The sequence below is a fragment of the Molothrus aeneus genome, chromosome 1, assembly GCF_037042795.1.
Source record: "Molothrus aeneus isolate 106 chromosome 1, BPBGC_Maene_1.0, whole genome shotgun sequence".
In the NCBI taxonomy this organism is placed as follows: Eukaryota; Metazoa; Chordata; class Aves; order Passeriformes; family Icteridae; genus Molothrus; species Molothrus aeneus.
The window spans coordinates 53313852-53602209 of NC_089646.1; the positions used below are offsets into that span (position 1 = coordinate 53313852).

Consider the following 288358-nt stretch of genomic DNA (forward strand, 5'->3'; position numbering starts at 1 on the left):
GCTAACCATGAAAACTGGTAGATGCTTCAAACAGTGCATGGGCCAAGACAAAATAGCATATTTCCATTTTGTAGTTGCTGCAAGCTGTAGCGTAATCTACAGGAAAAGAGGAAGTGCCCGCCTGTTGTAAGTGATGCAGATTCTACAGAGGCCTTGGTGAAATTCCATTACACCTATAATGATACCTGAATAGCATAGTCGTAGCTATGTGTTCCATTAGATATGCACATATTTTGCTTTACGGAAAAGCTTCCATAATGTCAACAGCATCAAGCTGCCTCCTGAAGGAATCAAATGTGAACTATTTAGTATGGGCAATTCTACCACTAAGGAAAGATATGTTGGTAAGAAAAGCTATGTCTTTCACAGACCTAGAGATTCCTTTGGGACAAAAATAAACCCAGAATTAAAATCTCTTTTAACATCAGTATAACCATCTTGTCTGTTTGTTAATCTTCACCTTTTACTATGGACTGTGGCAAATTGTTCTCTCTTCAACAGGAATGTCATTGTTTTACTATAACTTTTTATAGTTATATAACTATAACTTTAACTATAAAACTTTCAGTACTTTCTAAGATGAAGCTAGCTGAAGTCATCAGTAGCCAGTGCAGGACCTTATTTAATATTTCTCTTAATGAATGACACAATTAGATTTATATTAACAAAGTTTCCTAGACCTTGCAAATTGGAAGACATTGACGATATTTTGTATAGCATTGTAGAGAATTGTTGCATAAAAATTGTTGCATAAATGATTCTGAGAAGTGAGGTAACAGTAATGCCATGATAGTTAACAGCAAGAAATGCTCATTTAGTGTCGGGTTCGGCTGTCTGTCTCTGCCCCGACACGGGTAGGGTGGTTCTTGGGTGGCACGCGTTTTAAAGGACGAGTCTGGACCCTTCAGCTTTTCGATCTTCGGGTTGTTTATTATTTCTTATCTACAAAATTTTCTGTCTGCCCAACAGAGGTCTGATCTGCAAGCAGTCACAGGCACTCTCACCACCCACGGGGCGGTCATGTCTTTTTATACTAATATCTACGTACATAATATTTACCTTTATTTCCCAATGCTTTTCACCCATGTTAGCAAGTGCACCTTCACCATAAACCAATCCCCAAATGCCAACATCACCACAGGAGATGGAGGACAAGAAGAAGGAAGAAGAAGGACAAGACACGCCCTGATCCCTCCATCTTGTCTCCATAACCCCCCTGTACCCAAAACCTTAAAGTCTATATTTCACTTTCTAAATGTGTCCCTTTTACACCTTTTACTCTAAAGTGATTCTCTTGTCCTCAAACTCTTGTTATTTCTGTGGATGGATCAAAATCAAGCCACCAGACACTTCTGACAACATTCCAGGATTTTCGAGACCCCCAAGGGTTCTCCTGGCATCTCTGGACATCAGGAATGATGTGCTGAGATCCCACAATTTAGGACCATTTATCCTGCATTTCTGCCATGGGCCAGGAGTTTTTGTTTTGCCAACACCTGTGGACTGATGGATACACAACCACAAGCAGTATCACGCCATCCCAATTGCACTGGTGAGGTATTTCCAGCAGAAACAGGGAAGTTAGAATAGTGTTGTGTTAGGTATGAGAAAGAGCCAGCTAGAGTGACTGTGTGTGTAGTTGCATCCTTCCATAGTAAGTGACTGGATATAAAGCAGATACAAGAAAGAACTGGTAGGATGATCCAGGAGCTGCAACTTTGATGGATCAGATGAAAGTAGGAAGTCTTGGCAAAGCAGAGTCTGGGAGAAGAATATAATTCTAGAGTGGTAAGAAGGATAAAGAGTGGGTAGGAAAAGCAGTGCTTCAGCATTATTCAGGTCAATGTTGATACAAACACAAAAGAAAATCACTGGTCACAAATACATCTATATCTAAAACAAGAAGCTTTTGAACCATCAGGGTGGTGAATATCTAGAAAGGCTCTCCTGCAAGAGATCCTAGAGAGCAACTTAGCTAGTTTTATAGTAAGTCCAGGGAGTTCTCAAAGTTCTGAGAATTTTGGAAATAGGGCCTAGGGAAATATTCCATTGGTTTTGTTTTGGCAGTAATTAAAGTGTTCTTAATGTATTGCTGATTTGTTGAGATAATCAATTCTTGGACTTGAGATTTCTGACACACTAAATTTCTATATAAAGTGATGTATGTTTTTCATTCGTGTAATTTGTTGACACAACAGGGAGGAATTCACTCCTCATTCTAAAATATGTGGTCCTGTAAACCTTGTCAGAATAATGAAGAACTGAAGGAAAACACACACCTCACAACTCCAACATTGTGAGGAGTCACTTTTATGTTGGTTTTAAGAATTAGCTTACTGTTTCAGACAATTTGGTTGGGTCAAATTTGGCCCTCCAAGCACACATATATAAATGGGCACTTAATTTTTTTCCTTCTTTATGTTCTTATCCAGAAGACATCCTGAGTATGTCTCACGGATTGCAACAACAGAAAACTAAACTCTAAATTTAGGTGGTGACATTTTGATCACTCTCTTTTCTACAGTATTGCAGGCAGGCCAGGTCATTAGGTTTTCCTAAAGGTCACAAGACATCTTTTTCAGGGTGCTTCCCCACACTGTTCCCTGGTGCATCCATTTTGGAGAGCCACAGCCCTCTTCCACTGGTACAATGTGCAATGAAAGCTAATATAGCCCTGTTGTAAAGGATAGTCTCTGGTGTGGGAATTGTAACAATGTGACAGAAGTTGTTCATTCTCTCTTTTTCTTCCCCCACAAAGTGGTCACTGAAATGTGCTTAAAATTTTTAAAGCTGTTGCTATTATGATAGTGTTTTATGAAACCTTTTTCCTTTTTCTTTTCTCTAAACCTAAATTTTGGGCCTATTCTAAGTGAACAGTGTCCCTTTGACATTCATGGGATTTATGGGTATGCATGGAGGGAAAATATATCCCTTTGCTGGATTTGAGTCAGGAGGATCCCAGAGGCATATACTGTACTTCTGAATTTCCTTCTGCTTTTCATGACTGTAATTCTTGTGTCCTCTTTTGCATACATAATTGATTAATCTGTATTTTTAAAGGTTTAATAAGTTTCCTCTTTTTAATCTGGAGACACATGATTTCATTTTCATTATACTCCCAAGGTCTCTGACTTCTGTTTTCTATTTCCCTACCCTGCCATCTGTGGGAACAAATTAGAGAGAAAATAACACTTTTGGATTATTGGGATAAGGAGAGAATAATACAAGCAGCAAAGGAAAAAAGAGAATTAACTGTAAATTCAAAGATTTCCTGAAACATGAGCAGGGAAATTAAAATTACACTTTGTTGTGCCAGTGTCTCTCTTGAACTGTGACGGAAGAGAGCACATATTATTGTTGGCGCCCTATTGCCACACTTCCCAGACTTCAGTGTCCAGGATCCCCCAAAATTCCTACTGGTTGAAGTCACTTGATTGATTAATTCCTCAGATTCCCTGGTCCTCTCTACCTTTTTAAGTCTTAAGAGAAGATCTATTAAGAGACTTAAGACTTTTCAGATGCCTAAATGTTGCTGGGCCTGTGCTAATCTGCATAGATGTTGTGGTGTCCTAAGCATCCTCCACTTTCACCCCTAGGATATGTTTTGCAGGGAATCACGACAATTGGATCATGACCCATGAAGCCCCTCTCTGCAGGCTGCCTGATCTGTGTACTGCATGGCTAGGCACCAAAACCCAAATCTCTTTATGGAATATGCCCCTGGCCACTCCTGGTGCTCTTGGTATGGAGAAAAGCCCATTTTTGTACCTTGAGATGGGAGCACATTTTTCTGGTGAATTCTCAGCCCATGGACTTCTACTTTTGCAAATGATGAAGGAACCAGAGTGAGTCTGGCCCATTCAACAACTCTGAGTTTGTAGTCTTTCAGGTTTCAGCCCCTACTATTCAAATGAAAATAAATGGAATGAAGTGTGAGGGAGCAGAGATTGGGGAGTTTTTAATTTCTCACTGTGTATATCATGAGTTAAATTGCTAGGAATCAACTTTATCCCTAGCCAAGAAGCATTTTCACTTGTAACTCAAATAAGAATTAAAAACATAGATTTACAGTAATGTAAAATGAAAAAAAAAATTAAAAGAATAAAACTGCATTTAGCAAGAGCCTTAACAAGCATCTAACAACCACAATGTTTCAACTGACTTGTGTGGCTGGCTGTATGGACTCCACAACCCCTTCAAGGTATGGCCTTTCTCAGACAGTCCTTCAGCCTACATCTTTTTTCACCTCTTAAAGATAAGTGCAGCAGCTGCTTCAGACAACTACCCCAAGAAACTTCTCTAGCCAAAGGTGTAATGACCTCCTCTTTCCTCTCTTTTCCTGTTTACCTGCCCTTGGTCTCCATGACTGGGCACTGAGCATTTGGAAATTAGCTCATTTCCTTCCCCCACTGCTTAAGCTTGCTTGATTATTATTTCTATTGTGTTTGCACCTATTTTCTACCTTCTGAAAACATGCTGGTACAGCTTTACATGGAACATCATGAGAGATATTGAAAATACAATCTTCTTGCCAGAACTGTAGCTATCCTCCCTCCATGAATGCCACAAAAAAGCTGTAAGTGATACAAGAACGTTGATGGTGGAACCAGGAGCCTTGGGCATCTGTTCCCAGTGGGAATTTAGGACAGGGGCTGGGGTGGGAAGGAGGGTGACTGTGTACTTGCCTGATTTGGTAATGTGCTGATGAAGTAGTTTTTTTTTACAACAACAAGTTGTAAGCTACTCTTGTGGTTGATATCCTTGAGTCTGATCAGGAGTTTTCAGGGCTGAGAGAGCAAAGGGGTTTGTTGGAGTGGGGTTCCCTTAACACAGGAGGAGTGAATCCTGCTTCCTGCTCCAAGTATGAATTAAATGCTTTCCATTTGGATCATGATAATGTGTCTAGACAGGGATTGGAGCAGGAAAAGTTCCCATTTTCCTGACTCCTGAGTCAGGCAAAAGTCTTTTGTTTCACTTTGTTCCTCTCCCCATCCAACTCATATTCCTCCACTGCCATGGCCCAGTCTCACCAGGAGAAAATAGTAAACCACCTTCCACTGTTCATACTCTGAGCAGTATTACTGTGTGTGAAGAATGGTCATGGTGCTGTCCTGTCCCCCAGTGACTTCTCTTTGGCAGATGAATAGAGAGTAGGACATGGTATACCAGAGATACCAAAGTGTCACACCAGTGTAAACACCCCGACTGTGTCTGGGCTTATCTTATCTCCTTAGCAAGGTGTGTAAAAGGAATTTGTCAGTAATTTGTATTGTCAACAATGCTGTTTGGCCTGTTAGCCAAAGTGCTGAGCCTGAGAGGAGAGATGGGCTTTGTGCTAACCATCAAGCACAAGTAGTAAAGAAATTGTTTTCCTAAAGTGGATTTATTTAAACGGTTCAGCTGCAAGTACACATGGAGGCTCCAACGCAGATCAAAATAGTTCTAGAAACTTCTTCATCACATTTCTCAAGCAGATTATCAAGTTACAGATATTGCATCATCAACACAAAGTCCCTTTGGCTGACCACCCTGCAGAACTCAGTGCTTTAGGTTTCGCTATGTAGGCATTTCTGAGTGTCCTGCACACACTCCTAGCTCATGTTTTCAGAGACTTTGTAATTCTCCATTGCACAACTTGGGGAAGGGAGAAGTGTGTGAATTCTGTTGTTTTCCTGTCTACCTAAGCGAGCCTCCTTCAGTGCTGGCATCTCTCTGACTTCTGTGGTCTGCTGGAGGACAGTTAGCATTTTTTGCTGGCTGGGTTCCATTTCCCTTATCTAAATTTAAAAGGAATATGATTCCTGTTTTATAAGAGACAAATGATTACCTAGTAACTTCAGGGGTGAAAGCAGGAGGCTGTTTCCCCATGATCTTTTAACTGACTTGAGCTGTTCTCACCAAAAGCAGATGTCATTCCTGATGGTTAAGAAAATGGTTTTTTGAAGGAAGTGCCATAACCTCCATTCATGAGATAAGGCAATATACCCTGCATTTCCTACATGCCCCTCCTTAGTAGCACCAGTGGGCAATCTGGGCACAAATAATGAGAGGCAATACCTGCATTTTAACCGATTTACAGCTTGAGGCTGTAAGAGATCCACTGGAGAAATGCAGCACTAAAGGGGCTCCACTTTGGTTTTCTTCTGTGTGTCAGTCCCACAAGCCACTATCAGTAGGGTGCCATGCACACAGATGAATGGCATATAACCCAAAGTCTTAATGAAGAACACATTTTCCTGGGTTTTGGGGCTTCAGTAGGAACTGCACAAACCTGTACTTAAAAACTCTCTGGTTTTGAACATGGCAAGTAGAATTACTGTTTCTTGTTGGTTTCAAGGTTACATTATCTCACTCCAAGTGGTAAAGGGAGGAGGATGAGTTTTGGGTCTCATAAAACAGTGTTGCTGCTCTTGTCAACTATTACAGTGGGCAGGGCTTTAGTGGCATTAGTCATGGACTTTTTCAGACCTCAGAGTCTTCAGACTGCAGTGTTTGAGCTGGCTGATTCTCCTTATGCTTGTCCTTTTGTGAAGTCCATCCTCACACACACTGAAAAAGAGTAGTCCCTTTCCTGGTGCAGCGGCAGAGCAAGGATGTGAAGAGGATGTGAAAGGAGTGTTGGCTTTGCTGCCCTGTTGCTGGCCCAAGTAGGTCACCTTCCATGGATGCTACCTGTCTCTAATGGTTTCTGGCACATCACCAGCGTGTAATCATCCACCTACCACAAAGGAGGTGCTGAGGAACAAAACTTCCTAGGAGGAGGGTGTAACATTATTTTCTGTTCAAGATGTAATGCAACCCTAAACATTTTAATAATTTCAATTAATTTTATAATTTTATAATCCCCTCACATCCATTATCTATTGCAAGATTTTATCGCAACTCTAAATAGTTAATCAGATTTTTTTTTTGCAAAAATGTTTTGTTTGCTGTTTTTGGCTCAATGAGGCTGGCTATTGGTGGGGGGCTGGTGGCAGGGGGGAGAAAAGCATGCTTATAATAAGTTCCCTGGTTTTTTAACATTAGTGTGGGAAATAAAATGGGGGTTTTTGCAAGCAGCTGAGCTCCAGAGTGATTCCACTAGGCTCCATTCTCCTTTTATTGATGAAACTCGGTTGATTTCAAGCTGGCTGTTTTCCTCTCATGGGGAAATCAAACAAGATCCGTCAACTAACTTAGAAAATGCTTTATTCTGCATCTCACTATTTCCATTGAAAAGTTATCCTAATTGAATCAGTTTACCTTTTGAAAAAATAATTAAATAAAAAAAGATTTGGTATTGCCAACAAAACAGAATAAAACTTGTTAAACATACAGCGGAAACCAATTATCCTGTATCAGTGGATGTAACTGAAAGAATATTATTGTAGTTTCATTTTGTTTTCTTGGGGGGAAGAAAGTCTAATTGTTTTTTAAATGAAATGTTAAGTAGCATAGTTTACCAAGAAGTGTAACCACAGTCTGGTTTGATGTGTGTTGCACAGCTGGAATTAGAAACACACACAAAAAGAAAGAAGAAAAATAGAAACCACAGAGCTATTAAGCTGAGACAGTAAAGAAGAAACAAAATTGGCCTGGCTTTTATTTTTCCACTTAAAGATACTATTCTCTTGGACAAACAGTATAGTCTTTGCAAATAAATAAACTTAAAAATTTTTTAACTACAACAAAACAAAACAAAGAAAAAAAGAAACAGAAGAAGGAAATAGGAAAAACCCAAACCAAACAAAACAGTGAGAACATAGAGATCATTAAGTATGTGATTTCAAACAAAAATGTTGTTAATTAAGGCCAACGCCCAGCAGAAGGAATCTGGGAAAGAGGTTGAAACAAGAAATAAATATCATGTCCTTCAAGTTTAATTAATTTCTTTGGATAATCTCCAAACATGCAAGGAGGGGGTGGGGGGGGGGGGGGGGGGAGAATGACAAAAGGAACACTAAGCAGCCAAAGGAAGAAAAATATGAGAAACGAGAGTTACTGAAATTTGAAATAGTAACATTTGTAGAAATTTAGAAGTCAGTATGTTTTCCTCTCAAAAAGCTGTAACCAGAACCTGTGAGGTTGGGACAATGAAGTTTCATGTGTCTAAAAAATGGGGTCTTTTGAAGTGCTTGTAGCAGCTGGATGCCATGGCAGCCTCTTCATGATGTACAAAGTTGTTTTGTGGTAGAATGCTCAGAAAATTGGTTCCTGCTTGCAGAAAATGCATGCTGCTTCCATGCATTCTAATTGCCTGGGTCATCGCTGTCTGCAGTCCTGACCATATCCCCAGCAAAGCTCTTCCCATTGGTTGAGCAGCACCCTCAAGTCTGTTTCTAGCTGGAAATGGGACCAGTGCAGCCACAGAGGAATAGCACACTGATGTGCCCCTGGTAGAGCAAATACCTACTGAAGAAAGCCCAAAGCCAAAAGAAATGAGTCAAAGCAAAAGAATATGTATTCCTTTTCCACTTCATTTGCTTGCCTTTTTTACTTCTTCTTCTTTTTTTTTTTAATATGTTAAAAATCATCCTTTTCTTCCCCAGTATTAACCAGCTTCTTCATCTTGAATTCAGCTCCCACTGCTGTAATGAACTTAAGAAAGCGCCAGTTGTGGGCTGATGTATTTCTAACCTCTCTCTTTTTTTTTTCTTTAATATTTCCTGAGTTTTTCAGTCAGATATCTGACTCTCTTCCACTCTTATGTCTTCTCTCTTCCTCACACCCCTAACACTTTCCATCATTGTGTAATGAAACCCTTTCTTTTCCAGTCACTTCCCTAACTCTGCACTTGGAGCTGAATTTCCTTGTCTGGCCCCAACAGCCCTGTTATTTCCCCCAAGGTTTTAAGAGCTTTTCCCAATGTAAGTGATGGGGCAAAGCCTGCCAGGGCAGTAAGTATCCAGAGGGTGGAAAATGAATGGATTAGAAGCTCCAGTTATGCTGCAGATTGCAGGAGGAAGGAAAGAGACAGGCACTGTGGACATATACAGTGAACTTGTTTATGGTCAGGACTGACAAAGATCAGTTAATGGAAGTGGGTTCCCTGTAAACACTGAATAAATTTCTACTCAGTTTCCTGTGTATTTTTGGCAGAATTACATTCTAGCTATTAAAACATTCATAGATAAGCAAAATTAATTTCAAGATACATCTCTTAAAGATGTAGAAAAAGTGACTTCAACAATCCAAGGAACTCCCTGACTCCTGTGGGATTTGCAGACACACAGCTTTGAGGATCATTAGACCAAAAATATTAGGTGTGTGGTAGCGAAGAAGCAGAAATGCAAATAGAATTTCCTGGACCTGAAAAAAATAATAATATGATAAGTTGCTCTCAAGAATGCTAACCAGAGTTTTTAAAGTTTTTATTTGTATTTATTATTGTGCAGTCTAAGGGGGGAATTAAACATCTGGGTAATGATGTGTTTACAGTTTAAAAAACATTCTAATGGTCATACTCCTTCCTCTGTAGAAACACTTGCACACTTCTAAACAAGATACTTGTTTGTCTGTGTTGTTTATTGATCTACTGTCTGGCTAATACACCACTTGAGAAGATTCTGATTCAAACATATCTCTAATGTAAGCAAATGCAATGACTTCGACATTGGTTGCAAGTCTTGCCCTCTGAGTTTGCTCATGAAAGACATTAACTTGGCAATGACTGGTCAAAAATACCTATTTGTTTTAGTTCAAGTCTGCTTCATTGAAACCAGATTTACACTGAGATAAGTTCAGTGAGATGAGCAGAATTGCTCTGAATGTGCTCTAGGATGATGAAAAATAAGCATACTTGTTTTTAAAGAATACCTTCCCAGTGTCAACTCTTAAGAGAATTAAAAATGTTGTTCTTTCAATATGTCACTCACATTGGAAAGCTAAATGAGAGCAACCTATTTACACGAGAAGAACCAGGTTCTCATGGATTTTATGCAATAACAATTATAACAAGGAGAAGTTTTGAGCACTATGAAGGAAATTTTAGCCTTTTTCAGTTGGAAAAGAAATCTAGAAACTTATTCACTAAGAGATTAAGACTGGCATTCCCAAAGCCAGCTTGGGAATTTAGATAAACTTTTAGATAAACCTTGCACTAAAATTAACAAGATTTTTTGTCTAAAACTCTTTAAGTACTTCCCCCCCCTCCCCCCATCAGATTTGGACTCTGCAAATGTATATGGAACCTTCCCAGGATTAGACTAGAAATACTGTTACTGTCTGTGCACATATGTGAGTCCATACACAGTTGCACATTTGAATCTTCAGTAAAAGATGTAACATTTCTGTATGATAAGAAAAACTTAGCAAATGATGTAGGAAGGTGGGTGTCAATTTGGTGATTTACTCTACCTGTGTTTCAGAGGCAATCCATTTGAGATATGATGAAAGGTGGACCATGTCCAGCCTGACATTGTTTGGAAAACTTTTCTATAGGACATCTTTATATAGCATGAGGGAGATGACACTTTCAAAGCAATCCCTGTCTCACAGGTCATGGTGGGGAAGGATAACACTGTTTCAGAAAAAGAAGTATTTGTTTTACTTTTCTTGGCAGCCCATTAGTTGTCATCAGGGTTGCCTCAGCGGAATTTTTTTTTTTTTTTAAGTTATGAGAAATATTGTGAAGTCTTCAGCTTTTTGAAAAGTAAGGCAAAGTAAGATTGGCATTGAAATAGGGTAAATGGTAAATGGCTTAATGAGTATTGTGGCTAACAGAGTGGTACTTTGGTCTCAGTTGAACACTAAAGAAAAAAGAAGTAACAGCGTTTGAGATTTTGTATGAAAACCACAATTCTATATTCTTTATCAGGAAAACAATGCTGTTTAATATATTTTATTCAGAATTATGAAAATCCCTCTGGTTCTCTTGTATAAGCCCAGATTTGGTCAGGCACCTTGATGTTTGGAAAGGGGAGGGGAAAGGGGAGGGGAAGGGAAAGGGAAAAAAGAAGAAAAAATAAAGGCCTTATCTTCTTTAGAAAGGAGAGGTTTCTCAGCTCATGAAGTGGAGTCTAAGTAGTAGCTGCTTCACAACTGACCTGGGAATAAGTGAAAGGGAAACTTGGGACCCTGAGGCTCTCTATCTCTGACCCTAAATTCAAGAGGGGCAGGTAGTGAGAATACAAACATGTGGGTGTCTGTGTGTTGTTGGTTTTCCATATAAAGTGCAGTGCTGGTTTTGTCTTTACTGGTTTGGTTGGAAGAGTTGGTTGTGTCCCCTGACACACATGGCTGGGACACTGGGATGGGCCAGCTGATGGCCGTGCCATTCAGATTAGACTGTGTTGCTGTTGATAATGTGGGGAAAACAATCAGGAGCTGTGGTAGGGATAATATCTGCCCCCTTGGGAGAGTGTGTACCTGCTACGTATTAGTCGTTCCCAGTTCTGGTTAGCTTTCTGCATAACTGGAATCCAAGACTAATTGAGAAGGACATTTTTCTTCACATTCATCTCTGGTTACCTTTTCTCTAAAGCAAACCTCGTTCCTGTGATTTATGCCTTTATCACGTACAGACTCACCACTGCCTCACTGATCCCCACCAAGGCCCCATCTCAGGCATACCTGGAGATGCTTCCAGCTGGGCTGCCTTGCTCTGAGCACACCTTGCTGGCATTGGTTTGATTTCTTAAGCTTCATGCCATCCTGAAGCCGGCCTACCTGCAAGGATGGCTCTTGCCCTCTGCCAAGTGTCTTCACATCAGCAGCCTCCCTCTGCCTCCAGCACAGCCCTGGGGAGAAAGGCATCTCAGTAAGTCCCTCAGCTTCTTCCAGGCTTAGGGCATCATGTTTGCTGCTAACAGGCCCTGTAGCAGAGTTCATCTCTTTTTCGTGCTTGGGAAGAGGCAAGGAGTTCTCATCCTTCTCTGCAGAATAGGCTTGTTTTGGTTTTTTTGCTATTCAGTGTCTTGAGAAGCTACAGCCTTATTTTGTTACCACAAGTCTCAACAGATTTTTCAAAAGATAGCAGACCAAACAGGACTAGTTTTTGAAGTTTTTATTCAGCTGTTGTCGCTGATGTCAGCCAGATTCAGGCAGTAAAAAACAACGAAGAAGCAACTGGATAAGGACTGCAGAGTATGACCCACTGACCTGCACCCAGGTCAAAAGAGCAGAGCACACAAATCAATCACCAGGTTTGATACCTGGGCTTATACTACTGGAAGAGTATGTGTAAGTGTATAATACATCTGTGACTCTGAAGCCAACACATTGTCTCCCTGCTCCATAAAAATTGCCTGATTTAGACCATAAAGTTATGCTGCTCTTTGTGTGGTGAATATGAAAAAAATTATGTGTGATCCAAGAGTTTTTTAATAAAGTCCATGTTCTTTGGACCTTGCTATTCTTTCTGGACAGATATAGAGAGTGATATAATTCCACTGAAGATCATAGAGCACAGCAAATTGCTGACTGTCTGTAGCCTCCTCAAGTAGGCAGGGCTCTGGATAAAGGAACTTTTAATGGTTTGATACAGTCTGTGATATTAGACTGCTCATATATTAGCACTCAGCACATCCTCTTACACAACCCAATGTGGTAGAACAAATTAATCACACTTTGGCCTGCTAAATGGGATTTGGAGGGCATAACTATAAATTAAGTTTTCCTCAACTCCACCTCAGAATATTCTGTCCTCCATATTGCTCATGAGTCATACCTTCTCCAATCTCTGCAGAGCTGAGTAAACCCTGTTCATTGTCTTCCTGCACACAAATGTTGAAGGTCTGCCTTGACAATTGGAGGTTTTCTGTTTGTTTTTAGTTGTTTGTACTTCTCTTCCCTGTATGGAGATGGCAGGTAGAAGCTCGCAGCTTTGTGGTTGGAACAGAAGACATTAAAGATTTTTCCTCACTGTTGCCTTAGCCCAGTTTCCTATACAAACAAGATTCTCTCTGGTAGGCTCCAGTGTGTCTGAGGAATGATGTTATTATGTGGTTATCACCTCAAAGCATTAGGCATATTTTTTAGATACAGTAACATGAGGAATCTCATCTTCTTTGGGATTCTTTGGGAAACCAGTATAGAAGACAAAGGACAGGCTTGATTTGCTTGCAGTAGTCTGTGCTACTGAGGAAGCTTCACGTGTAGGGTTTTTTTTTTTTTTTCATGTTTTAATAGCAGAAGTATTGTATGGGATACTTCTATCAGGCAAAGGTGAAGAAGGCAAAGGCAGAAGTCAGAGTTGAAGTCACTGGCTGCCAGGAGGAAACCACAGATGGAAGGAAGCACAGCACTGCTGAGGGAGCTGGCAGGTCAGAGTCCAGGTGGGATTTGTCTCACCAGACAGTGCTGGGGCAGCCAGATGCTTACCTCCTCCCATGATTTCCTCACAGTCAGCAAGATTAATTGGCCCTGGATTTCCAAAGACTGATTCATCCTGTCTTAGTCACCTGTTTTAGAAGAGATGAATTGCAACACACGGGCTGTCAAGGGCATCCAGATGAGAAGTTCAACTGGACAATGAGCTTTTAGGGCATTAAAGTACAGTTGATATGATGTCTGCTCACAACTATGAGTGAAGATTAGTCTTTTTTGAACAGTGGAATGCACTGCCCAAATGCTTTTATATGCTTTTATCTATTTAGGTGGACACAGTATCACAGCTACAAGTTCTCCTTAAAGCTCTTATTGCTCACCAACATAATTTTTATCTTGTTACTTTGCTTTTCTGTTTTCCACCCATTAGCTGATTTTAATCTATATCTGGGTCATAGTACGAGTAGTCACAAAGTTGTTAATGGTGAAGGATAAGTAGAGCTCTCTGTCATCTTTTGATCATATTACCATCTTCTGCTTATGAGTTTCCTTTGGTTTACCTATTTGGGAAAATAAAAAGCCTTCCTTCTTTTTCTTTCAGCCTTATAAAACTTCTCCTTGTGCAGTGTCCTCAGATTTCCAATTCTTAACTCAGGTATTGCATGATGTCATGTGGGGCTTTGCAAGTGGTTATTTCTCTTTGTTTAAACTCCAGATTCCAGAATCCTGTGAGCATCAGCTATCATAGTGCTTTATACTGTGTATTCTCTGCCTTCACAGGTGCAAAGCAAAATTCTGTGTAGGGCAGTTTCAATTTCTACAGCATTCTTTTCACGATCTGAGTAACCAGAAGGATCTGAGAACTTTCAGCAGCATTTTAGTTGAATTTGCATCTTTTTAAAACACATCTCATGATGTATGAGAGTCAAATTCATAGGTTTAGAACACTTTGATGTCTCTATTTTTTATTATGTACTGTGTGGTATCATGTTCATCATTCACCAAATACATTCAGAAAGCTACATAAAAATAGAAGTGGTTTGGTCCTGTTTGTGTTCCTAGTAACTAATATTTTGAAAGGTAGGAAAAATCTGATTTCTAAGTCTACTTTAATAGTTCAATAAAGTAAACAAATAAACACAAGGGCCAAATAAAATGGAGAGCGTAAAATAATAGATCAAGCAAAAGGGTAAGAACTCATCCATCTACCGTAGATACACTTTTGGAAAGGGAGAAGTTGAAAACTTACAATGAACATAGGATAGATGCACATTTATGGTATTTGGTAGTCTTCTTTTGGATTGTGTTTCCCCTAAATGCATGTAAAATTTTTGTCTCACTTTTAATAGCATAATTTTTGACTTTGAGATATTCTGCAAGCTTGCTTTTTCTTATAGCTGTTTGTGGGGGTTACTTGAACTGATGATGCTAATCATAAAACCATGGTTGGTCTGCATTGCAAAATATTCTACTGCCTTTGATGGAGCACGGTCTTACTGTGCTGGGTACAGACTGTGAAGAGATATTTCCTGCCTAAAAACTGTGGTGATTTTTTTCTAAACTTGTGTTTGGCTTTGTCTTACTGGATCAAAACTCAGGACTATATATTATAGCATGTGTCACATTGTTTTCCTTGTCTGCTGTTTTCTTAGTTGGCCAATTACTGGTCTGTTTCAGCACCAACGACAAGTTAGCACTGGCCTGCAATGTTTATTCAAGTAAAATTCACAGACTTTTTGTTTGCCTGAGCACTACAGGAGAGAAACCTTTTAGGTTCAAGCAAAATAACATATAGCTCTTCAAATTTGTCTCATATACTTTAGATATTCTTGCCAACTGTTGACAAATTTGAGGCATGTTGACAAAGTTTCTTAATTTCCTAAGGAAAATACTTTTCTATCCCTTATTTTCCAAATAGTTTACTTAGGATGAGATCCTGTAAACATACAGAAGATTACCATTTACTTTCAGCATGTGGATAACTCTAGCAAAATTCAGAATTTACTGTTGAAATTACATCCCTCATGCCCACTAAAGCCTAGGGCAAAAATTGCATCCACCTCAATGAAACCTGGGAGCCTTGATACTGCATTGGAAGGCAAGATTAATATTTGACATTTAATATGATTGATGAAAATGTGACATCTGCTTTCACTTAAGGCTTGCATATCCTTGGATGCCCTGTTTTGCTAAAGAACCCTGAAAAGAGCCAGAAAGTTCAGTTACTGTTAGCTACCACTCCAGATCACCAGTGGTGAGCATTACAGCCAGACCAGTGCCAAGGATGGCTGGTTTTGATCCATGGGGCTGCTCTCCAAACTTCCAATTTCCAACAGTGTACTTTTGAGATCTACTTAGTCTTTCAGTCCAAGACCTCAAATCTGGACAGAAAGAACTCAAGTTTACTGTATGTTATCTTTTTCATTTTTGTGACTGAGAAATTGAAAAAGTAGTATCAAAGAACTAAATATGATAATAGTTTCAAGAAAGGGGGGCATATTTTAGGATGTGTTGTTATCCTGGGATCCTATGTTTGGTTGACTTGTCTTGCTAAATGTGTATAGGCAAGGGTGTCTCATTAAGCCCTGGTAAAAGGGGAACGTTTTATGGCATAGCAGTGTAGGTATTTTTTTCTGCTTCCAAAGTAGCAGGGCCTTGCTTCCCTTTGAACAAGACTGTGTGACCCTAAGCTCAGATTCCTTCTTGTCTCCAACTGAGGTGTTACCCAGACTTCCAGTTTGGGGTACAGGGAGGAGGTATAATTTGTATTACTCTCTTGTGAAATAGTGCAAATGTCCTGTTAATCAGTTCTTCCCAGGCTTTTGTGTATGTTCTTCATTACAGAAGTGAGAACGAGAGAACTCAAATAGTCTGACATAAATGACATGCAAGGAAAAATAACTGCAGGGAAAATGAAAGGCTCTGACAACATTTTTGTATGTGTATGTGCACATAGAACTGATGTCCTCTGCCATTAATGAGAGCTGTGCATGCTGCTGGGTCACACCAGCAATAACTTTATCTTCTGTAAGTTCCTGATCACCTTTCTGCCAAATTAACCAGAGCTTGTGTGTTTTTTTAATGCTGACTGCAGAGGAATAGAAAATATCTCTGGTATAAATCCTGACTGTACTTCTTGATGTCCTGACTTTCTGTCTACAGAACAGCTTTATATTGAATTGGCATGGCATTTTTTATCCAGTACTAGAGGTTTAGTGTCTATCTGAACTGTAGCCTGGTATGGAGCATGATGACAGGAGTAAGGGTGGGAACACAGTCACCAACAGTCCCTTCAAAATATTGTCGGATGCAGTGTATGCATTTTATTTGATCCATTTGGTGGGTGCACAGTTTAATGTCCCAGTCAGAATGAGACTAAGTCAGCAACTGGTATAGACAGATAGATGTGAAACAGATTGAGAGAGGTAGATATAGATAGATACATAATATGATGTCTTGATGGATGAGAAATGCATGCTTTAGATTCATTAATCTCAGATGTCTCCTGTCTAGATATCATCAAATACGTTGCAGTGTATCTTTCTGTTGGGACAAATGCCCACTGAGGACAGATTAAGGCCAGCACATTGGCTGGATTCCTGACTAGATTGGAATCTGCACCCAGGTGGTGAAGAGGATAAACTAGCAGTTCTCAGGGGCCCCTTAATGCCCATGGGATGATGTTTGATTTACAAACGCTATTGTCACACCTTACCTGGGACAGCTCTAACTGGGGACAATCTGCTAGAAGTGTAGTAGTAGTGCATTAACATATCATGAAAAAGACATTTGTAAATGCCCACTAAGCAGTGTATCTATAGATATACAAGGCCAGGATGAAATAGAAGCAATTAATCTATTTTTTTCTATTGCCATTAAAAAGAAGGCAAACAAAGACACTGTATGTGCATTTGGACTAGAACAATGAGCATCTACCAGCTACTGAAATAATCATTTAAGAGGCTCACAAAAAGTCTGAAGACTACAAGCCTTCCATGGTATTTGAGCATGCTTTAAAATGTTGGCTAGTAGATTTAAGACTTAGGGGAAAACCTAGTCATTTCCTAGGGGAGTGTCTGAATTCAACTCAGAATGTGTCTGTCCAATTCACTGCATCAACAGCCAACAAAAAAAGGCATTTTGATGGATCCTTTATAAATCTGTGATATCCTCCCCATCCCCCATCCCAACTGACACAACTATATTAGGAAAAGTTAACATAGGGTTGGATATGCTAGAAAAAACTGTCTTTTTTTTCTGATAAAGGTATTTCATTCAAGGAATTGCTTTAAATTCTGCCACGACAGTCTATATAAACCATATCTCCCGGAGAATGGCTTCTGACTATACCCTACAAAATGCTGCTAAATCCTTTCGCGTGTAGCTCAATGGCTCAGTTGGGAGAAAAGCTGAGACAACTCCCTAGAGAGAGGTTGAAAGTATCCCAGATCATTTAAAGGGGATGTTAATGATGATCTAGCTAATTATATCACCACCATTAGCAAATTCATTTCTTAAGATAGCATGGAAGAAAGGAGATAAACAGATTATTTATTTATTTATTTATTTATTTATTTATTTATGCCAATTCTGTGTGAAATGTTATGATTTTTGTGTCTTTATTGGATGTAGTGTGTTAGAGACACTCTGCTCTTCTCCCATATGCTACCTGCCTGATAATTAACATGTACAGGGTGCTTTTAAAAGCAAACAAAGGAAACTCCCTTTGCTTGTTTGTTTGGTGTGTTTATGGTCATATATCAAAATATCTCAGGCAGAACAACACCATTTCAATTTCCTGTAAGAAGAAAATATTCTTCTGAAGATTGGTCATAGTAATGAAGAGTTTTAATGCAAACATACATCTAAAGTCAAGGAGGGTAAAAGTATTTTTAAAATATAATTTTAATAAGTTAGTATTTAAGAGATGGAGAGCTCAGACTTTGTGTAGACAGCCCAAAAGTACAGAACTTTCTGCATAACATCTCCTTTTTGTCTGTGTGTAAAATTCAGCTCTTAGCCTTAATTTTCCTTCAGTAATCACAACAGAATTTGAAAAAGAAATATGCAATTTTACATATTTACAAGATTGAAGAGGCTAAAAAATTACTGCTTTTTGATCTGTTTTATTTATTATATGGCATTCAAAAAAACTAGGGATGAATAAGTGCTATAAATAGCTAGGTTAGTTAGATTAGACATTCAGAGAAATAGGATGTTCTACAAAAGATGATCTGTTAGAGTAGAAAAATAAATTTGATCACTAGGGTTCAGTCCTTTTTCCACTGAAATCTAGCAATATCCCCAGTGCTAGCAGAAGAAGGAGAAAGATATAGAGGTTCCTTGCTATGGACTGCCAGAAGGAATGACGAATATCAAGTCTGTGAAAGGCTGCAATAAGCATCTTTAGAAAACTCAGACTCTTGAATGAGGGTTGCTACTTTAACACATCTGGATATTTGCTGATAAATTTCCATTTTTTTTTTCAATGGCAATAATTAAAATAAAATATCCAAATAATGAAAGAATCCAAAGTTACTAATTTACACTAGTGTGTAGTGGTACATCAGTTTATAATTTCTTTCAAAACCAAGTGATTACAAACAATTAGTTCTTTCCCTACTCAGATCCCACATAATTTGCCTTTTCTAGACCAATTCCCTGACAGTAACTGCAGATAAGGTTTTTGCCCTGACCTTTATATCCTTCCCAAATGTGGTTGCCTCCACACACCAGTTCTACGTTCCACCTTGAGCCATGAACCTTTCCTTGTGCCCCCAGCTGCAACTTCTGCAGACTTTGAGGATTCTAACATGGTACCAGCTCATACTCCTCTTTTCCTTCCACTAGGTACCTCTTGAGACCTCTCTGCTGTAAGAGGCAACCATGCAACAAGGGAGATGCATTGGTGGGGGAAAGATGCACTGGTCAAGTCCTCTTGTGATTGATATTGCATAAATGACCAGAAATCAGTGCCACTGCTCCATGTTCCAGTGCTTTACCTGAGGTTGCCCCTGTGAAAGCACAGCAGACCTGTCTATTTCATAGAATGTATTGTAAGGTCTTTGCCCACTGGCAAGAAAGGGATTGTTTTAAAAGCTTTGTCTTCTAGTGGATGTCATCTGGATAAACAGCAACAGTTAAGGTCCTTGAATGTGTCCTGTAGAGCATTCACTGGGATTGGAGAGAAAGTGGAGGGTGGTGCAACTGGGAGTGGTGAGGAGACTGGCTCTTGGTGTATTCTTGGACTGAATAGCAGGTCTTTTGCATACAGCTTATGTGAGCAGTCTCTACTCCTTCTGATTGTGCTTTCCTGTAACAACAGGTGCAGCAAAAAGGGAAGACAAGCACACATCCTGGAGGCCTGAAATTTTCAAGCCAGAGGCTGAGAAGAAGTGGGGAGACAAGGTAGGCTGAAGAAATGCAAACATATTATGCATGATAAAACTTACAGCAGAAATGCCCTGTGGTTGTGGCATATGGAGTCAGAGAAATGAGTTTTGGCACGGGTCAACAGGTCTTCTGCAGGAGCCAATTCCTACTTGCAGGGAAACATCACAGACAAATCTTAGAGGTCAGTTTCTCTTGGAGGGGCAATCCAGACATGTGGAAAAATCATTATATTTTATTAATGTGTAGTTTTTGTCTTCCCATTGCATCTTTCAAGTATGATTCCTCTGAATCATACATGAAAGATTATAAGAAAGGCACCTCCCTGAACAGAGCTGCCCATTTTCATTTTGTTAAGCTGAAGGGTCTTCGATGTTCTAAGCTTCTTTTGCACTCTTCATTGTCAAGGTGTTGAAACATTTACAACACATTTCAAATGACAAATGTCACCCACTCACCATCAGTTTTTATTTTCTGCTTGGCCTGAGCAGACAGAGGCACAGGCAGAAACTTCAGTTATTGTTTCTGTGTTTCCCTTCTCTCAAGACTTTCACTGCTCAGAAATGCATCAGAAAGCTATTTTCATAAGCAAATCTTAAAGCATTCTATCACCTCTTTATAATTTTTTGTGTCATAATGTGAGTTGAGTGTAGAGAAATGTTTCGGGTTATTTATCTCAAATTAGAAATATGTGTCTTGAGCAGAGTTGGTGTGAATAATATTAAAAACAAACAAACAAAAAACCCCAAAAACTCAAAAAAAGGAGTTGTTTTATGATGTAACAAGATGTCCAAACTCTGAGGAAATAACTTCTTTATTAAAAAGCCTAAGATGAATACTGATTTGAAGGCCTAGTCTCAACTTAAAACCTTGCCCCAGTTTGAATGTCTTTTAAGCTATTATTAAAAGCAGTATCTTAACATCAGCAACACTGAATTAAAAATGGTTAGTCAAACAGGATTTTCCACATTAATTTGTTTCTTTTACAAAGTATCGTTTTGGATGCTGGTTAATTTCCCCTGTTACTTTTAAGTGTTTCCATTACACAAAGAGAAAAAAAAAAGAGTTTAAGAAAATTGATTGCATAAAATAGAAAGGAATATGCAATAGGCAGAAAATGAGAGAAGGGTACAATGGGCTGAAGGAATCATATCGCTCTTAAACAGATCTGTAAAGGGACCTGAGGTTTGCCTAATCATTCTGTGCACCAGCACTCCCCCAGCACATATATATGTATCGGGGTGGTACGCATGTTACATAAAGTACATACATATGGAGGTGTATATAGTACATGCAGCTAAAACAAAACATCCGCGGTACTACACCACTATTATCACAGATCATGAAACAGCTAACATTTTCCTGGGAACATGAGACTGGAAAAGGAAGTCATATAAGATAAAAAAGTTGGAAGAATATCAGCTCTTCATATTGGTATTCAGATCCTGGTGTTGCACATGCCTCTTCCCTGTGCAGCACTATGCATGTCAGCAGTATCACTTGGGCAACCCAGGGCTGCTCCTTCTGAGCAGGGGCAGATTTGTCTCTTGGTACACTGTGAAATCCCTGCCTATGGAGGCATGGCACCAGAGCACAGGCTCTCATCCAGTCCCCAATGCCCACCTCCAACAGTGCATGTGTGTGCATGGCAGCTTGAACAATGTGCATCTCTCAGTCAGTGTGAAAGCATCAGACTACCATGTCTATCTTGAAAGTCAGGGTGTGCTGACCTGGTGCTGTAAAACCTGCACAAAAAAGGCATCCCTGGGACTGCCAGAGCAATTAGTCTGACTGTAGCAGAGACATCCATGCATTATAGGCATCTCGCTAAAGCTACTTCTTGCACCCAGAAAAGATTTCCAGGTGAAAAACAACTCCAAGCCAATTAGCCTGAGGAAATTAGGGTTGAAGTGGCCCTTTGAGTCAGGTAAGATTGTTTTCTCTTTGTTTCTAAAAAACTCGTGGACCAAGTCACCTCAAACCACAAATACCTGCAGTTTTGTTTTGTAATAAAATCAACATTTTCAATAGTGAGACTAAGAGAAGCTTTATGAAATGCACAGCATCAAAAGCCAGTCTTTCATTTCCATCAGTAAACATACCTTTTTTGTCAAGAACCACTAATTTTTTGGGGACTTTCCAAATGCAGCCTGAGCTCGGGTACCTTGCTAAATCGCATGTATCAGTAACAAATTTTTACTTGGCTGTGTGTTGTGAGCCAGGTTATGAACAAAAGTGCATATGAAGTATCTGACATTGTGATGGCAACAATACATACACACACACACACACACACACACACACACACACACATATACTTTTTCCGAGAGCCAGTCCCACCTTGTGACTTGATGGAAAATGATTGTGGTAATGTTAACTTACAGTTTCTCAGACTTTTTTGACATCAGGGAAGCAATCTGCAGAACTTTAAAAAGGCAAGGTGTCTTGTCAGGACACATCATTTCCTGAAGGATGGAGATATTGGAACCAATGGCACCCTAGTTCCTGCTATTTCTGAACCGCAGCATGCTGCTGTGGGAAACCTGCTCGCAACGAGCCTGGGGGAAGAACGGAGATGAGGGCCAAAGAGGGAGGCAGCGGAGAGCCCTGTTTCGTAGGGTGAAGGCCAGGGGAGCCTGGCAGGGTGCTGGGGAGGCAGGCAGGTGGGCTGGGTAAGGAGAAGCAGGCGCAGGCATCACCGCCACTCTTCCCCTCGCCCAAGCATTTGTATTTTTTCACCAAAAGAGCTATTTTTCGGTGTCACATGGCTTAGGTGAAACTTTCCTTGAAGTCCTTCAGTCAAGTCAGCCTGCGGCGCCAGAGCAAACGCGAGCCCAGAGCCGCAGCATACAGAGAAAACCCAGGCGAAGGGCACATTTCCCCCCGCAAAAGCCCTGAATTTTTGGCGGGCGGGAAAAGGGGGTGTCCGAGGCATCGGTGCGCGGGAAACGGGGCTGCAGATGCAGATTGAGCTGAAGGATGGAGCGGGAGAGGAGGGAGAGGGAGGAAGCGCGACCCGAGGCGGAGGGGCCGCTCCGGGGGGGCCCGCCGTCGCCCCGCGCTGCCTCCTGGCTGTGGGCGGGGTGTCGCCGCCCTTGGGCCGCCGCCGGGGCGGGCCGGGCCGGGCCGGGGGGGATGGCGGGGGAGGAGGAGGAGGAGGAGGAAGGGGGGAGCGGGGGTGTCATGCCGAGAGCTCGCGTCGCAGCCCGGCAGGCCGCGGCCCGACCCGCACCCCGGGGCGCAGCCCGCCGCCGCTCCCCCAGGCAAGCGGCCCCGCTCCCCGCCGGGCCCGGGGCACCCGCGCCCCGGCAGCAGCCAGCCGCGTCCCGAACGGGCGGAGGGAAGGGGGGAACGAGAGAGGAGCCCTCTCCGCCGCTCAGAGGAAGGGGAGGGAATGGGGAAAGTTTAGTGGAGGGTGTTTGAATCGGGAGTTATCCCTAAAGAGCCTTTCCCCTGATCTGATCCAGAGGGCAGCGCTGGGAGGAGGGGGCGGCGACGACGAGCAGCCCTGCAACATCTGTAAAACTTGAAGGAGGCGGCGGAGAGGAGCGCGCGAGCCGGAGAAAAGCGAGAGGGACAACTTTTCCGACACGTGAGTACCTCGGCGCGATGTGTTTGTTCCCCTCCTTCGCTGGCTGCGCCGAGCCAAAACAATGCGGGGCGGTGGCGGGGCTGGAGGGGACGGGCAGCACGGGACGGGACGGAGGGGTTCCCCTTCTCTACAAAAACTGTTTGGAACCAGGCGGTGGATTTGGGGATACTTTTTGGGTTTTTTTTTTCTTTTGCTCCCTCTCTTCTTTTTCTTCTTTTTCTCCTCCCCCCCGTTCTTTTTGTTGAACCAAATCAGAAATGTCAGTCAGTGCGAGTGAGTCAGAAGGGATCAGATTACAAGATCACTGAAACTGATGTCGGACCCGCGCACACACACCCCCACACGGAGGCAGAGGCGCGGGCTGCTCCCCGCGGGAGGCGGGCAGGGATAAAATAACCACCACCAACACCCGCCGGCCCTCCTCTGCCGCCCCCGTCCCGCCTGTGTCCCGTCCTGTCCCCCTGCCCCGCGGGATGCCCGCCGGCCGCGGCGGGGGCCGGCCCCGCTAGCCGCGGCGGCGGGGGAGCGGCGCGGGGACGAGCCGGCGGCCCCGGCCCTCGCCCATGGGCAGCGCGGGGGCTCGGCGGCAGCGGCGGCAGGTACGTACCCACTTGGGCGAGAAGTTCTTTGTTCCCCGGCTCTACTCCGGGCCACTTTCTTGGCGTCTGCCAGCGCTCCGGCCCCGCTCCCGGCCCCCTTCCCGCTTCCCTAACTTGGAGGCGGGGGTCAGGGGGGACCGAGGTGTCTAACCCCCAAAATGGCTGTCACGGAGCGCGGGAGCCGAGGGCGCGGGGTGCGGGGCGAGGCGGGGGCAGTCCCCGCTCCGGCCCGGGCTCGGCCGGGCACGTCCCGCGGCAGAGCTGCCGATGTGCCGGCGACAGCTGCTGTTTTATTTTCACCCCCTTCTTTCTCCTCGCCCCTACTCCCCGAGCGACTCCCAGGGCTTTTCACGCCCGTGCGGCGGGAGGCCGGCACAAACTTCGCAGGGCGAAAGGCGAGAGGAGCGGGGGAGAATCCGCTGTCACATCTGGCGGGGCGGAGGGGCGCCCGGGGGTCATCGTTCGCTGCCGGCTGCTCCCGGCGAGGAAGGGGACGGTCGGGTCGCGGGGGTGCCGGCCGTGTCTGCTCCGAGCAGAGCGGCGCTGGGCCCGCTCCGCGCCGCCGCTGGCACGGCGTCAGGCGGGGGAGCGGGGCGGCGGGACGGGCTCGGGCGGGCGGAGCGGGGCGGCTGCCCCGCGGGAGCTCCTCGGAGCCGCCCCGGGCCGGCACCGCGGCCCGGCCGTGCACCGCCCAACTTTGGAGGGTGGGAGCAGAGCGTGCCCGCCGCGGTTCCGATTGTCCCGTGAAGCCGGTGGGGTGTTGGCACAATTCCCGCGCCTTCGGACGGGCCCGCCGGCTCGCAGCTGCTAGCGCCCGCTCCCCAACCCGCGCACCACGTGAAGAGAAAAGGTAAAAGGAAACACACGCCCCTCGCTCCCCATCTCACTCCCCAATTTTGTTTTTAACCCTCTGGTGCGTAGTTTTTATCCGGTCCTGCGGGTACGGTGTCCGTGGCCTTCTGCCAGTTTGTATGTAGATATATTTATGTAAAACATTTTCTCCCAGCTCCTTGCCAGCTGTTCCACATTTTCCAGCTGCCACTTCAGTTTGAAATGATGGACTGTACGGATCTCAAAGAGCCTTTTAGTCAGAGGTACGGATAGCTGTCTGTTTGATACACAGTGTCACGTTTTAGAGGCTACTTCACTAAAGGAGCATTAAGTAGCAACCCACGGCAAAATGCTCCTCTTCGTCGCGCCCCTGCTACTTCCCGCTTCATTTCCAAGCCTCAATAAACATGATTTTTTAAGCTTCGGCGTGCAGACTTCGTTTCTTTTGTGTGCGTGCTACAGAAAAACTTGGAAGCTAAATTTTCCAGAGGCCTTGAGACATGTGGCTGATTAAACCAACAAACATTTTTAGGAAGGCACGGTTGCCTCTCTGTCTGTCTGTGCTATAGGTATCTGTTTTGAAATCGTTTAAATCACTGGAATAGTGAGAAATCACTATGTTTTGCTGTGTTCCAAAATTGTTTTTGGTGTGGTGTTCAACGAGATTATGGATTGAAATGTACCAGAACTGGCCTTAAGTAGTTTGAATATTTGTGCAATTGCATTGTAATTTGGGAGGGTGCCTCACTGATTGATTCCTATAATTATTTCATTTAGGTCCTTTATTAAAAATTGATAATGATCTGACAGTTTCTTAATTATATATGTCATGATTATTTTGAAGGAAGACAAATGCAGTGTTTTAAAAGTATTGTAACATTAAAATGTAAAAATTGCCATCTTCACAGCACTGTATTTCAGTTTGTGGAAATATATATTAAAAGTAATGGTGAATGAGTTTAGCAATGTAAACTGTAGGCAGCCTCTTGAGAGTTTGTTTATATAAGGAAGGTTTGGGTATAACTAGCTAGTATGTAAATACTTTCAGTTTTGTGTATAGCCCAATTCTAAAAGCATAAATAATAGTAACTATGAGAGAAGGCTATTTTAAGGACAGGGGGAATTATTTCTTTAAAAGCAGGATTATTTAATTTGAATGAGTAGGTAGAATGAGTAAGAAAAGGACTCTCTCAGTGTATGTGTATTCTTTTAAGCAGCAGTGGAAGCAAAACCGTGGCTTAAGGTGCCAAAATGAATGCACTCTTGCATTCTGGTAACAGCATATGGTTTTCAGCAGGATATGATGTTTTCCAAAGCTTTTCTGTAGAAGTACTGCAAAACAAAGACATCACCTGCATTTTCCTGCGTAAGTGGAGTAAAATTTTTTGGCTTGAGAAGGTGTGCAGTGGCCAAGAAAGAGTCATTACTGCTATACGTAATCATCAGTTGTGAAAGATTGTTCGTTTTCAGACACAAAAACAGTTTGTAGCTAAGAAATTAAAGTATCAATGGCTATAAATGATTTTTTTTTTCTGAATAGTGTTGGAAAAACCAAAATACTCAAGTTTGGAGACGTCATTATAATTTGTTCATCTTGCAGATTACTTGAATTTTTAACAAGATTAATGTATGCACTGATATTGACCCATGAAAGTTTCAGTTACACTTCCTGCCTCGTTTTGGGGAAAGCTATTCAATTACCTGCACTCCTGTAGTGTGTTTGAATTCTAGTCTGCATATTAGAGGAAGGAATGGCATATTTTTTTGTTGCAGAGTCTTAGTGAAAAGTTAGTCATCTTTGCCTGATAAATAAGGAATTTGAGAGCTATTAAAGCAGGGTTTATTTCAAGTTATGGAAGGAGGCATTTAAATGATCAGTGTTGCATGTGTTCCACTATATGGAGACAGAAATGTACAAAGAAAAAGCAAACTTGAAGGAAAAGTGAATCAACGAGTCATGAAATCCTCAGGAAAACCTTAGTAATGGAATGTTAATGCTTTTAGTCTATAGTAGATTACCTTAAAAGTCAGGCTTTTCTTCTTTATGCAATTGTTGTAAATCCCTAGTTAAAGAATACTTTGAAGAAAGCTTTAGTTTTTCTGGCACTCATATTCTGTAGTAATTCTGGTTGTTTTGGAATATTCAAGATATTTTCTGCCAACTTGCAGTTAGGCAATTAAAATGCTAAAATGGCTACAGAGGAAGCTTTTTATTCAACAAAAGGTTCAGCTGTAATAATGATTTCAAGTTGTCTTTTAACCACAGGTTTTATAGACATCCTCCCTTTAGACTCTGTCATTTTTATAAGGGAATTGATTTGTTATACTTTAAAATCAAATAAAATGAGACAGAATAAACAAAAATAGGCCATGGGTGCTGCTGCAAACTTTTCAAGTTCTTTCAGTGCATTTTTCATCTTCACTTTTATTTGATAGGTCTGTGAAATAGAGCTGTAGACTGGCAGACTTTAAATGAAATTTCACACTTTGATGATTTTTTTTAAACTTTGATATATTGACAGCAAAAGGAGCTGCAAAGCTTTTATATAACTTGAGCAGTAACGCCAAGCAGCAGTCAAACGTCTCTATGCATTTGTGTTTAACTGCAGAAGAAAAACATGTCCATGGGCAGTAGAGGGTTCTTATCAACTCCCTAATCCCAGATCCCAGCAAACCTTGAGGGCATGCCTCAGATCTTGCTGAAATCATTGTAGACTCTCACAGTTTGCAGATTAAATATGCTATGTGTTCCTGGCTCCAACAACAGTTTTATGAGCTCACTAAGCTTCCTGTTTTAAGATCCTTTTCTGAAGTTTTTAGGAGCTGCTAAGGGCGATGCTGTCTATGGCAAGTGGTACTTGTTAATTTAGGGACACTTTAGGTATTTCATTCTGTCTGTAAAAAGAGCCAAAATTGCTATTTTCAAATTAGAAGTCGAGTTGCGCCGAAAAAAAGGAACTCCTTTAAAAAGGGATTCTGTTGTTTTAATGTGTTTGTCAGTACACAAGGTGACAAAGTTTATAAGAGGCTTGATTTGGTTTATGGGGCTCTTTAAAACGAGACTTTTTCAGTTGTAATTCTAAGCACAATGCAGCTTTTAGTACATAATTTCTGAGCCTCTTTTAACCAATTGTGCTTGTAGCAGCTCATTAAACATACCTTTGAAGTTCTTGTTCTCCTTTACGTCTCAAAGAAGGGAAAATATATTCTGCCAAGAATGAATTTCAGTGAATCAGGTGGTTAACCCTGGGATTTGTTGACCCTTCTGAACGTATGGTTTCCCCCTCACATTCAGAGTCTGGTCTTTTCTAGGTGCCAAATAGTTCAAACTCTTATATTTTATTCACTGTAATCATGTTTATGTATTCGGTGTAATAGTTTTAATTAAAAAGGAAAATACTTATTGTCCAACAACATGTGTCATATTATTCCCGAGAGAACTTGAGCCAATTTTGTGCTTAAAGGTTATTCAGTGAATGAAATTTTGAAAGCCCATTTGTCAAGGTACTGCGCGGTTTCTGTTAGTTTTCAACCCCCAAATTCATTGTCCGCATGGCCCAGTCATTAGTCAGCAGTGTATTAGTGCTGCCTTCAGGCAATGCTGCCCAGCGCTTCTTCGCACCATTATAGCTCTAAAAGTGTACTCTGCCGACTGCTAGAATTACTGCTCTGATTTCCGCTTGGCTGGGTTTGAGGTAAGTCTCCTCCCTACCTTCCAGCTCACTCTAATCCCTGCTTTCTTTTAAGGCTGCTTTCTTCAGAGATTTAGGGGAAAACTTTCTTAAAGATTGTGCTGGCATCATACTGTGGTTTTGTTGTGGTATACTGTGTAGATGTAAATTGTACCTGCCTTACCTTGAAAGTGTATTAAATTGGCTGCTGATCTGAAGAGTTGGTTTCTCTCTCTTTAGGAACAAAATAAGAAATGAGACAATACACTGATGTTAAAAACCCCTGCAAGGTTATTTAGATTACAACAAGGGACAAAGAAATTGGGATAGAATGTGTTTGTCTCTAAATAGTTGCTGGCTGTCAGAACTGATAATATCAGAATCCACTACAAGGAGATCTGATTGAATAATTTTCCTAGCTGAAGTTGCCACTCAAATGTCAAGTTATTTTTTACACTGATCATCAAGATGATTAGGCCTTAAAATATTTTTTTAAAATTTTTATTGATACTCAGAATGTTGTTGTATTTTTTTGGTGTCTGATATTTAGTTCAGGGTAAAGTACCCAATAGACCTTTTTTTCGGTGGTTTAGAGCTGAACTTTCCCCAGTAGTGTTTGCTGCTTCGTATGAGATTTTGTTTTCTTTGCATACAAATCTGTTAGTGTCAAGAAAATCAACTGCGTGTAAAGAATACATCATCCAGCTGCCCAGAGAATGAAGCCTTCATTAGATAAGATATATGAATACCTGAAACTGAAGAGTCAGAAACACAGATCAAGTTAGTGTCAGTTCAGTACGCTGTTCTGAGCCGTGTATATTAAAATGAAATCCTAGCACTACTGATTCTTTACTGTCAGGATGTAGTTGGTGGTGTTTTGCTTGGCTCTTCAATTTACTATTTCTAGGAAAAGAATACAACTATATAATTCTGTGATTACACTGTTTTAACAAGGATAGTGAATTGTGAAGTGGATTGTGCATTTGTAATGCAGCAATTCAGAGTAGTGCTGTTGCGTTTTGTCAAGTTACAAAAACATGAAGGAATCATGGTGCAGTTTTCCCGCTGTTATGAGACAGGTGTAAAACCTAAAGTAAACTTTAAAAGCTGAAGATAAAGTTTTATAAAGTACCTTTCACACTTGAAGTTCTTCCTGGATATATGGAGATTTCCTCACTCTTTTACATGTTAAAACATCTGTGTTGGGTTAGAACATGAAATTCTGGATGAAGGCATCCCTTAACCTGAGAGTGTGCTAAGGACATAAACAGGATTCCAGGAATGGGACTGGGATCAAAACATGGCACTTTCAAAAAACATTCTACTTGATTCCTTTGATCTTGTTTTAAAATGCTAATTGTAAAATATGGAATACAGTCTTTTCTACTTTCATTTGCATATCATAAGTTGGGAACAGAAGGCACATCTTTGCAATAGATGTACATTAAATACATTCTTCCTTGAGCTCAGTTCCTGTATAGATTGACATTGATATATAGATCTAGTTTTGTTTCTAAGGAATCTTTCATCTGTTGGAATTGATGAGATAAAACAAAAAGTGTGAAGAAAGTGGTCATTTCACTGGAATGTTGAGTTCCAGTACTTGAAATAAGAGTATTTCTGCATTTTTCTGTTGAAGTTGTAGTGACTACTTACTTGACTGTGGTGCAAAGCACATCCATTACAGATGTTTGTAATTTGCTTTACCAAACTAAGAAGGCAAAGACAAGAAGGCAAAGAAAAAACCAGCCTGTATTGTCACCATAAGTATCCTAGGAACAGTATCAGCAGAGAAAGTCATAGAGTTATGTTATCCACACAGCAAATCTTGCTGTTGTCTCCCTCCCTGTTCTCTAAGAATACGCCTGGCCTTTCAGATCTTGAGCATATGAATGAACCAAAATCCAGGTTGCATAAAACAAATGTGTTTCCAAAGGAAGTCACTGCCCTGTTACTTAAGTTTGTTTTGGGTTTAGTGCTGCTGAATTCCTGAAGAAAGACGGGCAAAAACAGAGTGTGGGCTTGGTAGGGAAGTTTGAAGTGTCGCCCCTCATTGTAACCTATTGCTACAAACAGTACAGTCCACAGGAGATTTTTTTTTCCTTCTCCCTGTGCTAATTCTTTTACAGCTAATCTTTCTTTGACATAATTATTAGAGTTTTTTCTGCTGCAGAATTTGAAGCACAAGAATAAGTAGGATTGCAAAACAAGCAGTACCACAGCTTATTCTGAATTTCTGAGGAATATTAGGTAGTTTAATTAGAAGGAGTTCTGATCCTCCATGGTAAGTGCATTACTAGTTTTAGACACACCCTGCTCCCCAAATATATTGAAATATTTGGAGATTTGAAAGATATGTAGCACTTTCTATTTTGCAAGAAATAAACTTTATTCTTTCCATTGTATTTAGACAGTTTGTAAGAGAGTCAAAAAAGGAATAAAGGAAACCCAAGACCATATGATTAAAATAACAAATGCTTAAATGCAGAGTTAATGACCTGATTTGTTTTTGTTGTGGGGTTTGTTAGTTTATTTTTCTTAAAGTTTAGTTCCTTATTGTAAAGACTCTCAGACAGTGAATTGATTATAAAATTTTACCTCAGAGGATATATCATATCTGAATTGTAAAACCACTAAGTCTGGGCTCTGTCTCCCTCAGCTTTGTGTTGCATGTTCCCGATCAGCAGCTTCTGTGAGAGATAGACTAGTTGGAGATGGACAGTTCGACCTGAATTCTTCAGTTGTTATCCAAGTTAAGTTCTGTTTGCTGAGTGTGAAAATGAATCATCTCTTTGCTGGCAGAAATCTGTTTTCTTTAGATACAGAGTTTAATCTATTGAAGTAATAGTTTTAATTGGGGTTATACTTATCAGCTTTTTAAATCCAAGAAACAAAAGTAGATGTAATCTACTTGTAAGACTGTGTGGTTGATGTGTATTTAAAGCAACTGAGCTAGTGCCTCAGTAGAAAGTGCCACTTATTGATACTATTGTATATGTATGTTAAAATAATTTCAGAACTTTTAGGTAGCTGAGTTTATCTGTAGTTGAAATACATAAGCAAATATAATACCCCTGGAGCTGAGAGACTCTTACAATCAATCAGTAGTTCAGTGTACAGCATAGAATATTTTCTCACTTAGGATCTTAATCACAGGGATGCTAATAGCACTGGTTTGCCTAGCTGATTGCCTATGTGTTTGTGATCCTCCGTTATTGATGCCACAAGCTATTTAACCTATCAGGAGCAGATCAGATCGTCATTAACCAGGCTTTAGGTCTAGTTGTTTTTCATTCTTTATGGGGGGAAAAAATCAAAGGGAAGGAACAAGGAAAAGACAGCAGAGAGTAATGAATTTGGAAAGATTGTATTAATAAATGTTGTATCTCTTAACTTAGGATATTTTTCATTCTGTCAAGCAATTATTTTCCTTTCTTTCTTTCTTTCTTTCTTTCTTTCTTTCTTTCTTTCTTTCTTTCTTTCTTTCTTTCTTTCTTTCTTTCTTTCTTTCTTTCTTTCTTTCTTTCTTTCTTTCTTTTCTTTTCTTTCACTAGTGCATTTATAGATCATGCATGTAACTGAAATGGAGATAGGTATTATGAAATAGAACATACCTCCCCTCCCACCTGATTGATTGTTGTGGTTTTATAATATGGATCTAAGACTCTTTGTGCTGTTTATATTAGTCTTACTGTGAGTAGTTGTCTCAACAGGGAGGAACCTAAATAAAGTTTACTCTGGAGTAGTTAATGAAGGTTGCAGAATTCTGGTTTAGCTTACAAGGAATTAGGAAAGGATAAAACTATTCTAAAAATATACAGGTTAGTTTCTATAGCTATTACAAAAGTGATGAGATATAGCAAGAGGTTAATGTTACATTTGGGAGATATTTCTTAAAATGTCTGAGTGCTTGAACATTTTTCATCAGGTTCTGTCAGTGGTAACTTTGTCAGTGCAGCTTTGCCAGCAGGTTTGATGGAAAGCAATACTGAAATCTAGGTGGGTTTTGGAAGTTAAATATACCTGAATCAAGCCTGTGTAAATCAGTGTGAAATAGCTCCCGTATAACAGCTTAAGATTGTCTCATATAAATTTTGCATTTGAATGTAGCTGAACAAGATGCATTTTTTTATCCTTAAATAATCCCAAGGAACAGTGCAACCCTTGTTGATAAAATTGATAAGGGGTCCTTTATGGTTGAGAGAGACTGTAATTTCCTGATTGTTCTTCATGCCTCCCCTTGTGTTTTTCACTTTCATACAGTTGTGCTGTTCAAGATGTATTGTATCCCCAAAGACTGCTTCCAGTAGTGTGGATCAAAGTAGTACCTATGAACACCCTAACTACCCAGAGTCATTTCTGAAAAATTAAACATGCTATGTTTGCTTGCACGCTGATTGGGGCACTCTGGTTGCTGATAGCAATCAGTATGAACTTCCCTACTGCTGATGTAATGATGATGAATGCTGTGACACTGCTATTTCAGACAGCTCTTCTCAGCGGATGCAAACCACTTGTTAATGAATTGAATACAACTATAGCAGCATCAAGTAAAACAGGGAAAGGTTTTATTTGTTTCTTTTTTATTTTTTTAATTCAACGTGTTAAAAGATACCCCTCAAAAAATTAAAATAAAGCAAAGAAAGGCAGAAGGTTTAAGTTCGCAAGAAACATAAACCAGTCTTAACATGCAAATTGAGAATTTTAAATGCTTACACTTCAGCACTTAGACCAAAGCAAGCAATCTTGTTGAAGTCAGTGAGCCTATTACTAGCAATAAATATCTGCATGGTCTGGTCTTTAAAATTAATGTATGCAGTATAAATAAAATGATTTGAAAAGTAGTTCAGAGAAGAGAAGTGATACAGAATGAAGATTTCTTGGAAAATTGAAATGTCTGTTCAGAAAGAATCAAGTTTCTTGTTCTTCCAAGCACAGGGCTGCTCCACCGGTTTTGGTTAGTTTGGACTGTGAGTAAATGAACAAAGAGATGTGAGTTTTTTTCCTCCCCAGTATATGAATATGATCATTTTTACTACTATAAAGGACAGTTTTATAACCAACATACATAAGAACCAGAAATTACATAATATTAAGTTACTTGAAAGAATTTTTTTGTTCGAAATAAGTTTCCAACATATTGTGGTTTATTGACACTCCTTTTAAAAGAGACAGTTTTCCTCATTTAACTAGTTCATTCCAGCAGCATGTTCCTGAAGTTCCTCCAGTATAATATGCAATTGGGGAAGGTTTGCATTTATATTTTAAAAAGAGGAGACACACCTGCAGGCAGGTTACTGTTTTGAGAGGGATTAGGTTTAAAATGGGGATCTGGAATTAATTGCGGAATGGGTTCAGGCTTCAGGGAAATTACAAAAGGTTCAAGCATGGTTGAATGGGAAAAAGCCACAAATGTTTGCTTTTGGGAAGGAATGTTTATCCCTCTATTTACCTAAGGAAGTTCAGGTTTTTGCCCATATACTGTTATAGCATTTTCTTGCCTTTCATATGCACATGGAAATGCTGGATAGCCAATGAAACTCGCTTTCAGGTTTTTTGAAAGTGGGACTCCTTGCTGCGAATAGATACAGATTGTCTCAGGCCTGGAGGCTGGAACAGGAAAGTCACTGACCCACACGCTGGAGAGAGACACACACATACACCCTAATATAAACCACTTTGTGTTTTAGTGTGGAGACGATGTCAGGCTGTCTGATTTTTAGAATGCTTTTTGAAAGGGGTTAACAAACAGTGGAAAGAAATCTTTACATAACCTTGGACTTCTTTTTTGGTGAACTGCAGCAGCCATATTTTGGAATAGTTTCTCAGAGAAAATAAAAATTAGCCAAATTTAAGGAGAATGATTCTAGAAGATGTGTATCTGGCTTGTATTTTCATCTTAGTCTTAAGGAAGCCTTCAGGAAAAAAAAAAAGATTTTTGGGGCACCACATTGATCTCCCGATGTCTGCTTCCCCGAGGGGTATGCTTGGCAAAGCATAACAAGCCACATCCCTCTAATTATTAGTCCTGCCATCTCTTCTGGCCTTCCATGCCTTCCCAACCATGCTCAGCACCGCTGATGCACCACTGGGGCTTTGCTGGAGAGGCAGGAATTCTTGCAGGTGTCTGTGCCACATGTGTGTGCGTGTGCAGGTTGGGAGCAGAGGAAAGAGGGCACAGGAGGAAAGGCCTGCAGCACCGGGGCCATTGGCTCATGGTACAGGGTGCAGAGCTGAGTAAGAAAGTTTACTCTTGTGGTGTTCCCTCTTTCATTCTGACATGAATAAAAGCAGCCTTCTGAATGTAAACTGAGTGAACATGAACCAGAACAGATGGACCAAGAGCAGATGTTCATATTAGTTCTTGGCCAGTTCTGCAATTTTCTGTCCAAAAATTTAAGTGCTGCTTTAGGCCTCTGTTCTGTACTGCAGTCCACACCAGGTAGCATAAAATAGAGAAGTGATAGAGACTGCTGAGGAATGTGGAATTCTGTCTGCTATTCTTTCTTCCAGTAAAGAAAATGACCCCAAAGCGCCAGAAAAATCTCATTGGCAGGCTGTTGGGGAAAGAAATAAAGTAGCCAAGAGAATGGATGATGTCAGTCTGACCAGCCACATTTTGCTCTTGAATTGCAGATTCCCCAAAGATGCTTTTTATAAGATTAAGGACATGGTAACTCCTTAAAGTACCTGCATTACCTTCCTTTTCTGTGAAGTGGTAGGATCGATTTGTAATGGAGGTACTGCTGTGATGGAGAGGGGAAGGAGGTGGAGATAAGCGAAGGCTCCTTGCACATACCTGCATAGACATCTGTGTGGCAGGAGGCAGTGGAACCACTTTAGATACCTGTCATAATTTTTGTGATCTCTTCCCAAATGTTTCATGCCACTCTGCTGGCCTTGTGGAGTCAGAGTATGTGGCTTCTTCCTTTCTGGTTGAATAGGGAGTATAATTGCTTCCTTTCATGATTTTAAGTCAAAATCAACATGCTTGTGAACCAAGAACCAAACAAAAAGAGGGATGAGTTCTGCAGCTTTATCTTGTAAGTTTTCAAAGTCATACTCACTGGTGTAAGTGAAGATGCTGCCTCAATAGCAGTCTTGGCCCTTAGAAGGCAATGGAAGAAAAATAACCACAACTGAAGATGTATTGCATTTTAGTTCCTTCAGAGATGCATAGAAAATAATTAGTTTGAGAGAATGTTAAATAACTCAAAGGTGGTTAGTCAGAAGATAGGAGGGTACATTGAGGGACTCACTCATGCAGTAGTTGGAAGCTGTGTAGAGGCAGATTTTGGTATTTATGTGGCCAGGGCTGTATAGAGAAAACAAACATCTTTCAGTATGGGGTGAGCAACTCGGCAGCAGCGTCAGCCTTCCCTCTCTCTACTAATGCAAGAGACTAAAAAGCTAGATATTTTAGCTAAATGACTAAACTGGGGATGCCCTTGCATGAGGTGTGCAAAGGGAAAGAGGAAGAAGTCATATGAAAAGTTTGGAAAGGTGCTGTTTACAAAGCTCACGTGAGATCTCTCTTCAAGGTGCCTTGTGCATTGCTGGGTAGAAGTCAGGGCTGTTGAAAGTTGAGTATTGCTAGATCTCTCCTACTCTCTGCTTGAAGACACCTGACATTCCCCTTAGTGTTTTGGTAGGAAGTCGTTTCACAGATCACAATAATATTTATAGCACTTTCACAGATAGATCTTGAGAGTAGTCTTACAAATCCTCTTCTGTGGCAGGCAGAGCTTTGTTATTCCTCTTTTTAGCAAGCAAGAAACTGAAGGGAAGAAAAATGCCTTGTGAAAGCTTAGACAGTAGGTCAGTGGCAGAGAGACTGCGGTATCTAGCACAGTTCCTTGGCTGTGCTGCCTGGCTAAATAATGATTCATTTAGTGATTGGGCTCTGCTTTGATCCCTACTGTATAACAATGAGGTTTTGGAGTGTTTTATTGTACTATTAAAAAGAACTCCTACTAGGAAGGTGGGAAGGGGAAGGTTTATTAGACAGCTGTGTTTGTGATGAATTGGCTTTGTAGCCTTTTTTTTTTTTTTTTGATTTGGTGTTGTTTCTTCTTTTTTTTTTTTTTTTTGACTGTCAGAATTTGGGAAACAGGTTGCTAATATATTTACACTTCATTATACTTTGTGGTTTTTTGAAGCCATTTGAAAATTTTATTTAAATGATGTCCTAGAAGAGTGTGACTTCCTTCCATTTTAGACCCATTTGACTACCAAGCAGTGCTGCCCAGAGCAGAAAACTAATTATTATTTTTGTTGTTGCATAGATTCATATTCAAACTACAAAAGTACCAAGCTATTTGGTTCTAAGCGTGGTGTGTGCTGAATACTGATGGTTTGCATAAAGCTAACTTGGACAGACAGGTGTGCATCAAGTTAAGCTGCAGACTGGTTCTTAATGTTTGCATCCTTCACAGCCTAAGATCCCTGCAGTCTTGGGGCCTGGTGTGCCTGCACTGCTGCACAAGCAGCGGTACCCTTTTTGGCAAGTTTTTGGGCTTCTCGTATTTCCATCAGGAATGTAAAATATCTGAGAAGAGGGAGAAATTATTTGTGGGGTATTAAATGAATGTATCACTGGAGATGACACTGAGAACATCCAGGAAAGGCAAAATAACCAGATACACACACACCTCTACAGAGCTTTCTATTTCCAGTGTTTTCATGCAGAAGAAAGTGATCTCATTATCTGCCACCAGCAATAATGTTTGTCTTCCCCTGTGGTTTTCGGGGTGTTTTGCCAATACAATTTTGTTTGAGTTAGATTTCTGAACAAACAAAGTGAGAGATGTTTACATGAGTAACAAGGTGTAGAGATAGACAGGATAATTCCTGAGGCAGTGTGTTCCAACACCCTGGATGTTGAAATTTAAATATTTGGCTTCTAGAGTCAACATGAAGGTCTGTCTTGATTTTCTTGATTTTTTTTTTCCCTTTTTTGCCTTCTTCCAAAATGCTCTGGGCAGAAGAGAAAAATACTGTCCTTTTTTCCCTTTGGGCCCATTAAAACCCCACAAAATTGAAAAAAATAGACCTACCTATGCTGTTTGAACAGCATAGTGGTTTGTGATGCTGATTCTCTTTAAAGGCAAACATGCCTAAGTTTTGGTGTTAGTATTTCTTTAAATTCCTTAGGAATTCATGCATGCAAACATGATTTGATGAGCTTACAGAACTGTGAACTGCTAATTCAGTTGTGCTCCAGGCTCTTCTTCAGGTGAGAGGGGTGAGAAGACTTGGGCTAAGCTTTCAAACAGTCTTTAGAGTTTATGACTCTTGTTTCATTCAGGTATTAGTGCAAGGAGAGCTGAAGTAATGAGAAGTCATCATGGAGGCGCAGTCCCATAGCTCTGCCACAACTGAGAAGAAAAAAGTGGAGAATTCCATCGTGAAATGCTCCAGTCGAACAGATGTCAGTGAGAAAGCTGTTGCCTCCAGCACAACTTCCAATGGTGAGTAACAGCAGGGATTTACTAGCAGCCAAACCTACAGTAATTTTATGTTCTCTGCATTCCTTTTGAATTGAGCATTTGCACCTGGATCAGTGTTTGTTCTACAGAAAGGCTAAAGAAAACGAACAGAGGAGGGGTGGTGGTGTGGAAAGTGGTAGGATACAATAAGGCCTGTTTTGGCATCAGGCATAGTCTCTTTCTTCCAGATGTTCTAATTTGAGATGTAAATGTGCTAAGTTATTTATTATAGGAAGTTCCTGGTTTTGGCGTTTTGGAAATTGTCTTGATTAGCCTGGCAGGGCCTGCAAGTGCTTTGCATTTGGCCATTGAAATCTCTTAACGCTAGTTAGGTAATTAGTTAATACTATAGAGACAGAAGTAGGTCTGTCAAAATTAATGGCAAAGAGTATTTTTTTCTTTCTTTTACAAATAAACTTCCTTCTCAGAAAGGGCTGTCCCACCCTGTCCCACCCAACCAAAGCCCCTTAATGCCCAGAACAAAACATCAAGCTAAGTGTGTATTCTCTGGTGGATTAATTTCGAAGTTGTGAATGTACAGCTTGTAGATTTGCAAAACTGGAGTAGTTTGCTCAATTCTCCCCAGAGAGTATATCTCAGTTGACAATTTTACATATTCCCTGCCTCTCAGAAGAGTGAGCCAACCCAGCCCTAGACATTTTCATTGTTTGGTGTAAGAGGGCTGAGCATATTGGTTCCTACTAATGCAAAACTCCTGTTGCATTAGAAAAGAAAATTGCTTGAAATGGTGCGGGCAGACCTATGGATTTTGGATAGTTGTGGAGTAACTGCTAAAACTGCTATTTTTTTACAAATCGGTCTAGTTATGGTGAGAAGTAGAAAATGCCTTTCTGTATCTTTTGTGGTCCTGGTGTATTTCTGGCAAAACATTTTCAGTTCACACTTTCTGTTTCCATCATGCTCACTTATCTGGGCTTGTGGTCCTCCAGGTCAGGTTCTCACTTTGATATCTTGAGTAGAGGGTTTCTGCTTTCTCAAAGAAACAGGTTATGTCCCACTAGACTACAGGAGAAAATACATGAATCCTACAGCCATACTAGAGGGGAATGTCCATAGGTCATTAAAAATTAGATGGCACGTGTCCCAGTATCCTCCTGTGTGACTGGACTTCAGATTCAAAGCAGACTCAACACCTGCTGACCTACTAGATGGAGTTGATCCCCATGAGAGTATAAAAACCCTTGAGTTGCAATGGGGAAGGTTGCATCAGTTTTCTAAGGCATATGAAATTAGATCCTCAGCTGGTGTAAGTCAGCACAGATCCGTTGCTGTCAATAGAATTACAGTGGTTCACATTAACTGAAGAGGCCTCCATTGTATTTTTTTTAATTGATAATAGGATTTTCCACATTTGCCCAACTTTTCAAGCAGATGCACAGTTAAACACATATGCATATTCTTTGATGTGTCAGGGGTTTGTACTCAAACATTCATCTCTGACTGTTTGGGCTAGCTTGAATGTTATTGGTAAACATTTAGATTTAGAGGGCTAAAATGAAGGCCTTCAAGATGTTTTTGCCTAATTCTGAAACTAATATACCGTTGTCAAGTAGTTTTCTTTCTTTAATGGTAGTTTTAGTTCTTAACTACATGCTTCACCTATGGGGAGTGTTACTGCATAGCAGGGTCAGTCATCAAACTCCTAAGAGTTGGAAAGACTTCAAGTCTAATGAATGACTGTGTCACTGAATTATCTCCTACTAATGGAAGGAGATGCTAATGTAGTACACATCCTGGGGCCCGAGGCTTCCTTAAGTAAATGACAGTTAACTTTGTTTTCAGTGGGTAAGTGTTGGCATTGTTAGTCTTTGTATTTAAGGAAGTCACCAGGATCTCCAAGGTTTGGGTTTCTAATCTACCTGCATGCATAACAGAGACACAACGGCTTTCCAGAGATGCAGAGCTGGCCTTCAAAGGGATAAAATATTCGATTCTTTCTTTGATATGAAAAATTTCCTCTTAGTCTAAGGACTTCGTGGAGCATGTACCAAAACAAATACTAATACTAAAACTTTAGGAACTTAAATGTAAGTTTTACTCTTGCAGTGTTTTAAAAGTTTTGCTTCTTGCAGATGTGATTGTCATGATAATGAATTTTGGTTACAGGGACAATTTGCATGAAAGCTGGAGCTTTCATCGCATTTGCATCTTTTGTTCTTTAATGCTGGAATGAGTATTACTACAGGAACATCATCAGTTGCTATAAGACACCACTCCTACAAAACATGCAGCTTTTATTGATTCAGTGCCTCTTTTTTTTTTTGCAAAGGGCTGTGGTAATGTTAAATGTTGTGATTTGCATTTGAAGGCTCTGTTAAACAAGGTAAGGTACCCTTAAAAATAACAAAAGGACAGAATGATCCCTGCTATTCTTCTCAGAAGACTGATGTCATTGCAGAGCAACATCTGCCTATCATACCCATGTCACCTCATAATCATGTCTAATATCAGTGCTTCTATACTTCTGGACAACTCATGAATTGACAAAGTTTGCACGGTAAAGTTTTATTGATACCTGTCTGAGGAGTGATGTACAGACAAGTGTTTTCTCAGTATCTCTGCTCTCTTCTGAAGGTCTCAGAACTTGGATCATAAACAGATGGAAAGCTGCTAGTTATAGCTTTTATGCAAAGTATACAGTCGTGAAGAAACAAAGAAAATGCCATTATTTCAGCAGCTCCCAGAAATAAGTGACACACCCAGGAGCAGGATCTATGTTAATATGGCTATTGAGTGTGGAAAAACTTAAATCATATGTTGTGCAGACTGCGTTGAAGAGCCTGGTGTAAATCTAGATGCAAGGGAAAGATAGTGAGAAAGGTGACCTGGAAGGGGAGCTCATTGTTCAGTGGTAACCTGAACAATGCAGTAGAAGTTCTCAGGGCCACTCTAAGGGTGTCCTTTGGAAGGTACCAGCTGCTCTGTAGTCTCAAGCACGGAGCAGGCATGGGCCACAGTTTACAAGTTAGCCACTTCTGCTGAGTTCCTGTCATTACTTAATGCCATAAAGATTTCTGCTGCACTCACCTGACTACAAGCACTGTATTGCCAAGATGCTTGCAATGTGTTAGATATGGACCTGCCAGCATTTCCATTATAAACCTCTAAATTTCAGGATTTAGAGCTAAGCCATTAAAATTTGCTCCAGGATAAATTTGCTCCAGGACAAATACATGTACTGGAGCAAATTAAAACTTCTTTTAAAATACATGTGATCAAAAATTAAAAAAAAAAAATCATAATTTGTAATGACTACAATGTAAAAGGAAATGTAATAAGAAAAATCTTTGGTGCACATTAATTCCCAGTGGAACCACTCTTACTTTGTTTTAAATTCATTTCTGCAAGCTTTTGGTTTTTTACTTATTTGTGTTTCATTTTGTGTGTCTCAAACAAACTGTGTGCAGTTCTACTAGGATTGTTCCTTTTCATACTTTGTTTGACTGCTATATTTACTGCTAGACCAATATCCATGGGAACAAAAACTGCTAAAGAAAACTGCTAATGGAGATGTTAATTCACAAAAGGCTGTATGAATGAAAAAGTTTGTGCTAGTGCATAAAGTAAGCTTAGTTTTGTGTTTGGTGGGATTTGATAACCTCAGGCTAATCTGCTTTGGCAAGGTAATAACAACAACAAATAAATCATGTTTATGTCATGGCTGTGCCACTCATATTACACTGGAGTAGAGGCCAGTGCCCTGGACCACCTGGCTAACGGGGCTGTGTTGTCGGGTCTTGTCTTATATGCACATTTGTGCCACTTCTCTGGAAACAAAGCACTCTTCTCCTTACCATGTCATAGCATGGATCTAGGTCGTTCTGAAGGTTTCTGCATGCACACTCAGGTTTCTATCAAGTTATGCAAAGAATGGCTTTCTTAAGGGTGGTATCCATTGATAAACTCATTGCCATTAGTTCTTTGCTCCCATCGGAGAGCCTTTGTCTGGTGTTGCAGTTCACAAAACCTGCCTTGCTAGACCCTGGTGGATCATCCTGTAATTTCAAGTAATTCCAGGGTTAGAAAGAAATCATCAGGTGAATGCTGGAAATGATGCAGGAGTCTGCCCAGTGCCTTGTCTTGCTGCATTGTGATGAATGCCTGTGTGAAGGCTTGTTCTCGACTGCTCCTCCCCCATGCTGCTCTTGGCCCCTGTGCCTCGCAGCCTGACGGAAGAGCTGTCTGAGACCATGGCACACCAAGTCCATATGTCAGGCTGAGTGCTGCAGTGCTGGAGCAGAAAACTGCCTGCTGCCATGCCCTGCCTGTGAAGCTGTGCTGCTTGCACTGGTGCAGTGCCCTCCTGCTGCCCCGGCACCAGGAGTTGCCAGCCTTCCCGAGCATTGCAGTAAAGTCATGAACTCCAGTCTGGTGAACTTAAGCAAATGACTTGCTTTAGCCACGGGACTAGTTCTGTTTGCCCTAATAATGTGGGTATTTGCATGCTTACAATTAGGCAGTGGCTTTAGTGCAGGCGGCTGCTTTGACTCTGCGTTCTGTTTTGCAGGTGAATTGGTTTTTTTCTTAGGGTGCTTCCTTAAAGGCATTGTTTAAAAAAACCCATACTAACTTTACATAGCCCACAGCTCAATGCCGCTTGTTTTTTTCACTTAATCTGTACCATAGATATAATTAATTTTTTTGCCTTAATTTCAGAAAAGTAGAGGGAATTTCTGTAAGGACTGAACTGATACTTGTACAAGGCAAGACTGCACTTCACAGTATTGCTTGGAGAACATTAGGAAATTGTGATTCAAATTCAGGCTGTATTCAAACCTGATTTATTTACTGTTTGGCTTGTGAATTTTGTTGGTGACTTGAATGCTTTCCTCTTTTGGACATTTTGGCTCAAAACTGATGTTTTTAATGTTTCATTAAAACAATGCAGTTATTGTATAGGAGCTCTTTCAGTGTCTGACAACCAAGCACTTATTTTCAGTTTGATATGTTTTGTCTAGTTTTTGACCCATGAGCTTGTTCCAGTGTAATCTGATATTTCTTATTAACCTATTACTCTGCCTTAAAAAAAAGCTAATTATAAACATATGTAGGTTGTGGACTTGACTACCTTTATCAGAATCAGATAGCTATTGAGAACATACTTTAAAGTGATAGAAAGCAGAAATTATTATCTTAATGATGATGTAACTTAAAACCAAGCTTGATAGATGAATAAATGAGAGGAAGTTCATGTGTCCACTTTGATTCTTTCAGAAGAAGAGCCAGCTTCATCTAGGTCTCTTTTTTTTTTCCTTCTTCATAGTACTTTCAGGGTTGATGGAAGGAAGTATTCAGCAGTCTGCAACCCCATAAGAATCACATTTCCTGTTTAAACTTTCAGTTGGTGCTTGTCCTGCTGCTTGCTTTCAAGCCTCACCATAAAATAGGTGTTAATCATAATACCCATTCTTGGACCCCTTGTTGGACTCATGTGCTCAGGGTCCTGTTGGGAGGTCAGGGTTCAAAAGAGGTTGTTAGGTATCAAGAAACATTGCCTGTACTATTTTAGTGACTTGTAAATTGAGCCCTGAATTGATTATATGAGACCTGATTCTACAAAGTCATTAGGAGATGCCATCCTCTTCCCCTGAAATCAAAGGGGATGGAGGGGCCCTCTTCACTTTCATTTTCAGGTCAAGGAGGAAGCAACATCCTATAGTTTTAGATGCTGGAAATGATAACTTCTGTGTACATATTTTTCTGACAAATTTCTTTTTCAGCAAGACAAATACTGCAAGTAATCCCTATCTACAAGTGGTGTAGAGCAGCATGAAAGTTAAGGGTAGACTGGCCACATGTGGTAGCCCAGAAAAATAAGGGCTAAGACCTGAACTTGTAAGATTTTTTTGCACTCTTCTGTTCTAATATTTGCGGCCAGGTTGTAAGAGGATAAACTTAAAAGAAGGTACTTTTCCTAGGGGAGAATAGGCTACCCTGATGCTTGGAAGTATTGGAAATGAAAGTACTGGAGGTTGTAATTAAATGGGGACTGCATGTCTTGGTGTATTGTAATCTGGTGTGAGTAGCTGATGAAATACACGTTCTTTTGGAGTAATGTACCCATGGTCCTTTATGCTTACTAATAAAATTTCAGTCATCAAGTTATGGCTTATTGTAGACTGTAATAACTCATTCTGCCTGATACTATTTTCTAGTGTTGTTCCTCAGTGAGCCAGCTGTACACGTACCCCACTCTAAACCCAGTGATCTGCAAGTGCAATACAGTATTGCTTCATTAATTCTGCTGAGATTTCCCTCGTTTTTTCCCCCCCTTCTTTCCCCTCCCTGCAGTGGTTAATAGCATAAGGGATATTAAATGTCAATCCTCCTGTATCCCTTTGCAAGTTCCAGAAAGAGATGATTGAGTGGCTTATCCCTGCAATCACTGTAATCAGTAAGTAATGACTTAACATCCTGCTGGATAACATGAGGTGGAATCAGGAGAAAACATTAGTTAGCAGCAGAAGCTTGCCACCTGTTCAGGGTGGAGGTTAAATTTAGGAAATTTTACACTGGGGATTTTTTTTCCTGAAAAACAACAACAAAAAAAGACTCAACCTTAAACACCCAAGCAGCCATATTAAAATTGTACCTGGGTTTTGACACAGAAGTAATAATAATAAAAAGGGTTTAAACTGTGTCTCTGCAGTATGGTGGTGGTACCATGCTCTGTATCTTGTGCTTTGCAGGAGTCTAGTGTCAGTCAGAATTCAAAAAATTCAGCCATTACAGCCCACAGTACTGGTGAGGAGAAAGCAACCAAGAGGTTTGACTTTTTTAAAAAAAAGGCTGCTGGCAGCTGAAACTTCAGTGATTCTGTTAGCCTTCCAAAAAAGGCTAACTTGCTGCCACGAAGTGCTGGTTTCAGAAGATACTGTAAAAGTAAAGACGTTGCAGTTCTGTGCCAGCCTGTGTCACCAAAGTGGTGAGGCTGTGTGGCAACAGCACTGCTGCTCCAAGTGATGGCATCTTCCTCCCAGCTGCTGGCAATGGGTGTCAACACAAATGGGTGCCAGACTGCTTGGAAGTATTGAAAGGGGCACTTTAAGGCAAAAAGCTTGTGGATCCTGGGTCCCAAAAAAGAGAAGTGAAGGAGCTATGCAGAGCAGATGATCTTCTTAAAGTAAATAAAAAAGAATTTTTTAAAATCCTTCTAATTGACTTAAAGCTAGGCAACCCTTCTGGCAGGCGCTGTGTTTGGCTTTATGATCTGAACTGTGTAAATTAAGGCAGTTGAAGTGATTAAATTACTTAACAGGTTTTCAAATGGCATTCATCTTTTCTAGTTGTTTTCTATTTCATATCTGTCTTCAGTTAAAAGGAAATAATCAGGAATCAGTGTTGCATTTGATTATATCCCTCCTCTGTATGTTTCTATTTACTTCCCCCCCTTTCTTTTTTTTTCTTCTTTTGTAGAAGAATCAAAACTTCGGTTTCTGCTTACATAGAAATTATTACTAAATAATATGCCAATAAGTGGGAGAAATGAGCTAAGGGTATAGTCTGTGATTATGTAAAGAAGGTGCCATATTAAAACTACATTTTCTGTATTCTTTCCAAGACATATCTCATTATTTTGGGGTGAGAGTGGAAGGGGAGGGAGAAGCATTCTTTTGACAGCCCAACTAAAAGGGAATGAGATGGATTTTTAGTGCTGTATTATTATCTTATTTCCCATTAAAAGTGTTTGCCTTTGATGTATCCTGCAAATGGTCACAATTTAATTTGTAGATTCTATTTTTGCTCATAAGGCTGGCAAGTCAGAAAAAAGATTTGTTTGTAAACATGATCTGGACCTACTGATGAATGCATACTTCAAGTTTGCAGAGGCACTTTGAAAAAGAGAAGCATACAGGAAATACTGGGTTTTCTGCAGATCATTTGAAAATTTGGCTTATAAGACATTATAAGTGTCAGATTATCAAAGAGCAGGTCCTCATCTTGTGCCTTCAGTCAACTGGAGTCTTGCTATACAGGAGCACATTCTTTGCACATGCCGGCCACTTAAAATATGCTGTTTTCCATTCATTTAGTATGACTTCTCATGCATGTTCCACATGCAGCCAAGTGGAAACTTGAGTCCCACAAATGCAATAGCTTGAAAATGCACACAGATGTCCCAAACTAGGGGGATTATTTTGTTCTGTTAAATAGAACAGGTTTATACTGATGCAGTTTTTCCTAAGATGGGATGATAAATTGCTGAAACTGAAGTTAGTATTGTAGACCATGCGTTCTCTCTGTGCCCCCGTCCTGTACTTGCTTTTCTCATCTTTTCCAGTGTAGGGGTTCATACATAACAACAAAGGGTTTTATGTGTGGAAAAGTTCCTTGTGGGCTTGACCAGCAGTGTTTTCCCCTCCTCCTGGTCTCTCACTTTTCTGTCCTTCTTTCTCTCCTTTTTCTTCTCTCTCCTTTTTCTTCTCTCTCTTTTCTTTCCTTTCCTTTCCTTTTTTTTTCCCCCTTTCTTTTAGTTTTCAGAAAGTTGAGTTCCATCCCAATTATTAAATCTTCGGAGACCATTCCCACATGGTTCTGTAAATGGTAGCTTCATCCTGAGTTCTTTCATCTCTTTTCCTGCTCTCCTGGCTTGACAGTTGAAAAGGTCTGACTGTGCCACACAATGGTTTGATTGGTTTCTCTAGGGGAGGCTTTACCCTGCCTCATCATTCGCCAGGCAGGTGGACCAGAAAGTCTCTTGATTCTTTTGTTGCCTCTCAAAGTCCGAGGTCTTTGACTGAATAAATCCTCCGTCATGGGATAATTTGCTAAAAGGAGACTGAAAGATGTGAGAGAAAAGCCTCACTACTTGGGTGCTGAATTAATGAAATAACTGGGCCTTGGAGTTTGCAATTGAAAAATCACCAGGAATGCAATGGGTGGAGACAGGCTTCAGAATGCAAGCCCGTTAGTTCCCTGTAATAAACTATGAGAGCTTTAAATGATATTACTAAATACGTCGGCTCGCCTGGCTGCCTCCGGTTATTTGCATTTGCAGCCCTGTTCATTTGGCGGGGGAAGCCCGAGCAGAATAAAAGCCGTTTTGGTACAGCGCCTGGTTAGTCATTAGATTATTACGAGGGGCTGGAAAGAATTCCATATGACAGAACTAGGGTTGAGTTAACACAGGACGAAAAGTAATTTACAGATAGGCTGTCCTCAGCCATCTTCGTAGGCCCTGATAAGGTTTCATTTCAGAATGGATAGGCGACATTTCCACTTACGGGCCCATTCTGCGACACCTGTGATAACAGCTTCTGGATCCTAATTGAAATTGGTTTCAAAATGGATTTTCACTTTTCTCTGTCTGTGGAAAATATTGAATGGACTCAGAGCTGCCACAGAGTATCCCAGACCTTGGAAAATGGAGCAAGAAGCCAGGATCATCTTTCATAACTGTGTCGATGATATGACAGTTTTGTTATCTGTCTTATTAATGAAATCATTGATCACCTGATGAGGGAGATAATAAACTACATTTTTGCTGCAGTTCAGGAAGCTCAATTAGATTTTTAAAAATACAGATGGGGAAAAAAACAAACAAAAACAATGAAGTGAGTGTTTTCAGGTCTATTTTCAACTTTGCTTTTCTTGAAGAATTTTTACATGGAAGAAATCTCTGAGACTGTAAAATGTTGACTGCACCTTGAGGTTATTGAAAGTAAAACAAATATGATGCTCATGTTAAGATGTACTTTTTTGTTGTTGTTTTTAACAAACTGCACTAAGTAAATAACACTTAAGTCCTAGTAAGTGCCATGGAAACTCAGATGAAAGGAGAAACAATGGAGCTCAATTTTAGCTGAAATGGGATTAGTGATACAAACTCTCTGAATGCCCTGATGTGGACAAAGGCTGGTGCTAAATTTATTGAATGCTTGCAGTGATGCTGGTTCTCCTGAAAGTTATTTCTTCTTTAAAAATGGATGTCAGCCTTTATTTCTTAATATCTGCTCAGATATTCTGGGAAAATAAGGTGGGTTTTTTTTCCTTTCCTTTTTTATTTTTTCTTTTACTTTTTTTAAATCAATGGACTTGAGGAGATTTTAAAATGCAAGCAAATGTAATAAACTGCCTGCTCAGGAGAAAATGTATGTGCAGGCTTCAAAAATAAAATCTGAAAGGATTTTGTGATGTGTTGTTTCTGTGGCTGTTTTCTAATTATTGGGGAAAGAGATAAATCTGTTGTTTGTGCTTGGTTGCTCTGGAATGTACGCTGTATTCCTTGAGGAAGGTGGGAAGGGATAGTTTTTCTGAAGAGGGATGCCAGTGACTTCTCATATTTCACTGTGAATTGTATCCTAGGTGTTTCTTCAGTCCCTCCACTGGTGTGGGTCAACCTATACCCCTTTTTAAGCTTGAAAGGGGAGCTCTGATCAAAGGCTTGAATGATGTCACTGATCTCTGGTGATTGATTAGGAACAGAACTTCTGGAGCATTTTGCATGTCTGCCTTTACCTTATCGCTTCAAATCCATTAGTGCCTACCCATTAGGGTAGTTTTCAGTCAGGAGAAAAAGAACCTGTGCTTGTATGTATATACACACATATATGTGTCTCACAGGTAAATGCGTATATAGAGAAAAGGAAGAGGAAAATGTACAAGCTCTGTAGTCAGAGATATATTTTCCTTTAATATAAAAGGAAACAGTTTTTATTGGTCTGCATTGACACAGGGACTATTTATTAATTGCTAAACTCCTGGGTGTAATTCTTGTCTGTTCTTCTGCCGCTTCTCTCACAGATTTAAATCCATATCGGTCTCTCTCATATTGGGTTTTTGGCTGCTTTACTTTCATTTGCTGTAGTTTACCCAGAGAGGAATCATGGCCCTGCTTGTTACTTGTTTTCTGTACCTGGGGTGCACATTAAGATCCACTGTGCATGTCAATGCCTTAGAGATATTTTTTAATTAAAGATTGAAAAATAAATATTTTAAGTCCTCAGCTTTTGGTTTTTTTTTCAGAAGGTCAGAGCTAGCTGAAATGTATGTTAAGCTGCTGAGAGAAAGGATCTTTCATTTGTAAAAGAGTAGCAGTCCTCTGACTTTCAGTGGTGTGGGAGGCTGGACAATGGGGTTTACTTGTCTGCAGAAGAGGGGTGTGCATGAGCAAGCAGTACAGGACTTGAATCTGACTTCACTGTGGTATAGATGAGGAGGATGGGGCGGTGCGAAGCTGGAGTCCTTTCCTAAATATCATGCTTCTAACGGTGTATTGTGATTTGAATGAGGACTTAAAAACTCCACACAGACTCCTAAGAAGTTGGAGTTAATTCATTATTCTGTTAAATGCAAGTTTTCAGTATGTAGAGTTATTAAAAAATGTTAGTGTTTTCTCTGTATCTCTTTTCCCCTTTCTTTTTAGTAGGCTGGCGTTCCCTCTCTCTCTCTCGCTCTCTCTCTCTCTCTCTCTCAAATCTCCTTCGCTCTCTCTTTTGCTGTTGTGCATTTCACACCAGGAGATGACAAGTCTTGTGATTGCAGCAGAGGCAATTGAAAGAAAATAAAAAGAGAGTTCTTTTTCTCTGGTGCTGGCCCATGAACATACCGTAAAAATTGGATTAGACACACCTAGACTTGGGATTGATTGCATCTTGAATGGGAAATTAGAACATCTGAAAAATTCCTTTTTGGATGGAACAGAAGCACAAGAAGGAAAAGTTGGATGGAAACCAGAGGAGAACTGTAAATCACTATTGAAGTTACTTCCTATGGTTTACCATTGGCTGTCAAAGAAAATTGCCTCAGGCTTGTTTATAGCTAATTCCCTCTACAGAAAACTTCAATTTGTGGACTGGCCTCTGAACGGGATTGATAACTCTGTTTATAGACCAGGATGGGTATCTAAAGATAACAGATAATGCAAATGAGCCTTTTTTTGATAAGCCAGGGAAGCAATTATGGATACAACTTGGTTGATGGATTTCAGAGTGCATTTTCACAGATTATAGATTTTATTTCTTTTTTTGCATTATAGTTTTCTTAGCAGTGTTAGAAAAACAAAATCAAAGTCATTCGAATAGAGCTAAAAAGATGGAGTGGCTGATATAACCAGCTTTCCTACCACTTGTAAACATAGTGAATCAGATTAAAAAAATCACCAGGCAGTCCTCAGCCTTCTCTGGGAGAAATATGATTTGATAAAAATGTGTGTTTAATATTCAATTTATGGTTTCATCTGAAGTGTGTAAACCTAGGTGTCCCACGGGAATTTACAGCCCGTTCCAACTTCAACTCAGATAAAATGCTCCTCATAAACTGCTTTCCTGCTTTTGTTTTTGGATTTGTATTTCTGCTGGAGAGGAGGAGGGTGGAGGCTAGACCCTGCCAGTTGCTGGAGGCTGGGTCCCTGGGGTGCTCAGCATCTGTGATGAGCCCTTAAGCCTGGGTTGGTTTCAGCGCTGACTGCACGGCATAGTGATGCAGAATGGGCTCACTCAGTGGATGGCTGCACTGCGTGTTGGGTTTCTCTCTCAGCTCCATGGATTTTCCCTTTGGAAGTGTCTGGGAATCCTCAGCTTCTCACAGCCAGGATCTCTCTGTGCCTGGGGATTGCATCTGCTGGAGGTCAGAGGGAGGTTTGGTATTCTCTCCCCACCTCAGGTTTTTTGCTTAACTTGATGGTAGTTCAAGTGTCTGAGAGTCACAGGTTTCCTCACCCCTTCTTGGGGTTCTTGGGCTGCTCCAAGCTGCCTGCACCATGAAGGTCAGGGAAATCTGTCCCTTTCTGGGGTCAGGGCTCAAAAGAGGGAGTATGACTTGCAGGATCACAGTGAGACAGGCATGAGACAAAATTAACCCCATAAAAGGTATCTGTAAGGTGTGCTTGTAGTTGTAATTTCATATTGTTCTTTAGTGGTAAGATGGAGTTTTATTTAATTTTAGGCTGAAGTTCACAACTCACTGAAATACTGAAAAGATTTTTTGCAACTTTAACTAGTAGGCTTTAAATATTCAGTCTTAGGTATTTCTTTCTAGTCCTTACTCAAGCCATAATCTTTTAGTTGGTTCTCTTTAGTAAGATGTCTGGGCTCCCAGCACCCTTGATCACTGAATTATCACATCTCTGAAACTTGAGATATCTTCTCATGAAGCCATCTCAGGACCTCATCCTGGAAATATGTTTTCTTTTACAAACTTTCTATTTGAAAGCTCTTCCGTATGATCAGAAAGAAGGGAAAGAATAATGATATCTTAGTTCCCATGCAGTAGTAATAGAATCAATCCTTGTAGTTTGAGCTACTCCAGGTTTCAGAGATTTGATAAGATCGGGACCTCTGTCTTGAAGTCAACTGCCATTGACTTCCATGGGAACAGCATAGGAATCCTTTATTTGAATCTATATTTAAATATTCAGTCACAAAGTGCTATAAAACCTGCTGGTTTTTACAGGCATTTTCAGGGCCTTCATAAAGAACCACACCTCTCACATTTTTTTCCAGCAAAATTGAAAACAGCACAATTTTGCTTCCAGACTTGGAAGCTGCTTTCTGAACATTATTGTAAACCTCTTTTCTGAAGGTGTATATGATGAATTATTCTTCAGAGACATTTGGCTGAAGAGTTTGAGTGAATGGACATTAGTACTTTTCAAACACCGGGATGGGCACAGGATCACAGTATCCTTGCCAAAAAAACATGTATCTGGAATCACTCAGGGGATTTCTACCAATTTAATTTCCAACATTCATTTTAGTCTAACTCAGTGCAAAGTTTTCTAAAGTATTGGTCAAGGAAAAATAGAAATAGTAGGTTCTATTTTGTATTTTCAATTTAAGGTGCATCGGCATCTTCTGACAGCCACCCTGAGCTTACAGTATCTGTTCCAAGACACCATTTTGTTTGCTGCTTTGGGAGAGAATAATGCTGCACATAAAAGAGTGGAAATAATTTTAAAAGTCCTGTTCTCAGCTTTGAACACTTTCTTTTGATTGTTCAGAGAACAGGGGGAGGTAGATTCGTTTTGCTGTTTAAATTCCCAAAGACCTTTTTCTTCAGCCATCAAACTTAAATCAGAATTTACGGCTTGCATACATTTTCTCTGGCACCAAGAAATTATTTTTTTCTTCTGAGAAATAACTTTAGTATGAATGATACCAAAATATCTCAAGTAATAAAATATTTCAAGGGACTGTAATTATTGCTACATTTATCTTCAAGGCTCAAGGAGATGCTAAAAATAAGCCTACTCCTAAAAAAAAAATAATAATTATGTCTATAAGTGAATACGAACCTTGAGCAAAGATATTAAAAGTTTCACCAGGTATTTAAAGAGTAAAAGAAGGAAAGAAGAGGGGAAAAAGAAGAAGGAAGGAAGGAAGGAAGGAAGGAAGGAAGGAAGGAAGGAAGGAAGGAAGGAAGGAAGGAAGGAAGGAAGGAAGGAAGGAAGGAAGGAAGGAAGGAAGGAAGGAAGGAAGGAAGGAAGGAAGGAAATTTTTTGGTTGTCATGTTGGACTTAGGACCTGTCAAGAATCAGTATTTGAGCAGTGTTAGGCAGAAGTCATAGCTGTTCATAGGACCAGTACTTTAACTGCAGGAATGTAAGATCTTACAGGTTGGTAACAGAATAATTGATACAGAAAACTTAATTTTACTAATGGGTGAATCTGAAAAAAAATGTAGTATTTCAGGCTTCTTAAGTATGGGGCAAAATGTTACCTTTAGACACAAATCTTAGACACGAAGAAAGAGCAACAGAATTTTTTGTTTGCGTGGGTGAGCTCAATTCAGGCTGCTGTTTTTGTGCTTGCATTTGCACAGACATACTGTGCTAGATTTCTCTTGCTCTCTGAGAAGTGTAGCCTCGTCACTTCTTTGGGAAGTGAAGACAACCTCTACCCAAAAAAAAGAACAGTTCAGGTGGGCACAGCATTTTCTGCTGGCTTTTTGACATCCCAGGGAAGTCAGACTTACTGTCCAGGGCTCTGTGCAAGTGGACCTGCCCTAAGCATGTGCTCCGTGGGGATGTCATGGGCATCCCTTATATCTGCAAAGAGTCAAGCGTGGTCTGACTGCACTCATTATTGCCTTGTACAGATGCTTCTGGACTTCAGGAGTCTTGGCTGCTGTGGAAACCCAATCCTTGGCAGTCTGGTAGTGAAAGTCCCCTGAGTTGCAGGGTTGAACTTATTTTAATGTGGAACATACCTAAACAATGAGAAAATTAGAGGAGTCTAAGTAAAACCCTTTATTATGTTGGGCTTACATTTTGTTTAGCAATAAAGAGAGCAGTAAAATTGCTTTTCCTAGGTTCTGCTGGAGGAGTTGCAGAGGGCAGTGTGTGCATGTTGCAGGCTATCAAGGTGTAGTTGAAAGGGAAAGCATTCAGAATTTAGCAACAGTCAATTCTTCAAAATGTAGAGAGTCCTCGATGTTAGGTGGATGTTAACTAAAGTAAACATAAGCTATGAAGAGGTATGGAATGATCTCACTGAAAATCTGTTTCCCTGCTTTGTGTCCCTTCAGGTTATAAACTTTTCTTTTCCTTCTTTTGAAGTTCAGACAGAATCAATCTCCAATCTGAAAAATGAGACATAAGAATAAAGATATGTAATAAAAATAAATATGTTGCAAACTATAGCCTGTCTCCTTCAACTGTTCCTTTCTAGATAGGTCTGTCTAGTCTAAATTTTCTCCTAAGACATCAGCAAAGACTCTGAAATTGGCTCATGTGACTCCCATCATGTGATCCCAGTTGACTTCATGCTCAAGAAATGGAATAGAAAGAGAGAGGTAGAGGGTAATAGAAAGGGACAGGAATATTCCACTTAAAAATTTACAGTGCTTCTTTCATAAATTTTTTTCCTTTTTTTTTTTTTTGAATTTGGAATATGGTATAATATTTCTGTGTTTTTAAAAAACACTTCGCTTCTATCCATAAACATGTATTTCTTCTTGTTCAGTGCTGGAAATGCTTTTGAGTGTCTTAACTTAAAAGAGACCATGAATGCAGGTGAAGGGAGGAAGATGTTTTACCTTTCAGTGTTTTAGGAAATAGAAATTAGCAAACTGTCTGTTCTTTTATATTCTTTATTTAAATGCATGGGATGTGGATCAAATGACTTTATTCAGCAGTTAGCTTTTCCAGCTACCTTGAAATGGGAGACTGCAGGCAGTTGGATAAATTTTCTGGAAAGTTGCCCAGTTTCACTGCTGGTTATATAAGCTTGCCTGTATCCTCTGGGGAAGACTATTTTGTAACTCATTATATCAGGATAAGTATCCCTATGTTCCCTTTGGCTCTGGGATGACAGAAGTAGATGAGTGGTAGTGGTGATGGTGATGATGATGGCTGTTTCTCTCTCTCCTTTCTGGGGTGAGTGAAAGACAGTCACTAGAAATCTTTGCCAAATCAGCGTGCCACCCCTCTCTAATTTGCTATCATCTGAAAATAGCATGCAATGTACATTACTCACGATAAGCAGTTATGGTTGAGTTATACTTTATGTTGCAATTGCCATGTTTTTGGAATTGCCTAAACGATAGTTAAACTTGTTTTGGAGCCAGCATAATTAAGGATGTGTGACTGCCTTATTAGACTGTCTTGTTGGATTTCAAGAAACAAGCCATCACAGCTTGTTTATATGCTGGTATTTTATCTCTGTAGATGTATGTTCAGCTCTTGGCTCTGCAGCAGTTCAGATGGGATTTGAAGCCTTGTCGTACTCCATTGGATAGCTGTTGACGTCAAACAGAAATTAGTGAGTTTTGCATTTGGGACCAGTATTGTTAAGTCACCATTAGGACAGATGAGACAGTTTGAATCTTTAAGCACTGCAGACTGCATCTTCTTATCTTTGCCATGCTGGTAGCACTGGGAAGTATCTGTTTGTGGGGGCAGACCCTTTCTTTTATGAATGCACATTTCTTACTGGAACCTGTAAATGAGCACATGTTGGGTGCTGCTATACATGTTCCAATTCACTAATTAATTCTTTTGTTTGGGTTATTTTAATGCAGAAGCATGAAATCTCAAAATTTTGTGCCAGTAGGGAGCAATCTAGCTTCATTATCTACTGGCCTAATTTTATATCAAGAACTGCCCTCAGCTTGGCAATAAAGCTTTGCTATTGGGTACTAAGTCTGATGATGCTAGTTATTGCCATTTTACAGTGCTTGTTGAGGGTTAGAATGCCCTGAGGACTCTTGAGAAACTTTAGGTGACAAGGACAATAATCCTAAGACACATTTCAGAATAAAAATAAACCTGTTAGCAAGACCTACAGTGGAGCAGATCTGTTGAGGGCAATGTGAGGCTGGGAAGTGGATTGGATAATGCCAGTGGTCACTGAGCTGAGGTGATACACCTCATACACCTCATGGTGGTGAGCTGAGGTCTCCTCATGGGGTTGTATAGTAACCATACCATTTATTTTACCTTAATTCCTTCTGTCTGCCTAACTGGTAGGGTCTATTCTTATTGTTGGAGAAGTCCCGTTTGTTCCTTGCCTGAAATCCATTAAGCTGAGTGGCAGAAACTCAATTTTGTAGGGCTTTCCAAACTGTCCTACTCCAACCTTTTACTGTAAAATTATTTTGAAACAGTGATTGCTTAAAGATAAGAACCTCACCTAAAAAGCCCAGAACCACATACTGGCAAATGGTCTCAGGATGCCCATGGATGTTGCACAGGCTGCTCCCTTGGTGGAGTAATTTATATTTATGTATGTTGGCAGGACTGGGATGTTGCATGTAAAATGCCCGTCTAAGAATAGAGTTATGGGCTGGATGAAATTGGAAGAAAGTCTCTTGGCTTCTTTTCATTGCAGTTGTAAGCGGAGGTTTCTCTCTCATGATTTACATGCTTCAGTGATTCAGAATAAAGTGGCAGGTGTGATTCTGAACATGTGAGTCTGCACTGGCAGAAGCAATCATTCATATGCCTTTTGCATATGCTCTGGTAGATGCTGTTATATCAATATTTACTTCTTAGGGAGTAAATGCCAGAGTTGTTTCTGAGAGCTGCTACTGCTGCATCAATGGAAGAGTTATTTGCTATGTCATCAAGTATCCTACAGTGCAGATTCCTGGAGTTTTAGAAGCACTGTGATTATGAGCTTGTGGACAGTAGCTGGAAACACAAACCATGTTTTTCAGCAGCTCTGTACTACCAGATCACCTGTTAAAAAAATGTGACTTTCTAATGTTTCACAAGCATTACAGACAGCTTGTCAAGTGTTTCTCCTTTAGGGTCTTCAACATCATAAGGAATGTGTATTCCAGTTGGCATTACTGAACTTTTAGTCAGAAGTTTTATTTTGTTGGGTGAGGATGATGGGAGAGAGTTTGGCTAAGGACTGCAGGAGCTCTTTTAATTAGAAGGCTTTATAAAGGGACTGCATTTGTTCTGCATGAGAGACCCTCCCAGCAGAAAAGCAGTGGGCTTCACTGAGGATAACAAAGGTCTGATAGGAGGTAGGACATGTAAAATGATTCTTTTGTCTGAATGCTGAAGAATGCTTTAAAAATGCTTTTTTGGTGTTAGATCACCATTTCCTTTGGAGGACCCACCTGTGCACATCTGTGCAGCCAGGTTCTCTGTAAAGGGTGGGAGGAGACAATCTGCAGGTGCAAATGTGTACTGCAGTGCTGCATCGATGCTGGGCACACCTGGCATTCCTTTGAGTTTCTGCATAACTGCATTACTCCTGCCTCCTGTAATCTCTGCAGAAGGTGCCCTCCTCTTTGCAAGTCTCTGGAGGTAAGTGGGTTGTGTGGGGGTGTTATGCACTATTTGACCTCTGACTGCATCTCATGGGATGCTTAAAAATCTTCTGGGAAAGAGACTGTAGCATAAAGCTTCTCAAGTCTTCTCCCTCTGCCTTTAAAGCCAGGGGGAGCATAACCTTTTTGGAATCTAGAGACTTTTGTGGCGTTCAGGGACTGATGCACAGCAGATTGAGGTTAGTACCCTCCTAATGGGCTTTGGCTGAGTCCCTCTGAGAACAGGAGCAATTGGCCCACAGAAAGGCTGCTAACCCATTTTTCATGCTTGCCTCCTCTCTGCTGAAGGAATCAAGGGGGAAAAGCATGACTCTTAATGACTGCTGATTATAAATAATTAGAAGTCATTCAACATTTACACTAACATATTTAGGTTGTGATGTGTTCTGCATTTATTAGAGTATTGGCTTCTCTCCTGTGGCTTGGTGCCTTTGCTTAGTATCTCTCACCAGTTCCCTGTGTAAACACTGGGGGAAGATGGGAAGATGGGCCCCCAGTTTGGCATCCCGTGGAGGCTGGCTGCCATGCAAGTCCCTTCTGTGCTGTGATTCACTATTGAACAACTGATTAGCAAGTGTTGAGTTTTATCTTTAGGGCTTGTCCTTAGCTTAGTTGGATTTTGCATGGAGTGAGAATTATTAATCTATAGGCGATGCACAACAGAGTCCTTACATAATTCAAACAGCATTGCTTGTGCAAGCACTTAACACACTGAAATATGGTAAAGCCACATTTGTGGTGTAGGGTCCAGTACAGTCCATATTGTACCAGTCATGGTGCACCAATCCTGCTGGTTTGGTATAACCATAAGTATGTTTTTTCTTCTTTGCAGATCATGTAACAAAACGATAACAGATGAATCTAATAAATATTCCAGCAATGCTTTCATGTGCTGTTTTCTGTAAAATAAAATAAAAACCTGTAGCATATGTTAGTTTTTTGGGGAAATAAGTGAAAAAAAAAGAGTAAAAGAGTAACACCTCAAAGGCTAGATGTTAGCATTTATATATACCAAAAGGAATTTTTAACAGACAAATAATAAAAAATAAAAACGTCTGAAGTTGCACATCAGAAATGGTATTGTCTTCATCCAGTTCATAAATGTAAAGCTGAGGTGAAACTACACAGTTAAACTGTGATGTGACAAAGACAGCGTATAACCTCTTTAAAGTCTATATAAATCAAACCTTTAACCTACTGCTTTTAAAAGGGAATGTCTAGAGAATGCTTTTGAATAACATTTTTTTTTGTATTCCATTTAAATGTAGATTTTTAAGGCCGTTAGTATAGTGGTGCATCTTTTGCAATGAAATGTTAATCAGGACTCTTTTGTAGCAATTTGGTTCGAAGATAAAATATTTAGTGCTGTTGTATATTGAGCCCACATTCCTTCTATACACACACAGGCCTTCTCCTCCTCCCCCTTTCCCTCTCCTCTTTCCTTTTAATATTTTTTTTTATTCTTCACACCATCAGAGTTGTAAGGAAATATTTTATTTAATATTTGAAGGCCTGGTCTGTGCATTCCATACTGATAAAACCTGACTTGGTTATGGTTCTAGCAGACTGCTAGCAAGGAACTGTAATACTTGGATGACTGAATAGAGGATATCCAGGATCAGTCTCTTTCCCATTTATCCTGTGTTACTGAGTAGAAAACAATTTTAGCTGTCTCTAGTCAACTTTGCTGAGCAAATTTGTGATATTAGAGGAAATCTGGGTTTCTATTTCCACTGATTACAGTAATTCTCAACTTGTAGATACAGCTGCATTGTACAGTCATGTGGCTCCCTTGGGTTTGGTTTGTACTGCTATAAGCAAAATACTCTAACATTCAAGGTAATGTGTGTGTCCTGAAACACACACACTACTAGGAATTGGGTTACTTAAGTCTGTAAATATAAGTATATGCATAGACTGCTCACAGGTTGAGGGCTTAGATAATCAGTTTATTTAGTTATTAAATCTCTGTTTCAAAGTTTGTAACTTCTGAATAAAGAGGCACGGAAAGTAAATTTTGTTCTTACTAACGTTCCATCATAATGAGCCTAAGCTGATTTCCTCTGGTGTGATGGGTGAGAGTTTGTTCCAAGAAAAATACTTGTTTCACAGAAGTAATATTTCATTTAAAGTCTGATTGCTATTTTTTTTTTGTTTTGTTTTTTTTTTTTATTGATATCTTGATCTTTCTGGATTATCTTTTTGACTAATTTGACCATGTGCATTTTGATATAAGCCAAAAGGACAGGGATATTGTAACATTTGACTGATTTAAATGGAGTTCCACAAAACCTTAGACTTCACAATACAGGAATGTTCTTCCTTGATATAAGGATTTCCCTCAGGCGTATCTCTTGTATCTCTTGTGCATCATTTTCATTTTTTAAAAGAACATGGTTGTTAAAGAAGTCAGGAGTAAGTCTGTCACAGAATGGAAATGTGGGATTAAGGGTATAGGGTCTGCTTTCAGTGAAGTGTGGAGCATGCATTTGGACTTCGAGGATGAGAGGAGTAAGGAAGGTTGTCAAGTATTTATGCATTGGCAGGAATTTAGTGTGGGATTATAGTTTGTCTTATATAAACTCTGCTTTCAGAGAAATTGGTGAGTTTTCTGCAGCACAACCCGTGTCAGGGCAGCCAGCCTGTTGATCCTTGTCTTCAAACTTCATAATGGTCACTGCACTGAAAATACTCAGCATGCAGTTTTTTGTCTTCTGTTTAACACAGGGGGAAAAACCTTACCAAAACTCAAGAGGACTTGATGATGAACACTTTAACACCTTTTCAGACTCTATTGGGCTCTTCTTCTCAACAAAATGATGTCTTCTCACCTGCACCAACCTGTTTGCTGCAGGTGGATGGTATTGTGCAGACAAATGCAAACCAAGCTTAACGTTTGAACTCAAAATCATTGCATGATTTACTTGGTGTGCAACACCCCAAAACTCTCAATGGTACCTCTAGTGGGGATGGTGGTTTGAAAGTATTCCATTTGGGAAAACCTTGCCAGCCATGTTCACTTGAGCTCATGGTATCACTATAGTTACACTGGCAAAGTTAATACCAAAATAATGCCAGGTGTTTCAGTTTTGTATTTATCAAGAAAATATTATAAACATTTTCTGATATTTTTTTTACCAGTCTCTTCCAGTTCTGCAGGAGTCACCAGAGCACCAGGAAAAAGAATTCTTTGACTATTGTATATGTGGATTCTAAGTCTCTGAAAGACCATTTTGGTATGGAATGAAGAGGCTAACAGCTCATTGCTGTGTAGGTTCTAGAATTTATTTGGTCCTGGTAAGGTCTGAAATTTAGGAACAATATATGCTCCACTGGTCTTTGAGGAGTTCCTTGTTCCATTTCACTGACATTTTTACTGGAATCATGAACTAAATTTCCATCTGGTTTCTTACAGCACAGCTACAGCTCCATTTGTCAATGACAAAACTTTTTTAATGATATTTTCTTAGTTTTAAAATAAGGAATCTTGGTCTTCAGACATGAAAACAAACCAGTAAGCAGTAACCTGTGGGAGCTGAAATCAAGCAGGCAATGCTATTATATCAAGGTATGGTAAGAGCCATTGTGCTGTAACATAGGAAAGGTCAGCTTGGGTGCTAATAGGGAGCTACTGGTGTTTGCAGACTAGCTAAGATGGGCTTAGCAACTAAATCAGTGATAGTGTGCCCTAGGAAGGCTTTATTAAACAGCAGGTAATTTCTACTCATGAAACTTCATGAGATAAGAGTCACTGAAGTCACAAGTCAGCAGTGAGATCAATGACACTCATTGATTATAGGCCAGCCAAGGCAAGAGGGAAACTCATCTCCCCAGTGCAGTGCTCCTTCAGAGGCTTGGATCAGTTTTATCTTGGTGTTGCTTCTCTGAATGGCACCTCTTGGTTTACACTGGCTTTAAGTGAGAGTGTAAACAAGTTTGCAGTGTTTAGTTCACAGCACTTTCTGTCATGTACCCTTCGGAAATGCTTTCTGAGGTCTTCCTCAGGACTATTTGAGTGAGAGGTGGGATCCTTAAATTTTTAAATAGCAATTGTGATTTCTCTTGGCTGAATCACCCCCACCCTGCCTTTTATTCACTGAGGACAGCTTTACAGAGCCTGTAAATGGCGTTCCTTAATTGCTTATGAGCAATAAAAAGAACTCTTACACTCTCCAGATTTTCTTTAAAATATGAGTGTTAAATACTAAGCTGTCTCTTACAGTTAAAACGAGGCAGGCTTGTTTTGTAGGGAGTGAGAGCTGGGGATGAAACCATTTGCAATCTGAGTCTGATCAACTTGCTGTGTGGCTTGGGTCTTTATTCTTTCAGAGCATGTTAAAGGGAGGATTATATATCTTACACTTAATTGTCTATTGTTTAGGAAGAATTCTGTGTACATAGGGCTGTTGGATGCAGATGTTTAAGCTGGTACCTTGATGAGCTCGAGGCCTGTTGTCCTGCTTCCTGGAGGACTTCACTGTTAATCTGAAGCCATGTATCATGCAGCTTCAGTTCACCAGAAAAATTAGATCTTTTTCCTTTCCTTACCCACCCTTGCAAAAGGAGGAGGAGGAGGAGAGGAGTCAGGACAATAGAACAGTTTGCAGTGGTTTCCAACTAGCTTCCTACAGGAAGGAGGATCTCTTCAGGCTCTCACTCCCTGCTGCCTGGGAGCGGAGGAGTGGGAAGCAGAGGGTGGTGTGCTGACTGCATCCCCATGAAAGACCGCTCTGAGCTCCTGCTGCTCTCTCCTCCCAGGCCTTTTGCCTCCATGGTGTGTTGTCTCTGTGGTAACAGGCAGCAGATATTAGAGCTGGAGGTGTTGCTAGAGGCAACAGCCTAGATCAAACTGGTCTTGCTCAGAGCAGGGCTAATGCTGTAGATGCTCCTTCTGCCAAGGCTATGGAGGAGAAATGGGGAGGCACTTATGGTGCCATAGGAGTGGTGTGGGAGGCAGGTCCTGTGCTCTCCTAAGACAGCAAAGGAACAAGGGCTCACAAGCTTGGCTGCCATTGCAGTCAGGCAGCTGCTCCTCGTTTCCAGAAAAGGGAGGGGACTCCCACCAGCTGGTGGGGGCATCAGTCCAGATTTGACCATGGGAATTTAAGTCAAGGCTGTATTTATTTGCTTCCTGCTTTGGTTCATCTTTCTTTGCCTATGCTTTGCGCTGTGCTGGAGGCATGGTTCAGTTCTCGGCTGGGAAGACTGGGCTATGGGATGTTGGAAAATAAAATGGGAATGGTGAAAGATGGTAGATCAAAAAACAAGGAGACTTTCCCATCAGGGTAAGGGAAATGACATCTGGATTAAAAAAAAAAAAAAAAGAAAAAAAAGAAATACACTTTAAAAAATTGTGATAGATAGAATGTAAGATGGCCAAAACAAAGCTAAAATAATTGTTAAATAACTTGGAAAAAGATACAGTGGGTGGAGGAAGACAGACATAAGCTTAAAATGAAAAGAAAGAAAAATGAATGTGTGAGCATTTTTTTTGGGCAAGGACATCTATGGTAAATGAAAAGCTAGATGGAAAAGACAGAAGGGTAGCAGAACTGGGATAGAGAGAAACAAACAGAAAACCACCAAGTAGAGAAAAACATACAACAGAGATCCATGTCTAAAAAAAAGGACTTTTAAACGATGAACCAACATACTGTTACTTTAACAAACTGAACCCCAGTTTCTAGCCCTGCTTCTCAAACTCAGAGTTTCCTTCTGATTAATGAAGTAATTCAATACTGTGTGTGGAAAAGAGAGATGGCATTTTTACACCTATAGAAAGAGTGATGTCACATGTTTTGGTTAGGATGGTGAGAGTTAGAAAAACAGTCTGTATGAGTGTTTTTAAGTTGGAGGAGATGGTGAGATCACAGCTTGAGCTGAAATCCAGACATTCTGCTGAAACAACCTCATGCATAAGAAGTGGCCTGTAGAATTTTTTTCCTTAAGAAAGCCAAACAAACCTGAAACAAAAATAACTTCTCCCACAGTTTGGTGGCAATCTTCAGTCAGGCCCCAGCTGATGACTCTCAGAACAGGAAACCTCAGTTTGCAAGCATTTTGAGAGTCACCATGGTTCTCATTATTTTAAGTCTACAAGTGATGAGTGGTGTAGTATGTAGTGGTAAACATGGAAGTAGAGTTCCGGGCAGAGTTGCCCAGGGGAGGATGACAGGAATTGTTACTGGTGCAGGATCATGCCCTTCTTCAGGAAAAGGCAGTAAGGCTGCACAAGTGGGAGAGAAGGAAAAACAGCACAAGAGGTTGCTGGATTTGCCAAAATTTGGAACTGGAATTCTGTTTGTGTACACTGTGGCAAGAGTGGCCATTTCCATTTCTTCTCCTGCCTTTACCCGCTTTTCAGTTTTCTTCCCTTCCTCACTTAGTTTTCTCAAGTTACCCTGTTGTCCTGATCTTCTGATCTCCTTGCTAAGTATTTCTCTTTGCCGGGTTCCTGTTGTTTACACCTTGTTGCGTTATCATATGCCCATTTCAATTTTTTTTCCATGCTCTCTCTTTTTTCTGCCCATTTCTTAAACTGACTTCATTTAAAACTGCCCTGCACTTCTGAGGCCAGCATCTGCTTTGTCAGGCTCCCTGTCTTCACTGCAATCCTCCCCTCAGTTCCCTTTGTTGTGAGGTTGTTGTGCATGATTTTCCTTACGTTTTTCAACCTGGTTGCCTGTCTTGGGTTGCTGCTTTGGCAGCACAACCTTACTTGATTTCAGCACTACCTGTCTCTGATGCTTTACTTACTGCTTGATGTAATTGGAGTGGAATTTACTACCTTCTATATTCCTATAGCTTTCTAGAGCTGCTCTTCAGCTGTGCTTATTTATGGAAACAGCAATACTAATTTTCTTCAGGTTGGTTGGAGATCTGTTAAAGTTTCCCTTTTTCTGCTAGCTGTATATTTTAGTTTTAGTGAGAATCTCAAGCACTGAATTAGTGAAGTGACTCTGGACACTGCAGGATGGAGAGAATGAGACAGCATTGTGTACATTTAAATAAAAAGTAGGAAGTATGTAATTAGATTTAATTTGTATTCATTCACCATCCCTAAATCCTTTATGCAGTTGGCAAAATGAGAATGTTTTTATTACGTATCTCTTCAAAAACTCTTTGGGACAAGATAAGGTGATGAATGGATGCCTCAGGGCTCTGATGAAAACCTATATTTATTGTCTCAAAAGGTCTTCCCATTTAATGGAAAACAGGCAACACACTAGACTGAGCATGCCCCCAAGATATGCCAACATATACAAAACAGAGAAAAATCTGTGAATCATGTCATGTAAGTGGTTGTGCATACTGGCACTGTAGTTCTCCACAGACACATGATGGTGATGTTTGCAAGCTGTAGGCATTTAAACTTGGTTTAGAAAAGAGTGTGAGACAGATTTTACTATTGCAAAGTTTGCAGTAAGCAAACAGGATCTGTTGGTGTTTTGTGTTCGCTTATTGACAGTGTGTATGTCCAAAGAAAACTGTTTGTCTTCTTATAAATGTTTGCTTCAATGCCAAATGTTGATCTAAAGAAAAGTGAATTTCTTAAATAATGTTCTGCCAAGGTTTGTTAGTCTTTGATTAGTCTTGTGTATACTGGTCAGCAATGGTGAAGTATTGCTCTCATGACTGTAAAGGTGCTATAGTCTGACAGGTGATATGGATGCCACAAAGTTCAGCACAAAGTTTGACAGAATGTGTTTGAAAGTGCAAAGAGAAATTTTTTCATAACTGTTGTTTCCCTCAACTATACTCTGCCTGCTGCTATGATTTTCATTGTCATTTATTTTGATGTACTAATTGGTTGCTATTTTCCAGATAAAACAGAGGGAAGTTGTTAATTCCTGTCCCAAAAGCGTCTTGCTTGTAAGAATTGGGAAAAACTAACAAAATATGCCCAACATAGAATAAGTGTTTCCTTGAAGCCCAAGTCCGGGTGTTGTTCTTCTGCGGCCATCCTGGAGGTTGGATTGAGCTAAGTCATCAGAAAAGTTGTTAGTTCTGAGAATCTCAGGTAGGAATGTGACCTATTGAACAGGTCATCTTATTGATGCATCAGTATGGCAGGCGTTGTCTGCAGTGGCAGTGATGGCAACCAGCACTACAAAGAGCTCTCTGAAAGCTGAAGTGACACTGAACTGAACACTACTGAGCAGGGCTGGTGCTGCTGAGTGTCTTCTGTAGAACTGGAAGCAGGAATGTGTTCTGTGTGGTTTATAAACAGAAATGATGTAGAACAAATGTGTCACACTTAATCAGCTGTTACCACTAGACTCCTTGAATGGGATGATGTGCACAATATAATTAACTAAAATGTGCATCTCTCTAAATGTGTTGTATTCTGTGGTATAAAGCTACAAAAGAATATCCTGTCTGATTTCTGTGTTGCCACATTTCTAGGAATGATACAACCTCCCAGTAAAAGGTCAGCACTTAATCTGATACTCAGAACAAAACATGAAAACAGTTTCTTCAGACTGAAATTTGAGTATTTTTGGAGAAGTTATATTGTAGTGTTTGGGATAGTTTCAGAGACAGGACAGTGCTTCCTCTTTCAGCTTGCTGACAGTGGTCAAAATCCAGGAAATGAAGGAAAATCCCATTCTCTTTATTTTTATGTTTTAAGTTTTTCCCACAGCTATGATGTGCAGCCTGGATGATATGGGAGTGGGGAAGAAGAATCATTGGTTTTTGTTGCAAAAAGGGGAATAATGACATGTGTGGAACACTATGAGTTACTAGCAAGGATTTGATAGTTGTCTGCTTGTGCTTGTTAGCATACCTTTGGGAGGCCAGTAAGGTGAAGACTTCTGTGGAATCCATTGGAATCCTTTAACATATTTAATCATATTTCACTAACTTGCAGTTACACAGAATCACATTTATCATTTGCATTGTGTGTGCTGCATATCTGTACTCATAACATTGTAATACAGATTCTAATGGTTTCTCCATGCTGAAGTCTGTAAAAGATTTGGGGTATTCACTCTCCCCTGTGAACCTCTAATGGTCTGGAGAAAGTTATACCTGTGTGTATGTGGCAACTTGAGTGTGACTTGTTGTCTGTGTTTAAATGCACGGGTCCATAAGTATTTTGTTAGTCCATACTGGATTATTTCCAGGAAATTCTGATGCACCACTGCTGACCTGCTGAGCAGCTCTGTCTGTGCTGCTGCTCTGCTGACTGGTCACATAACAGTGGCTCCTTGCTTGCTTGAAGCTGCTGAAATCCATTAGGCACAGCTAGGAGGTGCATGTAGTTGCTCTTTTTGGACAGGTAATTTCTGTAGTTGCTGTCAGTACATGTGATCTAAATATTAAAAATGTTAGATTCTAAGCCAATCTAATGACTAAGTTCTGAGCAACCTCATAAGAAGTTTGAGGCAGCCTGCTATATTTTCTTTTTCCTTGAATATTTCTGGGGATGTGAGTACTTTGGGGATTTTTTAGTACTCTGAGGCAACTCTCTGGCCTGGATAAATCAAATGTATATTCTTTGGCTGTCGCCTAGATGGTGCTTACTGTGTTAAACACAAGACTTGCTGAAAACTTTCTCTTCTAAAGAAGCAGGCTGCACATTTTGTCTTCACCCAAGAAGGTGGGAAAGTTCTGTTAGTGGAAGAATAACAGCACAGATGTTAAATTAAGAGGTATAATATTGAACAAAAAGATATGTCTTTTTTTTGTGTTTTTCAATGTTTAAGATGTTTTTTCAAATGGAGGTATTACTGGATGATGCTGTTTTATCTTGGCATATGTTAATAGCTGCCCTGAACCCACTTATGCTCTTCTGCAAGAAGAGATGTAATGGTGCATAATCAACTTTTGCCAGATGCTTAACAGTGCAAAGCCTTTAACAATTTGTACAAGAAAGGTATAAAACAAAGCATTTGGATTTTGGATACAACAGCTCCATCTGACTTGATAAAAATTGATGCAAGAGTGGTTGACACAATGTAGGCTGCTCTGAGCTAATATTGACCTGGTATATCAGGCTAGTATGTGTCAGAGAAACACACAGGGTCACACAGAGTAAATGTGACCTTAGATGGAATAAACACCGAGTAAACAGCATCACACTGAGTAAACACTGATCATTTGGACTGAGGTTTGTTGGTTTTTTTTGGTTACTAGCTTGCTAAAAGGTGTGGGACTTAATTCAACAACAGTTTTGATTGCCACGACTGAGTGGGAGATTTTTTGACCACATGGACTCTTGCAGTTTGAAGACTGTGAATGTTTTGGGTGTGGTTGTGACTAACTGTAGCTGCTGGAGTGTACTTCCAGCTCTGTCACTGATAACATAATCTCTCTGCCATGGTGTGCAATGTTCCAAATCCTGGAACCATGAGCTCTGGGAACTGGTTGGTGTTGCTAATGTCCTTCAAGGGTGTCACTGGAGCTGGGTGTCACTGTCTTACTGGGAAATTCTGAAGGCCTTGCAGAATGAGGTGCTGTTGTTTGACGGATCCTCAGTACTGACAGATCCTCAGACTTTGCTGTAGAAAGGATGGATCTTTTATCTCTCAGCATTAAAGTGAACTTTAATAATATGTGAACTTTCTTTATCCATAGCCAGGTGATTTATTATCCTGGAAAGCTGGTCCTGGCGGGTGATATGATGGACTGAAATCATACTCTCTAGTTTGCTGTTTTGTTTTTCTATTCATGCTGGGAATTGAAAGGACACAGAGGAGAAGGAAGGGGGAGTTTATGGCATAGTATCAGTTAAAACTCTTCCTCAGTATGTCTTGTGTTGGTTGAGGTATTGCAGCATCATGAGTGGGAGTATATGTAGCCTAGCCTAGCTGCTGTTTCTTGCTTATTGGCATGCTTCAGGAATGCTAGGAGTATTTTGACTTTTTTCCTTGTTGCTTAATTTCATTCACAAGAATCTTATATTTCTGACATTACTCCTCATACTTCAAAGAAGAAACACTTCAAAGTCATGTCCTTCTGGATGCCGTGACACCAAACTTGCTCTTCCTTTAGCCTCAGATTTTGTCTTTTTGATTCCAAGAAATGTTTGTCTTTACTAATGAGGGATAACTGTCAGGGGCTTTAAAGAAATCCTGTCTTGAACCCTGCCTACCCCCTCTCTTGCTGTCTAAGTTACAACTTCTTACTGAGGAGAGTTTATAAGCAATTATATGATTGGATCCTGAGAGCTAATGAAGGCCAGCAGCATAAGACCTGCTGTTTTCTGTTACTGGCCAGTCATGCCTTTATTTCAGTGGGCCGCTGTAACCATCCTTCTATGTCTGATTTGGGCTGTTTCTTGCAGTGAGACATTCCAGTGCCTGTTGTCACTGGTCTGCTTGCACTCTGCCTCATGCTAGAGACTTTGGGGGTAGATGGCCAGATACTTCTAGAAATGAATTCAAGGAAAGCACAAGCACAAGCAGTTTAGCCAGGGCCCTTCCAAATGTGTGCAGACACAGCTCAGCTGCTCTTCTTACCACTACATACTTGTGAGTGGTCATCTAGATTGAAAGAAATGCTTATTATATGGACAAGACCCCTGACTTAAAATGTCAACATCTATGATATACAGTTGCAATCAAACCTGCTTAGACAGTAGCTGTGTTTATGTTATGAATTCTAAGAGGGAAGAAACCTTGGGTTTTTTTTGTATTTCTGTCAAGAGATGCATGCTACCCATGAACAAAAAGGATACTATCGTGATGCTTTTGTGTGCATCGATGTCTGAGCAGTTTGACCATGGGAAGAAAAGATATGGACAAAGGTTGGAACAATGCACTTCATGCTCTTAATTTGGTGGGATGGATGGATGGACGGATGAAAAAGGCTGTTAATGAGAGAGCTTCTGGCTTGTCATTATTTAGTATGTGCCTTTTGCTAGGAAGGTTGCATGCTTCAGAGAAAGTCATTGTGATTGGCATGGTAGCAACTGTGGAAATACGAGACTGAGAGGCTTTCAGGGACCAGTACCTTCCAGAGTACAGTATTGATGCCAAGCTGTGATAACGAAGATCTGTTAAAATGTTAAGATTAGATAAATGACTGCTGTCTGTAGCCCCACAGTACAGCCTCTTCTTGCCATGCTGTTAGCAGAGCCCAATTAATATCGAATAACTAGTCTGTCAGAGTTGGGTGGATACATGAGATCTTTTTGTTCAAAATTACTGGCTTGTAGTTGTTTTGGCCATTTCCAAGCTCATTGCACTGTACAGTGGTTACCAAGATAATGCTGGATGCCATCATGGTGGCATATTTTTCTGTTGTGTCGATAGTTTTTGAAGTTCATTTATAGAGCATTTAAACATCGCTTTTATAGACTTGTCTTCCCCAGTATCCTTCTTGTCCTCCCCTGCAGACTTGTACTGCTGCTGGAAATCAGTGCCACATCCAGAGCTGAGTAGCCCATGGGATTAAGCAAGGATTTCTCTTTGCTGTGCATCACCCCACCCCCAGTGCTCTGTTTTCATACAGCAGAGAGTTTTTTTTTTGCCTATATTTGCATAAGCTGCCCCCAGATCCTGTTATCTCTCTACATCTCAGTTATGCTCTCATTTGCTATTGGGCTTCTGCCAGCTGGGTTTATCATTAATATTAGCAAGATGTAGCTGCTGAATCAGTTTTTACATGTTTTTCTATGCAGATTCCTTGCTTTTTTTCACCACCCTCTGGGTGCAAAATGGTCAAATAGCATTACTAGCAATCTAGACTAGCAATCCACTTACGTGTATGGTCAAATTCTCTCCTGTGTTTGATACCAAACTGAGAAAGTTGGGAGGGAAATTAAATACATCAGAGCCAGTTGCTGGAGTGGGTGGACAATGCTGTGTTATGTTAGAAGCGTGAAGCATGAAAACCTGTGATATTTCAGTTGTTAGCTTTGCTTAAAATTACTATCAACTTTTCTTTCTGAGTAAGTATATTGCCTTCAGGATGGCAGAGAAAGGGGTGATAGGGCAGTAGGAAGGAATTATCTGTTCCCGTGCTAGCGTTTCATATTTTACTCAGCAGTGACTTTTGTTAAAGAAAAAAGGAAAGTATGAAAGGGTTGGCGTATAAAAGAAAAAAGTGGAATAAGGAGAAAGGTGGGAAAGTAAGCTTGGAGAGGAAGAGGTAATGCAGGTATTCTTGTCAAGTTAAATTCAGTTTTGTTTAAGTACTTTTGTGCTAGACACACAGCTCCTCAAATACAAGTTGTATAAAAATGAAGGAATTTTTATGTAAGGCAGTATTTTTACCTGTTAACTCTTACAAAGCCATTCAGTTTATGCATATGGTCAGAGAAATTATTTCCTGTTTAGAATACCCATGTTCACTCTATATTAAAAGCAAGAAAAGTTTTGCTGTTGTTAGTTCTCCTAAAAGCCTTGATATGTTTACTAACAGGAAGAAATGTAGCTCTGTTTTAAAGAAAAAATAGATGCAAGCCATATGTACTGTGCACGGAAGGAAGCATCTAAAATCTGGTTTGAGTAAAGAACTGTTCTCTGATCTCTTTGTAGAGCTGAAGGGAGAAGTATTTTTTTGTTAGCAATTCCCTTGCTCCAGTTTTGTTCTGTGGTTGATTTTCTCTCCAGTTTGGTTAGCTGTTAAGCAATGGTAATAGTGTTTTAAAACTCATTATGCCTCAGTGGTAAATATGGCCTCTCCCAAATTGGAAATCAAACATTTTGACAAAGCAAGTTAAAATTCAAAAGATAAAATCTAAATGTATACCAGCTAAGCACAAATACTTGCGAATTTTTCTTGAACTTCTAAGGCTACCTTTAGCCTTATTTACAAACACTCAGACTTTAAACAATTCTTGCATGATTTTGTAATCCCAGCAAGGGCTGCTTCAAAGTTGTCTTACGCTCTGTAAGTAAAGCAATCTATAGCTTTCCCCTCTTATTTCTACCTTCGTTTCTCCAACATGGAGATTATCCAAGCTGTGTAAGAAGAAAGACGAGATGTGATTTAATTACTCCACAGCTTTAATAACTCATGTGGGAACAGTGACAATTAACTGTCCTGTACACTTCATCAATCTTCACTGGATCTGGGTTGCTTTTTTTTTTTAACAGGTCTTCTCAGCAAGTTGGGTACATATGCTTTTTCTTTTCCATTTGATCAGACCAATGATATCAGAAAGCTCCCCCTGACTCAAGTGATATTTCTGAATTGTTATTGGAAGTAACAGTGACAGAGGTAGAGGGAAATACTTGAAACTTCCCAGTTTTTTTTTGTCCAGGCAAACTACTCCTGCAGTGGTAAGAAAGACACATGCAAATGAAAATTGGAAAGGAAGGGTGAGTGTTGCACTCAAGAGATTCAAATGAAAATTGGAAAGGAAGGGTGAGTGTTGCACTCAAGAGATTACTTCATAAAATGGCAGTGATGCCATTTAGACATGGGAAAATGTCTTGTACTTCCTTTGTACTTCCAACATGACTGAGACCTTACCCTGTTTTACACTGAATGAACAGGATACTTTTTTTGCAATGGTAAAAAACCATTAATTATTTGGGTAACTGATTCTTAAATACAGGGTCTCTGGTAGTTTTCTGAGAAACTCGAATTGTGTAGTTCTGAAAAAGAACATTTTTGTGGTACTTTTGAAGCACCATTCTGAGAGGCCTCACTTTGCTCATATGTGGATACATGTCTGATAACAGACAGTTCCTGCTGTGGAGAGTTTATAGTCTAAAGAGCCAAAACAGATACAGACAGAGAGACAAAAGTCCCAGAAATACCAGCTGCACAACATTTGTGGAGATCCTCGTCCCTTGCATCTCCAGACTTCTGTGTAGGCACAGACTAATACCAGTTGTTCACTAGGACATATATGTTTCAGAAATTCAGTTACTAAACACATTACAGGTCAGTAAATCATGACTGCAATGGCTTAGTGATGATAAAGTCCATAAACTGAAAATTTCCAAATGATTCAGTGATGTAAATGGTCTTACCAACATTCAGTACCTTTGTAGCTCAGGCAGTCAGATGTCTATAGCGAGGTATCTCTGAAGTGTGACATCTGACCCAGGGAACTGAGTTTGGAATGGGTCCATCTACCTATCTCATAAAACACCTATTGTAGTCTTACAGATTATAAAGCTGCAAATGCTTGGTGTTCTCCTCTAGGCTTTGGTAGTACATGGCTCTATTGATTTGGCTGTGTTATCTTACCTTCACTACAAAATGGTAGACTGTATATTTGATTAAAACAACCAATCAAGATGAGTCATTGTTCAGTTGCTGTTTCAGTGCTGATGTTCAGTTTTGGCAATTTTTGGCCTGGCTTCCTTATCTAAGCAGTGAGAGAAGGTGATCAGGTCTATCCTAAGATGCATGTATCACTGGGACCTAAATTTTTCCAGTAAAGATTAGATGAATCACCTGAAAGTGAGAATTATTCACTGCTCTTCAAGCTCCTCTGCAGTATTTGGTTGTTGTAATGAAATAGAGAATGACATTTATTAGCTTCAGTTTGGCTACTTATGTTACTTAAAGATTAAATCAGATCAAACAGTTGCAGAAGTAAATCGAAGATTGAAGGCAGATATTATTATTACTACTGAACGGCAAAATAGTACCTTCTATATAAAACTGTGGTAAAACAGTTTGCATTTCCCATATTTCTAAAAGCTGGATAGTAGATCAATCTTATCTACCCTTATCTTTCTGAAAGGTAAATGTCTAACTGTGTGATCTGTAGTCAGCGATGTACATTCAAAGGATGAGTCTTTTCCATTCTGATATAGGCTGAGTCCCAGTCTGGAGGCATCATTTCTCGGCCAACAATAGAAGGAGCCTAGACAACAAGAGTACATTAGAGTTAGGTAAGATAGTTCCTACTGTATGAATCTCGTATGAAATGGCATTTCTCATCTTCCATACATTTGACTGCAGCTGTGAGAGTTGCAGAGATAATTGTTCCTCAGGTATTATCTTTCTTCTTCCTGCAAAGCATGCAAGTGGACCTTAGTGCTTCTGGTCTATCACTATTATGAGCCAGCTGCATCAAAGAAAAGGCAATGATAACATTGTAAAGGGAATACTGAGAGGAAACTGAAGAAGATCTTACAGGGTTCACTGTTCTGAATACCATATGAAGGATGCCTCCACCAGTTTTCCTTAGCTAGTCCAGGGTTTGATGCTGACAATGATTGGGGAAGAATTCTGCTTAGTTGAGTGTGGGTTGGAGAGTGGGAACCCTGTCAGAAGGGAGAAAAAGGGTAAGAGAGAAAAGATCTTATAAAAAGAAGGTGAAGAAAGGAGCCCAAGCTCAGTGTGCTGAGATTGGACAGAGAACCTAGAGAGAGAGACAGGGAGTCATCAGAAATAGAGCACAATGACTGGCATGCATGACTGAAGATTAAGAAAAAGACATATTGAGAGAGAAGATGGGAACAACTGAGCAAAGAGATTCTTCCACAAGGAATAGACAAAGAGCTTAGATTTCATGGCTAACAGATACTGGTTAAAGACGATGGGTCTGAAATGAGAGGATTGTGGAATGGGTGTTAGAATAGCAAATAGGTCTGGGAGGAGGAGATAGGTTGGGATGATGAAGCATTTTCAAAGTTACAAGGGGAAAGATGGAAGAGAAAACACACATATTAGTGGAAAAAGCAGCAAGTTTGTTCTCACTAAAAGAATTTTCCTCTTTGAAGCCTGGGGTGGGGTTCAACATGCAAAATTTCCTCTTATCAGCAACTGTCTGTGAACCCTTGATATGCTGTCATCTTCTGCTCCGAATGTCTTGGGAAATGATAATTTACTGAGGTTACAAGGTGTTTTGTTGGCTTTCTAAGGGTCAATGGGTTGAATTAAATCACCCATTTCTTATGCCTGCCATATTTGTCTTCCCATTTTGCTTTTTCCTTTGCTGCTTTTTTAATACTATGAAGCTATATGTGAGTCATTTAATAAAGAAATATTATTTATATCACAAAATCAGGAATGCCAACATAGAATTCTCTGTGCCTGTCCATTATAGTGCAGTCTTTAATGAAATGATCACATGCATTCATCCATTCTTTGTGTGGTGACCTGAAGAAACTGATAAGCAGCTGTAATACTTCTCTCTCTCCCCCACTTTCTTCTTTTATAACAGTCTGCCATCCCCTTGGCCAACTTTTGCTTCATTGACAGTGAGGTGGAGGTCTTGGTGATAAAAATTTCTGTATTTCATTAAAATACATAATGAAGAAGATAAAATATCTTTCTGCTACCATAGAAGGAGATTTTACAGACTGAACTCATATTTAGATAATAAAATACCTGCTAGGAGAGCAGCTTTTTATAAATGGCCCCAGGAATGAGGAATTCTTCAGTCACAACTCCCACCTTTTTATACACTTTAACCACAAAAGTGCAAAAATATAGGAATTTTTGCAGTGCCATTAATTACATCAAACCTAGACCTCTTACTACTTGGAGCAACTCAACATCACCAATATAGAAGGTTTTTCTTTTTGCTTGTTGGTATGTTACTTGCATCTGTTTTTCAGAAAGGCAAGCATGTTGGCATGCTAAGAAATGTCAGTTATAGATATTGCTTGAAAATACAAACTGTGTAAAGTAGATTTGATGCTAAATACTCTGAAAATGGGTTCTCTGAAAATGGGTTCTCAGGCTCTGTAGGCTATGCATGTACAGCTAGGGACACTTAAGTAGGTAGTCTCTGTTGGTAGTGGACAAGATCATCTCTTCATGTTGTGAGAACTATTGTAAAAACCATTTTCATACTACTAATGAAGCACTTGGATACTGTAATGAGTGCCAGAGAAAGTCCAGGAAGAAAGTAATAATCTCTCTGCAGAGCTGGGCTTCAATGAAGCCAGTACATGGAGCAGAGGGGCCATATGTTGAACTCCAAGATGAGAACCAGGTAGTGACAGACTGTTTATGAAACACACACTGTCCACCTCGTGGGTGGTGCTGGATGAAGCTGGGGTCTTGCAGAGAAAAATGGTGTGTCACTTCGGTGCCTTGAAGCAGTAGTTACACATGTGATGCTGCACAGGCAACCATTACTTTGTCATGCCTTTCTCTTGTGGGCTTCATGTTACTTTCAAACTATCCTTTTTGTTATTGTCTTATTCATGTTCCAACAGTTCTGTGTGTGCATAGATGTGTAATGCTTCATAAACAGTGCATGATAATTTTGTTTTATAATTGTGGCAAAAATGCATACCCACTCTCAAGTCCTTGCAGGTAAAACATTACAATTTGATATGATGGAGGATAAATTAATGACCTACTGCTACAGAGAAGGTAGTTGCAGTGGTATAAGGGACTTCTGTGCTCCTCAGATGAATAGCTGCAGGACAGAGTCCTATGTGATTAAGCAGTGGTGGTTGATTTTTCTCTATCCCTCTGTTCAGTGAAATTGTTGACACTGTGTTCTGTTGCCTAATGATTTAGAAGCCTGCTTGCATGCCATTAAAATTTTAATTACTGACCTCTCAGTAATGAGACAACTTGATGGACCATGGGTATTTTATTGGTTTAAGGTGCAATTTGTTCCCAGCTTCCTTTGGGCCCACTCCTCCATTTTTTCCTGCTTCCACTGAAGTGAAGGGAGGTCTTGTTGAGAAGTTGAGAAGAAAGCCCTTTTGTCAGTGAACCTAGCTTCTGATATACAAGTCTGGTATTTCTTCAGCCATGCTCCTGGTCTATGAAGATGTCAATGATCATTCTTGGGCCGCACTTTTATTTGCTGTTCTTCATCAAGGCTGTTCATGCATAGTTTTCAAGTTTGTGATGAAATTTATGGTCAGTCTGGCAAAACAGACTCTATAGTCGGTCTCCATCTTCATGCCTGCATATAACTTCATGAGTGGTTGATAAAACTTTTGGGTAAATGAAAGTATTCTGGTGCATTCTATTCCTCAGTGGTTGAGGGGGATTGTGGAAGACAAATGCTTAGTCCTCAAGAGAATACTTAGTAACTTGCAAGCACTGTGGATGTTTGAATCATCCTGTGCTGCTGAAGCCCACAGACCCTCACATGATTCTGTTGCACCCTGGTGCTGATTTTTTGTAAGATTTGTCCTGGAAACTTGCTCCAGATCACATCCCTAATCAGCAGCTCTGCTCAAAATGCAAAGCTGCTTGGAGTAGAAATGGACCTTCCTGGGAATTGCCTCCAGGGCATGGCTTTCTGTCTTGATTCTCTAGTGTCCAGTTAAGATGCTGGCTCTGATCAGTTTTTTTTTTTCTGGTGGGATGCTTATCACACCTTGTTCCTTAATACTTTCTGTATGATGTAGAGAAATTACTCTGCAACCCCGATGTGAGAGGGTTGGTAGTACAGCATCTCTTCCACCTAGCTGCTGCCTTTTTCTCGGTAGAAATCTGGTATAGAAAGTCTTGCCTCGGACAAAAATGGCTTAATCCAATCAATGAGTTTCAAAGATATGTAGAATAGATACCAAACTGCTTTCTGCCTTAACTTGATATTATTCAGTCTTGTTTCCTTCAGAAATGAGGCAAAAGAGTGTTGTATTATGGGAGGAGAGCCATCCCTCTAAGTACAGTTATACATTTACAGTACTACATTTTGTGGCATCACAGCATGCATCCTGGTATCCTGGGCTTTTTCCTGTTAACATAAAATATTAATAGGGTACCAAAAATGCTAGGAATCTAAACTTGAGCTTTTTCTTTCCTGTCTTCTTTCCATTCATCCTGAAGTTTATACTTGTAACTGGAGATGTGTATGCTATAGTTCAAGCCATGATGTGTTGCTCTGGCTAAAGTTTTATGACATATTATGAGTTAACAAGTTCTGAGTCTTGTGTAGACTTAAGTATGGACTAAATTGGTGAGTTAAAGCACAAGGGAAAGTTAAAATTCAAAGTGTTGTCCAGCTGTATAACTGCATTTTTTTTGCACTGCCTTTTCTGTAGGACACCTGCTTAGCTGAGTATCTTCACTCACCTTTCATAAGGTCCTGCCTGTAAGTTCTGGTGCAGACTTATTTGAATGCAAGTTATGAAGATGGCATTGGAATGTCTTCAACAAGGGGGAGTGTGTGTGACTCTTGATGAAAACCCAGATTTTTGTGGGAAATAGCAACGGTTAGGAGATCATAAACATCTTTTTTTTACTTAACTTCTTTGATGAGAGAATTTGAAGCTCTGTTGGGATATGCAGACCATAAGAGTGATATATATGATAATAGATGGGTGGGGGGGAAAGATGGGGGAATACAAGTGAAATAATGCACAGATATTAATCTATTATTGATGTGTTTTTATGTAATTCCTTTATGCGCTTGTATATTCTTTTTTTTATCAGCTGAATTGTTATATACAGTAATTTTTATGTACAACAAAGGGCAGGGATCTTATACAGGCCATGATTTGATCCAATGCACAGAAATTGCTGTGGATGGAGATGTTAAAAGTTTTTAAAGGTTTAAAATTTTTAAAGGAGAAGAAAGAAAACTTCACGTGTTAAGAAATGTGGACAGATAAATGGTGAAAATGTCAAGAAGTGAATTTGGATTCCTGCTGCTTTCTTGATTGGCAGGCAGTTGTGAAAACATACAGGGATAGTGTGCTTTGAAAAGTCAGTGAGCAAATGCAGGCCATGGCACAGAGCTCAGTTCAGCTGTTTCTGAAATTACAGACACCCCTGATTTGTGCCAGTTAGATTGCTGGTTCAAGGCTTTGGTTAATATCAAAAGTAGTGCATATACTTTGATGTTAACACTCTTTAATGTCCAAGTTTACATCTTTGTTTCCGTGATTTTTGAAGATAAGACCCGAAAGAGAAGGAAGTATGTAGTTCAGTGCAGCTGACAGTGGTAACCTTACTGCTCTGGAAAAGTTTTTTTTCTAGTCTTTAGAAAGGAGTTGCAACAAGCAAGCCCAATATGTATTCTGCTGTGAGAAGGCTGTGGACTGTCAGTCTTTTTGCCATGAAAATACTGTGATTTCTAATGGGAATTTCTTCTTTAAAGCTAGCTGGTTTTGATGTTACAACTCTGGTGCATCTGAAATGGCTAATTGAATTTTATAGGATAAATGTGTTAAATCTCATATCCTCTGCAAGGAGGATGTGTTAATACAACAAATGATTGTGGCACAGTTGACAACATAGTCATGAATAACTGTAGAAGTACCTGGAGGCGTCGAGACTACAAGTTGTCTTCTAGTTTTCATGCTTACAAGTCTTATGGTAAAACTGGTATGAACAATGAGGTTAGCATAAAAATATTATTATTAATTTGATGAATTTGACAGTATGATGTGGGAGGTATCTCTATTGTAGTTCAAAAAGGCTATGGTTTATAGAGGGAAAAAAATTAATTCTTATTGGTGCCAGAGAGATGGAACTTCTCTTCTGCGCTGGGGAAGAAAGAACATGGCTACTACTTGGAGAAAAATCTTCTTTGACTATTTAGGTGACATGCTGGTAAATCAGGTCCACTTATTCAATAATTCAGGATGTTTATTAAAAGCCATGACTCAGCACTTAAGGTAGTTGTTATGAAGAGGGTGAAGCAGAGTGTTTTGGATGAGATTTCTCTGCTGCTGAAGAATAGCAGGGGTCTGGATGGGGTAGGCTGCCTGAATTCAGGGCAATAGCACCTTAAAGGTTGATATATTAGTTTTCTTCTGGTTTTATGTTTTGGTTTTTTTTTTCCCTTTGCCTTCAGAGGGATATGATAAATAGTTATTAGTCAACAGTTATGTATTTGTGGACAAGTTGTGCAAGTTGTGGATAAGCATTTGATGTAATAGAAATGGGAGGCACACTCTGTTTTTTCAGAATTGGAACAGTTAATATGCAGGGTGATTTGTAGGGCAGCTTTGGGCTGACTCTTCAAGACATTTTGCCTTCAAATCTAAGTAGATGTTTCTGTATAGAAATCAAATGGACCTTAAATCCTTCAATCACACTGTGCTTACTTGCTGTATAAAAATATTTTTTCTCTTATGAAATCAGTTATCAGTATTTTATGCATTTAGTGAGTGAAGAAGACCAAGTTGTTCTGGCTACAGTTTTGCATTCCTCTGCAGCACACAGAAGTTACAGAATTGATTATACTGCTGGGTATTGCACCGGTATTTTTTTTTCTTTTGCTTTGTATACAGACAAATGAACTTTGCAGGTGATTCTCTTTCCCTTCCCCAGCCTTCCTTCCATAGAAATCATGCTTATTTTATGTTTTTGGGATATGAAACTTAGTTTATTTTTCTTTGAAATGGATGATGCCTGAGAATGTAGGTAGCCAAGAATATAAATGAAAAAAATAATAAGGAAACATTGAAATCTCCTTCTGCCAGATTGTGGATAGATGAAGCCAGCAAAACCTGATTAACAATTTAAGAATGCCCTTTTTGAGCTCGCATGGCTACTGTAGTAGGAGGAGAGTGCTGTTTTAAATTGTTCTGCCATTTTTTTCGTGAACATAAGATTGTTTTTCTAAGTTGGCTGTTATGATCTCAGGTGCCCATTTGCATTTTGATAAATGGAAATATACAGTATTGCTTAAGGCAGTTATAAGCACCTAAGTACATGTATGCAGTTAATCAGTAAAAGCTTGAGGCCAATATTCCACTGTCTTTTAAAATCTGTTATCCAGCATTAAGGTTAAAAAGACAAATGCATAAGTAATAAAAAAAGCGAAGTCTCAAAACCAGTTTTGCTCATCCCTGAAACTCAACAGAAAGCATTAATCATCAACTTGTTTTCATCTATATAGTGATCTGGTTGGCATTCAGTTCCTTGCCCTGTGGGGTTGTGTTGAGAAGCTGGAAAAAGCTGGGGTGTCTCAGCTTTCTTGCCTTTTCTCAAATGTAGCAGGCAGGGCTGGCAGACCCTGCCACAGGGTGGAAAGCCTGGCCAGAAGTGTGCAGTGGAAGTGACGAAGGGAGGAGACAGGCACTGACAAGTAAGCCAGTGACTGGTTGTCTTAATTCTTAAGTTGTCTTAATTCTCCAACTCCACACATCCAAAGATCCAAAGCTTTTGAGAAGATTCCATCCCCTAGGTGAGGGAAATCATGATATGAAGAAATTGCTCTGTCCTTTCCTTCCAGGCTCTCCAATTTCCATCCCTCCCTGCCTACTCACATGCACCCATTCTGGGACCCAGGCTGCTTGCTGTGGCTGTGAGCAGTGTTTTTGATGACTGGAATGTGAAGGCAGGAGCGATGAGAGTATTGCAGCATGCGCCCCTGCCAGAGCTTGTACGTCCTCTTTAGTGGAGAAAACTGAGCAGAAAATGAGCAGAGGGGAGAAAAAACAGATTGGTCTTTGGGATGGTTAAAATCTTCGTAAGGCTTAAGGAGAGTTATTTTCTTTCGTAAGCAGTGTCTCCAGGCAGAGAAGAAAGCTCCTGAGCTTTAGCTTTAGAGGTAAATAAGCCAGGTTTGGGGCATTCAGAATATATTCCTGGCAGAGAAGCAGTGTTGATAAAAGGAATATTTCACAATATCTGTGGATTAGTAGCTCTGCTGTTCTAAACTAGTGCACTAATGTCAAAGCATCAGGTTCCTTGGGGTACAGAGCTTGAGAGTTTTTCTTTGTTTGAAAACATCCTTTGCTGTAAACCTTATGATGTCTTGCAGCATTCTTCTGAATTATTTAGACTACTGATGAGGATTGTGAAAAGTCTCATTTCTACATTCAGGTGTCCAGCCTGCCTGTGTGGACACTTATTGCAGACATCATGTATCATCTGCAATTAGTTGGATTTTATGGAATGTAAGGTGGAGCTGAATTTGTGGGTGTGATTTGTGTAGCCTGTGACTAGACTTTTTTATGTAGAAGTACATACATATCTGCACCAAGAAATTTATATGGCATTCAAATTTTACCCTTAGAAAACTTTGGTGAAATCATTGTCCAGAGATTGCAGCCACTGTGAATCAGGGCAGAGTAACCCATAACATATTTTTAAACAACTGGTATTTCTCAGAGACCAGAAGTAAAGGGATATAATGGAAACAAAAGTCTTACTGCAGCTGTGCAAAAGGATGCAGCAATAAGTAAATTTCGCAACTGAATAGGTGATATCTGCCATCTAAACTGAAGGGTTGCCTGGGTTGTTGCAAACCACTTGGTGATTTGCTAATGATTCCATTTAGGAGTTTGAACCCACCCAAGGAAAAAGGGAAGAAATATAATTCTATTCATATGCAACACTATAAATAACTGGGTTTTTTTATTCTCTCAAGGCTAAGGTGTTTGTAGATGGTGCAAAAGGATGGTGCACCAAAGGGTTTATAACTCCTTTTTCACTCTTTTGTGGCTTTTAAGCGTGGCTAATCACATTTATATCAGGCTTCAAATAGCTTTAAGGCCTGGTCTTGCTGCTGGCTTGGTAGAAAGTGACAGCACAGAATATGTCCCCCAGTGTCTGAGTGAAATGAGGCAGTTACCCACAGATAGGCATAAATGTGCTATTAGATGGTTGAGAAATATATCCCCCCACCAAAACCCTCCTGGGAATTTATTGTAGTGCCTTTGATGTAACTAATTAGCCTGCTCAAAGTAAGCAATGACTAACAGTCTAATAACTGGCTAATGGAAGGAACTTCATAATGTTTTTAAATCAGGATCATTTGAGAGTTTTACAATAGGCTGAGGAGCTTTTTCTTTCTGAGAAATAGTTGCCAAAGGTCAGATCCTGATGTCTGTTATTGTCTTTTAGTTATATTTGACTCTCTTGGCTCTTTGAACAGTCCAGATGTTGGAGAAGGGCAACGATCCTGGAGATATTCTGAAAGTGCAAAGCTTGAGTTTTAGCCCTGATCAGCAGACCTTGAGCAAATGTTCTAGTTTGCTGAGGTTGTCGCACGGTAATTTTCAATCTTTGCAAAATTTTGTAAGGTAGAACAGTTTTTTTGGAAGGGGAAATGAAAAAGTAAGTTTATTTTTCAAAGAAATATTTTTTTCTCATTTGAGTTTCCCAGTCCTCAAGTAGCAAAATCAAAACATAAAATTTATTATACCAAGAAAGGAAAGTGCTTTTGACTGCCTTCTAGTACTGCAAATTTAAAAGGAGAAATTACAGGCTACATGTTAATTTTGCCAATTAATTCTACCTCCAAATGTCTTCTACTTCTGCATTACGCCTTTCTTTTTCTTTTTTTGTTCACTGGAGCTACAAAGCACTGGTACTACTAAGAGCTCCTTTCTCATCAAGATAATGATACAGCATTTCCACGTGTCAACCAACATCTTCAGTGCATTTTCCAGACAGACTATTCATGCCCAGTGGTTGGAGTATTTCTGATGCTGGACATGAATCCCTCTTGCTCTACTTGCAGAAGTAGTTTCACTAAATCCCCAGAATTTCAGTGTGAGTAAAGCAAGCAAAATTTGGGCCTTGCAGGCCCCATTAAGGTAAATTTAAAATCTTGCCACCTGCTTGGTACCTAGATGTAGGGTTTAGTGTTTCTCCTGCTGCAGTCAATGTCGTCACTAACACCTAAACCAGAGTGCTGGGGGCTGCGCTTGCCAGCGGTGTTAAGTATCACCACAATAATCCACTGTCTGCCATGGGAGAAACATGTAGCCCTGAACTTGGGAAGGGAGAAAATGGTTTTCAGCTGTTTTGATTTAAATTGTTTGTTTTTGTTATTTTAAAGCCTGTGTGGAAATGGGCTGGGAGAGGGCTTGTTCAGAAGTGAGGCTCTCACTTCTTTGGAGGCTGACCTTGCAAGTTGCTGAGAATTAGTCCCTCCATTAGCTTCCCAGAGACTCTCAGCCCTGCAGGTCTGGGCTGTGGCTGGGCAGCAGGGTTCAAGCTCCACATCTTGGCTAATTGGTGGTTCAGCTGGGCAGCTGGAGGGGAACTTGGCCAACAGGATACTGCAAGAATCTGGCTCACAGCAAGCAACTTCAGTAGCTTGTTCCGAAAAAAAGAAGAGACTGGGATGGCTCAAGTGTCAGGTCAGTAACTTCAGGCACATGCCCAAATGTTACTCCTTTTTTTTTCCACATGTCCTGCGTGATCAGCAATATGCAGGATCATGTGTAAGGCAGCCCAGCCCTGCCTCCTGCCCTCTTTGTCTGTCCTCTGAGGCTGAGTCCTGGGACTGACAAGGAAGTTTCCACAGCACTCTGCTTTGGGTGTAGGTAGTTGTGTCTACATCTGCCTCTTGTGTTTCCTCGGTAGGATTTTTTCAGCTTATATGAGATTTTTAGCATTTCCCTATCGATCTCATGCAGGGATTTGTAGATCCAGACTCTCAGTAAAATAAATACTGTAGGTCTTTGCTTGTATCAAATTTTAAAGGTGGCTTTATTTTACATAATTTCCTATATGTTTGTTTAGATTCAGCTGGTTGGTTTTAGTTGGGAGTGGCTGGGGAGGTAACGAGGACTGTAAATTCATCTGGATTGAGATAAATTGAGATAAAGATATTGCTACTTAGAAGGCTCTCTCTGATTTAGGGGTCTGGAAAAGTTTACCTGAGTTTTTTAAGCTCCTTTGTGCCATTCTCAGGTTACCCATCAGTCTTGGGGAAGAGTTACTCACACATTTGGAAAAGGCTGTGAGTGATGTTCTCCTGATAACAGTGCATTGCTGGTTTAGTGTTGGAGTGGTGTGAACTCCGTACAGGCCCAGTTTTGTCTCGCCCAGGTCAGTGGGAGCTCTGCCATTGACTCAGGAATGCATGATCAGGCTCTGTTTCTAAAGTCATAGGCACTGTATTGATGCACTGTGTTCTGTCCTCTGTACTGTCAAAAAAGGAACTGAACCAAGCTGTGCAGCAGATGCAGCAAAAATGAATGTATGTCATTTGAGGAAAATAAGGGAGTGTGAGTGGAGTATTAGGTAGATTTGTAGGGATTGTGTCCCCTCTCTCCTTCATTGATAAATCCTTTTTCTTCCAGTGAAATCTAAAATTGACAACAAAAGAATATAACATGTTTTTCAAAACAAACAAACAAAATTACAAAAAAGCTGTGTATTCATGTTCCAAAGATCACAAATCAGTTCTTGGAAATTACTATACATAGGAAAAAGAAAAAATAACTAAGCTAAAAATGCATTGCAAGTAGGAATAGAAAACTATAAATTTTCAGTGGTAAGCTCAGATAATGTATGTTATTTATAAGCACAAAAGTTTTGTATAAGGTATGCTTAAGCATTGCAAATAAAGTGAGTACAGTGTTGTTATCTAGCAGATTTTGTAGCCTCTTGTGTAAATGGAGTCTATTTTTAAAACCAATTATGAGCATCATCCTTCATATCTGTGTTAGTGTTTCCAGAGTGCTTCTTGTGCAGTTGCTCCAAATGCAGGAAAACAACAAACTTGGGACCAAGGGTGTCCAATTTAAGCTACTGTACTCACCCAAAACAAAATTTTGCTTACAACACATGCTGTTTTTAAAGGCAGGCACAATCCTACAGATCTATTTCCTCCAATGTTGCTCTTAAGGTGGTCAGAGAGAAGTGAAAAGTGTGTGTATGCAAGAAGGTGCAGGTACAGGTGTCCTAATGAACCTGCCAATTGCTCTATTGCATCATTTCAAGGAAGAAAATATCAGGTGTCAAAAACTTAGCCTTTCTTAAATGGGAAGGAAATGGCTTTCTTACTTAGGTATCTGTTCTGTTAAGAATCTAAGTAGTCAATCTTTTTTGCATTCCACCTTCCCCCTTCCTTCTGGCTCACAGCATCTACAATGCTACTTTTCTGGGAAAGACTGATATTCTGATTTCAGTTTTGTAATTTAATGATGGAGAGTTTCCTTAGTAAACCAAATTTAGAGTACTAGAATGCTTATCTTATATCCAGACCTTGAACATAAAAGGCATTTTATACCAGCAATTGTTCATTTAATGAGCAATTGCAGAGTGCAGGACGGTTAAGGGATTGAGCTATATGCACCATTATTGCAAGAAGTATTCTGAAATACCAGAAATAGGACGTAAGCTCTGATCAGGGGGACTGTGAGCACAATTACCTTCTTTTCAAATCCTTCTGTGACACTGCGGGAGGAAAAAGGACTTTGAAACTTGAAAGGAAAGAGCTTGCTTTCAACCTCAAAAGCTAGGAGGAAAGGGCTCTGAAATTTGCTCAGTATTCCCAATTCACCATTAGCCTGTTTCTTCCTTTAGCCTCAAGGCATTCTCCGCTTTTTGAAAAGATGTTAAGAAATTCAGTCACAATAGAGAGCCTAGTTTTGAACATGTTTCACTCGGTCCATTGAGGTCTGGTCTTCAGCCTTTGTGTGGGGTGAATTGAGCTGAGCAGCAATCTGGTTGGGGAGAGGTGAATGAGCAGTCTCTGTGCAGTCACAAATTCTGGCAAAGAAAAGATTACCCTTTCCTTTATTTTACAATATGCATTCCTGTACAATCCTGCTAGTGGCAATATGCAGAGCCGAGCTTGTGCTTAGGTCAATATGGAGCACTTGGTTTATAGCAACTCTTGTTAAGTTTGTCTTGTAATTGAAGCTGCTGTTGACCTTGCTTGGAGACCATTTGTAAAACCGTTTATTTAGCATAAACTGAAATAATAAACCGTCCTTCTCTTAGGCTGATTGTGATAGGGTGACATTAGTTTGATTTAATGATTAGCCGCCTGACCCCTCAGCTAGAGAGAGCTGCTTGAATAGGGAGAGTTCACTAGGAAGCACACAGGAAGAATACTAATGAGCTTGTTAAATTTAGCATGGCACCAACCACTTTTAATTCCTCTAATGGGAGAAGCACTGCCTTTGAGAGAGAGGGAGGGAGATGGGGGCGGGGGGGTGGTGGGGGGGGGAGAAGGGAGAGGGAGAAAAAGAGGGAGGAATGCCCATGTCCTGGTAGCCAGAGAATTTTGGTCAAGAGAAGAGAAGAGCTTAGAGGGAACATCAGGCAGGGTCTCTTGGACTGAGTTGTAAGTACCTTGTTCTTTCTCTTACTCAGCTGAAGTGCTGTCAGATCTTTCATGAGATAGCAGTGCTCTCTGGAAGTTGCAAGCAGAAATATGGTGATGAAACTTAACATATTAAGAGATTTAACTAGGCTGGTGTTGTCTTGTTTAATCAGGGGTGTTTCTGCAGTGTGTTGGGATTGACTTTTAGTGTGCTCTATCAATAGATTTCAACTTTTTTTTCAGTTGCTGACTTTGGGTGCTTTAAAGTAAAATAGCTTCTACTTTGTCTTGGTCTATGGTAAAAAAAGGCAAAAAAGTTCAACAGGTAAAGAAAGTTTAAAGGATTTTTGCCTTAGGTTTTGGCTTGTGCTGATTTTTTAAAAAACTTTCTGAGTAAATTAGTTGTGCAATTAAAAGTGTGTTTACTCAGGCATGCTGTCCAGTGTGAGTTTTTTGAGAAAGCTTTTTGATTAAGTGAGAGGTGCTCCATTAAGTGAGGTGCTCAGCACTTCTAATAAAATTGGCTTCTGATCAAAATGGCAGGACTAAATCAGGCATTTCTCAGTGGATGTGAGAATCCTGGATTAAAGTGATCATTCAAGACTGGGCACTTCTAACATGTGTCTCTGGCTATTGGCTTGTTAAGTCAGAGAAAGGGTGTATGTGAAGAAAGAGAAGCTTATGCAGATTGCTCTTGGGCATGATTGCTTTTTTCTTTTCTTATTTAACCCTTCACTCTTACACTGGCAAAAGGTGGGAGGAATTGTACTGGAGTTGATGGGCTGCCACCAGCTTCATCTTTCACTTTGGGATTTGTCTCTCTGCAACATTTTAATAAATCAGATGGATCTTTTGACCCTAAAGCTGGTCACTTCTAAAACGTGAGCAGAGCAGTAACAGAACAGTTCTCGCTTATTTGGCTGTAAAACCCCTTTGGCAGATGCTGCTGGAGAAGTGGGCTGTTTGCTTACATTTTTGCTTTAGAATCTCACTTGTTGCCATGGTGGACAGTGTGTTTCTGTCAATAATTTGGCCTGGTGCGCCTTGCCCGCACTTACTCTTGAAACTTTATTGAACGCTTCAGTTGAACCAGAACAAGATTAGACAGCTTTCCCCTTTTGGCACGCTGGAGTGGCTTGCCTGCCGTGAGAGCCGGCAGCATTACTGCAAGAGGAGTTTCCCGCTCGGCGCCGGGGGAGCTCCTGCAAACTGCTTGGCTCTTAGTGTCCTGGAGCGTGGGTGCTGTCAAATTTCTCATCTGCCCCCATCACCAGCATCCCAGTGGTGTGAAGTCAGTGCTTAGCGAGCTGTTTGGCTGATGAATAAACCTTATTATTATTGCAAAAATGCCATCGTGTTTAGTTAAATACTTCTGGGGCAATTTTTGTGTGGCAGAAAACATCCAGAAACTTTTGACTTGTAATGGCACATGGCAATAACTTTATAATGGGAGAGAGATCGTTGATACAGAAGGAAAAATAGTTTTGTTTTCTTTTTTTTCTCAAGTAACCAAAAAAGGGAAAACCTTATTAAAACAAACCATATTTTCCCTTTTGTTTCTAAATTACTGAAAGTAGGTTTTGAATTTAATTCAGCAATTTGAAAAATCAGCCTTTTCCATAACAGTCACTAGTACCTTGATTCATGACGTGTGCATGTTTTGAGAAGAAAAGTATAAAAGTGGAGCCTACACATAAATGTCAGCTTCTTGTTGTATCCCAGGATGGCAGTTTTAACAAATATTATCTTTATATGGAAGAGTAAAAGAACTGAAATCCTATCTGATCATCTGAGTGATTATACAGCCCCACAAATCACTCTAGCTTTCTTCTTTCTGAACTGTTGTAGCACTGGTTAGCTTGCTCTACTTAAGAGTCTGTCAGAATTTCAAATGAAGTGTAATACCCTGTTTTTATAGCAGTTTACGTCTCATCAGTGAAAGTTCACTCTAGGTTGAAATTTAACATAAAAGACTCTGGCTAAAGAGAAACCTGATGGAAAATATATCTTTGAGCTGATTTTTTTTTTTTTTTGGTTATACAAGCGGGTTTCTAAAAACCTCATATAAGTTTTAAAGTTTTGGTCCCTGATTTGCAGTTCTCTAACTAAAACCAGCTTCAGTGTAAAAAGTTGAAACCTTAAACCCTGCTAATCCAGAACAGGGACAAATGCCTGTGCATATTAATAAAAAATAGGAAAGGGCAAAGGGTTTAAACTCTGTAATGTTGTTGTCTATTTCCATTAACTCTTTCTTCTCAGACCCAACCCTGGAAAAGCTCTGTATGTGGAATTACTGGCTGCAAAAAGAATTCCGTCCCTGGAAAATGCTGATAAGTCAGCAACCCTGGTTGCTGTAATACTTGGAGATAGAAAAATAATTAAGTGCTTAATAGGCTATGCTGCTGAGTTTTTGTGTTGTTGCTACTTGGGGGGAGAGGAGGCAGAGAAAAAATTGGTTAGCATTTCATTCAAAGCAATGGTGTGGCTAATTTACACATATAATGGCCAGGTATCTGTACGTCCAGACCTTGTTTCTGATCTAATTCATATAAAGGCACATAGGTTGAGTCACGCTGGTCAGCCTTGCTGAGTGTAGTCACCCAGTGAGTTGCTGGCTGCTGCTTTTGCTGTGTGAACAAGTGCACCAGGGAAAGGTACAAGTGAAAACTTTGCCCTGACCTCAAATCTCTGACAACTGAAGAGCAATCTTGGCACTGGTGTCAATCATTCTTCCTTGCATGTGGATTGTAGTGTAAGGGCACTTTAGTTTTATTTCCTAAGGGTGTTTTCATTTCCTTTTCTAGTTACCATTTTTGTACCCAGCATTTAATAATTTGAGATTCCTTGTGGACTTCTAGAACTGCAGAGCAACTTCGAAATGAAGAATCTTTATCAGTATTCCTTAAAGATGTATTGGTGTACGCTTGCACGTGCAGTGTGGTTGATGGAACAAGGCTGTACCTGGAGCATTGGTATTGGCCAAGGATTACAGGCAGCAAGCAATCATGCTTGTTTAGAGAAACATCTGTATCTTAAACCAATAATGCAACTGAAGGAGAGCATTTACATTAGAGACTTACGTACCTAGCAAAGCCCCTTTGCCAGATGGCATGTGAGAAATGTACCTAGGAGCACGCATCTTGATTTTGAGGAACAGAACCATTTTGTCTGCTTTTTGAAGGGTGTATGTAGTCCCTAGGGGTTAAAATTCTTGCGGGAGCAGTGGGTTGTTTTAGCACCTAGTCCTGGAGCTGTCTGCAAGAAAGACTGGTAGAGCCATGGTCAGGAAGCTCTTCTCCCCTTACAAGTGGTACCACAGGCCTAGAGGCTTACTCCAAACTAGGATTTGGGTTTGATGCTCTTAGTTATGATTATTTTACCCCCAGCTTTTTTCTTCCCCCTTGTTCATTAAGAGTTTGTGGCTTTGTTTTTCTGGATATGGGAAAAAGAGGTAGGGGGAGTATATGCAACCATCCTGCACATAGTGACACTGTCAGAGCAGGTGGCCTTGCTTGTGCCTACCTGATGCTGTTGGTCCTGTATCTTGAGCAGTTGTACCCATTTTATTGCTGCCCACCTTGGTTCTGATCACTGCCAACCTCCTTGCAAGGCTTCGGCCCCTCACACAGGCAAAGCCCAGGGACCTGGAGCTGGGCTGCAGAGCTGTGGTGGGTGGCTGGGCATGATTTAGGCCTGGCTGGTGGGGTTCATCTTCTTCTCTGGGTGACAAATCATTTCTTGACTCCCCATCAGGGAGCTCCCAGTCTCCTTGTCCCAGAGGCAGGGAAACAGCAAGCCTCTGTCTGTTCCTGCACAATTGATAGCCCTGCTGGAGGAGCATCAGTGCATGGGTGACGGTGATCTACTGCTCGGCTGCTGCCGGCTCTGAACAGGCAAGCGTCCCCAGGCCATCCCTCACAGCCACACAGGCACCTCCTGTCACAAACTTACACCGGGAGGAGGAGGAGGAGGGCAGCGGGGGGAGAACTTTTCTTTATTGTATTTGCTATAAATGGGCTAAAAGTGTGTGTCTCTCTTTTTTCTTCCCTTCTCTCTTTCTTCTCCCTCATTTTTCTGCAGAGGATGAAAGTCCTGGGCAGACCTATCACAGAGAGAGAAGGAACGCGATCACAATGCAGCCGCAGGGTGGGCAAGGCCTCGGCAAGATCAGTGAAGAGCCTTCCACGTCGAGTGAGGAAAGGGCCTCATTAATCAAGAAGGAGATCCATGGATCTATATCACACCTTCCCGAACCTTCCGTACCGTACCGCGGGACGCTCTTTACCATGGACCCCCGAAACGGCTACATGGACCCTCATTACCGTGAGTATTGATCGCTGCCTTATTTGGGGATGCAAAGTTGGAAGGCTGTCAAATTTAATGTGATTTTGTCACTTTGCATTGTCCCTGGGGAGAACTGCTTTATCTGGAGGGAGTGATGTTTGTGGTAAATGCAATCTCTTTTTTTTCCTGAAGTTAAAAACCAGGGTGCAGTTGCACTGCAGGTAGAAATTACTGCAGGCCTCTGCAAAGTGACTTCCACAGGACATCTCATCTGTTGCTAATCCTCCTCAGCCATCCAGGGTTGTGTTCTGCTCCACCTCCTTAAAACATGAAGAAAAACGGGCCTCATTATAGCTAGCAGAGAAGGAAAATGAAACAGGCCTTAAAAATCCCTCTTTTAAAACAATGTTAAAGTATGTTATTGAGAGGAAGAAGGACTGTGCCCTGTACACTGAGAATTTGGGGAATTGGAAGGCTTAGTTTTGTGCTTTGAGACTCTTTGTTTTGTTTTGGAGGGTTTTTTTGGACATTCACAAGTGTGTTTGAGAATGCAGGCTTGATGGAGTGTTTTTGCAATTTTCTTTCCCAGCTATAGTTCCCTGAAGTTGTAAGGGGGAGGAAAAGAGGCAAATGGTTTCAACTTCTGAATTCTCACTCAGGCATTAATAAAAAAGTAAGAAATTAACTGACACTTGAACACAGATGTGGAGTGGATTTCTCCACAGGCGCAAAGTATGAAGGAGTTAAGCAATTTTTTTTTCATCTGTTTCTAGTTTACAAAAAAAAGAGAAAAAAGATCATTTAGTTGTGTCGTAATGAAGTACATCTTGAGGTGTCAAGGCTTGTGCCTTTTGATTATAGATTTATCACCCAGTCAGGATACAGATTTGCCATTTAACCTTTCAGTCTCCAATTCCAGATGATAGGCTTAAGACCCACAAAGAGAGAGCAGTCTGCATTGGTTTTCCTTTTTTTTAACATCATTCAGAAATTTTAGTGTTTTAAGGCAAAAGGTCATTAGCCAGACGACTGATTAGTGAGGACAGCTGATTAGTGCATGTTTTTTTGCTAAAGAAAGTGCCAGGGATAAAAGCTAATTTTATCCCTTCATTAGTTGGGCTAGCAGCAAAGGGGAATGTTCACTCATCAGGGTGCAGATCAAAGTATGTCTTGCACAACCTTAAGTCTCACCAACCTCCTTTAAAAAAAAAAAGAGCCTGATTGTTAATAAGGATGGAGATATTATGAGAAAATGAACACTTGTTGTCTGTATAGTTTAGATCAGTATTTAGGAAAAAAGTTTGCAGTTAAGCTTTTGAGCTCTTTTTCAGTGTAGTCAGTTGGTTTTTGTACACCTTCCTCTCCTGCTCTCGTACAGACCTGCTCAAACCCTCTGGGGGAGTTACTCATCTCTCTGTAGAGGAGCACAGTTGCTGCAGCACACCAGTGGCAGACTCCTGCCAGAGAGGCATGAATGTGCAGTGCAAGCATTCACTCGTGAGCAGCAGAGCATACAAGTATTACCTCGGGGGTTGGAGGCACCATTCCTAGCTTCTGGTTACCAAATGCCCAAATCTAGCTTAAAAGAAACCCAACAAAACAAGCAAGTATTATTGGGGAAGCAAAACAGCTTCTCTGTTTGTAGGCAGTACAGCTGGGGAAAAATGAAATGTGTGACAAAAACAACCCTCAAAACCAACAAACCTTATGCTGCATTTAGTGGGGAAGATTGCCATTTTGACCATCTGACCAGCTGCCAGCTCACCCATTAAATCTTGTTCAAAGTGTTACTGAAATTACTGAAGGTTCTGACAGAAGAAAAAGATCTGGTCAGTCAGGATGTGTTTGAGTGGTTTGCAATGAGTTTACTTTGGATTATTTTCCCAAATTCACCTTTTGACAAGAGTTGTCAAGATTTAATGAAGCTACTGTGTCTGTATTGTGACCATTAATGCTAGCTAGTTAGGCTGTGTGGACTACTAGCAAAACATTGATGTCAGAAGTTGAGAGAGCAACAGAAGTTCCCCACCATACAACAGCAGAGAAACAGGAGATGAGTTAATTTTAAATGAGCAACAAGATCTTAAAACAGAAATTTAAGTCAGAAAGCATCAGATGGACAGACCTGCTTCCCTCTCCTGTAATGAGTAGTGCATTTGTATTCACTGATTTATAAGGTCCCTCAAGCTATTAATGTCATAAAAAGAGCCATCATGCTTTTATTTACCTTTAATAGCTATGATACAAAGAGACAACTAAAAAGACAAATGTCTCGTTAGATTTATTGGAAAGCAGACAATCTTACTGAAATTTTCATAGTGGTTGTATCATTTATATATGTAAGATATGCTTTCATCAGAGTGGTGACTGCATTAAGACTGACACTTTTAGTGGTCCATATGAAGAAGGCTGAATAATGTACACTGTAGCAACAGGTAAAGAACCAGAGAGGCTATTGTTTACCTCTCTTAATTTCTTGCTAGTTTTGCTAGGCATATGTATAGAAAATGTTTTAATTCAACATAGATGTGTAAACACTTACAGTAATTTCTTAGTTTCCCTGTGGCTGGAAAATACAGACCTCTCGAGATGCCTAATTCGTGCTTCTATTTATACCCACTTTGTATTTAAAAGTGTGGGCAGGCTTCCTGTAACACAGGAAAAGGGAAAATAATTTTTTTGAAGAAAGACATCTGTATGTTTTTATGACAAAAAAAAGAAAAGGGTGTTTAAGTGAGTTGTGTGTAGAATGCATGTTCCTTCCATGAGCTGCAGTTATTAGAAACAACTTGAGTGCTTTGCATTTTTACATGTAAACACGTGTGTGTCTGTTTGTGCATTGCAGGATTTTTTTGTTTTAATTTTTTTCTAATTAAAATGACTGATGTTGTAAATATTGGTAGTAATAGTTACCAGAAATGTGGAAGAAATCCCTCATTGAGGGGGAGTTTGCTCTCCTGCAGAGTGTGGGTGGGGATAATGGTTATGTTTCAAGTGAACCAGCTTTTCAAACAGCTGGGATAAAACATGCTATGGAGCTGGCAGCCCTTCTGCACCGACAGAGAGCCCCTCAACCATTTAGCAACTGAGAATGTGAATGTAGTCCCATGCTCAGCTCACAGCCTTCTATTCTCCAACAGATAAAAGGGAAAATACAGGCCTAACCCAGAAATTTTTATTTTCTGTCTTTTTTGTTATGGATTTCTTAACCACTATTTAAACACAGCTCACAAAGGAAGAGTGAGATGCTGTTTTTGTTTGTTTAACTTCTAAAAACTTTTTTTTTTCTTTAAAAAGGCTTCAGGACAGATGACAGAAAAGCTGGAGTTAGCTCCTTTTCTTTGTTGAGGAGAGCAGAGTTACTGACCTTAATCACAGTGTTTCTTAAAAGGATTTAAAATCCTGAGTTTCTCAAACAGTAATTCCAGTGGTAGCTGGAGCCCCTTGTTAATGTAAATTCCATCTCTATAGTTGGGGCTGAGGCAGGGAAGATGGGGATAGCAACTTGCCTTTGTTATTTTCTTCCACAATTTTAATTTTCATGTAGATTTATGGCAGTGCTAAGACTGCCTGTCACACAAGTCATTCCTCATGGAAAAAATGAATCATTCCTGATGTAAACACTTTGATTTAAAACATACTCTTGATATTCTTCCCTGGGTTACACAGTTCGTCTGAAAGAATTGTTAGTGCCTAATTAGCAAAACCTGAAGAATTATCTTAAGCAAAAAGCAGTGACAGATCATTTGGCTCTGATCCAAATATTTATATATACAGGAATGTATGGCCCTTGCAGGATTCTCTTTGTGGTAAATCATTTCAGTGAGGTTACACTAGCTGAAAGCAGGAACTCATTCCTTTCCTTTTTTTTTCCTTTTCCTTTCCTTTTTTTTTGCCTCTTCTTACCAAGGATTTATTTTGCTGGTGTTGAAGCTTCTGTATCTGTCTGGGGAAGTGGGAACTGCTTATTGCACTTTTCGTAGGATTAGCCCTCCAAAGGTATTGATTGCTCTCAGTTCCCACTGACTGTTCTTGGGCTTAGCTTTGTAAGGACTGGGCCTTGCATAACTGCCCGAGTTAGATTACCCAGTGTTAGTGTCACCTCAAAATCAATTTGCAGCATGAACGAAAGACCCCAGCAAGGAAAATACAATGCTGGTTCACTAGGTGCACTTGTTCATTTACTAGCTTTAATTTCTGTTGACAAGAATTCCCCTTCCTTCATATCCCCATTGGAAAGGAAAAGGGAGTGCGGAAAAAAAAAGGGGAATCAGATTCTGTTTCTAAAAATGCAAACTGGAAACTGGAAACACTGTTTTAAACTGCAGTAACTGGGAAGCAATGACTTTTCATGGCAGTGACTCTTGAACCACAGTGGCCAGCTATGTGTGGCGCCTTTGACAGTGAGAGCAGTCCAGGTCATCATCAGCAGATGGGCTCATGGAAAGGGCCTGTAGAGGGGTAGGTGGTGGCCTCCTTTGTCATCTACCTGGCATAATTTGGGACTCAAGAGAGACAACTGAGGCACTTCTGGATAGCTCCAAAGCAGGAACTTTTCTTATTTCACCTCTAGTTTCCCAGTGTCTTTTGGTGACAGGAGACCAGGACAGCTTTTTGTAGAGAGCTTCTACCTGGGCTGATTGGACAGTGGTAGGAAAATGTCACTGGAGAATCTTTCTAGAGATTTAGGGCCAGAGTCTTTACATACATTTTGTTGCTCTTCAGTTTCAAACTGAGTTTAGCCTCTGAGAATGTGGATCCTACTTCAACTCGGCAGCATTTTGCAGGGGAGAGACTTGAGCACTCTAGTAACAAAACTCTCTACTGACAGTGATTTATGGGGTGGTTTCCAAATGTTGTCAAGTAGGAGTAGTTGAAAAAAGTAAAATCTAAAGCTTTTAATAGAACTCACAAGGAAAAAAGCCTCTGTTATAAAAGTGAATGTCAGACTGCTCATGTCAGCTGAGCAGCTGAAGTGTGGGTCTTTAAAAAATTAGTGTGTTTGCAAAACCATTTTTGGGATTAAAAGTCTAAAATATAATAGTACCTTTCAATAGCCTCCAACAAAAAACATTACTGTTCTCAAATACAAACTTATGGTCAGAGGCAGCTTCAGTGTGAAATTTAGGAAGGTGCTGCAGACCTTGTAAGCTTAGCAGCTTCTAAGTTGAAACAGCTTCTCCAAGATGCCTTCCAACCCTCCTGCGTTGTTTTTCAAACTGCTCATTGCAAGTACTCCTGCCCATTTCTCCTGAGGCCTGTGAAATCAGCAGTGTCTCCTGTGTGATGGTCTCATATGGAAGTAACAAATGCACCTATAGGTTTACAGTATGTAGATATGTTCTTCCTTCTTATGCATTTTTTACTCTCCTCAGCATGAGACAGACTCCAGAGCTTTGGAGTGTAATGTGATTGAGCAATTGAAAGGTGAACTTGTAGGTTTGGGTGATTTTTTTTGTTAGTTTGGTTTTGGTTTTGCTATTTGTTTGGGGTTTTTATGGTTTTATTTGGTTTTTTTTGTTTTGTTTTCTTTTTTGTTTGGTTAGGTTTGATTTGGTAGAACAGAATGTTGGAGATTTCTTATTTCTAAATAAGAAATAAGAAATTATATAAATTATTTGTAGCTCTATAATTCTGTTGTACTTCAAAATTCTAAAAATATTTTGAAAATGTTATTTTAATGTCTCCTTGTTTCTTGTTTTGCTGTTCAAGTGCATCTAAGAAAGCTGTGGGATGAGGTTTTATATGTGGTTTTTTTTGTTGTTTTTTTTTTTTTAAAGAATGGGGAAGATGAAGACAGGACAAATACAAAAACACTAATGGATTTGATTTATTTTTTCCAGTTAAAGCTTTTTTATCTGCTTTACAGTATGCGTTTGTTGTATACTGCCTTCATAGAAAGAGACAGAATTCATTGCTCAGAGCCACAGAATCATGGTTAAGAACTGTGAAGAAAAAGCCAAGAAATAATGTAATCCATCTCTTGAGCATCAAGGCAGATCCACTGTCCCTAAATCAGGAGAGAGTGAAAAACTTCTTCAAAGTTGTTGTATCCCTTGATACATGGACATTTGTCACAATGCTTTTAAAACAGAATGTCTGTAGTGGATTTGGGCTGATCTTGTGTGCCTACAGTGTAAGTGGCATCAGCAGCTGGAAGGTGGGGAGAAATATGAGATGGTTCTCTTGCATTGGTGTTCTCTCTGGGCAATGTTACTAGAGTGAATTTAATTGCCTAAGTTGAGATTGGCATTGAGTGCCGTTTTCATGCCTGTGAAAGTGGTGTGACTACCAGCCTGGTCAGCCCCTGTATCCTGGGTCATATCTGTTAACAGATCTCATTCATACTCTGTATGAAGGTCCTGATATATCAGGGATTTAAGATGGCCCTATCTGTCTGTATTTAGCCACCAGAATTCTAAACTGTTGTGTCTAAATGTAGAAAACAAACATTTAAATTCAGATTTTTTTGTTCCATCTCTGCTATCATTGTCCAGCTTTTGTTAAGAAAACTGTAGCAATAAATCGGTTGCAGAGTAGCTAATGTGTACAGGATGCTCCTCTGTTGTGATTCTCTTGTGTTAATTCTCTTTCATTCTGGGTGCTTGAGATCTGGGTGTGCCCTATTTTTCATTGCTCTTGTCCCCTGGCCCTTGTGTGGGGGAGGAGGGCAGAAGGAGGGCATTGTGTCATAGAGGATGCCTCAGCTGGGCAGTGGAGTAATGGGAGCGTGTGGACACCAATGGCCTGCCCTCTGCATGGCATTGACCATGGACTTGTCAAGGGGGGATCTGAAAGGCAACATGGTCCCTGTTGTCAAAGTGCAGCTTCAAGCTTGTCCCATGGAAGTCTCTCAGTACTAGCCTCCTGTTGGAACCCAGGGTTGAACAGGCCTTTACTTTTATGATGCTTTAAATGCTTTGGTTGCTGAACCATTTTCAGGATTGCTGGCAGATACAGCTTTATTCCTGTTAATTGAGCTCAGTACTTAGGAGGAGAGCCACTTAGCCATAGCCTCTACTTCCTTTTATTCACACCTACCAGCACAATTGGCTTCCTCTTAGCCTGGCTCTTTACCTCTTAGTCTTGGTAGTTTACACAGCACTCTATAAACTCTTACTAAAACACTGCTCAACTGAGGCTCTTGAGCTTGCTGAGTGGATCACATCTGAGTCTGGAGATCATGTTAGGAATGCTTACCCCTTCAGTCAGACTTATACTGGCTACCTTTATTGATTTCTGATAATATAGCTTGCAGCCAAGGCAGAAACCACCAGTGCAGAGAAGCAGTATTATCCTCAATATATTGAGTATTCATAGCTATGTTTTAAAGAGTACAGGTGCTGTGTTGCCATGTGGTCATTAGCATGTGTGGTGCTGGGTACACAGCAGCAGGAAAGGCAATATGTGTGTGGGAATGTATGTATGCACAAGTTTGTACATCTTCATACTTCCTTTTAAAAGTAAGAGTTACCACTTACAAAACAATCTTTCAATATTGCTTTCTTTACTGTTTTTTTTTTTATTGTCTTGCAGTTTTTTGGAGTTCAAAACAGATAGCTCACCAGATAACACAATTGCTTTCTAATCTCAATTATGCTTCTTTCATGTTTCATTCTGAATAAGGTAGTATAGAGGGTCCCCCATTGTTTATTCTAGCTTCTCTTTCACATTTCAGTGCTTCCCCAAGCCATCATTTTTCTGAAACAGTTGAATGATGCTGATCCAGAACCCAGTGAATTCAATGAATCAACAGCTGCTGGCTTCAATAAACTTTGAAATAATCCCCAGTTGCCTTAGATTCTACCCTTTTATTTACCTGTTCTTCATGCTAGTTGCAATTTAAAATCATAATACCCAAGAATCCATGTTACCATTTTTCAGATGAAGAGCTGAACATTGTTATCCCCCCATTTACAGTCCCCACTGAAATAGCCAGTGGTAACAGGCCAAAAGTTATGGCACATGAAATACTTCAAAATAAATGGCTGATTATGGTAATGGCTGAGTGTAACACCATACCAAGTGTTGAAGCAAATAACTAATGAGTTAGAATGTGTTGAACTGAATTTCATTCCAGCATGTCAGACTCCTAGCGTAAAAAGGTACTGAATTTGATTTGTATGGGTTTTTTTTTTCCACCAGCCTATATACAGATACAACTTAAGAAAGCTTCAAGCTTTGGCCTTGAGTTCTGTTAGATGTTGTTGAAATGGAATTGGGTTACTTGGATGAATGAAATTTGGATCAAGGCCTATATTATGTATAAACATTGGTTGCTCACTTTACCGGGATGGACCAGCATGGTACAGTGATAGGAAACTGTTGGCACCAAAGCTGTTCTTCATGCTGGACAATATTTGCGTTGGCATTAACACCACTGATCTAACAGTGCTGTTAACAATAAAATTGGTGCCAGACATCAAAAACATTAATTACTGCTGTGATAGAAGCGGAATTTCTTTTTTGCTTTTAACTAGGAGGGAAAAGAGGAGCACTAATCATGCATTATTAACTAATTATTGAGCTGCCCAGTATTTGGGATGTTTGATTTGGAAAGTCTGACGTATGTCCTGCTCATCTAAGTCCTTATATTGCATGAGACTGGCAATGGCTATGGTCTATGCTTTTTTTCACTCTTACAAGTTTTTGGTTATTTCTTATTATTTTTAAATTAAACACATAAAGCAAACTGGAAGAAACCCCTTTAAATAAAGGCTAAAGGCCTGATTTGATTTCATCTGATCCCATAGAACAAATTAAAAATCTGAGTGCTGGCCTGTGAAAATGTTTCCGCTTCTTTTGGGGAAATAGTACATTTCTTCAAAGCCAGTAGTTACTTATCAGATTAACACACATCTGACATTTAGTAGTGCCATTCATCCTTTGTGCATTGAAAACCAGGATCGGGGAGGACAAGGCCTGCCATAGTGTTTCTTCCCATAGATGTGTGTTTCTTGTGTATTCTGCTCTGAAAAGGTGGTCTGTACTGATGGGTTAAAGCATGCTGTGTGTCTGTGTTGTGACCAGCCTCCCTGTCTGGAAGTTTTTGGTAAGTAGCCTGTGGGATTGTTGCCTGTGTTGCATTTACACGTGGGGGTTGCCTGGGCATGCAGGTCCTGCTGAACCAGAGGTGTGTTGGCCTGGTGCTGCTGGGGCTGTGCCTGGAGGCTGGCAAAACACAAGGTTGTTGTGCCTTCCCATGAGGGGGTGGCCTCTAGGCTGCCTTTAAGAAGTGATGTGGGCATGGATACTGTTTGTTAAGGTTACACAAAGTATTGGCACAGCTCTCTGGGGAGACAATCATCTGAAATGGTGTGTTCTTCTGTTGGTTGAGAAATGATTTTTGTATTTTCCCTATGGGAGCCTGGTGCTTAGACTGGCATTGCTCTGTGTTCCTGAAGCACAATACCCTGTTGTGGGAATTGCTTCATAGATGGGAAGAAGCCATCTTCAAATTCCTTCTGAGGTTGCCTCTAGGCTACGTTTATTTGGCAACACGTGCCAGTAGCTCTTGGCTCTAGAAAATGCCAGGGTCTGCTCGGTGTTTTCCATGTGATGCCTTTTTTAATCTTATTATTCATACTCTATATCTGCTCATTGTTTGCTGCAGTCTTCCGCAGAGTCTAGCTCAGCTGGTTGATTCAGAATTTTATTCTTCCAGCTGTGATTTCCTAGGGAACTTCAAAAGCACTCAAGAAGGGTGCTTTCTCTTCCTGCTCCCATCCTGCTGCATAGAGCTTCCAAGAGTCCCACCTAATTGCAACTAATGACACCATTTTATTTTATCAGATTGGGGAACTGAGAGATGCTGCTGGCAGGCAGCCATCCTCTTCAGCCTAGCTATATTTTGCTTCTTGTTTTTCTGACAGTGCCATGTACTTAGAAGAAAAGGACTTATAAAATAGTTCAGAATTAATTGAGTGCAAAAGTGGGAAACCAGAGGTAGGAGTTGTAGCAGTATTCCTCCTCAGCCCAGCCTCTTTAGAACCATGGTGACTTGTAGCCACGAGATAAAAATCTGATGCTATTCCCCTGAATTTATCTCTGCTCTGTAACTGGCTGATCCTACTGCAAGTACATGTCACCAAGTCAGCGTGAGTGTGGCTGCCAGCACATCCCTGGTTACAAACCAGCCCTGATGTGCAGCATTCCTGGTGCAGCCATTCATGGGGGCTGGGTGCAATACTTTATGTCAGTGTCAGCATGTGTCTCAAGTGGAAGACCTGCTGTTTTATTTGTAGTGACCAGTTATTTTTATTTTAATCTAGGCTGATTTTGGCACTGTATGGTGGACACTGGTATTACAGGCTATTGGTGCACAACATGGGATGCATATATATACTACAATAATTTGGTGTTTTCTCTGAGGCTTGGTGCTTCCTGGTTATTTTCCTGCTCATTTTTGTAATGTGATTTTTCGTGTACTTCTGTATTATGAACCTTTTTGTTTTTTTAAGCTATCTCTGATATGCAGCTTTCATATCTTGGCTCCCAGCAATGTTGAACCTCATTTTAAAGTCCCTTCGTGTAAAAGCCATCTAGTTATAACTCTCAAAAATAAGAGGCTTGTCTCCTGAGGACAGCTCCATATTGCGGGTGAAGTATAATCCTTAACATTGTTTTTTTGCTTTCAAATAGCTGGGGACAGTAAGTCAAGGAGTGAGAACTCCCTTTGTTTCATGTAGTGTGCGTTACAGGGAAAGAATGTAACAGAGCAGAAAATGAAGAAAGACATAAAAGAATCTCAGCTCAAGGAGGTCAGATCCATCACAGGCTTAGCATTGCCTTCAAAGATGTCTGGGACAGGTGGCAGTTCAAGACAATCAGAGGAGAAGCATCCGCTAGCGCTGAGATAAGGGATTCTTGCAGAATCCTGCTATCTGGTCCCAGTTTGCTTTGATGTAACTCTACTAGAGAAGACTTCTGGGAGCAGGCTACTGCTTCCCTCCGTGATAGGCTGCTGTTGTTCAGCCTTTTAAGGTCTCATTACAGTGGTCCTTGAGGATTAATCCTCTTTAAGGTTTACATGGGAATGGTTTTGTCTGGAGGCCCAGCCAGGGACCTCACTAGCACCTGTACAAAGCATTATTGGATTCTTTCATTCTATTTTTTTAAGTGGCTCATATTTAACAGTATTTGACAGAAAGTAAAGCCAAACATCTTGCCTTTTTTTACTTCCCTCTTTGGCTATTACTGAGTTTTTGTTGAGCACAGCTTGAGCAGTCCTTTGCAGACACTGAACCATTAGCAGTAAATTGTATGCTTCCGGTTACTCTACTTAGCCTGCTGGTTTTGGCTGTCTTTCTTTTTCTTTTCTTTTCTTGTCCTCGCCCCCCTTTCTGCTTCTAAAAGGAGGGGAGTGATGATGTTTGGCTTCAGAATCAGAAATCACCCTTTTGCTGGTTTATTCCCATGTCTGCACTGGTGGATGTTGCATTCATGCTATTCTGCTCAGTGTTCAAGGTACGGGAATGTTGTCAATTATCAGCATTAATTTATTCAAAGAAGATATTGGCACTTTATTAAGATTTTTTTATGAGAATACATTTACCACTTTGAAATGCAAAGCTTGCTTTTGCTGAAAACTCATGTGGGAATTACACCTGGTTTTGGAGATGAAATAGCAGGCAAGTGCCTTCCAGCTCCCCAGTACATTCTGTTCTTGGTATTTTTCTGTGTAACTGTTACCGATCTGCCTCTTGAAGATGGAAAAAAGGCTTGCATCCTTGATGCCAAAGAAAGGAATGTTACTCAGACCTGGAGTCTCTTTTCCTAGTGGCATTGATTATTTCCCTAATTGAACTAAGTGTTACAAAGTAATTTTGATACTATAACTTCAAGATGGTGGCTGAAGTAAAAGACTGATAAAGTTTCTGCTGAAAACAGTATTCATGATCCTGAGAGGTGAAAGTAAAGTTACTGTTCTGAGGGTAATAAACAGTTTATGGGACTCTTGTCTATGTTGCAGTGGAAGTCCATAAGTTTAGTGCTTCTGAACCCATATCAAACATCTTGATGGTTCTAATTCAATTTATTATGACAAGTGATAGTGTGTTTTAGTTTAAAAAAATAGGCAACATACAATTTCTACCTAGAAAACTCAGCAATGCCTATAAGTTGAATCCTTTAGGTTTAACATAATGAGATGTGCATTGTTGCCTACAGAATAACCTGTCATTATTTACATAGTGGTTCAACTTTATGAATAAAAGGCAAGGGAAACAGCACCTTCATAAACCTGCTGGGTTTTGTTTTGAGCATTTTGTTTGGAAGTTATCTGGTATCTTAAAGAGTGCTTGTAATGTATGTACAGCAGATTAGTTTTCTTTATATATAAAAATATTATAGGAAACTCTATAGCTAATGCTGGCTACATAAAACTGTATGGTGCCATTATAACCATAAATATGCCTGTTACCTTCATACACTGCACATAAATTAAAATTAGTGCGCATGTTTAATTTTTACTGTGTTTGTGAAGATTGTTAAATTTTGCCCATACAATTTTTTCCCCTGTTAGCTAATTCTGAGAGGGTGGAAGAATGAGAGAAGCAGAAACTAAGGAAAAAAATACTAGCTCAAATAAAGGTAATGAATAGTCATGATGTGAGGTGCTGTGGATCCCTTCAAGAAGAACTGTTGTTTGAAGAAATACAGACATATTCTTGGCAGCCTAACTTTATATAAATTAAAAAGGTGTGCCATTTTATGCACATCCAATCAAGTGCTGTAGCTGTAGTCTTGATGAACATATTGAATGTGTTTATAAATAAAATATTCTATACTTACTGTCTCTAAGCTCCAAATACTTTGAAGGACATGATGTTCAATTTCTATTTACCTTCTTCAATTTCATGTTAGAGCTAGTTGTCAGCAGTTTGGACTTCCATGGAACTAATCTGGAGGTTGCTGTTTCATTTTTGAATTCATGAAACACGAACGTGAAGGGTTTTTTTATTCCACCTGATGATAAATACATGAAAATTGGCAGTGCTAGGTTTAACTGAATTTAATGGCTATTCATGTAATTTCAGTGTAAAGGTGTCATTATGAAGCATCTTTTGAAACTGAATGTCAACTGCAGTGCAGTTTAACAACATTTCATCACATAGTTAAGTGTTTTCCAGGTAAAAAAAATTGCTTGACAGCACCAACCCAAGTTGGGACCTCTTCTCCAAAGAGCCCTGGCTCCTTTTTCACCCAAACACAAGTGGGCTGGACAGGAAAAAGGGGAGGATTGATTTCAGACTGCTTGTCAGGAATGTGATGCTGTGGTCAATTGCACAGTCTGAAGCGAGGCAAGAAATGGATAGAGCTTCCTTCTGGGCCCTGGGCTGACTTCTAGGCTTGTCTTTATCCAGGTTGTAAGAAATAATGTTTCTTGGAGACAAGGAAATGAAATTGCTGGCTGTTGCACTGTTAGTACATACACCATGGGAACATTTACTAATTGTAGTATTAGTGTTTTCTAAATAACAAATATAACTAGAAATCAGTGGGAATTAGCCATTTTGGGAGTTCAAAGTGTAAGGTTCAGCCATTTTTTCATTGTGAGAGTAAATCCATCTATGAAATGAAAACCTGGATGTTTGTTTTCAGGTTTTTTTCCTGTTGTGACATAAAGCAGAAGTATAACATTTGATTCTGCTCATTCAAACAATCATGGAAAATTCTTGAAAAATAAGTTTTCAGAAAGTTATAATGGGCTAAAAATAGGGGTTTGGAAGATGTTATATAAATCCACCGCAGCAGGTGCTACAAAAACCATATATATGTGTAAAAATACATATATGCATGTGTATATGTATTTGTATTACATATGTTAAAATTCCTTTGCAGCTTTGAGGCGTTATGCATCTCATGAGTCCAAAATTTTTCAATAGTAGTAAGTTCTGCTTTCTGTATTATTAGCAGTAGAATCTTACTTTTCTTTTTTTTTTCCTACAAAAGAACAAAATTGTAATCAAAACTGATCTCATGCTAACAAATGTAGAGTGGACTTGGAGTTGTTCAAAGTCCAGTGGTTATACCACAGTGTCTTTATTTGTATTTAGAAAATACTTAACAACCTGAAAATTCAAAAAGCAATGCAGCAGATGTGTATGTATCAAGCATTATATTTATTTATTTACATACACACATGCCATAAGCTGCTGAATGCTGCTGTTAGCACATACAGAGTACTTTCAGAAGTGGCTGTAGCAATTGTAGTTGCTAGCCCTCAAAGAAGAGACATAAACTCAAAAAATCTGTTGTAAACAATGTGATCTGGGAACTGGAGGAATTCACCTCAGTTAAGTTGCTTCAGTGAATTGTAGCTGCCAAATGTTGTGTTAAACACTAAGTAAATATTCGAATCGTATTAATGAAGAGTTTGATTAGGAACAAAAAACTGGATGCATTTTCAAATTGTCCTCTTTCAGAGCCTTTTAGAGTCTCCTTGTGCATTATTCTTTCTTTGTTTTTTCTGTCAAGGTAATCCAAAGTTTTCTCCTTATTTTCTGTGAAGTCTTATGCACTCTCCCTTATCTTCCGATAGAAGTCTCCTCATCATGCTTAAATATGCACAGGATCATTCATTTTCCTAACTGCTCTGTATACTTTTTTCCTGGCCCATCTCCCAGAGCTAGAGCTGCTTTGGATTTATTGATCTGTCTTCCGTTCATGCTAAGAGAAAAATCCTCAAAACTTAGGTTATTTCTGTGGACTCTGCTCTGTTAGATCCTGTCCTGAGCTTGCATGTGCTGCAGAGCTTTTCATCTTGGAAAAGGCAGCATAACTGTGGCCTATAAGGTCTAGCAAGGACCTGAATACTGGGTGTCAGATCAGAATCAAAATGGTACTCAAGCAGCTCTGACAGGGTTTTGACATTCAGTAGGTCATTTCCCTCTTTTCTAAACACCCAGCAGCTTTAGAGGAACATACAAGTCTTGGATATCAGGTGGCCAGCAGGGGTTTTCTGTGGTGGGTGCTGCAGTGTTAAACACTGGCCTTGGCTCTGCAGGTAGGCAAAGCTCATTCAGTAAAGCTGTTGTTGTTCTGTAGAGCAAACAAATTGATTTTGGACTCATTAGGGATGAAATCCCACCACACCCAAAACAGCTGAAGGCTTTCTGTATGTTCAGGATTAAGTGTTAGAATCTTAAAACTAGAACACAGATGAAGTACTTCTGAAAACAGCATGATTAGAAGTGATTCCTTTTTGGAATTTTGATCTACTGTCTATTTTGCTGGTTTGTGCTACATATTTTTTTAAGGTGCAACTTTGGTGAGGAAAAAAGAAAGTAATTTTTTCCATCTGCTCAGGCAAGCAGTTTTCTAAGATAGTAAAGGAATTGTAAAACATGATTTTTCATAAAGTCAGTATAGAACAGTGATTAATTGAGAATGTTTTTTCATCACTGACCCACATTTCTTTTTCCAAAAAAATGAACAAAACTCAAGGATTGATTAACAAAGGCCCCATGTCGTGTTCTGTATGAAGTGCTATTTTTCTCTCAAAGCAGGCATGCACAGATCCATTTTCTGTTCGTAGCAGCTGACAGGCAGACAGTTTGAGATTTGCTGGAGATCTCTAAGTAAGTTTGTGGCAAAGACACAAATAAAAATCTTTGTCTAATGTGCTGTGATCATGCCTTACTGATTAACTAGAAAAACTTTCAAAGTGGATTCAAATCTCTCTTCCTAGGCTGGGTTTCAAGTTGGGTAATTTTTTTTAGCCCTTTTTTTTTTGAGATGCCCTTTCAAAGTGTTGTTTGTCACAATTTTTTCACCTGAAGCTTAAAAACTGAGATTGGGATGGTAATTTGAGGGTTGATTGTTGTTTAGGCTGTAAACATTTCTTCAAGAACTGGAGTCAAGCTACAGCTTGATGCAGCAATGTAAGTAAATGGCTGAATTTTCAGAAGTGCTGAGTATTGAGAAGTTTTTCTGGAAGCTCTTTAGGGCTTGGTAATTTGAAAATGAAGAGTTTTTTCTCTAATTCACTCTTAAAGTCTAACTTAAAGTTCTGATTCTTAAAAATCTTGGTCCTAGTTTCTAGTCTTGAAGTTGGATATCTTTGTGTGTATTTTGCCAGTAACCAAGGTGAATATGGACTGTGCTGTGGTTAATTTTGCTTCACAGTGAAAGTGCAGATGATGTCAAGTGTGCAGTGAGTGCGTCAGGACTCAGAGGAGCAATTATCAGCCTGGCCAGCTCTACTCACACCTAGATTTTTACATGATGGGCTCCTTTTTTTCCCCACGTTGTGAAAGAAGTTTCTGTGGGGGGGTTTTGTTGGTTATTTTTTGTTTCTTCTTTTTTTTTTTTTTAATTAAAAAAAAATCAAGTACTCTTAAGCTTATTGTCATATTGCAGTGTACTCTTGTCCTTGTAACCCACAAATTGCAGATTGTTTCAAAAAGTCTCTTTTAGTTAAGTATTGGCCTAATTGTCCCTGAGATAGGATTTTCATGCAGTAAGGCTGAAACTCTGCATATCCCAACAGAAGAAAAAAAACCAAAGGAACTTGAACACAAAAGGTAGTGTAGGGACCTCATGGGGAAACTCCCTAAAGAAAACACTCATTGTAATAGCCAGTTACAGTTACTAAATGACAACAGTGGAATTAACCTGTCTCATAGTTTATACAATCCATGCACTTATAAATGTGAAAATTAATAGTTAAGGCTGTTATAAATCTTATACTACCCTCATAGTAAATAAAGACAGTATTTTTATCAACTTTAAACTACATTAACTCAACCCCAAGTAATTACTAGTTGAAAATTTCATTTTGTAGTAGAAGGAGACAGACTAAATTTGGACTCTTGATTGAAAAACCCCAAGTCCTGCTCTTGTAACTTTAGTGTCCAATACTAAGAACTACACAAAAATCTTGTATGAAAGATTACTAAAACTGATCTATTTTGCTAAGTACTTATTAATAATCTATTACTTAAGACCCCAAATACTTGTCACTAGCTGTTAGATTTTTACCAAAGTCTGTGTTATAAAAATATCCTTCAGAACTTTGTACAGAACTGTACATACAGGAAATTTTTTTCTGACATTTTAAAGTGCTCAACAGAAATGTTTGCTTTCAAACTAAACTTAACAAAACAGAGAAATTGCTCTCTTAAAACAAAACAGTTTGATAAGGTGATATAATACAATTGTAATATCTCATCAGTATAGGCCATGACATTGTAATTTCAGATAGGTGGATGAGTTACTTGCAAGGATCATCAACTCCAACCCTTCCGTGAATGGCCCAGACAGGGATTGAACCTACAGCCTTGGTATTCTAGCACCACTCCAACCAGCTGAGCTAATCCCAGGACCCCCTGATCTGATGAGGATACAGGGACAGAGTCAAAATTTTGTCCACAGCTACTTTTTTCTTGACTTTTAAATTGGTAGTGTTTGAAAGTGGTGTGTGAGCTAGGTGGGCTTCTGTCACCCAGCAATGCCAAACAGAATTTTGAAATCCTGTATTTGGAGTAGGCACTTTTGAATGGATGTCATTGAATGGAACAAAGCTGGGTATCCCTGGCACTCTCCAAAAGCAGATATTGCTACAGATTCTCCAGATGTTCCTTTTGTTGGGAAACTTGTGGAAAGCAAGTGCCTTTCAAACTGCCCTGAACTTTAACAAGATTTTTAGATAAGAAGTCACCATGAAGCAATATCCTAATCTTCCTGATCTTCATATTTCTGCACACTGAGTAATCTCCAAAGCAACTTGTGCTCCAGCCCAGTAAGACTTAACCTATTGCTTACTGAACCAATACCTCAGCAAAAATTAAAGTTACCGTTGTTTCAAAGCATGAACCCGCAGAGTGTATAGGTGCTAATAAAATAAATGGGTATTTTCTATATGTAGCGAAAACCACCAAAGATAGCTAATAGTAAGGTTGAGTATCCAGATTTTTTGTTTTTTATAATAGAATTGATGGGAGTACTGTTCATTGGCAGAAGTTACAGTATTATTTAATTACAGAGATAGGATTTGTGTGCATTATAGCATACATAAATAGCAGGCATCATTCAGTAATCCTGATTTTCTTGCCCTCTTTCCCTAGTCCTCTTGCCCTGAAAGAAGAAAGGAAAAGAAGCAAAACAAACCTTCATTACAACCTTGCAAGAAGAGACTAGGAAGGGTGCTGTGAGCAGTACTATGCTGATATGTATTAATAAATATTAGTTTACTGCGTACCACAACAGAGAGTAAATACATGCAATTACTTGCAAATTTCTTCAGTGTTTGTACTTATAAATCTCTGCCTAAATCTTCCCAGCTGGGAGTTAGTCTGGTCTTTCGGCTGTGGAAGCAAGGCTTTGTTCTCATGTTCAGCTTCGGCTCAGTCTGGAATAATTCAGAAACGTATTAGATAGATTGCTGCTCCCAAAAGGCATAATGAAATAACCTTCACTCCCAGCCTTAGGGAAATAAGCACACAATCAGGGTTTGGGCAGATTTCTCGATTAAACAAAGAACTAACTGTGCACAAATTGCTCCCTAACAATTTGTAAAGAGTCCACTTTATAAATTTCTTGCAGATGTAAAGCTGATATTTTTAATCAGAATGGCAGGGCTATTAAAGTTGAAATGTCTTCAACGTTCTCCTTTTGCTCTATAATTAGTATCAGAAATATTTAGATTTAAAATGGAATTGGTAACACATCCTAGGTTATTTTTGATTTGTTTTGGGGAGTCAGTGAAATGCAATGTCAAACCTAAGCTAAAACCTCCACTTAATACATACAGTGAACTTAATCCATCTGGAATAGATTCAGGATAACTTGGTGCTGTCAATTTTTATTTTGTTTAATTTCATATGGTGTTCAGCAAAGGAATGAAAAGTTATTGCATTTAATGTTGTTGTGACTTAAGGTGTTCTCCAGTCAAATTATTCAATAAATCAAAATCAGGCTGTGGTTGTAGCTGCAAAGTGTTGTTTAGAATAGAATATTTAGGAGATTTTTTGCAGCTTTTCATTGATTGAACAAGACTCATGTGTCATGCAAAAAGCATTCAGTATTTTGATGAATAGCTGTATTAGATGGCAAGTCTAGGGACCCAGTAAACACAACTTCTTATTTTACTAGCCTTTGTTTTTAGCTTGAAGGCTTCAGTGGAAAAGAAAATGCCACTTGAGTATTATTCTGATTCCTTACTGTTTATGTACAACCCACGCTCTTATCATTTGAAACATCCCCATACATTTAAAAATATGTACTTATTTTCTGTACATTAGCTTGCCTCTGATTAGCTCATTCTTCAGCTAGTTAGATGGTTCGAAGTCTTGCTCTCACCCAAATGTGCAAGGATATTACTAATGTTCATGGAGAATGGTAGAGATTTTTAGGCAGTCTTTTCTGTGAAGCAGTGTTCCTGATCCTTATGCTGGTGTCTGTCTGCATCTCTGGCTGAATTCGATAGTCCTGCAGTCACAGAACAGAGAGCAGAATCCATTCCCCAGCTTCCTATGTCACGCTGAAGAGGAGCTGTGCTTGTATCAGCACAGCTGTCAGCAGATGCTGTTAGGTCCTGTTTCTACAAGCACAATGTTCAATTTCAGTTTAAACAGACCTGATTAAAAAAAAAGAAAAAAAGAAAAAAAAGTGAACTTTGATCAAAATGCATGCAGCTCCTTGACGTGAAGTTGTGCCGCTCAGCTGCAGGAGTGCACATCCAGCTGCTGCCTGTAGCAGTCCTGGGACACCAAAGGTGCCAGTGTAGCCTGGAGAGCTGCTCCTGCCAGTCTGGGGGTTGTCTGTCCATTGCTCTGCTCTGATGGTAAGTTACCAGCTGGGGAGGTTTTGACTTGGAGGTTCTCTGCAATGTTTTACTCTTTGCAGCTAATGTGTAATTTCTCATGTAGACCCAGCTGGCCTGACATCACCTATTGCTTTCAGAAAAAGTATGTGAGACATAAGCAGGAAGCCTGCTTGTGTGCTTTATTATATCAATGACAGAATTTGAGTTCTAGAGTTGTGTAAGTTTAGGTGTGGTTTGGGCATGTGTTTATGGGGAGACAAACAAAAACATCTAAATGCATGCTCACTGAAGAATGGACCTGCCATATTTCTACATAAATACATAGCACCCATGTTGTCTTCTTTATGTGTAAAAACAGAAAAAAAAACCTAAAATGGGTTTAGGAGAGAAAGTGAGAAAAATACATAGGAATAGAAGCTGCTCTCTGTTCAGTCTGCTCACTGTGAAACAAAACAGCTAAATGCTAACCAGCATCTTGAGCTAAAGAGAAATAAGACACAACTAAATTTACCAGGAAATTAATCTTTTACTCTGTTTCATGTTTGACGGGACCTTCTGACAGTTTTTACCCATCAAGCAGATATGAAACAGTGTTCAAACTACATGTATTCTGATAGCTGAACTCAGGGTTAGGAAATAAACTTTACAGTTCTAGTGGACATTTAATTAAATACAGTGTCGTTCTGCCAATAGAGACTAATAATTGCTTGAGGTGCTCTGCTTTTAGGCTGGAGAATCTGCAGTGGCATGTTAAACAGGAAGGCCCCAGCTTGGTTTTCTTTTAAAATTGTGCTTAAATGTATACTAGATACACATTCATCACTTTAATCTAAACTCTACTGTAAATTAACATATATAGCCTCTGAGATCATACACTTTCACAGAAGTACTCTAATGAAACTTGGCAGCTTTCACCCTGTAACATCATTTGTTCCATTCACTAGCAAACACAGACCTTAAACAAGTCAAAACTGTGCTCAGTAATGAGTTCCATTACTTTTCTTCATGTTTTTGGAGTCTCAAAAGCCTCCTGTCCCATGTCTTCTATTTTACACGAAGTCAAAAAAGCATGACAAGCCTGCAGATGTATCAAAGGAAAGCTTTCTCATGTAAGATCCCGAGATATTTGTCATTTACTGTACCCTAGTGTGGGACTTCAATTAGCATGAGTGACTTGTTGTCAGTAAGGAAGCTTTCTTCTCAGAACTGGTACATGAGAAGCTTGCTGTACATGGATGCTGTTACACATACAGTTGCCTGGATGATTCTGTCATACTTTTGCATCCCTAATAATACTCATACAATGCTGATGTGAAAACCAGATGCCAAAGCAAGCTCATAAATATAAAAGTTTAACTATTTCTTCCGACCTTGTGGAAAAATGCATGCTATTTATCACAGATGCACCACTGGTGCTGGGCTGAGGTGTGACTTGGTGAGAATCAGACATTGTCTGATAGGAAGTTAGGTGAATTGCTCAGTTTTAACTTGGAATGTTGAATTTGAGAATTGGAATTTGAGAAATTGAGAATTTGACTTGACATGCTGTATTGCTCCTCCATGAGGGGAAATCAGAGTAGCTCAGTTTTGGCCCTCTTAACCTATAGCAGTGAGAGGGGAAAAAAAGCTGTAGGAAGAACCTTTTATCTTGAAAACACTTTGTATCAGGGAGAAAGTAAAGGAGCACCTTCATGTGATTGGTCCCTTGTGTGAGCTGTGATGTCTGACTTGTCTCTGCTCTGAGCCCTGACTTGAGCTCACGACAGGTGAGTTGGAGAGAGAATGGGCCTGCACCTTGGATTGATTTATGCAGTCTTAGGGTTTCTGCTAAAGAGGGCAGATAAACTTTGAGTTTATCCTGTGTCTAACTGCTCTGCCTGATTGTGTAGGCGCCACTAATATGTAAAAGACATAAAAAAGCTGTGGGCTTTCATGTTTTCAAATTTATTTTTCTTATGCTCTCGTAGGTAAATCTAATAAATCTAATGACATTCATATTCAAGATAAAAAAAATCATGGCAGCAGTCACTTCTGCATAGAAAACAATTACTGGAATGCAGTCAGTACAGATTTTTCATCTTCACTAAGCAAGTGGTTTTGTAGTCATTCAGTAGTTAATATTTGGTTTTATTGCACTGAATTAACAACCTATTATGGCAGCTAAAAATAACCACAAAGTCTTTTTGAGATCTTACCCATATTTTTTTTCTAGGTAAACATGTATAAATGTAATTTTAACTGTTGATATATGTAAATGCAGCTTCTTCATGAGTTCTGTTGGTTATTTTAATGTTGAAATTAGCATTAAGTGTTAGTAAACTGAAACAGAATTCTAGTTGCAAGGAAAGGAAAATCAGTTCTAAAATAAATACCTCCCCCTTAAAAAATATGCCTGATTCAACATATGGGCTGATAGCCCACTGAACTCTTCTTCTGATGTCAGTGTTGGTCTACAAACCAGCCTATTGATAATAGGTCAGTTAGTGGCTTTTAGCTTATCTGTATGGATTAACTTTCTCACTGTGTCTTTGGGGCTATTCTGATGAGCTCTCTAGATACATAATTTTGGAAGCAGGATGAGGTGCCGAAGAAGTTAGAGGAATTTGTCTTAGAGGTGTTTTGCTTCAATTGTAAATATGTATTGCTTCCATTCCCATTTGTTTTTTCCTGGATTCTGCTCATCTTGTACTTTATTTCAGGCAGATATTTTTCCTTCTCTTTTCATACAGTGTCTCTGCAGCATGTTTACATACTGATTAATGGGTACCCTGACTCAGAACACCTGGCCACTGTGAGTTTTTCATTTAACGGAGGATAAGGCAGCAAAATTTAGGGCATAGAGCTCTCTCATACTTTATGCTGGTGATCACATTTAAACCGCAATCTCATACATTCACACTCCACCGTGTAGGGGAAAACTGTATATGCATCTGATAATATATACGTGCAGTTGTTGTTAGTTGTTTTCCCTTGGGTCTCTCTAGTACCTCACTAGATTTCAGTTGTCTTTGTTTTGTCTTTACTCTCCAGAATCCATAGGTATCTCCCTCTTTTTGTGAAAGAAACTGATGATAATGCTCTATATATTTTTCTCTGGCCCTGCCTGTGGTTAATTATTTTCACATGGAAGTCATAACCAACTTTCTGGTGTGAGAATAGTTTTGCTCTCTATTTCTCTTGCTCTGTAGGTGTCTTGTATTGCAGAGCATTTATTCATAGCCTATGTTCTGGTTGTTCCCTTCTTCCTTTGGTTGATACTTATTAAGAAAGTAATGGTTGAAAGATGAAGGCTAAGAATTAAGATGAACATAAATAAGGGGAGATTATGTTGATGACTGGTGTAAAGCTTGTGTAGTCAGTGGTGAGAGATGGAAGCATGCAGGGCAGCCTTCATTAAGGTGGAGTAAATTTGCCCTGCAGGTATTTGGATCCTTGATTTTTCTGGAAGCGTAGGAAAAAAACCTTGGACTGAGCACTAAACTTTTGGATGGGCCAGTTTTCTCATTCACTCAGATGCCTGGTGTAAGACACATGTAAAAGTGGGTGCAAAGAGCATTCCAGAAACCAGATGACCATCCTAGGGATGAAAATGTGTGCAGATATCAGTCTTGTCACTGGACTCTCAGGTGGTCACGGAATATATAAGCGATTCTTCCACTTTGTGGTTCACATCTTACGTGACCAAAATTGTCCTGAGGAGATTTTTGTTTCTAGTTTACCTGTTATTAAAAAGGGATCTGTGTTCAGGGCTTTTTAGAAGAACCTCATTGTTTCTGTCCACTTCCTGTGTCTGTGTTTGCTAGTCTCTAGAACATGCCTGAAGTAACAGGTTTTTCTTTAGTCTCAGCTACCTCATAGATGTTTTTCATAATAAAACTTCCACTTAACTTTAGAAGCATGAATTCTTCTCAGGCTATCTGATGGTACCTAATAGGTGAAAGAATATATTTGACACACGTGTTCAGCATGAAAGGTCAATCCTGATGTTTGAGTGAACTTGTGCTGGGCTGAGAAACACAATATCGATCAAATGGTGGACAACACATATGGTATACTGTAATTAAGTGTACACAACTTACCAGATCCATGTATAATCATGGTACTGAATATATAGAAAAACCACAAACAAACACAAACAAAAAACCAAAACAAAATATATGCTGTTCCAGGAACCATGTAGCCTTCAGGGGCTGAATATATATTTCTTTTTAAATAATCTTTTTTCCTTTTTTAATAAATCTTGCCAGAAGGAGTTTCTTCTCTTTTCCTTTTTATGTCTGTACTTGAATAAAATTTGTATTCATGCAATGTGGCTGGACAGCAACAAAATACATAACCTTTCCGAGGGTAAGAAATTGGAAAAAAAAAATAAAAAGTTTGTAAGAAATTCTAACCCTGAGAGAGAGAGATTGAAGAGATTCAAGGAGAACTTTGTTTGCTTTGCATGGCTGTTCTTCTCTTCTGTCAGCTGAGCCCAAGGTGACAAGTTGTTGACTCAGAAGGCTCTGCAGGAATGTTAAATGGTTATCATTATTTAATACTTGCGCTCTATTAAGTGACAGCCCCTACTTTGCATCTTCGAAATGCTTTTCAGGCATGCACTAGTTTTCAGGGCTGGAGGCGGTGCTTTTTTACAGGTGGGCCCTGAGGTCTTACTTTAATCCTGCAGAGAAGCTGAGCTGGGGAGGAGTTATAAACAGAGTTTCTACTTTTGCTGGTCCCTAACTGCTCCTTGTGGTACAGAAGCAGACTCAGATAGGTCGGCTCACTCTGGGGCTTGTGGCTGGTGGGCTGAACTCCCCCTTTTACCTGTGATTCCTAAAGCTGTTCACTTAGAAGCTCTTTGATGAACCTGTTGGTATGCAAACTATACTAATGGCTTCTGAACTTCTCATGGGGCAGTCCTGCAACTTTTCTGCTGGTTAGGAGAAACCTAAACTTTAGCCTTCATTTTTGGGGTGGCAGGGCTAAGTTATATTTCATTTTTGGTATCCCTCCTGAATTAAATACCATTCTCTTATTCCAGTATCGTACTGTGAGCTTTACAGTTCTCACCAAGCACTGAAAGCACTAAATAGCTTGCTGAAAACCTGAATTAGAACGTTCAGAAAACTTAACAGTCAATAATGCTGAAGTTTGGGTTTGATTTGACTTTAGGGAACTATAACTTTAGGGAATCTACAAGTTTTGTATTTCAACTTTTGTATTTCATTACAAAAGCCAATAGGGCTTCTGGGGAGCCCTAGTCTTTTAGTCTTGGCTTTAATTATTGTATACTCCTTCCTCTTAGGTCTGGTCTCTCCTGTGAGTTTTGTGACATATTTTGGACAGTTTTGCTTGCTTTGTTTTGCATCTGACTTTTAAATCACTGTAATCTTGTCAATGCTACCTGATTATTTCAGAATGTCTCTAGTGCACAATTGACATGCTTTATTATTACTCTACATTTGTACTTCAAAACTAAATCCAAACAATAAAAGATTTGATCATACAGCTACGGAAAAAGCAGCAACACTTCAAACTTCACCACATTAGACCTCTAATTTAATTTGTGTGTTTCAGACAGTCTTTCCTTTTTTCGTCTTACCAGTATTGCAGTACAATAGTTATGCTTTAAATATATTTAAGAGAAATTGTAATTTTCACAGGTGTTTTGCAACACCTGTGAAATTGTCTCTTAGACCTCTCGCAACACTGCTGCTGCCCCTTTATGTTGGGAGCAAATGTTAGCTCAGTAGAAATCAGAATGAGAATTTAAGACAGTTAAGGTACATTAAAGTCTTTATACTCATAAATTCAGAATTTTTCACTTAAAGGGCTTGCATTTTTTATGAATAGACATTTAGTGTGTAAAAGTCGAGTACATTCAGCACACAATGAAAAATATCTTTGTTAAGAAAGAAGTTGTGCTGCAAGAAAATAGCCATAATACTAGGAAAATATCAAATTATGTGACAGTAGTTGCACATTTTTGAAGCATGACCAAATAACATATAATTCGAAGCATTTCCCTACATCCTTGTTGTTTTTTCCCCCCTGGAACTGGGAGGAAATGGATACTACACACCCACCCATTCACAAAAATCCTGGCAGGAGGCCAGTTTCCCTCTCTCTTCATCCATAAGCCAAGCTCCGGTCTCTTTTCCCCTTCTCCTTTCTTACTCCTCTTTGCAGTCACTGCCTGCCAGATTTGTACCTATTTCAGAAACAAATGAGCTCCATGAGGCCTTCTCACAGAGGTTTTCTAGTATTGCTCATTATCCACACAGATCCTAAAACATGCATTTATGCTGGAGCTGGGCTTGTAGGGGATTTTTTATTTTAGTTTGTGCTATATTTCCTGATTCTCCTTCAACTTTCTCTCTGTTCTTTTCTGTTGTTTCAAAGTGTCTGTATTGGCACAGGCTTCTGCCAGCAAGTGGTGGGGGGAAAGAAGTTTAGAAGCCCTTGCACACATCCGTATGCCAGATCTTTGCCAATACCTCTTCCCCAGCTGGTTTGGCAGCAAAGGTAATACCTGTTACAGCAGCCGCGGCTGCTGCAACCACTCCAGATGCTGTGGCTGGAGCAGTGTGGCAGGATTTAAATGCACAGTCCCCCATGCCAGCGCCTGGGGGTTTGAGTCTGAAGCTGTCAAATGAAAAACAGTGTGTACTGAGTTGTCCCCATGGTGATTCTCAGCCGCTTTGGGAATGTGGGTTTTGGATCGTGTCCAAAGTCTGATTTTTATCCACCCCCCCAACCCCTCTTTATTTTTTCTTTTTTCCATGATGGGGTTAACACCATATGAAGAGGCACTAGGATATTAAATAGAGAACTTTGGCTTGTAAAGCTCTTCCCAGCAGACGCCTCTTTTATTTGACAGGCTGGAAACTCCCTGGCCTGCTTTAGCCCTCATTCTCCTGAAGAGCTGGTAAGGTATGATGGTCTACAGGAGAGAGAATGTGTCCGTATATGTCAAAGAGTGCCTAGCACAGCTGAGCCCCACTCGAGCTTCTGGCTCTGATCACTGCTGCCTTGGGAGCAGAATTGGAGCATTGCTTTACATCCTGCTGGCTACAGCTGGGCTTGTGCCCACATTCCTTGGGCTGGGGGGTTAGCACGGAGCCTGCAAGTCTGTTGCAGTCAGAGGTGTGTCTGCTGCTGGTGCTTATGCCCAGTGGCATCCCATCAGCTCAGGTGCTGGTGCCCAGTGTGGTGGGCACCATGCAGGCTACCCCAGCTCTGGGCTCACTGCCTGAACAAACAGGCCAGGATGGTAGCTGCAGTGCCAGGGTTTTTACTATCATGGTTTATGTTACCACAGCTCTGCTCTTGTGGGGATCTTGTGAACCAGACTGCACAAATACAGTGCAGGCATGGCTTTGAGCATGTGGGGCAGCAGCTCCAGGCTTTTCATCCCACTCCACTGTCCCTGCTGTATGAGCAATGGCAGGGGGCTGTGATGAGGGATGAGGAGAAGAGTGTTGCCAAAGCAAAGGAGGGAGATTATGGCCTCTATGTGGCTGCAGGAGAGAGTCCCTGTGATAGCTTAGCTGTATGTGGCATTTTGGGGCTGAAGGAGCATACCAGATCATTGTGTGGCTCGTGCATGGGAGACTGCTCCCAGTCCTCACTCAGTACAGCTTTGCTATTGTCTGATGTCTGCACATGCTGGTCAGATCCCCTGCATGCAGGCAAAGCCTCAGTGGGCTGCTCTATGCATGTACCAAATGCGCCTATTCCTAGTAGACTTGTGCTTTCCGTAAAGAATGGAATAGACATTGCAGCACTTAACAAGACTGCTGGTTGGTTAAATTTCTTCTGCCAAGCCTCTTTCTGGCTCCCAAAAAGTCATTACAATCCAGGTCTGCTGTGTAGTTTGCTGGGTTTGTGTAATTGAGGTGAGTAAACTGGGTTTTCAGTCTTATTGAGCAGCATATTGATGCAAATCTGGTTCTATGCTAGTCCCCTTAATTTGACTCTGGTTTCAGCAGGGTTTTCACAGTCCTTTGTGAGCGCCAGCTCAGTGCCAGAGAAGAAGGAGTTTCCCTCTGTTCAAGGCATACAGTTTCGAGCTGGGGATTTCTGTCTGCTGAGCTCACGTGCACATGAGAAACGCCATCTGCCCGTGAGCCAAGTGCTTCAGTTAAGAATGAACTTAATTGGGGATTACTTACAGAGGGTTTGCTGCACCCCCTGACCTCTACCCCGTTATGTGCAGCTTGGGAGAGGAGGGAATGTGAGTCTCTTGTTTTCTCTCTAAGCCTGTGTCTGAAAAGGAAACTCCCCTGATTTTTTTTTTTTTCAAAAGGCCAATTTTATGCCAAACCCACAATCAGATACAAATAGGAATGAATGCCAGAAGCAAAAGCAGCCAAAGGGAGCTTTTCATCTTGAAAACAGCTTTCCCACCTGGCCAAGAACTCCCTGCATGTGCCTGGCACGATGGGGCAGCCCTTGCTGAGGGCCTGCTTGGTGCTCAGATGCTGATTGTCTTCTCCATTTAAACCTGGTTGCTGCCTCACTTTGACTGTCCCAAAATCTTTCAGGTGAGAGCGGAGGAAAGGCATGCATCTCTTGTCCTGAGGATTTACATGCTGCCTGAAATGGAATTTACAGCCTGGGTGCTTTAGGAAGTAGCTCCTTAGATTTCTGCCAGAACAGGCCAGAGACCAGCCTTTTGTGTGAAATAGAAGGTGGTAGATACTGGTCCTTTTGAAACAGCTTCTGTTAATTTCAGCTTCTGCCATACCTCATCATAGGGTCATTCACTACATCCCAGTAAAAATTTAGTGATGGTGATTACCTTGTTGTTGGTTTTCCCTGGGTTCTACCCATGATATATTAATGAGTCCTATGAAAAATAGCTTCCCACCTACTAACCTGCTGCCTGCTTTAACCATTTGGAAGTGTTCAGCAAGTTCTGGAGATCCATTTTGGTGAACTGAAGAAAATGCCAAGTGTACTCATTGCTGCTTTATAGCCCTGATGGTGTTTGTGTATGAGAAAAGGACAAGCCCCTCTTACGTGCTCTTCATCTGCACTGAAAGGCAGCTTGTGCCACCATTATTGTAAACATCAGTGAAGGGCTGCCATCTCATTTTGACTAATGAGAGTATGTCATCAAGAGGAATCTAGGAGCACTGGCTATTGTTGATCCAACTTATTCACATTCTTCTATCAAGAAGGCTGCTGAACTCAAGCGTGATTGAGAGCCTCTCAAGGATGACCCTGGGCTTGGGCATCAAGTGAGAGGTCATTTTTTGCAAAGAAATGTCACCCCAAGTTAAACACTTGGAAAAGACAAGCCATGATGATATCTCATGGAGCTAAAATAAAGATCTGGATTTCTTCATTGAATGCTTGTTATGTATTTCACTCCTAAAAGTGCACTCATAAGATGCCTACGTGAGTTGTTCTCTTTAGCTCATTTGAGGTTTTTATTGCTGCAGTATGGGTAGAAGAAATGGAACTAATTGCAGATTGCTCAAGTAAACAGAGGAGCAGAAATGATACTTCTTGAGAAAGATGGGATAATGCTTTTCCTGTGTTTCTAGGATTCTTCTTTGTGTTTGCGTGTCAGAGGATGTGTGATTTCCTTTTTCCGAGCTGACTCTTCCATGCAAGCTGGACATTTGTGGCAAGAGGGTTTAATGGATTTGGACAGAAAGCTGTGGTCTCTTGGCTGGTGTGTGAGATAGAGCTTAGATAAATTCTGGTGCCTTCAACCAGCAGCCCCACAAAACCATGTGTTGTTTGGGTAGGCATAACTTTTTAGCTACTAGCTGAACATGCTAGGGAATAAAAAACTGCAACAGAGGACTCACTGGAATGTTGTAAAAAACTGCAGAAGTGGTCTGGTTTAACTTGAAGATTGGGGAATGGCATAATAAAAATAAATTGTTTCTCCCTTTTTTGTATTAGAAAAGCCTCAGGCCATAAACATCTTGAAAGAAATGGATTTTTATTTTTCTTTCACCCTTCTGAATGGATCAGAGTTACTTGAAGAAAATCTTACTGTACATAAACCACAAGAGCAGCAGGGTTTGGAGTCCTATTTTTAGTGTCAGTAAGTCAACCAGCTTGGTACGCTGGGAAATTCCCAAGTCTCCTGGCACCTAAAGGTTAGTATTATCAGCTCTCCAAGAACTGGTTTAAAACGTGTGTTAGTTGCATTAGGTCAGCTTGTGCTAATAATAAATGCATTGCTTGTATTATTGTAGCCCCTAAAAGAGCTGGCTATGATTTTAATTTTCTCTAGTTCGTGCTGAAACTTAGTCTTTTTATTTCCATTTTAAACCTAGATTCAGTCTTTCCACTAAAATTCTCAGAAATGCTCTTTCTACCTCGTGTCTTTTAGCAAGCAGTCTTTTAAGACTCTTATCTGGGTATATAAGGAGAATTTAGAAGAATTCTCAACTCTAGATAGGACAAAAATGACTCTGTGTACAGGAAGAATCTACTTAGTCAAATAAAAAGATCATTGAAATATGAAGAGCAATCCTGGTATGGACCAAAATCTCTGCAAACAACTTAAAATGCAGAGATTTTAATGCTAGCAGATACCATTTGTAACACAGATGTTCTGTCCTGCTATCATCTAGTATCTAGGTGCTCAAAATAATAAGTTTGTGTATGTGATCATGCAAAGCACACACAGACCAAACGCAAGATCCTGTCTGTACCTACATACCTGCTCATGTATGGGTTTTTTGGAGCTTTTTATTTGCTTACCTGTTATGAAACCTGGGGATTTCTCATTTTCCAGCTTTTCTCTGTGACCATAACAGCTGGAAACATACGTGTGATTTTTGGTTAGTTTTTGGGGGTTTTTTCCCTTTAAATGAAAGATGAAATTCTTGCTTACTGACATGACTGAAAATACTGCAGCTTTAAAAAAACCAAAACACTGAAAAGAAAAATAGGACTTATGATAAAATCACAAGAGCTGGCTATGCTGACTCTGCTGAAATGAATGATAAAACAGTTCTGACCTAGTGGGACCTAATTTTACCCTGAGAATGGAAATAACTGAAAAGTATGTTTTGCATCACTGCAGGGTTGAAGTTACAGTTCAGCTGAGGTGTCCTAACCTTCATGTCCATATTTGTTAAGACTTGATTTCCTCTAATAAAAATGTTATCTGTTCCTCTCCTCTTTATATGATAGTTGAAATAACTTCAGTACTTTCACAGCCCGTGAGCCCTCACTGTACAGGTGTGGTGTGTCCTTGTTTACAAACTCTCTGAAGGATATTTAGATTTTTGGTTGTTTCTTTTTTTGCCTGAAATTGTTTTGAGAGCATATGGATAGTTGACAATTTATTTTTGAAGGTTATGTGAATGCTCTGGGCTTACTGGGGGTCTGTGCTTTATGACTGATGCAGAGATGCCATCCCTGTAGCTTGCTGTGATCACTCTGGTGATGACAGTAGTGATGAACACAGTGAAAGCGCCCTTAACTTGTAACGAGCTGCCCCGTGTTCTTCCCCTCAAATGTGCAAATGACAGTATTTTGATTAAAATTCTTGAGCTGGCATAAAGCAGTTCTAAGCTGCGTATCTCTCTTGAAGGTGCATTCCCAGCTCAGCAATGAGCGTTCCCAGGAATCACATGGGTGTGAGAAGGGGAGAGCGGGGGAGAGGAGCCTCCTAGCACTGGCTGCCTTCCACTGCCTCTCCTGTCTGTGTCCAGTTGTCTTTTTTCTCCCTTCACCTTCTGTACTTGTTTCTGGGATATAAGAGTACTTTGTGTGCTCCCGAGGCGTTTGAATTGCCGTGTGTGTTTTGTCCAGAAGGAATAAGCTTAGTGCTTTAACTGGTGATTTGTTGGCCATGCAGCTTTCTCACTTTTTTGTACAGCTCTCTGATGTTTGCCAGTTTAACAACTCAGTTAAAAAACGATGGAGGTGCAATAAGGTTTTCATTGCTAAGGCTAAAACTTGCAGCCCTTTGTGGAGCCAAATACACCAAAGCAGGCTACCAAAGCAGCTCTACTTTTCCAGTTTAACAGGTTTAGCTGATGTTACTGGTTTGCCACCGAGTTTATTATAGTTTCATATCTCACCCCGGGCTGGCAGCAAGTGTTTTGGCTTTTCTTTCTCTGCCTGTGCAGTGGTAGTGATAGTCATCAGGGCTCTCAGCCCTGCAGATAATCTCTTTGGGTTATCATTTACTTGCAAACAGTCGTGTGAAGTATTTGTGAAAAGGCTTTTGAAGTGGCATTGCGGGCGGATGCTGCTCGGAGCTGCAGAGCAGGCGGTGTTTACACAGGGGCAGAGGATTTCTCTGCCCGGTGTGGTTCTCCTCAAGTGCTCGTATTCTGTGGCTGCGTTGTTTGCCTTTCTAATGAAGTGAACTGTTTGTTTGAAATATGTGGTAGAAGGTGTTTACACAGAGACTAAAGTAAACTTTAAGGCCGTTCACATAAGCCGTACATATCTGGTTTGTGAAATGAAGGAAAACAATTTGGCTGCAGCTTACTTCTGGGAAGGGCAGTTAGGAACTGTTTAAACAATGAACTGGGCTGCAGCGGATGTTGCTGCAGCCTGTTACAGCCCTTCAGTGATGACTGCTGCTCATGTAGGCATTCCTCAGGATGCTGCCTTGATGGAGATTTCAAAATTGCTGTCGTTATTTAAAAGGGGGATTTATTCATTAGCTGAGAAAACTTGGGTACATTCATATTTGATTAAAACCATCCCAATTAGACAATGGACTGTTGAGAGCCAACATATGCTATTGCCTTTATAACGTCATTAGTAACCCAGAGTCCCCACTTTGAAATAAGATCGTGCCCGAGTGCACAGACATCTGTTTCTGCCTAGCCAGATGGAGGTCAGCAACATAACTTAAACTGCTAATCCTTATTGTGGAGAGGGGAACAGGAATCTGAGGAAGGTAGGAACAAATGAACTCGGATCCCGCTCCTGGCAAGGCATGAGGTATTGATGGCAATACAATGCCTGGAACATGCTCTGCAGAGCCCTGGTAGTAAGTTTCTGCCTAACCACAAGCAGAAAGAAGTTCAGAGAGCAAAGGAGGAGGGCTGGGTGAAGTGAAACTCTGTGGTGAAGGCATTTCAATTCCTCTCAGAGAACCTCACTGCTGCTCCTGGCTCTGCCACAGTTGTGCCTAATGGGAGCGTTAGTCGGCTGCAGCACAGCGTTTCTCAACAATGACTGGCAAAACAGACCTTGGTGGTGGGGAGTGCTTTTCACCCCCTGTCATAGCACAGAACAATTAAAACTGGGCATGTAGGGACTTCAGGAGCGGAGATTTCCAGCCCTGTCCAATAGAGACCATATGTTTCCATCCATCATTTATATTTTTTGGCGGGGAAGAAAGCACCAAGTTGGTTGGGACTACAATGCCACATCCTTGGCATTGTTTCTCTGCTCATTCTCCTTGGGAGCAAGAGGAGTCACAACACTTCAGACTCCTTGGGTTCGGCATAGAGATTAAAACAAACAAAAAGTCCTTATGCTCCCGGAGTGCAATAAATATGCTAGAATTTCAATAGGATCCAAACAAGTGACAATAGTAGCATTAAGAGCTGGCAAATCCTTTGATGTTATTGACCAGAAAAGGACTGTTGTGGTCTCTGTCATGAACATTTAAACTTTTGACCTCCAACCTTTGTGTCAAATGGCTTTTCCATATGGAGGGTTCCTATACCTCTCTCACTGCCACTGCATTTAGTAGAGCATCAAACACTTCACTGGCGGGAAACTGATGCTTGATGCATTGGAAAAGGTCCAAGATTGCCAGAGGGTGGGACTGAAGAAAACTTGTCTTCCCTTCTTCTGCTGAAGTGTAAATGAAGTCCCCTATTTTCTTATAGCTTGATTGCATCTCAAGTCCATACAAATGTGGAAGAGAGGATTGTGTCTCAGTGGACAGGAGGCAGACATCCTTACTTTTACCACCACCTCTTTTATGCAGTGTAACATGCAAACATACAACTGAAAGATGGGCTTTTACAGGCTGGGAGTGTCTTCATGATTATGCCACAGAGCTGAAATCCTGCAGTGCTGGTTGGCTCTGCCCTTGGTGATGTGCTGGCTGAGTGTCAGAGAAAGGGGTTTGCCTTGGGGAACATGCCAGAAGTGCTCAGAGCATGAGGGACTACATTGGAATGCCTGGTGTCCTTTCCAAACAATGACCAAAAGCAGATGCCAGGGGGTTAATGTAAGAACTTTACAGATGATTCTCCTCTGCTTTTACTCCTCTGTCAGTTTCACAGAAATTTTAGTTGAGGAATTCCTTGGCCCTATGGTTTCAACACTTTCAGATCTTTACTACACTTTGTTTCTGTGACTTTCCCCTTGAGGCCATTCAAACCTCCTGTGTCCATAGCCTCCTGTGTCACTTGGCTGTGTGGCAGGGAATGATGTGTCTCATCATCATTTGGCCATCTTTCCTCTCTTCCGGCTCCTTTTGTCTCCTTTTAGCATCCCTGGTTTCTCCTCTAGGATGTAGAGAGGAATGAAAAGCAGCCTCCCCTTTAGTGTTCTCTTACCTGTTTGGTGGGCAGAAGAACAGTTCTTTCCCTCTTCTCTCTTCTTGTGGGTTTGTGTTCCACCTAATTCTACATTTTCTCCTGTCTTGTCCCTCAATCACCAAGCTGAAGAACATGGCTGTGCACAGGCAGATTGTGTAACTTTCCTTCCTGGTCTGCCTGGACTGGAGGCTGGAGAAGGCTGTACTGTCATACTCATCTATGGTGGTGCCAGAAAGCTTAGTCAGAGATTGGGGCCTGTTGTGGTAGGCACTGTGTCTACAATTGATGTACAGGTGATGTAAAGAGAGAACCCCCCTGAAGACTTTGATTTTATTGCTATGCACAAAAATCTTTGCTAGTGCCATGGGCTGCTTTGCCCACTACTACATTTTAATCCTTCTGCTTGTTTGGGTCTCTGTTGTTCCGTTTTTCTGTTTATCTCATTAGTGGGAGGAGTGTTTTTCCTCACTGGTGAAGCTGGACCTACCCACAAGTCCTGGCAATGATGCTGGTGTCAGTAGGACACAGTGCAGGCAGAAGACCTCAGGAGATGGTGCAGCTGGTTCTGCAGCCAGGTGCCCTCTGCAGCTGTGTGCCCCTGCTCTGCACCTCTGCTGTGGACTCTACTGACTCAGGGCTGTCCTCACAGGGCGTGAGGACCTTAAGTATTAATTAGGCTGAGGTTGTCCATTTTTGATTTGTGCTTTTAAATGTGTGCTCAGACACATATGCCCTTCTTCCTGTTTTTCAGCAGCGGTGCCAGCTTTAAGTGGTTGATGTAAAGGGTTGGTCACTTTGGGTAAGCAGCACTTAGTCTCCAAAGCAAGAGAAGTGTACATCAGATCCTGCCACTACATCTGCAGAGAACAAGAGAGAGGATGAAAGTGTTGTTAAGGCTTTAGGAGGAACTTCCATACTTTCCCATAGAGAGAATGCCCTTTGGTGAGGAATTGGGGAATCCTAAATCCTAACAAAAGTCCTAAAAATAAAAAAAAAAGTGTAGTTATATCTAAAGCTGGTACTGTCATCCTGTGTTTGGGTAGTGGGAAACAGAGAAGTTGTCTGTAAAGAAAAATGAATTTAATAAAAGAACAAAAACCAGGGAGCTTAGTAAAAGAACAAGCAGTTTCAGGCAATTGAGGTACTATTTTTAGAAGAAATAATGAGGCGTTATCACCGAATGGGTATTGGGGACTGCCAAAGATGATACAGAGACTCCATCATGAGAAGGCATGAAAAAACACTTTTTTTATTAGAAATACACAGTTGTTATAGAAACAATGGTGGACCTAAGACCTGATTGGCCTTTGGGAATCTTCTCTCACCTTGATCATTCACTTTCTCTCATTGATCAAGAAGGGATACCTCCTTCTTGTAAACATCTTTGACAAACAGAGATTGCCTGCCAGGTGTAGAGATTGAGATAATAATTGTTTTAATTCTTTCTCTGAGCTTTCTCACAGCCTTCCCCAGGAAAATCCTGGGAGAGCTGTGTCTCTCTCTGTTCAGAGGATATGTGATTATCATAGGGAGTTAATAAAATACTGACATTTTAGCTCTTTATTGGGACTTTTCACTGAAGAGGTTTTGAGTGTCTCAGAAAGGGTTTCTCTCTGTTAACAGCAACCAGGTTGAGGCCCAGGGAAGTGACATAATTTAACTATGACCCTTTTTGTTAAAAAATTTTCCTCAAATTTTGGCATGTAAAAATAAGTGAGATTGATTGGAATATTGACCATATGACATCTCAAAAACAGGCTGAGCGAGCACTTAGAATAAATGTCAATAGGGCAAATTAAGGGAACTCACTGTGCTTTCCATCTTCAGTAATGATCTGAAACAAAAAGTAACCAGCATAAAAATGAAATACAGAGGAAGAAGTCTCTAAGAAGCTGAGGGAAGGTGAGAGAACATAGAGGAAGAAAACAGCTTAAAGTCAAGTATTTGGAAATGTCAAGAAGTAATAACCAAGAATTGATTTGTGTTGACTTTATTTGACTTGAGCAGTGCCTGTTTCACCAGCAGTCCCCTAGAAATGGGAGGTAAGGTCACTGCCACATAATGAATACACTGTCTCAATGTGGAAAAATGAAAGATAATAGTTTTTGAGACTGTGTGTAAGAAATACATATCCCTGCTAAAAAGGGAAATTTTCAGAAACAGGTTATTTCTATTATAAATTTCTAAGGCTGCCTCCTCCTAAACAGTGTCATGAAACATGAAAATCTGATGCCCAAGAGTGCAGGGATGACAACCCAACCTGCAAGAAACACAGAAAGAAGAAACAAATCACTGTGATTAATTTAGAATATGGACAGAGAGCTTAAAAGTTGCAATAAATGTGTATTATCAAGTAGCCTGACAGCACATGTAATAACTATCTGCTCATCTGCAAGAGCTTGAAGAATGTGAACACCTCAGAAGGAGAGTAATTGCTAAGGGTGATACAGACAGAAGCTAAATAGTTATGAATATTTGGATGAAATTTTTAAAAATCAGATTGAACAACAGGGAAAAGAAATCTCTCAGAGTGTTCATCTCATTGTGCATCCCATAGAATCTGAGGAGTTTTAATATCTAAAAATAGACATAATTGATGTAATTATAAATTTTCCTCTCTAATTCCTATCATGCCATAAAATACTCATCAAAGCTTCTAAGTATAACCTGGTTCCAACTCTTTCACACTGTGGTCCAGAGCTGTTGAAAATCTGTTTAGCTACAGTGATTTTCCCTGCGCTGTACTGATACCCAACTGTTTGAGGTTTGGCCTTTCAAATAGGTTTTAAACTTGATTCTGCTACACAGGAAAGCACACAAGTCTCCAAACCCTTGTTTAAACAAATAATGTTTGCAGACTGACTCATTGCTGCTTACAAATTTCTAAGAATGTCACCAAAGCTTGTTGAATTTCCTAACTTGTCTTCATTGGTTCCCACATCAAATCAGCAATACATGGGTATTTCTAGTTCCCCACCACCGCCAGGTTCTACATTTCTGTTGCCTTTCCTTTTATACAGCCACATTTACCTTCGCATATTACAGATATTTGTAATTGCTAAATTAATGTGTCTAGCTGATATGAGGACATTCAGATGCATTCTTTGAGCTGTATTGAGCCTTAGGGAATAACCAAGCTGATCTGTGGGAGCACCTCCTTCCTACTGTTCAGGAAGTCCACGTTAAACTTCTGCTTAGAAGTTCTTTGGAGCTGAAAGCCTTGCTGTGAGATTCCTTCTTTAGTTCTCACCAGTGTGGATCAGGATTTATTTTGTTTGTAATCTTTTAATTTCCTCACTTTCCACTTTGTAGCTCACCTTCAATCCCTGGAATTCATAGTGTGCTACAGAAGTGAAGAGATAGATAGGTACAAATGATTTTTGTATTTATTGTGGTTATGGATCTAATTACTCGCTGCTTGCAGAGGAGGAGATGCTGAGGATGTGATCCTTCATACACATGTGTGATAAAAGGTGGGAAGCATTCCAGAGCAGCTGGGTAAAGCCACTTTGTGATTCTTGAGAGTTGAACATGGTTGCTCATTTTGGTTTTCATAATTTTTAGGGATGCATTTTGAAGTGGTGAAGGCTGCACTGACACATGGTGGCATGAGAAGTTAGGGGCAGGAACAGCAAGGCAGCAACTGTTGCAAAGCAGAAGCTGAATTATTTTATTACTGCAAGTCCTTTGGAGGTAGAAGAGGGAGGGATCTCTTTTGTCAGCTTCCTGGCAGCGGAGAATTCGTCATTTTCCTGCAGAAACCACATTATTAAGTTTTTAAGAAATGCTGCATGTGATCCAGAGGTTATGCAAAACATAAGCTGTGCTGTACCAAGAACCAGCTGTGTTTGATGAAACAGTTATACCTCTAAATAATGGGATGGTGAGCTTTCTCATCCTCTTCTCCTGAGACCATGGGCCAATGTACAGGTGCTGGGTGTATGCAGTTGTTCTCCTCTTTATGCAAGTTTTTTAAGGGTGCTTATAGGATGAAGCAGCCAGTGTTTCTTGGGTGGAAGGCAGGATATTCCAGATGCTTTTCCACCAATCTGCTGTTTGTTCTTGGGCAGATTGGGCTGATGGAGTGACTGGGCCTTCCTCCTCTAAAAAGTACGTCCTAAGAGGGTTGTGGGACAGCAGTGCTTTTCCCATCCCACTCACCAGGCAAGTTCATGGCTTTTTGATCAGGAGTTATTTCTTCGCTTACCTGTGCATCCATCCCAGTGGAAACAGTCATTTGCAAATCACTGGGCTGTGATGAATCATAGATTGTGTTCTGAAAGAATTGGAGGCTTTTCTGTTCAAGGTGTTTTGTACATGCAATATATTTACTACCCTGGGAGTCTGTCTTACTACATTTTTTTCCTTTTCTTTTTCTTTTTCTTTTTTTTTTTTTTTTTTTTTTTTTTTTTTTTTTTTTTTTTTTTTTTTTTTTTTTTTTTTTTTTATTTCCAGATGGTCAAATGGCAGTAAGCACTGGAGTCTGCTGAATGGACTTGAGAAAGTTTAGTTAGTATTCCAGAAGGCAGTCCTGCTCCTTAGACAGCAGAGTTGCATTGACTGGAAAGAATAATAAAGTGTTCAAACTGAAATCAATCCAGCAGTTATTTAGCCAATACCTGCAGCAAATCTGGCACATTAAAACACCTCTCAGTGCCAGCTGATGAAACCAGTTCCAGCAACTTTTATTCCAGCACAAGAACTGCTCCTCCCTCAAGTGTTTGGCATAATAGCTGTTGTGGAACTGCTAACAATAAAACATGTTCCCACAAGGTGTTTAGATTTACAAACTGAAAGTATTAAAATGGATGACAGGAACCTAAGATGTGCCAAAGTCTTAATTTTTGTTTTTGCAAAGATAGAAACTATTTTTCAGCCATAACAAGAGCTGGAGCTCTGCTCTGGTTTGTGAAGCTTGGCCTGGAACTCCTGTGGTTTAGTTTTAAGATCAGTACATAGGTTCTGTGAGCACCAGCAGAGGGTAGAAAGGGGAAGTTGATCATCATTAATACACACAGACACAAGGAAGGGAAGTGAGCCAATGGGAAATTGTCTATTCTCTGAATGTGTTACATCTACTATATGTAATCACAATTAACATTTAGTGCTACTGGAATGCAGAGGACTTGCCCCTTAAAAGTTATTTTCCTCAATTTCTGTTTCTTGGCTTTATATGCTTACTTGACTTTTTTCCCCAGCTTTTCCATGGCTTTTCCTTTTCCCTATTTAGAATCCCCTTCTCGGTGAAGTCAGATGATGAGTTAGCTGCATCCATGTCAGTGTGGCTGTTGCCACCTTGGCAGCGTGTGCGTGCATGCACACACAGAGCCACAGGAAGGAATCCTGAGGTAACTGGCTGTAGCACGGCAGTGGATCAGCCTGCAAACCAGCAGTGCTTCAGATGGCAACCAGCCACGCCTGAAGCAGCAGCCCCAGTCACCATAGGGAAACTCTTCAAAGCGCACAGAGTTAAGTGCATGCATTAACGTGTAGCTGTGGCTCAGACATTTCTTCTTCCTTATTAAAGCCTCTGTATAAGCAGACATAGAAAACATAAATCACCCCTTATTGAGAGAGAACTAAAAAAACCCTCAGAGACAACATGCGCTCTTATTGAGCCCTAATGCAAGATGTAAACAGAAATCCAAAATAAGATCTTTGCTTGGCAACTAAGAACCTAGTTCTTGCCATAAAACCTGGCAATACCATTAAGTTCAGATCAGTTGAAGGAAATGTACGTGAAGAAACAGTGGTGCCCTTAGGGACTCTGCAAAGCTGAATATTAGAAAATTCTCATCTGGTGATCGACTTGTGAACCAAAGGAAGTGTAGAAATTTGCTGGCAAACTCTTCAAAACTGTTCTGCATATTGAAAAGACATTAACAGAGAGGCTATATTTTGCATCATACTGTATCTGTTACATCTGGTGTGAAAGCTTGGTATTGTCGTTTGGCATCAAGGCTGTAATGGATTTAAACAGGAAGGAGATTTCACCTCAAGTGAGGTTATATCTGAGATAGAAGTTTGCACCTGGCTCAGCTCTGACATGTAATTTGGTGAGCTGATTGTCCTAAGGACAAATGTGCTGAAGCATAATGAGGGCTTCCTGTGTTGGGCTTGGGACCTCTATTTTCTTGGCCCTGACCTCGTGATACAGGTGCAGACATTGGGGCCACACTGGGTGAGTTCAAGCCAGTGCAGGCATCTTCTATGTTTATCACATTAGGGTTCACCGCAGACGGTAGCAAAAGTTTTCTTGATGTGCTGAAAAAGGCAGCCTGTCATTTCAGCAGCCATCTCCCTCAAGCATTTGGCAGGAATCACAAGGTGCTTCAGGAAATCAGCTAGCTGAGGGCAGAGTGTTTTACTCATATCACCATCACAGCCGACCTTTCCAAATGTAGTGATCACCTAAGTAAGGCATATTTGAGAGACTAAAGTGCACAGAAGTTATCACAAACTTCAGCGAGCTTTGTAGCAGCCTAACCCTTCTGCCATCCTCTCAGGGTGTTGCAGAGCACCTTTGAGCCAGCTGGCATCATCCCCCTTTCCAACAAGTCTTGCTGTGAATTGCATCTCATCAGACTTCAATTCAGGTTTGCTGTTCAGCATCAAGGATCATACATACCTGTCCTTTCTCCCAGTTTCTTTCTCTTGATGCTGCAGCAGAGACTTAGGTTGTCGACTTTCAGAGAACAAGAGTAGGTCTCTTCTTTTTTCCTGTATGGGAATGATTGTAATTGGAGAGAGATGATCCTATTCACTTCTTTTAGAAGGTAAGAATGATTCTTGAAGGAGAAATAAGAAGGCAGGTTTTACACAACAGAAAGTCAGCATAAATTGACATATTTTCCAGAAAAATCTCACAGTAATAAAATTGATGAGTTTGTAGCATTGCAGGCAGTTGTGTCTCACACTTTGTTTTAAGAAGACCCTGCTAGTGGTGCAGGACACAGGAGAACATCTGAAGGAAGCTTTCAGCAGTAGGCAGCAGAAAATTCCAAAGGCAGCAATAGCTACCAAACTCAGCAATGTGTGAGCAATGTCTTCAAATATATTGCCAGTGCTTTGGCATGTCCTTACAAGTTCTTGAAAACAGTGGAATTTATGCCCAGAATCAAGTACTTCTACTGAGTTGAAGCTGAGGGCTGCAAATACACAGCCAGCATCTGTCCATGTACTGTACACTTACATCAGTCTCTGCAAGGATGTCATTGGCCTAGGAATTCATGGTTGCATTTGGATGTCTGTAAGAAAACTGCCTGGCATACTCTCTGTAAGTTTACATCTTAGCCAGAATTTTTAAGAAGGTAATAAGTAATTTCCTTAGCAGAATAGGAAGTTGGATTTTGTCGATTTGTTTTGGTGAGAGGAGTTTCTCCTTGCTGAGGGTAAGAATTTTTTTCCTCACAGTTTAAATGAATTAATGAAAACATAGTCAGAGCAGCTATCCTGTCTCTGACACTGAGTTTTTCCCCTGGTTTTCTAGATAGGTAAAGCATCTTGCACAAACAACTGTGAGTCAGATAGGTTCAGATTCAATTCTAGCCTGACTAGTCTCACTTAATTTTTTACTTACCTACAGTTTCAATAATTGTGGCAGTGTCGTGAACGGCGGAAGAAATGCTTCACACAATATGCGTGAATTGCAAATCTCGAAGTTTATTGAAACCCCACACATATTTATATTGGTGTTAATGAAGCTTATACATATTGCAAAAGCTGAGCTCATTATTGGTTAAAGCACACTTAGATCAACCACACCTACTTCTATCTTCTAACAATTATTTTGCTTCTATGTTTGCATTCTTCTAACTTTTCTACCTAAGATAACTACATTTTCTGGCAAGCGATTTTCTCCCCTGTCTTCCCGTTTCAGGGAAGGTCACTGTGACCTTTGTCAGTGATTGGACACTGGTTGCTCAGTTCCCAGCTTGTTTCCCCTATCCTTATCCATTGGTATCACATCGAAATGTCCTTTCTCAGCTAACCAATTATCCAAAAAGCTCTCTACATGGCAGAACGTGCCATTAATATTCTGATGGTGCCTTTAATGAAATAGTTACTGGGTGGGATATGAAAAGTCAATGTGAAACTGGCTACAGCCTCAGTTACTGCTTTGTAAACTTATAATCTATTTCCATATAAATACACGTCAACCAATTACATTTTATGCCGTTTCAAGTGAATTCCAAGTGAAGCCCTGGATGATGGGTGCTTTGGCAGCTCTCTGATCTTAGAGTCTTTCCATATAAATATTCAGTGCTTTTCAAAGTGGAGTGGTCTTGGGCCCCCAAGCACGTAGAATTTGCCAGCTACTTTTATGCTGAGGGCTTACCCAACATGGCAGGATTTGATTTCCATCTGTAAAATTGACTCCACCAGTTCTGTAGTTCTGTACATTATTCTCCCTGTCTCCCATTTAGCATGTTAGTCTGCTGACAGTAGAGTACACAGCACTTAGCAGCTGGTTTGTGGAACCATCAGTCAGGAAATTGTATGATAAATAGGAGGTAGCCAGGTTTAGTGGCACTTTATTCTGCTTCAGCAGTTTTAGCCTGACTTTGGAAAAGTCATCATGTGGTTTTTCTTAAGGGTTGCAACAAGAGATGGCTACAGTGTAGTAACTTATTACACGTACACTTGAGTTACGATGTTCACCAGCTGTATTGCTCATGTGTAAATAATAAACTGTGAGATGGGTAATTATGTTGAGGTTTGATATGCAGCTCTGCTCTCGACGGCTCAGGGCTGACAGAGACAGCTCCCTGTTCCATGATGGAGTATGGCTGTTTCCCAGATGGAAACTACAAACAAGATGCAACCAAGATATACAAAGGCGCTTAATGTGAGAGGACTCAAAAAAATGTTCTTGGAGATTTATAGCCCATGCATAAATAAAACTTGTTGATGATCTGCACTGCATAAGCCCCACAGAGAAAAATACCTTTTTTTTTGGGTTGTTTAATACTAAGTTTCCATTTCTCAGTGGAAAGTAAATTAGGCATTGAGGACGGTCAAATGGTGTTTCACTGCATAATTACTAGGACTGCTTTTAATGGGTAGATGCTCAGGCTGGGCATAGTGGGACAGTGAAGAGGCTTGGCATCCTGAGTGGGATTTCATGTTTTGGCCAGGTGAATCACATCCTGTCTGACATGAATATGAGTAGCAAAATCTCTGTGGTCTTACCTGTGCTCTCCAGACTCACTCTTTGAAGGAGACACATAGGGCAGAGAAGGATTTGCCTGTGCATTTATGACGGTGTAAGTGACTTCCTTTTTTGCTGAAAAAATGGTGGCAGACTTTATACTGTAAAATACTAAGACATCTGCTTTCAAACCTACTCCCTTTGGCTTCTGCTGCTGTAGTCAAATACTAGTTTAGCAGGGGAGAGGGTAGGCAGGGAGATGTGCTAAAACACACTTCCCATAGTGTCGCCTTGGTGTCTGCTGGGGAATGTGTTCAGAGGTGGCTGCGAGCATCAATGACACTCAATGACAGTGTGTTCCCGATCATCTGTGACCCATTTTTTACCTCCATTGGAGACCATGAGTGATTGGCATGGGGAGTGAAGCTCATAACAGATTGCATGCCAAGGTCCAGTTGGTGCAACAGAATCAGAATTAAGAATATTGTGAGTTTGAGCTCCCAGCTTACATCATAAACCACAATTATTTTTCATTTATGGTTCTTAAGTCAGTAAATGGCTGAAATGTACTGTGGCTAGTCACATGCTGATGCCCTTTCACAAAATCAAGCTGTGTAACTGGACAGTCTGTGTCAGATGTTTCCAGGCTTTCTTGAAATACTGGGAATAGTTCCTCAGAAATTATTTCCCCTTCATCCCCTGTGTGAATTCCCTCAGGGCAATGAGGTTTGTTCCTCTCATTCTTCCCGCACTTCAAAAAGCAATAGTAAAGCAACCCAACTTTTTAAATCATGATGAGGAAAAATCCTTTTTTTTTTTTTTTTACATCTCTAGTTGAGACCAGGGAACTGCTTTCACAAATAATATAATCTAAAGGAGATTTAAATTTTGATGAATAGGAAAGGTAGGAAATATAAAGAAAAGATACTTTCAAGAACTGGTGGGCAAAATTGGAGTAGAACTAGTTTTACTGCCAGTACACGATTGAAGTTTCCTTTTTTTCTAGAAGCATTTTAGTAAATCCATGACATGACCTAATGTCTGTACTTCTCAGCCTTTGGTGTCAGATAAACACATGACATCACCCAAAGTGGCAATTGGGTAATGGTTGTGCGCAGGATAAGTTTGTTTCATGCCACTGGAGGTGTTTAGCATTTTGTTGGAATTGTGAGTGTTTGGGAGACAGTGGTGAGCAGCGTGTAACATTTTGAGGCACACAGATCGCAGCGGTGTGCTGGTGAGGAGAGCTGTGATCTCTGTGAGCTGTGCCCCTCGAAGCTGGGGACAATCTGGCTGCAGAAGCCGTGGGGAGGGTGGGCCAGTGCCTGACTCCTCTGGGCAGAGCCCATGGGGTGTCAGGGGTGCATTCCCCCTTTTGTCAGCCTATCTCCCAGGCTCTCCAGAAGCAGCGGGAACCAGGAGTTCTGACAGCTGCAAAATCCCCCGTCCTGTGAAAGCCATGGAGGACATAGAGCAGGGGAGCTTACTGCAGCCATGAATGCCTGGGTCTCCAGTCATGGGGACAAAGAAAGTACCCTTCCTTTTTAAGAACTGGGGATGAAATTAGTCCCTCTGTCCTCACACACATTCCTCCAGGTTGAGCCATTGGTGTGGTGCAGTTAAACATCTCCAACATGGCCTTTCCCAGTCACATTTCCTTTGAACATCATTGTCTGATTAACGCCAGTTTTACTTACATTTCTCAGCATGTCACTTCAGTTTGGCTTTCTGTTGTAGGAGTGTGTGTACATCTCTGAGGATATATGTTTTTATTGCATTGTATTCTCTGCTTAGGCTTTTTTTCCTGGGATGATTTTTTTTCTTGTTTTAATACAAAATAAATAAATCAGGAATGCTTATGAAAGCCTAGATGGTCCTTTTGATCTGGTGCTTCACATATGGGCACATAATTATTTATTAAAGACTTTTTTAATGCCCTTTTCCATTTAAGCTATAAAAAGAGAATATTAAAATTAGTAAATACATATTCATGCAAACAGTGTGGGCCAAATTGTCCTCTCAGACAGACCTGATTGATAGCAGCATGGACGGAGATTGTGACCTAAGTCATAGCACTCTTTAACGCATGCTTTTCAATATCTGTTCTGTCTTTATGAATGTTGTTTTTAAAGAATCATTGGAAATACTCAGATCTGGGAACCTCGCTTGTTTTTTCAGATCCTCCTCACCTTTTTCCAGCATTCCACCCTCCTGTACCAATTGATGCAAGACATCATGAGGGACGCTACCATTACGAACCATCTCCCATTCCTCCTCTGCATGTGTGAGTATTCAGTGTTCCCGCTTGCTTCCTGAAAGAATGGACAAATACATGAACCTTTGCAATGCTTGAAACCACGTACCTGAAGCACTTTTCCAGTCTTTCCAAAGTGTGAGATTTACTTTTGGAAAGCATTGAGGTTATCTGTTCATAAAGCAAAGCCCATGCTGGTGCTTGAGGAATTCCTATTATAATAGGAAGTAGCTGGCAAAGGTTACCTGTGTCTTTTGCTGACATTTATTCTGTATTGTGTCATTCCATAAAGGCTAAATTAAAAAGTGCTGAGCCCTGTGAAATACAGCCAGATAAACATGTATCTAATCTGTATTAAGCTTGGTTTTCTTCTTGGCTAAAATTTCCTTTCATGCCAAAGGTTTGTTTACAAAACAACCATTAGGTTGGTTTTCTTCCCTAGTGACTGCTATGAAGTATAATGAAATTTTTGGTAAATTTTCTTAGTCCCTGTTGTGTGCACATATAGGCAATCGGTTGATTGATGGGAATGTCACCCAAACAAAATGGCAAATGTGATAGAGCACATGGTTTACACAAAGATAAAAGAAATGAATACCAGTGATAACATGCATAGAAAAGGGTGGTAGTGGTGAAATCCTGTAGAAATAAAATTTATCTTATTCCAAATGGGGAGACAGGTATCAGCATTGCAGAATAAACCAGTGGATGTGTCCAGAAAACTGCTAAATACCATTTAAAATGAAGCTGAAAAGCAGGGCTTGGTGCTTCACTAAAAGGCTTGATGTATACATTTAATCATATCTACTAATCACCTCTCACACTGAGGAAATACAAGAAGAAAAGCACAAGTAATACTTTGAAGAATAATGCTAGTTGTTTAGATGGCAGATTGCTTTTCTATGGCTATTAGTTACAGCTGTGTAATTACATATATGCAGAAGAAAAATGAAGTTGTTTTAAAACAAGTCCTCCTCTGTGAGCAGAATTAATTGATATTAACAATCCTAACTACATGCCCAAGTACACACACAATATTTTACTAACAGTTTTTTTTTGGGTCAGTCTTCTATTACTGAATTGTAATTTCAGAGCAAATTTGCCTGGAGGTAAGTAATAAATCTGTGTTGCAGTCTTCTTGGACATTAGAGGAAAAGTGGGTATTTATAGAAAGAGAGAGCACAGAAATTTGTGATTTATTCCTCAGGGTTCCTCAGATGCTTCACCATTTACACCACAATCTACCACATAATAAAGTACACTTAAATTCATGCTTAAATTTGCTGCTAAATACTGTTGTAAGCTGAAGGTGGCAGGCTCAGATAGTCATTAGAGGGTAATCCTAGATTTTGTATTGCAGTCAATATTCTACATGGATGGACGCTTTTGGGAGCTGGGGGAGATGATCCTGCTCATTTTGAAGCTAGTGGGGAATTTGCCTTTCTCTCTGTATTGGGCAGGTAGGGTAGGGAGTTTTAACCTGCATCAGCAGAGGACCATCATCCAAGACCCAAGTACTGCCTACCAGCTTGGAAGAAGCTTCTGCAAGTCTGTGTCATGTGGGACCCTTCCTGCATTTGCTGAACTGAGCCCTCCCTGGAGCCTCAGTCCCATGAACCCAGTCCACAGCACCCCAAGCCCACAGCAGGGCTTTTGGCTGGGTAGACCAGTGTTAGCTGCTTTGGGTGACAGTGGGAAATCAGGACTAGCAGTCTACACTGCTCTCAGTGCCAAGACTTCTGTAAGAGCCCCAAAAGATGTTGAAAATGCCTCTTTCATACTTTGTTTGTAGAGGTAGTCCCCTCTGACCCCAAAATCATGCTCCTGTGGAAAGGTGCCCTGCTGCGTTCTGTGCACCCCTGCTCCCTGATTAAGTGGTGATTCAGCTGGGCCCTGCAGAGGCAAGGGGGTCTTAGCCAGATGTGATGACTGCAGGCAGCTGCTTTTGAAATATACTCTGATATCAGTCCAGGGTTTTAATTCAAAATTGCCTTTATATTGGCCATTTTCCCTTATTAACTTCTGATAATCCTTTTGCTCATTTGGTTTATGTCACCATTGGAATGATGAGCTGTAGTGGACACTTGGGGCTGTCGTGGTTGATGTAATTAAATATAAAAAAGGTAATTAAATATAAAAAGGTAATTAAGCAACTTCAAAAAAGTCATTTAGACTTCAACATTTTGGAGATGTTACGATTTGTCATGCTTTTGCAGTTTTCAGGAAAATATATTAATGTATTTACATGTGAGGTAGGCACCCAGTGGTTTTCTTGCAAGTTTTACAGAGCCAGGTGTTAGTGGCACTTAGGATTACCTGGGATCATTTGGAGCCATTACTTGAACTGCTGTCCTAATACCCATTAAAAAAAAATAAAGAAGAAAGAACTGAATTGAGAAGATATTTGAGAATTCTGAGAGAAAATGGCAAGAAACCAGTCAGGAAGCAAATGTTTACTTACAGCTTCAACAATGACTTCATTGTATGAGTGGTTTTCTCCTCAGCTTTGTAGTACTCTCAAATCTGTGTATGTAATATAAATTAAAAATAAAATTTAAAAAAGGCATAATTTTAGTTATCCAAGCTCCTTGAAATATGTTCCAGAACCTGTCAAGCCTTAGTGGAATTAGTTTAGGTATAATACAAGTGCGGGAAAAAATGTGAGGAGGGCCTTGTCTGCATAGTACCTACAGTGTCTGCACATAATTTTGAACACCGGCCAAGTGAAAAAGAAAAAAGAAAGCAGGAATTTTAAAGATGTTTACAGGGCTCTTACATACTTGCAGCTCTAAAAAGGTATATGTATTTATTTATATATATATGATTCTTATAGTTTAATTGCTGATGGTCAGAACTGTTGCATCCCAAATTTTAGCCTGGAGCTGAATTTTATAATTTGAGTTATAAAACCTTAAAATAAGGGTTTATGTTTATGATGGAATTGGTGACAGATGCTTATGTATAGTAGGACTAGCAGGCATTGCTGTAATTATGCTATCGTATCCTATCATTAAAGATTTCAATTGAAAGAGGTTTATAAATTGCTCTTCCTCTTAGATAAACCACCCTACATTAAGGCATCAACGATATGGTGCAGAATTAAATTAAAATCTCATAAAATGAAATATGTTCTGTATTAGCTGTTTGACACTTAATTTGCCTCTGAATGAGTAGAGGAAATCACAAATTAACCTGCCTTTGTTTTTCCAGCCATGGCTTATTACGTGTTGGAACAACTGCAATTACAGCCCAATAATAACCCCCAACCCTTATGAATATGTACTGAAATGTGTCACTTTGTGTTACCAAAACCTGTTAGTACTGTGTAGTTATCTTGGAATTTCTACAGTACATCTTTGGTTTATACTTCAGGAAGATGTATGCAGCTTGAGTTGTTCTTCAGCAGCTATGGATGAATGGCAGAATTGAGGCTGGGGCTTGTGTTTTCCTTTTATTATTGTGTTTTCTCAAATTCAGTTTAAAAAAATCCAGTACACTGTAATTCAGTTTTGCTGCTTTACATTGAACAAGGAGGTTAAATTGTATGATAAACACCATATGATTAAAACAAACCAAAAGAAGCATGGCTTTAGTAATCGCATTTCTTGCTTTGTTTTTCTTTGTTGTTTTTGTCCAGCTTTTTCCTAATCTTCCTAATTTCCAAAACTGATTTACAAAGTATGGTATTAAAGGAGGAGCTGAAGCTTATCTCTGTTTTGGTCCTTGACATCTGCTAGGTCATCAATTAGAGTGTGATGGCTTCGCTGGTTGGTGTGCAGTGATTCAAAATCATGCTGCTAATGAGGGTGTTTATTTGAAATTAATACCATGAGTATGCTATTTTTCTTCAAGATCCAAATCACAAATTTATTATTGGCTAACTCTTCCAGTTGCTTGATGTCTTTGTTTGGAATGAGAATTATTAGCAGTGAACAGAAGAAGAAGAAGGATGTCTACTTTTATGACAGTGCAAGTGTAAATAACTTCATGGTCCCACAAATTTTAAAATCTGTCTTAGCTAGGATGAGAGTTTTTATTTGTTAATTAAAAAAAAAAGCTCCTAAGGCAGAGGCAAAATTCTCCTGATGGATTGAAATTCAGCAATTTAGGAAGCTATTGTTCTTGGCCATTCATTCATTCCCACACTTCAACCAAGTTGCATCAGTAGGTTTTTCCCAGTATGCTTCATTTCAAGGTTGAGTTGGACAGCCTTTAAAGGTGACCTATCCTGGTACCTTCAGGCACTGTTACTGTGGCTGTGGAGGGAACACATTCCTGCAGAGATGAGGCAGGAGACAACAGTCAGCTAGTTGGCAATATCAGGAATGACTCTGGGGCAGTGGCTTGTGTACATCCCGGAGTGGTAAATGCATGTGTTACAGGAGGCTAGTGGAAAGCTAAAGTTTCGGGGCTGAATGCTTTACAAGATGCATCATACATGTTTGAAAATCCCTTTAGTCTCCATCTCTTTCTGCCATCCCTTTTTTGCCTTAGCTCTGGACTACACATGAGGAAGAGTGAGCAGGTAAATTATATGCTTACAGTCGGGGGAGAACGCCTTTGCCAGGAGAAAATTGCATGGTACAGCTGGTATATTTTAGCTCCCTAGGATCAACAATATTCCAAGCTCCTTTTTTTTTTTTTTTCCTAACTGCTGATTGAGACTAGCAAGTTTGGCACTCTTATGCCCTGAAATGATACACGTGCGGATAACCATGCATGTGCCTTACATGAGTGCTTTGAACAGACATTTTGAACTTTCTCAATGCTCTGGTACTAAACCAAAGCATGTGTTTTGCTTGCAGTCAGCTCCAAGTTGATAAAAAGGGAGACTGATTCTTAGATATGTTATTTTATATGTAGTTTATACACACATCAATTACACCAGGGTGGAAAGAAAAGCAAAGTCAGGCCCAGACACTCAGCTTTCATCATAGTTTGATTTTGGACCATGCAGCAAAATAGGGGATACCCAAATGTGAGAAGATTAAAGCATATCCATGATTATGGGAGAAACTGCTAGTCACACATTTGATAGGATGTTTATGTTTTCCCAGCCTTGTCCCTGACATTATGAGTTTTCTTCTAATTTTCATTTCTAAGCTCTAATTTTTTTTTTTTTAATCTGAGTGTTTAAACCTCTTAAATCTTTTACCTGCTGCTTTACCTCAGTGTACCTCTAAGCTGTAGACTTGGCAAGGAGTTTGTCAGCTTGTCAGAGCATTCATTGAGCCTTTCACAGTGGGAAGGAGAACCCCACCCAGCATGAAAAACATCACTCATTGAATTGGCTTTAATTACTTTAAGACTTGGAATGGGTTTTATGGTTTAGCCAGGAGCCATCAAAGAAGAAAGGCTGGGAAGCTCTTGGGACATGAAAAGATGACTGTAGTTACAGCTTCCCAAAATTATCCGTGAAAGTATTTTCTTTAAACAGGAAGAAATCTTGTTTTAAATGTGAAATACCCCAAGAAACCTGTCTCTGGAAGTGAAGTGCAGCATGCAGAATAAGCAGCTGCTCATAGCCTGGAGGATTTTTATAGCAAGTCTCTGAGAAGGAATCAGCATGGTCTGGTGACTCGTTAAGGTTATACAGAATTTGTTATGTGCCATAGATATGCATGTTGTAGGCTCTGCAAGCAGCGTGTATCCCTCTTTCCTTAGTGATTATTCAGGGAAGTAAAATACCAGTGCCAGATGCCTACACATAAACTTCAGCAGATAGTTTTCTTTCAGTGCCAGACCTTTTACAAAGCTTGGGAATAGGAAGCTTCTGTCTAGGCTAAAACTGTGGTATCTCACTCAGTATATAGTTATGCATCATTTAAAATAGTGAATCAGTGTTTTGTTCATTCTTATGAAGTGGTATTTACCTTAAGATTTGCAGAACGTAAATTCTCCTTCGTTAGCTTTGTAATGCTTGCAGAGTGGATTCAGAAACAGAGTGTTTTTAAAAACTATCTCAAAGTGCAAAAAGTTTGGAAAGCAAATTAGCAGTGTCATATATTGAATTGCAGAAAAAAAGGTTAAGTGTTTCTCTTAAATTTTTGATTCTGAACTACCTTTTAAAAGAAAAGAAAGTAGGTTAATATGTGGATAAAAATAGTTAAATATTTTTGATATAGCTGTTTTATTTAAGTTGTTACATTCATTTGTTTAGGTAAACTGCAGTCTGAAGTTACTGCACAGTCATTTCAACTCTTCTGTATTTCTCACTGATTTTCTCTCTCTCTTCTAGGAAAACGCAGTATTTAGGAAAAACGATCTTACTTAATTTCTGCTGAAAAATAAATTTTAGATCAAATAAGGATTCACTGCTAAAATCCATCCCTGTTTTAAGCCAGCACATTTACATGAAAGTCAACAGAATTGCCTCTAAGCGCACCAGATTACATTTGGTTCACATCATTCATCTGTTTCTGTGGTGGATAATACTTTGTGACATAATCATTTTCTCTGGAGTAGCTAATTGTAATGCCAAGGAACTACAGATTTATAAAGGAGAAACAATAGCAGCAGATAAATATTGAGTTAACAGAGGCTCTTTGTTCTTTTTATACAGCCAGCTTGATTTCGGGCTGTCTGGGGAAGTTGCAGCAATTGAAATTAGGGGAAAATTACGGTGAAATTTTTAATATAGAAGGAAGAGCTTTTAAAATGTAATGGTTTGTTTTGTTGAAAATTCTTGGTAGAAGGTTCCCCCAAATCTTTGGTTCATGGGTTTTTTTTTAATATTGAGAAAAGCACTCGAGTGGCAGCAGCCCCCAGCCCTAATGAGCAAGATGTGCCGCCAGTGGCTGGCAGCTGGCTGACCACCTCTGTGCAGCACTCTGCAGTAGCAACAATGCACAGGGCATCCTGCCCTGTGATGCAGGGGGAGAAAAAATTGGGACAAGCCCTTGGGAGCACTCCCCCGATGGTCTAAAGGGGATCAGTTGCCTCCTCTCCACCTGATTCATAGAGAGGCACAGGTTTGGCTGGTGGAACCCAGTGCAGCGAAAGGGATTCTTTAGGAGGTTTTTATAAATTATGCTGTTGCAGAGGAGCAGTTCCAAGGTTTATGGGCAGTGAGGTGTCTATCAGCACTGGCACTTAGCTGATTTACCCCGTCTGGGCAGTTAACAGTCCTTAGATGAATTCTCGGCTGCCAGTGAGAAGTGGTTCCCTAAGGCGGGCTTTCAAACCAGCGTGAATTAAGGGATGATGGAAGCAAAAAGAATGGCCAGGAAAAGCTATGCCTCAGGTCACTGTTCTATGTAACATTTTTCTGTAAACTGGGGAATAACTAGACATGATTACAAGTTGTTTAGGTGCTTGCTGTGAGCAGATGTGTATACAAGTGGGCGAATTTTTGTGCGTGTCTGTGTGTGCATGCATCCTCTTTACATAATAGGGTATCTTGCTTACATTTGTCATGGACTGAGTAATTTTAAATCTCTGCAGTTAAAACTAATGCAAGGAACTACTCAGAGCCTGAGAAAGATGGAAGATTACAGGTAAAATGTTAACAAAATGCTTAGAAAAAAAATGTTCAATGGCAAAACCTTTGAGAACATGTAGATCATTACCTTAATTTAACATTTAAACAAAAATATATAGAATAGCTGCAATGCTTGAGTTCTGCTGCTTGAAATTTCTATTATCTCATTCTGTTATCAGCTGCAAAGAATGCAAGCTCTAAATATAGTGCACATTCAAAGGCTCTGAGCCTGTGGTTTCTTGGACAAAATTCCTGTGTTCTTTGTGCTGTAGTCAGCAGTATTAGTTGAGTGAGCAGATATTGACTGTGGTATTCACGTGCAGTGAACCAGAAGCAAGCCAACTCTATAGAGGCTGCTGTCAAACTTGTTGCAGTAGCCTGTGAGGTACTGGACTGTGACAGACTCCTTTTTTTTCAGCACAATTCTTCCACTCATGTTAAATCTTGCTTCAAAGAGAGCTGAAATGTTACAGTCTTAGTGGGGATTTTTTTTTCTTTCTCTTTTTTTAAAGTGTACCTGTGAGATTCCTGTGTTGTGAATTGGAAGTTCCCTAAAGTTAGAGTAGGTATAAACTCCAAGAAATGTGAGCAATGAGTAGCATGAATTTTAGGAACACAGAGCATCTTCATCACACTCTCACACTATCTTTCCCTGACTTAGACTCCATCCTCCCCCAACAAAGACATCAAGTCCTAGAATCTTGGAGTATGGATTGAATGTAGTTGGCACTTTTTCTTTCCCAAAGGATGAAAAAACAGAAGTTAAGTTTACACCTTACTTTTGGCACCACCTACTCATCCTGCTGTATTTCTTATATATATATATGTGTGTGTGTGTGTGTGTGTGTAAGTCTGTATTTGTTTACATATCTGTAACAAAACATAGGCTGTTGTAGCTGTGCTTCTGAGGTGTAGGAGACTAACTAGCTGTTCCTTGCATATTCTGTGTTGTATGATGCTAGATAAAAACTCCAACAATACTTTAATTTCACTGGAAGTGTTGTATTTTGTGTTCAATGGGTTTTTCATCACTGTGCCTCAGGTCAGGCTGAGCTATCATTGATGACTGATGTTATTGATTGATAGAGGAAACAATCTAAAGAAAAATGTTATTTCGTTTGATTGTTACTTTTAGGATGCATGACCAAGAAATGGCTTGGGACTTTATTTCAGAGCAATGTTTACATTGAAGCTGGGCCCCATGAAGTTGCCACTGAAGAGCAGGTGGTTTATCCCTTCCAGCACCAAATGTGTAGGTCTGAATTTATAATAGATTATGCTGCATTTATGGTCAGCTTTATAGGTGCATTGGCAATTTTCTGGAGGCTCTGCAGAGGTTAGACACAGAGGCAAACATCCTACAGCCTGTGATTCAGGAGTACAAAGTTCCTGAAGGAATTAACTAACCTATCGTCTTCTTGAAAGCATTATTTATGAGGTGTTGTGACCATCGGTGTTAAGGATCAACAGAAAATTAGGGCGTATTTCACATAAGGGAGAATTTCTAAACATATCAGATTTAAGTGGCTATCTCTTTAAAGATACACATCTTTCAGTCCTGTATCTCCTGTTGAAATTCAGCCTAGATTTATCATGCCTTTTCCACTGGCCCGTGGAAGAAAAGATTGATAGTCTAGTCCAGTTTATAGAGGCCACCAACGCAAATAGCCCCATTTAACAACACTGTAGACAGATTTGGCAGAGAGATCAGTAGCTGAATGACCAGGGGCAATCAGGTGTTCTCTGCTTTACCCTGGAAGATCACTATCAGTGTATATCATCAAGACAGTACCAAGAAAGCTTGTGTAGCCTGCCTCTGTCTTCCTTTGCCTTGCTTGTTCCTTGGACATCAGGCTTCCATCCTGATTCCTTTTCTGGGAGCCTGGGAGCTGTGTTTCTACTCCTGTGATTAGATTGAATTGCAGAGATGCTGAGGGAGCAGATGTGTGTAGCTTGTGCAGGTGTGTTCCAAGCTGGCCAGGTTGTTCCCCTTAGGGTTTTCATTTACACACCCAGCTACCTACTCTGTTTAGAGAACTAATAATGATTCCAGCATATAATGCATTTACCTTGAAGATTTTAAAACTGGATTTACTACTTTTAAAAAAATTATGCAGCCAGAATATTAATTTCCTTTATGCTTATTGTTCAAAGTTACAGCTTTGCCTGGGAAATGCTTTTAACTCCAGGTTTTCACACAAATAGAACAAGAATAGCAGTGTGAGGAATTTCTCTCTTGTTTCTTTCGATGGCTGTAGTTTTCCAGCCATTATATATTTACCGTTTGTTAGGACTAACTTGTACTGTGGACTATGTAGCAGCAAGATGTCTTATAGTGCTTGAAAGATCAAAAAGGTGGCCTGACAGAGACAAGACTTCTCAGCCTGGCATGAGAACTGAGTGTTTTCCTGATCTTCTCTGGTTGCACTTCAGCCAGCTCCCATACCTGGACCTTTGTTACTGGCAGAGAAAATACAAGAAGGGGGCTGTAAGCAGAATATCTTTCTTCCCCCCTTTTACCTTAGCAGAATTCACCTTTGATATAAGTGGTGCTTCATATACCTGTGAATCCTACTGCTCTCATGATTGTTGGTGCTGATGTGTGACTTGCACACCTGCTGTTTGAGGTGGTGTTTGGAGGATGGGAGAAGCTTGGAAGTTGCGCTTTCATAAGGTCACCCCTTGACTCCGGTACTGGGTACAGCATAAATATGTACTGTACAGCTGATATTGTCACTCAGGTGCACTCTCAAAATGGCTTTTCTTTCCCACATCATGTATTTGTCTAGGGGAAAGGGGGAGAAGATGCGTATCAGAAAATAATCTGTGCGTTTTATATAGAAATGTATATATGTAGAATTTTTATTCAGGAGTTTCTGTAGATTTGTATAATCTTTTTTTTTTTTTTTTTTTTGCTGCATGTAGTTATAGATGAGAAATTCTAGCTGATACTCTATTCAGTAACAGTCACTAATCCCTGTGAATATCAATTTTGGGCTGTCTGTTGATGATAGTACAGAGGTTTGAAGCAAATCCAACCATACCTCAACAGAAATGATTAATGCTGAACCTTCATATCGCTGTTTTGTCAGGACTGTAGTCCTGTAATGTAAGAATTTTAGTCAAATGTTCCCTTCACAACCAAATATGCATAGCAAGTGCAATAGGAGAAATATTCAGTTCCTGAATTTCTCTTTTGTTATTGCCGACTTGGTTTTGTTTTAAACAGTGAAGTTATTATTTTATTATATTAAAAAATTAAGAAAATATTTTTTTCTTCCCCAAATTGCAGTTTTGTAATATTGTGAACATGTCTTACAGTAGGCACTGGAAATCAAAGGATTTGTTTTGGTTTGGTTTTGAATTTTGGAAGAGAGTGTTTCTTAGCATCACAGAACCGATGTTGAGGACAATGTTCACTTGAGGTAATGTGAGAAACTTTCAGATGCTTTTCCAGAAGAAGGAACACCTGCCTTAATGGGAGGAAGGAGTTAAGGAAAGAAGAGAAGCTAAAATTTCCTGGAACAGTAGTGAGCATAGCATTCTTGAGTTTGAGGTAGGGAGGGTTTAGACAAATCATAAGTGAATGAATGAGATGAGGAGAAAGGCTCCAAAGTACTAAAAGTGATAAAAGCTTCATTCTCCAAAAATAAAAAACCCACTAAATTATGAGAGCAATAACACATTAATTAAAAATACTGTTTTTCAAGAGAACAAAATGTTTGTTCTCTTGAAAAACAGTATTTTTGAGATTCATATATCAGTTAATTTCAAAATTTAATTTTACTGTCATGGGTCATACCTGTCATGAGAAAAACTTCCCATGAATTGCACACGAGTTTTTTTGAGATTTAGGACAAGCCTCAAGATCTTCCTTCTGGTCAGATAATCCCCCTGGTGGATGCAGTAATCTGGTCCTCATGCTGTGGGAGTGGATCCTGATTAGCAATGCTGTTTTTTCACAGAGAGTATTCTCATCTGTGAGTGGTAGAGAGAGAAATGAGGAGTAATTGTAGAAATCATTTAAACTCTCTTAGCTTTGTACCATTTGATTGTTTTTCTTCTTCTCCCAGTCATGCATGCATGTATGTATGTACTTTCTCTGTCCTGCCAAGGTTATCTTTAAAGATCTACAGGCATTTTCTGAGAGTTTTTGAACCAGTTCACTATTTACCGGTATATTGCTTTTATAGAGGTCGTCTTTGATGACTTTTTTGTCATATGCACCCACTGAAGTTTCAGTGTACTCAAGCATTAGAAAAGCCACTATTTGAGTGTCTTTGTTTTCTTTGTTGAGCTGTTTATTTTGCTTTCTTCCCACACAGTTCCCTGGCCTCGCTCTGACAACTGCTTTTCTGCATGAATTACATTCCTCGGGGCCGCAAGTCTCCTAATTCTTCCAGTCGATTTGATTCCTGCCTGTGTGATTAGTCCTCTGCTCCAACACAGTTGGTCTTTGCCAAGCAGGCTGCTTGCTAAGTGCCTTTAACATGAAGACCTAACTACATTTTTTAACCTCATTAGAGTGTAGGGCACTGCTTCATTCTGGCTTAATAACATGGCCACTGTTGAATCATCAATTGCTCTAAAACAGGTTACAAAAAGGTTACCTAAATTGTCTGTTTTTCTTTTTGTATGACTGTGCTTTTGCTGGGTAAGTTTCTTTCAGCTCATGTCCATTATTTAGCATGTAAGTTGCTTTTTTGAAAGGAGACCCACAGATGCTACTGAGGTAGATTTATGATGTTAAGAAATTTTATGTTTGTATGTTCAAAAAGAAACTCAGCACCTATTTGGAAATAGCAAAACTAAATTATAAAACTAGTAAGAAAATGTGGGTTTGGAAGAAAATGGGAAGAAGGCTTGGGGGAAAAATTTCCTGCTTGTTTCAGCTTTAGAATTATAAAGACTTCATCCTCACCAATTTAAACACAGGCCTTTTACTATAATGCTGGATTTACAGCAATGCAGCCACAGTTTGCATGGCTTCACTTTGTCTTGTGGGTTCAATTTTTAGCTGAATGTGTTCCCACTAAAATTTATTTCAGTTGCAGTTATGTATAAACTTGAAAGGAAAAGACATTCCCGGGCTTCCAAATGTTGTAAAGGCAGCAGAAAAGTTTCCTAGGAAGATGGTTTCACCAGGGAGCTGGGGGAAGAAAGGAGGCAGTGGGTCACATGCCACTTGTGATGGTGCATTTGTGCAGTTGCATAGCACAGCCACTCAGAGGGTGAGACTTCATGATTAATGGTGTTTATTCTTGACAGAAGCCTCCTTTATTTATCTGCAATACAGTTTAGTGATTTTATCAGTCACCTGAATGAAAAATATTCAGTCATACCAATATTGCAGTGTAAATTGAGTAGAGTCACTTTTTATTATATCTTTCAGCCTTATCATCTGCACAGTAATTTTCTAGCAGGGGTTTGATATAGAATGGCTGGATTTAGCTGTACTTGACACAAAGCCTCTTCAATTTCCTCTAAAAGTTCAGGCTACTCTTAGAAATGTGTATAAATATATATATATATATATATATATATATATAAATATATATTAAAAAATATATAACTCTCTTATCCAAGCAATTTCAGTATTTGAAAGAATAAAGATAAAATGCGCAAACCTGGATGTAAGAAATGTTGTTCATATGAAAACATCTAATAGCTCTGAAGGCACCGGTGAAATGCTCTTTAGTGTTTAAGCTTGTGGCTTAGTGCAGTTCTTTTTGCATGGCTACGTAGTCTGACTTTCTTCTAATCAATCATCATCCAACTCCAATCAGCATACAGGCAGAGCCTATCGTTCATCCTGGCTGTAATTTCAGAGTTGAGGACTATAATGGCCACATACAGCACATTAGTCACTGCGATAACAGCTAGTGGCACTCCTGACGAAGGGGGAGGATGGGGAAGAAGGGGAATAAAATTCTTCTCATTCTCACAGTGCATTAGTGAAATAGGAGCAAATGTTAAACAAATGTTTATTCAATTAGCTGACTTAACAGCATTAAGTGTGAGAAAGCTTCTGACACTCCTTTGACCCACTTTTTCTGAGAGAGGAGAGGAGCAGCAAGGGAGGCAAGAAAGGGATACATTAATGCAGCCCAGATTTATATATGTCTACATACTGATATGATGGTGTCTCTGGTTAAAGACTGGAAGGGATGTCAGGCTCTGCCTGTAGCCTAGAGGAAGCTAAAATTTGAATAGCAAATGGGACCACCTCTAGAGCATCAGAAGAGAATTGCAGAGCAGAGAAGTTTGCTATAGGAATGCAGTTGGTAATTTCACTGCCCACTCTGTTATTACTAACAACAGGTAATGAGTTGGCTGTAGAGCTTTTAGATTTTCCTGCTGCACTTTGTAGTATAGCATAGTTTGAAGGAGAAATAGTGTGTGGAGGTCCATGGTAATCTTATTCAAATAACACTTTCTTATCTTGTGCATCTGTTTTATGTGCATGATGATGATTTCTGCATCAAATGCAACATTGCTACATTATCCTCCGTCTTTTAATGTACAAGTCAATACATTACATTTATAAGTCTGTAAACTTGGAACCAGCTGAAGACAGGAGAGGAAAAATTTACCAGCACTGGGGTTGGGCTGTCCTGTGAAGGTATAAGGTCTTACTTTATTTATGGTTCAGTGCAAGCTGAACAAAGTAAGGCAGTGCCTGGATAAGGCTCTTGCAGAAGCAAGAGATGGAAATCACATGTTAGCATTACTTTTATTTACTGTTTACATTACTGCAGTGTCCAACAGCTCTGTGCAGGATGGGAGCCTCTGCTGAGTGTTGTGCAAATATAAGGAGCTCTGCCAGGAAGAGCTCGAAGTCTTTGGCAAATGAACTCTGGTGAGTCAGCTCTGATGGCCTCAGGGTTTACCAGCCCCAGCTGTTTCTTCACCCTGGGGATTATCCCTTCTCCCTCAGCAGGGTAGTGTGCCTTTGCCCCATTTACAGTCTCACAGCTTTGCTCTGGCTTCCTGAATCTGGGCAATGAAGTGACCAGAGGCAGAAATATTCTGCCTGGGAGGAGCACCAAGCTGGGTACTCAAGGCTTACACAGCTGCCAGAAAATTTGCCAGATAACCTCTGGTAGAAGCCTAGAATGGGCAAGTGGCATTTGCAGGGAGTAGTTATTGTTGGTTACTTTTCTGTATGTTTGCCTTCTTTGTACAAGCAAAGAATTGCCAGGTAAATGCATAGTCCTCTCCCAGTCACTGATTTCTTGCAGCATCCTGAGAAGGATTTGGAGAAAGGAGAGGAAAGCTGGGATGCTCTGTACTGCAAAGGCCAAGTGGACAGTGTTTCAGAGCAGTGCCAGGAGGCAGCAACAGTGGTGGGTGGATGGAAGAGGAAAAGGAGAGGCAGGTGCTTGTGAGGAAGAGAACAAAAGAAGAGTGGACTTGAGAAATACTGGGAGCCCAGTAGATAGTTTTATTTATATTTTTCATAATGAAGGAAATTAAACAGTCAAAACTGTGTCAGCATACACATTTAAGCAATGCACGTCAAGACTCCCAAGTCAAGACTGTATCATCTGAAGCAGCAGTTGCTTGCTGTAGTCACTACAGGTGTTACTGTGGACTGAAGGTCACCAATGTTACAGCTGACCTTATGTAAACTGCATTCTGTTAAATAACAGAATGAATATTCATTCCTTTTCATGGCATAAACTATTCTTGAGGAAATCCACAAGCTGATAGTTGGGTTATTTATGAAGTCTTAAAAGTAGCAGTATATGTAAAAAACCTGGGTCCGTGTTCAGGCAGTCCATCAGCTGAAAAATAGGAATGCAGTCACTGACTGAGGATTTAGTGCTTGATTAATGTAGTCAATTTTTAACTGTAACTACATAATGTTAACACTTCCCAAAGAAGGAAAGGGGAACCAGAGTAATATTCTTTTGCTGTCGGTCAATGCCTAATTGTCGTGCAGATTTCCTGAACCATGAACCTCTCTTGTACAGTCATTTGTGTCCTTTTTCCTTTTTTTTTTTTTTTCTGCAATGATTCCCTTTAACTTTATGTGGGAGAAACTTTTTATTCTAACCACATGTGAGGTTATTTGTATATTTTAGGAATTTACATACCAGAACTGCACACATTTTGTAAGGCATTGTCCTTGCCTCAGTGAGAAAATATTTGTAACATGGGATCTCTTGATGTGACCTTCCCACTGAACTGATACTGAACATTTTCCAAGTGCTTTACCACAGTTTTAAAGATGGGGAAAGAGTGGATCAGGAAGACAACAAACTTGTACAAGGTGGACAGCAGATAAATAATGGAAACCAAACCAGAGCCTGTCTACCTTAAACCCTGATCTAGCTTCTATGTGAACTACGTAGGAAGGGACCCATTCATGATTTATTTGAACATGTATCTACTGAATGAAAGTTTGCTACCAAATCAGATTCTGTGACCTACTTCCCTATGCTGACTTCAGTTCCAGTGTGAATTTTGGAGGAAAAGTGAGTAAATATTCACTAGGTGTTGAAACATGGAAAATGATACAGGAAATCAAAAGGTTTTTTTGTTTTAGGACTTAAAAAACATACTCATGTTCTCCTTTTTTCTACATTTCCACCATTAAGAAAATATAGCTAACAGTGCTTAATCTTTTGCAGCACTCGAGCTGTTTTATATGAAGTGTGCTCTGACATTTCAAGAATTATTCAAATAATTCTTAAAATGTTCATAATTACTTGCTTAGTTTTCCTGAGTCCAAGAATGTGATATAGCAGCTTTGAGGCAGTGAGTGATTCTAGGGGAATGGAGTGCCTGTTTGAAGCTGGAATTTCTGAAAAAAAAATTAGGTATTAAAAATTATATTATTGATTTCCCATAGTATGTATCTATAGGTTTGATTGTTTACCAATTCAATGAGAAGTGAAAAAAGAACTGTGGGTTGCATTTGAAAAATGCTCAGTGCTGGCCTCAATCTCCTTACATTGAAATCTCAGAGCTCAACTTTATTAACACAAAAACCTTTTATTAGCCAGTTGTTGGCTGCTGGTGCTGAAGGGTCAGTCTGTACAAGAAACTATGGTATTAAATAAACAATAGGAATTTAACATGGGAGATATTGCCTGAGGAATTGAGCCACATGCTTTAGAATAGGAGTCACCACATACCAAGAAAGTCCTTGTTTGTTCATCTCCCAGGTTCTACTAGAAATAAGTGTTAATTTTTTGTGGGCAGACATCAGATGATTATTGCAGGAAAAAAAAAAAAGAAAAGAAAAAGATAAAAGAAAAGTATCATAGGCAGTTTAATGAGTTTTATATTTTTCAGTTCTCCAGGCAGGACTGAATTGAACAGGTATCAGAGAAACAGTGTGGATATCATTGGTATGAGAGTTATGCCATCAATGCTTGCTCCAGCATTGAATAACATACTGTTAAATGATTAAATATCGAGGTTTGAACTTTGACACGTTCATAATATAACAAGATGGATGAAAAGGCAATAATAAATTAGGTTATGTTACAATATTTCATCCCACTTCGTTGACAAGCTTTGTTCTGTGAGATAGATTATTGTTCCATCTGTAACCTCAGCTCAGTGTCATATTTACAATGTTATAGTTAAGGATCACTTGCTGTTTTCAATATAAATGTATTTTTCAACAGATTCATAAAAGAGCCATTTAAAATTTTATCAGGACAAAACTTGGCATTAAGATTTCCAGACCTGGAGTTATAGTTTCCTTTAAAATCAGAAAGAGCTTAAATCACCTTCTTTTTTTTTTTTTATTAAGATAGGTTGTGCTTAGAAGAGGTTTATGTCCAAGCACAGCTTAAAGTTATTTGGAAACCGTTTATGGCAGATCTCTAACACCAAACCAACCTCAAAAATAGTAGTCCAGATTTTCCTGTGGCACAGACCTTTGTGGCTGTTCTGAGTGGCTTTACATTTGCTTCCAGAAAACATTGCTATTGAAGAATGCCTGTGAGGAGTGGGGGGTTGTACTATGCCCTGGGGCCTCCTGTAGTTTTCACACTTGCAAGAGATAGAAGAACAGGGACAATTTTCACTGTATAGATATTTTGGCATGTATTAAAGCATTTCAAGCACTGCATAGCAAGTAAGTACCCTGAGGCCACTAATTGGCAGTAATAGTCTTGAGTGGCCTCACTGGAGACCTCTACCAGCACCTCATGCATCCAGGAATTCCTTTTTAGCTGAGCTGCCTGACCTGCGTTGTGAGTAGTGCCAGTTTGTGGTCCTGCTTCCTGGCTGAGCTCAGGATCTGCACTGCAGGGAGCTGTTCTGGATAGAGCCCTCAGAACCATGGTGTAGCTTGTCTCCTGACCTGTCTTTGTCCCCGTCTCCTTCTGCTCTTGGCTGGCCCAACCCAGACCTGGTTTGTCACTTTGCCTTGTCTCAGGCTCATGATTGTTAGTAGCATCTGGCTCTGGTCACTCAGCTCTAGTGGCATGGAGTGCATTGCCCATGTGTGGCTCCTGGCTTGCCTTTTCTTAGGGAGCAGCTGGACTTTGCTGCTCCCCAGCACCCTGAACTGGGTGTCTTTTCTTTCCATCCCCCCTCCTCAATTCCTAACTCAGTTACATGCATGAATCCACATAAGATAGTTTCATGGACTTTGGGATGATCCTCTAATCCCATCAGTAGAGCACTGAGAGGGTGGTTAAAAGGATCCACAGTCAGCAAGCTATGTGCTGGCTTATCTACCCAGGGACTTTCACCTCTAGTCACACAGCAACATTTCACCTCAAGTTAGCTGTTCCATTAGTACCAAAGAAAGGGATAAGATTTGAATTTGGGCAATCCAGTCTTCCTCTTTGTAAAACTGACAAATGCTTAAGTACAAAAAACAGACTGAAGTATGTAATAGGAGTCCCCATATCTCAGATTTTTTTCCTGGTGGAAAGAATGTGTGATCCTTTCAAGATAATACTAGGTAATGATCTGTGCATGCAGATCATTTTGAAATATGTATAACTTGCTCATGCTTGCCTCATGAACTCTCAGATTCCCATGATCTTCCTTCACCAGTTAAAAAAGGGCTGTATGGGCTGAAAAGGGAATTGCATTTGATTCAGTTTTTCTGGTGGTTAAAATCTAAACCTACTGCTAATCAGTCTTCTTGTACAGAGTTCATCTATTGAGGCTGTAAGTAACAAAACAAAACGACACTGTTTTCATGAGTAATAACTGAAATCCTACAGATAGCTCACCTGTGGTTCAGCAGTGGTCAGAAAAGAACCCCATTTTTTTAAAAAAGCAGCTTCACACATACTGTGATTTGCCCTACAACCAATGCAGTTCACAGCTGCTGAACCAGTGTAACTATGTAAGTTTTTAAGAGTGTGCAGACACCTCTGCAACAATTCATCAAGTGTCATGACTAATAGGCAAAAATACACCTGTTTGCCCTTACACTGATCTCCCTGCCTCAGCACGTGTGTGCCATTCACAAGCTGAGCAGTTGAGATTCCCCAGAGCATCGGAGTTGGGACAGGAAGAAGCTGTCAGGCTGGGTGTGGGTGGGGAGTGGGAAGTCCTGTGTTAGATATGGAAGCTGTGTGGCACTCATGATATTTCAGCACCTTAGCAGTGAACAGGAAGGCTTTCTAGACAGGAAGGAGGAGATGCCTTCACAGCTAGCCCTGTTCTCTGTTCCTTCTCATTTACATCAGGGTTGTAGATATAACCAAGGTTACTGAGAAAATAATAAAATCATCCTAATGTGCCAGGATAAAAATGAGTGGTGAAACACAGCCACGGGATCTTTTTTACCTGCAAACCTGGGGACCTTCAGCTATGTCTTGAAAGTGTGATCAGCTTTGTATGAAATTTGAATTGAGTTTGCAGGGTCTCTAGAAGTAGACACAGAAGTCCTGATTCAGGAAAGAGCATACATCTGCTTTGCTCCCTCCCTTAAGTGGTCTGAATATGTTGTATAACAGAAGAACCCCTGCACTGGAGAAGATGCAGGGCAAGTTCTGCCTTCCCATGGTTTACAGGTGAGGCATAAATTGTCAAGCAGCATCACTGAAAATCTCCTTGCCTCTTCTCATGCTGAAGCCTCATTGCATCCCATGAAGTAGCCTCAGACCCAAGACAGAACACCATTCAACAGGATGCATGGCTAGGTTGCAGGATACTGGGCTGAAGGGTCCTGAGTTTGCAGAAGGGTCTCCAGCTTCTTTCCCTGCTCATGACAGCATGGACTAGATGACCTGTAAAGGTACATTCCAATCCAAACCAATCTATTATTCTATACACGTGAAATAAATATTATGGGGATGGACTGCCACCCACATCTGGAGATTTGATTTGTCACTGAATGAGAATCTGCAGAGCCACCCCTGGGCTGTACTTTTTGCTGCTTACAGGACGGAGGTTATTCCAACAATGAGGTTGCAAAGCAACAGTAAGGGTGTTTGACAGCACCCTTTCTAAAAGCTGCATTTTCGTTTGAAGGATGGAGTTAATACTTGTGAAAGATGGTCACAGTTAAATTTAATCACAGAGGGAAAGAAAAGGTATGTGATGTTTATTAGAATAAATCAGGATGACTCAAATTGTAGGCCTGAGAGCAGATGAAGAAGGCATGAGGGAAAATAGGTCTGTAGGGAAAGGGGAGTCTGGGAATACAGAGGAAGGAGAGAAGTCCAGACTGAAAGTGACCCCAGAAGTTAGCAGCATGTTAAAATCAGATGCTTGAGAGAAATTAGGTAACATCAGAGTCCAGAGCTGGGAATTATTTGTGGAATCTGATGACTCCTTATTTCTGCCTGAGATAATACTGTTTATATGCCTGCTGTTGATTGATGTTACCCAGGTCAGTGTCCTTTTCCTAGCATCCTAGGAAAACTGAGGAGCTCAGAAGAAGAGAGAGAGAAAGAGGCAGGGCTGAGGAGGAGAAGAGCAGCTGAGTCCTGGTGTCCTTGAATGGCTCTTGCAGGATCTGGAGGGAGAAGCTGACAGCCTGGCTCTTAATTTTGCTCCTGCGGCAGCATCTGGCTGTTGGCCAGCTGGAGAGTGAATCACTGAGGCCGATACAGACTTTCAGCCTTCTTGCATAAGCATTTAAAGAGTTTTCTGTTCAATATGCACCAGATAAGGCCAGGGTCCCAGCCTGTCTGCATGCTCTTCGTGTTTCTAAATATGAGTTGGGATCACATTTAAAAAGAATCTCTCGTAAAATGACATCCAGACTTAGTTTCTTTGTTACTCTTGTATTAAATTTGCTGTACTACTCTATTTTTCTCACTGCCAGGATAGGAAATTCACTCTGTAATGTGATACCCAGCGGTAGTACTTTTGCTTCCTACATCACCATGATTTTTAAAGCTCTTGCCAACCAATCTTGGCCTCATAGGGGATCAGGAGACAACAAATATTTCACATCTGGTGTGGTTTCATAGTACCAAGGTGAAAGATGCACTTCCACTGTAAAACAAAGTTTTACTTTAGAACCATGCAGACAAAAAGTTCTCTGAGGAAAGGAGATGTCTGGTTTGCGCTGTGGTGGAAAGTAGCTTCTGGTTTCAGGTTCTCAGTGCATTTCAAATATGCTAAAAGCATGATAGTGAGTGGCTTAGCTTTATGTGGGTCATTTGCTCGGGTGCCAGACTGCACTGTTGGTACCTGCTGCTAGCACAAAATGCAGCTCCCTAACAAACTTTGGAGCTAGGAGATATTTTCATACAGGAAGGCTAAACAGGCTTACCTTGCAGAAAGCTGTTGGAGGGCAAGAAACACAAAAAAGGTCACATAGGAAAGGGAAAAGAGGGAGAAAAACACATCAGGAGAAATCTTCATTCCTCAGGTTTTACAAGCCCTCATGGATTTAGTGGCAGGGAGCTGGCGTCATGTTAGGAATTCATGACTTTGATCACTGTCCCACTCATATGCTTGCATTTCTGAGCTGATGGCAGAGCAGAATTGGCTCCTGTGTAAGATTATGGTCTGTTGGCCTTTTAGGTGATGACAACTACTTCCATTGATCATGATATGTGTATGTTAAAGGGAAAAAATACATTTCTTGTTTGATTACTCTTTGTAAGCCAACAGCATCAAAGGAACAGGCTGCCCTCACTGCTCTCACAGCTGCTGCCTGTGTCTGTGCTGTATATATGCTAAATTAATTGGAAAAACAGGGACAAAAAGGCGTTTAGTTTGGGTCGGCCAGTTGGACTACAGCAAATGCATGACAGGCGTAATCATTGTCTTTTGCCAAAGAGCAGGTTGGCAAGGGCAGGCACTCCAGCCCCTTGTGATGAAATTTGAACTTTTTCCAGTGCCTTTGGAGATGGGATGCTGTGAGAGAAAAGTCTCCAAGCAGAGCCCAGACACTGTCCAATCGACAGGATGGGGGTGATGGGGAGGTTATGGCGGGTTATTTGTCTTTTGTCAGCTTTAAGCCTTGGTTCATCGCACCAAGGCTTGAGAGGGCATGAAAGCACCATGAAAGCATGAAAGCCTTGGTTCATCGCACCAAGGCTTGAGAGGGCATGAAAGCACCAAGCTTTCCCTTCACAAAAATGATGCAGTTAATTAATGGGGTCTTGATAAAAATCATTGGTCACTGGAGCCATACTAAAAACACACATATGCAGCAGTCTTTCTTACTCTGCCGCCAAGTTCTGTGCATTTTTCATGGGAAGGGACAGCAACAACAAAATTAAAATGCTCCAAAGAACCCATCTGTCTTAATTGCTTGCAAAGTTTGGGAATCTTGAAGTGATTTCTGTATAAACCTGCCATCTCGCACTTTAAGAAAGAGTAAGCTGGCAAATGAAGGGCATGGTTGCAGGTGTGGCTCTCAAAGCTCCTTTTTCAATAGGCACATGGTTTTGAAGATGTAAATGATTCTGAATCTCTGTATGTATTTCATATTGCAGTAAGAATTACTGTGTGATACAGTGGGCATATTTTGCACTAATTGAAATTATTTTCTCCTTAACTGCTTGGGGAAAGGTATTGAGGTGTGTAAACATTAAGCCAAATATAAAGTCATGGTAAAATTGGTCAGAGAAATGTTGCTAATAATGGGGACAGAGAAGAATTAATTTCCCAACCTTTTTCTTTGCGGGCAGTTGACTTCAGTACATGTGCAACCCAGTTGCTATTCATCAAGAAACAAGTGTTTTACCTTTACCAATTTTTCTTTATTGTATAGATAACCTGGCTGGTTTTGTTTTTCTTCCTTTTGTTTCTTCCAGGCCTTCTGCCTTATCTAGTAGCCCAACATACTCAGAGCTTCCATTCCTTAGAATTTCCCCGCACCGAAATCCTGCTGCAACATCAGAGTCTCCCTTCAGCACCCCTCACCCATACATTAACCCCTACATGGACTACATCAGGTCCCTGCACAGCAGCCCATCCCTCTCCATGATCTCGGCAGCCCGCGGACTCAGCCCAACAGACGGTGGGTTAAGACAGGCTTCCTGTTTTCTGTCATTGTAGCAACTTAAGTTATATTAATCTTGTCAACATTTTTCCCCCCTGTTCAAAGCAGCTTCACCAGGTTTGTCAGACATATTCATTATGTCATAAATGTTTCAATACTTCATCAGCCGATGATGGCTCATTTGTACATCTCACAAATGTTGAAACTTCAGGGAGAAGAAAAAAAAAAAGCTGCCTCATTCAAAATTTATGCTGGAAGTGTGGTGTATGTCTTGTGATATCTTTTGTTTGTGGGGCTGACATGGGGTGTAATTCTGATCTCCCAAAAATCCATTGTACCTGTTCTGAACTGAGTCAGATTCTTTATGAGTGCACGCCAGTGTATAACCATGGAGTTCTTCAGGCATAAAAGGTTTGTTAATTGAAATAGTATTTTTCAATCATATAAAGCATGCACTGACTAGTTCCATTTAGTCAATAGTTCTGTTAAAGTTTTGTAGAATTACTTCAGTTTATCCTAGCCAACAATATGGACAAATGAAATGATGCTTATGTAGAAGTGGCTGATGATCAAGATTGTCCCTTTTAATCTAAATGGTGGACAGTATTCTTGAAATTCAGTGCTTTAGGTCTTGGTATAACCATGGCTTTTACTTTTCAGGCTACTTGGGCTGAAGTGAACTCCTGTGATCACTCTTGTCATTATTCTAGCACATGTCCTATTCATTTGAGTAGGAATTTTGCCAAAGTGAGCCATCAACAGAGTTGCAAAAAAAAGCTGTCTTGTTAATAGTAGGTTTTTCAATAGTGGGTAAGCATAAGCAGTTTGACATTTCAAAATTGTAGCATTTACTGAAGAGAACTAAAATATAACATACTCAGAATCAACTATGTAGAGAAAGGTAATTAAACTGGTACTTTAACTATGGGAAAGATCTTCCCAGTGAATTCAGAAACTTACCAGAGTTAAACTGCCTTTAGCTGAATTTGAAAAATGAGCAGTGCACCCTATCCAAACGGATAACTAATTAATCCTCGTTTATAAGAATATATACCTTTACAGTTAATCCATTAGTTATGGGCACATATTCTTATGAGAATAAATTTTAATGACCTATTGTCAGTCAAGGTATATGGCATGCACGTAGGGCTTTCTTAGCAGCACTTTGGATGTTGCATGAATTCTTCCTGATTCTACCCTTTTTGTTTTAGCAGAAGTATTTTTTTGAAAAAAACACATTTAAGAAAAGAATTTGAATTGTTAGAAAGGCAAGTTTTAACTTTAGGAGCTTTGGAGCTTTAGATACAGGACAAAAATGATAGAGCTATAAAGTAATGGCATATATTGGGAAAACTCTTGTAGTGTACATCTGGGCTTTTTCATAGGAGCTAATGTGCAGAATACCTTGCTATCTTCAATACTCTTCAGGTTCCATTCCTGCAGAATTCCATTTATGCTTAAGGTATGTTCCAGTGGCACATAAAGGAAGGTGTGAATGACCTATGACCACCCATGACATAAAGCTGTATACAGTCTTGGTCTCAGGTGTACCACACTGGATTCACTTGCAAAGATGTAGGCACATAGTGTTCTCTGACCCAGCACCCAACTGATGCTCCAGAAACATCCAGAGATGTCACAGGTTAGAATTTGGTTGCAGATTCTGGCACCTAAATGTAGATGTGTACAGTATAGAAATGTGTGATCTTTCTGTGTTGTTCTGCCATTGTAGTCCAGTGAGTTGTAGGTAGTGAAGCCCCAAGGAACTATTCAGTTCCCCAGCAAATGAACACTTGGTATGTTAGCAGTTAAGTCTGGAGCTCTGTCATAATTATGATGGCGCTAAGGTTCATCTGTCTACAGTGCAGGTGTTTGGTGTCAGTTCAGGTCCGTGAAATACCCTACCTCAACTCCACCTGCCACCTCAGAAAGACAGATTTCTCCCACCTGCCTATGTAGCTTGGATTCCCAGGCTTTCAGAGGGCATGAGACACTCAGGTGTGGACAGTACAGCTGAGTACACTCTCTCTTAATGCTCATCCCCTGAGTTTTGCTTGCTGACTGTATACACAGCCTTAATCTGTCATAAGTACATGCTAAATTGGCTAGCTTAAGCATCTCTCTTCAGGTTTTAAACAAATACATGTTACTAAACTTCCTGTAGGCTCACAGCTCATCTTTGATCGGTTGCTACAGCCCTGGTGTTGGCAGCATCCAATGAGAATACAGCAACTTGATTGAGGCATTGAAGATATCTCAATCAAACAGCATGCTGTTGAAAAGCTGCAGGTTTGTTCCCTGGAATCCATAGTCTGTTGTATGATCAATCAGGTATACAATAAAATGCCTTTTTTCAGATGTGGGTTCCTGGGATCAGAGAATCTAAATCATGGCTTGAGCTCTTCTAGAATGCAAATGAAACACTCCTGTGGTTTAAAGGGGTACATGCACATAATGTGGTAATAACATAAAGGACACTGTGGCTTAAGAGATATAGCATTTGAACTATGAAACCTTGGTTATTGCTCTTCTGAAAGCCATAGTGAGATTTCTGTTGCTGCCTAATTGCTTTAGGGCAGTTAGATAATTAGATCAATGTACTATTGGGCTCAGTCTGTCAACTCATACATCTGAGGATGGCCAGGAGCCAGAACAATCTGGAGCATAACTCTTGTCACTTCTCCTTAGCCAGCAGATTTCGTGGGTCAGGGGTAGCTGAGGACTTCTCAGAGGAATTGGAGCAAGGGTAAGGATGGAGTTGGTGTGTGTAGAGGAAAGTGCTCAAATGGAGCTCAGCTGTGCCTCCTGTGCAGGAGCAAATGCCTCCACTTATAGAAAGACGGGAACAAAGCTGAAGCTACCGTGGAATAAACAGGAAAAAGTTCAGGGCTATGGGTCTTCCCATTTACCCTTCATTTGCCCTTGATGCAATACATCATTTACTAGGCTAATTTTTTATGTCTGAGGGAGGTAGTAAAGAATAATCTTTTAAGAGCATCAGAACATTTCTTGGCATATGGAACATTTAGTAATTATGTGTTCACTACGTTTTTTGCAGCAGTTAATTTTAAAGTTTGCAGCCAATGTTACTGTTAGTTAACCCAGACACTTATGTCAGAAAGCTCAGGAAGTATTTTCAGTCTGTCTGGAAATATACCATGGTTGCCTACTACTGTAAAACTTTAAAATCAGTCATTCAGTGTGAGTTACACATCTCTTAAAATTTGGTCTGAATAATTTCTTTACCATTTCACAGAAAGTGGAAAGATTGCAATTAATTGTGAAATCAATTTGTAATTCGGAAAAAATACCAACAACTTTTGTAATTCGGAAAAAAATACCAACAACTTTTATTCTATCTCAGCTCATTTTTATGCCATGCCTAGATGTATGTTTGACATACATCTATTTTTCATCACCCTTTCTTATATGTTATATTTAACATTTTAACATCAAAAGCACATTCTTTCATTTTATTTGATAGTAATAAAGGCAGACTATACACTTCAGCAATCTGTTGCTGAATTAACTTTTCTCCAAATTCCAATGCCTTGTTTATGTTTAAAAGAACATTAAAAGTGTAAATCTTGATTCTTTGTTTATAAGGTTTGCATTTAGGATCTGATTTTTCTAATGAAAATATAAATTATCTTTAGCTTTGTGTAGGTGAAATATTTAGAGAATTTCAGCCCAACATTTTGTTTTTGTTCAAGATTCAGCTGCTGAGATTAAAGAAAATCTCATTGAATGATATGAAAGAGTATAAAAATAATCTGGTGTACCAGCTTGGGGTGCCGCCCATTAACCTAAGGAGCCCTAAGTGTTTTAGGCAAGCTTGCATACCATCTTGTGGTGACCAGAGTGTAAACTGTTTTGCAAGTGGGACAGGGAGAGACCAGAGAGAAGGGCTCTGGTTAACCTCAAGTTTCATGGCAGGTCAGGGTCAGGGTCAAGGAGAGGGAGCCCAGCTTATTTTAGGAGTACATCTTACACAAACTCATGAAATGACCCTCTACCTTCAGTAGCATCTGAAGCCTGCTGAGAGGAGATGATCTTAGAGTGCTGTCAACTTTTTGTATTTGTCCAGGGTTTCCCATTAGTTGACAACCTGCTTGAAAATGGGAGGGGAACAGGAAGCTCTCATGTTATTTTTAAATGAGAGAAGAGCTAATACAAGTCATTATCAGAGGACTGCATCACGATAACCTCACTGATGGGATGTAGAGTCTATTCAGTCTGTGGTTTTGACTCTGCAAATAGACTTGTGTGTCAAGTATATTTATACATGAACTTTGAAGGCTGGGATGGTCACATTTATTGACTTCAGTCTGTCCTCCTAAAAAACTGACCATGTGTTGTTAATGGACAGCTATTACTTGTCCTGGAATCATGCTTTATCCCTGTTTGCTCCTAAACATAGACACAGAGGGACATGGTGAGGGAGAATCTTCTAGTCCCCTAAGTAGAGAATGCAGATACCTGAATGCTTATGGAAGTTCAGCAGCCCTGTTACCTTAGAGATGGATTCCTTTGAACCAGGGATGAGGTAAATGTGAATAAAATGCTAGGAAGGCTCTCCTGCTTTTTTATGTCACTAAATAAATCATACTAGTTTCCATTGCTGTCAGCCTGTCACTATTTGAGTCACTTAATAATAAATACAAAAATATGAGATCACCAAGCTCATTAATACTTTAGGTCTTGCTGGTTTTTTGAATGGTGTCTTTATAGTACCATTGCTTGAAATATATTGACCAGTGGTGTCATAGTGCAGACGTTGCATTACATTAAAAAATAAACAAGCGTTTTTAATGGCCAGAGAAACTGGCAATGTGATAAAACTTTCCTTCTTGTTTATCTTACGTCATTAACGGTACTTTTATGTTGTTTTTTTTAGCTCCACATGCTGGCGTCAGTCCAGCTGAATATTATCATCAGATGGCTCTGTTGGCAGGCCAGCGCAGCCCGTACGCAGACATCATTCCTTCAGCTGCCACTGCGGGAGCCGGGGCTCTGCATATGGAATATCTTCATGCCATGGATAGTGAGTGGTATTTTCTAGAAATATAGATAGTCCTACAAAGGGAGCCACGTGGGCTGTTTGTAGCCTGACCCAAAAGGCATCTGTGCTGATAGAGAAGTGGGAGTCAACATAAGCCTGCTCATGAGGCTGGAGGGCCAGAGAATTGATTGCCGAAGGCACAAGGGTTATGTCAAGCCTAAAAGTAAACTTTGAAAGAAAGTAGGGAGAGAAGCAGGACTGCTCCTGAAAACAGGTTATAAATTTTATTTCTAGCAGGGCTTGAGTGCTTTTGAAAATGTCCTTTTCTATTTGCAATCAGTAACTCACTTTCATAGTTGGGCTGAGTATTTCCCTGATGAGCTCTCTGTTAACAGAAGGTTTACATCTGTTTTTCTGTTAGGAGAGCATGCCCTGCACCTTTCAGAGAGTGCTAGCTGCACTTAAAAGTTGTGTATCACAGACCAATAGACCAGCGACCACTTGTAAAGTGAAGCAGTTTGCTGAATTCTTAAGGATCCCAACTTAGTTTTCCATAGCATTTCCATAATATTAAGAGCCTTCTTTATCCACTCAGTATCTTTCAGTCCTCTAATCTGTCTCTGTTTCTCTGTTGAAGGAGGAAAAGAGAGGACCCCATTGCAAAATGCTTGCTACTGCTTCTTTTATCAACCAGAAGGGATTATGCAGAGCATTCCCCTCAAGTCATAGATGCTTACATGCTTTTCAGGATGTACTCTGTTCCTTCTGATGAGTGCAATAAAAAATGATGGCAAGAAAAGGTGGTGATGTTGACTTTTGCTTGGTAGTACAGACCAATACAATAGTGTTAGGCAACCTTATTTTCCTGTAGAATTTTAAACTTTTTGTTAACATGCGATTTCTTCTTCCTGCTGTTGGCTGCACACCATAGTTGGTGATTTCAAGGAGCATGGGTGTTGGCAGGTTTACCTCTGGAAGGCATAGGAATATCTAGCCCTGCAGAATACATGCTTTGGAGTGTGAAGTACTTGACTGACCAATAATTTTTATAAGAGTCAGGCAAGACAGATAGTTGTGAAACTGTGCAGGATTTTTTTCATTCTGTTTCCTTGCTAATGAAGGATTTTTAAAATTAATTTTTTATTATCAGTCTCACTGCACCAGTAACATGCATAAAGAATTTACAGTAACATACCTTGAGCACACTGCAGAAACATAATAAACTCACAAAAGTAGTCTGGACTTAAACCAGAAATTACTGTGCAGACTTGGTACTTGAAAACTCAAGAATATGATACTTCCTGATTTGGATTCTGAGAGATAGGGAAAGATGAGGCACACTGCTAAAGCGCAGAATGCCTATTGATAATACCTTGCAGAATGGAAATGCTGTTACACGTGGTTCAGGTGATGTAAATTTGCTGCTGTGTTCCAGCTGCAAGGACAAATCCCCAGCTTGCATGAATGGGCACATCTTCCTTGAAAAGGATCATAGAATCCTAGAATAGTTTGGGTTGTAAGGGAACTTTAAAGGTCATCTACTCAAACTTCACTTGCAATAAGCAGGGATATTTTAAATTTTCAAGGGGTTTGGTTCCTACTGTGAGAGAGTGTGTCTGAATGCATGTAATTAGCAGTACCAGACCACATTCTTGGATGCAGATTTGATCTAATGGGTTTATTCAGCCTTTAGAAAGGTAGATACCCATATATACACCAGAAAACTTGAGAAAACCAGAAGATTTTGCAGTACTCATACAAATAATGGCATTTGCAGAAGGATCTTCATGTGTTAGTAGAGATTGTGTATGTTGTGATCTACATAGAATTCCATATTTTGCATCCCAAGAATGTTTCCACTTCTTACTTAACAGGAAATGTTTTGACCTTTGCCCATAATTTCATCCCATTCATAAAAGGTGCCTAAACACCATCTTTAATAAGGATATTTGTGTTCACCAGCTTTGACTAAGATACATTTGAAATGCACACTTTAATTTGTTTTGTGTTTGTTTTGAAAAATTAAGATCACACATTTGAGAGTAATTATACCAGCAACTTTTCAATTAGGCATTTTTTCAGAGTTAGAGACAAAACCTGCACTATTATGCAAATGGGTTATTTTTAAACAGTAAATAGAGAATTAAAATAAGAGTGAATCCTAGTAAGGTCACTCAGCTCACCTTCTGTATTTGATGAGAATGTGTTTAGTCAGGCAATAGCTGCTTTTATCTAAATAGAGTATGAAGTTACCCTTTTACTTTGTAAAAACTAATTAAAACTATCTTAACTTGCATGGGTATACAGTAAATTAATTGTCATTAAGTAGGAATCTGAATGTCCTATCATTCATCATGCTAAAGAAAACCCCTTTCTTCTTTGTCAGATTTTTAGATTAGAAACAAGAACAAAACAATTAGCAGGAAGCTGATATTAAGACTTCATAAAAATCCCCAATAAGAATGCCCGTGTATGTGTTTAATAACAAAGTACAGCGATCAATGGGAAGCAGTGCCATTTGTTTGGATCTTTCTTCTTAAAGATTTGTGTGGTGATCTTAAAAGTAGTCTTTTGCCTTTGCCCAGTCTTGTCAAAGGAAGCAGAAGACACATGAGTAGTTTCCCTCATTATCTGCTATCAAATCCTGAGCAAGTTGACTCAACTGACCGAAAGGCTGCTGCTCATTTATCCCACACAGCAACCAAATAGATACAAGCAAGACATTGTTCTTCTTTTGTGAAGCAAGTCTGTCTCCTAATTGTGGGCTTATACAGCATCTAGCACAGAAATTTGGAATCTCTACCCCCTCCTATAGTGCAGATAACAATTCCAACACCAGCATATGCTGACTTCCAAAGTGTGTTACATACAGTATATGTAGTTTGGGGTCTTCTGTTTTGCTCTGTGATGCTGAAACACTGATTTCAAATGGGGATTATAAGACTGGGAGAATTGTTAATCAGAGGTTAAATCTTACCCAAGGAGCAGTAGACTTGAAGCTCTGAACTTCACTGTCCATGAACCGTCTAATACATTGAAGAAGAATAAAACCAAGATTATGCTTGCTTAATTGTAATTCTTCTTCCTCCTGTCCTGAGTGGCATGAAAACTGGACCAAAATTTTCTCTGCTGCTAAAACTTTCCTTCAGTTTTGGTGGCCAGAGACCCTGAGCAAGCCTTACCATCTTCTTACCTGTTCTAGGAAAGTCAGATTTATCTGTTACCTTTAAGTGTAGCATCTAAAAAGGGGCATAGTAGATGTGGAAGTTATTGACATCACCACAGCAGCAACAGCTGAAATTGTGGCTGTAAAGATGTTGAATTCCAAAACTGTCTTTAAGCACTATAACAATTTTAATTTGGGTCGATAGGTGCATTTTTCACTTGGGGAGTATGTTCTACTCCCCTAAATGAAGTTCAGTGGAACACAAGCATGTTCCCTGAGGTTTCAAGATTCCAAATTAATAATATCCTCACTCAGATTTACTTTTGTCTATCCTCACTCAGAATAGGAGGTTTCTCTTTTTTAAAGGTATTTGATAATTACCTACTCCTTTTGGCATTAGAGACTCTGACCCAGCTGACCTAAAGAGCTGTGGTGCATTGACCTTGGTTGGATGACAGATGCCCCCCAAACTGCTCCATCAGTCCCTCTTCTCAGCTGGATGTGGGAGAGAAAAATAGATGGAAAATGACACGTAGGTTGAGATAAGGCAGTTTACTCAGGCAAAAGCGAAAGATTGCATGTGCAGAAGCAAAGAGAAAACAAAAATTTTTATTCTCTACTTCCCACCAGCAAGCCATATCCATCCACTTCCTGGGAAGCAGGGCTCCAGCACACGGAGGGGTTGCTCTGGAAGGCAAACATTGTAATTAATGAATGCTCCCTCACCTCCTCCTTTTCTTAGCCTTTATGTCTGAGCTGACATCATATGGTGTGGAATATCCCTTTGGCCAGTTTGGGTCAGCAGGCCTGCTTGTGTCCCCTCCCAGGATCTTGCCCACTTCCAGCCTGCTAACGGGGAGAGTGTTGGCAGACAGTGATGTGCCAGCACTGCTCAGCAGCAGCCAAAACTTCTTTCCAGCTACCAGTGCAAAGTACAGCACTGTGAGGGCTGCAGTGGGAAAAAATGAACATCATCTCAGCCAGACCAAAACACCAGCCCGGAGAGTTAAGCCAGAGTGAGAAGCTTTGGACTGGATTTGGTTTCTGTTTGTCAAAGCACAGTTGGAGAATGAGGGTGTAGTATCGAAGTCATTCCTTCTTCTCTCATCCTGATGACAGATTTATCATTTTGAAAACTAAGACAGAATTTATTATGAACTTTATTAAAGTGAAAACGAAGTTTTTACACGTCTGTAAACAGAAGGCAGAAGGAAAAGAAAGAAAGAAAAAAGGTTTTACTTTAAACCCACTCCCCCTAAACGTCCCATGTTCACAGCCTTCAATAAAAACTAGTGCCTGAGACATGTTCAAAGAAGTTTGATTTAAAGGAAGGGAATAAAAAAGGTTTGACGAAGTTTGATTTAAAGGGATGGAATAAATGATACATGTCTGAAGATTGCCTTATAAATGATTAAGCAATGCTAAAAACTTCAGCTCAGAAATCAAATTCATGGGCAAATTTGCTGGATGGCATATTCCATTTTTGAAATTTATGATGAAGATAGATATCTGTTATTTTAGAATTGATCTCCACCTCAGAATAAGATCTTTTCTTCTGACACCTGCTGGATTTTTTGTTGGCACACTCGAGTCTTTGCTGTCTACAACTGACTCTTTATTTCTATAATGTCTACTCCAAAAGGGTGACACTTTTAAGCAAATCTTCACTGTCAGCTTCCATTTGCGCGCTTTGCCAAAGCTGATGTTTTTCTATCAGCATTTCCACAGAGGTAAATGGATTTTTAGTGAATCAGTGCTCCTTCATTTTCTGATTTTAAAGCATTATTGAATAGGGAATGTAATACTTTGATGGGAGAGCACTGTGAACAGATGAACATTTCAAATTGCTAAATAAATATTGAAGTGTTTGTTTTTAAAATAAAAGCTGGGCTAGGCTGGAAAATTTTGTTTAGTATTCAGAGACACTCACAAATTGTGACCTATTCCTTTTTATAGTAGCATACTAACAAATTCATGTTATGCTAAATGAATTGTTAAGCAAATGTCCTGTAATGAGTGGCCAGCTCATGCTTAAGACTCTTTAGGCACGTGAGACCTAATTAAACCACAAAGATAGGGCAAACCAGTAATTCCATTCAATTGTATTTTCAGTTTTAGAAGTCATGGCCCCCCCTTGAATTGAATCCCTGTCTCCTGTGGTCAGACCCGGTAGAACTCTTGCCTGGCTGAAGGAGAAATGTTCCCTTTTTGCAGGATCCTGCAAAATCTCCCTTAGGAGATAGTTCCTGTCCCAGGTAGATGGAGGGGGCTGCTGAATTCCCAGAGCTAGATGGGGCCTGAAAGAGGTGCTGCCTGGAGGAACAGAGGAAGCCTGAGACTATTGTATGTGTGACTCGAGCCCTGGTGCTGCCCCTGGCAGCTGTAAGGAGTGTCCTTCTCCATCCCTGGCCACAGATCTGGTGCATCCAGAGTGGACACAGGGTTGCCCTGGCAGCAGCTGGCAGGCAAGGCGAAGGTGTAGCAAGCAGTGGGTAGATATGCAAGAGCCATAGCATGACTCAGACAAGGGGGAAAGGAGACTGGTTCAGTCTAGAAAGGGTGAGGAGGAGGGAAGTCACAGCAGTTTTTGAGAATGTGCAGGGCACTGCAGGGAGTATAATGTCTGTACTTAGCTATGCCCTTGTAAAACCATGATAAAGCACTTGAATTGTATCCTCATCTGGGGTAAATTACATTACAAGCACTAACTTCAGAGGCATTGTTTTAATTCATTCCAGCTGAACAGTCAGCAGAGAAAAATTGTGGATTAAAGATGCAAGTGCAAATTACTACTATTTTTGTTTTACCATGATTGTATGTTGTATTTCCTTGTTAGATATATTGTAGTTTCTTATAGCTGCTGATCATTGTTGTTTCTTACTTTAGCACAAGTAAAAGATCTCTGCCTTTGAAAGATATGATGCACAGTACTAATAAAATATCAGACACAGTACAATAGAAAGCTCCTAAAAAGGAGATAAAACAGATTTCAAAAAAATAGCATATGATAGGTTTTACAAATAAGTAAATGGCTATACTTAAATTTTAAATGATGAATCAAGAGCTTGAATATTCATTGAGAGACTGGAGCTGTATGGGCTAAGGCTTTTTCTGGAGACAGAGCAGGAAGGAACAAAACTCTGTACTACCCAGATGCCAAAGCGGATGAGGATTATAAATGGAGATCTGATCACACAGCCACAACAATAATAACATGGCAGCCCCAATACTGTATTAAAATCTTGGCTAGCATGCACAAAAAAAAGGGAAACTCACTCAGGTGTGTGAGAAAGCTTACTAATAGATTCTGTCTAGCTCTGATCTTGAGATGAGTCTAATTAGAGTCATTTGGGCTCTTCTCCTGGTTATTTTTAGACATGTAAACTTAAATACCCTGCAGAAAAAAGATCCTGGACACAAAGATGTTAAGAATGTCAGACCTATACTGGATGCTTGTGGCCAGCTGTGAGTTATTAGTAAGTTACAGAGAATGTCAGGGACTCTAGGAGAAGTAGCTGTAAAGTAGGCATCAAACCCAAGACCTGCATGACCCTGGCTGTCATGATCATTAGGATTCAGTCCTTTACTACAGGTTAAAGGGATTAAAACGCTAGAAGCAGCAGTACTGTTAAAGGAAATTGTTCAGTGTGCAGTGGGGAAGCTAATTCTCTCCTTACTTTCAAACAAGATAGAAAATAATTAAATAAAGGGAATAAATTTAAGGTGATATATCTTCTGTTAGGACTGCAGAGAGTTGGGATGATATGGTAAAATAGATCAGAAGAGGCAGAGATTTTCAGAATAGGACATAAAATTTAGAAATGTAATGTGTATTTATTTAAGTGGTATCTGTATGTTTGCCTTCACTTTGCTGCTTTGAAAAGTCTAGTCTCCAGTTTTAAAGAAATTTAGCAGTTGTAGGTCCCTATACACCCCGACAAAAGAATATCATGGGATCTTGGACAAATTCAAATAAAGCCTACTGTTTCTCATTTTAATGCTCTGAATGTCAATCTGAATTCTGCTGATAGAGCTGGCCCTTTTAGTGTTTGTTTTAGTCCTGATTTTTAGTTTTGCATCCAATATCCACCTGGCAGAATTACAGTCAACAAAGAGAAAGCTGCCTCTTCATTTCTGTACTCTATTTGATATGTGTAGGTTTGGCTGTATGTATTAAAGTGTTGTGGGTTTGGGCTTGCTGGTATCCCAGATTTGAACCACTGTCTCATTGCTCATGGTTGAATTAATGATGTGAATGTCTAAGAAGCCATCAGATTCATAAATCACCAGAAATGAGAGGGATAACTCATAAAAGTCTTTTCCTTTTGTTTAGCCATTTATCATTTTGCTTGCACATTAATAAACAGAGCTCCCCTGAGGTAAGCCATAGGAAGAAAGATTTTTCTTCCTAATTTTCCTCAATCGTGGCCAGTAGATCACGAATGAAGAGAGCGGGCTTGTCACAGTGTGCTGGTGTCTCCCTCTACCCATCACTGATAACAAATAAATCCAATGAAGTCCTTGTGGATAATTATTTGTGTTTCCATACCAGGTGCCAGGTTCCCGAGTCCGAGGCTGTCGGCCAGACCGAGCCGGAAGCGCACATTGTCCATATCCCCCCTGTCTGACCACAGCTTTGACCTTCAGACCATGATACGGACCTCTCCAAATTCCTTGGTCACAATTCTCAATAATTCACGTAGCAGTTCGTCAGCCAGTGGTTCTTATGGCCACTTATCTGCAAGTGCAATAAGGTAAGAATTGCATTTGCTACCTGAATTGTATATTCTCATTTATGTGTCACACACATACAAATGTGAACATATACTCACATCTTTAAGTTACTTGTGGGGGTTTTTTTGTGAATATGTGCATTTTGCAGTTTCTATAATGTATGTTAATCGGAGCTTAATTTAAATTATAAAATATTTTTTCTTACTCAGAAAGGTAACCACAAGGAACTTTTTGGCCTCTTATTTTCCAGTGCAGGTAATGGTTTGTCTGACCAGCAGGAACAGTGTGTGTTTGTGTGTCCAGTAATCCATTTTCAGAGAAGAAACTCTAGGATAGGTTTGTGACTTAAGTCACTTGGGTTCTTCTGCCCATAGATATCATGGACAGTGAAATGGTGAAATGTTCCTACATTACAATCATCAGAAAGTAAGAAAGAGAAATATGGTACTGTTCAATCCAAATGTTTGGCTGTAACTTTTGGGTGTTCATTTTTTTTTTCATGTTTTCATGTCTTGAAAGATTTGATATTCTCTGGCCAAATTTTTTTTTTGTACCAAGGAAGTACTGTCATCAGAAATGCTGTGATTTTCACTTAGCTGCTTCACTTGTGTGTGCAAGAAAACAGTCAGGAATGGTTGTTCCAGATGCAGAATAGCAGAGTAGCAAATGAAGAGATGGACAGAAGTTGTGCAGAAAAGGGAAGCAAATAGGGCACAAAGGAGAGGGAACTAAAGGAATAAAGTAAAAATAAAAAAGGGAGTGGAAGAAAACTAGGAACTGCACAAGGAAAAATGGAGATGCAACTGCAGAACATTTTTGTAATTGTGACATGGCTATATGTTAACTGAAAAAAGCTCCTTTGGTGCTCTAAAAAATATCCCCCACCTCTCCAAAGTGTCAGAAAATGTTGGGCTTGCGTTTATAACTCTCAAAGAATGCTTCTTGGCCCTGGCTTAGCAGCAGCTTCCACCTTCAATTTGCAATGAAGCAAAGGAGCAAGTCCCTTCAGCAGTTTCTTGAGATGGGACGCCCATTTTAGGCAAGGTTCAAAACATTACCAAGGTCATGGTTTGACCCCCTGTATGGGCCATTCACTTAAAAAGTCAGATTTGATGAGCCTTGTGGGTCCCATCCAACTCAGAATATTCTGTGAAATCTGTGAAACACCTCTGTGGCAAAAATGACACATTTACAGCTTCAAAAATGGGCTATGGGGGTTTTCACTCCTGTAGAAGATGGGGCACACAACTGGTGTGTTAGAAACCATGAGCCTGACAAACTCGGAGAGTGACAGCACTGCAAATATTGGCATTAGTGTAAGTGCTGTGTTTTCCTTTTTAAGCACTTTTAAATAGTCATGCTTCATAGCTCTGATGTCCTTGAGTAGCTGTGTGGTATTTCACAGGTACAGGTATTGCTCTCAATACCGCTTGGCAGCCAGTGGAGCCATGGTCCCAGTTATGAAGCTCCTTAATGAGGAATGTTTATGTCAGTGGCTGGCAGCAGTTGGACCATATATGTCAGATACATGGAACTGTGTGGAGCTGTGCTATCTGCACTCTCATTGAGACGGGATGGCACTTAATAGCTAAACTCCTTTCCCATAGCTTGCAGCTTTGGTAAAGCAAATAGTGCATGAAAGTTGGCATAGTCTCTACAGTGGAGTGAGTCTTCTCTCCTTTTACTCTTCCAAAGCAAAGCTGGAGTCAGATGAATAATTTTGTTGAAAACAGTTGTGGAACTGGAGGGAGTTATGGGCAAAGACTGAGTAAGGATGGTAGGGAGTGTTCAAAGTGAGTCTTGTGAACTGGTGTCACTGAAGAAAGCAATGCTTGTGTGACTCAACCTGTGGTTGAGCAAAGCTTTCAGCCCTTCCTGGTCATCCTTCCCAGGAATGCATAATAAAAAATTTCACATGATTTTGAATTAAGATTTTTTTTTTCATTTTGATAAGAGTATGTCCATTCAGCATGCAAAGTTGGAAATGTACACTTCCATTCTTCTCGGTTGAAAGGAAGGAAAGGGAGAGCTCTTCTTCCTGCTTTGCAACTCACCTCTGTTGGTGCCCTTTAACTTCTCCTGTGTGAACCTGTCTATATAAACCAAAATAACCAGTGATGTAAGGTATTAAACCCAAACCACATTTCATTGCCTTAATAAATTCCAAGACTAAATGCCAACAGGACTGTCAGCAAAACCTAATTTAATATTCACTGTCTTGCAAATAATGCATTCAGCACAAGAACTGTTGTATTGGATAAAACCATAGGTTCATCCCATTTAAAATCCTGTCAGCAACCATGACCAAAGTCTAGAAAAAAAAAATTTCCTGGTTGAAAATGCCAGCTTCTGGAAACTTGTGGGTTAATGTCATCAGAGTTGCTGCAAGAAAATGGTACAATTCAGCAAGGCACTAGATGGAATTGCAAGACAGGAAAGATTTCTATTTTCAATAGTATTGGTAGCATTAACTATACTTAACATTACACAGTCCTTCTACTTCTTGATGTTGTTTCCTACCTTTTTTAACTTAGTCCAAATAGTTTACACTTGGCATCATTTTTCATGGTAAATACCTATCTAATGCTGAATATTTCCAAAAAACATCAGCAAGGTTATTAATTTATCCAAATGAAGTTAGGTAAGAAGAGATTTTTCTGTTTAAGCTAGAAGAACTATTGCCTTTTTACTGGGAAGCTGAACTTTGCCAGGAAAGTTGCCTAGATGATATAGATGTGATCTCTGCTGGTTTAGAGAAATTGTCCCATTTAGACAAGTGATAAGCCCTTAAGAGGTTTCTATTAGCTTGTGTTAAATAAACTAAGCACTCAGCATGTTCCAGTCCAGGGCCCACAGATAGGAAGGAGGACCTTTCCCTGCAGCTGCAGCTCTGGTGCTTCCTTGGGAAGCCTGTGGAGGCTCAGCTGTCTGTCCAGCCATAACAGTTTTGTGAAACAGAAAGCACTCTTTAGAGGAGACAGGAGTCAGCCCAGAAACTGTACAGGCTAAGGAAGTTGGCACAAAATGCCTTTCTATAACACAGCATAGCCTTGCAGCAGGAGAGAGGAAAGGCTGCAAAATAAAGCAGGCAGAAGCCGGTCATTCAGAGAATGAAGGTACTGCCCCCTTGTGATTGTGCTCTGATACCATCTTTAACTTCAGGTTTGCACAGTATTTATAGGGCCCCTGTCTTCTTCAGTGCACAGCCTGAACAGCTGAGCATCCTCTGTGGATCAGTGAGAGCCACAGGACACTGCCTCACCTGTCGCAGGCAGCCTAAAAGAGGAGGGAGCCTCGTACCTGGTTGTTTGCTGCCTGGAGGGCAGACTGTGCCCTTGCAACACAATTCCAGACTGATGCTGGGCCAACTAAACTAGTGAGGAGTGACCACCAGGCTCAGTTTGTCTTCTGGAGTCCCAGCCTACCACTCTTAATTTTGCAGAGGAGTCAAATTGCTCACAGGCATGACTTGAAGATGCTGACAGCTGTTTTGAGCATCTTGTATACTGTGTCATGTTAACTAGCCCAGATCTTCTTGACTGAAATTGGGCAACCCCAATGAGTGACACTTTTTGCCTCCATCTTTCTTTGATTCCTGTTCAAAATGAATCCTTCCCCTTCACCTCAGAGGGAGGTTGAAAGCATTAATGTTTTGTGAAGCAATTAGATTGTACAGTGATGAGCACAGTGGAGAAGCCCAGGAGGGTGTCAGTAATTATTTATTCACTGATGGTTTAAATACAAGGGAAGGAAGACCTATGGACATTACTCTGGGCACAGAGAAGAAAAGTACCAGAGGGCCTCTTGCTGAAGGCTACTGTGTGTCTTGTCGACTGAATGAGTTAAGAATTGTGCAAAGAGGAAAAGGGGTGTGCTGTCACATAACTAAAAGCTGACGAGTCAGCACATGAAGATTTGGGCAGGTTTACTTCTGGTATGTTTAATTTTGTGGGCTCAATGCTCTTTCACACCTATTTTTGTAAAGGTACTACTTGTGTTTAGAAAGTGTTCCTAGGGCTTCAGTGGTCTTTGCATTGGCTAAAAAAAGAGGCTGAAAGATTACATCCTGTGCTTCACACAGCTTTTCAGCATTGGATCCTCTATATGAGCACTGTGGGATGCTGAGGATGAAATCAGGTGAAAAGAGCCACATTTTGGTCTCTGTTTGTACAAAGCCAAGCACAGGATGGCTCTGGTCTTTGGCATGGGTAGATTGAATAATAAATACTAGTAGTAGTTCAGCACAATCCAGAGAGCTGGGCCTGGCGGGTGCTTTGCCATTGTCAGCTGGCAGTGCAGTGCTGTACCCTGACTACTGGCTGAGTACTTGAAAAGGAGATGACACTCCTGCTGACAGCTAATAGTGGATCTCCTTTGCACACCAGGTAGAGCTTCTACTTTGTGCATTTGAAAACACCTGGTTTAGGTCTCAGCTGGGAGAGATTATGCAGAAAGGAGATGTGTGAAGTAGCATCAAATGAGGATAATCCTTCATTTGACATTTACTCATTTGGTTACCTGCCTCAGTCCTGCAGTGCAGCACCCCTGCTATTAATCCTTTGTCAAGACGTACTTAATATTATATCTGCTACCTGTGACAATTATTAGACTTTGCACTTCAGTAGCACTTCTTTTTGAGAGACAGCATGGTTTAGAGTGAGTATAGAGGGGGTAATCACTTCCCATGATATTAAGAGTACTGATTCAAAACCTTTACAAAAGATTAACTGGTCTTTAATAAACACAGGAGGCTGGGACTTCATGTTCTATGAGATTTGAAATTTAGAACCTCTAGTCCCTTGGCAATGCTGTGATACCAAAATTACAAAGTCAGTTTTCAGAAAGTGATCTGAATTCCCTGTCAGATTCAAGGTGTTTAAGTCAGTAAATCCACCTACTACAAAAGACTTTCTTTGGGTCTAGGCAGATATAACTGTGAATGTAACTTAGCCATCTCATAAGCTGTGAAAATTCAGTTTCATGTGAGCACAAGAGCCCTTTGGGATCTCCTTGAAAGAAACTAAGAAAACACAGTAGCACTTTCTTTTTTCCCCCATGTGCTGCCCTGTTTCCCTGATAGCATCAGAACACTTAACACAATGTGGTTAATTACAGCCAGACCCTGGCTGCTCTGGCTCCTGTCCCTTTGCTCTGGGTTGATCTGAAGCGTCAGGGAATGGTGGCAAGGATACTTTCACAAAGAGCACTAGAAAGGGATAGCCAGGTTTGTAGAATGAGCTTAGACAGCAATGGATTAACATCAGTGAGGAAGACAAGAGTTGTGTTTCTGCAAGCAGGTATTGGATTCTCAATTATTTCCTCATCTCATATAAGCTCCTTGTATAGAATGATTGTTGTATATTGAGTCAGTGCATTGTAGCTAGAGATGAGTGACTAGGTAATAATTTTTCCAGTTTCCCTTTGCAAATACAAAGAGAAAATAAAGAGAAAAATAAAAATAGAGTTAAGATATCCAAGTGAAGTATAAAGTTATCAACAAAGTGTAAGTATCTTTAGCAGAGGGCCCAACAGTATAATTATACACTCCATTAAAAAAAGGAAAGAGTATCCTTTTATCAGGTTTAAATTATCCAGTTTTTGAATTGAACAGAATGTCTCAGTTATAAGACAGGAAGCGCTCATGTTCTCAATCTTCCTTCTTTATTCAATATTTTATATATTCTTATTATACTCAGCTCCTTTCTGATGTTGTTTTCAGTCTGCTCCTTAGAGTTCTTGCATTGTTTTTTCTGCTGATACTGTCTGAAAGTCTCCTTCTACTACATGCAATAGTATTCCAGGGGAGGAGCAGCAATTTATATGCACCTTGATTTTTTCAGGTTTTTCTCCAGCAAATTTTTTTAACGTATTTTTGCCATAGCTTCATGTTGATCAAATTTTCATTCCTTCATTGAATTCTGCATTGAGACAAGCAAGTGCTTCTTGTCATTTGTCTCAGTTAATTTAGAACCAGTGTATGAGTAGCTCTGACTCCATTTCAGTATCGATATGCATCTTGCTATCAGTATTGCTCATTCATCTAGCACACTGGGCTCTAAAGATAACCACTTAGCTTTCACCATGCTGCTCAAAATAATTTTGTCACATATGCAGATATAATTTTTTTCATTTCTCAACTCCATGCCCAGATTGCTGACAATTGCACAATGAAACAGAAGACCCCATCTGAGAATTTGAATCTAATCTTTACTTAAATCCAACTACCTAATTCTTGCCTTTGATTTGTGTTTTAGACTGTAAGTTGTAAGTTTGTATATTTCTGTAATTATATCTGTGTAAAAGGACATGCTCAAATGCTTGTTAATGAAATTAAAAAGGACATGTTTAGCATAGCACAGGTAGAACAAAATACATTAAAAATAATGTTTTGCAAGAAGCTCGTTATGATAGGATGTGTAGGATAAAGAGTTTGTTTATTATGTCAGCAATATAGGTGTTTTGTTGTTTTATTATCACTCATTGGGATCTGCCTAAGTTAGATGCAGTGCTGACTTTGATTGAAAGCGTTTCTTACAATAAAAGCTTTCTAATTAATTGCTTGCAATATGTTGTAAATGAAGGCTTTGTTTCAGTTCAGACTGAGTCAAATTCAGTCCAAGTGTAACCCCACTGAAAAAGGTCCTACTAATGTAGGACCTATTACACATATGGACACTATTACACATATGTGCAACATAGGGCTTTATTCTCCATGGTCAGGTACTGTGGGTAGTCTAGAGAAGGGAATATAATGCTCTATCCTGCAATAATAGCTTCATTTCATACCTTCTTTCAAGAAGTGTGAATGTCAGAGAAGTGGCACAAAGTGAATAAAAGTGAAATTCACCAGTATTACAGAAAGTTGTATCTGTATCAGGCTCAGTGAAAATATAACCATGCAGCTAGCCTCCTGCACAAAGCTCATGTAGATTATGGGAGGGTGACATTCAGGGAGATTGTTTCAGAGGTCACTTACATCTTGCTTTAGAAAGTGGTGGATGTTTCTCACCAGAAATATGAATGGCAAGAATTCTGCCTTTGGAAAGTGTAAAATCTAAGGAGCTGAGCAACATAAAGAATGCAGACTACACAGACACGTATTGCATGCACATTTACAGGTACAGGTGCACCTATATACCAGTGAGATTATGTCTACACGCCTGTAAATCTGTATGTCACAGATCTTGTAATTAAAAGTCCATTTGAAGCAACTTGCTCCAGACTGGTTCAGTGTTACTCAAAGAGTTTAAACTCATTCAATGAACACAGAGCAATATTAGTTCCAGGAAAGTCCTCAAGCCAATACAAGTGTGCTGGAGTTTAGCACTTCATTACTTCATTTTCAGACCCTAAAAGCAAGTATTAATTAGCACTTTGAATGTAATAAATTATACCAGTTTTAGAAGCCTGAAAGTGCTTAGCCATGAATTTAATTCAAAATTATGTTTGCTAGAAGTGGCATGAACTTCCATGGAGGGAGCACAGATAAATTATGCAAGGTACCATTAATACAAAGTCCAGTTAGGATACTAAGGATTCCTTCACAGGAATAATCCAGTGAGAAGGACAAAGTTGACAGTGCTGTCTGAGCACATAAGGTTAATCAGTGTGGCCCCGTTGCTCTCAGTGAAACGATGCCATTTTACTCTGGATATGGCAATGTATTCATGAAGAAAAATTTCACCTAGCCTGGCAGATAAAACAGAATAGATAATAAGACAAGCTGAAGAGAAAGTACAAACCACAGACTCTGTTAATTTTAAACTGGTAATAGAAAAGTAAAAGAAAAAAAGGGGGCAGTGATGTATGTGAATTAAATACAATTGTACAATGATGGTTATTATTTGATGAAAACTGGAACACCTAGTAAAATACATGGTCTCCTTTATTAGATGCAGGATATGTCTTTTTACGAATTCATTTAGATGACTTTTCTCTAAGTTAGTGATTTTTAATGCAATGTGTCAACATTACGAATGCTGAGGGATGTTTGAAAACTAGTCATTTTTGAAATATTTTTTCAAACTATTTCAAGTCTCATACCTGCATTCAAGATCACACTATGTCTGGTTTCATAGTCAAAGTTTGGTATTGTTTTCCCCTGTACTTAAATAGCAAGCCATAAAAACTAATGAAGACCTTCCTGCACTTTGCCTACTCAAAGTGCAGTATTGTCAGTTAAAAAAATCAGGGAGAGGAACTGAATTTAAAGCACAATTTTTTCTTAGAAGAAGTATTAGATCTATTATGGGTAAATTGCTCCAAACAGAAGTGCATTTTAAAGTCTCTCTTCCTGTAATGGTGTTTGGTTTTTGGTTTGTGTCTAAGATACTTGAAACAGTAAGAGTTTCACAAATCTCTTCAGGGCTGCAAGGTTGCCAAGAGATTTTTCACTCGTGTGTCCCGAGCAATTGTCAACATTCACTCTTGCTGGCTGCTGCCTTGAGGACAAGTAGAGGACAGAGTTGGACACTTCTTTTCACTCCCTCCTGTGTGTTTACAAGGAACATACATAATTCTTGTTTCTGCCAACTCAAACAACAGGGGATGGTTTTCTTACATGTTGTTACTGGTTGATTCTTATCTTCTGCATCCTTGTCGAAGGACAACTCTCTGGCTTGTGTTCTTCTACACCTCTGCTGAGGTCTGATCATGATTCTGTCCTGCTGACTGTCCACAGCTTTTCACATCTGAGTATGCAGTGTTCCTGGCTGCATCTTATACATATACATTGCTCCATCAAAAGATCTAGATCAACTTCTATGCATGAAGACAGCTTATGCAGATCCCCTCAGCACCCATGGCTCAGCTCCCAGCCATGCTTACAGATGTCTTGTGTTTTGAACAGTGGACAGTTTGGCAGTTTATCATGGGATGAATGAAGCTATTTCTTATATTAGGTTTTATTTTTTAAAAAAGCATCTAAACATGTGAAAAGCAGTATTTGATCACTGTTAACTTATTGTATTGTATAACTTGTATTGTGACCTACGTTAGTTGAGATTACTGTGTCTGTAAGACCCAGGCTTTAGGACAGCACTTAAGGACTTGCTGAAGTCAGTCCCTCTTCAGAAGTATTTAGGAGTTATTAGGGTGTTTTCCTGAACAGTAGTTGGGTGCATTTGTAAAACAGTAAAGGTCCTTGTTTGACTCTTAACAACTTTCTTAAGCAATTTATAAGGACTTCAAAAATAAAATTAAAAACTAAAGGTGAAATCCTGGCCTGGTCTAAGTAAAGGATAAAAACATCATTGAATTCAGTGAGTCCGGTAGGTAAATTGCTCCAATCAGAAGTGCATTTTAAAGTTAATTAGGTGTTATCGTAGTTTGTGATGATCAGCTTTATTGAACATGAAGGCAGTCTACCTACAAATTACTTAGCCCTTTCTTGAACTGGGGATTTGTATTATTTGGTCTATTTAGTGTAGGTCCCTGATGGCAAGAACGAGTGATGGAGGCTGTAGGGCAAACAGGGAGTGCCAAGGCTTTTCCACAAGTCAGGAAGGGCCTGCATGTCCCCTTGCAGTGCTGGTTGCACCCTCCCTCATGAAGCAATGTTAGGATTGTGAATGCACCACCCACACATCAAAGGCCCTTCAAAGGCCAAAAGGCCTGAAGCCCTGTCCTGCCCCTTGATCTGGGGGACACAGTGTGTCTCACTATGCCCCACGTTCCTGTCCAGTGACCTGTTCTGCATTGTTTTATTTCAAAAGCTGTTGGGCAGTTGGGGTACAACAAGGACAAGCAAAAGAAAAAGAAAAAGAGGCCTGAAAAATTATATGGATGAGTTGCAATAGAGTTTATATCTTTTTCCAGACTAGACAGGAAGAAGGTATAGAAATAATTTCAACTATTTAAAAAAGAAAAGAGAGGAAGGGGAAGGCAGATAATGAGTGCTGTGTAGAATAACAAAATTTTGGATCTTCAGTTGACACAGGAAATATTTAAGATAGAGGATACGAAACAAACTTTTAATATGGTAAACATAATATGGTTCTATATGAATAAATAAAGATACCCCAAAGAAACAAATTTATCTTTCTGAAGTTTAAAAATGAAGGAAAAAAAAATTAAAAACATCAGAAATATCCCACTGGGTCAAACTGGAGGTGTTACTCTAGTTAATGTGTCTCTCATGGTGCAAACGGGATTCTATTCAAGAAGCACATGAACCCCACTGCTTGTTCACTTTTGTTGTCTTTGTGCTCTTCCAGCATCAATGTTCTTTAGGTTAGCAACCCCAAAGTATACACTCTTGCTTGTTCTCTTCAATATTTCTTTATGGACCTGTTGTCTTTGGATTTGTCTAGTCACATATGAACCTGCTGGCTATGTCTGCAGCTATTCTAAAAGTCCACAAATGCTTTTTTTTTACTCTCTTTCAAGTTGTTCCCCTATGTCTTTCATTAAATGCTCCCTCATTAACATGCTTGGGAAGCTCTCATCCTAAAACCTTGCAAAGGCAGAACCAGAAAGGGGAAAGCACTCAGATACTTGTGCAAGATTCCCATGCATCAGATCTTGCAGAAATTTGCATTTTATAATCCAAAGAGGGTGCCTTCAGAGTTTTTAGGAAGAAAATTACTGTGATACAATGAGACAATCCTTGTAGTATTCACAAAATTCGAATCTCCTCAGCATTTTTGCCTCCTTAGGCACACTTATGCAATGTAGAGGAAAGAAGGATTTTTTTCTGACTTTAATTCACAGATGTTTTGTGCTAAATTCCACAGCTGTGACCAGAAACTGGACAACCTTGTTAGCAGGACAGCCACAAAGTAGCCACAAAGTTTGGTTTTGATTATAACATCTGTTTTTCTTCTTGAAGCCTGTTCTTTAAAATTTGATGTGCTCATGTAATTGCAATGTAGTCCACTGCCCTGCACTACCTCCAGTGAAGGGGGTTTGAGACTTTGCAGATGAGGAGAAGAGAGACAGACAGACTGACAGAGAGACACAGAAGCCCACAGTATGATAAATGATATCACTGATGGACTTTTCTGTCAGTGTATATGAGTTATTGAATGCTTAAGCAGAAATATTACATGTTTCTTCTAACCCTTATTTCTCATAAAACTCAACAACTAAAAAGATAACTGGCATGTAATTTTTAGTGGCCATATATGCTTTCATCTTCTTTTCTATTTTGTTTAAAAGTCTGTAACAGAAATACAAATTAAATTCCCTCCAGTGGTGTAAATTTTCATATCTCAATAGGTAGATGGAAGGAAAAGATTCATAGTTCATTTACATTTCTGTGAATCCAATATTTTTTGGAAGTGGCTGGTGTTTTGGAAAATATGAACAATTGGGGCAGGAGTCTCGTGTTCTTCTGGCATCTGGATTTTGGAAGTCTTGAGCTCTCCTTTTCTGAACTGCAGCCTCTTAAAACTGTCTTAAAATAAACATGACTCAAAATGAGGGCCCAGGAACTACTCATAGCTTTTGAAAAACTGGTTGTTGGTTTTAGTAGTCTCAAAATTACTACTTTCAGGGCTTGTTTACTGCTTTTGGGCATGAATTTTAGGTGTTTCCTGAGTGACACTGCTGCACATTTATAAGCAGGCATTGTTGGAACAACTGGACAAGGGCACCTCGTGCCGCTGTCCACCATTCCTGCTGATGCTGGCTGCCTGCTGGGAAGCAGTGTGAGCTTGGTAGGGCCAGGAAGAGGACATAGGGCTGCTGGTCAAGGCAGAGGGATCACAGAGATTCCCCATCCATCCTGTATTCAGGAGTTGCTGAAGAAAGTGCAGTGAAAAACTTTGGGAAGGAGGGCAGGAATCCAGGCCTTCCCTTCCCAGTAGAGCACACCATGCCAGCAATGTTGAGGGCTTTGATTTATTTTTCTTCTTTTTGGCCCTCAGCATTAACCTTATTGTATGGTTTCTGAAAGGCAGAGAAAGACCTACCACCTTCTGTTCTCTTCAGAACCCTCTGATCTGTTCAAATCAGAAAAATCCTCCAGACTGCCCAGTGACAACATCTTACATGCAAGTGACATTAAACCCAGCCAGGTCAACTTGCCTTATGAGGAGCTCTCCAGAAACAGCTGGAGAGAATTGTTACTTGAAGGCAGATACCTGAGCTATTTAAGAAGTCACCCTGATGGCTGAACCATTGTCTCCATTTCTGAGTTACTCCCCTTGGCTGTGCTGGCTATTCCTCTGTTCCCTCACAATCACCTTTTCATTTCATTCCAAGATGTTTGAAGTTTGGAGGTAGAGGGAATGAAGTGCAGGTTTTCAGGCTCCATAGGAAAATCCTAATACCTTAGACTCAACCATTGCTGATGAGCACAGGGTAAAGGAAAGGTACTAAAGAAAAGAGGATTCCTCCTTCGCCTAGCACATCTGTCCAGCTGTGTGTTAATGCATCTGCTGCTGGTGTCACTGTTTTCCAGTAAGAACCTCTTGCTAAGATGACATCTGTCTCCTCTGTTGTACTTTACAATTTTGTCAATGCCTGGCTTAGCATCCTCTTTCTGGATACTGCTTGTACAGTGTGAAGACAGATGTAGACAATGAGGAGATCTCTAGGAGGTAAAATCTCTCCTTTTGGTGGAGGCCATTTTAATTTATGTAGGGAGGGGAATAGCAAGTTACATACTTCACGTTTAAGCACTGCCCTGCTTGAGTCATACAATTGTCTTTTTACCATGTAGGCTCAGAAGGACTTTACAAAAGTTTTGAACCTGGACTTGCAAAGATAGGTGTCGTTGTGCATGGTCAAATTGAAAAAAAGTCAAAAAAACCCCAAAATTAAACCTTTATTTCCAAAGGCTGCTGTGTGCTTGGAGCTGCCAATGAAATCAGTCCACTTATTTTTTTCTTCTAAACTGACTCATCTGAAGGGTGAAAGTGTCCTAGGTTTTAACCACTCACAGAGAAATAAAATACTTCATCTAAACTGTTTGCGTGTTGTGTTTGTTGATCTTGGTGAATTTGACAGCATCTTCAGGATGGTGCCGTCTAGTGTTTGAGTGTATGAGGTGAACTCACAGGGTATGTGTGGAAGCAAAAAACACCAGGGTGTAGTAAAGAGGCTTTGTTTTCCACCTCATCTGTGGCAGTGTAATTGTGTGGTTTTTAATGAACAGACCAGAGTAGTTACACTTAGCAATGTTTGTTCACTAAAAAGGAAAGGGGGTGTTAAATCATTATGTTCTTTGATGAATGGCTTGTACACTGAAGAATAAATTGAACAAACTGGCATAGAGCTCAGTGAACATGAAATCAGCTATTAGAAGAAAGCTTGTGAACAAATTCTAAGCCTGATATGCATCTTTTGATTAATGTCCTATTAATCATCCATAGTGGCTACCTTAGCTAAGTCGTGCTGTAATCATTCATGGTTGCTTACAGGAACACTAGCAGGGACTATAGAGCTTCAATAACTGAATATTATTACTGATTTCTCCCTAACTCTTGCTGTGAACAATTACTGTTTTCACTACATTTCTGCCTCCCTTTATTAGAAAGAATACAATGCAGAATGAAAAGAGAGTTCCTCAAAGACCAGTAAAATTCTCCCAGGGTATTCTTAATGATATTCCATCCTAAATGGGCAAACTGTTGTAATGCAGAGTTCTCACCAGGAATAATAGTAATGTAATCACATTGAAGCTGTCTTTTTATGGATTATAGTAAAACAGACAAAATGTATAGTCATATTAATGAACACAGAATTTCTGAAGAATTATTACTTAAAATGGTTGAAATGATTTTGGCTTTTTGTATCACAGTATTTTCAGTTAATGCACTTAACAGCAACAGCAATTAAGACTCCAGACTGTTAATTTGGACAAATTGACATTGGAAGAAGCCTTGATTTTTGGAAGGTATAATGCCCACACCCCTCTCTTCTGAGACAAAATGTTTTCTATTCCTGTGGCTCTTTTGAACTTGAACTCTGGTAGTTCAGTGTATTTTTTTTTAAATCAATGAATATTCTTTTTCTTTTTTTTTCCTTTATGATTGGAAGCTATTGGCAAATATTTTCAGGAGGATCTCTTACTCCTGTGTGTGAAGATTTAGTTCCACACCATTTATTTCTCAAGTGTGACACAAAGCATGCTTTTGCACTACCCACAAAATAGGTCCTTAGATGGCAGTGTAATTTCCCCCTAAGTCACTGTGGTCTGGGAAATACGGTGAAGTAATGAAGTGATGACAGGTATTAACATACATAATGGGCTTTAATAGACATTTAATGTTGTTTAACTGGAAGAAGGAGAAGTGCTTTCCCATTGGAATATTTCTACATTGGAAGTCATTGATCACCGATTTCAGAGGGGAAAGGTTAATCCATCAGTTTCTGTAACCAAACGGCACTGATGGAAATTCTTTAGGTGACATTCTGGATGAACTGAGCTTTCCATCTTTGCAAACAAATGAGTGATATGACAAGCATGGTGTTCAGAACACATTTAACCAATTGATTTTCTCTCCTCTTATAATAAGATCTAGAGACTTATGAAAAAGCGTAGCATGAGCCAAGATTAAAGGAACTGCTTCATACACACGAACATAGGGGAACTGCATTATCAATAAAAGTACTATAAAGCATGTAGGCACCCATTCTTTTTCTTTATATAAAGTTTGTTATTGCAATAAATAGCTGTTATTGAACTACCTGCCTTCTATTTCACTTTTTCTGAATTTTATTTTAGTCTGCTTTCTGTGGTTTCCTGGTAGAGGTTATGAAAAAATGTTATGTTTTGTTATGGTACCATTTTTATACTCACTAGTAAATCCAGGGTAACTCTGGATTTAAAATCAGGATTTATCATCCTTTGGGGCAGGAAGAAGGATATGAGGGGGAGGGGGAAATCTGGCTTCAAGTAGTTTAAAGGTATCAAATATATTTTAAGGTTTTAATCTGTAAAGTTCCTTACCGTAATGATCCTCATCTTTTTCCTCCCTCTTCCCTCCTTTTTCTCCCAAATTCAGCCCTGCTCTGAGTTTCACATACCCTCCTACACCAGTATCCCTCCAGCAAATGCATCAGCAAATTATAAGTCGTCAGCAAACCCTAGGTTCAGCCTTTGGACACAGCCCTCCACTCATCCATCCTGCTCCAACTTTTCCTACCCAGAGACCTATCCCTGGCATCCCCAGTGTCCTGAACCCTGTCCAGGTCAGCTCTGGACCTTCTGAGTCCACACAGGTGAGAGACAACAAAAGAAACCTTTACTTCCCATTAATTTAAAAATTAAATAAATGGCATTGTCTCGCTGGCAATTAATCACCACTGTCACTGAGACCCTTTGATAACAGCTTTCTTGTAGCTCCAGTGTTTGCAGTCACTTTATTATGAATCACAGGAGTGCAGTTGGTGCAGTTTCTGATTGGAAGTGTGTTTTTTAGTCCTCATAAACATTCCAGTCTAGTGCAGCAGCTTCTTGTTCCATACTGCCGCTCCTTGATCTTATACAGGAAGCTAGTAGAGGTGGGGAGTAAGAAAAGGGGCAAAACACATCAAAACAGCAATGTCTTAAAGGTTAGCAGCTTCACCTTCAAATCAGGCTGTGACCCTAGGATATACAGGGTCATATTCTGCCCTCCTTGTACAGCTGTGAGTAACCTGAAGCAAGTAATTGTGTGAGCAAGAAAGTAACTCAAAGACAGAGAAGAGGATTGAAGTTTTTTTCTCTGATTTGTACCAAACTGGACTTACTGAGTTTGAATTAATCATTTCAGTAAGGTGTATTTCTCAAAAGCTGGGAATGAGCAGCAGTGAATCAAGCCCCTAATGTGGAGTTTATCACAGTTTGTGATTTGCCTGTTATTAACTAGTGCTGTTTGTTTCTAGATGACCTGGAATAGGTTATTTATCAGCCTGGAAGCTGTTTATCTCCTGGCTAGCTTTTACAAATATAGAGGAAGAACATACTGCTGTAGAAGACATATTGACTTTTTTGTGGGGTCCCTGCAAGTTCAGATATCTCTAAAAGATCTCTGGATTCCTACAAGATCCATTTGCAGGTGTAGATAATGGTGTTCAGTCGAGCAGAACAAGAGAAAAACAAGATTCTGGCCTGCTTATGTCAACTATTTTGCTATTAACTTGTGAGAATCCAGGACTTCATCTAGGATTTTTTGGCTGAGTCTCATGCTAGCATTCAGTTCTTCTTCCTATTCACCTATTATAATGGGAAACATAGTGAAGAAGCTGAGATCTTGTGTGAAGATATTAAATGCAAAACCTTTCCTTCGAGTGTGAAGAAATAAATGTTTCTCTTGTGTTTCTTTGAGCATGAAGGGATTTTCCTTTTCAAAATTGCCTTTCCAAAGTTGTCATTATGTGGAAAATCACCTACCTCTCACTGCTCTGACAAAACTAGCACTGGTTTGTAGCAAGGAATTGCATCAAATGCTCCCCTTCCCACTCCCTCCCTGCTCTGCTACCAGGCTGAGCAATGCAGCTCTTCCATGAGTTAATGCTATGTAATTGAAGAACAATGTTATTGCATATCCAATTTAATTAACAGTGCAGCTTCTCCATACAAAGTTGCTGAGCAGATGCTGCGTTATTTTTGTTTGGAGCCGCATATTTATCACAGTCTAATTTTGTCTTCTTCTGGGGGAAAAAATATCCCCCCCTGCCTGCAGCAGAATAAACCCACAAGTGAATCTGCAGTGAGCAGCACAGGAGACCCCATGCACAACAAGCGCTCCAAGATAAAGCCTGACGAGGACCTCCCCAGCCCAGGAGCAGGAAGCATGCAGGTATGGCAGCCAGATTCCAGTCATGAGCCTTCCCTCTTGCTGCTGGAGTGAAAATGCACCTTTCCTGTGGCACACAGGTTTTCAGGCTCCTTGCACTTTGTGTACTGCACACACAGGCAGCCTCTGCTCACAGTAGCCAGGGTTCAATGGGAGCAGCTCCTGGGGTGCAGGGTCTGTGGCAGGATGAGGGCAGAGAGGAAGGAGAGGATGGAGAGGCACCTCTGAGCAGTCAGAGCATGCTCAATGCTCTGTTTGCCACGGAAAAGTGAACAAGAGACATTCAGGTCTTTATTAAGGACATGTTTTCTGTTCAGCAAAAATACTTAAGGCCACCTTTACTTTTCCTGGGTCTTAGTGCTGTACTGCACTGAGGCCCTTGTGTCAGGCTCCAGTCTCGTTTGCAGTACTTTCTATACCAGTTAATGCCTCTGGTTTTAGTAGAGTGACTCTTGATTTACAGTGACTCAGGGGAGATGAGAATCAGAGCCTCAGTCTTGTGAGTGAATCCATGAAAACAAAGCAGAGGTCTGCCTAAATCCTTCAGCAGGTTTGAAATGGAAAAATAGCAGGAGTGCATAATCTGAACCAAATGTTTACACTAACATCTGACTCTTACCTCAGCAAATAACAAGCTGGGGAGAATGATGCACCCTGATGAACTGGAGGTGGGAAATCTAACCCCAAAATTAGATACTTTTGCTCACCCCTTTTATGCACATGTAAAGGGCAAGAACAGACTAACAGGTAACTCAGAAATTACCAGTCTGCTCTTGAAAAGGTTGTAGCATGCAAACCTGTTACTGTTCTAACAATGGAAACACACTGGATTACTGGTGATCCAGTTTCTGTCCAACCCTAGTACTAAAATTAAATTCCAATTAATTCAACTATATTGAATAGTGCCTTTCACATTAGTGGTGCCACTCAATCATGAAAGCCAGGTGCACAAATAACAAGCTGCTTAAATAAAGCCTGGCCATTATGATTTATTTTTAATTGAAATGTAAAGGGTACAAAGAATTTATTTTACATGTATAGTTTGCAAATGGCTTCTGGCTTATCAGGCCGGTTTCGGGCTTCTGTATTTTGTAGAATGGAGTAGCATAGTGGAGTGAGAGTAAAATAATCCTCCCTCCCCTGCCTTCTCCACACATACACACACCCCCATCATCTTTCTTTTAATGCTGAAGTAATTCACTTTTCTTCCTCCTCAGTTTCAGAATTTCCTCTCTCTTCTTCTCACCCCTGTTTTTTTCCTCTCTCCAGGAACAGCCAGAAGGAATGACCTTGGTAAAAGAGGAAGGGGACAAAGATGAAAGCAAACAGGAGCCTGAAGTGGTCTATGAGACAAACTGCCACTGGGAAGGCTGTTCCCGGGAGTTTGACACGCAGGAACAGCTAGTGCATGTAAGTTAATGGTATTCAGGAACTGGGTTTTAAAACTACCTGACCTTTTTCATGGGGGTCAGCTTCTCTGACCCTATGCTGAGTCAAGTTTCTTAGCTAACAGAGCTGCAAACTGGAGAGGGGTTTATGAGTTTCTGAGAATAAAGAAAACTCGAAGCCACAGTGCTTGACCTGTTCAGTCAGCTAAAGCTTAGTGTAAAATTCAATAAAGTCTTCCACAGAGATTGTAATGGCTCTGATCCTGTAAGCCAGCAAACGCTATTTTGAGTTAGAGACTTTGATAGTTATTGAGTAATAGTAAGCTGGACATGAATGATTATTAACCTTTAGCCAAGTTTGATTTTTTTCTCCCCAAAGGGGCTGTAACAGTAGAAATGGGTGAGGGGAATTTTTTCCCTTCCCTAAGAGAGGTTTTGCTATCAATTTACTGTTGTGTGTAAACCGAAAGGGATTATTTGGCTAAATACATGAGGACTGAATTACTTCCGTCATTTTAGCAAAGCAAACTGCAGAATCTTTTCTGTACTACATCAAATATTAATTCTATCTCCCTTGTTTTTTATTCATCTCTGCCACCTCTCCCAAATAAACAATTTGTACTGTTCGGTAGTATTGTAAGATAGAAAGTGAGCAATCAAAATTCAGACGAGAACCTGACAAGTACAATCCTTTGCAGTTCTAACCTTCTTAACTAGCAGCACCTCTCCTATTTACTGGCATCATAGAACACATTGAATACTCCAAAAAAAAAAATGGAATTCCTAGTACAGAATAGAGAGGAACATTCTCAGCAAATGAGCAGTGTGACAGAATTGTATTTAGTTTAGAAAACTGTTTAATACTTACTGGAGATCATGCAAAATCTATTTGAGAATGTGGCTAGTACTTCTGAAATAACTAGTTAAAAAATCCACTTTTTCACCCAAAATAAATAAAAAAAACCCCACCATATATTTCCAAGCACTATGCCAAATGGTAAGCTTATCCTGCAAATCTGACTTTAGTAAAGCAATGTCAGCTTTCACTTGCTGGAGTGTGAGAACCTCTTGGTGTTGCCGTTACTCATCAAGATGTATTTTCAGGTTCTTGTTGTTATTAAGTAGTAGCAGCAGCAGTAACAACAATAATGATAAATGAAAGACTATCAACAACTAAAATAATATGAAAAATGTGACATTTTTCCAAGAATTCTTTGAGACATTTTGCGCACATAATGCCCTAGCATTTGAATAGGGCAAGTTGAAATGTGAGGAGAAACTGTTTTGGTGTAACAGTACCTTTTGGGGAAGAAATGCCATACAAATGGCTTCTGCAGGTGATTTGACACATTTAAATTAAAATGTCAAATGTTGGTTTTTGAATTGAATCTGTGCAAACAGACCAAATGACATCATATGGTGCTCTGCATAGGCACAGTGTTTATATCTGCTAGCAATTGTAAGGCTGAAGCTTTATGAAGCCTGGGAAACCTTTCAGTATTCAGAAATTATCCCAGTGATGATGATAAATAATATACACAGAAATATATGAAATAAAATAGAAATTCAGAATAAGGATACCCTTGGCAATAAAAAAAGAAAAAGGATTTTTTGATGTTCCAGGTCTAAAATTTAATGGAAGTCCTCTAAGCATGTTAGCTAATAGCTTGTGTTTTGTATTTTAAAGTGAATTAAATTGACAGGGTGGTAGTTGAGTTCTTCTGGAGTGTAATTTTAAAGTTAATTTGTTGGTTTTGGTGGGATTTTTATAGCAAATCTGCCTGCATTGTAATGGTCAACAGCAAGATTGAAAAAAGTATATTTCTTTATGCTTCTGACAAATGGCAACATCTGAAACAAATTTCTCTAGACAAAGAAAAGGAATATAAAAAGTTTTTCTATGACACAGAACTCTTTTTGGCAGGGCTCAGGATTCAGGTGTGTTATGATGGTGTTTAGGTTACAAGGTGCAAGACTTGACTCTATACCCTGAAGACAATAAATTCATCATGGCAACCATCACATTTAAGTAGCACAAATCATGCTGTAGGAGTCAGCGGGATTCAGTGATGGGGCCATGGTTTGTGATTTCTTTTGCTGCTCCGGCAGAGCCCCGCTGGGGGGACTCGAGCGAGTTATTTCTGCCCAGAATTGCAAAGGGCTTTAGACATCTAACTCTGTTTGAAAGCCTGGCCACTCACCCCAGTCTGCCTTTTGCACATTTTGTCTGCCCTTGATTGCCAGAGCCCTCTGATGTACATCTGCAGCAGCTAGGGATGTGAAGTCTGGTCTCAGCAGGGCTTCACGGAAGGGCAGTCCTGGTTTTGCTTAGGTGTGTCACTCTGGCAGAAAGTGTTCTGTCCCTGAGCATTAGGTCCTTGAGAATCTGAGTTGAAAAAGTGGTGTGGCTCATGTATGCCTCCTATCCAAATACTGTAGGTAAATCCAAGTAGATGTAAATTGCTGTAGCTGTGCTTAAATCAGTGTCAGCACAGTTCTGAGTGCTGTGTGTGTGCCATGTGCACATGTGTGCCCAAGCCAGGCACAGTGTGTGTCTCGGAGCCTGTGCACATGCTTGGCTCCACAGCCCTGACACACTGGTAGCAGCTGATGGCCTCATCAAGCCCAAAACCTCTCAATGTCAGACACTGCTCAAGCATGGTAGGAGGAGTACACCTGACACAGGCCTGAGGTCTTTCACCCTGGAGCTCTGGGGCCACGTTCATCGGGCTCTTTGTGCTGTCAGGGGCTACCTGATCTGGCAGCAGAGCTCTGCCACCATGCCTCTCCTGGCTGCACATGCTGCTGCTCTCCTGGTGATCCCCAGCCCACTGTCAGACTCAGCAGGGCCTGAGCTGCTCCAGCTGAGCTTGAAAAGCTTGAAGGCTTGGAAGTAAGATGCTGGATGTCAAAAGTGTAGATAACCATCCAGGTTTGTTGATTCTTCTGTGGGGTAGTAATGACCAAGACAGGGGCAACTGGCATAGATAAAGGTAATAAAGGCTTAAATTGCCCTAGCAAGACTCATCCAGATAACATCTGCCATCTTTCTGTACAGTTGTAACCATGCATAATAGCAAGAGATCAGACCCAGGATGTCCAATGGCACAGGACAGTCTGTTATCTAAGCCTTACTTCCCAATGCACTGAAATTTTGGAGGAACTGTGGTCTTAAGGGAAGAGATGCTGCACACAATTCATGGTATAGATGGCATTACTCCCACTATGTATAAGATGTATACACAAGCACATATGCATTTGTTTTGAAAAAGATAAATATGAGTTCGTATATATTCTGGTCTTTCTGTCGTATACGGATAGCTTTGTTATTTCTTGGGGAACTTTGAGACATAATTTACTTTGCAATCAACTGTGGTTGAATCAGCATTACAAAGTGATGTGTGACTTAGCATGTATGAAATGGTAAAGGCAAACAAAATCTGTATCTAAATATGCGGTATAGCTTTAGAGCAGAAACTGCAGTGTTGTGCAATTTCAGTAGTCAGCATTTGATATCATTTTCTGCATTTCTGTAGCAAAGTCCTGCAGTTATTAGTGTAAAATGTAGGTGCCACTGAAAGTGTTCTTCGGTCCCAATGTTTTCTGGCTGAATTTATAAACAGAACCTGAGCTGCTATGAATAAATAACTGAAAAGCTAATACCTAAAAGAATCGTTATTGAGCCACCCAGAAGGGTCTGACAGTGACATTTTGGCACGGGTGCTCTTATTTTCAAGTGATATGAGCCACTTAGAATTCAGCATGGTTAAATTTTCATGATGCATGCACCAAAAGGCAAGGTGTTAAACCATCAGACGCTCTGCCTTATTTATAACACCTATCCATCCTTCCTCTCCCCCCTCCTTCTCTTACAGTTAATAGAAAGATTCATGATTCTTCATGGTTGTCTATCTAGCGTCTGACAGTACCGACTGCACTGCTAAAGCAAGTCACTATCTATAATTGATATCCTTCTATGGAATAGGGTACCGGCTGCAATTGAAGGGTTTTGCTGAAAGCTTTTAAATCCTGACAAGTTCTGCCCTTGTTCTGGTTGTTGCTGAGCTGCACTGCTGAGATCCCAGGGTTATTTGAAGTTGATGCAAAGGGGCGCGTGTGTTGCACATTAGCAAAGCACAAAGTTGGCGAGCCACGTTAGAGCTGCCACTGCATTCTCCTGCCAGGTAGTCTTATTTACAGTGCACTGCACTCCTGAAAAGGCTGCTTACATTAATGTTTGAAATGTCTATTAGAGGTTCCTTTCTTGCCCTTTTTTCTTTTCTGCAAAAAATTAAAAGAACGATCTTATTTATTTTAAAGCCTCAGTTTGCTGCTGGGGTCTTTATCATTCAGCTGTTTAATTAATTTCTCTGCCCAGCGAGATATTATAATTGGGCTTAGCTGAGCTCAAGTTTGTTTTAAATATGTGAGCGCCTAGAAGCTAATAAGATATTGTATATATTTATAAATCTGCTTTTTGTTGCAGTTTGTCCCTTTTTTCCCCCCAGAAATCAGTTAAGAATAAAATATTGCAAAAGGGTTAGATGCTAAAGATAAAAGTTTACTTAAGAAAATGATCCTTCAAGGAAATGACTGAATTTATTGTTAAATATTAATACAATGGCAATCAGAAAAACACAGTGCTGCCTATTTCTTATCCCCCTTGCTGCGTAGCCTTGATGATAATTATTTTTTATTCAAAAACATGCTTGAAGAACTGTAGAGCTATTTTTTTGTTAGTGTTTTCTCCTGAATTTTGCAGCAATAAAATTCTTTCATTGTTGCTACATCTGATTAGATGAGATCAAAAAGCCCTAAACTATCAGCAGTGGCTTATATTCAGGATTCCATTTGCTGAGGTCTTCCTGCCTGTTTGCAAAGCCTAGTTGACTGGAGCACTCCCCTGGCAATCCCCTGGGATTGTACTTCTCCACATGGTTCCCTTATTGCACCAGAGGGCAGCTTCTTATGTTTTTCAGGTGCCCCATATGTTCCCAAGGCATTACAGTGCACTGAGGGTACCCAAAAGAACCGTTACATGCAATTCTGAGACTGGAGTTTCTTAATGTTCTTGGTCTCTGTTCCTACAGAAAATAAATAGTAGGTTCAACCCTAACCAACAGAATTTGTCCAGCAATCCATGGCAACCTACATAAACCCCAAACTGTGCCCACATCCAATCTCTGCTTAGGTTTTACAGCATCTGTGAGGTGCCTTAATCAATCCTGTGCACCTCAAAACACTTAAGAACATCAGGAGGTAGGGAGAACACCACTCTGAAGGACTAGCCCACTTTACAGTGGGTGATTTTGGATGCCCAGAAATAAGGAACACTGAAAGTCAATAGATTTGAAAGTCTCACTTTCTCTGTTACTGTGCTGGCTTTGGCCTGTGGCTTCTTCCTCAGCTCGTCTCCTGTAGAAGAGCTGTAGGTAAGGACTGGGGAGAGCTTCACCACTCTTCTCTAAACAAAGATCCAGCTGCAATAGGAGGATAAACCAGATTAAAGCAGTTCCCCTGAGTATCAGCTACAGTGCACCAGACCTGTAAGTGACCCTGAGAGTTGCACATTGCCTACCATTGCAGGGGGAGAAACTGCCCTATAAGCAAAGGACCCCAAAGCTGCCAAAGCCAAGCAGGTGTTGGTTGCAGCTGTCTGAGTAGGCATCTGCACCTAAAGGGAGGCAATTGCACACATCTGGCCCAACAAACAGATTATCCTTCATGAATTAGTGGTCTCTTTTCTCTGGGTCCTGGAGGTATGCTTGCAAACTGGTTGTGGGGCACGTGAAGTCCCAGCTTTGTGAAGCAAGTCCCTTACAATCCCAAACGGGTGTAATTGCACATCCCAGTTTGCATACTTCTCAAAATACATTCAGGGATTTCCTTAATATTTAATTCTTCTTTGCAGAGGCAGTTTTTGGTACTTTTTCATTGCAGTTTTGTTTGGCTCTAGCACAGAGAAGCCTCAGCCCATTCACAGGCTCATTGTGCGTGGCAGTGACAGCTACTGCCCTGACAGGTTCAGGAATGTTTCCTTTAAATTGAAAAGAGTAAAGACTAGATAAGAATGTGAAATCCATTATAGTAATCATTTTTTCCTGACGAAAGGAGAATGTTTTACGTACAACAGCAAGGGGGGTTCTGTTGGTGGTTTTATTCTATTTCATCTTGTTTTATTTTTTACTCACTGGGGTCTGGACCCTAACCCATACTTGGGGAAGGAGTGCTGTGGACAAAAGAAATGCATTCTTCAAGTGAGACACGCCCAATGCTTGGGCTGAAAGTTGGGACAGCTTGAAGAAGGCAGGGAGTTATTTCAGTGGCAAGCAAGTGCCATGGGAAGGCTTTTTTCAGTTTGTCCACCCCCTAAATATATTTGATCTTTGTAGCTGTGAGGGTACAAAGGAATAGAAGAACAGATTATAGCGAATAATCATAAGAGACATCTGTACAGAAGTTTTTAGATTTTGAAATCTCTTCCTCATTACCTGTTTAAAGGCTGATTTCTAATTAGGACACCACCTTACTGTGCTGGATTATAAGCTGCTGAGCCCATTCTTTTACACTGTGCCAGAATTGTTGAATTGTTTATAGGCCAGCAATTTATTAGATGGCATAGCAAAGCTGGTAAGCAGCTCTGTGCCTTTGAGAGCATGTTCATTCTCTCTTGGTTTCTGTCTGGGTATCTAACACAGTCTTGTTTAAATTAAGCAAGTCTTTAACCCCCCATCAGAGGTGTGCATGTAAGTGCTGTTGGGTTTTAAGGTTAAGTAACCATAGACAGACCTCACTGCTGTTCTGGAGCCTCAGTAGCCCCCAGGCTCTGGCATGACCCCTGCTTGTGCTTCTCAGCACATCCTTGTTCTGCGTCAGTCACCACCCTGCCCTTTGCCTCCCAGCAGTGTTAAAAGTCATCCGTGCTGCCTTGTGAAGAGATCTTACTCACTGTGGGCTTGACCCAAAGGCCAGCTGTGCTTTGGCTCAGGTCCTCTTAAGCACTCCACTACACAAGTGCATCAGCAGTCTCCCTGCCTGGAGTCTGGCTTTTGATGAATCACAGAGAAGAAGGGGGAAAAAAATAACATGGGGATTTCTTTTTTGATAGAGAAAGGTTTACAACAAAATAAATCCACCCTAATCTGTGAAGTATTAAGAGGGGATTTAGAGAGAGAAATGTAATCATTTTTTAATTTTAATTCCTCTGTAATTAGCATTTCTTTCACAGCATTAAGAAAACTTGTTGTTAGTCTGCTGCTGCTATGGCTTTATGAGTTGCCAAAGTCATTGTCTTTCAATTGGTATCCCTGAAAGAGGTTGTTAAACTATGATATGTCCTTTAAATAACACTTCTTTTTCACTGTTGTAGGTAGGGACAAACAGTGCTCCCCCTGTGCCCTGGGGAATTGCTCTACCCACTCTACCCATAGTGAGTGGGCACTTGGGTGGAAAGGGCTGTGCAGGGCTTGACTTTGGTCCATGCTTTTAATCACACAGCATTATTTAGGTGGTTTGTGGATATACATACTTACTTGAAGTGTTTGCCTGAGAGTTCAGCTGGTGAGCACTTCCAAGTTACTGATATTTTACAGGTGACTTCCAGTTTTGGGGAGAAATGTAGGATAAGAAGCTGCCAGCCAAGTCCCAGGGGAACCCATGCTAACTGACTGACAAACTCATAGGCAAGAGTAAAGCAGCAAACTGAATTGACTCTTCACCTCCTGACTCTTGTTGGCATATCATGGAGAAGAGAGAAAAGGAAAATCCCTCCCTGCCTTAATTTTGCTGCCTCAGAGCTGCAGGGAGGGCTGGGCTTATGCATGGGCTTCAGGTACATTTCAGTCCTGACAAAACGGCCTGGACATAGATGTTCTTTCTAGTCAGCTTTTTCATGCCTTGCTTCTGTTAAGTGCTTTGATGTTACATAGCCTGTGTTATTAGGATGAACCAGTGGGAGATCTACCTTGATGTGCTTGGTGTTTCATGTCTCTGCACTGCTTTTCTCACCCATATTCTACCAAAAAATCTACCTATAGTAAACCAATCCTGGGAAGAATAGAAATCTGTGAGTGCTGACTCATCTGCATGTGGAAGGGCTTTTTCTGAGACAGAAGTGGCAGATCAGCATGTACAAAAAGAGGCAGGGACAGGCAACTGAAACACAGACATGAGTGAAGTTTCTGCATTTGGTTTTGAAAGGGCTGGGCTGTATGGATGCATTTTTGCAGTCTCTATTGTTTGTGTAGCCTCTTTATAGAAAGAAAAAGAAAAATGAAAAGCGGATGAGCCTTTTATCGTGGTGAGACAAATCCAGTGTTATCCTGTGCTTAAACTTTAGTATAAACATGACTTTTCTTCAAGGTGTTGAGTACCTAATCTGTAAAATGAATGGGTGGTGGTTTTGTCAGGAGTGGGTCCTCTGGTGGCTTGCACTGTAGGTATGAGGTCTGCATATCCCATTCTTATGTGTATCACAGGGCTGAGATGCTGCAGTTCTCTCTGAGATAAAGTAGTCAAGCTGAAAATGAAACAAAGCTCCAACTGTATCCCTCCTTGTGTTTAGCAGAGATAAACTACAGTGGAGTCTCAGTGCTGCTCCGTTTGGCTTCTGGCAGCAGCTTTAATTGGTAAAATGCAGATTTTTTTTTTGATCAAGAGAGGATTATTCTTGTTATCAGTCTGGAGCATCATATTTCAAGATGAAAAGGCTTTGCTGAATTACAGATGCCAACATTTTTACAAAGCACTTTGGCGATTGACATCTCAAAGAGAAAGTATGATTTATTAGCCTATAATGGCTAACACTCAGCACTGGGCTAGGTCCCACTGATTTGTGAAATTGCTTAATATGAATTGCCTTTTTGTGCAATTCAAGCCCCAGGTTTTTCAAATAAACTTAAAATATAAAGTGTATGAAACATTGCATACCTGAAAAGGGAGAAGGGTAATGGGACTGTGTAGGTAAAAAGAAAAGAAAAGCAAAAGGAAGAGAGGGATAAAGAAAGAGAGAGAGAGAGAGAGAAAGAGAAAAAGAGAAAGAAAAGAGACAGAAAAAAAAAGACAGACCTACTTCTAAATCCATCTTGGTGGTGCTTTTTTACAGTAGTTTGGTTGAAATGTTGGCAGGGTAAAGATTAATAACAAGCCTTGTCGCTATCAGTACTTGCTTGTCGATTCTTTGTAACAGGGCTGTCTGTTCAGCATGGAAATTATTGATTAAATAAAAATTGCTATTAGATTGTGATGTGATCCATAATCACAAACAATGGTGGACATTCTTCTTTCAGATCCAAAGCCATGCATCAAGTTTTTTCTTGCAGCAATTTATATTGTGCTGACACTCGCACCCATTAGGCTTTTATCCTCTCCCACATGTGCCAAGAAAGCACGAAAAGAAAGAACAGCAGCAGCAGAGCACTGGGTAGGCACTCACTAAATTTTCGAAGAGAAGCACAGTACAGATAAGTCTGTCCTTTGCTTCTGGTTAGCACCTTACCTCAGAAGTGATTCCTGCCAGATAAGCGCAACACACCTTGTATGCATCCAGGGAGGTCCAGTATGGTTTGCGGGAGGGGACTGTAGGAGTGTATTATTTTAGGATTCTGTAGCATGAAGGACAAGTCTCTTTCCCATATTTATTTAGTTCTGATGCTTCCTAATTTGAGGAATTCAGGATTGGAGCAGATTACTTAAAACTGCATTACTTTAGGCTGAGTTAATTAAAAAGATAATATCTTACTCTTCACAGCACATGTGAGCATGGTACCAACTTTCTCCTGTGAAAGCCTTTGTCTAAAACTAAAGGAAACTTGGTGAAAAAAAATTTTTGAGAGTTTAGCTACTTATAGGAGCTTCTGTCCCTTTGTTTCTGTATACCTTAAACAATATATGTATGTCAGAACTGATCAAGCCCACCTGGCCTGGCTGTTAGGCAGAAGCATTCCTGTAGGTCTGCTCTTTTCATTGTACAGTGTTTCGCCAGTTACTAGCATCAGGCAGGATTGCCACAAGAGTTCTGTACCTCTGTACAGGAGCTGAGAATAGAGAATCTCAATACACTGTGGATATGCTGTGATTTTGTTGTTGTTGTTGTTAGTGTAAGTTTTCTTAAAGTGAAGGCCGTATCCTTTAAACCATTATCAGTGCTAATTATTGAATAATATATTGCACAATTCCTCTCTCTCTCTACCATTGGGGTAGTGTTTACATTTCTTTATTGAGCCTGAATTATGTGTAATATTGCCTCAGATAACCAAGAAAACCCTGCCTGCAGTATTTGACCATTTGCCATATTATGGCTTTAACACTCAACTTTAAAGAGTGTTTAACAGTGAGCTTAGCTTACTCTATTATGCAGGGCAAGTACAACATTTTCAGGCTTGGCCACTGTCATTTAAATCAAGAGACCGCTTCATTTTGCAAAGTCAGAGCATGTGCCTTGCACGCCTCCCTCCAGTGCAGCCACTCTCTCTGCATGGCTCAGAGCCAAGGGATTACAAGCCAGGAAATTAATTGCCAAGGGGATTCCAACACTTATGGTTAGTAAAAAAAGCCTGAACAAAGAAGTGTGTTTTATATGACATTCTGAAAGTGCCAGGCTCCAGTTCTGAATAGTTTTTGGGTGAGGAAGAGTTACAGAGATACAGGACTGTTCGTTCTTTGGTTTGCTGCTGCAGATTCCTGTGGTTGACTGCCAGCACAAGTCTGTCCCATTCAGATGGTGCCACAGAGGTGTATAGGAGAAGATAGAAATCTTTGAGATAAACCAGACTATTTAGGATTGATTTTTAGTTACCAAAGGCCCTTATAAGTTCACTGGAAGTCAATTAAAGTTAATGTGTGGAATGCAGGGGCAGAAAAAAATAGGCCTTGGCTCTTTTTTAAGTGTTTTAGGTGATACTCCATGTTCTGCTGTGAAATCCTGCACAGTTTCATTGCAACAGCTTAAACATATATCTTCAGATGCAGCACTGTTTATGGCACATATGAGAGGATGGAAAAATGTTATCCCATGGCAAAAAAGATAAAAGAAGGTAACTCTGCTGCTGCTGCCTGAAACATCAAGTGTGACTAACTTTTAAAATGGGAGAAAGACCTTTGCTAGCCCTGAATTTGCTAGGATGTGACAGGGATGATTAAGCATAGCATGGATGCAAAAGGGAAATTCTAAGTGGATGTCCAGTGAAAAAACCAAAGGGAGGTCTTAGAGCAGCAATAAACTGCTGCATGTGCTGAAGCTTGTTAGACATGTTTCTTGGAGGTGTTAGGAGGAAGAGCTCCAGTTACTTCCTCCAGTCCAGTTGTGATGTTGTGGCTTTAAGACACTGCTGATGCTGTCAGCTGCTGAAGCTGGATTAATTCTACCAGGATCTCCTCTGTGATTAAATATATGTTAAAGCATATTTTGCCTGTAAAGATTTTGGCATTGCTTATCACTGCCAGCATTTTTTATTTTAGTTTCTGTGAAAAGTCACAGAAGTCACTATATTTTCAGATTTTGTAGAGGTTTTTATTGCCATTCATTGCTAAACGTGGATTAGGCATTATCTCTAATCGGAACTGCAGCTTTCATAGTTTATGTATAAGGAGACACTAAGTGCATTTATTGAAAAAAAAATGCTGTTATTCAATAGTCTCTTTCTGCAGATAAAGCATTGGTATTTTAATCATATGAACAATTTGTATGTGTCCATGTGGTAAGCACAAGGGCTCTCTTTACAAAAAATTAGAAAGAATTACTGATTGATTTACACAGGAAGATCCTGATGAGGAATATATTTTCTTTCATTTTAAGTGGGTCAGTATTAGCTGTGCTGTAATTACTAATAAAGTACTAAAAGTAGAAAAAAGTGCATGATTTTATAAAATCTGGTCCAAGGTTAAACCAAAGGAGGTGCATGTTTCTTAGCAAGTCCTATATACATGCTTAGTGCTAGTGCCCATATGCTTAGTGGACCTTGAAAAGCAGATCCATTTAAATATCTGGCATTTATCTTGCTATTTATCCCCTTTAGGAAGAAAGGATTTTCAGTAGAAGAGGCAGTGATTTAACTTTTTCATAAAGTATCAAATATTTTGCTAATCTTTCTGCATAGATAGATGACCCCATTGTACCACTCCTGGAGTTTGGAAGAATTCAAAATCTCATTAAAATGGTACTTTTTAGCTTTTCCTTATTTTCCTCTTGCTATCGCCTTTCATAGGTTTCTAAGCTGGTTCATGGAATTAAGCAGTTTTTCTCTGCTAATATAAAATTGTATAAAGCTGCTGTAATATATAGTTACATTTTAATTCAAAGGGCCTGTTGATTCTAAACTAGCTCCAGTATATTTCCAAACACATGCACTGAAAGGCAGTGTAAATTTTAACAGATTTTTGTCATTAACGCTTTACAATTTTTATAAAACAGCTCTGTCTTTACACGTTCATTTGGTGCACCAGTTGGGATATTTTGCTGGGTATTTTCTTTCTTCCATTTTTTTTTTCTTCTCTTGGCATCTTTACTCTTAAGCTTTTATTTCTTGGCTCCACTACTCTGATCTGTGCTGTGGAATGTAAAGATTAGGAACCTCTTCCAATTTTATTTTCTTGTGAACATGGCCTGTGTTAAAGGAGAATATTATTACTTTTAGCATGGTTTGAACCCACAGCTCAATAACTAACTATAGGAGTTGCTAAAGCCCCACTCCTGCAGAGAGCTCAGTGTGTTGGACCCAGTTGAATTTAATGGCCTCCAGGCTGCCATAAGAGCTCATGTCAGCAGAGCAGCTCATTGAACCAGGATCTGTGCAGCTTGGCCAGGAGCAATGGCTGGAATTTATCAAAGCCAAACAATATGGGGGGAGAATAGTTAATTTCAGGTTTAATATATACAGCAGGTCTGATTTCCATTGAAGTCAGATGAGTTATGGTGGGAGGAAGGAGGCCTATAGTTTTTTGTCTTCTGCAGAAATGTGGGAAAACATCCAAAGTATTTAGTTCTGCTTCGTGTGTGCTGGTGCACTTCTGTCAAAAGCAGGAATGGTATTTTCATTCTTCATACTATTTGCAAATAAGATGAAATACCTTATTGTAATGCGTCTTTATGATTACTTCCTTCTCATGTGTGCTGGCAGGAGTCTTCTGTGGTCTGTCTTTGCCAGAGAGAAAAAATCCAGAAATAGAATATATGTGTGTGTGATACTAACATCTGTAGCAGTGCTAAGTGTCGAGCTGTTCAAGTTTTTCAGTTTTGTGTTTTTTTTTTTTTAAGGTAAGTCCTGTATGTTTTTGTTAAAGATTGTACACAGCTGTACATGACTTCAGATTTGTAAAGAAGAGTAAGCCATTGCTCACCTTGGGTACTGCCTGTGAGGGAGATTTTTAACATGGTTTTCCTGAAATTCTCCAGCAGTTGCATGTCAAATCAATTTTTATCCTTAAATGCAAAGATCATGAAGCAGAAAATTTTGAAGTTGAGCCTCAGGTGGTTTTCTCTCCTTCCATATTCAGCCACTCCTAGAAGATATCATTTTCCAGGCAGCATTCACTGGCGGTCTTAGAAACAGTGAAGCAGATGTTTGGCCAGTCTTTACCCTCCTCCCCATCCAGCTGTAGGAAAACTTCTCCCTTGTTTGTGCACTACTGCTTTGGCTAATTGAGAGAGGAATGTCTAATGCATCTGAGGGGAATACGGAGCTTTGCAATGTGAATTTCCTCTCTTGTGAGCTTATGACTTGAACAGACATTGCACCTCCTTGAAATCATGCTGTAGAGCTATTTCCTGAAGGCAAAAGCCCTTCCTGCAGCTCAAGCTGTAGAATTCCTGCCTGTAGCCACCTCTCAGAAAACCTTTGGAGAGAGCTTGGATGCATGTGTGATGGAGAAGAATGAGAGGAAAGCAGGCAGAACAGGCTGAAGATCATCAGTGCAGGGCTAGGGTATTAGATTTGGGAGAAGACCACCTTCATTTCCTCTTACACCGTTAACATCACAGTTTCATCATGTAGTCAGCAGTGGGTCTTAAACCCTTCAGCACATGGCCTTTTTCAAATTTATTCTTCCATCCTGGTCTTTCAAACCAAGTTTGAATTCTCTGTCACTGGTACACACTTCACCTGTCTTTTTTCTCCCTGTGCTTTTCTCCTTGGTAGTCTGTTTTGGGGCTCTTGTTACGCTGCAGGTCCCAAATTACCCTATATTTTTATCATATGACCTTTACATAGAAGTTGTAATATATAGGTGTAATTGGGAGACCTAAATGTGAAGAGCATTAAAAAAAACAAGGTAGAAGTGAGACACACACACACACACACACACACACACACACATATATATATAAGTTAATTTTTGTAAAAGTGAATTCTGTGCATTGCTGAAGTCTTGGTGAAACTCAAAGTTATAATGGACTTTTTCCTGTGATGTTGCCTTTTAAAAAGGAAAAACCATACAGCAAAAGGCTTTTGTGCAGTTAGCACAGCAGTTCAGATGCTCAGAGCAGCTCTCAGCCTGTGTGTTCCAACACACACAATCTACACCCGGAAAGATCCTGAAGCAAGTGGAAGTTGGAAGGGAGTTTGCCAGCACCTTTGCAGTGGTGTGGAGCATGTAAGACCACCTGCAGGAGCTGTGCAGGGAGGGCAGCCAGGAGAGCTGGGAAGCACTGCAAACAACAGGCAGGTAGGAGAAGGTGCTGGGAGAAACACCAGGAGTGCTCAGCTTGCAGTTGGCCCTGTTTACTCTTCCAGGAGCACTGCAGGGGCACTTCTGCCCTACAGGCTCCTTCATCTCAGTGCTCCAAGAATTTGTCATCCTCATGTAACCCTTTTGCATCTTTTCCTGCTTCAATAGTTCTCAGGAGAGCAGAGCTCCTCCTTGGAGAGCAGAGATTTAACCAAAACATCCCTGTTTGAGAACAATTGACTTGAGCATTTGGCTTGTGGTTTCCACTATCAGTTCCTTCTGCAGCCTCCTCATGGAAATGCAATTAGCCTGTCCTGGGGCAAGTGGTTAAAGAGAGAAGTAGAGACTTTTTGTTAAAAAAAAAAAAATTAAATCAGGAAGCTGTGATACCTTGCTTGAACTAAGGCAAATGTGATACAAAGCATCAGTGCTGGAGGAGATGGTAAAACCCAGTTATCATGACAGCATGCATTGAAAAATTACTTCTCTACAGCTGGGAAAAAAAAAAGGAGTAAAGAAAGCTGGAATTCCTGTACCATACCAGCTTCACATATTAGTGCCCCAGCTAGAAATACAAGAGTGCAAGTTCCAAGGAAAACAAGGCACTTGATTTTTGACTGAGTTATGGAAGAGAAGATCAGAGAAGAAACAAACCTGAGTCATTGAAACACCTTTCCTACCACTGCAACTGGAATGATTAATGTCCACACATCTATGTTGATGTCCTGGCAGAATTTAATTTCTTAAATGTTCTGGTTTAGCAAATAAAGATGTGATTTCTGCCCATGCTTTATAGCTGCATGCTCTGACACAGGAAATCAAGGGAGAGCTGTAAAACATTGCCCTTGATAGGAGTGCATTTTGCTGCTAACAGACTTAACTGTACTGCATATGTGAATATATGTATATTAAATGAAACAAGAACAAGATGTGATCTTATTTGGAAGGAATCCCTGCAATATCCCAGAAGTTCCATTCACTCCACAGAATATACCAGAGTCTACCAAAAAGCTGTCCAAAACCTGGAAACAGATACAGGCTGAGTGGGTTGGTTCCCAGCCTGACAAGAAAGCTGTGTTTGCCCTGTTGGTATTCTATCACATCCATACTGGATAACTGCTATATCAGAGATTAAAAGAAGGTCATGCTGTATTATGAAGCACTGTCTTTATTTTTAGGATTAGATAACTTTTCTCTTTTTTCCCCCCACTGATTCCCTTTATATCCTAAGGGCAGATCCTTTCTCTTGGGTCAGGAATGTAATAAGGCAGGTTTTCCTCTCTCCAGGATATTGTGTCTGTCTCACTGTGTTTAAATTGCCACAGAAAGCTCTTCTGAGCAAAATACAGTATTTTCTTTGTACAAGAGCCAATGATTGACGTATCCATGGGGACTTCTCTGTCTTTAGCATTTAAACATACAAGTTGGATATGTTTAACCTATTGATAGGCAACAAAGACAACTACAGGATTTACTGCAAGAGAACAAAAGAAGAAGCTGAAAGAAAATATCTTTTTCTTTCTTTAACTGGGGGATTTAGAAATTTTATTACTGTTGTTAGGACAAAGAGATAAAAAAAAATAATCAGACCTATATTTTCAGCTGAAGGAGGGAGGTGAAAAGCAAACAGTCCTGGTGAGCTGTGTCCTTTGAATTAGCATATTACTGTTTATTAGTAATACAGTTTCACATTTAGAGAACAAGAGTTATCCAATCCCATATGTAAAAAGTCATTTGATTCACCATGGCTTGCTTAGACATCATTTGAGGCAAAAGGATGATTCCTGCTCAGGAGTACAGTGAACTCCACAAAATGCAGAAGTTCATTATTAGTTTGATTGCTCTTGGCCTTTGTGCATTCCTTGCTTCTGAACTTGTATGCCCCCTGAAACAGGGACAGTCTCTTCCCATGTGTTACACTGAACCCCAGATCTTTACTGAATTTTTACATATGACTGTAAACCCAGTCTTCTCCGAGTGGCAGCTGTGCTGGTCCAAGAAAGCTGTTGACCCCAGTTGTTTGTTGCAACATCTCTGAGGTTCCCTTCAGTCTGCCATTTATTTGGGAATGCTCCCTCAGACACTGGAGCCCTCCTTTCTTACTGTTTTCCATCCTCTCTTCCAGCCATTGGTTTCCATGCTGCCCTTCTCCTGTGCCTGTCATCCCTGTCCTTCTACATACACGGGATATCTCAAGTTATAAATCATCATAATTTTTCAGTTGACTTAGGCCTTCTAATTTTGATTCCTCCCTTTATTCATTGACTGCTGTTGCCAGTTCTCAAGGGACAAAAATGGGTATCAAGAACAGCACAGTAATAAATGAGCTTCAAGCATGAATTCAGACGGAGTGCTGACTGGGGTCTCTTTTTTGTTCTTATAATTAAGTATTAACAATCATGGACACGGAGTTCAAATGTTAAGTTTGTAAAATAGGTAAGTTACATTTCCCATTTTCCACATGCTTCACTCCTTTTTGAACTAGCCAATTTTTTAACTGAAGCTAAGTTTATGTAGTAAATTTTTTTTCTTAATGTGTAGAACATTTTTAGTCACACTGGAGTTACAAATATTTGCAGTATATATATTTAATTTTGCAATGCTTTTATCTTGGTCTTGGCTGGGATAGAGTTAATTTTCTCCCTAATAGCTTGTACATTCTATATTTTGGATTCAGTATGAGAGTAAGATTGATAACATACAGATGTTTTAGTTGTTGCTGAGCAAAGTCAAGGACTTTTCACTTTCCCATGCTCTGCCAGGGAACAGGTGCACAAGAAGCTGAGAGCATACACAGCTGGGAACAGCTGACCCAGACTGACCAAAGAGATATTCCATAACACAGGACATTATAGGATAGGATATAAACCAGGGGAATTTGGCTGGGATGACCAATTGCTGCTCAGGGTGTGCTGGGCATCAGTGAGCATGTGGTGACCCAGGGTATTGTGCATTGCTTTTTTCTATTGGCTGTTATTCATGTCCCTGTTCTTATCTCCCTTTTTATCATTGTCGTTATAAGTGCTATTATAGTTTTTATTTTGGATTTTAAGCTATTCTTATCTGAACACATGGATTTTACCTTTTTCCAGTTCACCTCATCCTTGCTGGCAGGGGCTGGTGGGAGTGAACCTGGTAGGTAGTTGTTGGCTAGTGTTAAACCCCTACAACCATTAAAAAAGCCACAGTCCTCTCACATGTAACCCAAAAATATCTGATTATGAAATGTGGCATGCCACTACTCTTCATTTAAGTTTGCAATCATGACCATATCTATGGGGAGCAAGGGGCTTCATTTGTTAATAGTGGAAAATGTTGAAAATTAAGTATAGAGATTGAGTGACAAGATCAAACACTGAGGTGAGGAGTGCAGTGCACAGGCTATTTACTGTATTCATTATACACTGAGGAAATTACACACTGCACAGCTGTGCAGTGTTTTTAAGATCCAGATGATCTTAACTGTGCATATTCCATTTTAGTAAATGTGTCAAGACTGTGGAGGCACTGACCTGCTTTGGGCCAGATCAGCAAATTGTATAAATTGTCATGTTGCTAATCAGCATTAGCAGAGATCTGTCACAACAGCATTTCTTAAATCTTCAATAAAGTATGAAAGACAACATCAAGAACTCTAATAGAATAACAATAAGTGCGTCCAAAGGAAAGGAAGCAGGGTTGGAGATAGTTGACTGAGCTTCTCCACAGCATGTGCCTATTTGGAAGTGCAGAATTCTTCATCTACAGCTATAGCTTCCACTTGGCTTTAGGAACTACAACCAGCTTAAGTGTTTATGCCACCATAAGGGCTTAAAGCAGCTTAAGTGCTTCTTCCATCTCTGGAACTAAAAATGGCTTAAGTACTTTTGCCACCCTAAGGACATGGGGTCAAAAGTATATTCTCAACTTGAGCAGCAAGGAGCAGACATTGGTCTCTTGAAGCTGTTTGGCCTGGTTGTGCCTGCAAAATCTTTAGTAGGGAAAGGGCAGACAGGATCTATACCTGTTATCCATCAGATAAGAGGAAATTAAAATGCATGCATTGTTTTAACAGACAGTCACAGAGTGTGACAGTGATTGGAATGTGTCTGAGAAGTCTGCTGAGGATTTCACTCCATGGAGATGCATTTTTTCCCTCCTCACAATGAGATTTCTATTGTCACAGGAGATTTCCTGGCTCACCAGGACCTCCTTTATATCCTGACTTTCTTACAATGCCTTTGTCTGTTCATCTTGCTGTGGATCATGGAGGCAACCTTTATCAAGATGTTAATGAGATGGTAGGGAGGCCAGTCTGATGTCATCTCTCAGTTGCCTGACTACCTAAAATGGTAACAAGGAGCAGCGATGAGTTGCATATTGCATCCCTGGGGGCAGGCAAGCTTGGGGACTTGCTTAAGTGGTGCCCTGTCACTGTTCTGAACACTGATATTCTTTTTTGCAGTCACTTGGCTATCTCAGGAAACTCTGTAGGTCAAGAACCTCAGAAGTATGCACACCACTCATGAACAAGTGACTACTTTTAGTGGGAATCAGAGATCTAAAAACTTCTATGAATGTGGCCTTTAGCTTTCCTGGGCCTTAAGTCTCTGCCTCACCTGTGGCCATAGTAGAAGATATTTTTGCTGAGGTTTGTTGTTAGGAGAGGTACATTCACAAGCTATGAGGTACTCAGAGGCTTTGGTAATAGTCTCAAGTCTGAAGTGAATGTGAGGTCTGTACTTGTGCCTAAGTGGTGACAGGGAAGTTTGAATTCTGTTACACCACATCTGGTGAGCCCTGGTGTACTTTACACTATTCTGGTCAAGAAGGTGGAAGTTGTACTAGAGCAGGTGAAGAGGCTGAGAGAGCAACTGATGGACTAATACAGTCCTCAAAGTGGCAATGGGGAATCTGGGAACAAAATGACAAATGGGACTTGGAATTCCCCGCCTCAAGCCAAAGCAGGTTAAGGGGGGAATGAGGACTTGGTCATTGAAGAGAAGACCAGAAGGAACTAGTTTATCTAATCCAGCAAATGAAGACAGAGAGGGGAGTGCTGTCTGCCAGTTAGTTAAGGTGGGGAAGGGAAAGAACTAAACACTCTGCAGGGAAGCAGAGCTGTTTAAGCTAAAGAATAGTGTTGGCACAAGAACAAATGAATATAAATTGGCTGTGAATAAATCGAAGCTACAAATTAGTTGCTAACCAGCAGAAGAGTGACTTCCTAGAAGCGCCTTCCACTGGGACCAGAGGGAGCTGATCACCAAGGTACTTAGAAGCTGAAGCTCTGTTTGTGACCAGGATTATGTGCAGTGGGACTTGCCATAGCGAGGGGATGGGCCTGATGACCAGGAACCTGTTTCCAACTGTATGTGGGCTTAAGGACAAATCTACATTCCCTGTGCAAAACACAGAAATAAAAGTGTTCCCTGCAGGCCTTGCAGGTCAGGGACAGCTAATCCCCTTCCAAACCAGCTTCAGAGCTTTCCAGTCTGGTACTGCCAGACACAGCCTCTGCCACATGTCCTCTGTCGGCTCCACAGCCCTCTTGTGCAGCTACAGGACAAGCTGTGTTTAGCACTGTGATGCCTCTTCATCTTTCAAACTTTGTCCCCTATGCATCAAATGCAGCAGCTCTGCTGGTTTGAGGGACTTTTTGTGGCAGTACAGTACAGGGGGATATTTGTGCTAGAAGATGGGTTAAATGCTGCCTCTGCTTAATGTCAGTGGTGAGATCTAGTGAGAAGTTACTTAGAACCTCCTTTTTAGTTTTTTAAAATTCAGAGAAAGAACTGCGAGAAGATAAAAGTCTGAAATTGTCGTTGTATAACTGAAATTAAACCTAATTTTGGCAATGGGGTTATGCCTTTCACTCGGCCACTAACTTACCACATTATACCAATACAGCATGGTCTCTTCCCAGTTTCCTCCTACACCCTAGAGTAGCAAGTCTAAGTTAGAAAACAGAAATGTGAGATTCTCAGAATATTCTGCTCTTGCCACCAAATAGAACTTTGCTTTCAGATGCAATCTCAGTTGCAGCGACATTCTTTTTCTGATGTTCCTAAGTTTTTCCACTGGTATGGAGAGGCTTTTCCTCCTGCTGTTTGACTGCTGTGAGAGCACACTTGGCCCTTGTTTATGTATTGAAAAGCTAACGGGTACCATGCAGTCAGCCAGGATGTGCGCAGATTCTCCTTTCTTCTAAAAACCCTCTTGGAGGAGGGAAATGGAACACCAAGGTTGTTGCAGATCCTACCTGCAGTGCCACCTCATCTGCTACAATATTGAGTAACAGGTACAGTTGGTATGGATTATATGAGAACATGCAGGATTTAAGGTGTTCCCTTTTCAGTAGTATTTCTTACCATGTAAGCATTTATGCTTCCAGGATACTGTGGATTTAATTTCCCATTACCTCTGGTTTCTGAGATTGCCCGGTAGAGATGACAGGCAAACTTCAGCCTTGATTTCAATTAATCTGGTGGGGTTTTATGCTCTGGAATTGAAATCCATCTCAGAGCTTCCTCCTTCAAAGGCAGGTCATTCTGAGACCAAAATCAGTATTTAGCTCAGCTCCCTGTGTTCATTTTAGGGTGTTTTGGAATTGGATGATAGTAACAACATTTTTTGAAGAATAGAAAATGAGCCAGGACAAACAGAGGTTTGGTAATAAGCATTGAAGTAGCATGAAAGTGACTGGTATTCTGCAAATGACCCCTGTTCAGCAGCTTTTTGGAGCTGTGTGCAACGGGAGATAGCTTGTAGAATTCCAGCTTTTAATGGGGGCTTTTTTTTTCAGGTCAGAAATTCTTAATAATACAGAGCTGACGCTTCAGAGCCTTATGCTAGCAAACCTGACACTAGGGAGTAATATCATTGGCTTTCATGCGCCTATTTACTGTAATAAGGATTACGGACATAAGTAAAACTTGCAGGTTTGGGCCCACAAAATTAAAAGAAAAGCCTTTTCACACCCTGAAACTGCATCAAAATTCAATTTCACCAGGAAAAAAAATCCTTCTGATCTAGTCCCTGGAATGTGACATTTCATGGGTGTAATAAGGTTACAAACAGATTATAAATTGAAACCCTATAATTCCTTATTGTACTGTACCAAAGCTTCTGCTTTGCATAATACTCTTATTCCTGACTGTTCTTTGTTTTACAAGCTCAAAACTGCTCATTTCCTCTCATAATAGAGACCAGGGAGCCAAAAACACCGTGTAAAATCCAAAGGTAATTATCTGAGTCAAAGAAACTGAATGCCAGAGTTCACAAACTTCTGAACTTTTCTAAATGATGTTGTTTGCACAGTGAGACCTCCCTCCTCTTTAAACATGTCACAAAAATTACACATTCTTTCTGCCAAATGATAATGGTAAAAAAATCCCAGTATAGATTTAGTTCATGGTTTGCATTTGTGTAGTTCTGCCTATATGTCCACAGCAGATGACTGATGAGTTTTCTCATCATAACTTGAACAAGTGAGGGTGTTTGAATCTCAGGATGACAAACACTGTGAATCTCCTTACCTGAGAGCACTGCTGGTGCTGGTTTTCTAGCAAGTGTCTTTCTCCAGACCAGCCTTTTGAGTATTTGAACATATTTGTAGGTCTGCTAAAATATGATCCCTCTGCAAAAAGCAATTAAGCAGCTGTGAACCAAATAAATTACTCAGATTAGCAGATCACAGGCTCATTTATTCCAGGCTTTCCCTAAAGGTGAGGATCCTCAGAGGTATTGAATGAGAATGAGCTGGATTTGCAGGTGAGCTCTCAGGGGCCACTTGCAGCGTCAGAGCAATGAGGGAAAACAGCACAAAGAGGGGTTTGATTGTAGGAAGATCAGAGAGTCTGGGAAAGGATTGATAGAATAAGAGAGCAGGGCAAATGTGTATGGAGGGCCACAGTTGTGAGAGACCAGAGGATGATCACAAGATATTTGACAGGTAAGCCAGCGATGGAGAGAGGCAAATGATCATCACCACTCTGGGCAAGCTTTGTCAGCTGCTGCACTGAGCCTGGGCTGGGGATGGAGTGAGGAAAGGAGTTTTAGGCCCATGAGAAAGGTCAGTTTTAGAGGATTCTCATGCTGCTAAAGGTTAGAGGTCTAAGTAAGCTGGTTTTCAGGGACAAAGAGAAAAAAATTGTCCTATGGAGACATTCTCTGAAAGAGCCTCCATGGTGCCTGAGTGTCCACACAGCAGGAGGTAAAAGGAGGTGCTGTGGTGAAGTGATTGATCCAGCCTTGAGATTTTTGTATCAAATGGAAAGCCTGTGTCACACACTCAAGTCTCATCCCCCTTGTGGCTGTGTAGGTTTAACCACATATCTCACAGTCTGTAATGTTTACAGAGAGATTTGGCCATGAATTACTTGAATGCATTTAATTTTGTCCCTTTACTTCTTTCTCTTTCAAGAAATAGCACACATTGCCTTCATTGAACTCTTTTGATGCCATTTCACAGCTCAGGGCATGTGTATGCTTCTGGCACAGGTGTGTGTACTGTGAATACAGATCTGCACTAGGAACATTAACTCTTGCAGATTACAAGTTGTATGTTGCCCAGCACCTCTGCTCTGTTCATCCATCTGAGCCCCATAACAACTTTTAAGAAATGGCAATAAAGTTTCAGAAAAAAAGCTGTCATCTTTTACAGGTAATGGATGTCTGTTTTCCATGGCAATGGTGCATAATTTTGAACATACGTGATTTTATGTGGCTTTCTGACTTATTTCAAGACTTCAGAAAAGATTTGGATTATCTTCTTTGTGTTCCAGGATGAGCTACTGAGTTTCTATATGGCTGGCATTTTATTTAGGCCCATTATGGAACAGATACAGATTTCATCCCTGTGCTGTGATCAAATAAAAACTGGAAAGATTTTTTGGTGGTACCTTAGTGGGAATAATGTCATTCGCTGAGTAATGCAGCCATCTAGTGGCACAATGACAGAAGTTCAGCAGTGTGGAATGATTTTTCCAAGAGAGTCTGGGAGGATGAGTCAGGTAGCTCCTAGTGGAAAAAAGACTCTGAAAGTACAGGTATAGTTATCTCTTCTTTTGTTTTCTAAAGCTGTGCAAAAAAATTCAAACAGTTAAACTTTTAAAAAAAATCAAACCAATTTTGAGGTTGTCCCTGTTTCACCTGCCTGCTTCCACTCAAACACAGAGAGAATTAAATCCATTTTTAAATGCTTTTCTGGACTAGATCTTAGTGAAAGAAACAGAGCAAGCTAATTTTGGGAAAGAGTACAAGGTACACAGCTCTGTCCTGCTTCTGGGTACACTCACGTGGATGACACTGACCACAGAAAGACATGCCTGCGAGTCAGCAGGGCTGGGGCAGCTGTCACTCCCACACACATTCAGACAGAGCCAGACTAAGCAATGGCAAAACTGGCTTGATGTATGCCTCTGTACTCAGAGTTCATATTCACAGTGTACAGGGGTTTATTTCTGCCACCACGACCTGTACGTTTACTGAACCAAATACATTTACTGAGGAAAATATGGGTAACAGGGAGTGAGTTAAAATTTGAGGTGGAAACTTGGTTTAGCAGTTCTGTTGATTTTTCAGGTTGGAGGATATGCTTATAAAGGCCTGATTTTGTAAAACCTTGTTTATGTTGAGCAGCACTTAAGTAACATTCCCCTGCTCTTTAAAAGCAGTACCCAATGTGAATCACACAAGTGGAGCTGTGCATGAGATTATCCAGGATCCATTTATCAGCTTGTATCCCTGAGGCCTGATCCAAAGCTTTTGATCACAGTAGAAAAAAAAAATCATTGGCCTTTGTGGACTTCCAGTAGAATCTATAATCTGAACCCTGTGGTCACTTGGAAGTGCAGATGATCTTATTCTTTTGGTACTGCAAGGACCTGGTTCACACCTGAATCTCTAATGTTCTTCCAATGTGAAATTACAGTAAGGCTGCAGCTGATGTTGTATTTCTGTTAAGCTGTGACCTCTATTCTGCCTGAACAGCATATCAACAATGATCACATACATGGTGAGAAGAAAGAGTTTGTGTGCCGATGGCTGGACTGTTCCCGGGAACAGAAACCTTTCAAAGCCCAATATATGCTGGTGGTCCACATGAGGAGACATACAGGGGAAAAGCCACACAAATGCACTGTAAGTAAAGGGGCCTGAGCTCCAGGTTTGTACAGGGAAGCAGGGGCTGTGCAGAGAACAAACAGAGCAGGACAAGTGCTGCATTCCCTGAGCTCGTCTCTCAGACTCTTGTGGAGAAGAGACTGCCATGTCTGCTTTGTTATCCAGCACAACCAGATGACAAAAGATTTAGAAGAGGGGATTTCCTGGATGATTTGGCCCACTTCCTCAAGTTTAAAGTACAAAGAAGCCCCAAAAGGCATTATTAAACATGGCTCAGTTTGCTTAATTATTTAAAGGCACTTTCTCTTACAGAGCTTGGTATTACTGCTGGCCACCAGCTCCTGATGGCTTTGCAATGGATTTCAGTCTTAGTCGAGGTACACGAATACTGTGCTCTCCTGTAAGAGAAGATTTACATAATGCTGAAAGCATTTTTACTTGAGCTGTGGCAGAGTTTGCTTGGATAAAATTAAAATCCTCCAAATCAAAACTACATTGGACAAAGTTATGAAGGCCTGGAAAATTTCTAAACTTTTATAAGTCCACTTTTGCTGTTTCCTGTAAGTCCAAAGATTAAAGCTAAACCAGATTTATGTCTTGTCTGCAGTTTGAAGGTTGTACAAAGGCCTACTCCAGACTAGAAAACTTGAAAACGCACTTGAGATCTCACACTGGAGAGAAACCGTATGTGTGCGAACATGAAGGCTGCAACAAAGCTTTCTCCAATGCATCTGACAGGGCCAAGCACCAAAACAGGACTCATTCCAATGAGGTAAGTAAGCACAGCTTCAAAAGATTAATACAATTCATTGTTGAACAGATTTACAGTGTGGTCATAGCAATATATTACAGAGGACAGGCACAGCAACCCTCAGCAACCTGAAAGGAATGTAAGTTCTGGATGCCTCTTAGCAGCACAGTATGTCATACAGACCTGGCATTTTATTACATGTAGGAGAGTTTTGAATGAGGGAGTTTAATGAAAACACATGCATTAACCAGGGAGAGATCCTGTTTTCCCTGTAAAGCTGGGATCATTTTTCCCTCTGGAGCTGTAGTCTGTGTTGGCACCAGGCCTCTGCTGGGATGCAGCTTCCCCAGCGTATTTTGGGGTGCTGCAGACAGCCACAGTGTCCACATTTGAAATCATGGATTGCTATTTGTTCTGAGTTATGCCTTTTCCTTCTTCTCTGGCCTCTTTCACTCTTTCTTTCCATCCTGAACAGACCTCATGGACTAGGGATGCAGCAGAGAAAATACAACCTTTCTCAAGGAAACCAGCTGTGGCAGTCACAGCTGTTTCCAAACTCTCAGTGTAACATCTCATTATTACTGTTTACTGTTACTGCTGCCTCCTTTTTCAGGAATCACACCATCTTCTTGCATTGTCCATGTTTTATTGCCCCATTTCAAGTTGCACAGAGAGTCACATCATCTCAATCTCAGAGTCCACTGTCTCCTCCTTGACATGTCCCTATACTCCTTTACCTCTAGCCTAAACCTGGGAGTACTGGAAGGGCAGGACATACCATAGCAGCTATATTTATTTCCACACAGCTTGTATCTTTCTCTAGCTGGCTGTCAGGTCTGTCAGGTCTGCACATAGGCAGATCTCCAGGGAGCACTCATCCTCTTCCAGTGCCTGCCCTGCAGCATCTCTTCAGTCACAAAGGAAGCAGAGGGCATTGCACATCTCTGAGTTTCCTCATCCCTGCCATGTGTTTTTTCAGCAGCCCAACTAATAAAGGCACTGAAGCCCTGCAGCAATTTCATGAATGGTCACCAAGGTAGAAGGAAGTTCACCAAGTCTTGCCAATAACTGCCTGAGTTTTCTTTTTTCATTCACTGTCTGAACCAACCTGTGGGCTGCTTTGATGAGTTAGACCTTCTCACACTTAGTGGTGTGACCTTCTCACACTTAGTGGTGTGACCTGTGTTAATTTTTTGTCTAACGGTAGACCAACCAAATTTTATGCTGCACATGATTTCTGATAGGTGCAGCCACAGGGGCAAATGGAACATTTCCTTCACCATTACTTGACACCAAAACAGGCTAATCTTTTAAGGCAACATATACTGATGGAGTGATGTGAATACAATGAAAAGCACAGACCAAATTCAGCATTTGCTTGCTGTGCCATTTTAGCTTCAAGTAGGTAACCTACACAGAGCTTTAAAAGCAGCTGACATATCTTGATGATGATATGCCTTACTCATGCAGAGGAGAGCTAAGTGACTTGTACTTCTATAGCAACCTGAGAAAACCTGCCTCAGTAGCTCAACATCATCTCTAAATTGCTCATTTTTTCTCCTATTCAAGTAAGTGGGAGGGATTTTTCCACTGATGTCAGTGGAAGCAGTCTCAGGCCTTAGACAGCTATGACGAAGCTGTATTTGTCAAAAGCTCCACAGTGCTGTGTGTAAGCAGAGTGAGAATCCCTCTGAGAAACTCTGCATGAGGGTCTCTTTCTATTTTTTGAAGGTTAGTATAAAAAAACCCTTTAAAATAGTAGTTTCTTGGAAACAATTCAGTAATGAAAGTGAGTGAACAATACTTTGCTTCCCGAGGCAATTAAAGGACTTAGGAAGTGCTCAGTCTTCTTTCTAATCCCCTCATGATACAAGAAAAAAGGCTTTGTTAATTTATAAGACAGTAAATTTACTTTATTCTACATTGCTTAGTGAACTATAGAAATCCACAGATAAAGAAAGTTGTTTGTAAAAAATGAGTGATGAGTTATGCTAGTAGCAGTAATAATAGTACTAGTGCATATATTGCTGCAACGTGAAAATGTTCATGGCACTGTATCTTATGCTTTGACATTGTACTGGTGATCTGAAGGAGCCAGAAAAAAAATGCTTCCTCACTTAATTCTGCCTGAATAAATGGCCCAGCATCCTTTGAAGGGGGATGTTTCTTTCAGTGTCTAGTAGTAGGTACTAGGCATACTGGGAATGCTATCAAACTGCTGAGGGCAAGGGACAGGGCTGAAAATCGAAGCAGTCTTCATAAATTGGCATAGCTGAGTTAGCTTCTCCTAAGGTAAGTGAAAGCTGTGCCAGTTAGTACCCATGAGGGACTCTGCCCTCAATCATCTGTGCACACTAATTACTACCTTCTGAGTCAAGGGGAACTAATGGTTTTAACTAGGTGCAGTCACAAATTGATAGGACAAGGGGTGATGGCTTTAAGCTGGAAGAGGGCCAATTTAGATTAGTTATAAGGAAGAAACTGGTTAGTGTGAGGGTAATGATGTACTGGTAGAGGTTTCCCAGAGAAGCTGTGGATGCCCCATCCCTGGAAATGTTCAAGGCCAGGTTTGAATGGGGCTTTGACCAAGGGTTCCCTGCCCATATTGGGAGGGGATTGGATACTTAGATAATCTTTAAGGTCCCTTCCAACCCAAACCATTCTATGATTCATTTGTAGAGACCATAAATTAGGTAACAAATTCACTGTCAAAGCATATAACCGTGACACCAGCTGTGCTCCGAGGAGTTCTTCAGGAGTCCCACATGGAATAAAATCTGATATGGGTGGGTTTTGTGTCTTGTCAGAAACCATATGTGTGCAAGATCCCGGGCTGCACGAAGCGCTACACAGACCCCAGCTCCCTCCGGAAGCACGTGAAGACCGTACACGGCCCGGAGGCACACGTCACCAAGAAGCAGCGGGGAGACATCCACCCAAGGCCTCCGCCACCAAGGGACCCAGGCAGCCACTCTCAGACCCGGTCACCAGGCCATCAGACTCAGGGTGCAATTGGTGAGCAGAAGGACCTCAGCAACACTACCTCAAAGCGGGAAGAATGCCTCCAAGTGAAAGCGGTCAAGTCAGAAAAACCAATGGTATGCAATACATCATGCCACTCCCTTTGTCCTCTTCTTCCTGCAACCAGTTAAATAACCCCTTTATGAAATGCTCAAGTCTGTAAACTCTAGCTCACAAGGTTTGTTTTTTTGAGGTCTTCTTCTGTGTTTACATTGTAAAATGTTTTTAAAGCCTAAGAAGCAACAAATAAAAAGATTACAGATAGTCTGTGCAATATAGAATAAGTGCAGTGCTGGCAACTGCCACAATAATTGTTTCTCTTAAAAAGCTCCATCTTCTGGAATAAGCATAGTATGAGAAAATCATAGTTTTCATTTAAAAAGTAAAAAAGAAGAGTTCTTTCCACTCTTCTGTTTCCAGAAGAAAGACAGATCTGGATCTCACAGACTGAAAGCCAAAATAAGAAAAAAACCAAACCCAACCACAAGTCCAAATGACTAAAATGATGATATTGATGATGATCATTTTTGGAGAACCTGGGAAAGCAATCAAATTTTAGGGGCTTGAGGCTTTTGGGTCATGGATCAAACTGAAGCAGGATGTATTGACTTTCTTAAACAGCAGATGGGCATCTTTTAATAACATCTCTGTTGTGATGTGACCTCTTATGTTTATCTGATACTTACTCAAGTTAACCTAGTCCAAGTTTAACTAAATCAAGTTGAATTGACAGTCTGCAGGTCTTTGCTGTGGGTTACCTTAACGTATTGCATTAAACTGTTGAAAGGACTGTATTCCATTTTTTGAGACACTATCTTAAATACACAAGTTCTTTTATTTGCCTGAATTTCATATGCCATCTGCCCTCTTCACAAGGGTTAATTCAAAGGCAGCCAGCCACTCCATCCTCTTCCCCATCTGGGTCTATGATTCATCTGTATTTAGCCCTTGGGGATTACAAATATGAGCCCTCCAAATTCTGCTCATACTGTTAATCATGCTGCAATTCGAAGTGATTACTCACTGAAATATGAGTTACTGCTATGTTGTGCCTAAGGCTTATGCTCAAACTGCTCAGTATTAATACTCAATTCAAAACCTTTGAAGGACTCAGAATAAACTCTTACTAGAGTCTAAAAGAAGGTCCTCTGCTATCTTTGATGATAACTACCTTATTTACAAAGGAGCAAAATCTCTTTTGCTTTGCTAGGTAAACGTGTAGCATTATCGAGGCATGTTGAACACAGTTTTAACAGGAAAATTTGTGGAAGAGGTACTAATGCCTATAGCTTACACAGTATTAAATATTTCTCACTGAAAATTATATTTTAAAAATATTTCTGTGTTTCTTGCTTTTCATTGCATATATGAATTAAGGTATATTTTCTGGTTTTCAACTAATCCAATGTCTTTTCTGTCTGATGCTCTTAAATGTCTTATTCTAACTTCCTAAGGACAGTGGGTAATAAGGTGAGGGCATTTTAACTTTTCTGCTATTTTTCTTATTGCAACATTATATATGTTTTTATTTTGGTCTTCTGCCTGTTGTTCAGTCATTCCTTTATTTAGTAATGTGCAATCCATCAAGCACATTCCCAGTTGTAATGTGTTGTGAACATTTTGCAACAGTTGACATGTGAAAAATCTGGCTTATATTGGTGAAATATCTTCAGAAATGTCTTTGTACTTTCCCCTCTAGATGAGACATCCATTTTTTACTGTATTCCACATCTAGAAATATATGTCCTGCATAATACAGTTCTTATTTCTGTACCCTACCTCACTGTGATCTTGACATGTGCTACAAGAACAGGCTTCTGATCACTATTACACATTACATATGGCATGGAGCTGTTGTCCAGAAGTACAAACTTTCTTCTGTATAATAACTGTTGTTTCTATTCTTGTCACCAAATCTGCTATGGCCAGAATTTGGAAATGAGCTTGCTCAGTGTGGCCTCATAAATTCTAAGTATCATCATTCAAGTTAGAAATAATAAAATAGTTATTCAATATCAAATGGACTCCTTAGGGGCATAGGAAACTTCAGTAGTGCCATGAATCTGTGTCTTCATTCATTGATGTTTAAAGTGAGAGTCGTCTCCGGCACTTCAGAAATTCTAGACAGCATTTTTCAGTAAAATGTACGTAAAGATCACAGAGTGGCAGAAAAAAAAACCCCAAAAACAAAACCACATCAGAAACCCTTAAAGTTAAATACTTACATGAAACTGTTCTTGTGAGCAAAATGATACTGCATGCCCCACTGATTTGTGATCACACTGATAGAACCTTACAGTGAGATATTAAGTCCAGAGACTTCTGTCTGTCGTCCTCTGTTTTGTCTGTCAGTTTGTTCATTTTCCCATTCTTTTGAAAGAACTTTATAAAAAGTCTGAAAAGTAAATCAAGCCTGTGTTTCCACACAGCAAGAGTTCTGCTAGAGCAGCAGGGAACACTCCCTGTTAAGAAAGAAGATGTTATTGTGGCATGTTTATATCCCTGCAGATTAGCAGTCTGTATTGTCTACTCCAATTCTTGCACTTAAAATCTTAAATTCTGATGAAACAAAGGATTTGATTTAGTAGATCATCACCTTCTTGATTCAGGGCAGAGGTGGTGTAAGTTAGGTATAAGAGGAGGTATAAGTTAGACCTGAGTGCTGCCAGGGTCACAGGATGCTGATAATATGATACAGTATTTTTTGCACTGATGCTTTGTCCTTGTTTTATTACATGCCAACATTTCAGGCCAACCACTGCTTGTAACAATGAGCCTTAAGCCTGGAAAATGCTTACATTCTTTAGCCACAAGTCTAATTAAAAAAACCCAAATTCCAATGTTGTTGGAGTCTTGTTTGTTTGTTTGTTTGTTTGCAAGACTAGCAGTGTAAACTAATACTTTGTAACATGGCTGAATTCTGGTTTCTCTGAGCTGCAGCTTCAGTTGGGAACAGCACATAAGCAATGTAGGGTATCCATCCATATGTGCTCACATATGGCTTGAAGTGATAGAAGTAACTCTGGTAATAACTCAGATAAGTGTCTTATGGAGATACATTGTATACCATCAGCAACATGTGAAAGGCAATTTTAGTCCTGTGTTTTACAATGCCCTTCACTGCAGCTGAAGCCAATATCTAGAAAGCCTCCTTAAGAACAATCACTGTTATCATTTAAGGCTGAACTTTTCTATACCTGTATCTTTGGCTCCACTTAGCACAAATGCTCTGGTTAACATTGTTTGCTTAATTCTCACACTGTTTTGTCTCTGACTTCCCTCCAACAGACATCTCAGCCAAGCCCTGGTGGTCAGTCTACATGCAGCAGCGAACAGTCCCCCATCAGCAACTATTCCAACAATGGGATCGAGCTTACTCTGACCGGTGGTGGTAGTGTAGGAGACCTCAGTGTCATCGATGAAACCCCAATCATGGACTCTACCATTTCCACAGCCACCACAGCACTTGGCTTACAGGCCAGGAGGAACATGACAGGGACCAAATGGATGGAGCAAGTGAAATTAGAAAGGTTGAAACAAGTTAATGGAATGCTTCCAAGACTGAACCCCGTTCCACCTTCCAAAGCCCCAACCTTGCCGCCTCTCATAGGAAATGGTGAGATACACATAAGAGGAGTGATAACGCTTTTTGTCCTTAATCTTGTTGTTTGCTAGCTCAATCTTGCAACTCTTGCAGGAGTTGCACAGCTCAGGAAACTCAGCAGCTGTGAAACACTCTCTGTTTATTCCTTCATTGGAAGTTCTTCTACCCACACCCTCTGAGATGTCTGATAGTCCTGTGTCATACAGAACAGGAGCCCGTGAGGGAGCCATGAATCACATTTTAAATATTCTCTACAGTTAGAGGTTTTGACCCAAGATCACCATAATTCTGTCTTGTTTTGAGACAAGGTAGAAGAAATAAATACCTGTGAGTTTACTGTATGGAAGTCTTTCTGTTGAGGCCTTTGCAAGGCAGCCTTTGCAGAGATGTGGTGGGCTTCCCTTTAAATAACTTGTTCCTAGACATAGAAGAAATCATATGTACAGGTGCTACTGCTGCAGAGGGCAGATATCCATGAATGGGAGCAAGGTGAGGTTGAACTCTGAAGATCCCTGGTTGTTTTCCTCCAAAGAGCTGCTCATCACCAAAATAGATGTTGCTGCTGCCCCTATTTTGCCTACAGCATGCCTGTAGGTTTCTGGCCTCCACCCAGCAGTGACAGCCCAGGTTTTCTGAGACCCATTCAATCAAAAGAAACTATGTAAAATTAAGAAATATATCCTGTTTACTTAAAACCAAACCAAAACAAAACAAGGAAACCAGCAAAGATGTTTTGCAGTTGTTAGGAGTTATTTCAAGAATATTTCAAGAAGTATTAGAAATGACCTTGAATAGCCTCCAATTTGTATATTTTGCCATTCCATGCAAATGCCTGTTCAATTATATTTTGCCTATAAAAAGCTCCCTTACGAATGTGTCCTCCTGGCACATCAGCCAGCATAGCTGCACTGCAGGCTGGAGTACTGCACCAGCTGATGACAGTTTGTGGCTATGGGCTATAAATTTTCTGCTGGGATTCACACTGAAATGTTACCCTTGAGTCTCCGAATTAGCTTTTAACCTAAGGACACAGTTTTTATCCCTACTTCTTGCAAGATAGAGCCCTGCTGTAATTGGCTGTGATGGTGTTCTTCCTCTATACTCCACTTAAGTCTTTACTGTGTGTTTTCCTCACCAGTTTCTGGATAATACCTCTTTGTTTAACTGTGAATTTTACCCACAGGTACCCAGTCGAACAGCAGCTGCAGTGTCGGAGGATCCATGACTATTCTGCCAAACAGGAATGAACTCTCAAGTACGGACATCACTGTGTTGAACATGCTGAACAGGAGGGACAGCAATACTAGCACAATCAGTTCAGCCTACCTGAGCAGCCGCAGGTCCTCTGGAATCTCACCTTGCTTCTCCAGCCGGAGGTCCAGCGATGCCTCCCAGGCAGAGGGAAGACCGCAGAATGTGAGCGTTGCAGACTCCTACGACCCCATCTCAACGGATGCCTCCCGGCGCTCCAGTGAAGCGAGCCAGTGTGATGACCTGCCAAGTCTTCTCAGCCTCACCCCAGCCCAGCAATACAGGCTGAAAGCTAAATATGCAGCAGCTACTGGTGGACCCCCCCCGACTCCACTGCCTAACATGGAGAGGATGAGCCTCAAGACAAGGATGGCACTCTTGGGTGACTGCAGGGAGTCTGGAGTATCTCCACTGCCTCCAGTGAACGTCCCTCGAAGATGTAGTGATGGTGGGGCAAATGGTTACAGCAGGAGGCACTTTCTGTCTCACGAAACTTTAGGAAATGGGACAAGGAGAGCCAGTGATCCAGTCAGAATGGCCTCTGACAATGTCTCTGTCCCGAGAGTTCAGCGTTTCAACAGTCTTAATAGCTTTAACACTCCTGCTTTGCCTCCATCCATGGAAAAGCGCAACCTTGTTCTTCAGAACTACACCCGTTCTGAGGGTGGCGTCTTCCGCGGCTTCAGCTCCCCCTGTCCTCCAAGCATCAGTGAGAATGTCGCCCTGGAGGCTGCTACAATGGAAGCAGGTAGCAGTCTGAATGATGAGGATCTCCTGCCAGATGACGTGGTCCAGTATCTGAACTCCCAGAACCAGGGCGTGTACGACCATTTGTTGAACAATGTCCTAGATAGCAACAAAATGCATCACAGCTCAGTTTCAGGAAACAACAATTCCAGCAACTTTGACCAAGCCCCTCCACCGAGCAGTCAGCAAGCGGGTCCCGAGGCAAATAAGAGTGATTTGCCCATCCAGTGGAATGAAGTAAGCTCAGGAAGTTCTGACTTGTCTCCTTCAAAGCTGAAATGTGGTCAGCGGTCAGCAGTGCAGCAGGCTCGGGCCTTCAGACTGCATAACAACATGATGGTTCAGCAGCAGAACCTGGAGAGAAGCAACATGGCCCAGCAGAATGGCTATGGGAACCTGATAGAGAACAACACTTCCTACAGTTTACAGCAAAATATGACTCTTGGCAGCGGAGCTGGGAATTCTTTCAGCATGCAGTCCAACAAGCCTTACAGTGAAAGCATGGGCAGGCAAGCAATGATGTCTGGGGTGACAGACAATTCCTGTGGCATGGCAATGCAAGGGCAGAAGCTAAGAATCAGCAACATGCCAGTGAATGGGAACCAACAAAATTTCAGCCATCCCCTGGCATCCAGTGATCAAACCACCAGTATGGCAAACGGGATGCAGGACAGGAATATGATGGAACCGGAATATTTGCAAAGCCAGCCAGTCGGAGATGGCGTTCGTTACCAGGGAGTCAATCAATCTGGTCAAATGATGCTAGGGCAGGTTAGTCCTACCTCACAAGGCAGCCTGTATCAAGGGCCACAGAGCTGTCCACTGGTGTCTCACACCATTGGTAGCCAGCCTTCAGGTTTGTCAGTGGCCAAAAGTTACCAGTCATGCTCTAATTACAGCAGCAACAGACGGCAAAACATGTTGAGAAACAACCTGTCCCAACAGCAAAGACATGTAGGTGATGGCAGCCAGACATACAGGGTAAACACCATCAAGATGGAAATGCAAGGTCAATCACAGCAGTTCTGCTCCAACATGCAGAATTACTCTGGTCAGTTATATGACCAAACCATGGGCTTTAGCCACCAAGCTATGAAAACAGGTTCTTTCTTTGGTTCAGAAACCAGCTGCCTGCTGCAGGGGACTGCAACTGAAAACTCATCTGAGCTTCTTTCCCCAGGGGCTAACCAAGTGTCAAGCACAGTTGACAGCATTGACAACAACAGTCTAGAGGGTGTGCAGATAGATTTTGATGCTATCATAGATGATGGGGACCATGTCAGCTTAATTTCGGGAGCCCTGAGCCCAAGTATCATTCAAAATGTCTCCCGCAATTCCTCACGCCTCACCACTCCCCAAACATCTCTTACATTCCCAGCTATGCCTGTAAGCACAACCAACATGGCTATTGGGGACATGAGCTCTTTGTTGACCTCACTTGCAGAAGAAAGCAAGTTTCTTGCTGTTATGCAATAGACATCAAAAACAAAAAACACTTAGGAGATAACAGATGGAAAAAAAAAAGACTCATATTTTTTAGTTGTGTATGTATTTTAGCAATCTCATCTCACCTAAATGGGATGTGTTTCAAGTATATTCCTTTTATGGAATAAGGACTCTGAAAACCCTAAAGTGTTCTAGGGAGAAACTGTCTTCCATTTCAGTTTTGAATCAGTATTGCTACGCCCATTCCCTCCCTTTCTCTCTTTTCTCTCTTGCACCCTTTTTAAATGTCTGTATGCTTCTTTTATTTTTCTTTTGTTTTTTACCTGTAAACCAATGTAAACGTGTGAAGTGCATGTTGTGGGGTTTTTTTTTTGTTTTGTTTTGTTTTGGGTTTTTTTGTAAAGAAAGGCCTGATGAAATGACAATTTTCTGTTACTCAAATGAAGCTAGACCTTGTAAAACTGTTGCAACTTTTCCTCTTGAACCTATAACCAGGCACAATGTGAAGTGAGCATACAGTGATGAAATCCTCTCTGGATGCACTGGACACATCACACTGAGGTGGAAAACCAGCTTAGAAATGCACTGCCATGCTACCCCTGGGCTGCAGTTTCAGAGACACGGAGCACAAAAATTTCAGAGGTTCAAGCAAATAAGAAATGTAAAAATCATCAGCTCTTTGATCTCTAGCAAAAGCTTAAGGTTTTTGTAAACACACACAGAGATAGCTGTCACTGCCTTGAATAACAAGGCTGAGATTGTGTCATGTTCAACTATTTCAGAGGAAGGAGAGGACCAGAAAGCTGTTCGTAGTCCAGCTCTCATCTTTTGCAGTATTTGGTGTTCTGGTTTTCAGCCTTCTTTTTTAAATGACTAAACAGCAAAATTATGGATATGTATAGTGACTTGGGTATTCGACAGTCTTCTCACTGCATACCACATTTGTGGAGGTACAGTCAGGGTGTTATGAAGTATTTCATACAATGAAATAACAAAATTGCAGTATTTCACACTGGGGAATTCTTTTTTTTTTTAATGCAAATTGTTGAGGTGTAACTTGCTGAGCCACTGGTTCTTATTTGCTGGAAGAACTGCGTGTATATCCCCTTTAGCCCAGACAGCTCCATGGATACATAGAGCTTCTAAAATATCATGAGCAAGTCATGTAAAAGAAGTAGAAAATGAATGGCTGGCCCAGTTCTCACACTAGCCAAATAAATCAAAGCAGTTGCAAGCAATCTGATAATCTTAAATGTTTTTCCACTGTGTCCAGGCTTTGCAAAATTAAATTAAAACTGCCATTAAAAATAGCAAAGAAACAAGGGGAACAGCAAGTATTCACAGATCACAGACTATTCTGATCTGGAATTATTATCGGGTCCAACTCTTCAGTGAATGGCTGTATGAGGATCAAACCCACAACTTTGATGCTATTAGCACCATGCTCTAACCAACTGAGTTGTCTGGCAACTAATCAAAGCTCTGAAAGACCAACCCAGCTTCTTTCTCTCTCTCTTGGTGACACCATGTGCATTTAATTTCCAAGCAAACCAGTGGGTCAATGCCCAGGGTCAGTCACGCTGGCAAAAAATTGAAAGCAATGCACTGTGATCATTAAGCTATTCACTGGTAGAGGTGAATGGCATTTTCTCTGTGAGCACTGGCTTGTTTTTGGCTCTGCTGGGCTCCATGTCTGCACCCATGAGTACACAGTGCTCCTGAGTGAACAGGCTGCTGTGGGGAACAATCACCAGACCACGGTTTAAATTCACCCACTCCTAGAAGCTGTATGGAGTTCCAACCCTCGAAGACTTTTCAGTTAAATCCCAATAGTGAAGTCCTACTATGGGATGTAGATTGTGCAGGCACCTACAGTCATGGATTTGATGTCTGTGAGGAGCTGGTGTTACAGTAGACACACAGCAATATGAGGGAGCGTAGTCAGTTTTGAAATACAGATAAACTTTAGCCCAGTCAAAATTTTCTAGCCTATAGAAGGTGACTTCTGTAGGCTAGAAAACCAACTGTAAAAGAAAAGGTGAAATACCAGGTGATTCAGGACATGGCATTTGAGAAAATGTGGAGGAATTGAATCTCAGTGAAGCTGTCAGATGACATTTATCTGTTAACAGCTGTTAGAATCAGAGTATGAATGTATAAATCAGTAGGAAAACATCATAGGAATTTGGTGCAAGGGCAATATTTGTGTTTATCACAGCACGTACCAAGAGATTTGCACTGTGAGCTGGAATGTCAGAAATCAAGACAAATGTCCATGTCCTACACCTTTTATCATTACCTTGTTCCTGTCTTTCTTGTTATGTTTAGCCAGCATTTCTTTCTTACCCTGTCCCATGCACACATATTCACTCATCCTGCACTCTTCCCTTTGACACTTCCCCTCCCAGTTTCCCTGCCCCTGGCCAGCTATCACAGCCCGCCTGCAGTGGTCCTTGGGTTGCACGGGCAGCTGGGCACAGCTCACCATGGCAAATGACTGCATTGCTGTGGCAGTGGGAGGAAGCTGCTCCCTGTTGCCCTCTTGTTGCCCAAAGGGCCTGCAGAGACCTGCTGCCTGTACACAGCCATTGTCCCTGCTCTGCTGCTGGGACAAGAAGGGATGCATCCCTCTGGGCAGGTCCCCAGGGGAAGGGATGTTCCAAGGACCATGCTGTGCATTGCAGTGCTGGGATACAGTCCACAGCCCTGCAGAGAAGCAGCACTATAGGCACAAGGAAAGGCTGTGCTGGACGTGTTTCAGATAGTTCTCAGTAACCAATCCTGGCTGTTTATTAGAGCTATCAATTACATGTTTATAAACAATTTCAACAGGGAGACTTATGACCAGCCTGGGAGTAGGTGGCTTGGGAGACAAGTCTTTTATTGTAATGGAACTAATACATTAAAAAACCCCAAACATCCCCAACTATTTTTTAAACTCAATTTTCCAGTTCATAATTGTATCTGCTGGTGCAATTGATGCTGGGAAGCTATTAACAGATGTGATCCATCAGAGCTTAGAAGGAGCCATTCATATTGCTCCAGGCTAAAAGGCACTGTTTGAGTAGCCAGTTTGCCTTCCTGGATTTGACAAACCTTTGTCACTCACTTAGCCTTGTCTTGGGCCAACAGTGTGTCTTGGCAGAAACCACATGCTCAAGAAAGGCATCCCATTTGAGTTGGCAAAGCTGAAGAATCAGTGACTCCACTGCGTCCTTGGGGAGTTTGTGCAAAGGATTTATCATTTTCACCATTAAGTGTATGTGCCACTTCTGTTCATGTATCACTTTTCAGTTTTTAGTGTTTTCTCACTCTTTTCTGTTTTATACTAAAGAGCCTGGTTTTGGTACCTGTGAGGGTAGCAATACATCATAGCCCAGCTATCTTGGGTTTTGGTTCTGTTTTGATAAGGTAGACTGGTCTCCCTGAGCATGGCACTGTTACACTGGACACCAGCTTTCACTTGTCAACCTCCTTCTCAACATGTGGCAGTCTGGGGGAAGTCCCATCAACATTGGTGGGATGAGTTTACTAGCACCCCTCTACTCTTCCAGTTACAGAGTTGGTTTCGTGTATGTGGCACATCAGTTGATTTTTGCATAGCTGTTGGAAACCCACTGCTCACCCAAGAGTACAGGAAAATGCACAAAATATCATGAATGTTCTATTGTTAGAGCATTGCAGAATAGCTCTAAATCACCATTAATGGTAATGGCTCTGTGAGGGTCTTCCATATGCGTCACTGTCGGCCTTGGGCACACCAGTAACACTCAGCCTGCCTGAAGTGTGTGCGTTTCTCCAGACAGTTTCACTTTCCACAAAGTGGAAGTTGCCAGTGAAGAGTTTATCTGTCAGCCACGTGCAGGTGAAGGAAAGGTGTGTGGGCTTTGCAGGAAAGTCAGTGGGCTTCCACATGGGAGTGCAATGGTCCCACACATCCACACGTGGCAGATGGTGTTATCCTCTCCTTGGGGAATGGCCCCACATGGTACGTGCATTAAGATGCTGGCTGGCTGCTGACTTCCCATCACTGATTCCCCCCTCCTCAGTGGGATGGCTGGTCAGCTCACCCAGGCCTGTCCCTCCATGGCTTGTCCTCCTGGACAGCAGTGTTTATATTCCCACAATGTATGTGCCTTATTTTGCGTTGACCCTGTGAAAGAGAGGGACCAGGATGTGTTGCCAAATTTTCCTGATGAGTCTGTACTTGCCATTGAGCTAATAGCACATACCACTGTTAATAGTGTCCAAAACATCTTGTAAACCTCTGGTATTCATGTGTTATTGTCCTTGGATTGGTGGAATGTCTCCTATGGAACAGTTACTGTTGTCAGTCCTGCAGATGTGTAAGATAAAAAAAGTGTTGCTTTTTTAAAAAATTTTTTAATTTTTTTTTTATAAAGCTTGTAATCCTTAAAAAAAAAAAAAGAGAATGTGTAAATACATTTATGTACGGTAGGAATAGTGTTCAGTTGTAACAGACCTTAGTGGTCTTCATTTGATAAACCTGCAGTTATGATCTGATGTTTCTCAAGCCTTAGGTTGATCTGAAGGGTCTGTAGCACTGTGTACATATGAACTGTACTTCTGCTTTCAGAACCACTTAGCTTTTTTGTAACAAAGAAAAAAATGTTTCTTACAATGTCAATAAAAACAAAAGCCTTTGTACTTAAGTTCTTAGCTTTCAGCTTCTGAAATATCTCCTTGGGGGAGGGAGTTATTTTTTCATACATCTGAAAAGCCTGGTTGTAATCAGTGCTTGTATCACTTCCACTCAGAGCTGCTTCCCAGCCTGTTGCCTCACTCCATTCACCATTTAAATACAGATGGGAAAACAAAACAGGGTGTTTACCTCCTTGCTAAAGAAAGATGGCTGATGAGTGTTGGGTGGAAAAATAAATGAAAATGCAGTGTCACACCGATGAAGTGTTTGAAGGGAGGAGAGAGACTGACTGACCTGGTTAACTCTGCTGCTGGAGCAGTCAGCAGTTCAGAGGCCAAAGCCAAGCTGTGCTGAACTTTGGGCTGTTCTGTGGGGGCTGTGTTTCCATCCCTTGCCAAGGGTGTCTCACAATAGCTTGCCCACCCATGAAGAAGCATGGGAGGGAGGGAGGGAGGGAGGGAGGAAGGAAGAAAAGTTCCCCTGGTTGGGTTAATCTGTAGATGTCCACTCAGGTGGGTTACAGTGAGATCTGCAAAGACACAGTTATCTTCAAAGCTGGACATGTTTAATGAATGCTCCTGTTGAGTACAGTTGCTATGGATGATGTCAAGTTAGTGGTGGCAAACAGTATAGAAAATGTTGTAGCACTGCTTGGTCTTAAGGTGTCTGATCTGTTCTCATTTCAAAGCCTTTTGTTTCCATTGCTGGCACCTTGACAAGACCCAGAGCACTCTGTTAGCTGTCAGTGTTCAGGTTCTGCCTTAGTCCTTCCTCAGCCAAAATAAGTGAGCCATTTCCCAGGTGGTGGGAGATAAATTTGCATTGTTATTTGCTCATTTAAAGTTTTTTGGTTTTTGTTTTGTTTTGTTTTTATGTGTGGGTGTGCCCTGTTTTGTTGCGTTTTGTTGTTCACCATTATTTTTTGTCATTTGGCACAGGACTTAAGGTTTAGGAGGGACAAAGGGTAGAATGGAGAGCTGAAGCCTAAAACATGCCCAGCTGAGAAGCCAGTGAGGCAGGAGAGCCCTGGTAGTGGCGTGGTAGGGGCAAGGGAGACCCTGCAGTTTGAAAGGAAGGTTGATGGTGGCCATGGTGCCTTAGCTTAGACGCTGCAATCCAAAATTCTCCCAGAGACTGGCAGTGCTTCTGTTCACTTTGGGGGAGGGGTGTGTGTGACAGTGGCTTCCCCACAACTTGGACCAATGGAAGGTCAGCAGCAGGGATGGAACAAGCTTCAGACAAAGACATGATGGGGCAGCAGAGAAATGAGCAGGCCTGTGGGAACTGGGGAGTCAGTAGCAGGATCCATGCTGACAACAGATGATGGCTGCTGTCAGGGGCTCAGAACCAACAGAGGCATTTCTGAGCCTTACCAGATGCCTGCAGGTAGTGGGAGGTGAAGAACTCCCACTTCTTACATGCTAATGCAGTGAAGTCCTGCACACACGCATGCGTGTAAGAGCATGGTGCCCAACAATGTGGTCAGCATTGCACACCTGCTGCCATAAGGGAGCCCACACACCTGGACTGACAGCCCCTCTCTCTCATGAAACTTGCACCACTACCTTCACCAGCTGGATCTCCATCTTCCAGCTGGATCTCCTCCACCAGCTGGATCGACTTCAGGATGAATGTCAAGAGGGCAGGAGATTCCAATGGGCCCCCTGCCCTGTTCAGCACATTGGTTATTTGCTGTGTGCTACCACGCAGTGCGAGGTCAAGGTTATAGCATTTCCAGAGCTGAGCAGTGGAGGGCTGGAGCTCCAGGTCACATTCCTCTCCTCCAGCCTGACCTGGGATTGGGCTGATGAAAATCTGCGTGTTCAAAGCTGCAGCTGGAGACAGGAGGACCTGTGTTGCCATGTGGTAAAGCTCAATATGATGCCAAGTTCTCAGGAAAACAAAAAATAGCAGGGCAGTCGTGGCTTGTACCATCCAAAAGCAGATGCTGTTGACCTTTAGTCTGTGCTTGTACCATCCAAAAGCAGATGCTGTTGACCTTTAGTCTGTGCTTTAGTGCCAAGGCTGTAAATTAATCAATTTAATTCATTAAATTAGTTTCTTACTTCAGAAGGGCAGGTACCCAAGAGAGAACTGCAGTTTGCAAAGCCTGAAAAAAATATAACAGAGATATACAGCATCAATCAGCAAGGGAGTAGAAAACTCCCTACAGCCCCCCAGTACCCTAAACAGGTGGCATGACGTTACTACACTCAAATCCAAAGATGGGCAACCCAAAAATCACCAGTCATGTTAAGAGCTGGCCTGCCTTGGTCGGGGATGAAGCAGGGCAAGAGCAGACAGTGTACAGGGGCCTGCAGTGCTGATGGAGTTACTGGGCTGGCTGGGTGTAAGCAATGGCACTGTAGGGCAGCCCAGTGTAATATTTTTCCTTTCCCAGCTTTTGTGGGCTTGACTGTGTAATCTTCAAGCTGCTTTTCAAAGAGAGGGTAATGGGAAAGAGAAGACTTGTTCTCTTCAGGCTGAAATACAAGCTATTTGTGTTAGGAACACGGCTTTGTTACATGATTAGTGCAATGGGAGCCCCTAGGCACCACTTCCCAGTACAAACAACTAGTATTAATAACTCATGTTAAAATTGCCTGCTATTTAATAACCTGGGCCTCTTTCCACCCCGAGAAGCACATAAATGCTTTGTGTTCCCACCATCTCTGCCCGTCTTCCCTTGCTGGCTTTGGTCTCTCCCTGCTCATTTCCCAGGAAAAAAAAAGGAGCAGGTTTGGGTAAGGAAGAAGGAAGAACTGACAGTGTTTAACTGGAATCCCCACAGTCCATGTCTGTGTACCTCCTTGCCTGCCCTCCCCATTATGGCGTACTGCTCCTGCCTCTGATGTGAGGCTGCTCATTGCTGCCGTGCCTCTCAATCTCAGTCCCTGCTTTCCCCCGTGTTCTGGGACGGACTGACCTATTTCATGCCTTGCCAAGGAAGCAGCCGCCCTCCCTCCGGGCTGCCCCAGCTGGCTGAGACGTGATAGACCAACAACACTGTTACTCATGGGTGGGAGGCCCGAGTGAGTCATGCTTCCCCTCGCCCCACAGGCGGGGTGGCTGCGGCAGGAGAGCGGGGAGCAGACAGTGGGACTGCGGACACACAGCCATGCACAGTTGGGTCCAGGTGGGAGCAAGAGGCAGTGGGGAGATCAGATGGTGATGAACCATAAACAGGATAGTTTCCCATCGGCTGGCTGAGCTGCTCCAGCTTTTGCCCGCAGCACTAGGATGGCTGTCAGGCCTGCAAGGCGGTCTCTAAGCACCCTGCTCTGCAGAAAAGTATTACTAATGTTCCCACGACCAGAGCAAGAGAGAAGAGACAAATAACTTGGACGGCAACATGAAACAGTGGCAAAAATCTGGAAGACAGAGGAGGAGAGAGGAAAAAAACAAGAGGGTGGAAAGCTCTATAATGACTGAAAGAGCCCCAGATGGATACAAACCGAGAAAAGGCCAGAGACAGAAATAGTAGCACTAATTAGCTGAGCTGAACGACCCCACTCCTGCTGTACCTGAGCATCCTCCGCTGTCCTCAGAGTCCCGACGCTGTCAGCCCTGGGAGAGGAGGAGTGGGAGCAGGGAGCTGCTCAGACCTGGATGAACAGAAGCAATTAAGTTCCTATAGCAACGCTTAGTGAAAAATCCAAAAGCAGAGGCACCTACAGAGCTGGGTAGAAAAAGGGTTGTGGCTCCAGGCAGCATTCCCTGAGGGAGAGCCATGAGAAATATGTGCTTCCCCATCCTGACCATGGATCCTGCTGTACCTTTGCTGCTTGAAGACTTCCCATTTCCATTATATGAGCAGCCAGCCCTCCCAAGACATAGGAAAAGTTCCCTTTGCCTATTTTGCCTTGAGGCAGTTTTGTTTTGAAGTCCTACAGCACATCCCACAGTGCCAAGGAATTGTGGCAATGTTTTCACTGGCAAATTTATTTATATGGAAGGCTTTTTCTGGGAAAGGGCGGACATATCTCATCCCTGTCATTGCTGACCACCTCAGCCTCCTGTCAGCTGTTTTCAGTAAACTCCTTCAACTTTGTCTGTGGGACCCCATGGCATGGCATTGCTTAAATATGGCTTTTTGGAGGGAGCTTCAAAGAAGGAAAAATGGTCTGCATCATCCTGCTTCAGAAGCTGAACTAGAGCTCTCATCAGAAGTTTGCAGATGTAAAAGAGGGCTAAAAATCCCCAAGTCATACCTTTTGTGAAAGCAGTCATCAGGCACTGACTACTGACTCCTCAGAGCTGTGTAGTTCAGTGGCCAAGGCCCCAGCGCCCCTAGCTGTCTCCAGAGGCTTGGGGCTGGAGCAGCAGAAGTGAAGGGCTGCAGGGCTGCTGTAAGTGGCAAAGTCTGCTGCAGCACGTGTGGGCACCGGGGTTTGTTCCCTTCCAGCAGGAGTAAATCAAACTGCCCTTTGCAGCCATCCAGGGAGGAGCAGCATAGTTTGTCCCCCAGGGCTGCTGTCTCCTCTTCACATCACCTTTGGAGTAGGAAAGCTCCTGCAGCTGATCCAGCTGGCAAGAGCTCTCCTTTGGACACCATAGGACACACCATGACATGCTTGTTTTGGGATTTTTTGGGGTTTTTTAAAATTTTTTTTTGGTTGGTTTTTTTGGTTGTTGTTGTTGTTGTTGTTGTTGTTGTTGTTGTTGTTGTTATAGGGAGTTAAAGGAATTCATGTCACTTTGAAGTTTGTGGTGCAGTGTCCCAGTCCAGGCCCACCATGTGACCTCACTGCAGGCTGGCACAGCATGAGCAATCCCAGTGGCACCTTGCCCATCAGCTCCTACACCTGCCCTGTGTCCAGTCCTTCCCTTGCTATGGATGTGTCTACCTGCCTTTTCCTCCTCTTCTCAAGGCTGGGCTGGAGCATAGGGGAAAACCAAAAATACTGCATGCTATTTTTTTTCTCTTCTTGGCTGGTCTCTTGGAGATTGCTGCTGTTTTCTCCCAATTACAGAAAATGCTTGAAGCTGTGTAGAGGCTTAGCCACACAGTCAGGGAGGCAGCAATGCCTTTCTTAGCTCTGTGGAGTGCAGTCTTGAACCACTGTAGCACTTCTTGCTTACCCTTGTACCCTGAGACATCTTAGGTTTCAGTCTTGGGTTTCAATTGCTCTTCACCTGAGCTCTGCTTGGCACGGGCAGCCAGAAAGTGCCAGGCTCCAGTTTAGCCGGAGCATTAGCAGAGAAAAGGAAAGCTGGAGCATCAGCCAGCAAAATGTAATAGGGAATCCTCTTGCCCCCATCTGTGCTGATGCCAAAACCAGGGCCTGGCTTTCCTGTTTGAAACAGGACTGGGGACTGAGGATGCCTGCTGCAGGGTCAGCTCTGCCTTTAGCGGCTCCCATAGTTTCAGAGGCTTGTGTGCCAAGCTTTGCTTAGAAGCTCTGGTGCAAAGAACCCCATTCAGCAGAAAGCCCAGGAGAATACAAAATCCCCTTGGACTTTTTATTGTGGAAGAGGAGCTGATCAAAACCAAAATCAACAGTCCTGAAGCAAATAGTGCAGGCTTTGATCTACCCAGTTAAATATGAGCCTGGTGAACTGGATCCTCCTCTCTTTGTGCATGTTCTCAAACAAACTATTTTCCTTCAAGAGAACAGGCTGCAAACTGTCAGGCTTTCTCTTCTCCTATCCTACACCAAATGATGAGTTTTATGACAACGTTGTCCTAACTTAAGCCATCCCATGCTTGGCTGGCCTTGTGCTAAACTTAAGAATGGAGAGCCTCAAAACCCCAAATGTTGTTCCCAGTGTGCCCTAGACAGTGGCATTGCTTAGATTTGCTGGTGCAAATCAGCACTGTGTATGCTGAGCATAAGTATTTGGTTAGTCTTTGAGCTGATATGTGCTGGTCCACTGCAATGAAAATATCAGATTTACAGGAAGAAAAACAAAGGAAACAGACAGAATTTAGTAATTTTAGAGACACCACTCTGCAAAAAATGGACCCAGCTCAGTTTCAAATTTGGGGTGTCCTTGAAAGCTGTAGCCACATATGACCATCTCAGGGCTGGCTCCAGGGACAGCTGCCTCTGCCCAGGGACCATACCGTGTTTTCTGCTATACAGGAGGTCTCCAAAAAGCACGTCTGAAGCCCTCAGGCATTGAGCACCACCACTGCTTCACCACCCCTGGTACAAGTAAAGCTGAACCTTGGTGCCTGGCTTTCAGGTCCTTCCCCAGGTAGCACAGATGGGACAGATGAGAGCTGACCTGTACCACCCTAACCCTGGGTCTGGAAAACCCCAACTCCAGCTTAGGTCAGGGGAGGAATAAAAGCAAAACCTTCCTGAAAGGCTAGCAAATGACAAAAGTGAAACAATGAGCCAATTGCTTACCAGGAAAATCCCCCAGTTGCTGTGTGGGTGGTGTGGGAGCATAGCCCCATGACTGCTGGGAAGTTGGGGCCCTTCTGGACAGCTGTGGGAGCCAGGGGCATGGCAGTGATGCTGTCCAAGGATCAATGTCCTCATAGCCTGGCTGCCCAGCCAGCTGCCAGTTCTGAAGTTCTGGGGTACCTGTGCAGGATCCCTGTGTGGGAAGCAGCGACAGGGTTTGTGAGCAGGAGGGGAGGGGTTTGTTTTGCCCCTGTCCTTCCACCCAGGAGTGGGGCTGGGTGCCTGGTTTGTGCAGGAGTACTGCTTACTGTGCTGAGTGAGCAGTACTTGTTTAGTCTCACACACCTCCTTGGCTCCATCACACTTTGGCTTTCTAGTTTGTAATAATCCCCTTCCAGCATTTGAGCTCACCTCTGAGGATTCAGCAGCGACCCTGTCTGCGCTGGATGTGCATTGTTCCCACAGCTTGGCCACAGCTCACAGGGGTGGAAGCAGCGGGGCAAGAACCATCGTTGTGCCTGAGGTCCCAAGGCTGCATCAGCAGCCCAGTGCTGCCATGCTGTGGGAATCATGATGCTGACCTGCTCTGTAGCCAGCCTGCAGTGCCAGCCTAGCTGCAAAGACATCCCACTGTGGGCATGATGCTCCCATCCGTGGGCTCTGCTGGGACCACTGTCCCCTGTGAAGGGAGATCCTTAATTGACTGACTGGGGCTGTAATTCAGGGTAGCCATGACCTTCTTGCCCCCACCCTGCACTGGCTTCTGGTCTGCAGCCAAGACAGAGAGCCATCACCTGTCAAGGCTTCAGCCTCATGTTCCTTGGACTGAGACCTCTCCTGCCTCCACCACCACTTTCCTGCCTTCTTTTTGAAATGGTCAAACACCAGGCAGAGTAAATCCTAATGGAGCATGGAAAAAGGTGATGCAGAAGTCTGTCTGGGGAACATGTGTGTCATTTTGCCCTGTCATCACCCTTCCTTCCTGGAAGCGTCCAAACAAGAGAATGAGGCATCCCAATCAAAGCCCCTGCTGCCTTTCAATAGCAGGAACAGCAGTGACTCTGCCGCCAAGATGAATTTGGCAGCCATGTAGCAGATTTTTGTATATGCTCTAAACAGCATTTGGATGGCAAGTAAGGACAAACACAGCTTTGCCCTTGAAAGCAAACTACCTAAGCTGGCTTCTGGTGCAGGTAATTAATAGCAACTGCTTTATATAAAGCAGCAGGAGGAGCAGTCCATTTTCCACAGCTCCTGAGCTGGCCCGGTGGTGGCACTGGCATTGGGACAGAGGGCCCAGGGCTGGAGGACCAGCACTGCTCACAGCACTGCCCACAGCACAGTTTGCAGCCTCTTGCTGAGCTGCACAGTGCTGCCCTCAAAGACAAACCACCAGCCGTGGCCAGCTCAGCTTGGGAAGGCCGATGGGCTGGCAGCCCAAGGCAGTGTGGAGTTTTCCATGGTCAGTTATTGTGCTGGCATGGCCAGAAGCTGCTATTATTAGATGGCATATGAATCACCCACACGGCTGGAATTAGCAGCCTCAGCCTGAGCCGAGCTGGACACTTAGTGGAAAAGCCTCATTTAAGCCCAGCCAAGAGACAAAAGTGGACAGGGCTCTGAGAAATGGCTTGCCCAATGCCCACTTCAGCCCTGGCTGCTGCCTCTTCCAGCTGAGAGGGAAGTACCAGCTCTAGAGATTTCCCATGGCCCTGATGGTGTGACAGAGGAAAGGAAGGATCAGAAAACCTACATCCCTGTTCATGCACTGCCAACCCCATACAAAATATAGCAAGAGAAGAAAAACTTTGGGGGATACAATCTTAAACCATAATCTGACGGGGTTGGTTGAAAGGTCACAACCTGACAAAAGGTACAGGTGAAGGGTTTACAGCTGCCATGCCTGTGCCTCAGCCTGGTCTACTGCAAAGCAACATCAGCAGGCAACACCAGCAGCTGCTGAGCAGGGTAAAAGGGCTCTGTGGCTCTGGGGCCCAAACTGGCAGATTACTGGGAACTCACTGGGTGCAGAGCAAAAGAGAGAAAAGAGGGAGCTGGAAACACACTTGCTTTTCTGGATGGGAAAACACTGAAGCCCTTTGATTCCTGTTTTGACTCATTTAACCCTGGAACTGCAATAAGACAGCTCAGTAAGTAACACAACTTGTAGGAATTGCAGCTGCTAAAGTTTTCCTTCAGTCTTGTCACTAGTCAGTTTTGCATGTTGTTCCTCATTTACCCTTTTGCAAATGAGATAAAGTCCAGTCTCTGTGTTCTCTTGCATGGTTGTGAATCAAATGCATCAGCAATAAAGTTCAATCACCAGAGCTATGCTGGGATATTTGCTTCACCCTGAGCTTTTCCTACCAAAATTAAAATTACACACTATGTCATCTTTTCACAGGATATGAAAGAGAATTTCATATGCATTGCAAAATCACACCAAGGCACATTGTCAAGAGTGGCGGAGTACACACCACTTCTTATAGCCTAACAAAGGACCTTTTATTTAATAATGAACTATTACAGCACAGTACAAAGATTTGCTTTGTTCAGTGACTAGAAATTGTTTGCAGATTTTTCCAGCCACTGAGAGTTGACAGTTCACTTAAGAAATCAATTCTTAAAGCTAGAGTGCCTATATGCCTGTTTGGCTCTTGCAACACTGCAAGCTCAGAGCTGCACGGGGTCCAGTACAGCTCTCTTTTTCCATGGACTGAAACAGTGAAAAATTTTTGGATCTATTTCTTGGTGGAGGAGGCAAACCCATGTTTTCAGCTTTTTCTCCCTCATCACCTTCAGGAAAGCTTAAAGCCTCTTATTCATACTGCTGAAAGCAAGGGATAAGAAGGGGAAAATTGTAGGAGCTTCAGTGTGAGGCAAAGAGATTGTATGGGTGCTACAGAGGGCTCAGCTGTGTGGGGTGGACTCTTAGCCCTCTAAAGCAAAAAAAAAAAAAAAAGATTTGCATATCCTAGTAGAGATGATAGAAAACATGGTGCACAAGGATTGGGGTGATGCACTGCGGAAAGGTTTCCACCCAAGCAGAGCTAGGCACTGCCAGGAAAGAACTGGGATCTTCTCCTCTTCCAATCTCTTCCTCTACTTCTATTAATAGGCAATGGAACCATGGGTGCAGGCACACAGGATCCCTGGGAAACCCATACCATGCATTAGCATGTCTGGTGAGGAAGGTGATCTGGGACAGCTTGTTTCAATCCTACAGGGCAGGTCAGGCCTCTTGGCTCAAGCGCACAAATCACCCAGGCAGTGTGTTAATGAATGAGAAGCAAAGATGGCTCTTTGTCCCAGAGAGGGATTGTGGTCAGTGGGAGGGAACAGGAACCGGCATTCACCCAGGGCTCTGCAGGCAGCCGCTCCACCGTGGGGGTAATGCAATTACCAGGCTATTTTCTCAGCATGCACCTTTAACCATTTTATTTATCCCCAGTGAGCTTCTTGTAGAAGGGTGAAGGAGGAGGAGCAGAAGTGTGCTTGGCCCTTTAACTCCAAGTGAGGGCACTTAATGAACATACCTCTCCTTACTTACCAGCCAGCTTTCCCAGAAATATCAGAGCACGGAGCAAGGAGCTGCCTTGATACTAAATCCTTTGGCAGGTTTAAAGGCACCAGAATCACAGTTCTGCCTGTCAGCTAAAGAAAGGCAATCTCTGAAAAGTCCCAACACAAATTGTCCTTGAGCATCTTGCTGAGACTGAGGAGCCTAAGTCCTGAGTTCAGGAGAGGTACGAAATTGTCTAATATCAGCTTCTGAAGACTTCCTCTCTCTAGGTCTTTCAAAAGTACATCATGTGCAGGTGCAAATATATACACATACACACATGTTCATTTGTTTGTCTGTTTTTAGGCAAATTAACTCTCTTTTCTGATTTTTTTTCTGGGAGGGAAACTAAAATCCTCTAGAGCACCAGCCCCCCTCTGTCAGCCAGCAACCTACAGCAGGGAGTTGGAAACTTGGCATTTGGCCCATGCATGAGCTGCAGGTTAGGGCTGAGCAGAACCCCTCACAGAAGATCTGAAAAGCCTCATGTCTCCTCTGCACTCTGCTTTGTTCTGCCAGGCACTGCCATAATTCTTGCATGTCACCTCTGGTGAATGAAAAAAATAGTGTTAGTAAAGAGGCTTGCTGCATATTGGGATGCAGCAGCAAAGAACTTCACAAATGCTTTACCCCATGACATCACTTAAGCTTTTGTTTGTCTTTCAATGGTGAGAAAAGAAAAGAAAAGAAAAGAAAAGAAAAGAAAAGAAAAGAAAAGAAAAAGAAAAGAAAAGAAAAGAAAAAAGAAAAAAGAAAAGAGAAAAAAAAGAAAAGAAAAGAGTGTGAGGGGAAATGGACTTGAAGCTGCTCTGTCTAACTATTTCTTTACCTTCTGTGTGTGCCTCACACCCTTATTCATAGGTTACAGCCATGGATGCTCATAAGGTCTTGAGGGTCCTCAAGAGAGGAGCTGGTTCATGACATGCTCAAAAGCATTATTGTTTCATCACTTTTCTCATCAGATAATACCATAGCTTCACTGCTGCTTCTGGCAACCTCTGCATTTCCTTTCCCTACGTGTCCCTGAAGCACACATTGCATGGGAAATGCTCCTCTGTTTTGACACACAGCTCAGCATGAAACCAGGCATCTGGGAAAAGGACACAGCAGAGCTGAGCCAGCACCCCCTGATGCTCCACAGGATCTGAAGATGGGCCTGCTGTACTGATGTCTAGAAAGGAGAAGTGGGGAGGAAAGAGGGGCTGGGAGGGGGGAGGTAACTGGTCACACACCAAGTTGCAGTGGTGTCAGGAGTGCAGTAACTTTTGCCTGCAAACAGAAAAGCAGAGGTACCTGATCTGGTTCAAAATAAACATAGTCTTGGCACTAGGGTGACATCCCACGGTGACTTTTATAGGCATTTTTCTTAGGCCATTTCCTCTCCCGCACTGCACTCCTTGCATCCTCTCCCACAGTGAAATAAGCTGCAGGTGAGACAATTTACCCCACTCTGCTGTGGTTACTCAGCATTTGCTGGCAATGCCCTCATCACAGCTTGGCCCTTCGGTCCCCGATCAAATAATTTGGTTTGGACACCAGATAAAGGATGAGTTTTGTCTAACTTTACAGACCTGCACTTAGCCCCTTCATTGCAGCTCCTTTTAAAAGCAAAGAAGAGAAATGGGCATGATTTGCCTGACCTGTTCTAGACATTGAAATGAGGAGGGGTGACTCATAGATGTGCCTATGCTTCCCCATATTCTCCTCCATAAAGGGAGCCTAATGTGACTAACTCAGATGGAGGCCTCTGTGTTTAGTCAGATGAATCCCACCCAAAGTGACTGCAGCTGCTGGAGGAATGTGAGCTTTCCCATAATCACTTCCCTTCCTTCCCCATAGTTTTGGGGCAGAGAGAATTATTTGAGCTGATGAGTCCTTGAAGGATTCCTTGAAATTTATGCAAAATCTGCTCAGAAGAAAGTGTGTCTTCTCAGATCAGGCCCGAGCACAGTTCTGTGGAAGTTCCAGGCAATAGGGCATTCAGAGGGCAATGAAGCACTGGGCATGCACTCTGCTATCAGGCAGCCTTAAAATGGAAACAGCAAAGTTAAAGGAGGAGCATCCAAGACATCTCTTGGGTTTGGACAGCTACTAAGTTGGCCACATCCCAAGAGAAACAACTTCCGCTTTGTCCCTTGGCTCCTACCCTTACCTCTGCCTTCCTCTTTTCTTTCTGCTTTCTTCAGTCATCTCCCTCCTGAATAGAAACTTTTGGGAGGCTTATTTCCTTGCACCTGTTTCTGCTGTGATGTAACTGTGGTAATAACCACTGTTGGACGTATTTCTCGGGGTTTTTTGGGGTGGTTTTTTTTTTTGCATTTTATTGCATTATGGTTATATTTAGAGATGGGCTCAGACCAGAGCTGTGCAAGAGGCACACTCCCATGGTTTGGGAAGATCTGGAGCAAGAGTCAGATCCCTTCATTTCAGCTGGTCTTCCTCTTACTAAACTGCAGATCCAAAACCCAAGGTCAAGCTGGAGAAGTTAAAATACAAGCTGCAGTGCAAACTGTAGGTGAGGCCAGTCTGTGGTTGTGGTGGGACGAAGCCATGTGCAAAGACTTAAATTCTGCCTTAGCATGTGCTTTCTGCACTCCTTGCCGGAAAGAAAGTTATTAAGGAAGGCTGGGAAAGCCAACTGCTTCCTTGCCTTCCAGAAGCAGAAAATGAGACAACAGAGAGATCAAAGATAATGTCAATAATAGTAATAATAATGGTGATGATGATAATGAAGATTATGATAAAAATATAGGACTCCTGTCCCTAGGTGGCCTTGATCTCTCGCCATGTATTTTAAGATCTCACAACCTTTATTTGCAGAGGAAACTGTGTACTTGGACCTGTTGTTTGATATGACCTGATGCTTTCTACAAAATCGTGTTTTGACTCTCAGCTCTCATAGTTCAAATTGAGCTTGTTGTGAGCAACTGGCAAGAGTTCCTGTGCTGCTCAGGGCACTCAGCAGCACCAGCACTCAGCCTGAAAGCTTCAGACAGACCAAGACACCACAGTTCTCTGAAAGCAAAGCTGCTTGGAGCCACATATGAAGACTAGAAAAGACCAAAGGGGGAACTGGCTCATGCAATGTTACCAAGTGATTTTAGCAGGTTATTCTGAGGCAGGGCAATGCTCAGCAAATCCTCACAGAAGTGGCAGCCACAGGCAGGGCCATAGGCAGGTTCCAAGGGGAGAGAGATGTACAGCATCATCTCACAGCTCCAAAGCATTTGCCCCATCTATGTCCAGTGCTTTCAGTGATACCCAGCAACCCACTGCCTGTGGTCCAAACCCTTAAAGCTGAAGGTCGGGCACCATCACTGTCTCAGTGCAGAGCTGCATCAATAACCTAATTGAGGGAAATGTAGATTTTTTTTTTCACCACCCTGAGAGAAAGGAATTGGAATAAAAACTGAAAGATGGTAATTCCAGTCAAATTTTACACAGTCATGCTGGAGAGTTTCTGAGTTTCTGTCCTGTGATGGACTCAGACATGTCTGTAAAGGCAACCTCCTTTACAGGTGATTTTACCATCTATAAAGGCAACCCCCTGAGATGATTTTACCATCTCCCGCCTGTCCAGCGGTACCCACCATTAGGAAGGAGGGTTTCATGACAAAACTGAATTAGAGTCCCTTTGGTGGCCTCTCACTGCACTGCTGTGATCCAGCATTACAAAGACATAACAAACCTCGACATAGAAAAGTTGACTGGATGGCACACTTTAACCCTTGTAAAGGCTTTTATACTCCCAGCCTCTTCCCACAACATTCCAGTGACCATGCAGGAATTCCCAGCCACCATACCAGTGGTCCTCCACAGTGTTTCCTCTTTCTCAGTGAGGTGTGGACATGGTGAGACCACCACCTTGTGCTGCAGCCCAGGGATACTCCTGACAATGCTACTGCCATCCCCAAGTTCTGTTATTTGCTTCTAGGTTCCCAGAGTCAGCTGAGCTCTCTTAGCCCCACTGAACCAGCAGCTATTGTGGAGGCGTACCACAATGACCCCATAATCCTGTTTTCCAAGGCAGAGTCTCCTGTCCTGTACAGCTTGAACTCTTTTTTCCCAGATGTATTACTTTTCATTTAGCTAAATTAAAACACATTTTCTTGGATTGTGACCATTCAGCCAGCAGTTCTGATCCCTCTGTAACTGTAAACTATCCTTGCCATTATTTACTGGACTGCAGGTGGACAGACTGAAACACTAGCTCTGCACAGGCTGCCCCCGTTCAGCTCAGCTGGCTGTTGATGCTGTACAATAGTGACAACTATTCTGGTGTCCAGGGAGAAGATTATTTCATGACTGACTCTTTCAGCTGAAATATTCAGCTCTTCTGAGATTTGGGAGCACATTTGGGATTGCTGAATGAGTAGCATCTTTTTCTCCACAACCTGTCTCATCATTGAATGATAACCTCTCACTGACTCCCCCTCTTCCTTTCCTTTGTATATGGAAAATCACAGATAAGAAAGAGAGAGAGAGAAAGAAAGTAGATTTACTTCAATAATTTATGCTCTGAGTCATGCAATGACAGAGCCACTGAACTGACATCAACCACTTTCCTGTTCACCCCACCACAGCTGAATCCTACCCCAAGCCATGTAATGTGGCCAAATAAAGACACTGGAGGCACAGGAAAGATGAAAAATCAAATTGTCACCCTCCATGCTGATGCACACAAACTGCTGCAATGAGGTTTCCTTTACAGTAGAACAGTTCCTGATACAATGTACAAAAGTAGAGGTCTGGAAGACCTCTCCATAGCAATTCTAATGCTCCAAAGAAATTACAGAGAAATTACATACATTTATTGGATTTTTTTTTCTTTTTAGTGCTCTCTATGTCCTCAGCATATCTCACAACAGGATAAGTATTCTTTCCATGCAACTCCAGTAAGGTCAGTAAACTTATCCTAGGAATGAGTTTAATGACATTTGGGTCAGAAATACCATTTGAATTTCTGCAAAACCACTGCTGCTAACAGCTCTGGGTCAGTGTGCAGGCACACCAGCTCCTTCACTGCCACAGTGCTGCATAGCCTGAACATCAGACACCTGAAGAGATGACATGGCCTTTCAGCTCTTCTCCTGGGCTGTGGCACAGAGGAGCTGTACAGATCAGGACAATTGAACGGTACTAAATGATCTACAAGAGGTCAGATCCTGTTCCTGTAGGATGAGCCACCAGGTCAGGGAACTTGCCCTCTGTTTGTGAAAGAACGTTAAGCAATTTCTCAGGAAAATCACTCTCCTATTACCACAGTGCTAGTAGGAAGCGTGCAGCCTTACAGAGCAGCCTTCAAACAGCCCACACTGCATTTGCTCGGCCACGGAGATGCAGCTCAGCCGTGGTGTGTGTGGCTCACCAGCTAGGCTCTCATCCCTCCATTCACTGAATCAGAGGCTGGTGTCGTCACAGAGCACGCTGCAGAGGCCACCGGGCCACACACACACACCTTTCGTGTGCACGTTGCCTAAATCCCACTGATCAATGACTTCCTGCATGGTCACTGGAATGCGGTGGGAAGAGGCACATAAAATTCCCTGCTCTCATTTAGCCCTCCTGTCAAAGCTAGAGAAGTCCTGGCCCAGCTTCAGCTACAAAAACATATGAAATATATCAGCTGAGGCTGAACAGAATAGAAAGTGATGGCCAGCCCGGATATTGCTGCTGTTTCACTGGGAAGGTTTGCTTCACTTCCGAAGCCAGGGCAGATGATTCATCCAAGAGCCCAGGTGCTCTGGCCCTCGCCAGGTACTGTGCTAAAGGCAGCCAAAGCCAGGTTTAAGGGAAATCACTATAAACCCACTACCCACAGGCTTTACTTTCCAATGGTTAAAGCACCACAAGAACAATGAGAAGCACAATTCATTTTGTAGCATTTGTACTTCTGTCTTCTTGTCATGGCTCCATCTTGGGCACTCGTGATGAGGTAACCAGAGAATTGCATGAAAGGGGAAGCCCTGTCTTGGCAAAGGACTTCCAGATTTTGATATCTGGCTTGCTTTTAAAAAAGAATGGGAAAACAAAAACATTCTCATGCTTCTAATGGGAGCCTGATTAAAAACAACAACAATGGACTCAAAACACATTACTTACAAAAAAATTCAATCCCTGACTAGAAACATACAATTTGGAGAGATGGCCGGTGAAACTTTCACAGACACAGCCTCCACAAGAAATATACAATTTCTTGTTCCCCTTTCTAGACAGTTTTTAAGTTGGGTTTTCCTATTCACATCAAGCACATGGAAGCAACTGCAGGGAACTGCTTACTAGTAAAAGAAAAGAACAACAGTAATTTCTGTTGTGACTTTACAGTACAAATAATGAGAGTAATGCCCATGTAGGTCTACAAATCATTAAAATACTTTATGCTATTCTTAAACAAAGCACATACTTGTTTTTTTTTTCACTTAAAAGCTTATGCAATTAAGTAACAGTTTTATTTGACTAAAAATATTTGTTAAAAGATAAATGCAAGACAAACTCTTATTCTCAGCTGTATTAATTTAGTTGTATAAATCTCAAATTGGGCATAACAAAAATGAACCAAGCAGATCTGATAATTAACTCAAAGAATGAACAATATCTTTCAAATGCCTTTCAAATTCTGAAAGTTGGTATAGCTGGTAAGGGGAAATGAGATAAAAAATGACATTAGGTTGTCTGAAAAACCTCCAACACTAGGATGTTGTAATCTCATCAGGAATCGAAGAAGCAATAAGACAAATATGTTCTGGGTGCCACCACCCTCTAGGGACTCAGACCAAAAAATCTTGAACTTGGGTGACCACATAGAGAAAACCCAAGAAGAAATAATGGGTGCTCTCAGCATCACTTGGCCAAGGAAAATGAAAAGTTGATTTACTCCTTCAGCAGTTGGGTTTTTTTATGCAGGAAAGAAAAAAAAATTGGTTGTTACAGGTGATTTGAGTTTGAAATATTTTTTGAGGTTACATTGATACCACTGAGAAAGAGTCTAGAGTTTCTAAAACTAGCAGATAATACTTTCACAGCAATTACCCACAAAAGATGACTTTACTGTGGACCTCATTTAGGATGGAAGTCTCTGGTTGTGTCAGGACCATTCATTGTGATGTGATTACAGCCTCTGTGGGCAAAGAGAAATTTCCCAGTAGTGATTAATATACCCAACTGTTGTACCAAAAAGATTTCCCAAAGCTCCTGTAAACTGCATTCAAAATTAGTTAGGATGAAAAATCTAAATAGAAAAAAATATGAATGAAAATTGTTCAGGCATAATAAAACTAAAAGAGAAATAATTACTCTGCCTCCCTCCACAATCACGCTTAAGCTAAAAACTCATTCAAATCCATCAGCAACTGGAAACTACTAACTATGCCAGTAACAAAAAAGGAGGAAAAAGTAAAGAATATCGATGACATTGTGAAATGCAGAAATGCACTAAGGGAAGCTATAGGCCTTGATGAAAATGGTGCTTCAATATTCAGACTTTCTATATTTAGGTAGAATAAAAAGTTTAAAAATATGTTAAGAACAAAAATAATCCTAGCAAAACTGGTAAAGTTGATGCAAAAAAGCTTGAAATAGTTACCTATTACTTCAGTACTTTCCAATGAGTAGCAAGGAAATTATTTTTTATGCAAAGGCAAATTATCTACCAGACCATTAAGATATAAACAACTATTAAAATTCAGCAGCATCTTCTTCCTGAGAGCTGTGCCACAGGAGTCTCAAGAGGCATCGTGCAGAATGCTCTGCTTCAGAAACATCATCTAATACCTGCTTGGGCTGTAGGCAAGTGAAAAGGTCAATATGCCTCTCCTCTGGGCTTGGAGTGGGAGGTGGAATGGAGTAGAAGGTGGGGGCAGGGGACAAACAGGGCACTGCAGCCTTGCTCTCTGGCTCTGGAGTGCTGGCTGCGGCTGCAAGTCACAACTGCCAAAGGAGCGTTAAAAACCTGCCAAGAGCCACACAATAAATGGCAAAACTGCATCTAAGTGAGACTCTTTGGGAGGGGGGTTTATTTATGCAATCACAAAGAAGATTCAGAGGCATCTCAATTTCTGCATGAAGGACAGAAACAGTCCGTGCTAAATCTTTCTCCATCAAGCAGAGAAAGCCATCACAACAGTTCAAGCAGGAGAACTCAAACCTGATCAAATGAGAGAGCTGGCACCAAGTGTTAAGAATAAGGGCGAATGAATTACTTAAAGAGGTTGCGGATGGCTCTGTTTCTTGATGTTTTCATTGGCTTCAGCAAGGAGAGATTTCACACCAGCAGCTGCAGTCAGCCAAGTCAGTCAGCCAGTCTCTCTAGCCTCTCCCTGGCCAATGGAGAAAAACTTCTTCAGAGGATGATTCAGTGTGCCTAAATTCAGCATCTGCTTTGAAATGCATTCTGGAGGAAAACACCTCCCCACTAACCTGCTTCCTACCCCCTGGTTATCAAAGGGTCTTAGGGAGACCAGGTATATGCCAGGTAAGCAATTAGGTAGCACCAAACTTCTTTCTACTTTTGAGGAAAGTCCTCTATAGAAAAATCAGTGCAACAGGCTCTTCTTAAAGATCAGAATTCAGGCACTGGCACTAATGATGCATGTGGCTGTTTCTGAAGATCCAGCAAATGACCTATAAAATTTAGACCCTGACTAAAACACTTGACCCAAACAGGACACAGCCTTCCTGTCCCCCCCGCCCCCGTCCCCCACCTGACTCTATAAAGTATTTGTTCAGTATTTCAGAATAGCAACTAACTGGCTTTCACAGGTTACTTCCAGTTCACAAATGCCTCATATCACAGAGAAAGTGAAAAGTTATAAAATAATCAGTACCTTCAGTAAACAGGCAAACCCACTCTGCAAGCACTGAGGCAGGAAGAACTTGAGCAACAAAAATCTTGAGTTAGACAGAGACAGGTCAAATTGCATTCTTTATATCCAACTGATATAACCCCACTTGGCAGGGAGGCTGGACTAGATGATCTCCAGAGGTCCCTTCCAACTCCAAAAATTCTCTGATTCAGTGAGAAAAATCTGGACCATCGATTTGTCTGTGTTTTGCTTTGCTTTTAGGAGGGACATGAAGACACTTTGTTTTCCTCTCTTATTTTCTCTCTGTGAGTAGTGATCATTTTTCTCCATCCCTGTGAACATCTATTTCTTCCTTTACAGCAGGTTTGCCAGATGCCTTTTAATTTATTACCTCTGTCACCTGCTAAAGTGCCATTTATCAGCTGACATCTTCAAAACTGCATGGGAGGGGATGGGCTGTCATCCATCACTGAATCTGGCAAAGAAGTCACAACTGTGCAGCTTCCCAGCTACTGGCTGCCCAATTAAAACCTTAACACCTCAGTGGAGCCACATGCAGCATGAGCCACACTGAGGAGCTTGTGGGGGCAGTGTGGGAGTGCACTGTGGCTCACAGTGCATGAAGTGAGCCCAGACACACTCATAGATGGTCTCTAATGAACACTGCACATGACAGGCAGGATGTGCCCATTTTACGTGTGATGCTTGGAAAGGTGGCCTGCACTCTTACTTTTCTTCCAGTCTACACTCACTGCTTGCAAATCTCTTCTTCTTGAGGTGCAGTTTAGTAGTATGAAGCTAGTCAGGGCTAAGGGCTTTGTCTCCACACTCAAAATCTCAGTGATTTCACTTCCATCCATTTCTAAACTGATGCAATTAAACCACTGAAACTCGAATGGGAGCCCTCTGACTGATGTTTGGTTAGCCCATCCAGATTCTCAGCCAATAAAGATACACTATATTAAGCATCGTGCAAAACTGTGCTAAGAGAATGCACTTGCTCTTCTTCAACTAAAGTGAACTGAACTAACTCTAGACTAGAGTTGTTCATTCATGGGAAAAAAATGCTACATATTCCTAAGTACATTCGCAGTGGAGAGCTGCAAAAGTATTTTGTCTCTCATTCTTAGTTTCTCATTAAGGCCTGCACATTGATTATTTATTTATTTCTAATTTAGCAACAGCAGTAGCACAAATTGCCTCCTTGACCCGAGGTAGTTGCCAAATGTTCAGTTCAGAACCAATTTCAGTGCTACTGTAATCCCCTGAACTGGAGAGCTGGAGCAGAAGTAAAGCTGAGCCAACCTGAAACTGTAGCTGCACGAATGGCGCCAATCTAATTATGTTATGAAAAACTGTCCCTCTGGAGATGACTCTCCTGCAGCTCACAAGCAAAAGGTGGAGAACATGTGAATCTGGCCACAAGCCCCAACTGTTGACAACCCAACTTACAAAGCATCTGTACGCCATGCCCTTTGGGAAGAAAGATAAGTGGTACTCTGGGGAACCACATATTTGTTTAACTCTTTGTTCTGTACTTGTCCAGGCAAAGAGAAAATGTTTCATATTATGCTGAATACCATCTCAGATTCTAGCAGGATTAGTTGTCAATATTATTACAGCCTCTTCAGTTACAGTGCTTCAGCAATAAAGTAGTTAGACTGGCTTTGAAATACAGAAATTCGGGCAATACAATCGCACTGTGAAAGAGTGCTCATTAGCCTTTGGCTGACCTTGAAAAATTGCGTTTCTCTCCAATTCTTCCACAAATTGCCTTTAAGGAGACCTCCTTATTTCTACCAAGTCACAAGGTTTGACTGTGTGACTCATATTTTTTAGCCACTCTCTCACGATCAGAAGGCATGCTTGCCTTTTACATGCAGCCACAATTGCTACAAGGAGGATACATAAAAATGCTCCGACAGTCTTTTAATAAGGACATGTTCTTATTTGTTTGGGATTTTTTTTTCCAACCTCAAAAGTTTCATAATGAAACAGTTGGTCTTATAAAAAAGTGTCACTCATCAACACAAATTTTATGTCTAGGTCACTGTAAGGACTTTGTCAGATTGTGACCAGGCATGGTCCTAGCTGAGGAAGCTGAATTAAGTGTAATCAGATATGTCTGGGGGCATGAACAGGTTCTCAGAGGGATGTGTTCTCTTGTTTGAGACAAGTAGCATTGCCACTTGTCTGCCACTGACTGTTGCTGGACATAGGTCACCAAAAATGAACCAATAGGTTGACCCATATCCTATATCTATGCCTTTGCTAACAGCTCAATGAGAGATTCTCCAGCAAAACACTTGGACAGAGGAGGGGGAGCTCTGTTCAAGGTGCACCTTGCCCCAACAGAACAGGTTTTGATGCCTCCACAGTGAAGGTCTCAGACAAAGTGTTTTCAGCAGAACTTGGCACTGGCATGCAACACCTGACATAATTACCTGCCTGCAGCAAGGCTGGAGACAAATCTGCTCAGCCACTGTTCTGTTCCTGTTGCACAGCAGATGATGGAGCAAAACAGTGCCAGAGGGGGGAAAAAGCAGCTGAAGGAACTGCAGCTTGGATGTCATGATTCACCCAAGGAACTGGAGCCTGTCAGAGGAGCTGGATCAGAGCATGGTTACAGGCTGATGGGCTACACCTGTAATGCCATGGCCACGGTGCCCTCGGACAGCATTCTTGCTGAGCAGAGCTTTTGTGCATCAGCATCCCGCTGCTCAGCTCTCCTCACGGGAGCATCGTTGTCAGCATTGCAGCAGGAGTGGTCCCTCTTCCTTGCGCCCGGGCGATGTAGCAGCGTGTGCTGGCGGATGAAACAGCCGCACAGATCTAATTCCACCCAAAAGAGGGCAGTAGTGCTTACAGACGCACAGTCCAGGCAGTAGTTTACACTGCCTGCTCGACTTTCCCAACCAAGCTGACAGAAACTTCCCAGTTCTTGGCACAGGCAGAGCAGTCCACAGAGCTCTGTCTTTCACACACTTAGTTAGCCTCTGCTCTCATTTCCTCCCTTTGACTCATTAGTTGTTTTACCATCATTTCTCTGGAAATACAATGAAAAATAATCACATGGATTCATCCATGCCAGTGCTGAGCACCAGGTGCCTCTGTGTTACCCCCATCTATCAGTTATTCAGCTGCCAGCCAGCACATGCCTTCTGCAGACACAGCTTCTCAGACAAACTGTGGCTTGGGTGTAGTCAGGAATGGAAAATTGGATACACCACAGTTAATGGCAATCAGGCAACGCTCAGAAGCTTGATGTCACAGGAAACCACTGATATTGTGAATAATTCAGAGCCATTAAAAAATTCCCAATATAACCAACTGGTTTTCTCCCATTGTAGCTGCTATGTTTTCAAGTATCCTGTTTGTCCAGTGCTTTCACTCTCACCTTTGACAGGTGTAGTTTACAAAACAATATAATTAAGCCCAAGCACCTGCCATTAACTTTTGTTCTTACCACTCTCATCACTCAGCCATGGGGCTGTGTGGGTTCCCATGGTCTTAAGCGAACACCGGAAACAGACTTGAAGTGGGGAGATGCGCTCGCTTTGTTTCCCAGCATCAGAGGGTTTCTCAACCTGGCAACCTCTGCTGTGTTGAGGTTGTTCAGTTAATGCTGTTTTCTTGGCTCCAATGCTAAAAACACCAGACATACTAGCAGCAGCCAAGGTATTAACAACAAAAACAGCAGCAAAGACAATAGCTACACAAGTATAGCTCATGAGCTTAGCTTTGTTTAATGGTACAGGATCTGCACAGCCTCTGGGAGCTGGACCCAGAGCAAAAACCACAGCCAACTTTCCCTCCTCTATTGCTCCTGACAGCTGGGAATGACCCTGCTCCACATCAGCACAGCCCTTTACTCCTGGGTGAAATGAAACACGGCCCCAGCATGCTGTGGTGAACACAGGCCTGGAGGTGTGATTTCTTTCACAAAATATGTTTGGACAGAATGTGGCACAGTAGCTGCAATGTAGCCTTCACACAGCTGGGCTGATAGCATCACACAGCAGTCCTGCTGATGATGCACCTCCACATGGCACTGTGTCCCCTCACCAGGGCTCCAAACAAGCCAGTGAGTCTGCCACTGCCTGCTGTGACAGGTCACTGTGCAGGGTCTCTGTGCTGAGAAGAAAATTCTCCTTCAGGTTAAATCCTAACACTGTCTATCCTGGGTGTGAGAAGCCTGGTTAGAGGATGGGGCAAGCTGGAACGTAGGAGGATGGCTAACACCTGAGCAGCTTCATGTTTAGTGAGACAGCCCTTTCAGAAGAGGTAGCAATGTCACCCCTTCACTCATAACCATCACATGGTGGCCTTTAAGATTCTTTCTTAAACACTGACAGAAACCAATAGAGCAGGGTCAGGTCCTTAAATCACAGATGTACCCACTCTGAAATGATCTGATTGTACCACATGCACAGATCTAGCACAGGCATGAAGCACTTCTGGGGCATCTGGCATGACCTCAGGCTTCAGGGACTGGGACATACCCTCTACTGGCACGCAGAAGGGCATTTAGGTGACTAGGCCATTCAAACTGGGTCTGTATTCTTGCATTTGAGCTAGACTCTGCAAGTCTATCAGAGCAGAGGAAAGTCTATGACTTTTCCTGGACATAACCTCCTTTCCTGAGGCTGCCTGGACGTACAATACTCTAAGTAAAACCCAAAAAGCTTATTATGTCTCTTCAAGGAGAAAGCCCTACTTGCACCATCAGAGCAATTAATGGTGCATGGTGCAGATAACTGAGCGAGTTCAACTGCTTACTACTCCATGGGAAAAGATTGGTGTGACTCTTGAAAGAAGAGTCAGGTTATTAGCACTGCACCGGAGACAAGAAGAACTGGTCCCCAATGGCTCTGTAGTACTCCCAGATTTGGAGCTGTTGTTGGAGCCAGCAACTGACACAAACATTGCATGATGTTGATCTGCTCTCCAGTGACTGTATTAGTTTTTGGCACTTACCAGATATCTGCAGACAGAACTTCAGCCTGCTCTGCAGTTTTAAAAGTGGCATAGGTAAAAACCTGTGTTTGCTTCTGTTTCTGATTTTAAGCATGCATGCTTAGATGTGCAAACATTCCACTTCACTGCAGAGGTGATCCAATCAGGACAAGGACCCTCATAGGCAGTATGATGCAATATGGAAAAATCTGTGCCTTTTTCTCCAGAGACAGAGACAAAAATTATTGCTATTGAGTGTTAGGAGAAGATGAGCAATGTCAGTATTACCGCACTTGAAAAAATGCAAATATGAAATTCTTTCCCAGTGAATAGTGACAGTACCATGCTATGCAGAAATGCAGGGAATTAGGCAGTGTCATCCCATGTGATTTGTACATACTTAAGTGGGAATTAAATCCTTGTGAACCTATCCAGTTTTACAGATGTTGAGGCTTGACTTTGCTTGTTGATGTGCCAGTTTTACATGGAGGCAACTCCACTGAGACCTGTGGAGTCATTAAACACTGAGAGAAGAAAGCAGAGACCCAGATGCTGCCACCCTACTTGCCATGCCAAGAAACAGCAGGCATTTCCCAAACACTTCATCCATTGAGCAATAGCAACAGCACTAGCAAAGTCTTCTGTGATTGGCTTTGCCCTTTGCCTTAACCCTTGAGACCATGGGGGACCACCTCCACGAGTAAGAGGTCAGGAGTTTATCTAGACCTGTTCTGGTTTGGACCTCCTTGCAGTAACACAAGGAGTTCAACATCTGCCTTCTGCCACTTGCGTATATCCCAGCTTGCAGGCTTTGTAAGGTCCTTTGCTGTACCATTTGGTGCCCAGATTTCTCTTCCCTCTTAAATTACTGTCATATACTGCAACCACTTTAATGCTGGAGCTAATGCAGCACCTTCTCTGCTGAAAGGCTCTGTTTCCGGTATTCTAATTGCAATTTATCCAATTGTAATCATTATCACCCCCAATGAGCGATTGCCTTTTCACCAGTAGTGGGCCATATGTTCTGGTTTACAGTGATGCTAAACCCCTGACCTTCCTCCTCATTCTTGCTGTCAAGAGAAAAGTCAAAGTCAAAGCAATGTTCTTTACATAGGCCCTTCTGAATGTGCAGGGACAGGAGACATGAGGGCTACAAGCATCCCTCCTGTGTGTGTGCAAGAATTGCTGCTGCACCATGCACAAGAAGTCATGCATTTTGCTGGGTGCAAACCACGTTCAAGAGCAGCCTATGAGCAAATGGAAGTCTGAGCATCTACTTTGTGCCCCATGCATAGAGGAAGGGTGGAGCAGGCTACAGGGGGATGGGAGAGAGGTCTGTGTTGGACGCTGTGGGGTTTACTTGCTGACTGCTATTAGTTAGGCAACTGCATTAGGTCTCCCTATGTCCTTGCATTTGATCAACTTCTAGAAAAAGAGTAGGTGTAGGGATGCATGGAAAGCGAAGTGTGTGCACACTGTGAGGAGGATCGAGGCTTCACTCACGATTTATGCTGTTCCCAAAGAGCAATTTGTCAGCCTTGCCACCATGCAGCCTGGTGTTGATGCTAGCCCTTGTGAATGCAGCCTTGCAGTCTTTTCTTTGCTTGGCTTTGGAATCAAGCCGTGGGAGCTGGGAGAAAAGATTGGGTTTCCCCTTTGTTGTTTTGATATTTTCCTATGAACCCACCCAACTTTGCAACATTGCAAAATGAAGGCATTGCTGATTTTTTTTTTTTGTGTCCTGCTGAGGGGAGGGATGGAAAGAGCTGGGTGAGATTAAACAATGGAAATTAGAGTGGAATGGAGGAGTGTGTAAAACAAGAAGGTTGAGTTTATGAAAAGCAGGACCAGGCTTGGGAGAGAAAGGCCCTTATAAGTGGTTAGATATGATCTTATAGCTGTGCTATGAATGCACCAAGTACCGACTGAGTAGATAGAGAAAGAGCAGACAGGTACAGAGCTGCTAATAGGGCTTCTGTAAGTTGCTATTCAGCCTCAGGCACAAACTGGGTGACTTCACCTTTAGCTAGAAGCACTAAATACACATGGGCATATGTGTAAATTAAATTGCCCCCCCCCCCAAAAAAAAAGAGGAAAACAACCCTTGGATTAAAAATGACAGCATAATCACACCAGGTAGTCCTAGGGAGTCTGGCGAGCTCTGCAACTGCTTTGAGTTACTCTTGTCCCTGGCAGTTCTCTATTCAGTGTGTTGTCCTTGGCTGGGGTGGCTGTGCCACTGATCTCAGTGCTGCCAGGCCTCCAGCTCACTTTCCTGTTCTCCCCTGTTGTGCTCTATTTCATTATGGAGTAATGGAGTAGTGGGTGAAGTTTAGCTAGAAGGAAAATCAGAGGTGTTGATGTTTGACAGCCCTGCCCGGCATGGACCAGCAGGGCCTGATTTTTGGGAGATGATCAGTACCTTGTCTTTACAAATATGAAGGGCTTCTGGGAATCCCATAAGATGGCTATGTCCTTTTTCACCACCAAAATCCATTTTAAAACACAGCATTCATTTTCATGTTTTCATAATGCCTCATTTGCAGGCATGTGATTAGACATAATTAATGCTTGTAATCAATGAATGCTTAATTGCTTCAGGTGAAAAATGCTGAAGAAATGCAGAGCACTGCTTGATTGAACGCTCTTTCATTGGCTAGTGGATCACTCTGTTACTCTTTTAGATTCTGCTTAAGCAGGCAAAACATCAGTGTTGGTGTAAAACAATCCTGCATCGATCTCTCCAGCCAAGAGGGGTCTTTCTAGTAATCAGAAGGGTGGTGACAGGAACAAACTTGGCTGTCTGGAGGACAAGGGGGTCTGGAAAGAGTTTGGGGTTTTTTGTTGTTGTTTTTGTTTTCTTGGGTTTGGTTGGTTTTTTTGTTTGTTTGTTTGTTTTGTTTGTGGGATTTGTTTTGGGGTTTTTTTGAGTTTTTTTGGGGTTTTTTTTTGTATTTTTTTAATTTGAAAGCTATGCAGCAAATAGCAAGGAGAAGACTGGTAAGATCTTTTGACTTTCAGCTGTAAAAAATCATTTAACATTCTCTGATAAGCCTCTTGATTTAAACAGGCAATTTCTGCTCCCTGGGAGTTCCATCTGAGTGAGTCTGGCCCCAAAACTTCAGAGGCTCAAATCTCTGGAACCAAATTCCAGGAAACATTCATATGTGGATGATGCATCTGTAACAGATACAAAGGGGAGAGTGGAAACATTTGGCAACTAGGAGCTGGAATAATTTATAACTCCAGCTGGTATTTCTCTTTTTTCAGGTGAAATGTCTTAAGGGGAGGAGGAGAACCTGTCAACGGCATGTTTTGCACTATGTCTTGCCTTTTCTACATAGCTAGGTTTTCCCCCATGAACTATTCAAATGAGGCCAGTGTCATGAGTGCACAGAACCAGCACTAGCTTGGTCTGCTCTCCAACACCCTGCACAAAGGCTTCCAAGGATCATTCTCATTGTGTTTTTCTGGATTCACACTAGTGTGCATGTGACAACAAACTGCAAGTAAGTCTCTCTTTGAGCTCTAGAGGCCACGCACAAAGTGTGGGTCCTCATGCCTGACCTGATTGTGTCTTTCTGGATACTGCCAGAGCAGAACCATTTATCCAATGCTAAGCATCCAGAGGGCATAGATCACAGCAGATTTTGGGAGGGAACAGAGGACCACAGGGGTCCCCCTGCATCCTGCAAGCTCATTTCTACTGCGATGATATTGCTGACCTTCCATGTAGATAAGGAGTGAAACTTTTGCATGGAAAGAAAAAGGGCATTTAAAAAAGCAACAGATGTGAAACCTCTGAGAAACTGATTTCCAGTAGTCTTACACTTCCAAATGATCTTTGTGGCACATCAGAGCTCATCCAGCACTTATTTGCAAGGCTGAGTACCTACAGGAGCAGCAGCATCAGCACATAAAAATTTTGGATTGCAAGTAAGGTTTCCACTATATAACCCATTGTCTCTTTAACTTTATGGTCTGTTCTAATGCTCAGGCCTGTGCTCCAACATAAATATATTGCCTGAGTTTCCCTCCCCCTACATTACTCCTCTTGAGCTGTAGAAGATTATAGGAAATAGATAAAAAACTGCTTGTTTCTTTGACAAATGCAAGGCTTAAAGACCACCCTCTGCTCTTGAACAAAATTAGCTTATCTTTACCCCAAAAAATGTTTTACTAAATATGAGCAATCATGTGTGTGTGGCCTGCATGAGACGCTCAATTCATCTTATTAGAGGTTATCCTTTGAGAAGCTTTAAAAGGAAGTGCATTGTTCTTAATTATTCTTATCTCAACAGCTGTATAATTCCTGGGTTTGATTAAAAGAAAAAAAAAGAATATGCAAAGAAAGATTATACTGAAAGCTGGAGATGGGTATGAACCCAGATTGCAGAGTTGAGCCTCAGCTCTTAGTCTGTGCTAAACTGTCTTCCTCTTTTCCTGCAAGAAGGTGTGTGTCCTTTTTCCTCTTTCAAAATTAAAAAATGAAACTATGCAGAAAACAACAGAAAATCTCAGAAGAATAGGCTTCATCTCTCTTTCTGTTTTAAAACTTGTGCTAATGATGGTTTTTTGTTGTATCAGAAAATGATAAACAAGATTGGTGAGGAAACACTCCTATGTCATTCTTGCACCCCAAGCTACCCTAAAAATTTTGTAAATATTTCCATCAGAAAGGCCCAAACTCAGTGATTCATTTCCGTTCAGTGAAAATTAAAAAAAAATTAAAAAATCAAAGCAAATTGAGATTTGTGTGAAATTTACTACCATGCTAAAAAGCCGCTTTATGTTGGTTAAATGTTTGCACAAAAAGTGACATTTGCTGTGATGCTGTACGGTTGTCACAAGCTGCTAAGCACTTTGAAGTGGAGCAGCACATAATGGATCGAATTCTCTGCAGAGTCCAGTGCCAGAGTTTCAAGTGCCTGGCATCTCACATTTGGTCCAGATTCTCTGAAGTGGTCAGCATCCAGCAGCTTCTATTGTGACAGTAAGTGAAAGATGTTTTGCAAAAGGGCTTAGCTACCAAGCTGCTGAATTCTTCTGAAAAATCTGGTCCAGGATGGTATTGAAGGCAGTTTAATCTGGTTTGATTGAACCAGCTGTTGAATCAGAGTGGATTCCTTGAACTTCTTACTATGACATACCTCCTCTGTAAAATGCTGCCCCATCCCCAACAACCAGGTAGTTGGTGCATCCTGCTTCCAACTGGTACCATTTTATTATCTCAAAAATACTTATTTTTCTTCCATCCAATCTCCTCAGGCTCAGCCCCAGTCCCTATGCTTATATACAGAAAGGTTTCTTTCCATGGTTCAAGACTGAACCCAGTAATATTGAGACAACAATATGTCTCTTTTTTGGTCTTTTACTAACAGATATGCTGAAAAATGAGCACGGGTTCAAACTGTGAGAGTTGGACTGTGCTAGAAGCATTAGTCCTCACACACACTGCATATTGAGGTTTACATGCAGTAAATGTGTGGTGTGGAAAGGCTATGGGAAGCTCTGGGATGACAAACAAGAACTTCACAGGTACTGAGGGAAGCTTTTTTTTGAGATCTTGCATAAACAGTCTGATGGAGAGGTCTCAGTTTCCAGTGTCAACTGGGCTATTTAGTCCTCATCACACTTGAAAAGTAGGCTATTTTGGTGCCACAATATGGAAGTAGGCTCTGACTTTCAGAGGCATAAGAAATCAAAAGGAATTAGACAACACTAACAGCATTAGCTGTAGAAGACTTATTTTATCCATCTTCATAAACTTTTGCCTCACTTTCCCTGCACTCCAAATTACCAATTTAAAGGTGTAAAATAAGTTAAGCAACTGCCATAACTGCTAACCACACTGCTTTTTTTCTTAGTCATAAAGTAGGAAGTTGGAGGATAAGCTCCCATTTTTGACTCACTTCCCAAGTCTATCCAGGTTCCTCTGCATTGCATCCTATCTCTCAAGCAATGGTACAACTCAGCTTGGTGTCATCTGCAAACTTGCTAAGGGTGCACTCCATCCCTTTGTTTGTAATTGATGAAGTTAATAAACAGCACTGGCTCCCAGTATTCCCCTGAGGGACACCGCTTGTCACTGATCTCCATCCAGAAGATTCTACTACTCTGTGGATGTGACTGTCCAACCATCTTCCTTATCCACCATATCATCCATTCATTAAATGTGTTTCTCTCCAGTTTGGAGAGAAGGATGCTCTGGGGCACAATGTCAAAGGCATTACAGAAGTCCAGATAAATGACATCTGCAGTTCTTCTCTTGTCCATTGATGTGGTCACACCATCACAGAAGGGTTGGTCTGTGTTTCCTACAGCACTCTGAGGAGTTCACAGATGTGCTGAGAAAGGCATGTGCAAAAGGCACCTTCTGAAGAGGGACTGCCAAGAGGTCACATAGGACAGCTGGAGCCCTATCAGTGTCACATAACATGTGACACACAGTCCAGGATCTAGAACATTCCTTAAGTAGTCTCCCCTGAGGACTTCAGAGTGAAAAAGCTGCCCAGTCTTCATGGTACATCACCACCGCACATCCAAGAGGCTTGTTAGCCCTCCAAGGCACTCAGTTTCCTCCCAGAAAGCACATGGTAAATCACTAGAATATCCTGACTGCTTGTTACCTTTTTTAAAAAAAAATATTTTTAGTGACGTCTCTAGAAGAGTTAATCTTGAACATGCTACGAAGAACTTCAGTAGATGTCCCTGCAGACATATTGCCAGCTTAATCTTTAGAGAACTACTATCCAAATGTTGGTAGTTCAGGACAGCACAGTACATTGTTCATGTTTCTCCTATATTTTTGGGTTTGGAAGATATGTTTTTCTTTACAGTAATTCTTAAAATTTCAAGCAAGAATAAAACATGCTGGTTTTAAATATCTAAATCCATATGGTTTTTTCATTGCAATCATTCCTTAGTGTACTAGCTGCATGGTTATAATGCATAATGAAGCAGTTTGTGATGGGAGCTCCCTACTGGCGTTCACATAGTTGTGAAGAGGTTCTAGCTGTTGGTAAGCTCAGCAAGGACTGGTGCACTTTTTGTACAGCCTGCCACCAGTTATTATGAACCTGCATGTAAAGGTTGCCTCCTGCCCACACAGCAACTACTGAAAGTACCTAGACAGTATCTCACTGCAAGAAACACTCCTAGTTAAGCAGTATTAACTCAGAAGTCCAAGCTGCATCTGTAAAAATGCCCAGCTACTATCATTAGTGGGTTTGGGTCTTCCCTCCTGAACAGTACAGTCTCTATTCTAACCCCCATACAGTGATGGTCTTGCTCTTATTTCTCATTAGTGAAAGGCTACAGGAGTAACACAAGATTAATGACTGCAGCACAGCCTCACTCAATACCTACAGCAACAGCAGCTGTTACCTTATACAAAACAATATTTTTCTCTGGGGTACTCATTCTACCCGCACCAGCAGTAGAGATAAGGACATTTACAGTTTCCTAAATTTCTTATCTTTATGTCTGGACTCATTCTTAGTGAATGTATAAGGCAGCACTGCTAGGCACGAAACAGAGAGAGAAAAAAAACCCCTCCACAAAGCTTAAAGATGCACTACAGCCAGATTTAAAAGAAACAGCAAGGGGGTATGGCAACAGGCCATCTCTTCCAAAACAAGCCCTGACTCCTGTCCAGACATATGCTTCCCAAAGGGTGAAACTGCCAAGCAGGTATCATTAACAGAAGAATTGTTTTTAAATGCTTATTTTTATATAAAATATTAACATCTGCCACCGAAGAGAACCTGACTGTTAACAGGAGCTTTAATGCACCGTCCATGCAGAAATAACTATTCACCAACACCACAGAGATCCGACAGGACAAAAAATAGCTTGACTCATCCAGACAGTAATTCAAAGCAGCAAAATATATCCAATCCTACCCAAAACCCCATCATGCATTTTCCACGTGGAAAGTAGACGGCTCCCACAGAGAATATCTTGTTGTCCTAAGCACTTCTGAAGTTGCACTAGAAAAATCTCTCTCCCAACAAGTCACGCAATATTAATGGACACATTGCTACTTATCACACGTGTACATAATTTTTCACAGCTTTGCACACTTGCATTCTTGCTAGTGATACAATTTAGTTAGTACTTGACCAGAGGAATGATTGAGCAGTCTCTGGACATGCAATGATCCCAGCAAAGGGCTGGGGGTATCCAATATCCAGAATCACTCATGAAAAAGCCTGTGTTGTACCAGTTGTCCTACATCCTGCAAAACATTTAGCTGGTTTATAGCAACAGCTTGAGCACAAACTGATTTGAGTAAGGCTTGTTCTCTTGGTGGAGTCCTAGAAGTGCCTATCTTGTTCAGATTTTGCTGAAGATGTAAACCTGCTCCAGTATAATTGGTCTCATTTTATGATCTTGGCAGGCTGCATCCAGCTGATTATGAATGTGTGCACGTAACTATGACTGTCCTCCATCACACAGCATCCAGAAGAGATGAGAACAAGTCACCCACTCTTCATTGGCCCAATTTTTCTAGCAGCTAATGGACTCTCTGTTAAGTGGAAAGGAAGGACTGCACATTTCTGAACCAAGAGGATTTCTCACATCATAAACAAGAAGAATGAATGTCATTTTAGCAGAGGATACAGTTCCCTTTTATTTTAATTTAGAAATGGGTGACACAGATAGGACAACATAAAGTTTGATTTCCTCTAGAGCCTTGAGGTGGCCTTAGCAGAGAATTAGATGTAATAGACATATTAAAATAACTAGATCCCATTTAAAAACATCAAAGAAACAGAAACACCACAGGCCACATTTTTAAAAACTGGCTGCCTGAACAGTGAAAGGAAAACTGTGTAAGCACCACCTCATATACCAAATATGCACTGATGTGTGCGAAAAAGGATACTCGCATACCCCACCACCATTTCTCCTCAGGCTGTTGTCCATTCCCTTACAAAAACTCGGTCTTGTACAGACAGAAAATAATCAAAGCCATTTGTAAGAACATTTGGGTTATCTAATTTTGAAAACATACCCCTAAACGATACACTCTGCCTGATGAGAAGTGGTATGCTCTACCAACATGCAGAGCTGTTGCCAATATTAGTATTCGGGCTGGTTCAAATTTCCGTACAAAGCTTGATTTTAAGTACATTCATTCTTGAGCACTCAAATGGAAACACTGACTTTTGGAGGGCAGATTTTCAGTACTCTTATTTTCAAATGAGCCTTGCAGGATGTCTCCTGCTAGACCTCTCAGAGTCTGTAGGCAATTTTAGAAAGGTAAGCTCAACCAGATACTTTACCATGCTCCATTTTACAATGCTTCCTGGGAAGAGTAGTGTCATGGTGTAGTTTCCAGGTGTTGCAGAGAATGGGAAAAAAACAGTTTGACAACATCAGACTCTAAGCTATGCTGTTAAACTTCAAGAAGAAGCAAGAAAAGCAAAAATGATTACCTTTATAGTGTATCTTGCCACTGTCTTCAGGTGCCTCAGCATGAGCATTAACATTTTCTAGGGAGCCTGAGGTGAGCTGGCTGATGCTTTCAGCCCAGTCACTTCAACCCACAGCTCTTGCAGGGCCCCTGGGGAGCTACTGCCTGCCCTGGGCTTGCCTCAAGGGAAATGGATCGGGAGGATGGGTGTGAAGCCGGCTGAGCAGCCCAGAGGCTCCGGCCCAAGACTTTGCCAGTCAGTTTTATTACAAACATTTGTGGGCCCCAATGAGAAACACTTCAAAACACTAGAGCTCACACTGCAGGCAACAACTGCAGAGCACATGGCTTATTTATTTATTTATTGTTATTTATTGACTGAAAATGAATTTGTTTCTACACTTTTTAAATGGACCTGGGGCTGGAAGCATGGAATGGGGAGGGTGTGTGGTGTAAAAACTATTACTTGCCCCATGCAGTGGAAGGAGCTATTTTTCCAGCAGGGAAAGAAAGAAACATCCTGAACTGTTGCACTGCAAAGCCACAGCAGCAGCTCCTGCAGGCTGGGTCCATCACAAGCTGACCCTTTTTAAAAATCAGGAGTCAGGTTTAGTGCTCAAAAAGCGAGGAGCAAGTAGCACAGATATATTGTTCAAGCTTCCCTGCACAGGTCTGCCTGCACATCTAGGCCATGTCCTGCAATAACCTTGTTCTCCCAGGCCCTGGGAAGAGACTTCTGTAATTTTCTCATAATTTGATTTCTTGCACAGATTTTTCTATAGCCTGCCTCACCAAACCACAGTCAGGGTCTCTAATAATGGAGCCTTTATATCTCTCCATGGTGTCTGCTGGATTGAGCAGTGGTATTATTCCATTTATTTCTGTTTTTCAGATGCAGAGATGCTCTGCTCCAGGGCCAGCCCAGGAGCCTGGGAAAAACTGGGGAGAGGTGGGCTCTGGGTGAAGGCAGGGGTGGAAGTGAGAGGACCACAGCCCTGTGTCCGAGTCCAGGAAAGTTGACTGGGAGCTGCCATTGCCACAACTTCGTAAAAGCCATGTGGCTGCAAGCTAGCACATCCCAAGCCCTGACATGCAGAGGCAGCTCCCTTGATTGGTCCATTTATAAACACTGTGGACTTGAAAGGTCTGAAAGGTCAGTGGTCTGTAGAGGGAATATCTGCCGACATCAGCTTTCAGCTGCCATGACACCTGTGTGAATAATGATCTCCCAAAAGTACTAAACAACTGCAAGATTCTGAGGTTCTCATACACATTTACTAATTTCTCTTTGAATTATTGCGATTTCTAAATGCAGCAGTATCATTTATGAATATTCAGAGGAAAAGCTAAAAAAAATTTAAGAAATAACCAAACTACTGGGGGCGTGTGTGTGCCTCTGAAAACTAAGGCTCCAACCCTGATGTAAACCAGACTGTTTCTTTCCTTCCCCCCATCTGCCTCAGAGAACTGGAAGGGAAAAGACTCCATCAGTCTTGGAGTCTGTAAACCTTTCCCCTCCCTAATATCTGAGACAAGACTTAAAGAAGAACCAGTCTGGAACAGGACATGAAAAACCTTCTGAAAAATGACTAGAGGCCTAATGCTGTCACTGTCCCATGTTTATTTTTCTTTCTTTGATGTCTGATGTCAAAGAAGAAATAATGTCATCTGCTGGAAATTCAAACATGTTTGCATTTTGAGGTAATTAGAATTAATGTCGGAGGGCAAAACTAACACTGGGCCACTCCAGTCTTTCCCATGTGAGGAAAACATTCCGTAATGACTTACATTTAATCTGGGAGCTGGCAGACAGTCAGGAGCTGTACAGATTCAGGCAACAGGGTAATATTTCAAAAGAATTTTCCTAAAAAAACAAAAAGTAAAATAAAATAAAATAAAATAAAATAAAATAAAATAAAATAAAATAAAATAAAATAAAATAAAATAAAATAAAATAAAATAAAATAAATATTGATATGTGCACTAATTTATAAATTATGGCAGTCTGACTGTGTTGCTCCAATTCCAGAAGGGTGTAACTCTGTTGAAAATCAATGGCTGACAAGGGTGTAAATCAGTAATGGCAGCCCTGGTTCAAGACCACCACTGCTTCCTAAGTACTCAGCACCCACAATTGCTGCCAGATTTTCAAAAGAGCTCAAGCCCCCATTCACATTCAAACAAGGGCCAGATTTTTGTAAGTGCTTAGCACGCAGTTTCTCCCCATTGTGGCACTAAGGGCAACATGCAGAGCACTTTTGGAAAATTGATCATACATGCTTGTTTTGGACCAGACCTTGCCACCCTTGTATATGTCAAGTAGAATCTTACTCAGTGAGGAACCCTACTAAGTAGTACCTCTCTGTGTGAGTATTGCTGCAAAGGGACTCTCTCTCAAAAGGAAATTGCAAGACATGTTGCTCAATGCCACACTGGATGAGTATCAGAGACTCTGGTTATTACCAATCTATGAAAACCCAGCCTGAATATAATCAAACTGAACTGAACAGCTATGGGTTAAACCTTGGCTCATGAGAAACAATTTGATCCTCATAGGGCAAAAAGAAAAAAAAGTTTATTTCTGGACTGAGGACTTTCAGTTGAATTACTCAGCTGTCTTCAGGGGTTAAAAATAGAAAAGCAACCTTTTCCAGTTCAAAGAAAATAAATGGCTACACTTATCTGTGTGGGTAATTAAAACCAGCTGAGCTCCAAGAGCTGAAATCCTCCACACAACTAGTCCTTACTGAGGAGTAGCTTCCTAGCAGCATTTGACATATTAGAAAAAAATTACATTAATAAAGATAGCTCTGGATTAAGTATAATGCAGATTGTGCCAACATTCAAAGGCAGGTTATCAGTGACAGAAGTATGGAACAGATTAAAACATTCAAACACCAAAAGAGAAAAGCTTTTCTTTTCACATGAGTTGATTATGACATCAGCTAAGTTAAAAGCAGAACAAATGCTGTATTTTCCCTTCTACAACTTTGCAGGAGTGCATGCTCTGGCTCTTGGCATTGCACAGCTGTTGTGGCAACTCAAATGAGTGCAAGGATGGCTAATGCACACACGTGGTGTGTCTTGTGCGGCAGTTCCACCTCATCACTTCCCCAAGATTCATGGGAACATCAACAGTTATTTTCCCCTTTTCAAGCACTGTAAATGAGTTTCTCTTTGTCTGCTTTTTCTAACAGGTCATGTGGTCCAACAGATAAATATGACAGAAATGATGCAGGGCCATTTCTGCCGGCTGGCCCAACTCTCACTCAGCGAGCTTGCACAAAATAACTGTGTGTGAAAAGAAGAGACAGAGTGATAAAGGACCCGCTTTCATGGTGCATCTTGCTCAGCTGTCTGTGGTTACATCATGACTCTCCTCTAACTCCCCGTGTGTGCAGCTGAAGCCCCAGTCTTACACAAGTGTAGTTCAGTGGGGTTACCCTTGCTCTGTATCCTGGCATGGACAGTTGTAGAGGAGGTAGGTGGGTATCACATGCTGTCAGCCTGTGGGATGCCTTTCCAGTCCCTCCACCATGCTGTTGCAGCACATTTTTCTATTGACTTCTACTTGACAGCCAGATAGCAATTGTAAAGGCAACAGATCAGCTGGAACAATCGGCAATGTCTTTCTGCACAGAGAACATTTTAAAAGCCAATTTTTCTTCATGCTTCATCAAAGCAGCCTATAGGAAAATGAAATCCCAAACTTTGATTATAATCCAGATCATCAGTCTTTTTAAGCCTGCAAAGTTGAAAGTAGATACCTCTTATATTTACAACATATTTTCTTTATTTAGTTGTGGCCAAAAAAAGTAAAGCAATAGCATACTGTCCTGTTCAAATTTACATTGGCCCATGCAAAAACTCCAAAGGCAATTTCCCTAATCTGCAACTGCCTCCCAGGCCTGGCCTGGACTTAACCAGGCTGTTTTCCACGTTGACAAGAGAAAAGCATCTCTAACAACTGTAGAAGCCTATTCCTGTGAATGTCAAGGCCATACAAATTCCTGGGCCCTGAGTGCTGCCTACACATCAGATGTTCTCCAGCCACAGCCAAGCAGGAGGCTAGAAGAGGAGGAAGAGGGTCATGGAATTAATTTCTTGATATTTTCTTCATCCCTGACCTCTGTTGCTTCCCATCTTCCCTACCCTGTTAACCTTCCCTCATTTTTCTCCCTGTCCTTCCAAATGCAGGATTGCAATTAATGCAGCTATTTGCATATACACGCTAAACCAAGCTGGAAGCTCTTCCTTTAGAAGACCATTTGCCCCTTGTCTCCAGCCACCTATTTTCAGGAAAGGCTGATGAGTAGTGATGCAAAATGAATTGTCAGGAAGCAAGTTCTGACAGAGAGAAAAGGCAGCACAGCTCCAAATCTCTAGTTCTTTTTTATCTGCAAAAAATATTTCTCTCTGTGTGCTTCTTTTCCAAGAACAGCACTACTATCACAGCCTGCCTTCTGCTCAGTGCTCTCTCCCTATCTTGTTACCTCCTCATGTTCTTCACTGCTTCTCTCCTTTGTTTTCTCTCTTTTAGTCCTTGTGCTTTTGCTTCCTCCAGCTCCATTTAATTTAGAGCAGCAGAGGCTTGCGCAGCATGGGTACAGTGAGATTAACCAGGTTTGGAAAGTTTGCCTTTGCTGTGCACACATGCTCTGTTTTCTTCCCTCCACTCCCAATGTAGAAAAATATGTCCAAAACTGCTGTGAAGTTGCTCAGTGAAGAGCTGGCACAAAGCTTCCTAGCCAGAGCAGTGCCATGCCTTTGTCTTGCACAGAAACCCACACAGAGCTTACAACAAACAGAATGCCAACTGTTAATAAGAATAAAAAATGCCTCCCCACACAACATGCTAGCACTTTAGTTAAAAAAAAAGAAAGAAATTAAAAAAGATATCACAAAAATCACCAGTCTTTCATTGCTTAATGTAGATGTATTGTACCCAAAACTCATTTCACTTCATTTGGTGTGAAGCTGTGGTAAATCCATTAAAGCTGAAGGAGTTGCATCTGCCTAGAACTGGTGCAAGCCAGATCACAATCCGATCCGTTGCATCTATTGCTATAATATCGTCACCTTCCATATGGAGCCGCAACTACTCCGTATGCTGAACTGAATGCTGCCTAAAATCTGTTCATCCCAAAAGCTGCATCCATCTTAGGCTGTCTTATATCAAGAGAAGCATTTCTCTGCATCCCACAAAGACATGGATACTGTCATAAGGCTTCTGAAGAGTTACAGTGTGATAACAGAGGATTCACCACCCATCTCCATCTACTTCTGAACTTAGACACTCAGACCAGGCTCACTGAAAAAGACTAGAGCTGAATTTCCTCAGTAGAGTTTTGTGGCCTTGGTCCTTTATAAACTGTGCACTGTAAATGTGGTCCTTCACTTTTGCTAACTCACTTCTCACTTTCTCAAGGATGCATATGAAGCTTAACCCTTTGAAGTAAAAGGTTTCCAGCTTCTTCCTCTCATCTATTACAAAAAGTCAGTGTGTGGACATTTAACCCTGGAAAACAACAGCTATATCTAATTACTTGGAATATATTCCTGTGCCAATATCCAACCTATTTTTTTCATACTTCACTTCCTTTGGATAAGTACTCTGGTGTCCCAGTCCTTTACAGAACACAAGTTTCTTCCAAGTTCCTCCAATCCGAGAGTCTTCAACCCTGATCATAAGCTTACATCCCTGAAAGGAGAGTGTTGGGAACAGGAATTTTTACTGACCAACATTCAAATGTATTTATTTTCCCAATAAGATTGTCATACCCGACCTTCAGTTTAAATGTATGATCTAATGAGCAGAGGGATTTGCTACTGTTTTTCCTGCACTTTTTTCCTCACTGAAATGTTCTCCTTTGTATTGTAATCAAGTTCCCCACTTTTAAAATATCAAATCTAAATTGCCAGTGATCAATACCATCGAGAGGAGCACAAACACTCACTGTCTGCATTAACTCCTGCTTTTTCCTTAGGGGTAAACTGAACCTCCCCCAAACTATGCATCAAAATGAATGGCTTTAAATAGCAGTCATCTGTGGTATTAATCAAGTTTCTTCTTAAAACCATCCCAGATGTGCCACTCAACCAGCTTATACTGGTTTCTGTAAGAACACCCACTGTTATTATTGTACCAACAGATTTTGCAACTTCCTTAATTTCTTTTAACGCATGAAGGTCTCAAGCTGAGATCTTTTGCAGCAATGAGGGTGTGCTAACAGCAGAGGGTTGCATAAATCTGTGCAGTCTTTCCAGCAGACCATGAAGGCTGTAGGTACAGTGTGGACGAGGGCAGGGTTACTCGAAATAGCTTGCAAGCCCTGTAATGTAGCTGACCAATTTCTTTAGCCTTGTAGCTACTGCAAAGCAGGACATGTAAACTTAGCCTTACATAGCTGCATAGGCACATGAACACAGATTTTATGAGCCCAACTTCACTTGCCCAAGTCCTTTTATCCATCGTTAAAGAGACAGGGAGTGTGTCAGGAAACCTGTTAGAAAAGGCGAGCGGATGGGCAGGGATCCACAGCCACTCTGCACCAAAGCAGTGAGGAAAAATGGTGTTTGGCAGAAGATGAGGATCCCATAACAGAGCTCTCCATCTGGGATGCTTGGGACATTCTGAAAACTTTTCTTTCCACCACCCTCAGGCAGTGGGAAATTACTAACTCTTGTGTGAATGGAGAGGAAAAGAACTAGGCACTGTCTGTTTCAGCAGGCAGGTAGGTGGGTCCTGCTGCCAGGTATGTCCGTCCTGGCATTCTTTGGGCGTGTGCTGTGTATGTATGGTCCAAGGAGCATTATGGCAGTACTCCCCTCTGTTGCAAGCCCCCACAGCTGTCTTCTGGATTCTTTGATCAAAGCAATCCCCAAAGTGCTCTCTATAAGATGACCCAATGCTCTCTGGATGCAAAAGTTCATTGATGTATTATCCATCATATGTTCTTGATCTGGTCTTTTTTTGGCTTTGTCGCACTTTAAAATTTGACATTAAAATTGAAACGGTAAAAGCAAAGTCTAAGGAAGGTCCTGTGAAATGACACTCTAGATAGCTGAAAGTCTTTGTACTGCTGGTGTTTTTCAGTCATATCCCTAATACATATATCAAACAGCTCTATGACTTTGCAGAAATCCAATAAGAGTTTTTTATGCAATGGAAACATTTTTGTAAGGACTTACATTTTATTTGGGAACTGGCTATCTGTTACAACTAGAAATTCAAGTCAAAGCAATGGAGTAATATTTCAAAAATGATGAGAGCAAAACAAATAATCACATGAATGGTATTATTTTGCAAAGCATGTGATCCTCAGTAATTTGTGGTTTTTGGTCTCTGGTGCTAAAACTGTGCTGTGTCTTTAATCAAGCTAATTATGCAAAACTCTCTGAAGGTCACAAAAGGTTCAGGCAGAGGCTTTTTGATGCTGAAATGCAGACCAAACAGCCATAGTACATTGTTCTGATTAGAAACGAAGCACTGCTTTCTTCAGACTATGACTGTGTTTGAAAGTCCACTGTGAAATACTGACATTTATACCTTACATACCCTCAGATTGCTTTGCATAGTGCAAAAAATCAAATTACCCTCTCCCTCCCTTTAATGTGGATATGGAAACGAGCTTTCTCTTTCCATCACCGTGCTCTCTAAAAACATTACATTATACTTACAACATTTATTTATTTTTGGCAGCCAGCCAGAGGAAAAAAAAATAATCCTCTTTTAAAAATACCCCTCCCTGTGAATTGGATTATGTTGTAATCCGTTCTGGATCTACCCCAGGCCTGTTTGCCTTCTGGGATAAAATGACAAGGTTTTGGATGGTCTGCAGGCTGGGTGTAGGGAGTGGACCACCAGGAGACTATGATACAGCCCAGGTTTCCCTCCCACCCCTTAATTTTATGGTCACAAGGAAAAAACCTGTGCACAGAGTCGGCTTTGTCCATCTGCGGAACACGCGCTCACCTGGGTCCTGCTGCTCATGAGGTCATGGTACGGGGCAGTGCGGGGTGGTTTGCAATGCTGGCAGTGGTGACGCCAGCCCTGCCCGTCACAACTGGCCTGGGGTGGGCATGGAGTGATGTGGGGGCATTTCTATCCCACCAGCACTCCTCAGGGCTGCCAGGCAGGGTGTAAGCTATTGGTGCCATGCCGCACTACAATGGTGCAGCCCCCAGGACTCCTGCAGAGCTTTCCTGTGGCCGCTTTCCCTGCAGGACAACTGCTTGTGCTGTTTGGTTGCCATTTTACTTTGCTCTTTCCCTGCAAACTGCTAGTCTCCTTTATTTTCTTCTTCCTGAGTGGTCTCTGTGGCCACTCCATCTGACTTTGTGGTGAGCTGGGGATCGCTGGTGTTCTGGAAACCTGATCGCCACATCTCTGGCTGCAGTGGAGGGACCAGAGCTCTCTTCCACTTAAATTGAGGGCGGCTTGATGACAAACTGAAGGGACTTCAGAGCGGGGGAAAAAATGAGCCAGGGCTTAGATGTGGGTTGAAGGAAAATGAAGGGAATGGGCCTTGCACATATCTTGGCTGAATGATATCTAATTGGGCTATGATAATTCCCCATAAGTCTTAGGAGGATATAAACACTTAAGAGGCAAAGGGATTGATTAGGACCAGAGAAGGGAGTATAAGTGGAATTAATGAGATGAAATGGAGAGCAGGAAGATTTATGCTTTAGAGTAACATTTCCTATTAATGAGATCTACTACAGCGTGGGGTAGGATTCCAAGGAGAAGCTATGAAAACCCTGTTGCTTAAGTTATTTCAGAGGAGACTGGACAAAACACTCAAGAGCACTGTAGGGAGCAATTCCACAGTGACAGGGAATGGAAAAGAGGATCTAATAGTACCTCTTTCCATTTTAATTTATCTCATGACCTTGTACTAGAGAGCTTTTTTTTGACCTGCCAACCAATCATCAGTAAAAGAAACTGCTAGAAGTCCTTCTGGCATTCCACAACAGTCCCACTTTCCCCTACTTCCCAAGTCCTGTCTATTGCACATATACACTACAGACCTGATGATTTATAGAAGAAACGTCATCCTCCAGTCATCCCATTTTGCTGAGTTACTGCAGGGTCTCTGAACAGTGGTTATCTTGTGTGCTGTATGAGCTAAAACATGGCAGCAGAGCACAGTCAGATGATTCAGTATTAGTTTCCTGGCTTTGAAAAACTGAAAAGTCAAATCTTCATAATCATTTTAAAACCATTTCTATTTTCCTATTACCTTTTCTTCACATACTCAGGCAACTGTGTAGAACAACATTTGGAAAATCTTTGCAAATGGAGTCTTACTAGGAGAAAGGCAGTACCAGGCACTATTCAGTAAAAAGAGGAGATGGGGGAAAGTTCTCTGTACTGCAAAATGTAGAATAAGAGAAAAGAAATCCTCACTGAGGACACTTCTGTACTGTTGACTTTGTAATGCATACCATTCTATATTGAGTTCTATATTTTTTTGATTGCTTTACATCATATGTAAATGTCACACGTAAGTGACACACTCATTTCAATAAGGGAGGTCAATAAATATTCCCTGAATGTTTAAGCTAATAATTTGAGTTGTGAAGTGACAGCACAGGTTGCCTGGAGAGGTAGAGGGTAGCAGTTGAGTCAGTTGTTAGAAGTAATGTAGACAAAACCCATCTTTGCTTTAGATGAGGAGAGATTAGATGCCTGCTCAAGCTCCTTTTCAGCCATATTTTCTTTTTTTTTTCTTTTTTTTAACAGTATTTTCCATCAGCCTCTCTACAAAGTTTCCAGGCATCTATCTGCCAAAATACGTGCAGATGCATATAGGTCAGCTAAAACAAACATCGGTAGACTCTAAGGTCAAAAAAGATTGTTGAGTTTATCTTTTCCAGTATTTCTGAACATTTTCCAAACCATGATCTCATATGACCACAGTGCAGAATAACAGGCCCTTTCCCCTCTTGACTGTAAAGAAAGGGCAGCTGAACTGAGGATTGGAGCGAAGGCTGTGGTTCAGCTGCTGACCAGGACCATACACACCAGCTCCCAGGGTAGTCAGCAGCACAGCAGCATGGCTGGGGTGTGCAAGCAGAGAAATGCACAGACAGGACACAAGGCATGCACAGAGAGGCACCCAAGGTCTGCTGTCTGCCACATACCCTATGAATTGCTGGTGGAAGGTGGCTAATTCTCACAGACTCATATGAATGTATACTAAAACTGTTCAGAGACTCATGCTAGCACATACCACGGCTAATGTTGACTTCATTAAAGCTCTCTGGTCAATAAAAGCAATTGTGTGTTGTCTAGTGGTTGGACTGGAAGACAGGAAAGGATTTGATTCAGTTCGAGCTGTGCTACTGACTCATGGTTTATCCTTCAAGTAAGTCACTTGACCTTTTCATAGTTCAGTCAATCTGGCTGAAAAATTGTGCAGGAAGAGGGAAAAGGACTGTTCTTACTGAAAACCACAGACAGAATGAGATGAGTTTTCTTAGGGGAAAAAAAAGTAAGACACAATATCAGAATGAGAGTCAGGATCAGAACCTCCCTGGCCTTTTCCACTCAGGACGTCTGGTAGTATCATCATTATCACAGCAGAAAATAATTTACTTCAAGTATTATTTCTAGCTCAGAAACCAAAAGGAAATATTCAGTGCCTGTGCCAGGTACACTCAGCTCCTGAATAGATTGAAGAACTATCTGAATGGATTTAATAACGTTTGACTTCTCTACATGGATCACATTAAAAGAGTATAAATAACCAGAGCAAAAACTGGAACAGAGAAGGATTTATATTACTAATATTTTTAAATATTTTTTTCTGGTGGGAAAATGGAAAAAAGTAGGGACTTAAAAATACCTTTTTTTTTCTTGTGTTATGCTTTCTGTCATATTTTGTACTATAGAGACCTAAAGAACGTTTTTTGGCAAAATACCAAGCTAAATACAAAGTGGTGTAAGTTCCTAATAATGGAAAGAAAGTTGTGGTGGGAAAGTGTCTAGAGCAGATTTTGTAGACAGAAGGTCCCTGAATTGGCTGCAGAAACAATTCCTTTTTCAGAATGTCTTCCTCATTTTGAATATATAAATAGCTCTAATTAAAAGCCCCAACCTTTTTCTTTTAGCATGAGTAGGATGTGGAATTGTAAAAGATTGATTTTGGCCAGTATTGCTATAAAGTGGTGAAAACAATAATGACCTGTAAGGGAAACTGAAATTCAATGGAGGCTGAATTTGTGGTTCTGGGTATCTTGAAAATACCTCTGGTTTTGTGAGTAACCTCTACTAGACCTATGAAATCAGAGTCCTTCTGGATTTCAGGAACATTTGAACTAGAGTGAAAGGCCCTGACTGACAAACAACTCATGTTGAGAATAGCACTCCAAATATACAGCACCACGATGCACTTCTGTGCATGGGGTCTTAGGGGGATAATTGAATCAAAACCCACAAGTGCTCCATAATGAGGGAATCATATGCAAAATGCCAAAGGTGACTGAGGCCTGGTGACTGGATTCAGGCACTGTGAATTTTCAGTGGAAACTGAGTCCACTTCAAGTTTGATATCCGGTGAAATATTGATACCTGATGGTAGAAATATCAGTAGAAGTGTGACGTTAGTATTGCGGCTTCCACATTGCTGACTTGTCAGTCATTAATCAAGTGGCCTAAAGGAGACCTGCCTTATGAAGAAATGGTTATATATTTTCAAATCCAAACTTTTTATGGAGATCTTCTGAACTTCTTTTCAGAAATCTCAGGAAGTATCTTGCTCTTTCTTGTCTAGATACAAGGATTATCAGAGCTTTTACGTTAATAAGACCCAGTAACTATGACAGCATTACACAATAGGCATCATTAGTGGGGAGAAGCTGGAACGCAGGGATGGATTTTATCCGTCAGAAGTTTTATTGTTGTAAAATGTGATACAGATAGGAATATTTTTATGAGTCCCAGGGATACCACTTCTCCATCAGTATCATGAAAAGAAAAGAAGACTCTCAATTTTATTTTCAATTAGGTAGTAAAACATGACCAAGAAGCTCTTTGTGGGCTCCTGTGTATTAATCACCATCACTGAACTGCTATGTTAAAAGACACAGAGGACATAACAGACAATAGAGGTCTGGCAAGATTTCAGAGTAAACAAATCTGAACTGAAACCTTAGACTTCTTTGAACTCAGACCTGACCTTCTCCTAAGCTGCATTTACATCAAGAAATTTTTCTCTTGGCTTATACACAGAAGGTCAAAACTGTACTTCTAGACATGGAACACTGTGAACTCTGATGCTCTGAAATAGTGACACACATCTATATCACCTGGGAAGTTAAAATATTTTCTTGTAGAGTTTGGTAGTTGTCAGCATTGTAGGCATGTCTCATCTGTTAGAGCTCTGAATAGTTTCAGAAGTTTTGCTTTCAATCTGTGCAGTCACTTAACTTTTAAAATTCCCCTCTGTTATTTCTTGTGTGTAGGAGACAATAATTTCCCAAATGGCTATTTTTTTCTCAGATGATGCAATCTGGAGGGGAATATTGTCTCTTTCTCACATGCTTTTACTTCTTAATAAATAATTTCATACATTCAAATCATAATGATCTAGTAACTTCAAGGAAATAACAATTTGCTCATAAAGTACAAGTGAAACATGACCACAGTACAGGAAAAACATTCCTGAAGTAACCCCAAGATTTCTTGTTTCTTTCGAGCTCACTTTTACAGCAATATTGCATAAATTACCTTACATTGCAACAAACAAAAGCAACAGAGCCAAGTCCAAAGGAAAGATGCAACAAACAACTTTTTTCCATGTGTTGAGCTGGTCAAATGTGAGCCAGCTGCATGCTAGAAGCAATGGATGCATGGCAATTATATGTGACTAAGTATGCTCTTAATTCTTCAGGCCAAAACAGCTTTAGAATTTAGACATTTTTCTTCCTTCTTTCTATTCAGGCAGGCAAGGGTTTAATAAACAGTTGAAACTCTGACACAAAATAAGTTTATACCATTGTCCCAAGCTTAGTAAAAACCCCTCTGCTTCACCTCAAATTTCACTGTCCTGGGCTACAAGTTATTACTCTGATTTCTGTAAAACCAGAGATTGGCATTTTGTCATAAATTGCATCAACAAAAAAGTACCCAGCATTTAAAATCGTGCCTCTTCTCTGCTTCTAAAAATTAAAGTATCTTCTACCATCCCACCATTCTCGGTCTTTCCTCAAGCTGGAGGTACAGTCCCAAAATATATCACCTTAACCAAAAACAATCAGGTTAAATCCTGATATTGGACAGAAGTAATTTTCTGCATGACCTTGCGTGCAAGGCATGGCCTGAATAGAAAGGGGAGATTCCTAATTTTCTACACAACCCTGTAACTATACTTGGAAGGTCCCAAGAAATTAGACTGGGAAGTTGGGTTGCTTCTAGTCACAATAAAACTATAGCAGTATTTTTAGTGCCTTGTTTATTTCTCAAAAATCCCCTTAAAGAATAAGTACCAGATAACACTACTGGACCTCCACAGGTAAACAGAGAAGAGAGAATTTCTAGTAAGGTTTAAGAAATTTTCCTGAAACAGCTGTTCAGCTGGCACATCCAGCTGGCAGAATGATACAGCATAAGCTGTTGGTACTGATGTGGGTTAGTCTCACTTATGAATAATCTCAGATCGGTGCCAGTAAAAGATTTATCACACCATGCTATGTCTTTTCCCCCCTTCCAATCTGACCAAACACAGTGAAATCAAATCTAATCAGTAAATAACTTTAACCTTGGTAGGGTTTCTCATTAATTTGTGGTTCCTCATTTCCCACAACTCCATCACTGCATAAAACTTCCCATTTTTACAGACAGTCCACTGTTTACATGATAAACATACTCCCTGCATTACCCTTCTGGACTTGAGTAGCTCAAGCGTGAGAGCTTCAGTACGTCCCACTTCCTTACCAGCCCCTTGAAAGCTCCTTGATGACAGTGCTTGGTGACCACAACAGGCAGTGTGTACTAATATTGCAGTACAGAGAATTTCCCCCCACCAATGAAGCATAGCATTCAGTTTCTCCAGCTGTTCTTCTCATTCCTGGAAACCTGCTGGAAAAAGCCACTGTGGAAGTAAATGACTATCTTGGCACAGAGGTATCACCCACATCTCAAAAGAACTGACAAAAGAGGATGCGTCTCTTGCCCTGAGACTGACATTGCTGGGATAGAAAAATGCTTTAAAGTGTCTGTGTGTTATCTGGAATCTCACCAAAGCGAAGAACATTGCTCTGAGGGTTTAACTGGGACAATTGACTCCCTTCGAGCTGCTGGCATGGAGGGTGTGCCTACAAAAAAAACGCTTCATGCCAATGCTCACCCTTGCCCTGCAGTCTCTGATTTCCTGTGTCATTCTGGATACACAAGATGATGGTTTGCCTCTGATAGGCAGAACCCTTCTCTGAGTGGCAGCCTGCATCCCAAAGCACAGCAAGGTACCCAATCTACTCATTTTTCCTACTGGCACAGGGATGTCAGCCAGTGTCAACAGAGGGTGGACATTTATGTTTCTTTTTCTTTCCTTCTTAACCAGGTAAAACATTTCAGGCAAGAGTCTCAGAAATCAGACTTTAACATTTAGCTGCTGTAAGATACAACACTTAGGCGATTTTGTTAGCTGTGGAAAAATACACTCCACCAAATTGTTTTTTCCCTGATGACTGGGTAAAGATAAGTGCAACTGAGGTATGTATGAGCACCAGGAATGGCTCTGTACCATCAGTACTGCCTATCCAATAAACCCCGTCAGATCATAGGTCTTTAGTAACGCCCTTCCAAATTTACTTCTGGGAATCAACTGACAAGAGCCAAGAGGAAAACATCAAAATGTACCAGCAACTTTGATTATACTTGTCCTTTTACTCCAGTACAGGATTTGCTGTCTACAAAATCAGGGGGTTTATACTGTATACACAATTTACCAAGTTAATTTTTATGTTCCTCCCAATTAATTAACTAAATAGTAAGAGCCAGGACCCAGTCTCAGATCCAGGGACACCATCTGTCACAACCTGGCTCAGTCCCATTGTGTAAGGTCACCAGTCTGCTGTGAGTGGGCTCAATCCATGGGGTCCCACCTGCTTCAAACCCAGACATTTCTGAGGCAAATGCCCTCCTCTTGCATTCCCTGGGGCCTCAGAGCTCCTACAACTCCTTTCCAGCGAGGTGAAATCCTGCAGGACAGCCAGTCCCACCCCATGCTGCCCCAGGCTCATGCACACTTCTTGGAAACTGATCTGGGGCTTCAGGGGAGCATTTCCACACTTCCAGTTTAACCTCCCCACCAGGACAACATGATGTGAAAGCAAGGATCAAAGTTAAAGTAGAAGAATGTCTGAACCACAGACATGGTACTCTCAAAAGGATTTAAAAATCATAGACTTCTGAGAAAGGGTAAAATGTTGGCTTAGTTGCCCTTTCTTGTGAGTGCAAGTGCTGGGATGAGCCCATCCTTGTTTTCCATACACTCTCACACAAGGCTTACCCGTGTTCAGCTGCTGTTGCTTGCAATGTCCCTGCCAGGAGCCCTTGGCCTTTTTGTCTCCACTCTTCTGTGTTAAAAGGGAAAAGTCCCTTGCAAAGGCCAGTACCTAGAATATGATCAGCATACTCAGCCCCAGTTTCGCATCGTGATGGTTTCTTACAGCTGCTGCCAAGAAAGGCCACCAAGCATACTTCTGGGGCAGAGGCAGCCCAGCAAGCTGCTAACATGACGTTTGATGTGTGTCCAGCAAGACACAAAATAAAGTCATTCTACCTGGCCCAAATGCACAGTGCTGTAGGAGAAGGATCACTGTGAGGCACTGCCAGGAGGAGCAGTGTCATAGAGGAAGGGGTCACTGAATATAAGGATCCCTCTTCCAAGCTGTACAACAATGTGCTCACAACCCAGGGATTAAAGATTGGCAGGGCAGAGCCCCAGCATTACAAAGCTGAAAGGAAGATCTCACTTTGATTTGTCTATATTTAAAGTTTCAGTCATGGGCTACAAATACTACATGGGAGTACGTACAGATAAAGGTATTTTCTGGATTGCACTCAGGGTACTTATTATTTTGTAAGATCAGCGTGCGGATCTTCATGCTGGTTTTGACATCATCTGAATTTTTGTATTTATTTCTGAAACCAGTTAACTGCCTGGAAGTGTTGTAGGCAAAAAACAATGAAATTATCAAGAGACTTGAAAGAATGTTCTGTGATGAGAAATTAAAAGCAAGTGTCTCACCTACCTAGAGAAGAATAAATTCTTTAGAGAAAAGCAATTGCCTGCCTTTTAAGATGTGCTGAATTGAAACATACATCTGAAATGTCCAAATTATATAAATGAGAATGATGGACATTATGAATACTGCACAATAAAAATTATAATTTAATGATCTTTTTACTATGTCAAGAAAAATGCACAACCTTTATGTGTAATCACATAAACAGTAATTATGGAAGTACTTATATGTGTACTGGCACACATGCACATGTGTATTTTTAGTAACAGATTTGAAAAGTGAGAATACTAAATATGAAAAGGGACATTTAAGATGGATCAAGGAATAGCCAGGAATAGTTGAGAAAAACCTTCCTCAAAGTTAAGAAAAAACCTATAATTTAAATGTGTGTTAAATTGACAGATTTCACAGAATATTCTGAGTTGGAATTGACTCACAATGTTCATCGAGTCCAACTCTTAAAGTGAGTGCCAGGTATGGGGATTGAACCAATGACCTTGGTGTTAATGTGAAATTAAAGATGGAAGATACAAATATACCTAGAGAAGCTGTATATTGTTCTGCCTGCCTTTAAATAAAACCAAACAAAGGTATAAAATAGATTAAAAGTAATTAGGGACTTTAGGTGCTTCCACTTTGGAATGCCAAGTTTTACTCACTGTAACAGTACCTAGAATGCTGAAAGTGACTTTCTTAGCATTAAAAATAGGCCCTTTTCAGTGTCTCAAGTTCAGCACCCCAAGGACACAGTTGGAAAAGTTAGACAAAAGACCAGATGTGTGAATTATCTAATTTCCATTGATATAAATGACAGTAGAGTGCCTAAAGAAGGAATGATGTGCCTCTTTGCTACAATTTAGTGTTTTAATGGATTCAACAGAGACTTCAAACCTGTGCCAAAGAGCTTACAGAAATTTTCAATCAAAATCTCCAACAGCCAATGAATAAATAAAAGCCTCTACTGTCATTCAGCATGACACTTATTTTTACATAACTATAACACTTTTACACTTTCCAAAGGTGGCTTAAGCTATACAACATTTCTCTCATCTGCTATTTAGGGAAGAGCTGTGTGTGCAGTGTCATGTTTTAATTTAGGCAAGGTTTGGGAGTATGCTGACAGTCACAGTATGGTGGGGGAAAGAGCTGAAGAGAAAATGTCCATGTGGATCATTGCTTGATTTAGACAGGATTTGCTTTCAAGGCCAGAATGAACTTGGATGAAAACATAGACTGTTCTTCAGCAGCCCACCATGGGTTTGTATATATGACTTGTTGGGAATTTTCCCCTCTGCTGTCAGTCCAGAGGGCACTTGGACCTCTTCTTTCTATACTCAAGAATACCAATTTATTGCATTGCCTTCAAAGATGTAAGGAAAAAAATCCCATGGATTTCAAACATTGAAATGAAGCAGAAACCTATTGCTGCTGGCTGCAATGCAAGTACATAGGGATGGCCCAAACGAAGCACAAGCCATACTTTTTTTTCCTTTGCTACCTTAGAATTTGAAAAACCTGGACAGTCTTGCAGGTCATTAGTTTGGCAATCTCTCCATTTCAACAACAGAAGCAGAGGGAGATGTGACTCATTTCCCAACCACAACTACCTCTGACCAATTTCTGGGCCGGCAAGATACTTGTCTATAAACTCTGATATGTCAGGCTTGTGGAGAAAAGATGAAACCTCAGTCCTTGCACCACTCATGCTCTTTCCCTCAAGATTTTCCATCATAAAGTAAGGTGGAACAAATATCCAATTCTAAATTTATCAGCAATCAATAATTTTCTAGCAGCTAGCAGGAAAAAGGGAATGACTTTATGTATACAAACAGCCATTGCATTTGAATTTCCTCTTCTTTTTCTTTTTTTTCAAGGCAGAAGCATGTTTCTTATTTATTAGAAAACATCCTGTTCAGATTTAAGATTTTCTGTGGTTAGTCGCTGTTCATTATTATCTGCTCTCAAACCAGTCAGGATGGGAACCATTTCTGATGGGCAACCAACAGGGAAAATAAAACAAATGAGGAGAGAAGAAGTATGGGGAATCCTTGCATGGTGTGGTTGATGTTATGATCTGTAGTTGAAATGGGATAGGATATGGAAGGTCAACCATCACTTTTGAGAAAGTCAGCTAAATAGCAGGACGTCTGCTGGGCAAATGTATCCATGTGTCTTTTTCTGGACTGTTACTCATTACTGCACTGTTTAAAATGTGTGCATCATGAAATAATCTGGGTAACCTTATGGTCCAGCTGTTATAGATGATGTGCCTTGTGCCTTTCCTTGATTCAATCATACAGATTTTTAATCATACATACAACATAACAACAATTATTTTACTTGTCCTTTGGAAAGTATTTCTACATACGCATTTCAAGTGATCTTCAACACTAGTTTAGCAAAATGTTCTTAATCCAAAATCCAAAGTTTTTTTCTTAAAATTTGCAAAAATCTCTTTGTAAATACTATATAGAAACCTTTCCTAAGTTAGTGGAACCAACAGGATATGCAGAAGAGTCTGGTTTCTGCTTCAGTAATGGTCACTTTTTGGTCTTCAGCATATGTAGAGCCTCTTTAGCTTGGCAAGGCTCACTGTGCATTGTACAGCATTACTGAAGAAGAACGCTGAAGGAGTTACATTGCATTGCCTTTTGGTTTTTGTACATATAAATCAACTCTAGATCATAAAACATAACCTGTAATAGCAATCACAAATATTTAATAAATTTCTAACTAGTTTTAAAACCTGTTCAAATACTTTGTACCACCCACAAAAACATTTGTAATAAATTGCAAAGCAATAAAAATCACATAACACATAATTACTGGCAATATTGTATATTCAACTTTTTAGGAGAAGGAGCTGGGTAAAGAGAGGAAGAGGCTGGGTTTAAGGAAAAAAGGAAACTTTTCAATTGTATTTCCTGAGGTAATCATAATATGAATTTTAAATAATAAATTTCAGGCAGTGCTAAATACAGACAAGGGCTTTTTCAAACAGCTCACCAGATCTGCTTCTGAATGAGTCATTACTGATCAGTTGTATTCTCTTAAAAGGAGATTTACAGTAAAAGAACCAAAACCTATTTCCATTGAACTTAGTGGCAAACTCCCACTGATTTCAACAGAGGATTGACCTGGCAGACTTTCTAGAGCCAGGGATGGAAACGTTAGGAAAAGTGGTAGGGTTTTTTCCTAATAAATCTGCAAGGATTCTTTCAATTCTATTTCCACAGCTTTCAGCACATTTTATCATTCTCCTAGTTTGCATACAGGAATAAGGCATAAATGTGTAAATGGCTTAAATACATGTAAACACTAAATGCATGATTACATTTGCTCTAATGAAAATTCCTGCTTTGTTATCTATTGTTTGTGGTGAATTTATAAGAGTTTTGTGTTAGTTTGTTTTAAAAGTTTATTTGCTACAGCAAAGCTATTCTGCTGTGATTCAGAAACAGAAGAGGAAGCAAGGAAGAGACCAGCAAGAGAGCACAACACCTGCTTTCAGGTGAAAATATCAACTTTTGTGCTTAAAGCAAGGACAGAGCTGATTGGAATGTAATGTTTGCAAAGCACCAGAAGTGACTTAGAAGCATGAGTCTTTGTTGGGTTTTCTTTGGGGTTTTTTGTGATGAAAATCCAGCAAGCCTAATTCCCACTGAAAGTTACAGGAATTTAGGAACTTTTACATCTCTTGGAAAAAGACTCAAAGTCTTCTGAATACGTTAATGTGAACATTTATACATTTGAAGTAAATTACCTATTCATTAAAAAAAACCCAAACAGCTATAAACTTTACTTATGATTCTGGTTAATTGCTTGTCAAAATCAGATTTATTCTTTAATAAATTCCCTGATTATTATTAGTTACCAAACCTACTACAAAGTACTAATTTCTTTTCAAGGCTCTCAATTAATCAGGTAAAAGGTACAATATAGGGGTGATGCAAAACACTGTAAGGATTTATGCAGGCTCTGTTAGAGATGGTGCCTTTGGAACTGGATACAGTGGAATGGGAGCTGCAAGACAGGCCTCAGTGCTTCTGGAAATGTTCTCACTGTCTCTAACCTGGGTTCAGTTCTGCCCAGGGTTTTCTGGGATTTAAGCAAACCAGAGCGAATCATGCTTAATTTTGTAAGTATATATAAGGTGCTTTATGTATCCATATATATATAGATAGACATAAAAAAATTATCACAAAAAATTACCTACACACACACACCCACCCCCACACCCATACCCACAAATTTAAGATGTTTCTAAAGTATTGTCTTGCAAGGTCTTTTTGCTAGACTGATTCTCTTACAAATGGGATCTGAGAAGGAGCTCCTGGTACTGTGAGGTGAGGGTAAAAATGATTTGCAGGCCCAGTCCTGACTATGCTCCTTGGCTCTGAATTCACAAATGGCATTCAGCCCTTGGGGTGTGGTGATATTACCAAGTAGAAGAGAAAAAGGCACAAAGTAAGACCAGGTGCTGAACCTTGCCATGGATGTCCTTGTCCCTGGCAGATATCTGAGTATCTCTGTGGCTCTCAGAAAGACTTCCACTTGCTTTGGAGAGTAAACTGACTGCTCCTTTGAAGGGAAGCAAACTCTCTTTACTCCCTAAAAAAAGGATTAAAAAGAACTCAGAATGTGGAACTTTGCAGTTTCCTATCTCCTTCTTCTTCCCAACTTGGGTATTTTTGTCTTTAAACAAATGCTTTGAAAAACACAGTAAAAAAAAAAAGTAAAGCATACAATTAGAAAAACATTTATTTCAATACTGTTGAAATGCTTTTCCTGTCTCTAATTTAAAGTCCTGCAGGTGAAATATGCAAGAAAAACAATTTGGGGCATTTCCACAGGCAGTCACAAGATCAAGTAAGACAAATTGTGGATGAAGGGAGGAACTGCCTGTGCCAACTGCAGCAGCTGAGTTTGAAAGTTACATTCTTCCACCAAGTACTCTTCCCATTGTTAACATGTGTATCAAGGCATTTGGGGATGATATGCGTGCACTGCACACAGACAGTCACGGGATTAAGCAGAGCCACTCACATCATAAATTAGCCTCAGTGTTAATCACACAAACCTGGCATGCAAAGAAATTATAAGCATTGGCCTCAGCATAAGGGTTACATTCATCTTCTAACAATAAAAATTATATGCATACATGAGACATTACTTATAGATCATTCTGGGATTACCAATGAGCAAGCAGTGGGTTGACAGTGTGGTGAAACAAAGAAAAAACCCTTTGCTGAATGGTATTAATAAAAACATGGAACCAAATTTTTAACAGACTGAGACAGAGGAAGCAAACTGGAATTTAGTGTACACTTGAGATGCAAGATTAATGCTCCCAGAGCAAAAACATTGAGTCCAAATGTCTAAGCTAGTGAAGGCATATTTAGACACCTAAACCAAAATGGCCGGATCTGCTGTGTCACTGAGCACCTGTTCTTCCCAGTGAAATCTGTGGGTTTAATGATATAGCTCTAGTAGCACAGGTTTGAAATTTGTGGATATGAAATGGAATAAAAAATGAGGAGAGCAAAACCTGTGTCAGCAGATGCACTAGTGTTTGCCATAATAGTGTCCTGCAGATGTTACAGAGACAAAAGCAATTTTCCAGGATAGATGATATATTCAATATATATACAATTTAAGTAATGGGAAACAAAATGAGAAATGGGGTCATGCTCATCTGCTCTTTTGAAGATGTTTTTTCCATAGAAAGAAGCAGCTGAATGCAACTGTCATTTAGTTACATCAAAACAACATAACATATGCGAGCGAGGGAATCCTGGCACATTAGTTGGCAGGGTAGATGGTAATGTGCTGTGTGCTGGACACTGTTGCCTGTCTTTCTCTCCACCTCCCACCTTCCCCCCCCACCACACTTTTCACTTCTTAATAGGAAAAGTGAACTCAAGAGAAGGCTTCGAACACAAATAAGAATGGTTCCCGGGAAGGTAGAGAGGTGGGATGTATACAACAGATTTTATACCATTGGGTATGGGAAGATGAGCAAGTCACTGCAGAGTAAGCCAGTATGTTGTACTGACAGCACACAAGCTGCTCTGTAGTAATAATCCTTATGCACCCTGCAGGACGCTGCAATAAATGCAAAATGCTTCACCTCTCAAAGGACTTGGATACCTAAACACACTCTATCTTCAGGGGTCTAACCTACACCGAAATCCATGGGAATCTGGCACATGAGTGCTTTTGTAAACATTACTAGCTGTCCACCTGCAACTTTCTGTACGTGAATTCCTTTGAAAAACCTGACCTTAGAGCACAGGAAGGTAATGAACCATTTTCATACTTGTTTCATTTGATGCATGTAGCTCATGTAGACCATTAGGAGAAATATTAACTCGCTCGCCACCACGGGATTTTCTGGTCCTTATGGCCTCTGCTGCTGGGGGAAAAGCAAGCAGCTCCTGGGGCAGGTGAAAAGGATCAGCATCCTATTGCATTTGGCAATATGGCTCTTCTACATCCACCTGCATTAAGTCTTTCTGCCAAACTATGAGCCCTATTTTTCTCCTGGTCCAGTTACATCTCCCAAAGTGCAGGTGGACGGCTAATATAGTAGACTGGAATTTCCTCAAGTTCAGCCCTGAAATCAATATGCTCCAGTTGTACCTAAAGGGGCCAGATTTTCCAAGTTGAGCAACTCTGGCTGAGGTCAGGGACTGCAAGTCCGTCCAACAGAAACTTTGGGATGTGAATCTCTGAGAGAGATTCATGGGTTCAACCCTCCTCCTTTTGCAGTAGGACCACTGTTATGGGAACCAGGGATCCCTGATTCTCTATGGAATCTATCAGCTCTTTGCTGTTTCCTCTTGCTCTTTTTCCCATACAACAGCACTGGTGCTTGCCTTTAAGCCCTCTCTTTTGAGCAGTGGGGAATACCCAGTGAGACTACGGACACACCAGCACAGATGGGATGACTGGCTCACACAGTTTTCAGGTAGTATCTAAGGGAACTCTCCTAAACAAAATTACAAACTTTTGGGTCCTTGTTGAGGAACAACTAATCAGGAGAGCAGGAACAACAAATCTGGCACAGGCAGATTCAGAAGTCTGAAATCAGTGTATTTCCTACTGCAAATAGAGTTTGCCATGACATTGTGCCTCACCCAGCTCTGACATTGCCCTCTCAGATTAACACCCTGTGCCATGTAATATTAATATAATAAAAATAGTGAAAGTTGCATCAATTAAAGGCTTCATAGGTATTAAAACAGCTAACACTTTTAATTTCCAGTCTGATACAGAACCGCAGGACATTGAAAGATGTGACCTTAAAATTTATTCATTACTTTAAATTTTTGGAGCATTATTAAATTTGTATTGGCTCTTATGCATTTAAACTCCATTATTTACAACTCCAGTTTAAACCTTTAGATTAAACATGTAGAAACAACAAAAAATAGATGTTGAGAAGGTAGTAAACCCACTAAAATAATCAGCTTTACACTGAGGATCTTTTAATTTCTCTTTGAAAAATATGAAGGAAGCTTCTACTGTACTACATGCACCAAAAAAGATGATACAAATAAGTATTTGATAGATTATTTAAGCCTAAACCTTACTGCTAAATGCACCTGTGGTCACAAAATGCTTCATTTAATTTGATGGTTTCAGAAGCGTAAGTACAAGGAGATAGTATCTGGTTAAGAGCATTTTAGCCTTTCTAGTTACCAGAGGAATTTTCTCTCTAAGCATTTTGGCACAGATAAGGAAAAAACACTCCTGTCTCCCATCTCTTAAGCCTGCACTTTAGCCACACATCCACTCCCTCCCTATCTATGTGAAAGCTGGAAGACCACAGTGTCTGGCAAAATATTTAATGATAATAATACTAAAACATTTCCCACTGACTGAGGGAACTACAGAAGTAACATATAGTGTGTGTAGGCCTCTGTCCAGGAATAATAAACTATAGGTTTCAGTCTGATGGTGAAAAAGAGCTCAGATAGCAGTGAAACAAATACATTTATCCTTATAAGACTGAAAGATAGCTGTGCTGGGCCAAATATTAAGTGATAATTACTAAGGATAAGCAAACCCTGTGGAGCCAGAGGTTTTGTAAGCAGCTCAGGCTTTTAATGTGTTTTGGAGTTAAAGTTTTATAAAATCCTAGGCTTAGGGGAAAAAATGTGGAGAGGGTTGGAAAACTCATAACTTTCCTTTTTCTGTTCCTGCTCCACTGCTTCTGTTGGAATAACAGTAATGGTCACGTAGGGCCAACAAGGAGAGTAAAATACTGGTGTTCACCCCCAGCCTTGAGATCCTGGGCACCTTGCAGGACACTGAGGCTGATACACTGCATCTTGAACACCCAAGCAGATCAGTAGAAGTGCTCTTCCCTCAACTGAAAGTGGAGAATAACCAGAAAACCTCAAGCCTCTCAGTTTTTTTGCATCCATTATGATAGCTGGTGATTCGTTCTCAAGGTCACTCTGACCTTCTGCAACTGGCTTGTTACCTAGGAGTCTTTTTATTCTTTTAGAAAAAAGAAAGAAATTATGAAGAAATGAAATAAAAATCTAGATGTCATGTCTTCTGAAAGGATCTGTCCTGAGTTATGTCTGCTCCACTCAAGAGGTTTGCAATGATGTACCACAAATCTGCATAACATTATGATGCTACCTATAAGCACATCAGAAAAACAATCTCTGAGCCCTTGATCGGCTTTCTGAGCCCCACACAGAAAAAGAAAAAAACAAGAGCAGAAGTGCAGAGGTTGTGCTGGCAGCAGCAGCAGCAGCTGGGAGCAGGATTTACTGCTGTATGGAGATATCCAGCTGTCTGAGCAGACAGCTCCACCATGCCAGCTGCTTTGCCCTCATCCACTGTTACCCAGCTTCACCTCTCCTCCTTTGAGGCCACACCTGCAAACCTCACTGCTGTTACTGCAGCTTCCGTGCACAGTGGCAAGACCTTTACTGAGGGAGGAAATGGTCAGTAGAGCTATTACAAAAATGCACATTTTTAAGAGGTAATTTGGACAGCTGCAAAAGATAAGTCATGTAAATCGTCACATGGGGAGATACACAGGCCTTTATCCTTCCAAAATCTCTTGTCTTCATTTGCTGTGGAAAAAAAAGCAGCCTAGTTCTGCAAGTGGATGCCTTTTTATTTGTCTGCTCAGAGAGAAATAAATAAAAGAAACCCAGGCTCGCTGTGCTACATAGGTGACTTTGCCACCCAGTCTTAAATTCAGCCACAGCAAAGGCACAAAGGCAAGGTGTTAGAAAATAGCAAAACTCAAGGTATATATATCACCATAAACAAATGCAGATTGGCTTTGCTCTGAAGCAACCAAGTCCCTATTTTTGAAGGAGACTACTTTCTCAAAGAGTCTAACTAGAACGTCTCATACTATTGGCATGGCCAGAAACACTTTGCTCAGAGCTCAGCTGAGTATTTTGGCATCTGTGCTCCTTTCAGTTGTAAACATCCTCCATTACACTGCATGCAGTTTATATTCCTGGGCAGCAGTGGCCACAGTGGCAGCAGCACAGCAGCCAGGACTTGGGCATAATACTTTTAC

The 288358-nt window shown here is 40.9% G+C and overlaps 1 protein-coding gene across 1 annotated transcript; it reads left to right on the forward strand.

Moving 5' to 3' along the window:
• Nucleotides 1-23135: 23135 nt before the first annotated feature.
• On the forward strand, nt 23136-224913 carry GLI3 (GLI family zinc finger 3). Its single transcript, XM_066557224.1, has 15 exons — nt 23136-23227; nt 37636-37798; nt 89448-89690; nt 135232-135337; nt 157994-158199; nt 163079-163225; nt 170902-171103; nt 186035-186251; nt 187697-187813; nt 189080-189220; nt 213832-213981; nt 214571-214735; nt 217522-217812; nt 221024-221351; nt 222523-224913. The coding sequence occupies exons 2-15, from the start codon at nt 37675-37677 to the stop codon at nt 224811-224813; spliced, it is 4728 nt and encodes a 1575-aa protein (XP_066413321.1). The 5' UTR covers nt 23136-23227; nt 37636-37674; the 3' UTR covers nt 224814-224913.
• The last annotated feature ends 63445 nt before the right edge of the window (nt 224914-288358 follow it).

Bases quoted from the DNA above. Each gene is read 5' to 3' on its own strand.
- GLI3 (XM_066557224.1), top strand. From the start codon at position 37,675: ATGGAGGCGCAGTCCCATAGCTCTGCCACAACTGAGAAGAAAAAAGTG. The intron at 186,252-187,696 runs GTGAGAGACAAC...CCCTGCCTGCAG, and splicing joins GACCTTCTGAGTCCACACAG to CAGAATAAACCCACAAGTGA. The intron at 213,982-214,570 runs GTAAGTAAAGGG...TCTTGTCTGCAG, and splicing joins AAAAGCCACACAAATGCACT to TTTGAAGGTTGTACAAAGGC.